The sequence below is a fragment of the Numenius arquata genome, chromosome 14 (genome assembly GCF_964106895.1).
Source record: "Numenius arquata chromosome 14, bNumArq3.hap1.1, whole genome shotgun sequence".
NCBI lineage: Eukaryota > Metazoa > Chordata > Aves > Charadriiformes > Scolopacidae > Numenius > Numenius arquata.
Genome location: NC_133589.1, coordinates 7,178,379 through 7,432,240, shown reverse-complemented (window position 1 = coordinate 7,432,240; position 253,862 = coordinate 7,178,379). Strand labels below are relative to the sequence as shown.

Sequence of the window (253,862 nt, the reverse complement as noted above, 5' to 3'; positions counted from 1 at the left end):
AAATCCTGTCTTCAGGTCAGTCGTGGGGGGCTTCTGCGCTGAACGGAAAATGCCCACTGCAGGACTGGCAGTGAGAACAACAGCTTTTCCCAAACTCCCTCAGGAGTCCAAGGCTTCCCAGTGTTAAGGCCAGAATTATTTTGCTCTACCCTGATTTCCTGCACGACACAAGTCAGGGTGAGTTCAGAGCGGACCCAGGCTGGAGCTCTGGCAGACGCAGAGGAGGGGCACAGCCCGGTGCCTGGCTGGGCACTGGGGGTGACGGTGGCTCCGGGGAGCAGGACTGCGGCAGGGCCACCCTCCCAGAGCCAGGACAGGACTCAGACACAGGCACAAGGGATGCAAAACTGACCGGCTCAGAGGTCCTCTCAGAAGGTTTTTTCTAAACTTACAGTTCAAATAATGACCTTCTTTCACCCAACTCACTGAAAACACCTCAGCCGAATAGCGCAGAGGAGTTTTCAAACCACATTTGCCATTCATCTTTCCTGCTCCCTGCCAGCATGCACGGACACTGAAAATCAGATCCGTCAGCTTCCTCCTCGGTGTCCCTCTACGACATCCAGGTCTCCCCATGCCAGCCCAATGCCGCATCGTGCCTGGTTTGAGAGCTGAGGCAATGAAAATTCAAATCAAAACAGGAGACAACTTTAATCGCAACATAATAATGAAAACATTTCTGTGAACAACGAGTCTTTCTAAATTCTTGTTTGTGGGATTTAATTCTGGGTCTGCAACCATGCGATCATTTTCTTTCTGCGGACTGAGACGGTCCCTGCTCCGCTGCGATCCAGCCCTCCATCCTACAAGCTTTTTCTCTGAAGAATGCCCCTCGAGCTCTATGGAATTAAACGCCCAGGAGGCTTACCAGAAATAGGCCCAGAGCTGTTATTATGAGGCTGCTTTAAAGGGTTCATTACAATAATAAAATGTAACTGACCGGTCCCGCTGATGTCGTCTTTCCATAAACAGACAGGCTTGTTACTCACACCCAGCACCATGTGATTTTAATGCTAAGAAGGAGAAATAAATTGCAGGCATCCCTCCTTGTGCTGCGCTTGTGTCATGAGGAAATGAAGGGGAACCTTCCCGAGGCTCCCCATGGTGTGCCAGAGAAAGCGGGGGCCGAAGGGGGTGCTTTTTCTCCCCATCATCGTGCCAGCCTGTGCTGCAGGGTGTCTTCTGCCTTGGGAGTGAGGCCCTATTCACTGCTAGTTTGCACATAGAAATCTTTGCAACAGAAATAACTCCTTCTGCATGTGAAGGAATGAGAGTAATAATGAAAATAATAACAGGTCATTTTGATTCCTTTCCTGTGTACTTTTGTGAAGGGAAAGTGCTGTATTACCCTAAGTGCGTGCTGCACTTCACGTGTAGCCATGCTAGGCTGAATTCTTCTCATTTTAATTGCAAACTCTGGGCTTTGCCTGTTTCTTCTTTGTTGTTCTTTTCCTGTACGTACCCATTTTCCAAACACAGCCCGCATACCTGCTGCATATGAAACCCAGCAGCAGTAGAAACCACTGAGAATATGTCTTTAATTTCCCCTTCTAAGTATTGACAATCATGTTAGTATTCACGCGCAAGCTTTTTTCCCTCTGCTGGGCCAAGAAGTACAAAAGCCAGGTAGAGTTCTTGCTCTCAGGAGGTTATTTTCTTTTTTCCTTATTTTACCGCTTTCATTATTTAGCAACATTCAGAGTCATATCATATTAAAGGCAGGATTTTCAAGACCATGCTAATTTTCATGGGAGCTGAGTATCCAGATCCCCTCACTGCTTTGAAACATCAGGCTGAACATCCTAGCAGCTCCTTCCTCTAAGGAAATTGTTATATTTATTAATGCAAGTAAAGTCCCCACAGGTGTGATGAGAGGACTAACACACAAACAACTCTGAACCAGGGCTCTCAAGGGAGCGCAGTGCACGGAGCAGAGGGGAAATCAGCCCAATTCATTCCTGTTTCCATAAAAGTGCAGGTTCTCTATCCCATTTCCCCCTCCGTCGGCTCCTGCCATCAGAGCAGGGCACTGAAACCCAACCGGTGTTATGGGCGAATGGGGTCTCCCTTCCCTGCCTGCAGCTGCACGGTACCTCCATGGAGCACAGCGCTGTAAAATCCAGGCTCACTTTCTCCGTGGGCTCTGTGCCCCCCCTCTGCTGCCGGGGAGGGGTGGGGGAGCAGCCCCGCAGCCGCAGGAGATGCACAGACAACGGGTGCAGGAGCAGGCTCCCATAGAGACATGATTCACATCCTGAGGAAGGGACCTCATCCTCCCACCAGGCAACTGAGAAGCTGCTTTGTGGAAGGGAAGGCGCCGAGTGCATGGTAGGGCTGCCGCTCGCCCTGGGAAACGTGTGAGCAGAGTGCCTGGCATAAGCCTGCGGTCTTGGGGTCACAGGAGACAAGTAACACAAACCCTTTCCAACGAAAACCCTGAACCACAACTAACAAACTGCAGGGGTTCAGCTCTGAAACCTGCTGCAATCGCACAGCCCGATGCGTCGCACAAAGGCACGCTGCAACGTGCCCACGATGCTCCGCAGGGGCTCGCTGTGCACTGGGATGGGGGGAAATCAGCCCCAAAGATACTGCCAGAGAGGCAGCATCCCAAAAGTCAAGGTAAATCCTCCCCATTTCCTAAGCAAGCTCTGCTTCCACATGTGCCGGAGCCCCTCATGCTGCTGGCGCGGCCGGGATGTGCGCAGGAGCTGCCATCCCGGAGCAGCGGCTGGCGTGGGAGCGCAGGCGAGCTCCTGGCAAGAGCGCTGCAGCCTCCAGCCTTGCATTGATGTAAGGATGCTGCTCCCTTGGTGCCCACATTGGCTTTCTCTAAAGAATTCAAAGAAGCTGGAGAACAGATTTTCTCGTTTTCTCAGCATTTGTTTCTTAGGGACCTAAATCCGCCACAGGAAACAGGTGGAGGAAGAGTCAAACTCTAATTAAATATAAAGGTGTCTCAGCAGTGCTCAGCGGCGTCCGCCTCCGTTTGCGGATGCTGTCTTGCCCCCTCAGCATGCCAGCAGGGCCGAGGCAGGGACAGGGGACCCTGGAGCAGGGACATGCTGTGCCCTCACTGCAGCAATCGCTCTGCGAGCAGCAGGTCTCAGCTTTGACTCTTACGCCGTGCATCGCTCCTTGCAGCCCTGCCGAGCTGGTGTGAAGCTTTCTGAGGATGCGCCTGAGCACACTCAGAACTCACAGGAGCGGAAGGCGGGATGCAGGCGGGATGCAGGTGGGAAGCAGGCAGGATGCAGGCTGGTGGGGTTCTGGGAGGGGTCACCCAGGGCTTGGGGGTGCACGCTGAGGCAGCAGCGCTGTTCCTTTGGGCCCAGGGGATATACGTAAAGTTTTAAAGTCTTTCACCCAAAATGTTCCTGCCGGAAAAGGGCAGATCCCTACACACACTCATTTTCTTCTTTCTTTGGAGGAAAGCCCTGGTCCCACCAAACTTTGGAAAAGCTTCTCATTGCTCCCAGGAGTTGACAGCGCAGGGCAGGGGGGCAGCGCAGCCACACTAACATCGCACGGGGCAAAGGGCTGGTGGGGCAGAGCCGCAGCTGGAGCCTCAGGCTGGGGCATTCCCGGCCCTGCTGCTGCCCCAGGCAGCGCTGGCCCCAACAGTCACCCACTGAGGAAGGGGGTTCTGCTCCAGGTCCCATGGGGCGCTGGGGACAGAGGGGGTGACGGGCAGGCACCTCCCACAGCAGGTTGACTTCAGCTGTGCTGGTTTTTCCCTTTCTGCTTTCACATTTTTTGCATGTTTCACGTCCTCTGTGCAGAGAGGACGGAGCGAGGAAGAGAGAAGCTGCGTTCATGTGAGGAGAGACCTAGTTACCCACCCACCGGAGGCAAGAGCATCCTTCGCAGCCAGCCGCTGTGAGAAAACAAAGCAGCCCAAACGTTAGTGCCTGAGCGTTGCATAAACCCTCACGAGTGGCCAGCGATGGGGAGAGCCTCAGAGGCATGGCTGGATGGTGATGCTCAGCTAGAACAGCCACTGCTCCAACCTCCCACATGAAAAGCAAATGTTTTCATTTACCTTCACCCAACTTCTTTAGCAGCCTTGATTTGATCCGGCAGTGCTGATGCTGGATGGCTGTCTGGTCTGGCTCAGTGTGGACGTGCTGCAGGGGAATCAAACAGGGCTGTCGCTGAGGGCATTGGGACCACCGGCTGCAGCAGTGGGGCTGCCAGGGGACTCTGCAGGCTCCAGCCAACCAGGGCCCAGCAGAGCTCCTCTGCTCTCCCAGAGGAGGTTTCAAACACAGGGAGCAGAGGTATCCCTGGCAGTGAGGAGGAATCCCTGGGCAAAAAGAGCAAAGAAATATTTCCCTAAATTGTCCCCACAGCACAGGTTATTGGGCTGGCAGAGAGCTGGCAAGTACTGACCCTCCACATGGCCATCCCAGGGCAGGAGGGCTCCAGCAAGTGAAGGGGCTGCAATAAAAAAAAATGGTAGTTAACAGGGCTCCATCCACCCCAAGTCCATCCGCCCCAGGTAGAACAGGCAAGACAGCATCTCCCCATCACAGCAGAGAACACAATTTCCTTCAGAAGCAGAGTTCGTGCCCTATTTCCAGGTTCCCATTCAGTCTGTGCTCCTTTGCCTGGGACTCACGGGCACCCACAAGCAAGAGGGGACATGACGATGGCCTGGAGATGCAGTTCCCAGTGGGGAACTGCCAGGCTGTGAGGCAGAGCCTGAGGAGCAAGCCGGTTCCTGGCTCAGCCTGCAGACTTGCAGTGCCTGGTGGTCAAGGCTCATGTAAATGCATTGCTGTTTTTCAGGCTCACCAACGTTTATTCCATCCCTCCTCAAGGCAGAGCACGCTGCAGATGAATAAACGAGACAAGGACCCTGTGTCTTTCACTGCCCCGCAGCTTGCTCCAGCAAAGGGCACAGGCACCAAACCTGCCAAAAAGCTGCAGGAACCGAGTGCTCCAAACCTGCACGCACAGAAAGCGCAGTCACACATCGGGTACTTGCGTGGTTCGGCACATCACAAACATGGTTAGGCTATTTAAATATTTCATATTCCTGTCTGCTGGCTTTCAGGGAGAACAAATTAATTCTGTTTCATGTACCCAGAAATGGCCCACATCAAACCGCCTTTCTGCACAGTTGGTTAAACAAAGTTAGTGGTAAAATCCTTGGGGTTTTGCTGCTTCTTTCCAAAATCATTTGATCGATAAGTGGCTTTCATGTCCTATGACTCTAGGATAGAAAGTGGTCATTGCTTCTTGCTGTTGATCCAAACCGGTGGGGATTTCCCGCTGCCTTCCAAGCTGGGTTAGCACACAGGTGGATTTGGTGTGGTGGCACTGCCACCTCCACTGGTCTCACTGGTGTGCAAAGGAGAGCTCCGGGCTCAGCCAGGCAGCAGTATTCAGCGTTAAGGACAGCATTAATTTTTTTCTGCTGGATTAAAAAAGCAAGACCCAAACTGAACAGCAACAAGACCAAGCTGTAAGCGATGGGTCTGAGCTCATGCATGGCCACTCTCCCATCCAGCTGCACTAATGCAGTCCCTGCGCCGGTGCCTGGAACCCTCCTGGTCAGGTACTTGTTCATCCCTCTCCCTTTCCTAGGATCAGTCTTGTCCCAGAACTAAGCCCAGCTCTGGAGGCAGAGCAGAGGGGGAGCAGAAGTGCAGCCCACCCACTCACCAACATCGCTGGTGCCACCAGACCCCTGCGATCCTCTTCCATCTCTCGGCATGGGGTGCAGCATCTGCCTCCTCTGGGAAGCCACGTAATCCTGCCTGTGCCATGGCAAACTCCAGCTGCCATCCCCCATTAACTGGATTTCTCGGCAGCACTCCTCCTCATAAAGGGTGGCTGGTTTTATATACTCGCTCATCACATCGCTCAGAAAAATCATCTGATCATGAAGTTATTCACCCAGCCCTGCAAGGAGCTCTATTTAAATAACAATGAGGCTCAGTTACAGGCGGCAGGGCTGATCCCGGTGCACAATGACTTCTTCATTAAGCTTTTGCCTCTAAGGGCTTTCCTCACAGCTGAGCCATTAACCTCTTCCCTTACAGCCACTGTCTCTGAGCCAGAAAACCCTGGGCCCACAGAACTAAACGCATGCTGCTGCAGGTCAGGGCTCCGCCGGGGGATGCTCCAGAGCCTGTTTCTTCAAGAATGCTGCCACCTGGGTACCTTAAATCCTGGGAAATGGAAATCCTCAAATAGTGGCTCCTACAATGGCTTTGGCCTTTGTCCACCCCCAGCTTATCCTGGCATCACCACTGGCGTGCCCTGAGCGTGGAAATCTCTTCACACAGATGCTTCACGGAAAATCAGACGGCTCTTCCCTGCTTGTTCGCTCCAAGTGAGCATGGGTCTGTCTCCTTTGGCTTACACCACTGAAGCATCGCACTCGTACTCTGTCCCCTTTCCCCCAGCAGCTCTGCTCCTGGGCCTCCATCTCTCTGGTCATTTCCCAGTAAAAACAAGCCTGGGATAAAGCACAGATCTCCCGTTAGTGCAGGGTGGGGTTTGCCTTCTCTCACCACTTTTATCTCATGTTATTTTCCACTGGAGATTATTCCAGCTTGAAGGTGAGAGCCGCAGGCCAGGTGTTCCGGGGTCCTGCCTTGCTGTCCCCCAATGTCCTGCTGGCCACCATCCCTGGCCCCGCAGCTTGCAGGAGCATGCCCAGGTGCCACAGCAGAGCTGGCAAAGGAGAGGTGCAGGGGAGACTCACCAAGGATTTGCAGCCAGAGAAGTGAGTTTCCCTCCTTGTTCTCCTGTTTGTGGAACCCTCCTCTCTGGTGTTTCTGCCCTCTCGGTGGCTTCACCCTCGAAAGTCCACGCACATCCTCCACCACTCAGCACTGCTACTGGCAAAGGTTGTGGATGCCACTGCTCAGATGCCACCAACACCTTCCCCGGGTGCTGCGCCTGCCAGGGAAGAGGGGCCTAGCAGTGACATGTTCCCCCACTGCCGGCAGCCGTCAGGCTTCATATCCTTACGTGCAGGTTCGTGCTACCAGAGCATCACTGATGGGCTGCGATAGCCATGGCCCAGGCATCTCACCTTTCCTCTGAGGAGTGGTGGCCCCAGGAGCCTGTCCACAACTTTACCACCGACATGGCTGCCATCTTCAGCTGCGGCATCACATCTCTGCTGTTCGGTTGCTCCTCTCCAGCCAGGTTCCCTCCAACAGCACCATTGCAAGCAACCGAGCTCCTGTTTGTGACAGCTTTGGGTCTCCAGCACCAGAGCTGCAGACAAGCTGGTCTTCTCTGCACAGTGTGGAGCATCGCGGGACCTCACGGTACCACCCAGACCACAAACATTTAAAGTCACACAAAGCTGGGGAGGAAAAGTGATTAAAAAAATAAATTTGAAAACATGGAAAAACCTACCTGTTGATGAATTTCCATAAATATTTGAAAATGTTTCATCAAAAAAAAAACCTGAAGAAGAAAAGAATTTCCCCCCAGAAAGACTTGCTGCTTTAGTAATTTAGAAATCAAAAGAATTTTTGAATGGAAAACATTTGCATGAGGTTTTCGCTCCTCTCTAACTAAATGACTCGCTTTGGTTTTTGGACAGCAACGCCTGAGCTGCTGTTGAGTTTCGTTTACCCCAAGGGCGGCAGATTGGAGGGATGCGGGTAACAGGCTGCCCTGGTGTGTCCCCTGGGTCCCAGGGTTCTGCCCCAGCCACCCACACCACCAGCCCCAGCGCAGGGAAGGGGAGGGAGCTCAGCACTGGTGGAGTGGGATTTTTCTGCTGTAAATCACAGCAGGTTGTTTTACTCCATGAGCCACGAGGTTTATTTATCCCTCCCTGACGCTTGCTCAACTGTGTTTGTTAGCCAGATCGTACCGATTGCCATCTGGAGGAAGCTGTAAATTGTTTTCTGGCTTTTCCCTACTGACTGCAGCTCCTCCAGCTCCTTCCTGTCCCTCTTGGAGCCAGGAGCTCCACAGTACCCAAGGTCGGTGGAAATCAACTTCTCAGTGTGTGAGGAGGCCCTACCTGTGGGCAGATGGAAGGGTCACAGAGACAGGTCCAGGAGGCACAAAGTACCACGGAAGCTCCTGTCTTCAGGTGGATTTTTAATTGTTTCTGTGTGGGGGATGTCAAGCCATGGCCAATCCACTCACCGTCCTCCCATGGCTGCTGAAGTGTGCTCAGGTGAAAATAATCCCCATCACTCACGGTGGTCACATTTGCAGTGACACAGGAGGCAGGTCTGTGCTCTGCCAGCAGCTTCTGAGCCAGCCGCTTTCCCCAGCTCTCCCTCTATATTCCACTTCCCAACCTCTCCACAAATTCCAGGTGCTTCTGCACCCCCTGGGGCAGCACTGGGACCTGAGGACAACCCAGGAGATGTCACCTGGGTTTTCCCAGGCATCCTCCCTGCTCCAGGGCTGGCCGCTTCTGGAACAAGTGGAAGGAGAAATCCTCAGCCCTCCCAGCTCAGTCTGGCCCATGTCCATCAGGTCCTGTGCGCTCCTTTATAAATGAATATTTCACAGAATCACAGAATCTTCATGGTTGGAAGGGGCCTTTGAGATCGAGTCCAACCACCAAAAAAAAAAAACCCAAACCCAAAAACAAACAAACAAACAAACAAAAAAAAAAACCACCCACAACCACACCCCACCCTACCCACAAACAGACACAAACCAACAATCTCGGGCACTAGAGCATGCCCTGAAGTGCCATGTCTACATGTTTCTTAAATACCTCCAGGGATGGCAACTCCACCACCTCCCTGGGCAGGCTGTTCCAGAGCCTGACCACTCTCTCAGTAAAGTAATTCTTCCTGATATCTAATCTAAACCTCCCCTGCTGCAACTTTACACCATTTCCTCTGGTCCTGTCATTATTCCCTTGGGAGAAGAGGCCAACACCCACCTCTCTGCACCCTCCTTTCAGGTAGTTGTAGAGGGCAATGAGGTCCCCCCTCAGCCTCCTCTTCTCCAAACTAAACATGCCCAGTTCCCTCAGCCTCTCCTCGTATGACTTATTTTCCAGACCCCTCCCCAGCTTGGTGGCTCTCCTCTGGACACGCTCCAGCAGCTCAATGTCCTTCCTGTAGTGAGGGGCCCAGAACTGAACACAGCCCTCGAGGTGAGGCCTCACCAGTGCCCAGTACAGAGGCACCATCACTTCTCTGGTCCTGCTGGCCACGCTGTTCCTGATACAGGCCAGGATGCCGTCGGCCTTCTTGGCCACCTGGGCACACTGCTGGCTCATGTTCAGCCGGCTGTCCACCAACACCCCCAGGTGCTTTTCTTCTGGGCAGCTCTCCAGCCACTCTTTCCCAAGCCTGTAGCGCTGCATGGGGTTGTTGTGACCGAAATGCAGGACCCGGCACTTGGCCTTATTAAACCTCATCCCATTGGCCTTGGCCCATTGATCCAACCTGTCCAGATCCCTCTGTAGAGCCTTCCGCCCTCGAGCAGATCAACACTCCCACCTAGTTTGGTGTTGTCTGCAAACTTACTGAGATTTGTCATATTAAGGGCCATCCTGCCATTTCTCCCACCCCCCCGCCCCGATTCATTCGAGGTGGAATCTCCTCCCCTGAAACGACTTGCTGGACTGTCAGCAGGTATCGGAACATAATTAAATCCCGCTGTTTGTTCAAATGTCCTTGGAAGCCTTCCGCCTGACCCATTTCTGGTGCATCCCAGCGCCGACAGCGGGGTGCCCTGCCTGCTCTCCAAACCCTGCTGCCTGCGCAGGCAGCGCATCTTGCCTTTGCCGGGGCAGCGTGGCTGTTCTCCGCTTTAATGATCAATCCGTGAAAGCTGCTGACACGGGCTGTAATTAGCGCGGGGAAGGGGAATGGCAGCGCTGGGCGGCCGGGGGATGCCGGCCGGGGGGGATGCCCGCTGACCCCGGCCACGTCGCCGCTCGTAGGGGGAGCCCCTACCCGTGGAGACCCCCCACACACACTCGTGGGAGCCCCCACTCGTGTCCGGGGAGCCCCGGGCAACCGCGGGTTCCCTCAGCACCGCCCGGCAGCTCCGCCCGACCGGGGAATGTCACCGTTCCCATGGCAACGGGAGAGCTGCAAAAAAAGAAAAAAAAAAAAGGAAGAAAAGGGTGAAAGGAGCTGAGGAAAGCGCAGGGGGAGGGGAAGAGATCCCGTGGCGGGGGGGTCGGTACCCAGAGGCCACCTCCACCCCGCAGGGAGAGCTCCCGCTGGGCCGGGCCGGGTTGGGGGGATGCTCTCTGGTGCGTGGAGCACGGTGGGGGGGCCCGGCAGGGACCCAGCACAGCACCTGGGCCCAGGCGATGCAGGCGTGGGGGGGTCTGCAGGGTGGCCCTGCCATGGAGAGGGGCTCCTGGGTCCGGGACCCACCCAGAGCAGCTGGTGACAGCCACCTCCCCCAGTACTGGCACAGTGTTAGCCACATCAAACGCTCAGAATCCAAAACTGGGGGGTCAGTTCACTCTGCCCTGTGCTCCCCTGTGACTACAGTTTGAGAAATTTTCTCCGTGCCTCCATTTTTTTTCTTAAATCAGGGCTGAGCCCCAAATCACTACGTGATCCCAGGACCTGTAGCTTGGGAAATAACATCAAGGAACGGGCAGCAAAGCAGGCAGAGATGACACTGGTAACAGCAGGCAGGACAGACACAGCCAGGAGAAACATGTGCATGTGAAAGGCATTTTGCAGCTCAGCATCCTCTCCCCGACCTTCACGTGTCCTTTTTTTTGCACGGGCCGAGCTGCCAAAGACCCCTGGTCCTGCCCCCTCCCACCACAGGCCTGGGGGGTTCATCCAGGGACCCCAGTTCAGAGATCGCTGCACCACCTTGCCTGGGTGCAATCAAGGCTGGGGATGCCCCTTGCCATCATTCAACCATGGTTGCAGAGAAGAGGAGGAAGCCCCACCAGCACCAAGGTGCCAATTACTCTTTCATTAGCAGCCAATGTATTTCTTTATCAGCCCTGTGCTTCTCTGTACAATGTTGATCATTTTGATGGAGCATTTGTTTTAATTTCCCAAATGAGGAAGCAATCTTGTAAATATTGTGTGGTAATTAAAATGGCTATTTATTGTGCAGCATTCTGGCTGCTGCCAGCACAGAACCTGATTAGCATTCCCCTTCCGACGAGCCTTTGCTCCAGCCTGTCCTGCTGCTCTGGCGAACTCCTTGGCCCTCCTGCCTCTTGCTCCGACGTTGGCATGGCCAGCGATTCGCAGCCAAAGCACCTCCACGCCTGCAAGTCCCGCTGCTGCGATTCCTTGCCGCTAACAAACAAACAGAGGTTTGATATCTTCCAAAAGCCAAGAAACCCAGCAGCAGCAAAGAAAGATTAGAAACTCTTGTTTCTGAAGCAAAACCTGCTCCCTGGGGTTTTGCCAGCGGTATGAAGACTGGCCGCTATGGGAAAATCTCTGTCTTGGGGACAATGGAATAACACGGGGTCTGGAGAAGGCAGGGGGGGCCTGGGGCAGTGATCCCTTTGCCAGTTTTGACCTCAGGTTAGGGGGTTCCTGCCTACTCTCTGCTTGGCCCAAGGAGGAAGGTGGCCGCCCAAAGGCGGTGCTGCAGTGCCAGGACAGCAGGTGCCCCCTGACCCATCACCACCTGTAAGGTAGAAGGGTGCACATCCAGACCAAAATCCTGGTAAGGGACCAAAGCATCCCAGGGGAGGAGTGACCAGCCCTCTGGGAACTGCACTTCTGCTTGGGCTCACAGCCCAAACATGGGGCCAGGAGGCGGTTTTAGCCCATTTCAAGAGCACAGGCCTGCGCCTCAATGAGGGGACTCTGTCGCAAGGCCAGCACATGCCAGCAGTGGGCTTGACGCTGCCCGCTCCCAGCAGAGTCCATGGGTCAGCACCAGCAACCTCTGTCATGGCTGACCTTGGAGGAGGATGAGGATGGGGATGGGGATAAGAATGGGGCACATGGTCCCATGGGCGGTCATGCAGTGGGGTTCTGCAGCCCTTGAATGGGGCCAGGCATCAAGAAGCTGCAGCCCAGCAAGGGAACAGGCTGTGCATGGGTTGGGAGGGAGGCCAGAAATTTCTCTAAGGTGGTTCAAAATCCTTCTCCTGGGTCTCCATGGTGACCAGGAGCCCGTGCTGGCTCCGGTGCTGGGTGCAGGGGTGGAAGGCAGTGGTGGCCATGCCTCTGGGGAGCAGAGCAGCTCTCCTGTGCCGGGGTCAAGCTGTGGGGTGGAGAGGTGCCCCATGGCCCGGGGAGCAGGACTGCAGGCTGCTCAGACACCTCTACTACCGGTACTCACACTGAGCCTTACAGCAAGGGGCAGGAGTTATGTGTCTGAACCTGGACTTCCACTCTCATCACATTTGCTTGAGCACAAATTAGTTACCTGAGGCTTTGCCTTGTGTGGTTCCTGTTTATTGTTTCCTCTCCACAAACACTCTAAGTGGAAAAGCTGAAAAAAACCCCCAACCCTTGGAAATAAACATCTATCCAAATCCATTTAAAAAACCCTTTAAAATGTAAATCCTTCCAGCTCGAGTAAAGAAACACTTTGGTGCTGGGGGAAGCGAGGCTGAATGTCACCGGGTGTGCAGAGAGGAGGTGCAGCCCCCGCTGCCGTGAACGGCTCAGCTTCCCTGCCAGCCGGGGGTACGTCGGGTTCCGGGGGGGTCATGTGCCCCCACATCACCCTGTCCCCTAGGCTCCCCTGGGGAGGCACATTTCTGTGCTGGCTCCTCTCCAGGGACCCCGAGTGGGCTGCCAATGTTGCTGAAAAGAAATTAAAGATCAATAAAATGGGGAGCAGAAGCAGAAGCAGAGGGTGGGAAGCAGAGGGATAAGCCCCTCTCCCCGCATTTTCCTTCTGCCAGCCTTGTTGCGAGCTCTCTCCCGCTCTGCCACAGGGGTCAGGTCTGAGACCACTTGGTCAGGCCCCCAAAGCTGACCTGGGGATGTTCCCACCTGCCCCCCATGAAACACCCTCAGCTCTCTGGCTGCTGTTGTTCGCCGAAGCGCTCCGGATCTTTGCGTGTGGTGGTGATGCTCGTTAGTGCTCTTTACATATATGCTAATCATCAGGGAGAGTGCTCTGGCATTTGTGCCTTGTTCTTGGGCTGCAGAGTAAATATAGCAGTGGAGGCTGGCGCAGCATTCCAGGGCGGCATGGCAGCGAGGGACGTGGCACAGAGAAAAGGGATGCTTCCCGGCCCCAGGGCATGTTCCCCCACTCCACGGGCACCACCCAAGCACAGGAGGGCACAAGCCCGTCCCTGCGTCTGCACCGCCTGGACCTTGCTAATGGCACAGCTTTAAAAGCTTCCTCAGAATACATTTAGACTCCCACTCCCTTTACCATCGCCTCGCTCCCCGTCTCCTACATGCAGATGCCAGCTCACGCGCGATATTGGCTCCGCACGTCATCGCCCACCTCCGCTGTCCCCTGTGTCCCCATGCTGGTGCCCACGCAGCCACCGCCATGCTCATCCCCGGGGAGCCCCAACCCGGCAGCAAGCACCCATGGGAGCTCCCCATGGCACCGGTGCCCAGGGTGGCAAGCAGGGTGCTCTGAGGGCTCATGCAGAGACCCGGGAGATGAGATGCTGAAAGAGAGGTGCCAGCCAAATTACTAGCCACCTTGGAAGCCTGGCGGGCGCATCAACCTCTCTGCCTGCTCCCTGGGGGCTGCCGGCGGTGTGAGGGCTGCAGGAGCTGTGCTGCTCCCTGCTCCCATGCAGCCCCTCACGCCGACCGTTGCCCCCCTGGGTATCTCCTCCCCTGCAAGGCTCACAGAACGCCCATGAGCACCGGAGGAGCCCGGGGGCTGCACATCCCTTGGCTTTTTCATGGAAGGTCTGCAACCCCCCGGTGCTGTGCTGGTGCTGCCACTTCCCTGCCTGCGTCTGGATTTTACTGCAATTCATGGTTTTTGAAGGTTTTTTTTAAGATAGGCTGGGGCCAGATTTCCCCAGTTTGCTTCCGCAGGCAGGAGGGAGCCAGGAGGTGCCGGGGAGTCGAGGACCGGGTCAATGCCGTGGGAGCAGATCCAGCATCGACCCATGGATGCTGGCAAGGAGCAGAGCATTCCGCTGCCCACAGCCATCCCCGCTTGCTGCTGCCCATGTCCACCCTGTCACTGCGATTCCACCTGATGGACAAAATGAGCTAAAAGAATTAAATCACCTTTTATTTTTAAGGCAGCAATTTTTCCATCTGTAGACTGGCAAGTAAAACCTCTACAGCAGAGCGAAGTGAGAATTCCCAGATGCTCTCATGGGGCATGTTCCAAAAAGCATTCATCCATCATGCTTCGCCGCAGCCACACTCTTGGCATCTTGATGTGCTGCCTCTGCTCGGGGATGCTGCTATTTTAGGAGGAGGCTTTGGGGGAGCACAGACACCCCTAGTCCTTCTGAAGGGAGAATCTGGAAGGCAAAAATCTGGGAGCTCCTCCTTTCCTGGATCGCGGGGTCAGGGGTGGCAGGCGAGCGGGTGGAGAGGAACAGCGAGGCGTTGTTCTGACCATGGATGAAAAGCCTTTTGTGAGTCCTGCTCGGCGGCACGGGCAGGGAAACATCGCCCAGTGAGGCTCCACCGCCGAGCAAATAGCCACCATGGGGCCAGCACCACTCAGCCCCTTGCTGAGCTCATGGCCCGGGTGATTTCTTCTTGTTACGAGCGCTGCTTTCTGATTCTTGCTAACACGCAGAGTTATTGCTTTTTCAGCCCATTTTTCCTGTCCTTCTCCTGGGGACGAGCTCAGGGGTGCTCAGGCATCGGCGCAGTGATGGAGCCAGGTCTCCTGGGATGAGGTACTCGGTCCTGCAGCATCGGTGTTTGGGATCCCAGAGCTCCCTCCGGGCTCCTCCCGGTAAATTGATCCCTCATTTACCCAGGGGTGCCAGCCCCTTGCCCCCACTCCTGCAGACAGCAGGGAGGAGCTGCCGTCCCCAGCAGGGACTGGACTGCTGAGGCAGGGCTGCGATTCCGGCTACAGCTATACACAACCATCACCATGGAGTGTTCCCGGGGGAGGATGAGGCTGCATCCCACCCTGGCTCAGCTGGGGGGCAGGGAACCCCCTCAGACCAGCCATGGCCCCTGTCACTGAGTTCAGGGCTGAGCTGTGCTGCCCTGTTCATGGGCAATGTCCTGCCGAACACCATGCCAGGGCCGGGGACGTCCCGTGCTGCACCTCGCTGCCACCTCGGCTCCCCATCGCAGCACGGTGTGCTGCCCGACCGGCCGTGAATTCCCTGTTCCCGGGGGGGCTGCAGCGCAGTGGAGCTGGGCAGGTCTGAGAGCTGGGGAAGGAGAGACACTCAGCCGAATTAACCGACTCATTAATTTGCACATTTGCACGCTGCATATCAGCTATTTCCAGCGTGATGCTGCTGCCAGCGGCTGCGTCCCACGCAGCCACCAGCCAGGGTCAGGCAGAGTCACCCTTGTGGGGGACCTGGGGGATCAGCCACAGGTCGGGGTGCAGGGCAAGGCGTGAAACACAGCGAGAGCTCCTGCGTGGCCTGGGGGGGTCGCACAGGCTGGGGAGGGACCTGTCTCAAATCGGGGCCACAAGCCAAGGTCTGCTGCCAGACACGAGCTGCGGGCGAGCAGCCCGGCTCGGTGGCTGTGTCACGGCACTTGAGGCTTCATCAGGAGCCTCCCACCATGGACAAACGCTGGGCTGTTCCCCGCGGGTGGGCTGGCACCGGGGAGCCCCACCGCAGGCAGCAGCGCGGCTTTCTTCCCCCGGTCAATGTTTAACCAGGGTATTTATCCAGTGAAAGAGCTGCAATGTAAGGGCTGGAGGGGCTCAGGCAGACGCAGGGACAGACAAACATCCTTCTGATGCTATTCCCAGAGCACACCCTGATTTTTTTCCATGTGTCCCCAGAGCGCTGGCACCAGCCACAGCCGTTAGCGCCTGGGCAAGCATGACATCTGCTGAGACTTGGGTGGCTCTCATGGACCAGGTGGTGCCCTGGGCTCCCCCCAGATTTTCGTCATGCAGGGGTCTGAGTGTCCGTGTGACCTCAGCAGCCCCAAACCATGGCAATTACCACCCTGTTAGGTACAGGCACCCACAGCATCGGTGCCCCACGCCTGCCCTGCTCCCGAGCAGCATCTCCGTCCCAACAGGAGCGAAGAACCTGGGAAACACCAGGCAATGTCCCGGCTCTGTGGCAGATCCATGTGCCGATAAAAACATGGTGCAGACCCACGGCCAGGTCTGATGCAAATTTAATTGAACGGGAATGAAATATATTTTATGTCCTTAAAGCACATTAAGTGCTTGGAAGTTAATTGGTATTTAATTAGCATAAATTAAGTCCTTTAATAATACTCAGGAAAAAACAACGCAGTATTACAGATGCTTTATTAAAAGTCACCCTGACAAATTAAAAATGAATGTGCTGAACACATCAACAGCAAAACAGGGAAACACATGTGGCCGTGCATGGGCCACCCTGCCACCTCCTGCCCCTCTCGCCTGCACCTGGGGACCTTGAGCAGCAGTCAGCAGTGTCACCGCCCCAGCGGGACGGTGTCCCCTCACCCACACCCGTTGGGAGAAGAGACCTGGAGCTGGGGTGCAGGGAGGAACTGAGGTGCAGGAGGGAGCCGGCCCCATGCAGAGGCAGCTGCAGCCATAAGCGTGTTTCCTGCGGCATCACGGGGCCATGCTTCCTCTCAAAAGGGGAAGGTGGGCACCCGTCGTGCCTTAGTGTGGCAGCCGCCTGCAGCCCCCTTCCCACAGAGTTCTGTGCCCTGAATGGGGGTCAGAGCACGTTGGGGCCCCCACGGTGGCTCCCCGCAGCACCCAGCTCCCACCACCACCCGCTCCCATGCCCTCCAGGGTCCCTCTAGGAAGGAAGCAGTGACTTTGCTCCTTGTTTGGTTTGGCACTTTTTGGTGGTGTTGCCATGACAACCGTCCTAGTGACATCTTCATGCTATTTGTCTCCTTCTGTGGGTTGCATCATTTTCCTTCCTGAATGAGCAGCCGCCTGCACCCTGGCTCACCTGGGGCCTGCGCTGGCCACCCCGGGGTACCCTGTCCCCCTGCCCAACCCCGGGAGAGCTGCCTGCAGGAAGGGTTGCAGGCAAACACACACGCACCGAGGCAGGGATGCTTTAATTCTGGCATTTCCTCACTTCAGCATCTCTACAACCTTGCCCTTTTCTAAAAAAGAATACAACTTTGTGTGTGTGTGTGTGTGTGTGTGTGTGCGTGCATGTGTGGGTCACCTCCCGGGCTGGGAAAAAAAACAAGCAAGCTGAAAATAGAGAGGTGACATTGTGCAGGGCTCTGCCAGCCTCCCAGGGACATCAGAAAGCTGGGAACGTCCTCTCCCTGCCACAGCAACAGTTTTTCTGCCTTTGCTTGGAGCAGCCCATGAGGAGCGGTAGGAAGCATCTGCTTTGCCCAGGGTTCTCCTCCAGGCATCTCAAAGCCACACCTGTAGGGGCTGGGAAAGCCAAACCAGGCATTTCCCAAGTTAAAAGTCTGCAAAATTAGGAGTGATTCAACCCAGGTAACTTGAGGGGTTCCCTGCTGGGGCTGGGAGTACCTGCAATGACACTCACATGCCAGTTTACCACCCAACAAGCCCTCTGAGCAGTGGGGATGGGGTCCCTATGAATCCCCCCCCCCACGGGGGAGGCTGGGGAGTCCGCACGATGAGTCAGGGCCGAGCTGCCATAGGGGATGGATACCCGGCTGACGTAAAGCTGCTGCACTGGCTCTTCTCCCCCTGCCCACACAGCTCCATCACTCTCCTTCTGCCGACTCTGCCTGCTTATGGCAGCAGCTCCCTCTGCCAAGGCAGCCCCCTCACCAGGGCTGGGCAACCCCTTCCCCTCACCCCCCGGCCCCCAGCACTCATCCTCTGGCAGGGGAGGGACAGACCCACCCTGAGTTCTTGGCAGATGCTCTCCTGATGCCAAGAGGTATCCCAGAAATCAGCCTGCGACCAAAGCTCCCTCCTCCCATCGCCCCTCCATGTGGCAGGCCAAAGGCAAGAGCCAATTGGCATCATCCTGGACCTGTGCAAGGGACAGGAGCAGAGCCATGGTACAAGATGGAGGAGAACCCTGCTATGCTGGGACATGGGATCCCCACGGGCTGGACACTGGTGGAGAGAGAGCAGAGATGCTGGGCTGGGAGAAAAATGCAGGAGCTGGTGTGGGGCAGGGTACAGAGTGTCACAGCACCCACCACCATGTTTGGGGCCGGGGAGATCCTGCAGGTGTGTGCCAGGGCAGAGGAAGGTAGCTGCATCGGGCCTCGGAATCAATATTGCCATGAAGATAGAAACCGATTAGTGTCAGCGCTGGCGAGTGATGCCACACAGTCCCCAGGCCTGGCTGCTTGACTCAGCTTCTCACCACCTTAGCAGGATTACGGCAGGCTCCTCACAGGGCATTCAGGAACCAGTAGCTCTCACCGCCTGCCCTGGGGAGATGGAGACATTCCTGGAGAGCAGCCCAGCACTGGGCTGCCAGCCACAGCCACACACACCTGGGCACGGGGGCAGTGGTGCCCACCCCAGAGGGCACAGGGTTTCCCAGCACCGCAGATGCCCAGGCATAGCCCTGGTGGGATGGACACTGTGCACGGCTGATGCTAGGGGAGGCTGGGACAGCACGGGCGCTCGGTGTGGGTCAGAGGGTGCTCCTGATGAGCCAGTCCATAGCTGCGGCTGGGGTTGGCAGAGCCCTGGGGACTGGGGTGGGAGCAGTGCTGCCCAGCCCTGCTGCCAGCACAGGGTTGCCCGGTTCAGCTGGGCTGCTTTCCAACATCCCTGCAGCGCCAAGTGAACCATCTCCCAAGCACAGGCTGGCTTGGAGATGCAGAGGAGGAGGTGGGATGGCGAGGAGCAGGAGCAGGGGGCTTCACACCAGCTGTGCTGAGTCGCACCAGCCGCCCGCGGCAAGCGACAATGGCACACACGTGTCCCTATGCCTGGCATCACTTCAGGAGCAGGCGGATGGTCCAGTCACCAAGGAGGAGCCTTTGGGGAGGTAAAAGAGAGAGAGAGAAACTCGGGGTCAGCGTTTTTGCCATGGCAAGCACGCAACAGAAACCCAGCGACAGCAACAGCCCAGCGCCAGCCCAAGCCTGGATTCACCCCACGAGAACACACGGATGGAGCAAACGTGGATTTGGAAATAGGTTGGATCTTTGCTGTCACCCTGTCCCTCATGGGAAGGAGAAAGGAAGGGGGTCTCCCACTCTTCGACATCTCTTGGAAAGTGGCTACTTGCAGCCTTGACCCAGGGAGCAGGGAAACAGGCAGCCAGTGCACAGGGCAGACCCCCTGGGAGGCGGCAGGGTGGGAAAGGGAGGGGGGGAGTCAGCCCACATGGCTCCGCTCTCCTTCCCGCTGCGGGCATCACGTACCTCACCAGCACGCCGACGAGGAGGGCAGCGACCGTGGGCCCTACCCAATAAACCCAGTGATAGTCCCAGTAGTTTGCTACCAGAGCTGGCCCAAAGGCTCTGGCAGGATTCATGCAGGCTCCGGACACGCCACCTCTGAAAGAGGAACAAACCAGCGGCATCAGCCCTGTGGGACACAAGACCGGCACCCGTCCCCCCGCCTTGCCTGGGCAGCGTGATGCACGGGCTGGCAGGGAGTGCTGGGCAGGGGGGCAGCAGCGTACCCCTCCCAGGACTCTTTGCCAGGGGTCTAGCCCTGCTCTGTGTGGGTGGCAGGCTCGGACCACCCCGGCCCCCATCCAGGCATGGCTGCTCAGTGCCTGGGGACAGTTTGCTCTGGCAGTGTAAGGAAGCCCAGACCCGAGCCCTGCTCTGCTGCCACACAGGGACCAGCCTGGCCACCACAGCCCGCGGTGGCTGCTCACCAGCAGGCACCTGCCTTTGCAAGCTATTGGGGAAAACCTGGCGTGGGGTGGAAGCATCAGTGCCGAGTCTATTTTGGGGCTTGCCGGGAGCCGGGCTTTTAAACAGGGAAAGCTCCGCACCACGTGTAGGTAGCGGAGGGGGGCAGGAGAGACAATAGCATTTACAGATTAAAGAAAACTGCAACAGATAAATATTTGCGCACGAGGGTTTGTGCAGTGTTTAAATAAAGAGCTCTGAATCCCGCTAGAGGGGGCACTGCCTTAACTAAACAACCTATTAACGTTCATAATTGCGTGCACTCGTTATCTGATCGCCGTGGCACAAGACCCAGGCTGCTCGCCCGAAAACGCCTGCCTGCGCCGGGGCTGAGCTTGGCAGCGTTTCCAGCAGCCGGGAGGACGCGCGGCCAGGAACGGCTCCAGATAAACCCTCCCTGTTTGCTCAGGGCTTCCTATAACAAACACCGCCCGTGCGGCCGCTCGGTTTTATCAGCCCGTGGCAGGTAGTTGCGGAGGCTGCTGGGGCTCCAGTGCCACGCGTTGGGCTCGAGCCACCGGCCTCTCCTGCAGCCGGCCGGGCTATGCCCAGCAGCTCTCCCCAAAAACGTCAGGAGGCCAGTGGGGGCTCATTTGCCAGCCTCTGCAGTGTGCTCGGCTGCCCTCAGGTTCCCTGGCCAGCGGGTCCTGTGCTGTGGTGCGAGGGGGCACATCCCATCTCATCCCACTGCATCCCTCCCCATCCCAGGCATGGCACTATCCCCTCCCCAGCGCCGGATAAAGCAGCAGCGGTGTCAGCCGGGGAGCCCTGATGTGGGGAGATGGTGCGATCTGCTCAGCCAGCACCGCAGGGACCTCTGAGCACCAGCTCCATCCCCGCAGCCCGTGGTCCCATCCTGACGCCCTGCTGGAGCGGATGGCACGGGCTGGCTGGTGGGAACACGCGTGGGGAGAGGACTCATGAGCTCACCCAGCCAGGATGTTGACCGTGACAGTGAAGCCGATGCAGAAAGGTGCCAGCGGGGTCTTGGTCTTCCCATTGACAGCGCCCATGCAGACCACGAGGACCAGGAAGGCGGTCATGACAATCTCGCCCACGAGGACGGAGGGGATCTGCTCGTCGGCTGTGATGCTGCTGAAGGCTCCTCCGCTGGCATTCATGTACCGCTCGGTCACCGCCACGGCCTGCACGGGGAGGGGGGAGACCTGTTTGTGCCGTCCACGCTCCATATTGTGGGCTTTAATGGGCATATGTGCTCACTGTCAGGACAGCGTGGGCGGGCGTAGCATCAGGTTAAAGAGGAGCTAATCTCATCGCTTTCCTCCTGAAAGCCGGCCCTAAGCGCCTGGCAAATATAAACTCATTAGCGGAGGCTCTTTAGCGTCTCCTGAGATAATGAACCAGCAACCACTCTCCCAGCGGAATGAGCCTCACCCAGCAACCGAGGGGTTTATAGTGGCCAAACGGCTGCCTGGGTGCTGGGAACGGGCAGCACCGGACAGAAATTATCCTTATAGCGCAGTGCCACAAGTAGTACTGCAGGCAAACACCGTGCGTGAAAACGGCTGGAGCTGCAGAGGTACCATGCATCGTTCCGTGCCTAATTAGCATGCCATAGCAAAACTCTGGAGAGCAGCTGCCATTAGAGAATTAATTAGGCAGGCCCCAGAGTGCCGTGCAGAGGCGGCACCCCCACATCTGCATGGCACTGCCAGGCTGGAGCCTGCAGCGGGGGGTGAGTCGTCCAAGTCCTGCGTCAGATCCTGAAAGACCTGGGAGGAGGAACCGGGACCCCTGGGCCCAAGCACCAGATAAGCCCCACAGAGCAAACCTCTGAGACATATCACCTTGTGAGAAACCAGCGCTCTTAATTACACACAGAACTGATGCACTAAGACCCCCTTGCCCTCCCCATCACACACACTGCTGCTGCTGGAGACCCCGGGGCTGGGTGGCAGGTTGGGGCTGGCCAGGTCAGCTCTGGCAGAGCAGGGGGGAGCCCCTGCACCCCAGCATTAGCCCTGGTTAAAGAGACTCCCTGGGTGTCCATACCTTTGCCAAACCAGCTCCTATGACCCCTCCGCAGAGCTGGGAGAGCCAGTAAGGAATGAGCATCGTGATGTTCAGCCCACCGACCAGCCACACGCCCAAGGACACGGCAGGGTTGAAGTGGCCTCCACTGCAAAGGAGAGAGGAGCATCAGTCAGGGGTTTGTCCCCAGGGTGGGGTTCACCCCCAAGCAGAGGGTTCCCCTCTGGGAACTCGAGTGCTGCACTCGCCATGGGCTGGAGCCATAAATGCTTTTTCAGTCCTTCCCCTGAGAAGGTGCATTGCAGAAGAGCAGAATTCAGCCATTTCCTTTCTTTCCGCAGTTACTGCTTCGAAGCAGCAGCATCTTCATGCTGGACACCCAACCCTTCCTACAGTGCTGGCAGGGACAGGAGCTGCCCTGGTGCAGTTTCAAGGACAAGGTTTGGGGGTGGGTCTCCAGACACCCCCAGCTGCTTCTAGGAGCTGCCACAGCACTGCCAGGGGAAGTGTGGGGAGAAGGGGGTCTCTCCTGGTGTTGCCTGGTGCTGTGAGCCACGGAGTGCAACACAGCCCTGCCATAGGCCCTGCTACAGGGGGTTTACACTGCTGCTCACCCCCAGCAAGAGGTTTGTTTGCGGCAGCAGCACAGCCCCTCCACCAGTGCTCTTTGGAGCAGCTCCTCCGGGGGCAAAGACTCAGGGAGGAAAGTCATTCCCTGTTACATCCTTGTGGCAGCCATCCCTGCTGCTCGGGGAAAGAAGGAAGGGTGACAGTGAAGCTGGTACCCTGAACTCCTTGGGAGAGCAGGGGCTGAATGTCCTTCCCTGAGCAGAGACTGGGACCCCGAGCAGCCTCTCCCCAAGAACCGCTTGGTGTCATCTCACAGACAGCCCAAATCGAAGATGGGAATAGTAACAGAAAGCCTGACTGCCGATTTCCCTTGCTCTGATATGAATTTCCTTCACTAACTGCGCTGGTGCTGCTCCCTGTGCAGGGGACACATCCCCAGGAAGGCAGGGAACTGGGACAAGTGCTGTTGGGCAGGGCTGAGGCCACCTCCCGGCCACACCAGCGCTGCTGGCTCTGCTGGGATTTTCAGGGTTTATCTCCCTCTGCTCGGTGCGGATGCAAAGGCGCCCAGGTCTCTCCACACCCGCCCCCCCACGCTGCCCACCACGGCCCTGGGAAGGACTGGCAGCAGCCGGCGCTCGCCTCGTTACAGGACCTAAATCATTCATCTTGAAGACCACATGTAAGACAAACTCAAGATACCTTCTAATTAAAGCAGATTACCACAAGACACGCGTTAATGAACAAGTTTCATAACCAATCAGCCCTGATAATAATTGCTGGTGAAGCCGATGAGTCAGAGCGTCTAGGAACTATAATTACATCTTATTCTTCAGCTGTAATTAAAGACCCATCACACGAGAGCGAGAAGTTGTGTTGTTTGGGCCAGTGAATGTCTCGGCCAGACAGGGCTCTGGCCGCAAATACCCCTAGGATGGGTGGGATGGGCGGGAGATAACAGAGGACCTGTCTTAAATAAACCCTGGCCAGACACCCGGCAGCCCATGGCATGGATGGCAGCCCGGGCAGCGAGGACTCATCCCGAGCCAGGCTCCTCTCCAGCCCCTCTGGACACAAGTCTCTAAAACATGACTTAAATGTTTTTAGGCTAAAACATCTCCTTGCCCAGGACCCTGAGCTGGCTCCTCCTGGCTTCAGAGCTAACAGGGGACCCCCGGGAAGCCTCCCCAGCCCTTCATCGCAAAGCCTCCCCGTCCTGTGGCTTCGCTGTGCCAAGGGCTCGGGGTGCAGCGGGTGTCTGGCACGCGCGCCCCGGGGTCACTGAGCCCTGGCTGCACGAACTTCATCCCGTGGCATTATCCCTCCTAATCAGGCGCTGATAAATTATCAGCCAGTTTGCTCTGGGCACCAGGGCTCAAACGCCAGCCCGGCCGAGTCACCCTTCCCCGGCTGGGGGAGATTTGTGTCCCAGCCCGAAGCCACCTCGTCCCTGGGCTGTGCAGAGCCAGCCGGAGGGGAGGGAAAGGGAATGAAACCCCACAGGGACCGTTTCTGCTTCTTCCTTCAAGGATAAATCTATATCTTAGCGTCAAACACCACCATATTCAACAAGCATGTTTGTCTAAACGTTGCTTTTGAGGAACTGAAATCAATTGTAAATGGAATCCAAATTTTTCACCTGAAAATGCACAGGGGAGTAGCATACTCGGGTCAAAATGTTTCGTTCTGACATCCTTTCAAAAGGAAACGTCTCAGCTTTCCAAAGCAATGCTTTTGTTTCAGCTTTAACCGTTTTTATTAAAAGGGGCTAAAAATAAAACATTGCAATTAAAGCCAAGCAACATCCCCCAAACCCAAGGCGTTAGGGACAGCCCAAGCAGCCCTGCGTTACCCGAGAGGCTCGACGGCAGCGCAGCGTCGCTGAGGTCACCAGTATTTGAACAGGAAAGACCCTAAAGGCAGCGTGAATGGAGAGGGGGAAACACAAGCATCTCCTCCTGTTCCACGCACGGAAATCACGCCAGCGCCAGGCAGGAACCGTGCTGCTGCCAGTAAGGGGGTGCAAAGGGGGTGGTGGGGGGAACCCCCTTACCTGATAGCTCCCAGGATGGCGATGGTGAGCCCCAGGGCCAGCCCGTGTGCCAGGGCGGGCTGCAGCCTCCCAGTGCCCTCCACATCCTCCACCACGGAGAGGCAGCCGATGAAGATGAAGAGCGTGCTGCCCAGCAGCTCGGCCACGCAGGGCTGGATGTAGCGCTCGTACCAGTGAGGCTGCGAGGGCTTGGGCTTGATGTCGATGTCCACCATCGCCTCCTTTGCTGGGAAGTGACCACGCTCAGCAGCGGCCATGAGCGGGGCTGGAGCAAAGCAGGCAGATTCCTGGTCACAGCCGGTCCCACGGGCACGATTGAGGAGATGCTGTGGACCAGAGGACTCAAGAAACTGGAGATGCAGGCTCATGTATCTGAGGAGCCGTGGTACAGGGATGAGGACCCTCGAGGAGCACCCCTCTTGTCCCACTGAAAGGCTGGCAGGCTCCGCTTGACCTGTATGAAGAGGTAGCGGATGGGAGGCTCTAAAAAATGGATTGGATTTGCATTGCAAAAAAAAAAAAAACAGCAGGGGGCAATAAAAGGCGATAGGCCAGCCCCCAGGTATATAAAAGCTCTTTATCACTGCCATTCCTTGGTTCAAGGCTTTGTGGTTTTTTCCCCTGCGGGTTTTCGTTGTTCTTAATGTTGTTGGTTTAGGGTTTTCTGCCAAGACTCAGGACATGATTCCTTTCATGTAGATACCCGGAGCGTCGTCACCTGTGCGAAGCCCAGCTGGCCCGCTTCCCTGCAAGGCTTTTACCTGCTTGCGCTGCCAAGAGGTCACACGTGCCCAGAGGACGCAGCATTGCAGGCACCGGGCCACGCACGGATCCAGCAGCGCCCGGGGAAATGGCTTATGTAGCTCTGGGGAGGGAAAAAACACTCCTTGTGAAAAATCACTCCTGGCTGAGGCTTAGCTCTCTGTAATTAAGCTTAAGCCCAGGCATAACACAAGAGACCAGAGCCCTTCCTGGCACAATGCAATCAAGAGCCTCAAAATGTGCGTGGAAGGGAATGCTCAAGGAGCAAGGGGGAATGTTGTGTCTCAGGAAAGTGTGTCCAGAGTTACCACTCTGACATGAGGGCAGGCAAACTGAATCCCCCCGGAGCCAGCCCAGGACTCGGAGCAGTGGCAGGGGTTAGGCGTGGAGGGCAGATGCCTCCTCCAAAAACTGCCAGACGTTGGTACCTTCATGCATGGCAAAGATGGGATTTACTTTGTGTTACTATAGTAACATTAAGGGGCTTTAAATCCTTAAAGACAGCATCAGCACTGAGAGACGTATGGCTGAACCTCTTCCTGAAGACCCCAGAGAGCAGGTGAAGTGACCCATTTGCTTCAAGTTACCAAGGAAGCCTGACTGAACCACAGGCACAGGCGATTCCTCTAAACCTCAGCCCACGTCCTGCCCAGAGCTCCCAAAGCAGGATCAGCAAGCTCTGATGCTGTGTCCCCCTCACACTGCTCTCAAATAAAAGTTTGCTGGTGAGGGTGCCGAGGGATCCACCGGCAACTTTGAAAGTTGTCATTGATCCGACACTTACCCCAAAACTACTCCAAAATCTCCCCAGATCCCCACCACGCCCTCTAAGGCATCACCGCCCGGAAACCCAGATTGAAGCCACAGTGCTGCAGCCTGGCAGGGGACACTGGGCACCACCACACTGCCCATGTGGCCATGGGCACGGCAGAAATGCCCTGGCAATGCCAGCACAAGGGTCTCTGCAGCGTGGCTTGCATCGAGCAGCGGGAACGTGCCTGCCGTCTGAGCGGGGATGAGCCCACCCACTGCGGCATTGCACCTCCTTGAGCAATCGCCTGCAGCGTTCCGTGTTTGTGGTGGGTAATTAAGGATTGGGGTTTATAGATAATTTTTTTTTTAACTCTCGTAAGCAAGGATAAAGAACACCACAGATGTTTTATGATGTTTTCACAAGACACTAGGGATGGGAAGGAAATTTCCACTTGCCTGTCCCAGGGACGGCTGTTGCTAGCCACACGCCAGACAAGGGTCAGGCCAGAGCTACAAGAGAATCCCAGCTCAGGCACCTCTAAAGGAGCCTCCATCAATTCATTTCCCCTCCTGAGAGCCTGTTTCCTACAGACAAAAGGTCTTGGCAGCAGGTTATTGAAATCATGGGAATATGGAGAGAGAGTGGTGAGGTTGGCTGGTCCTCGGGGCTCCTCTTTGAACCCCCTGCATGGACATATGGAACAGGAAAATACCCAGTTCAATCTTGTCAGCTTGCAGAGCACAGTCACCTGGAGCCAGTTTCCAACAGGATTCCAACCGAATCCATCTGCCACCACACCTCCCAGCGCAACCAGACGAGTTTTTCACTGGGAGGGATTTTAACTTGGGCACAAGGAATCCAGATTTCATTTATTTTGCGGGGTATTTATTATGAGAGATAAATGTAACACATATGCAGATTTCATCTGGTGCCTCTTACCAGCAGCTCTCAAAGCGCTGTACAAACGATGCTGGCATCGCATGGGTGCACCAGGAAGGCGTCTGAGCTGCTCCAAGTCACCGGGCAGTGCGGGCAAGCCCTGGGAGCCAGCCCCTGGCCAGGGCAGAGGCAGCAAAATGGTCCCTATCAGATGCTGCTGCCACGTACACGGTGCAGGAACGCTGCTGATGGCAATGCCATCACGCCTGGACCGCGGCCATAAAGGCTGCTGAAGATGTCTCCCTGCGGAGTGACGGCTTCGGAGCACTGGAAGGTCACAACCCAAAAGTGAAGATTAACCCCGCGTCCTTGGCTTTTAAACATTTACCATTATTGTTCAGGGAGCAGGGATGTTTGCCTGAGCCTTCTAGAGGAAATGCTCCTTGTTCAGCAACAAAGGAATTAATTATTACTAAGCACAGGACTGAAACAACAGAAGTGTGGTCCTGAGGGAACGTGCTTCCCCCGTCAGCAGGAGCTCCAGCCAAGCAGCTCCGCACCAAGGGCCAGCCAGGGCTGCCCTGGCTTCAGAAACATTTTTTGTAGGACCGCAGATGATGTGCCACTAACTGAACAGTTGGGTTGGCAGTTTCTTAACTTTCTTCCCGGGGTCCAGGGAACGCTGCTGTTCTCTAACCACTGCCTCAGTGTAAGGACAGTTACAAGGGAGAATAACACATGTAATTCAAATTAACCGTAAAAATGGGGACAAAACCAAAACAATAAAGTAACGATGATTTTTTCAGCGCCTGTCAGCTGCGGCTCCTAAAGTGCTCTCGAGCACATAAATCCTACTTGAAGCTGCTGATGGACAAATGAGGCCGCGCGATCACTTGGCTTATCCCCAAATCATCACAAAAGGACAGCCCCGGGCCTGGCAGCGCGGGAGGGCGGGCAGGCAAAATACAAACTAGTCACGTAGGAATTATTTGAAGTTTTCAGCCGTACTACACCGAGAAGTGCCAGAAGACTGTGCAAGACAAAGGGATGCAGGGTTGTTCGGCGTGGTCAGAAAGTCACACCGCTGGCAAGATGCCCACGGGCAAAGCAAGGAACTCCAGACTGAGGGGTCCACCAAGGCTCAAAGCGTCACCTCAGCGTGCTTGGGGCTGCCTGGACTCTTCCATGCAGTCCAAGGTTTACAGCAGCAATAGATGTGATCTATATTTATCATCACGATTTGGCAGAGGAGTTGTTGGATTTCTCTTATCTTTACCCTGATCCGTGACTTTCCTGCACTGACAACTCTTGAGCATAACACGTTTTCCATAGCATGTAATAATAGATTGCTACAGACCCGATTTAAGCTACATCTCCATCCAACATTTCTCCTGTGCCGTTGTGAGAAGAGGCTGCTCCAGCACCTGTCTTTTGTTTAGAAGCACCACTAACGTGCAAAGAAAACAACCCTGCTCTTAGGACCCTTTGCCCCTCATAAATAAGATTAAATACTTGGCACTGAGGTTTGCTCAGTAAGCTCGATAGAAACTACGCTCGTGGGAAAAGGCGTGGGGATGAGAACAGATAAATCTGTTCATATTAGCAGACACTTATTTTTGTCCTTGTTTGTGCTTGCACCAATTTGTTAAATAAGTGACAACAGCAACTGTGTCAATTAGTACAGGAAATGGTGGCACAGAACAAGCAACAGCTTTGAAAAATCCTTTTTAGGAACCATAGAGGACATTTTCCATGTCCATCTACCTGGACAGAAAAGTCAGAACACCCCTAATTTTATCCAGTCCTCTCCCCCCCTGCCCCATTTCATTCTGTTTCTCCCTGTTTCATCTTCCAGATCTGCAACCTTTCGTTTGCTTTTCCATATGAACCATCGCACCCAAACTCAAACCACCCAACCTCAAAAAAAGCACTTAAGCAGACACTTAAGGACATGCTCGAGTGCCATTAACATTTAACAATGCTTAAGTGCAGGACTTGAGCACGTGTGGAGTCTCTGTTGAATCAGTGCCCCTACATTTTGTGGGACAGACTTCCGACTGGATGTCTATAAAAAAAAGTTATAACGAAGTATTTTGGTGCTGCACAATAGTGCTGCTGCAAGGGGAGACCCCAGCGTAGCCAGCTCTTTTAAAAAGCAATAAAGGCAAAGGCAAACTCATTTGACACTGCCTTATCTTTACAGTATTTATCTTGGAGACTGATAGTCTTAATGATTACACAACTGTTACTGAATGAGAACTTGCAGAATTATTTGCAGCTCGTAGCAGTACCACAGGTTAGCTGACCTCTGCCCATTTATAGATCCTATATTGCATAATAGTTTTACCTCAAATTGCTACCGTAACGCTTGAGTGCGGATGGAAATTTCCAAGGGTTCTTAATACAGACTTACTGTTGTCTGTTGGAAAACAGGGACAGATTTGGGTCAGTTCTGCACACACAGAGTAGCCTGGTTTTTGAGAAGGGAAAATAACCAGTAGGATGAAGCCACACTTAGACCTTAATTCTGGTATTTAATATTAAAATCCACCAAGCTCCCCAAAGAAGGGACGGACGTTCCTGGTCCCATGCAGCGTACACCCAGGCACATCTTCCCTGCAATCACCTAACACTTGGCTCCCCACGACAATCCTATAAAGCCGACTACAACAGAGCATTTCTGTCCTCAATAACCGCGTTTTCCTGTGCCCCAGCAGCACAGAGACCTGAAAAATCTTGCAAGCATGAAATGAGGAACTGGTAACTCTGCAGAGAGGCTTGAAATGCTATGTCCTAAGCTAACTGCTTTTCATTCAGTCCCCAGAGCTGGATAATCCCTGTAAGGAAGTAAATAATCTAATTTTCTAGAAGGGGACTTCTTTTATCCATCCTTTAAGAGCGAGCAGGCAAAGCTCAGGCATGAGTAACGTGGCTGGAACACAGGCACAGTAAAGTGTAATCTTCTGAACTGTGGCTGAAGAACGGACAGAGGGAGGATCAACATCCAGGACTCAGCATGGAGCAGATATGAGGATTTTCTTGTACCTGTCGGGATCAATTTGTGACAGGCATCTCAAAGGCAGACAAGGACCACGTGCTCCGACTCCCGCAGTTTGCCATGGCAACTGGAGTCAGCATCCTCATTTGGCAAACGCTTCAAAACCACAGACACAAGGAGAAGCAAAGAGGATTAACAGCATCTTGCTTCAAGAACGGCAGCTCTGACCAGACACAATTCCTCTGGCTGCCCCTTCCTGCTACCACATTCCCTGCTAGACCTCCTTCAGCAGGACCTTCATCCCCTCCCGCAACCCAGAGCTCTCAGGTCAGTCTGCTTTCAAAGCCCCATGTAGGCTGACAGTCAACCTGGCTGTCCTCCTCACCGCAGGTCCCATGTCACCCACTCTCTCCAAACGCCCGGCACACAGGAGGGACAGCCTGACTACCCACCCTGCGGCCAAAACAGAGCAGGAGGAGAGGGGGGGGAGATGCAACTTTTCAGGTGCTCCACAACCCATTAGCAACATAGCAAGGAACGACATGACAGGCTCCTCGCTGCAGGAGAACTTTTCCTATTGATGACAGCAAATCTCCTGCTGTTACTACATTTACAGACACAGAAACTACATTCAGCGGGAAAGAGGAAACCAGTTCAAGTACTTTTAAGTGATCTTCAACAGAATGACAGGGGTGTGGCTACGACATAGAATCATAGAATGGTTAGAGTTGGAAGGGACCTTAAAGATCGAGTTCCAACCCCCCTGCCATGGGCAGGGACACTTCCACTAGACCAGGTTGCTCAAAGCCCCATACAGCCTGGCCTTGAACACCTCCAGGGATGGGGCATCCACAACTTCCCTGGGCAACCTGTTCCAGTGCTTCACCACCCTCACAGTAAAGAATTTCCTCCTAATATCTAATCTAAATCTCCCCTCTTCCAATTTAAAACCATTACTCCTTGTCCTGTCACTACACTTCCTGACAAAGAGTCCCTCTCCGGCTCTCCTCTAGGCTCCCTTCAGATATTGGAAGGCTGCTATGAGGTCTCCCCAGAGCCTTCTCTTTTCCAAGCTGAACAACCCCAGCTCTCAGCCTGTCTTCATAGGAGAGGTGCTCCATCCCTCTGATCATCTTCGTGGCCCTCCGCTGGACCCGTTCCAACAGGTCCATGTCTTTCCTGTGTTGAGGACTCCAGAGCGGGACACAGTACTCCAGCTGGGGTCTCACGAGCGCAGAGTAGAGGGGTAGAATCACCTCCCGCGACCTGCTGGCCACACTTCTCTTGATGCAGCCCAGGATGGGGTTGGCTTTCTGGGCTGCCAGCGCACACTGCCAGCTCACGTTGAGCTTCTCATCCATGAGCACTCCCAAGTCCTTCTTCTCAGGGCTGCTCTCCAGGCATTCTCCACCCAACCTGTATTTGTGCCTGGGATTGCCACATCCCAGGTGCAGGACACTGCACTTGGCCTGGTTGAACTTCACACGGTTTGCACAAGCCCACCTCTCAAGCCTGTCCAGGTCCCTCTGGATGGCATCCTTTCCCTCCAGCGTGTCGACCAAGCCACCGAGCTTAGTGTCGTCGGCAAACTTGCTGAGGGTGCATGGAGGCCAGAGCTAAATTCAGGGCCAACAAGAGACGTTCCAGAGGCAAAGATGACAGAGAAGTGCCCTTATCTAAAGGCAGGTACCAGCTGGGGGTGGCTCGGCCTCTTCGGCCAGCACCAAGAGTGGCAGGCAGTGACTCCACCGCAGCCACCAGCTCCTGCAGGCAGGGACAGGCAAAACCCTTCAGGCACCGGGGGAGCTGCCAGCGGGGCAGGAGGTTGCAAGAGGGAACAACTGAGCTCCTCCACCATAGTTGGCTGGTTGGGGCAACGCAGCTGGCTTTTGCCTTGCAGTTCACTCAAGCTTAAATGACTGTTGTTTTTTTTTTTTTTTTTCTCCTTTAAACAAACCATTTTTCAGGGATGAATTTTATCGTGCTGTCAGTATCATTAACCCTGGCAAAAGGCTGGGCTGGCAGCAGAAGGCAGAGATCCATCGCGCAGCCCAAGGGAGCCGCTGCTGCTGACGAGCAGAGTCACACACAGCACAGCAAACAGCAGCAGAAGGCAAAGGCCACCTCTCCTGGCTGGAAAACACTTCTCAGCCTTTTCCAGCTAGTGGCTTTCCAGCAAAGTAGCACTGTTTTAGCAGCACCAGGCACTCTCCGAACCCAAATATTCCCTGAAGAGAGGTGAAGGATTTATTTTCGTTAGCGTAGGCATGAGCTAGACTTCCCACACCCATCCTCCCCCCTCCAGCTCCCGAGGTATCACCAATTCCTTTGATCCTGTTGTAACCCTGAAGCACAAGGTGACCTACTTTCTCCACCACTGCTGGCAATCCAGACTCTGGAAGAGTTCTTGCAGGAATGATTTCCCTTCTCCTCGCTGGACGCTGCACTGCTGCAAGACGGAAAGCCAGACTCATCTAGAGGAGGATGGGGCAGGGCCACCATCGTGCCTTTCATCCCACGGCACCAGCTCTGCTCCTGTGGCACATTCTTCAGAGCTTCCCTCAGATGAACAAATTATATGAGAGCTTGAAATAGAAACCGATGGGCAGAAATTCCACCGATATCCGCCTCATGCCAGCAGAGACATTTCCAAACACAGGGAGGATTAAACTATGACAAAGATGATGACAAAAAGGACCGAGTGCCTGAGCACAGGACTGTCTCCCGTAGCGAAGCTGCATTTAAAGCCCGTTTATATTAAAAATGCAACAGCTCGGTGGTCGCATCTTAGATATCCACCAGTTCACAGGGAACAGATTTGTTTTTTCCAGCGCAGGTAAGACCTCAGCTGGGCTCCCACTCAAAAAGATGTGTTACAAGAGGCTCAAGGAACATGCGCTCAAAGGGCACCTTGCCAAAATCAAACTGATAGCGGAGATGGGGCTTTTATATTACTATGTATTCATTCATTTTATTCAATGGAAATCAGCAGGATAGTCCTGTTGCCACAGAGCCAGCGTTAGTCACTGCACAAGAAGACTCCTGCAGTGCAGCGTTACAGGGATTTCAGTTTGCTGCTGGTTTGTTGTGGGTTTGGTTTTTTTCTTTTTTTTTTTAATAAATCCCTGATTCTTACTAACAGAAATATTAACTGTCAGGTAACCTGTCAAACTTCGCTACGAGCCTACTTGTGACACTACACGTTGTCTCGTTTCCCCCGTCTTCATATTTAAGCACCTTTGTCTCAGCTATTTCAGGTGCTTCTTGCACATTAATTCAAACCAAGAGGTTTTTCAGGACAGACCGTCTCTCCCCGGGTGCTCGTGCAGCGCCCAGCACAGGTAATGCTCATGCCAGCAAGTCAGATCAGAGCCGTCTGTGGACGGAGATCAAGGAGCAGGACATCAAAGAGCACTGCAGGCAGAATCAGATATCTCGTCAAAGCCGTACCAAGGCGTCTGCGATACCGAGAGGTTAGTCATCCATTAATAAGTACCGACTCCATAAACCACAAGGAGGAAAACTGCATCTGTACGAGTACACAAGAAAGTAGGGACCAGCTTTTGTATACGCTAGAATGAGAGTTTTGAGAGATCATCGGAGAGATTCAAGGAGAGTTAGGTGTGCGACGGGGCTGGAAGGGAGGCGAGATCCGACTCTGGGCGGCTGGAGAGCAATGGCACAGCAGCCACCACCACGCTTGGTTCCAACAGGATCCCTGCCAGCCATCCTCAAGGATGCAGAATTAACCTGGCTCATTTCCAGGTGACGGAAACACCTCTACAACAGGGTTAATGCACGCTGTGAGGACAGAGCAGGTATAAGCCTGCTTCCAAACAACACTAACTCCACCCATTAAATAAAAGCATCAAATTCTGTTATCTCTGTTCACCTGAAGCAAAAGGAATCTCAAATACAGCACCAGCTGGTAGAACAACAGGTCCTAACTCAACCACGTTCCCCCAGTGCTACAGTCCACTCTGAAGGTGGAAGAAGTGAAACCTTTACTGTTGCCTATCTCAGGAGCACCTCACTGTTTCTTCAAAATGGAAACGACCCAATGAGGTGCCCAATCTCTAGTTATACTTTCATAACATCACATCTTTGATCTAGCAAATGAGTTTGCAAGACAGCACACACCCCACAGGAGCAAAGCTCTCCTGTGAGTCAGAGCATCTGTAGGTGGGAGGCCCTCATATGCTATAAGCTCATTAAAAGCAAGAAAAGCAACTTAATGGTCCACAGCATGATCCAAGACGCAGTACTGATGAAGTCCAAGACAGTTTTAAGATGGCAGCATCCATATAAAAGACTTATCGGGATTTAGACTTGGGAAAAGCATCTGAAACGTGCAGGCACAAGCATACCATCGATATTGTTATCTAGGAAGCAAAGGTTATAAACGCCTTTCATAACTGCACAGTCCATCCCTTCCCTCTGGGGGCAGAGAGTTTATGCCAACGCTTTGCAAAGACCAAGCAGAGCATTGATCGAATGTTGTATTTCTGTGCCTTGTCATTTAAGAAATCAGCTTGACACAAACGTAACAGGAGGTGGCCTGTATCTATCGGTGACTAAAACCGGTGACTGAGAGAGAGGAGGGCAGTGAAGGGAAGGCCACTTCTTTTTACTACTTGTGTTCTGAAATTATGACTGTCACTTGTAAGAACTCATTACTTTTTCTGGTATCTCAAAAGTCTCTTTCCTTACGTCTCCAGTCCAAGCCCATGTCAACTATTTCTGAAGCAAGCTGTACTTACAGTACAGAAAGTCACATGCAGCACAAAAATGGTTGCTTATTATTGCTGCTGCTTTAAAAAATACTCTCGGTGAGGCATTTGGTGAGAGAGGAAAAATGTAGTCACTAAATCCGATATAAATAGGCCATTTCTAATGAGTAAGACACCAGTCAAATTATAAATACTAAACATTTATTATATTTCTCATAGGAAGGTCGCAAGATTCATTTTCAAACAACAGGGCAAAGTCTTTTGTTGCTGTTGGGATTTTGTTTCTTTTAAGGGGAAAGAAAGAAGAATGAGAAACTGGTGTAAAGATACTACCAGAAGCAGTGCAAATTTAGATTAATTTCTTTCTTACCTCTACCATCCCAGTGCTGAACTGCCAAGGCTAAGTCCTTCCCAGTTAAATAAAGTCTGCTTTAACAACATCCAGTTTCTTGTACACCACTGAGCAAGTATCACATCCCCCCCTTCTTCTTTCACCCTTCCCCTACAATAACATACCTGGTGTAGTGACAGCCTCGTAGCGATGGTAAAAGCCAGGAAAAAGCTAACATGATGACACTTCAGAAAATTTAACCTGAACAGAATGAAAATTAACAAATTTAACCTTCACGATCAGTCGTGCACAGTGCAGAGATACCCAATAATGCCGCTCACCAGCATCGATTTTCCAGCTTCCTGTCACAAATACATTTTACACATCCACAAAGAGACACAAGAGGAAAATCATATAATCCAGGAACACTTTACTTTCCGTTTTAAACTAAGGCAGGCAAGCTTTTAAACAGGAATTACTGACATCTTAGGAAAGTCCGTCATTACATATCTGGGAACAGGAGGCGAGTCTTGCCTCACGACAATTGCTCACAGCGGGCACAAAAGATTCATTAAAACTACGAAAACCCAACAAGGACAGTCGACATCAGTAGCACCCGTCACTTTCTCTACCGGCGCCGCTGACACAGATGCACAGACCAAAGTTGGCACATGCAAAGTCCCGTCATTTCTGTGATCTCGTCCCAAGCAGAAGGCTGTCGCTGTGGCTTCTGGGCCCACGGCTTCCCTCCAGGAAATACATCAGAATGTGATGTTTGCGAGACCTGTTTGAAAAGAAAGGGGGCTGGGGTGAGAAAGAAATGCTTATTCTTATACTACGTGTTCTTCACCTCTATTGGGACAGTTAGACATAGGAAGAAGGACGCTCTGAGAATTACTTTATTTATTTATTTTAAAACTTTAATGTAAAGGATTTAGTGGCAGGAAAGGAAATTAGGAAACAGGTTGATCTATACTTTTTTAACCGTTTTTGATTGTGATGCTACAATTAATTTGAATAAACCAATCTGAAGGAGTACTGAAGTTATTCACGACAGAAGGAACAACACAGAGGCTGCTGCTGAACTAAGGGTCTGCCCATGAAATTAAAAAGAGAAAGCTGGGGAAAGTACCATTAAGGGCAGCAGCAAATTCACTCTGGATAAAGAAAACCTGCTTTATTTTAACACATATCCATGCATTATACATTTGATTATCTCCTTTGGAATTTGTCTTTTTTGACTTCTAAGATATGCTGTGTCACTTAACCTCAGTGCCCAAAATTGTCCTAAATACTCCTCTAATCACAGCAAAGAATAACGCTGGAGAACCCAGGAATACTGGCTACTATGAATGGGTGAACTTTTTGGCCTTAGCTCCTCTAGAAATAAGTTCTATATTACACTCATCACTTTTTAGCCATAAGAAACCAAATGGAAAATGTGTGTTTCGGCAGCTCAAAACTGTTGAAGCTGCAGGATTGGGGTCAGCAGACACCCCAAGTTCGCATCTCTGTTACAGCAGCAGCAACAGCGTACTGAAAATCCAGCTCTACCAGCTGTATCAGACGCTTTGCTACTCAGTTTGGCTGAAATATACGCACAACTTCAGATTCACATCTGCTAAGGCACGGCAAATAAAATTTGTTCTCGAATACTGCTTTGTCAAGAGCAAGGGAAGGGCAGGAAAAAGATGAACTAAGAGCCAGAGAAATTTTCTGGAAAGACTAAAGTCCCTGAAATTGCAGGCAGAAAAAGAGATAAACTGTGTCTGCAACAGAGTTGTCTAATTTGGACAAATACTGGCTGTAGACATCCATCCTTCACCCAAACCACAATTCTTTCGATTTTATTATTTCTTAAGCAGCAGCAACATACATAACGCTACATAAAGTATAAATCAAGTCTCTCTGTTTCAAAGAAATTCCAGTCTAGGAGAGACAGAATTTTAAAAAACAAAAGGAACATTTAAAAGTTAACTTCAGAGGGAATTTTTTCCCCCAGGAGAAAGCAGCATGCAAAACTTACGTCTCAGATGGATGTAAATGGGGACAGTGCACAAGAAGACTGTGCTAAGTAATACAAATTTATTTTTATGTTTGTGTTGTCAGGACACCGTGATTTCATATACTGTGTGCCCATATGGCACTTTACATGCATAGGATTTGTAAACCTTTCAATTAGCAATGATAGTGTAAAGCAGGCATTTATTTAAAGTAACCCATACGGCATCTTTCGATGCAAAAATTTTAACTCCCTTGTACTGGACAGGCTTCCTGTTGGGCAACTCAGATGCCTATGGAAACTCTCAAAAGGCTGTGGAGAAAGAGTCATGAGACACCACCAGGGAGGTGTTCACAGCCCCAACAACGACAGAGAAGTGGAACCCACTCCTGCGAAAGGATAATTCTATTGTACACCTGGTGGATACAGTCCCAGTCTCTCAACATAAGATTTCAGTGTGATGGGTCACCTCTTAGATGTTGAAGAACATTACCCAGATTGCTGCTGTCCTTTGAAGCCCAGCAGATGCAATAGTGCTGCATTAGTTGTTCAAACAGTTCCTTTTCATCTAGGAATTCAAGTCCTTCTATCCTGTAGGAATAAAATAAAAATTGTGATTCAAGCTGGAGTCTCAGTACAGTTTTTAATGTACTTTTCTTCACTCCATAGGAGTGAAAACTACAGCCAATAAGGTAGTTGCCTTTCTAGTAAATTAATACAGGTATTTGTCCATAATGAAGATACCACCACTACTCCCAGCCTTTGTTGTCAATGTACGAAACAAGTGACCCACAAGATGCTTTCAACTTCTCATCCCTGGAATTTCATGTTCCAGGACTAATCTGTGTAACTTCTCACAAATACCAGTATTTCTCTTCTGACCTCTTTTCCTGCATGTATCTGGTCTTGCTGGATTTAAGTAGACACAACAGTATGGCCTGAAGGAAGCACAGCTGGGAGAAGATTTATCTTTATCAAACGGTTACAAGTGAACAGTTGAAGACAGTATTTTCTCCAGACAATCATAACAAGTCCGTAATACGTCTCGGAAGAGTGATGGGTACACCAGAGCAGCTTCTAACAACTCTCCCACATGAGCTCATGATGAAGCACAAACCAAATGGTACATGTAAGATCTGAGGATTTTTTTCCTAAAATCATTCCTATCTAGGATTCTGAAAGTAAGATCTTTGAATATCTTCCACCAAAGAAGGGGAGAACTTGTCCCAAGCTACACTTGCTTTAAAAAGTTTAACCTGACACATTGCTCTCCCTCACTTTGTATTACTTGAATGTTGGAGTGTTTATTTTCCATGCTACATATTTGGAAGGGCTGCTACTGAGGATCAAAAGAGGCTGAGGGGTAAAAGTTCCTAAATACACTCACAGATGTGCAAGTGCTGCAGAAGAACATTGTTGTAAAGATTGTAACAAATAGAAAACATTATTTTCCTCATTAATACTGAAGGACAGAGTTTACGTAACCTATTTCTTGGCATTTGGAACAAGTAGAAGGAGCTGAACAGATCTAAGGTAGTCAAAAAAGCTGGGGAAAAAAAAAAAAAAAAAGTACAAGCTACGTCTCTCCCCAAGTGCCATATGGCAGAATCACACAGTCATCGTTCCTATTTAAACAACCTATGATTTTCAGTCTCACCTGTTCAGTTCCATGGTTTGAGAAATCCCCATATGTGAATACTTATTTTGACCAAGGTAACTTGTTCGGCTAATTCAAACTATAGTTACCGAATGACTCATAGCAATTCGCACTTCATATTATATACTTAAGAAGTTACTCATTAAAAAAGAGTTTCCCCCTTTTTAAGCTTTTCTTTAATGCAAAAAAATTAACAAAATCCATGCAGATTACTGACTATTATAACAGCCTTTAGTTATACCCTCTATGTACTAAGCTCTGTCTGCAGACCCAGCAGTGTAGCTCATGAAGACGATATGAATGGAAGACACGTCCATCTGTTGAGAGATGGTCACCCCATGCTGTTGGGGTGGGTCACCCCACACCTCTCCTCTCTCCCCCTCTTCGCTTGCCTGTTACAATGGGTCACAGCACTAAATTACTGCCCTGCCTTGGCTCATTGACTAAATACGCTGCTAAGGAAGAAGGAAGGGAAGATCCTGCCTTGGGGAGTTGGAAGTAGATGATGTTTAAAGTCCCTTCCAACCCAAATAATTCCATGATTCTATGATCCGGACTGGCTATTTTTCACCCACTTGTAGTAAAGAAACAAATGGGTAAGGAATCTTACCTAGGCCTACCAGAGCGGACCAAACACCCAGATGTCATCTCCTTTAGGGACATGAAAAGCAGCTGCCTGTTCTGAGTGTATTTTAGGACTCCCCTCCACTCATCTAGTGTTGGGCAGGCTAGATGTTCACAAGAAACATGTCAGGTACGGTAAAAACTCAACACAGCATTTCTGTAGCATCTTTTGGCTACAAATTTCTGTTGTGAGATGCTTTACATTGCACCCAAATAAATCATCACCACTGCCAGTCTACTTCTGGCAGCGATAACCCTCTGGATCATTAATGTTGCTCCAGGTATTATCCTTAAGGCTCTGGAAAGCTCCAGACTCAGATACATTCTGTATGTCTAGCCAGCAGCTGCATGCAGCCTCCTCTCTCTTATACTAGGGGATCCCATACTACATATTGACGTGAACTACCTTGGAAATGGCATCTGAAGACGACTTTTGGCCGCAAGCAAGCTATCAGTAATACCTTTTGACATCAGCCTGTGGCAAAAAGCTGTACACTTTCATCATATCAATGGCATGTGCCGTTTCCCAGCCATTTAACAGCAATCGCTCCTTCTGTAAAATAAACAAGCAGCACAGTTTTCAGAGGACTTGAGGAAAAATACCAGAGAACAGTTTCTCCCTCTAAGGGTTTTGTAGGCCATCTGCTTGACCCGTTCTTTGAAGAGCACTTATACCCTTTACTAAGCATCTGCTAACCTCTGCACGGAGAGGACAGTGGGCTAGATGGAGCCGTGCTCTGTTCTGCTGCAGGTTTTGTGCAAAACTAAGTGGTATCGAGCAACCATGGCATTGATAAAAGGAAACCACTGTAACATGGATAGGAAAGGGTTTCAGTAGGTAGCTGCCCCAACCCCAAACCTGCTCTGGTCACTGCTCTGAGCCTTACAGCGCACAAACAGAGGCAGAAATCTCAGACAGGTTAATTAAGTTTAATATGAAACACACCCAGAGCTTTGTGTGCCTTTACCTGAGAGTCTAAGGATCTGCAGACTTCCACTCCAGCCAGGTTACACTGTCGTCTCTGCAAGTTCTCAATCATGATCTGTCCAAACCTGTCCGTCATATTCACCTCAGGTAGAGAATGAGACAAAAGTGTTCCCCCTTCCGAAAAGAACGTAATCGCAGTGAAAAGCAGTAACTTGGTTAAACTCTCGAATTGTCTATGTCATAAAACGTACAGGATAACATTAAATTTCACATATTCTTACACCAGATGTCATTTCCCACTGCCACAACCTCCTCAGCTACCTCACGTTTACAAGCTGGTGGCCAGTTTAATAGTGACAATACTTTTGCAGACACAGGGACTCTGCACTGGGCACTGAAAACCGACTCTGCTTTAAGTTGTCAGCAGCTCGGTCCCGCTCTCTGGCAGTGATTTACAGCTTGGAAGATCCTGTTAATAATTCCCAGAGCCACCTAGTTCCCCTGAGGCAGCGTTTTACTTCCACACAGAGAAGCTAAGTTCATGCTGATGTGATTTTTGCTCCACTTTGTCAAAGAACACAGAGAGGCAATTATGTAATGTTATACACTCATACCCAACATTCAGCATCATTTCTTTTTCCTCTGTCTTATCTAAACCAATATTCTGTGGTTTTCTCCACATTTGGATTAAGCCTCCATGCTTTTGGTTCAATATAGTCCAGCAATTGTCTTTCAGAATAGCTATACATTCTTTACAATGATGTAAAGAATCATTATATATATATTATATATATATACATACAAAGATGTAAAGCTAACAGATGTACAAAATAAAACATATTACTAAAGAAATTCAGCAGAAACTGCTGTCTGTACAAAAGGATATGGCCCACTCTTATTTTACAAGCAGAACTCCCACTTTTGAGAGCAATTTTTATGACAATAATGCAGGTCTGAAAATCCCATTTTTGTTTTACCTGCTCATAATTTATAAACATCGCCACAGGAAAAGTGCTTGCTGCCCACTTTAAAAGATTTGCAGATTGCTGCGGTGTCATGTAAACCAGTACACACTCTGCTATCAGAAGAGTTGGCAAACTATAAAAAAAAAAAAAAAAAACAAGAGAACTATTTCTAGCAAAAGAACAAGAAAAATCTATAAAGAATTATTAGCAAGCAAGTAATTTCACGTCCCCAAAACTTCTTAAAAGAGCTACCCTTTCTATGAACTAGACATTTAAGACTGAATGAAATCACTTCATCAAGTTGACTAGAACTGGGTTTTCTGGCAGTCGACAAGGGACTCCCCTGGTCACAGAACAGAGGTATCAGGGAACAATCTCCCCTAAGTCAGCCGTACTACCAACACAGAAGAATGTGTATTCTGCAAGTCTTCTCTGAACTGTGGTAGCATGAACTGAAGCGCATATTAAAATTCATTTTGCAGAAGAACTGTACCCTATATACACAATCCGTACTCTTTCAGAGATCAGCAAAATTAGGAACAAAATGCAAATTGGAAAAAAAAAGTTCTCTCTTTTAAAAAGTTCTAAGAATTTTAATTAGATAAATTCGTTCAATATCTGTAAAATGAGCTTCACATATTATCATCTAGCAAAATGCAATCTATAGTTTGCACATTGCCTCCTCCCCCTCCATCCACAAAAAACAAAAATAGACATCGACACGAGAATTCTTCCTTAGAATTATGGAGTTTTAATTGCTAGAATGAACAGGAAAAAGAAAAGTCACTAGAAGCAGGAGAAATTCACAAGGAGCAGCAATGTAGGCAAGCGAGGCAAGATTTCAAAAGATGGAAGTGTAAAGATTTAAATGGCAATTTGATGCATTCTGCTTACCCATATGCTCTCTCCCACCCAGCCAGATAGCCGCTATTTATATATCTTATATTTGAAAGGTATGTCCATCATCCACTCTAAAAACTTAAATCCTGCCCCCTCCAGAAGCCTAACACTTGAACAATAAAATCCCAGATATTAGTTCCCAGAGTTAAGTTCTCAAAGGACTCCACAGTAATGACTTTACTGAAAGGCCTAGGGAACAATAGGGGTTTTAAAAGTAGAGGCAATAGAAAATAATTACAAAGATAAAACTCTGAAATAATTTAACACTGACAGAATTACCCTTCATTTCACCAGCTAAGCTCCCAGAAACCTTGACTCATACACCCATTACAGTAGGGGTGAAAGATGTTCACTGATCTAGGTACTGCCCATCAGTCAGCATTAAAACTAAATGCAACTGAATCAACTCTTAAAAAAAGCCTTTTATGACATATTGATACATCACTAGTTTATAGAGATTCCCCTGGAATAACTTACGATTCCGTTAACTAAATTTCAACCAAATTCAAGCAAGGGGTAACTCTTTTAGAAATCTCTAAAATAGAATTAAATTCATGAAGTAGAGAAAGAAAATTTGCTTGAGCTCTGAGGCAGAAAATGGCTGCTGTGGGAACGCATCCCCTCCAGGGCAAGGGATGGGGGGGGAAGCAAGAAGGAATATCAGGGCTGCCTGCCCTGCAACAAGAGTTTTAACTTGTGCGAAAGGATTACATACCCCAAAGAGAACCAATCCCAAAAAATACATTCACAGAAAGCCAGGCTTCATTCCCCCTGGCGTTTTAAGACCAAAAAGCAGATAGTTCTGTAATGTTTGATCTTCTCTTCAGAAGAAGGATGAAAAGGCAGTTTGCAGAACGGGCGATGAGAGGAACAACCTTGCTACAGCCTTAGAACTACCCAGCAGCCAGGGCAGAGCCAAGCGGCTCGGCTCAGGGAGGCTGCATGAGGTGTCTGAACAATTCCTTCTGCTCCAAGGGCTCAGGAAAAGGTAACCATGGAAATAGGATAATGAGCACTGGGTGCAGATACTGTATGCCTGAGCCTGACTTTACTCTCACCAGTACGCTTCCACAAGCCCTCAGCAAAAAAATAATTAAAAAGAAAAATAAAAAATCTTACTGTGTATCCAGGTTATGTTTCTTTAGCTTTTCCTCCAGATCTGATGAGAAACGGAGATCTGCTCCTACTAAGGAATATCGACTGGAGTCTAGGCTGTGAGAATCTGCAAGTTTAAAATTGAGAGACTAACGGTTACAAATAAGAGGGATGCTGAAATTATAAATTAAAAAAAAAAACAACATGGGAACATATGAATTTTAAGTCAAAGTTTGTTCTGTTATACCTAACAATTAACAGCAAACTCTTCTTTTTAAAACAGTAATTTCCCTTATACCTGACTGTTGTGGTTTACAGGTGGTGATATATCAGCATCAGATTCTGCAACCTAATCTTTCACTCTGCAGCCACTCTAATGCAGATAGGTTATCCCATCCGTTACCATGGTTTCAAGGAATGCAGAGAGAAGAAAAAATGCGAAGATTAAAGGCAGGGTTTTTCTATTTTGTTTATAGAGTCTTTTTAGATGACCCAATGTATGTACATAAGGAAGTACATTAAAAAAAAGACCCATCAATTTCTGAAAAACTAATTTAAGAGTAACAATGTTCCAAATATTACCAATAGTTATAGCTATATAAATTAACAATACATATAGCTATATAATATATACGGGTATCAGACACAGATTTGGGATCCAAAAAAAAAGTTATCATTTAGCCTTTTCATATGATCTAGCAACAGTATTTAAGTGTGGAGTCAAATTAGAAAAGGTATTACGAGAAACAAATATTCATTCTGGGACAGAACAAGCAGCAAGCTCCCGTAAATGCTTTCCAACATGAAGGAGGAACTGACACTAAAGTCAAAAGACCCTCTGCCATACTACCAAAGCTGTAAGGAAGCCAGCAGCAACAAGAGCATCTCACTATCAATAATCCTGACAACCAGTTTCAATAAATTCCACCCGATGAGCCCAGTCCCCATAGAAAACATTTCACAAGTGCAGTATCAAACCCACTTAACGACGTGAAGTTTCGTGGGAATCCATCAGATTGCTCTCCCGCACTTTAGCTTTACTGGAGTGAAGTCATTAGGACAGAACAGCACATAATTTCCCCCTCTTACCATATGAATGTGACAGAGCAAGCAGTAAAATAAGTAAAAACAGGGAAAAAAAACCCAGAGTGAGAGTTTAAAGTGGTCACGTGATGGCCAGTCGCTATCCGTGCTGCAGACACAACTCCCGGATGGTAAAATGGGAGCAAATGTCAAAAGCCAGGCGAAGAGGGAAAGAGAAGCCAAGTGGCTGAAGAGGGAGGATGAAAGGGGTTTTCCATTTCAGGAGATGGAAAAAAAAAAAACAAAGGCGGTCCATTAAATTAAGCAGTGCTTCAAACCTTCTGGAGTATGTACCCCCACTTAGTTTTCAAGTGACCAACTGCTTGAAAATGGCACTAGCAAGTGACAATATCTGCCTTTGCAGCAGTATTTCCAAACAGATAAACCAGAACAGTTCATGCAGAGTTACAGGGGGAAAAAAGAAAGAAAGAAAGAAAGAAAAAAAAAAAAGTTGTGTGGCAAATGATTCAACATTTTGAGTCAAGGCTTTTTTCCATGTGCATGTTCTGTAATAGCTTTACTACTTCCCACACCCTTCTATTTAAGTTATTATATCAAGGCCATGATAATGGCATCAAGAAAAGCCACACAAAAAATCCCACCACACACAGGAAAGTATTTATATAGTGATTGGTTTGCTGTCCGGAGATACAACACCGTAAGCGTCGGTCACCACAATTAATATGACATTAATGCAATCTTCTTGTCCAGCTTCATTGACTTGGACATACTGCTATGTTAATTATAGCCAGAAATAAACTACAAAAGTTTTTTTTAAGTGATCCAATAACGGAAGAAGTACAAAAAATTCAAAGGTGGAAAATGCCTCTTGCTCCCGTCACATTGATTCCAGCATTTTTACCACTGAAGAGCAGGGAAAGGGCAAAACCTCTCAAACTTCAGGTTAGAAAACTGTCCTTCAAAATAGTTCGAACTTCAGCAATCAAAATGAGTAACATGGTTTTTAATAAGCCTGTATGCACATGAACAAACCCCAGAGAATTTCTGTTATCTCTTGACATGGTGGGAGAGGGGATGGCCAAAGGAAGCGACCATCGGTGCAGCCCAGCACGGTTGGGTTTGGAGATACGGGTTGGGGAGAAGTGAAAATAAACAGCCATACAGCCATAGCCTGGTTATTCCAAGTTATCTGTTGGAAAAAAAAAACCCAAACTCCAAACTAGAACATGTTTCTTTAACGGTGATTTGGCTTAGAAGAAATATTCTTTAAACTTTAAAGCCAAGAATACCTCCCTTAATGCAAGTATTATAATGCAATGCCTTAATACAGGACTCCTTGAAGCAGAAACTTTTAAAAGGCCAAGAAAGCTGGTGAGGAACGGATTGTCTTTCTCTTTTCAAAAACTTTTTACTCCAAATGCAACCACTTTACTTCCATTTCCAGTATCTGGGCTGTCTGGCTCTCCTTCTTTGGTCCATTCAAACAGAATGTACTTGCTCCTCCACACATTTTCCTGCCAACTTCCCTCGACTCTCCATTGATGGTTGTTGGCAAACACAACCAGAGATAGTACCGCGGCAGAGCCGCACACACATCATACACAAGCTGATACAATTGCTAAAAATTGTACGTTTCAAACATATCTGAAAGCACCTCAGTAAATATCTCCATCACTCATCTATTTCAATGTTACGATCAATACTTTTCTTTGGAAGGAAATATTAGCGAAAAATACGAAATTTACACTAGTCAATTTTAAAATGCAAAAAGAGAGGCAAAAGAAAAAAAAAAAAAAAAAAAGCCGGAGGCAAGAGTTTAAGTAAAGCCACTCCCAAACTTTCTTCTAAGATTTTCTGCTAGCTTCCACCTTTGGCCTACGCGTGGCATTAAAAAAATCATTTTATATGTAAAGTCAAAGGGATGAAGAAATCATACCTAACTAGGCAAACAACATCTGGATTTTAAAATCAGACTGACAACTGCACCATCACCTCACACTGAGATAAAAGACACTTACTTATTGCAAAGCAATCGCAGCTGATGACAGCTGGAATTGCCGTTCTGCCCAGCCCAGAGGTAAAAGTCAGAGTACAGCCATAAACACTCCAAAAATAACGTGCTGCTAGTTCACGGTCTGGCACCAATTTCTACTTTATTGCAGGGTTTGATGCTCCAAGTATGAAAATTTGCAAATATGCTGCCAGCCTGACCGAACGGTGTTGGTGCAAAGGTATTTTAGAATACCTGCAGCTGAAAAAGAAAAAGCAAGTTTGTGCTTGGTAGCAGAGTCACATCATCTCCATTGATTTCTTCTTCCCAACACGAAGTTTCTTTTAACTGAATCAATTTTTTTGGTGTTAAAAAAAACCCTACTTTTTTTTTTTTTTTTTTCCTCGCTGCAATCTCACTCTCCCAAAAGTGTCTCCCACCATAACCTCCCCACAGCCAAGAGCTCCATCAGATCCCTGCTGCTGCCTGGAGAGCTGCTGCCTCCCTTTCCCTTCCTTTCCCTCCCGGTGGGGTTGGAGACCACCTCCCACACCGCACTAACGCCCAAATCACTGCTACGGGAACCAGGCACAGAGAAACACAGTCTGAGCGTGGGAAAGGCTTCCCAGTTACATGATCACACTGGGCACGTGCACTGTCTGCTGGAGAAGAAACTGCCCCCAGAAACCAAAATATACTTAATCTGAACAGGGTTTACTTTCTAAACTCTTATAAACTCCACTCTTCTGGCAGTTTTCTAATGAATAGGTCCACCTTGCTGTGACTCAGGCCAGCTGTCCTAGCGCTGGCATAGCCAGCAACGGTTGGTGGCTTAATCCATTGCAAATCCCATATTCCAAGCACTAGTTCCCATCCAGAGGCCAGGATTTCATGTTGGTTTTTTTTTGAGCAAAGTTGTTTGGCCATGATGTTCTTTTCTACAGCACGAATGTACCTTACCTTTTACTTTGTGATGCTCACACCCAGCACATTCAGTTACTTACAAAGTTTCTCTCTCTTGTACTCGTCCAAAACGGAGGTTTGAGGAATACCAGACTCAGATTTCATTTGAGAAACAGAAGGGAGGGGAGAGGGAAGGAGAGAAAGCAAATGACCTCCACCACTCCAGCCCACGCCATCTACCCAACGCAGACTCTCTCAGCCCAGGCTCGCGCTCCTGTTACCCATTCACAACGCAACAGAGAACATTTTGTTCCGGCCGTACCACTTTTGGCACAGAAGTAACAATACAAATGGTTTTAATTTAGGTATCATTACAGTAACTGAATGGTAGAAGGATTTGCTTATATTTGCCTTTTGACCTCACCGCAATAAATTTTTTTCTTCACAGAAACATTGTACCAGCACATAAAACGCTCTGGTTTATGGTGGCCCTCAGGCACTCGCCCGCTACCCTCGTCTGTCTGCTGAAGCAGCGTTACAGAATCACAGGGACACACAGCCCAGCCTTTCCTCTGCTACCAGAATTCAGAATTTTCTCTTCTTACCCTCTTCTCAGATTAATGCAACAACTCCCTGGAGGTTTTCCAAGAGATAGCAGGCAGGATACTATTGACTCAAATGGATTTTATTAAAGGATTTTCATCCGAAGATGGCTTTGGCAGCTTTACAAACAACCAGCCCATACAACTTATTCTGCCTGCTCAACGGCATGATACAGTATTGGTCTCGCTCAGGTTGTTTGTCAACTACAACATCAGAACAGGGTACGTTATCACAGCACAGAGACATTTAGTTTGTCTTGCAAGCGTGGGATCATCCCCAACGCAGGGCACGCAAGTCACCAAGACAGCAACGCTCCCGATGACTGCGTTGGGTCACAAGTTTGGAAACATAGGGAAAAATAAGTGAAAACAACCAAGTCCCAAAGCTGGACTAGACAGGGCCAGAAAGTGTATGAGTGGCACTGAAAGGTAATAGTTCACTGAAGTGTAATTTGCACTCACGAGGTAGCAAAGGTGGATTACTAACTTCCCAACACCAGCAACTGCATCATAAAACAGATAGTGCCACTGAACTTTGAAAACAATTTAGCCTGATACTGCCTCAGCAATGTCAAATTACTGCACAAATTCACTGCTTTCCTCTGGAGACCTAACATTCCCTAGGAAACGATAAAGCTGCTCAACGACAAGTGTCATCTTGCTGCATTCAAGGGCAGAGGCCACAAATATCTATTCTTGAATCACCGGCCATGCTGTCATTGCTTTGTCTAAAGGGCAAGGAGAAAGCAGATGTTGCCCTGAAGCTGATGAAGTTGTCTATTACCACTAGCTTCACGAAATGAAAACGTTTAGTGTGAGAAGAAAAGCACTAAGAAAACAAGAGTCAGGCCATGCCAATCGATATTACAACAACTCAAAAATCAAATTCCAAAGCATGTAAACAAATTATTCCTGGTATACATGAGACAGCAGCAGGGAACTGATTTGGGAGAGACAGGATGAGACAATCTCCCACTCCAAGATTCTAAAATCCGAGCCCATATCCCCACCCTGAAAACCACAAAAATGAGTAACATTTCCCTACCTGGAAATGCTACTTCATTATGCCCCACTACAAGCCCTGTGCCAGGTGGTGTTCCCAGAACACTGCATTACTCTAACACCTGTATGGGATCAGCCCAAAGGAGCCCTAGTGCGGTATCCTGCCTCTCGCAGGGGCCAACAGCTACACAGGGAAAAGGCAAAGAGAGGGCAAATACGTACTGCTAATACTGGCATCTATGTTGTTTTCTATCTTTTTTCTAAGAATGCTTAAATTTTATTTGAATTTCTGGACAATTACTGAACCATTTTTTTAATATATCTATATATTATAATACCCAGCTCTTGTATGCAGGCAGCAATAATCAGCCAGAAGCCTATCATTTACATGTGAGGCACAAACTACTTTTTCTACCCATGTGCATCACTTTACCACTCTGAAGAGCCTGGACTTGCCAACAAGCTGCCACTTACTAGTCACTCTATTTTCCCAATCATTTCTTAGTGTTGAACAACAATATATACTTAAGCACAGATCTCCATCTCCCTCCATAATGAAAATTAACAACATACGCCTGCCCTCCATCCCCAGCTGTTTATCCATATGAGAACCATTCCTTTTCCCCACAACAAATATGCAATTTCTTTGGCAAACTCTGGTAAGGGACACTGTCAAAACACATTTTTTAAATTCAAGCACTGTATTAATTGCATGTCCTTTTCCAATATACCTGTTGACTCCTACAGAGAACTCCAATGGGCATAACTTAACCTTTCCAAAAGCAATGCTGACTCTTTCTCAACACATTATATTATTCCTCTGTTCTACTAAGTCTATCTGTTAGAGTTTCTACTAATTTGTCCAGTAGAGACATCAGTCCTACTGACTTGTAGTTGCCAGGGTTTCTCCTGGAGCCCATTTGAGTCACAGCCGCCACCTTCCAGTTCTCAGGTACTAAGACAGTTTTAAAATGAGAGGGTATACACCAGGTAGTAGCTGAGCGAGTTCATTGTCAAGTTCCTTTAGATCCATAAAAAAAATCTCTATTCACCTGACTGTTTGTCTACTTAGTCTCTCTGGTGGCATTTCCACATGAACTGGTGCTGTTACTACGTCCTTAATTAAGAGTTCCTACATGGATTTCACTCAAACTGACCTGTGGTTATCAAGTGCCAGTTCAAACTGGGATTCCACAACAAACTTCCACCATCTCCAAATATCTGGACATTAAGCTACAACCCAAAGAGCTCGGTGCAGTAGGGCCTACATCAGCCAGGTTACAGTAAAATGTCTAAAGTATTTAAAACACAGCACTTAGAACAAGAGAAACAGCTTTAGAGAAATAAGCCACTCCAACACATTCAAACAGTGATACGTTAATTGCTGTTGACTGCTGTGACTTGCTAATTAGTAGCTTTTGATTACAATACACCATTTATTTTGCTGTACTAGATGTATCTACAGCTGTTCAGTAACACAAGTACTATCAAAGCTTTCCAACTGACCTTGTATTAATGCCTTTTTACCAGTGCTTATGCAGCACATTTTGTTGTACATCAGATACGTTACAAGAAGGTCTCCTACCTGGAACACAGTGGTACTTAGGAGCACTTTTTCTGAGATGGAGCAATGGGCTTTCATCTTTTGAGACCTGAATATACAACAGAGACTTCTGCCATTCAGATGACATCTAAAAGGTTGGTAAGTTAAGACCCTCTAATATGCAGCAACGAAATGTGCATAATATGCATAAATATGCACAACCAAGTGTCAGTGTGTGGCAGTGCTCTGATCCAAGCTAACACACTAGAAGAGCCTTGGGGTGAAGCACCTACAACTGCCATTGGCAGCACGAGCACATCTCTTCACTCTTGGTACTCTTCCTCACTCTTCATACTCTTCCTCGCTCTTTGGAGGCCCCTTTCAAGCCCTGCAGACCCTCAGCTAGAATTGTGCTTATTAAAAACGGCTATACATGTAATCACATCAGGGAACACAACGCAATGCTTGCTCTGTTTTAGGTAACACAAATTATTTGGTATCGTAGATGCAGATAATTACTGTTCCTCCGAAAGAGTCCAAAGCAGTTCCTATAGCGCAGTATCGAACTCAGGTTTTTTCCACAAGTAAAGAGATTTTCAAATGACACAAACATAAGGAGGCTGTAAGCCAAGTCAGTACAACCACACGACACCACCTGAATCTAATATCCTCTTAATACTAAAACGTAACAAATGGCACTGGATCCCAAGAAGGGACTTTGCCGGCTGCATTTTTTCCATGAAGACTCGGCTAAATGTAGACTTGCGCTTTTAGTGAGATAGAAAGAAGAGAGAGAAAAGCACTCAATAGCTATTTTAATCCAGTATACATGACTATCAGCGGCATTTTTCCTTTTCTGTGAAAGAAAACATAACTTAAGCTACATGTGAGAGAAAGAAAAAAATCCAACAACTTTCTGTCAGAATAAAACCACTTCAAGAGAAGACGTTTCTAACATGACACAGAACAAATGGGCAGGAGTCTGTAAGAGAAGAAAAAAGCCTCTTTTTCTTCCCAATTCTCTGTCCAAACAGCATTTCAAACATTAAAAGCCTGCCCACATAGCAGAACAAAATGATCAGAAAAGTTTTAAAAGTGCTACAGTACATTGCTGACTTATTTTTAAGATGACTCACCTATTAGAAGAGAGTCCCCTGAATGGGATTCCATAATTGGTTTTGACAGGGGAGGTTTTGATCTGTGGGAAGAAGGAAGAAGCATCTCTGAGCAGTTAAGCTTGTTTAACAGTGTGCTTACAATTTTCTTTCTTTCTTTTTTTTTTTTTTTAACATATACATATATATCTCTCTCTCTACACGTGTATGTGTGTTAAACACAGACAAGAGAATACCTCTGCCCTCTACTGGAAATAAAAACATTTGCAAGTTAGACTTAGTAAGCTGAGTTTTATACCCAATGACTCTAAGTTTTGAAGTAATCTTCCAAGAAAAATCCAGACACTCTCTTCAAGTACCCTCCATAAGCCCTAATGTACTCATTCAAACAGAATATTCACATATAGTACCAGCTATTCTACCTCTCTAACTGAACACACAAGTCTGGGAATTTATTACCGTCTTCAGTGGTAAAAGAAGACGACGTCGTTGCCTCTTAATCATTGTGAAACTTCCCTTGCCCATTATATTTCACATAATTAAGAATAAAGTCTGCTTACCTCCCTAAAGCTTCCACATATTGACTTCTCCAATTTGGGATAGTGGCTGCACAGTCACGTGTATGACTTCCCTGCACAATGAAACCTTTATTCTAAATCCTAGCGCGTGAAGAGTTTCTCAGAAGAGAGATGAAATAGTTGCAGCTGCAATTCATGACATTTTGCTGAATTACATTCAGTTTCACATAGCTAAACATAAGCATTATACTTACTTGATATTATGTATTTTTCTTGCAACTATCATTGGAAAATCCACTTCAAAGTATTTTCTAGGGAGAAGATTTTCATCCTGAGAATTGGAGTAAGACACTAGAATTAGGGACATTCAAGTTTCACATGCACATGACAAAAAGATATAATTTTAACTCCTAAACAGTTTTGTTTTAGTTACACTGGCATTTGTAACAGTATTATAACTTAATGCCCCACAGCTTAAAAAATAAACCAAAACAAAAAAGAGCAGGGGTGGTACCATTAATGAGAAAGAACTGGATTTACAGGCGCCACTTTAGCTTTAAAATCACGGTTACACGAAAGTCAGTAAAAATGTGTATTGACACCATTTTCAGAGGAATGCAGGTAAGAAAAAAGCTTCACATCTCAGAATAAAATTCATTATTTTAGCAGCGGACTTGGCAGTGGCAGATTAACAATTGGATGCAATGATCTTAAAGGTCTTCTCCAACCTAAACGATTCTATGACTTGTGACCAAGCAAAATGTGACCAGCCTCCTTGGGCTTTCTCCCAGAAACCAAATTTACAAACGTAAATGCTAATGAGAAGACAAGATAACTTAGAGGTGTGTTCACTCAAAATGGTACTATAATTGAATATTCTGAACTTTTGTGAATGACACACATGCATATATTTACATATATAAACTCACATTTATATAAATAATTCAGCAACGTGTAAATACAGCCTGCACAATCCTGTACTTCGGTACCTTATTCCTATTTTAATATAAGATAAGAAAGTGAAATCTTGAGGCTTAAAGCAGACAGCAAAATGTGGCGCTCAAGCTCTGTTCCTGAAAGCCCGCTAGAGGTCAGCTTCGTGTCACAAGCTTTTTGGTAAAAGCCAGTGAAAAGAGCAGCCCCTCCTGGGCACTGAGGTTTAAAGATACCTAAACTAATTCCAAGCCAGCTGAGAACTGAGGCAGAGCAGCAAGGGCAGCCATTCCCGCTGCACCCCTCCACCTTCTGCTACAGAACGCAGCACCGATAAGCCCTCACAGAAAAGTGCTTCAAACGTCCACACAAGTCTTTGTCTTCAGCCAAGTTCGTTACTCTCAGCTCTCGTTACCTTTAATCTCCAGAACAGGGTATCCATGCCAGCACCAAGATTAACAATTTGACAGTTGCATTCTGTCTTCTTTAGAAAAGCTTGAATCAGATAACTGACTCCATGAACACGAGCATAATAGCCTGTTAACAAAAAAAAAACCTTTGAATATTATTTTCATATAAACACTTGTTGTTTAACACTAAGTAAGATTTTTAGGTAGTTTATTTTAAAAATGGTATTTCTTAGGAAGAATAATGCATTCTTTTTAAGATACCTAAGGGGTTTTGGGGTGGTTCTTATTACTAATGAAATCTGATGCATTGATAAAATAGGATTCCTTGGGTAAATAAAAGATTTTGTCAAGTTTCACCTCAAACTGAGCAGAATAATTCTAGCTGGTGTGCACACTTTTGCAGAGACCAGAGCAGACATACCCTGCTGTCCTGAGTCAAATCAACATTTCTGATGCTTTGTAGAGATTACTGCATGCTGAGACACACAGAGACATTCCATTCCGACTACAGAAAGCAAAGGACAAGAGTTTTGATTTAAAGAGTAATATTTCAAAGGTTGGCTACAGTATGGAATTATTACTGTGAAGAAAATTTGTCTCATTCTTTTACATATTTCCTACACTCCATAATACCCGGAGGTTTTATAGAGAGAGGTTTTGCCAGGTGTTCTTCAAGACCAGTTAAGAACACGTTTGCACTGCCACCATTCAAGTTAACGAGCCAACTTGCCTCTATTGATTTCAGGTGCTTTTCTCTCTTTGGCTTGTCTCACAAAATACTGGATGTAAGGGTCCTTCCAGTAGCCAACGCTTACAGCAAACCTGTCCAGCAGAGGGAAAAAAAAAAAAAAGAGAATTAGGAAATAATAATTAACTCTGAAAGATACACAGGCTGAAAAGGTGACTCTCCGACCCAGGTGTGTACACACAGACAAGGTTTAACAAACCTGTTGAAGGAGCAGAACTACTTCAATTAAGAAGCTACAGAAAGTCTAGTAAAAAACCTTGGCTCCTGCCATATTAAATAAGCATCTTTTTAATGGCTTCTGCATTATTTGATCAACTTCTGGAAGCAAAGACCCTAACCTCAAATATTTCCTCCAGGAGGACCCAGCAAACAGAGGAATTCCTTGTCTGAAGTTCCTCAGACAAAGCACGCTTTGCTTCTATACACCATTACACCAGGAGCTGCTTGCACTCATTTCAGAGCTTCTACAGATCATTTTAACACAGACAACAGTGCTACTCTATTCTAATAGAACTTCCTAGTCTTACAACCAATTTGAAAAGATAAAATTCCCAAAAACAAACCCAACCACCCAATAATGTGCTGCTACAGCAGTAACAAAGGCTAGAACAAAAAGCCAACAGAAGTTAAATTCACGCCCAGACACCACAGGGCAAAACCACTCCTCACCCTCCCAGCACCCATCCTCCAGAAGAGGGGAAGTAAAGAATTCTGAAAAATATCCTTTTTTTTTCCTGAGGCAACAAACATCACTGAAATCAGATCCCCCCTGTAAGTGTAATTCTAACTATCCCCGTTTCATAAACAAACTGAAGTTTTAAATAGGGCAGATGTTTAATGACAGGATGGGGAAAGTTGGTCACGAAGCCCAGCACCAAAGCTGCCGGGTCCATGGGAAAAGCACCTTCAGAGCCCACACGGGCCCTGTCCCAAGGGGAGCTGTGACCGTGTTTTGGAAGTTTATTCTCCCACACACGGCTCAGCCCGCACCGAGCAGCGCCGGGTGCCTTCCCCAGGCCGGCCAGCCCCTGCAGCCGCTCGGGGCCCGGTACAGACGAAAGGACGCCGGCCCCACCGGGCACGGCGGCACCCGGGAAAGGATAGGGCTCTCACTCCTCTCCTCTCCTCCAGCCCGGCTTCCCGGGGGCCGGCCCTTGCTTCATTGCCTCCCCGCCCGCCCTCACCCCCGCCAGCACCGCGGCCCGCTGCGGGGAGACGCCGGAGGGGCCCGGCACGCCCGCCACTCCCCCCGCGCCGAGTGCCGCTACCGTTTGCAGACAGACGCGTCCTCACACGTCCCCCGCACCGCCTCGTCCGCCTCGTCCAGGCCGGAGGCGGAGAGGGGTTCGCGGGCGGCGGCCGCCATGGAGCGCGCCAGGCTCGGCCGCCCGCCGCTGCCGCCACCGCCCCTGTGTCCCCGCCCCCCGCCGCTCCTCATTGGCCAGCCCCCGCAGGGCCGCTCGCCGAATCTCGGCGACGATTGGTCCGAGGCCTCATCCATTCCCACAACACCCAATGACAGAGGGCGGGCTGCACCACCCCGCCCAGGAAACGGTAGCGGTGCCGCAAGGGAAGCCGGGAGCGGTAGTTTTGGGAGGACGCCCAGTGATAACGGTGTGGGACGGAAGGGGGCGTCCCGGGACCGCCCGCTCCGGGGAGCGTGGCCCCCACGCGCCGAGCCCGGCCCAGCTGCCCCTCCTGAGGCAGCACCACCCCGCGCTCCCCTCGTTGCGGAGCCCCAACATCCGGGCCCCGGGGGGGGGGGGGCGGGACATCCGGGTTTCCGGCCGCCCCGGCGGGTCTCCCTCGAGGGCACGTGATGGTGTGGGCGGGGCCGGAAGCGGCGGCGGGTTCCGGTGTGGGCGGGGCCGGTGGTGCCGCCGAGAGCAGGGAGGAGGCGGGAGGCCGGGCCGGGGTGGCGGCGGCAGCGGCAGAGCAGTGGGTACCCGGCGGGAGGCCGGGGGAACGGCCGCCGCCATGAAGAAGCAGTTCAACCGCATGAAACAGCTGGCCAACCAGACTGTCGGCAGGTGGGCGGCGGGGCCGGGGTCCGGTGGCCGTGGGGCCTGGCTGGGCTGTGGGCGCGGGCGGTGGCTCCGCTCCCCTTTTCCCCGCTGCTGGGGAGCGGAGCGGAGGCCATCCGCAATCTCGGCCGGGCGGCGGGGCGGGGAGGCAGCGGGCACGGCGGGGCTTCCCGCGCCGCGCCTCGGCGGGGCTTTTTGTGGGGAAGAAGAACTTGTGTCACCTCAGAAAGAAACTGGCAGGGAGGGGAGGGGGGGCAGAGGCCGTATTGCTCGGAAACTAAGAAAAAAAAAAAAAAAAAAAAAAGAAGCGAGGAGGAGGTTGTGGTCCTCAGTTTTCGAGCCGGGAGCGGGGCGACGGCCTGGAGCGGCTGGGCGGGTGTCAGCCCCGGGACGGTGCGTGTCCGTCGGTGTCCGCTGGCACCGGGGCCTCCCTCTTGCCCCTCTGTGCCCGTTGTCAGCCCCGAGGTGCGCTCGGGTGGGTGGTCAACCGAGACACGTCGTCCTGCGGGGCTGGGGACCCGCCTCTGGGCGGCTGAGGGTCGGGGCTGGGGTCGGGTTTCGGGCTGCGGGGACGGAAAGCGAAGGTCCCTTCGGGGCTGGGGGAATGACAGCGCCGGGGTCAGGGGAGGCGAAGGGGGGGGGGGGGGGGGTCCTCAGGGGGCGGCGTTGGCCCCCCCCGAGCTATTTGCATTGTGCGTTTCCTGTCTGGGCTCTTGTGACTTTCGTTTCCTTTGTTACTGTGTTAACATTGAGTTATTTGATCTGTTTCTCACTCTTTTTCACGTTTAAGAAAACCCGAGAGAATGCATCCTCTGCTATTTGTGTTAAAATTAAGTCATAGAAGTCTTGTAGGTATGACCGACACAGATTTCCACATGTCGGAGTCTTGGAAGGTCTTTAGCCTGATCCTGTGGAAACGAATCCGTGCAGGGACACAGGAGTGTCTGCCTCCAACTCTTCTGTGCACTAAAAATGCAAATATAACTTTACTGCATTTCTAGTAGAGTTCTGTATTTTTTTCCTCAGAAACTCCTCTCTGCTTTTAGTGAAAACTTGATCTGAAAATATGTGTTTGTACTAAAAGTATAAACTGTCGTGTTATCTGAGTGTATACTTTCATGGCCTCCGTGCCAATAACTTGCTTAATATAATGTTTATTTTCTTTGGGACCTACATACATATAAAACAGGTCAAGCGTGTCAGCTAGTAATGGCTAAGTAGTAGATTTTTAATGGGGCATTTGTTTTGCTATAGAAGAGAGCATGACTTCTAAACCTCTCTTGTGTCTTGTGACTGTCTATCTTTCAGTCTCATTTCATACAAATTTATGGAGGTTTGTTGGGTATTTTTGTATCATCAGAGTGATTATTGGCATTCCCTTTTCGCCTGTGTTGGGCCCACAGGCTCCAAATCCCAAGTGGAATTTCAAGTAATCTGCGTTGTACTGAGTAGGATAAACATCTCGGGCTGCTTTCTGCTTCAAGGGGAAAATCGGAATTAAATCTGGAGAACTGTTTACAATTGTGTATATGGGTTGGGAGGTTCGTAATGACCTTTGACTAAATGCAGCTGAAGCCCGGTGGAAGCCCTGGCTATCGGTCGTTTCACAAGGGAGGTTCTCAGGGTGTGGCACGATTATTGCTCATACTTCTACGCCAGGTAGTCTGCTGGTGCCTTAGAGCCTGGCTCTGAAACAGTGAAGTTTTCCAGTTTCATTAAAATACAGACAAGTACCTGTAATTGTTTTTCTTTAAAAAAAAAACCAAACTCTTTAAAATGATGCTGATTCATTTGTTTTTATAAGCTTAATTGTAATAGCTAGTTTAAATTAAACTTAAAATCTGTTTCTCCCTTTCCTGTTTTAGTCACATTAAATACAAACACATCCTTATTGCTTCTGTCTTATTGCTTATAGAATGTTTTTTAATAATAAAGTATCTTATGTTAGTTGTATGGATTCTTTACCCAAGAACATGCAAACTTTTCTTTGAATAGAGGTGAGAAGACTCTGAAGTGTGAGGGTAATTGTAAAGTTTTGACCAGTGCTTGTTGCCTTTTTCACGTATAAATTATATCCTCCTGTTTGTAAGTGCTTTGAATGAACCAAATTGACCCTTCTAGGAATTCATAGATTCATAGATTGAATAGATTGACCTCCAAAGGTCATCTAGTCCGACCTCCCCGCAGTCAGCAGGGACACCCCCAACTAGACCAGGTTGCCCAGGGCCTTGTCAGGCTTCACCTTGAATATCTCAAGGGAAGGGGCCTCAACCACCTCCCTGGGCAACCTGTTCCAGTGTTCCACCACCCTCATGGTAAAGAACTTTTTCCTAATATCCAATCTAAATCTCCCCTTCTCCAACTTAAAACCATTGCCCCTCGAATTGCTTTGTGTAGTCTTGATGATAGCACAAGGTTGTACTTAAGCTTTTGTTGCTGACCCTAATATTTGTGTCTTTCCAAGAAAGAAAATCTTTAAGGAAAAATGCTTATGTAATTGAAATAATTTTCATCACTATAAATCTCTGTTAATTCTAATGAAACTCAGGAAACTTAGTTTATGGACGTGATTTGGAGATGGGGGGGGAAGAAACAAAATTCGGGAGGTTTGTGTTGGCTTTTGCAATGTATGATCGTCTGTACATTCTCAGAGTGCAGTGTATTCACGTGCACAACCAAACACTCTTTCCCCCAAAGCTGTTTTGCTTTCATTTTTTTTTGTTCATCATTGCAATGCTTTTATCTGACTTTCAAGATATCCAGTTGTCTGTAAAGAGCTTGAAATCAATTCTTTGTATTAAGTGTTCATTTAGATAGACACAGCATTTTAAATAATACCTGCTTTTGAGGCCCATCAAAGCCCATAGTCTAGTGGAGACTTTGATTTGATAAAGTCAGGGATAATTTCTGAAAATGCTTCTGCATTTCTCCTCTTCCAGTTGAGGAGGCAGGAGGAGATATCTCAGCCCTGCAACGCTGAATCAAGAAAGCAAGCATGATTAGACCAGTCTAAGAAGAAATACTTTACAGTTTTAATAATAGTTAAATTGAAAAACATTTTGTTTCAAGAGGTATCAAATGTGCTATTAAAATTAATTGGTGAATGTTTAATATTACTCGTGTCCCTACATTTCATGTACAAGCCAAGCATTCAAATGGTCACCAGGGTCTTATTTCATTTCCTAAAGTAAAATCGCTTAGCAGTGAAACATTCGTGATTGGTTTCACTTGCAAATACCAGGGCTGAGGTTTTCAAATTTGGGGCAGTGCTGCCTTCTGTGGTTTTGATAAGCTGTCTAGAACTCGTGGGAGATGCGACAGCATTCAGTAGGATCTTGCAGGCACTATTAGCAGAGCCAGGTGTTTCTGGCACTGAGTACCAGAACCAGGAGTGAACAATTTCAATTTTGTAACATTGAAGAAAAAAGAGGAAAAAAGAAAAAAGCTGCAGTGTGCTTCCCATCTGGTGCTGTTGCAGTTTGCTGCTTTCTGAGATGGGTTTAAATTGAGGGGATGTAACTCATTAGTAGCCTTTTACATTTGGACAGAACAAGGAGACCAATCCTATGTCAAAAGGAAGCTTCTGGGGTTGTAAATGTCTTGGGAGAGGTGTGGTGGTCGGTGTTTCAAGACCCCATATGCTGTTGGGAATTGCTGGTGAATAAGCTGCCCCCACAAGAAGAGCAATATTTGGAGCAGTTTGGGCAGCTGTGCTGAGGGGTCACATCCCCCCATCTCTCCTGGCTCACCTGGGGCACTCGGGGATGTTGTGTGGACGGTCTGTTCCCGTTGACCCCTGGGACATCTACCCTTCGATGTAATCTACTGCTCCGCAGGGTGATCTCTCGCTGGCTGTTGCTTTTTGTGGTGGCGTATTAGGGGTATCTTCTACTGCTTTTCTTTTCACTCACTCAGAGCTTTTTTTTACCATAATTGAGAGGTGGGAAGAACAGGCACGTTATCGTGAGGTCAGCAAACCTTAGTTGTGCACCGGTGATGTGTCTTTACCATGATTGTGTTCCCTTCAAGAAAGGGACGTTTAACTGTAAAATAGTTCAGGATTTATCCCATTCAGCTTGCCGTAGGTATGAATGATGCTCCTTCTTTACAGCCGGCTTCCAAAGGCTGGCATCCTTGGCCTTGTACCACCAATATGTGACTTAGGATCTCCTAAGTAACTCCTCAGCATGAAAAATAAGAAAAGATGGGCAAGAGCTTCATTAAAGCAGAGGAATGGTATTTGCAGAAGCCTATGAGTCTGCATGGATAGTATTATATAGAATTATGAAATATATGTAGGAAACTAATTAAAGAGGGGGTTAGCTGAGTGGAACAGGATTCCACAATAATTAATAGATGTGTTAAATGTTTTGCAGCAATTATCTTGTGGATATTGTTGGATGCCTTAAGACAAGTATTCAGTCTGCCACTGGGTACTTTACGTATTTGACAGCTTTATTCTAAGTGTTGCAACTGTGCAAGCAGGCGTTTCTGCTGAGGGGAACAACTCAAGCTCTGGTTAACCTATAAAGTAAAATATCAATTATTTGTCCATATAAACCTGAAGGAAAGGGCGAAATGAAACAATATATTTTGCCTTTTATTGGCAACTGGCAGTTTAAGCACTGGTCCCTGTAGTTCTACTTCAGAGAGACTGTCCAAGTCTGGGCCAGGTGACTGAGACAACCTGTTGTTGGGAGGTGGCATCAGAACTTTCTCAGGGCAGCCTTATGTAGAGTAGTGAACTATGGATCTCGGTGTGTGCTGGTTCTCATGTCATGGTGAAAGATCCTGCATCTAGTCAGAGAGAACTTGGGAGAAGCAGGGTTGGGGTGTGCAGGAGAGCAAGGCATGGCTTATCAGGAAATCATTAGTTCCACATGAGCTGAATTAACGCATCAGAATAAACTGGCATCTTGACCATGACGGATACACAACTAATCACACAAAATAACCAGCTCAAATCTGGCTTTATTTTGAGCTACATCCAAACTCCAGCCTAAGCAATTGGAAATATCTTGAAAATTTTAGTGAGGCTTAAAAAAAAAAAAGGTGGGGGGAGAGGGAGTGGAGAAGAAAAGCATAACCTTCATTCTGAACATCATGATTTTCAGGTGGCCTGTGATTCCTTAGAGGCTATGTGCTGAGGTTGCTTTTAATGGAATTTATCTATTAATTCCTCTAAGCCTTCATCTGTTTTGAGGACCAAGGCTCATATCCCTTAAGAACAGTTATTCTGTTCCACACACACGGATACAGTGCCCAATGAAATGGAAGTCGTGCAATAGGCTTTAGTACGTGCTTTTTCACGAATTTGAAGAGGTGAGGTATGACCTTCCTGGTGTGTTTGTACCTTTCCTTGGGATGCTTCCTAAGCAGGTACTCGTTCTAGCAGATCAGCTGTGTTTTAGGCTCAGAAATGAAAAGGATTATATTGTGTAAGATGTCAACAAAGGCAGTTCTTCAGATATCTATGAGGGCTTGTTTTCTAATTTTCATACTCTTTTATAAATTACAAAGGGAGGGAGATTTTTTGATTAGAAGCTCGGGAAGTATTTTGCTTTATAGTTGCAGTCATCTCTGATGAAAATAAATGTTCAGAAGTATTGTCATTAAAGGCTTTCAAATGATGCACTAATAAGCATTTGAACTACATAGCTAAGTAATTCATATGAGGAATGAGTCCACAGAGGTGTTTGTATAATGCTGTTTACTTACAGAAAAACAGGCTGGTAATTAATGACACTTGTTAGACTGTCTAACAATTTTACACGAGTTAGGCTTTCCTGCCTCTGGGAACATGACTATTAATGTTGTTCCCATCAATTTATTTTTTTTTCATCTTTTAGGTGCAATCAGCAGAGTACCATACAGATTAAAAATTATTCTAGCCAACTGGTCTGGAAAGTTTAGGTCTGGTGAAGATCAAGATTGATAAAGGTGGATATACTTACTAGGAGAGATACTCTATCTGCCCTTAGGCTGTTAGAGTAATTTAAACCGGGGACAAGCAGATCTGACTAATTAGAAATCTGGAAGAGACCACAAACCTCCTTAGAAAGATCTTCTTTATGCAAGAAGCTGGCATACTATAGCTTCTTTACTAGTTTTCCACTGTTTAAATACAGCTTCTGGTATACAAATAGGGTTTTCCAGGCCCTGTACAGACGACATTACTGTGACTCCATAGGAGTATTTAAATCTGTCTTTTAATAGCTCATACCCTGCATAAAAAGTACTATGCTAAACTATATTTAGTGTTTCTTCAAGCCACTTGGCAATCTGCAAGTCGGAATTGTTGTTACTGTAACATAATTATTACATTAAAACAAGTTATGTTAAAATGACTGTTACGATTCTATGAATGATTGCATACAGTGGAGCTACCTCCATTCAGGCAGTACAACATTAACCCTACAATGCCATTTAATGTCAAAGAAATACTTCTTTCATGTTTTTGCAGTTCTTGTGTGGAAAAAATAATTTAGTGTGACCCTGGCTCACCCAGACATCCTTTAAAAAGAAGTATGGTAAGCATTATTTACTTGGAGTGATTGTTGTCATTGGTAAAGGTGTTTGAAAAAGTGGTAAACAACATGAAATGTTCATATTTATCGGCAGGGGAGAATCTGCTTTGTGCTTGGTCTTTTAGGTTGGCATCTGTCTCTATCTGAGTACTCGGGAAAAGAAAAAGAAAAATCTCATTTCAGTGTTTATAATAGTTATCTTAAACATTTCCTGTTTATCTCCCAATGAAGTTCGAGGTCTCTTTAATTAGAAAATTGACTTAGATCTTTCTGGATGGAAGATTAATGCAATGACGGGTTTAAAGGGTCTGAGTGGATTGAATTAGGGAAGATCTGTTTTCCTGAGCATGTGCGGACTTTTGAACTTCACGTAACTTAACTGTCACCGACTGATTGAAATAAAAACGTGTGTGGATGCCAAAGCCCTGGTGTACTCATAGCGAAGGGAATGTGTTATCTGTGTGTGAGTTGTTTGGCTGTTGAAGGGGCAGAGCGAGGAGGCACAAAGCTTTATATTGGCTGAAACACCGGAGTTGGCATAAACAGCTGCGCTTTTTGCCCCTCAGCCCCTTCGGGGGCTTCTCTATGGGCTGTGCAGAAGTGCAGGACTTTGGGAAATGATGTTTCCATCTGAGATGCAAGCAAGGGAAGAACCAACAGTTGTCCCTTTAACACCGCTTCCCAGCCTCAGCAATATCAACAAAGTTTCTCGGTATCTGCATATTTATCTATTTCCTGCACCCTTTGGGGAAAACTGACACAATGTAATGTGTTGTGCAGCTCAGGAATCTGATTTTTCTAACAGTACAGACTTCCAATTATAGAAAAAACATGCAGCTATTATGTTTTCAGTTTGGGGCTGCTTCTTGTGGTAAGAGTTGGCACTCGTCAGTGTATTTGCAACTGCCATTAACGCAGGGACAAATGGAATAGCTTGCGGATATAAACCGTGTCCAAACTGTGGTCTAGATTAAATTTTGTAAGCATGTCTGGTAATCCCATTGATCGATGTACCCTTCAAATAGGATTGCCAAAGGAAAAATTACCCGAATTTACCTAAATTGAGGACTTCAGTGACTTTCTTCAGTTGTTCTGTCTCGGTGGACAAGTAGTGAGCTGGTGAGGTCGGTAAGGCTGAGCGTCGGCTGCCACCTGTGAGAAGCTGTATTGCTGTGCTGGAACCCCTGGTAAGAAGAGAGATTTTGTCTGTGAGCAGATGGTCAGAAAACAAAGGAGTGTATTCTGGCCTGCTTCTAGGTGTTCCCTCCAAGTTTTGTAAAGACGGTTTATCAGTACCTCTTAATTCCTCAGGGACTGAGATGATCTCTTGTTGGTTTAAATCTAGGTCGTTAAAAATCCTTACGATTAGAAACTGTTAAGAAATTGAGTTTTTAAGAAACACGTTTCTTTGCAGAAGTTGTTTGCTGTGTTTAATGCTAAGCCTTTATGATGTTGCAATGTGGTGTTTTCCAGAAAACCACCATATTAAACTTTCCAGATACAAGTGCAACGTGAAGTAGTGCTCTTCCAAGGGCAGCAACAGGTTTTAAATCCAATGAGTAAGTATTGGCTCAACCCTCAGCTTAAAAAGCCTCATCACTTGTGATCCGATTCCAGACCACATGAAAACCTAGGAACGCCTTGGCTGGGCTGCGTCTGTCTTGCCCAATGTCCAGTGGCCAGAAGCAGATGACGTGGGAAGGCTGCGAGGCTCAGCTGTCCCGTGGTAGTTCCCATGCGTTTTCTCATGGCCACCAGCTGTGTCTGTCTCAGGAGCTTCCTGAGCCAGAGGTGGCTTGTGTGGCTAATGTCTGATAGCACCAGGCTCATGGTGGTCATTGAACTGCACCATCGTTGCTAACGCAGACCTCCACTTTACCAAACAGATGAAGAATGTGTTAAAGCTGTCATCTGCTCCCCTGCTTCTCCCAAAGTCCAAATCTTGACAGTTTCAACTATTTGTTTTCACAAGTGAAATCATGTAGGAGAGAAACATGTGTGTCTCTGCCTGCTGTCTGTAAGAATGAGCTACTGCATGTGTTACCTTATTTTCCTGAGCAGTGGGTACTTCCAGGGCAGGTAAAGCTTCAGTTATTTTCCTTCCCCTTAACAGATGCAGGAATTGCCTTTCAAACTCGTATAAAAATTTCTGGTATTCAGTGGTGAAGAATGACTTGGTTTAGTTGTGCTAAATTTTGTTGACTTGAAGATACCTTAATAAATTGTTGTGCTTTCTAGTAGAGAATTAGCTAAAGCCTGTTGGTTAGAAGAAAAGGGGGGTTATTTAACTTGGTGGCAGGCTTGTGTGTCGACTGAGCGGGCAGTGTGTAAAATACTTGCGATTTTTCTTGCAGAAAAAGAAATTAAAAGACTCCAAACTTGGGGATTTGGGAAATATTAATTGCTCTCTTGCACACATGCCCTCATCTCCTGTGGCTCTGTTCATCGTGCTGCTGCTTGATGAAACAGATTAGAGGACTGATAAAATATTGACGATAGACAGACAGATGCTGTAGGATCTGTTGTAGCTGGATCATCTTGGGCTTCCTGTTTTGCTGGAGGTCAGGATTGCACAGCAAGGGCAAAGGGAGCATCTGCCTCAGGAAAGCACGGTCTTGCGTTGCCTTAAAAAGATGGATAAAATGTCATTTTTCTGTGCAGAGATTTCTCAGGTGGCTTCACGGGGTTTTGAAGGGTCTAGGGCAGCAATAATGATTGTTCCAAATGTGGCACAGCACGTAACTGGAGCCTGAGTCACCATCCCCAGCCAGACCTTTGCGGCTGCTGGGGAGAAGCACCGCAGGGAAGCAGAGGAGGCTGAAAGAGTAGGAAAGGCTATACTGTCCAGGGGGGTTAGGTACATCCAAGGTGGAGGTTTTGGTATCTGACATAACAGCAGAGTAATGAAGGTAAAAATATACATGAATCTGCTTTAGTGACAGCTGCTGAGCTGAACTGTTGGCTGTGAACCTGCACTCTGGAGAAGTCCCACTCTTCTGATGTTTATTCATGTACACAAAATAAACTTGGTATTACCCTCTTGGTGGATGAAGCTGTGGTTCCTTGATTCTAATTTGATCTATGGTGACTCTTTAGAGTGAATAATTTTAATATCAGGTTATGCCCAGAGTCAAAATCCTAAAATAGTTATGATTTAATCTGCTAAAATAGCTAGAAGTGATCTAACAAGCTGTTTCAACCTGATGCTGTAATGCGATACACTTGGAATTTATGAAAGCAAATGTATTTCTTAGATACTTGCGTGGTATTTTTAGGTTATGATAATGGATCTGTGACCAGAATGGCTCTTTAGAGGTCATTGTATTAGCAAATGATGGAATGCCAAATACATATAATCTTTTTAGGATGTGGTTAAATGAAGAGTGTCTTAGTGTGTTAGAAATGTTTTCTAATATTGTGCACAGTTTCCATAAAGGTTTCATAACTTAAAAGTAGTAGCTCCGGCCCGCTGTGTTGGGTCTTACACAGACGCAGCAATTAGCCATCCCCCATTTGCCATGGCACAGCTCTGATCTGCAACCTTTGGCAGTTTAATAATGCAAATTAAGCTGGGTAAGATGTGGCTGATCTCCTGTAATTCAGAACCAAGTAGCTTCACAGCAGCTGGTGGTGACATATCAAGTGATTTGAACAGATTACTGTGCTTGATTTACCCCATTTTTTCAGGGTTGCCTGCTTGTTACAGGTACCGGTCTTGAAAGCAAGGCTAAATTTGGTCCTCACCAGTGCTGTCCTGCTAAAAGCAGCACTTGATGTCTAGACAAGAAAAAAAAAAAAAAAGGGGGAACTTTCTGGTATCCTTTTTATCCACAGCATTGCTTTGCTGACTGAATTAGAACATTTTGGTTAAAATTTATTCCTTAGGAACCAAACAGCCTTAAAAGTTTTGTGTTCATAACCGCTATTCCATGGCAGATAAAAGCGTGTCAGACTGGTCGTGCATCTTCTGCTTGGCCAGTCCTGCTGTCTCAACAGGAAACGAGCTTTCATAAATACACGCCAGCTGGGTGAGGTCACAAGTTCTTCTCCTAAGTGAGGTGGAGCCTTTTTTTTTTTCCTTGACACAGATTGTTTTCTTGTGAAGTTAATTGCATCGCAAAATGACAGAGACATCCTGGAGTGACTGCAGAGGAGTGAATCAAAGAGCCAGGAGATCTGCAAAAAAAATGAGTACGCAAAATGTCTGAATAGGTTTTAGAGGAGAAGGTTCAACGAAGGAGGAGTTTTTTCCTTCTGTCTTACAAGTTGTCCTGTGCCAGAAGTCACTGAACTGAGATTTTTGTATAAATATTCTCCTTGGCTATATTGTGTATTTCTTAACATCCCAATTGACACTTCCAGAGTGAAAATTAATGAAAGGAAAACTGGTAACTTGTGCAGCTGAGCATTGCACAGAAAAGGTAGGTCATTGCTGAGAAGGGTCGATGCTGTTGGAGTGTGCCACTTGGGGCATGCACGCACATATGTCCTTGGTGACAGAAGTGAGGCTACAAAAAACTACTTTAGCCAGTGACAGGAAAATTAAGTTATAAAGGTTGGCCCTTTTTTAGAAGATAAATTGCCTTACGTGCAGATTGGGAAGTTATGGCTGTGATATGACTTTGAAAAGTACAGTAGTTTATTCAAATGCCAGCTTGTTTTTGGCATCTGTGGACTAATTATCGAGTGGTCAATAGGAAATGTTAATCCACCTGACAAAGTTCTGTTTTCTGTAGAAAATGAAGGGGAGATAGAAAGCTAACATTTTCATACAGAAAAATAAATGTGAGCAAAACTGTTAGAGCTTCTATTTCAGTCGAATGTGGAACTGGCTTGTCCTGCTGTAAGCCGATTTGGTACGCGGATCAAGTGTTCTGATCTGATGGTTTTTTGTAGGAATGGAACAGTAGGATAAAGTAATCCTGGTTTTGTAACAGCAGGTCCAACTGTGTGTTGAAGAAATGCAGAACAGGTTAATAAACCCTGATTAGACTGTTAGTCTGAGGCTCCTATTTCCTTCTGAGAAATGTAGTGATAGTTGAACTTTTCGGTTTTATGCTGGAACAGCAAAAAGCATCCTATGCAACGCGTGGCAGGGTGGTCATGGCATAGTTCTGCATGTTATACACATTAATGTGCTCTTGTATACACTGTATCTAAGCAACATAAAAACAGACATCTATATTCAGTGCCGTAAACCCCAGTAATGGGATGAGTCGTCTCAATTGCAGGCTAATTGTCAGACTCAGCTCAGAAACTCTTTCCTGTTGGTGAAACATAATGAAGGGCTCAGCCATTAATTGTTAATCGTGGCTACTGATCAGAAAATCAGTGCAAAGGTTTCATTGTGAAACAGCAGGCATGAAGAATAATCCCTATTTTGTCAGTAGCCTATTAGTCAATTTTATATAACCTCCAGTCCCTGAATTCCCCTATACTTTTTTTTTAACTGTTATTTCAAAACTTCCAACTCCTTTTTGCTTTCTTAGTTTCTATTCCTACTTCATTGTTCTGCCTTTTCTGTGTTTCCTTGTTTTGCTTTTTGTGTTGATTCAGTTTGGTTCCTTTTCAAAGGCTTTCTCTCTTGCCAGTTTTGTGAATCCCCAAACTTAAAATAGACCTGTCTGGACAGTATATTAAATTAAGAACAGCATTACCTTTTGCTGAAATGTTCATTTTTAGATTGGAGTTTTTTAACACTTGCGCAAGGTAATAAGCTGAAATATCCTACCAAAATGCAAAAAACCCAAGCAAATATGCAAAATATGCCCGGGATTATTTTTTTTTTTAGCAGTTCAGTGTATTTTGCTCATTCCTGTATTGCATATTTTTCCTATTCAAACGTGTCTGCAGTGTAGAAGGTTTGCCTTTGCGAAAGGTGGTACTGCTTCCAAGAGGAATCTTTTTTGTGGCTAGAATGGCAAGTGGTGTCTTGTTTGAAAGGTCAGGGTCAGTTTGAGGTTTTGTGGTGGGTTTTTTTGCCTTTTTTTTTTTTCCCCCTTCTCTTTAAATGTGAAGGAGTTCTCATGTCAGCAGGTGGTTTGGCAAAGTCCTTGCCTAAAACTAAAAGCTGCCAAACCCACGTGTAGGAAATTCATGAGCCGTTCTTTTAGCCAGAAACATCAGCTGCTGCCCAAACTTCTGTGGTCAAGAGGTTCGACTGCATCAGGCTTTGCAGCAGTACCCGTTCTGCCATGCCTCGATTCCCAAACTATCCTTCTGTGGATTCCCACCCCTTCTCTGTGCTCCTACGTGTCACCTTGGCAGTGAAGTTAATCTGACTGAAAACATGGGTTTTCTTCCAACCAGGTTAGTTTTCAGCCGGGTCAGCCCTTTGAGCTGGTGACTAGTGGAGATGCTTGTGCCAGGGAAGGGAGATGGAAGCAGCCAAGGGTGGCAGGAGGGAGGACACAACAACATTTTTCAGCAGCTCTGCCAGCTGATGTCACCTCTTTTGTTAATGAAATGTTGGCCCCGGGGTGCAGTTTTGTGATCAGCTTAACATCATCTTAAGTAGCTGCTGTTGCTAAAAGGGACAGAATTCCCTTGTCCCTGCCCTGGTGCCAGCTCCCTTGCCCGGGGATGGGGAGTGAGGCAGCCACGGGGTGACCAAGGGAGGGGACCGAGACAACTGGAAACCAGTCATTTTTATTGGATGTAATTCCAGTCTGAACTGCCCGTGACTGCTGCTGACGCAGGGGAGGGATGCGAGGACCGGGGACCTGTACCTGAAATTCGGGGAAGAGGGACTGCTTTGGGCAGGACCCTTGAAAGGAGAAAGGTTGTAGGGAAGCGTGTGAGGGAGGAATCCATCGCTTGCTCCTTGTGCTGGGCTTGATTTGCTGGTGGCTCGAGCGGGCACAAATGCTCTGGAGGGACGAGAAGAGCCAGCCCGGGGAGGGGAGGTGGCTGCAGGGTGATTTATTTCTACTGCTTTACCCGGGTTAATTTTCAACCAGACCTAGTGCTCTGGTGGGACGCTGGCTGTGAGCGCTGCTGGAGCACGGAGGCGGCAGGGGAAATCCTGCTTTGGCAGCAGCTGCGTTTATGTTGGCTTGCAGAGATTGTAAAATTGCACCTGAGATGAAGGAATAACAAATTCAATAATTATTTAGGTTGCTTTCTGCTCTACTGTCTCTTTTATCAAAATTGTACCCAGCTAATTTTAGATAAAATTATTCTACATAAGTAAAAGGTTGTTGCTTGCTTGGAAGAGGGAAGAACCTTGTGTGAAAATAAGCTTTTTCAATGTAAATAAATACTGGGCAGCTAAATATTAAAAACAGCTCTTTACCAAGTTATTGTGTAAGGATGTTTGTATACATTTTTTTCATAAATGATATTAATAACTGACATGTTTGGAAAGTTAAAGTTCTATAGTAATGTTAAGTGGAGTGCACTTAGCATGAGAAATTTATATGGTAATAAATAATAAATAAATAAAGGGGGAAGAGCAAGGTATAGAAAATATGTTGTGATTTGATAGGTTTAGAAAGTTTGTGTAGCTTAGTTTTGTCTCAGATTCCTTGGGGTTTTTTATCACTAATTTGTGACAGCCTTACATAGGAGCTTCTACTTTGGGGAAAAAAAATGACCACTGTTAGATTTCATCCTGACTGGATTTAAGAATTTAGAATTTTAATCCCCTACAGCAGAACTTTGCATTTCCTTCTGAAGGTATTAATACTTTAACAGATCAAGTGCACTTTTTAAAAAGAAGCCACATTTTGTTATATTGGCTTAACATCCACTGTGCAGGTTTGGTTTTTTTGAAAGTCAAAAAGAATACAGGGAGAGCTTTGCTAGCTACAGCTTTGTTCATACTGTGAAATAGTAGGTTAGCAATAAGTATTTGATTTGCTGGGACAGTGGTCAACTGGAAGCACTTAACTGTAAAATTTTTATTTGTATCCAGAAATTTAAAAGCTATCAGACTCGTCAAAGGCTGCTCACTAAAACATCATTTCCTTCATCAAACAAAATTGCTTTAAATCTGCATTTAAACCACAATTGTAGTTTTGCCATATAGAAACTTAATCTCTCATTTGCAGTGCATGTGACTCAAAATTATCTATCTAGATTTGTTACATAAACTTCACTGTTTGAACAGTATTTTTTCCTCACACTGCACCATATTTGGTTTAATTCTCAATATCTAATATTAAAAACATCTATTTTACAAGGAGGGGGTTGGAGTTCTGAAGGGCAGAGCAGGGCCTTGCTGTACCTCCGAGAGCGGCCCTTAAAATAGGATTTGGCTTCAGCTGCTGTTGTTCTAAATAGCTAAATTTACTGCCTTGCTTGGGAGAGGAGCCTTGGATCCATTTCACTTAGGGAAGGCATTTCAGATCCCCTAATGTGAACAGTCTGTCATGGGTTTCCCTGCAACTGCAAAGGAACAGTCTGCTTTCTTTCCAAGATGATTATCTTTCTAAAGCCTGGTCTGCCTTTAATTAGAGGAGGCAGGCTTCGTTCTTCCATATCGGATGGCTGAGATTATAGAAGAGAGCAAAGTTGCAGCTTTTAGACTGAGCGACCAAGCAAAGTTTGATGGAGGAGCTCAATGGAGAAAGGAAGACAAAGGAGCAGAAATCTTCATCCACTTATTGAGGCCTCAATTGTAGTTTTGCAGCTCCTGGGTTTCTGAAGATAAAGATGTCAATTAATGAAATATTTTGGTGCCTTAGAGCTGATACACCATTTTTTTTAAAGCACTTCTAAAGGATTAGAAGGGCAGAAGCTGCAGTAACTCCATGGGTTAAAATTGGTGACCTGAGCATCGCTGCAGTGTGGACCTTCCATAGGAAGTGGGCTGGTGGGTTGTTTCCTCTGAAACAGCAGCCTTTGCTGTGGTTCCTGCTACTGCCACTAGAGCATTAGTGATCACCAGATTACAGTGACAGCAATTTTAGTACTTGTGCAGAAGTTTATATTGTTAATTTGGGTGAAAAAACAGGGACAGTAGGCAAACTCAAAGTCTAACTGGTGACTGGTCACTCACAACCAGTCTAACTGGTTGTGAGTGGTGTTCACTAAATACAAGTAGATACTGAAAATGGTGACTGTCACCTGTGACAGTCATTCTGAAGTGATTTTAAAATGTTTGAAATAGCTCACAGAATAATGGTACTTACCTTGGGTCATGGTAGTTTCTCTTGAAAAAAATCCAACAGCACCAAGGATCCTGATTCCTTACCTTACCTTCAGTATGAATGCTGGGGGTTTTTATGGTAGGGATTATTTCAGGGCTTGTGTGACATAATGAATGTGGTTTCTGTGGTGAGAAGTGTTCTTGGCCGAATACGTTTCTGCTCTGGCTTGTCTTCAGGATGCTGTACAGGTGAAACCAAACTCCTACAGCATATCCAGAAAGCTGAGTATTGCCACAGGCTGCCAAAGAAAGCAAAATAAATCCTTCATAATAAAGTGGTTTTGAAAAGTGACCTTTAATATATGTGTTCGTGAAGGCCACAATTGTAGGATTTTTGCTTTCCAGCTGCACAGAAAGATCTGTTAATGTGTTAAAGATCTTGGCTTCTGAAAAGCATACACAAGTGCAGGATCTAGATAGAACAGGAGGAGAGGGAAATGTGTGTGTTAGAACCTGTACTATAAATTCTAGTCCAGATGAGGAGCCTTTGCATGAGCCCGGCTGCCCAGGAGGAGGAAAGGGCAGAGAAAAATCTTCACATGTTCTTCTGAGCTGCGAGTCAAGAGGCTCCCTACATCTCCTTGATTTCTTAAAGTCAAAACCAAGTAAAAATTAAGGAAGATACTGCCATGAACAATGATTTATTTCACGTTTGGATATTGTACACGTTTAAGTGTACAGTAAGTGGCACTCGGGAGTCACTTCATCTGTACGTTGGTGCTTCTCCTGCATCCTTATTGAAAGGGCATCACTGGGTCTGTCTCTGGTCTTGTTCAGCTGTTTCAGCTCTTTCTCCCAATTGAAATTTTTGTTAGGCTTTAAAATTGTTTGATGTGTTTCATAATTAGGTTCCATAAACTTGCATTATAAAATACAGGGTTTACTCCATTTAAAAAGTAAGCCTGTTCCTGGAATGAAGCACAATGTCAAGTGGGGAAATGCAATTCTGAAACCCCTTTAAGTTACGTTTTCTATGAAGTCTGTCTTAGTGAATGTTAAAAAAGCGAACCTTTTAGAAAGAAAATGGTAATCTAATTCTGGATTCCTTGTTTTGGAACAGAGCTGCTGATTCTTTCATTTTTCCTGGCAGCAAATCCTGCCTATTGTATGTGGAAAGCAGGCAGGATGTGCTGCCAGCCCGGCAAAGGTGCTCTGAAGTGTTAACTCGGGCAGCAAAGCTAATCTGGTTACTCTTGGTAACAAACAAATGCTTTGTTTAAGGAAAATCAAATGGCAGGGAGGGCTAGCTTTAATTTTGTCTCATGTTTCGGGTGGATGTCTCCTCGCTTCCGCTGAAATCTTTCCAGAATTCAGGAACGCGGACTTGTTTCGTCATGAAGCGGACAACCCTCCTGTAGCATCACCTCCCGCCAGCTCCACCTCCCATCCCCAGCCCGTGAGTCAAGGTTTCTGTTTCCACTTTGACATTTGAACTGAGTCACTTGTTCTGTTGTGAATGTCCAAGTTTTTATGGCTCTTCATGTCAGGATTACGCTTGTTCCTTCCTTGTTAGCCTTTCAGGGTGTAAATTTCCACTGGTTTTGTAGTTTAGGAGATTGGCCTCCAGGTCAGGACTGATGCCTTGGTGGTGGACAGGACCCTGCTGTGAAGCCAGTGAGATCTCAAATACTGTTTAGATGAAGCTGCTTTTTTTTTTTTTTTTTTTTTTAAATCTCCAGTGCTGGTTTAAATAGAGCCTCTTCATTTTATACATGGAAATGTAAATTCTTTCCCGGTGGAAGATAAACACTTTTATCTCAGGAATTCTCATCTGCTGTTTCCAGATGTACAGAGAAGGCTTCTGGCCTGGAAAGGTGAAGGAGCTGTAAAATGAAAAAGTGAGGAGGCCAATTTTAAAGCTGTTAGAGCTGCTCTGCCCACCCTGACCATGACAGAGCCAGGCAGGGAGTAACAATACTATCAAACACTTAGAGGAGGCCGATCGAGGGCACATGCAATACATTTTTGAAATGCCACAGCAAGCTAAGGTATTGTAATTAACGTGTCTAGAATAAAAAATACAGTCTTTCCACTCTCAAACCTCTTGGGTTTTTTGCTTGGAGTCCACTAAGGCAATTATTTCTGGCCGTGCCACCCCCAAATAGAAGATGGCACCAGCATTTATGTGGCATCTCATATTTCATGTTAAGTATAGTATTTTCTGTTTTTAAAGAAAAAAGAAAAGAAAAATTTTTTCAGGAGTGAATTTGGCAACAAACATACTGCTGAAAATTATAGTTTCTCAGTGTTACAGTATCAGAAAGTGAAAACCTAACTCTGCCTCAGGCTTTTTGTCTGTCTTTGGTGAATTCCACATTCTTCATACTTTGTTCACCTGAGCTGTACTGGAAGCCTAAGCTGCTCTTTGCTACCTGTTCCCACCCAGAGCCGTGTCAGGTTGTTTGTCTGAAGGCTGAATCTGGGGAGCTGATTTGGCTGAAAAAGCAACTGTTTCTGCCAGATTATTTTCGGTCAGCTTGGCTGCCTGGGCTGATTTACCCCCCCGGCTGCACCAAGGGTAGCAGTGGCAGGAGAGAGGCGCTGAGGAAACCAGGAACTGCTTTTGGAGCTTGGGAACTCTGCAGTTCGGATGCTTATGGTGGGCAAAATGTTCTAACTTGGTGTGGGAAATAGTTTGAAAGTACCGTTTTTAAGGAATTCGGTAGTTTTGATCCTCTTAACTCACTGAGGAGGTGATTACAGCTGCAACAAATGTTTGTTCAGTTTGGGTTTTAGAAGCAGTCTTTTCAAATGCACGTCTGAATTTAAATTGGAAAAACTCTGTACCCCGATTCATGTAAAGGTTCTGGCGTGGCAGGTATCCTGCCTAGTGCAGCAGAAAAACTTCGCCTTCAGTTCTCAGAGACCCTCCTTTCCCAGGGGACCAGCTCTGTTCCTGTTTCCAGTGGCCTGCTGCCAGCCTAGCAGCTATTTTATATTTAGGCAGCCGAGCAGCCCGTGTGCCGCGGCTGCGGTGGGGAGTGATGCCAAACCCTGTGCGCAGAGTCCGGCCTCCCCCGGGCTGCCGCTCGTGCCGTGCTCCATCCCGTCTCACCTAGAAGGTGTCGGGAGGCTCCGGGCTGGTCAGATCCCGGTTTCCCTGCCCTGGTGCCGTGCGGAAGCTTGGGGATGGATCCTGTACGAACGGCTGGGTCACAAACCGGCGTGTTTGGGGCCCCCGGCGCACGGGAGGGGCTGGGACGGCAGGGCGTGCTTTCCCCATTAGTAATGGCTTGGAGGGACCTCGTTTTGCAACTGAGACTTAACTGTTTGGACTGTATCGAGTTTAGCTGCTGGGAATGTAAACAGCCGTGGCTGCTGTAATCTGGGTTTGGGCTGGGCTGTGTTCGGGATGTGCCGTGGGGGGGTTTACAGCGAAGGGTCTCCAGGAGGTTGGAGGCAGCTACCGGGGCTGCGGGGCCTGAGAAAGCCCTTGGGAACACACTCTGCTACAAAATCTTCCAATTCTTAATCAGTTCTTGATTCCAGAAGGCAATTATTTCTTCATCGCTTTATGCTACTGACTAGTTAAGATACAAACAAGACCTAATAAGGGATAAGGGCAAAACTAATCAGCATGGAAGAAGAATTCTGTTTGTAAACTTGCTTATTCTCTAATCCGTCAGCGTAAGGAATTAGCGTCCCATGAAGCTGTAGTTAGATGTAAACTTTAAACTAGTAGTACCTGTTACTGGGAGGAAGGCAGAGATACCTTTGATGGTTTGTTGCTCTTTCCCCAGGTGACTGCTCAGTGAGGAATCAGCTGTGCTGTATCGCAAGGTTGCAATTTCTGTTTCGTGGCTGTGGTCACTGAAAACCACTATTATTTAGAGGCTCTTTCTTGGCTTCCTTATTAAAGGTGGAATGTGGGCCTGCAGGAAGGGTGAGGTCTTCCCTCTCTGCGTTTCCGAACCTGACATCATCCTCAGTGGCTTTTCTAAATCAGCGCTGGCCTGGGGACGCTGTCCTGCTGCCACCGATGGATGACTGGGGAAAACATCAGAGGAGGAGATCCGGATTTTCAAGCTGTGACTTCAAATCCTTGATAAACCAGTTAGGTGTGCAAAGATAAATACATGAAAACTGTTTAGCACTTCACATAATGATATATAGTCTGCTGGTGACCATATTTTAAATGGAAACAAACTTCTGCTAGCATGTTACTGAGCTGTCTTTGCTTTTCCATCAAACAAATATAATTTCCTAGGAGGGGTAGGAGAAATCAACTTTTTGATAAATCTGAAGTTGTATGGAAGTTCTATACTGTTTGTTGGCTTTAAATTAATTGTGAGAAAAGCCATTCAAAAGCATCTAGTAACTTTATGGTAGTATAATGAAAGGTTCTGTTGAGCACAGATAAGGAATAATACTAGAAGGAACATTGTTTCCTCTAAAGATAATTTCTATAAAATGCATTTTGTGATTCCTGGTAGCTAAAACTGAATTTACAAAATCTTACAGTGCTTTGATTATTGCTGCACGGGTGGGAAAAATTCTGTGAACTCCCAGTCAATAGCTAAATCTTGTGATTATCAGCAGTTCAGTGGTTTAAATGATGTGTACATATCCGGTTATAAGTGCTCTAAGTGTTCTTAGAAGTTGTTTTGAATTACGCCACCTGAGGTGGCTGCTTATTTCTGAAAGCTGCTGGTTAGGTTAAGGCTGTGTGTTCTCCTCTGGGATGGCAGATCTCCGCTGCCACGGTGTCTGTTTCGTGTCACGTCAGTGTGTAAGTGTGTCAGCATCCAGGGTGAATGAACTGCTGACGCCTTCCTCTAATCTAACTTTCTCTTACTGAGCCAAATTAAGGACTAGAGAGAGATACGGGGGAGTCAGTGCAAGCTCCGTTGTGTAATGTAGATATGGAAACCAGCTGCATTTTCTCTTAAACAGATTTCTAGGCAAGAGGAGGAGACAGAGACCTGGCTGTACGTGAAGGCTGCAGCCCAGCTAGTGGAGCTCTAGCAAACTGCCCTGTTAATCTTTTGTTAAATGCTGATAGCTTTAACTAGAAAATCTTAACATGGTTGGAACTGTGAGTAGCTATTCTTAAATGTCAAAATTAAATCCTTTCCAGTAGGCTGTTTTGTTTATAAACAGCTACATCTGTTGTTGAGAGAAGTCTGTTTTTACAGAAGACACCTTGAGCTGTATGGTTTAGCGAATTTAGGGCAGGTAATGACAGTCTGCTCAGCCCTTCTCCGCGCTGGCTCCTTCGTCCTCAGTCTGCTGATCCTGGTGTACAGCGTGCCACCTGGATCAGGATGGGATTTTACCTGACAGGTATTTGAGTTGGTGCCTCTTTATATGCATTGCTTAGGCTGACTTGGTGTTTAAGATGAGCCATTTGCTAAGATGTGCCTGGGTGAGGTACACAGCTAAAGCAATAGGCCATCTGGTAGCGTTGTATACGCTCTGCCATACTGTCTGTCTTAAAGGTGGATAAAATTTAATTTTGTGAAAAGCATCCATTCGCCAGTGGAAAACAGAACTAAGAAGAAAATGGAGTTTGAAACCAAAGGTCACGTTAGCCATGGTAAATACAGCCCTTGCTTCTTGAAAGGCATGTACAGTATCAACATCAGTGTTAGAAATAGAGATGGCTCATCTCTTACGCAGTCTGTTAAAAGACAGAAATCTCTGGCTGCTCAAGAATTTTGTGTAAAACCATTATCATGCACAGCACTATGTTCCTACAGAAATACTCAGTACTTCTGTATTATTCTATCACATCAGTTAGCTGATGTGTGTAGCAGTTGCCAGTTTAGATTAAAATCTGCTTAAGCATGTGTTGCTATAACAGGAGTATTCTTACGCTCTTGTTCTTCCATGTAATTTCTGGTGGGATTTTGCAAAAAAAAAAGGTTAAAAAAAAATAATAACCAAATAACTGTTCTCTAACAGGATATGATTTTGATAAGACACAGTATTTCCGTTTGTGTGGAAGAAAAGTTTATCAATCTTGTATGCATTTTCCTAAACAAATAAATACTACAATGCTTGCAGTTTATGTTCCTATCAAAGTATTTAAGCGGCTTTTGTCTTAGTCTTTTTGAGGTTTTGAGCGTTACTGTATTCTGGTATTTAATTATTAAACACCTTATGGTTCACAAATAGTTCAAGCAGATGATGTGCTGTGAAACTGAAGTCAAATGCCTTAAAAAAAAAAAATCCCAAACAACTTAAAGTGAATGAATATTGTTTTTCAAGGCATTTTCCGTGTTCACCTGATGAAACCTGATCAAGAAAATTAACTTTCTGTGCATGACCAGTCTTGCACTAGGTTATTAAACACATTTTAGGACCAGAAGGAAGTCAGTGTAGTAGATGAGGAACCCAGACAGTGGTGGGGGGAACTCTCTGAACAGGAAGATCGAGTACTGGAGCACCTCCAAGTCCTCTGTAGTGATAGACGTGTAGTAATGGTGAAGAGCCAAGTAAAGGGGATCACAGGTGAACTAAATTGATCTTTCTCTATTTTAGAGATCTAGCAAAGGTGGGATAAAGCCATATTATAGCAAAGGAGTCAACACCAAACGAATTTGTGTGAACATTAAGCAATTCGAAGTTTATGTGTAAGCTGGGAAGAAGGTGTGGGATTGTATGTGTAAAGGTTTGAGTATGTTTGTAACAACTGTTAATGTTTTGTCTGGAAGTATGTGTAAATATTCAGCTACTTTTCTGTTGAGGGTAGACCCTTACTGGGAATACTATTAACTTCTGATCATCTTTTTAAGTAATAAATCTTTTCTATTCTTTTAGTATTATGGAATTCAGCAAAATGAGGTAATGGGAGATTTCAGATGAAGGTTGTGTGCATGTAAGATTAAGGGAAGGTGTTCAGGCTACTATTTCCACTGATTGCTGATGGATACAGCTCTGCAATGGTGAAATATAAAAAGATGAAGTTGGTTGTTGTGCTTTTCTCGTGTTTTTATGTACCTTTACATTCAGGTGCGTTGTTAACATTAACCTGATTAACAACATGGAGTGAAATTCAAGTTGCTTCAATACATCTTTGCATTCAAATGAAGTTACTCGGGATTCCAGTTTGGGTTTAAAAACTGTGTGGAGTCTGAAATACCATTAGAGCTTGGTGCAGTGGACTGGTGCTGTGGGCTGGGAATTCCGGGAATGTCAGGTTTTCCCAAGCACCCTGTGCTGGGCAAGCCATCTGTGGTCACTCCTTGACATCGTGAACGTAGGGGTGTTTGCAGCAATGGTCCTAACGGGATTATAACTTGAAACTCAATGGCTTTTGTTGAAAATGTTGTAGGAGTCTTTGCCCCTGAACATGCTAATTAGTCTGACAATGGTCTTTTTTCCTCCCTTAGGGCTGAGAAAACGGAGGTACTTAGTGAAGACCTGTTGCAGGTATTGTAACACAGATAATATTTATTTTTAAAATGCTCTTTGTGAATTTTGAGCCTTCTGAGTTTTGTGGAGTACCTAATGTGAGGGGAAAAAAATACTACACATGACAAGGATGAAAACAAAGATGTCTTTGGCTGACTTCTCGGCACGTGAAAAAACTATGATACAACTTGAATGGAAAAACTCGGGTACTTGTGTTTCTGAAGCCGATCATACGGCTTGATAAAGTGAAGGAGGAAGCATTTTTTTCTTGTAATTAAATGAACTGGCTTGCTAAGCTTATGAACTATTAGTGCTAATGACTTGCCAGTCTGTCTGGTGGAGGAGGATGAGCTGGGAAGAAACTATGATTAGGCACAGCTGGTTTCTGTCTTCATTTCTGTTTCTCTTGAAGAGGTCAACTTAGTCAACCTTAAGAGAGGTGGCAAAATCGTGCCAATTGCTTGCTAATAGATAATGTCAGATTTTTTCTGAATGTCTGGAATTGCTCCAAATAAATATACAAATGCTTCTTATTTAGCTTATGATGTTTGGTCTCAAATTTGTCACAGTGACATTTGATTTGTTTGCAGACTTGTCATCTTTTTGAAAGTATAACATCTAATCAGACATTACTGTCATGGCAGAATTTTAGTTGCAACTGTTAGATTAACAAGGCTGACTAATTAAACGGAACAATTTTGACTACAGACTTGTTCTACATAGTTTTCTTCCTCTGTTTATTGTTTGAAATATGGCAGATTGGCAAGGAAAGTTGGGCTAGCTGCTCCACAGGACCTTGAATATAATGGTTATTTCAAATTGATTACAAAGCATCTTAGTATGCTTAAAAAAAATTCAGGACGTGTATGTGAAACCTGGAAGCCAAACAAATGATGCAAGTACTCTTACTTCAAATCTCTTCAGCTGTTCAGATTAAAGTAGAAGATGAGAGCATGGATCAGCTTTAAAACTTGAATTCAGCACAAATACATGAAATCATCTTGAGCAATGGTGAAATGAGCTGACCTGAAACATTTTACCTGCTTTTCAGGGGTCTGCTTTATTTGAACCATAAGTACTTTAACAGTTTGACAACACTATTTTTAATTTCTGAAGAGATGCATACAATTAAATGGCATAAAGGATGTCAGAACACCTTGGTAGCCCGCAGGGGCCCATCTGTTTTCTTGGTTAGCTGCAGAATAGTAACAAGAAGCAAAAGCCAAAAGTCCTGCTGCTTGTTGCCAAAAAAATTTTGCAAGCAAGGCTTTCCCAGGCCGAGAGCAGACCGGCTACACCCAACTGGAAGAATTTACTCACTTGTTTGTTTGCTCTTGGGGGCTTGCAGAGGGGAGGGAGGCTCTTATCTAACTAAAGAGCTTAAAAACGTGGTACTGTTCACTTTATAAACATGTTTCACAGTGTTCTTTTTTATATTTAGCTCAAGCTTTGACATAGGATTGCTATAGCTTCTTTTTTTCTGTTTTCTGAAGTGTAGTACTCCATTTCAAGTATATCTGTTAAATGTGTCCCTGTCTAAAGACAAGGAGTATAATTCAGTGCTGGAAAGGCTTCTACAATAGACCCACTTTCTGGCATGCCCTTGTAGCATATAATAAAGCAATTGTGTGATGTTTTGTATGCTGAAGATGCCCTGTGGGTACAGACAGCATGGCCTGTAGGTCACGTTTTCAGTTCAAAGGTAGCTTAATGGAGATTAATGTCCTTCATGGCTTTCCTCACATCTTAGAACTGAAAAGCAGATCAGAGAGGAGAGCATATTATCGTGAAGTTTTGGGGTCATGTTCTTCCTATCAGTCTTCTGCCCTTTCAGTTTGGCATTCCAAATGCCTGGAAAGAGGCTATTGGGAATATATGTGCTCCAAAGCCTTTGTAAGGAACGTAAACCACCATGCATGACTGACAAGGGCTGGTTTAATCTGCTGAGGATGTGTAAGATGGTTCAGTTACAGGATGTCACTATGTTTCAAGTGTGGGAAAAAACCCTGTGCTCGGTATTTTAAGTCTTAACTACGTGACCTTGCAAAAATAAATGCTTTCAGAAATAGAGGATGGTTTAGAATGTGTTGGTGGTATTTACTCCTGAAGATAGCACAGCAGAAATGAATCATCTTACCTGCAACAGTAAACACAAACCACAAACAGTACCATCTTGTTCATGTATCTTCATATGGACATTTTTGGAAGTGGTTTTGATTTTGAGCTTGTTGATACATGCTCTAAAGGCAATGCCCTTCTTGGGCAGTTTCTCTGCACCCTACTGTACCATAATAGATTTTACAAAGCTTTTTGAGCAGCTCAACTTGGGTTCATCTTGTGGCCATCAAGAGCTTTTAGTCCCTGTAGTGCCTCATGTAGCCAGTGAAACTTCCTGCATTGGTTCTCCAACTCATCAGCCCTCCTATACTGGTTCTTTTCCACCTTTCCTTTGGACTTGCAAAGGCTGCTGCTGGGCAGTACAGCTTTGGGAGCTCCTCCAGGCTACAGCTTAGCAGGGCTGCTGCTCCCCTCTTCTGAAAGGAAACAGGGAGCCCAGTCCTGCGCTTGCTCGTCCAACAGCAGCAATTCTGTGCTGATCCTCAGCAAGTCCCTGTCTGTCTGTGCTTCCCTCCACTGGCATCTTCTTCCTCGCAACTTCTCCCAGCCCGCGCTCCTGAAGGCTGCTCTTCTGCCGGATCTGCTGTCCCTTTTAGTAGCTGTAGTTTTTACAAGCTGCTTTCGTACCTTCCAACTGTAACCTCTTTAGGGATATACATATCCTATCATAGTAGTGCTGAATATACCTGTTGGGAGGAAAATACATCATTCTTACCTGGACATATTCTAAATGAAAACTTACAGCATTTCATGTTCATTAGAACATAGCAGTCTGCCTCCCCTGGAAAAACCAATCTCCTGCTTTGATCCAGATACTGTGCCCTTAACAGGAGCTAACACGGTGCATAATAAGGGCCTGGAGAATAAATCTTATGAAGAGCGGTTGAAGGAGCTGGGACTGTTTAGTATGAGGAAGAGGAGGCTGAGGAGGGAGACCTCATCACTCTCTACAACTACTTGAAAGGACACTGTAGAGAGGTTGGTGCTGGTCTCTTCGCACAGGTAACTAATGACAGAACAAGAGGGAATGGCTTCAAGCTCCAACAGGGTAGGTTTAGACTGAACATTAGGAAAGAATTTTTCACAGAAAGAGTGGTCGGGCACTGGAACAGGCTGCCCAGGGAGGGGGTTGAGTCACCATCCCTGGATGTGTTTAAGAGACGTTTAGATGTGGTGTTGGGGGATATGATATAGGGGAGAACTTTGTAGTGTAGGGTAGATGGTTGGACTCGATGATCCCAAGGGTCTCTTCCAACGTGGATGATTCTATGATTCTATGATAATAACTTAGCACTAAAATTACTACTCTCTCAGCTAATCTACATACATGATTGATAGAAAATCTGGAGAGAATTATTGCCCTCCTGAAAATGTAATAGGAATGGTTTTAGAACTGTATCAAAAACTGGAGTCTTCTCAGATTATTTCTACGTATGAAGTTTACTTTTTTTTTTCCCTTGCTTTTTAAATAGAAGCCATTCCAAAGGCCTCCTTTTATTCTTGGTGAGTCATCAAAATGCAGATAAACTGCATTCTTTTGGTTCTGTGCATAGAGAAGTCAGTGCCATAAGCAGTTCTGTCCCAGTGCTCATCACTTTGTTTGGTTTTGGTGTTATTTGAAATAAAATAGTCCAAATTCCTTACTTAAAATCCTTTAAAAGAACAGTTTATTAATGCATATCTTTGTATTCACAGTCTGTATATTAAGCCACGTTTCAAATATACTGTGATAAACAGAACTCTTGTTTGTGCATTGATGCTTATTTTTTTTATCCCTTTTGAATCCCATTAATCTCTCCCTGAAAATACTATTTTGCTTAGCATATAGGGATTTTGTACTTAATGTAACAACCAGAGAAAGAAACCCAGTAGAAAGTTTGCTATACATAGGTTTGGCCCAGTGTGAAAGGAAAAGTCAGGTATGTCTTTAGCCTTCTACTTTACAAGGTCACAGTGAAAAAATATGAAATTTTCCCCACAATTTTCTTCCTAAATGATATATCTACATGTGCCATTTATCTCATGTCAAGTATCAACGTCGTTCTCTTTTGCAGAGACAAAAAGTAGGGGCAACGCTTTTCTCCCTCTTGCACTCTCCAGTTTTGTGAGCGTTGCGAGCTCCGACTGAATTGCTGTGCCACTGAGAAAAAAGCAATTTAAATCTCTTCCCAAGCATTTTTGCTGTCAGGCACTTCTGCTCAGCATCTGAATTTCTTGTAAGCTGTAGAACTTGAGAAATATGCAAGCCAGAACTAAGTGTGGTACAGAAGGAAGATTTTCTGCTGAGGCCAGGGAAATAACTTCTGTTTTTTGTTTTGTTTTCTCTTCCTCCTCTTTCCCCCTCCTGCTGACTAGATTGAGAGACGTCTTGACACTGTGAGATCTGTCTGCCACATTGCACAGAAGCGATTAATTGCATGCTTTCAGGGCCAGCATGGTACAGATCCTGATAAGAGACATGTAAGTACGGTTGCCCTTTGGCTTGTCTTCTGAGACTAGTCTGAATACAGTCTGGCCTTATGAATACAGATGAGCTGCTATGCCTCAGATTATCCAAGAGAAGAAAAACTACGTAGAATCATCTCTCACATTGACGTATTTTGGTAAAATGCTACCTGTAATTCCCCATCCAGATATAGGAACGTGACCTTGGAGTACCTTAGCAGTACCAGGACACTTGGTCATTTCTGCAGTGTACCGAGCACTTAGAGCTTTCATAAGGCTTAAGAAGACCATAAGACCTAAGACCTCTTCATAAGAAGAGAAGATACTCTGTGACCCTGACCAAGCTCCTCATATTTAGAATTACCTTTGTGCACTGACCTCTCCAATTAACTGTAAATGTTTTTCTGCACACATTTGATTTCTGCCCCTCTTTATCAAAGCAGGTTTTCTTAAGGTGTTAGAACCAGAAATAATTAACATTCAAGTTTTCTCCTTTTACTGAATAATAGATACCTCATGAAAACGGGGGCACACAGAACAAACCTCTGCAGAGAGAGGGATGACAAGCTAGTTGCTTAGATTTCAAGTTAAAGCTGTTTAATGGTGTTTGACAGTAGTTGAGATACATTTTTGAGCCAGTCATTCCAACTAAGACTGAGAAGAAAGTGCTTTTCAAAGTATCTGAGAACAGGAGTCTTGAGGCTTGAAACTTGTTGTGACTTGGCATTTTCTTAAAGTCAAAGAATGAGCTGCATATGTGCATAATAGCAACCATATGGAAGAAGAGAAAAATCTTAGAGGGGATGTACTAGGAAAGCTGGAAAGGGTGAACAGCACTAAGCTAAGCACTGTTCCTTCTGTTCCATAGAAAAAACTTCCTCTAACAGCTCTTGCTCAAAATATGCAAGAAGGATCTGTCCAGTTAAGTGATGAAACCCTGTTGGGGTAAGTATTTGGCTTTATAAGCTGCAGTCTGACATTTTATTACCTGCAGGGTTCTAATTAGAGACTTTGGATACATAAAGACTGTTTTCAGTCTAATTAATATTTCTAGGCCCCTTCTCTAATCCAAAGGGAGAAAGAGCAAGCAAGCATTTCTTCCTGAGCCACTCCAGGGGCAAGTTTTAGGCTTGCTCTGAATTGCATTCCAGAGGATTCTGATTCTCTGCTATCTTAAAAGCTTTTGAAAATGGCTTTTCTCCTTGTGGATTAATAAAATTACTATCTTCATTTAAAGTTTAAAATTTAGTCTAAATACTACATTCTGCAGTTTTGTGTTAATGACTTAAAATAATGCCAATTTGCATTAATGGCTTCTAGTTTGAAATAATGATGATTTCCTTATCCTGGCAAAGTGCATATTTGCAACTTACAGGAAAGTGGCTGAAACAAATGGACGTCAATATGCTGAATTTCTAGAGCAAATGTGTTTCCTCATTGCCAATGGGAATTCTAATGGAGACAGCGTAGAATGACCTTAAAAACCTTTGTGTGCGTTTTTATGAGCTGTTGCAGGAGATTTAAACATGGATAAAAATCTCAAGAGAATAAGAATTTTCCTTAGAACAAGCTTAAAACAAAGGTCAAATCATGGTTTTGGAACCTGAGACTGCTTATGTGCATATGTGATGGCTCAGTATTCTGGTGTTAAGACTTTTTCACATTAAAGGGGCTTAGGAGAAAATTAAATACTCCATTGAGCAATTTTCCTGCATCTGGTGAGATGGAAGGATGGGCTTTGAAATAACTACTAACTTCTCTGCCCGCAGGGCCAGTATAATCACCTAGATGACTTAAAGCCTCCCAAAATGTTGTAATGGCTAAGGAATTTTAGAAGACAAAGATTTAATAACACTCCTTGCCTATCCCAGATTTGTCCATGATGGCATAGAGCATCTTGGTTTTATGCCATTGAGTAATGCCTTGCTTTATACAATGCAAAACTTTCCAGAAGTGTGTCAGACGACAAAGGGCCACCACTGCTTTGTTCTGAATCTTTCTTCTTTAGTCAGTAGTAACTCACGTGACAACTTTGTATAATTCTTAAAGGAAAATGCTAGATACGTGTGGTGATGCAGAGAATAAACTGGCAATGGAGCTCTCTCAGCATGAAGTACAGATTGAAAAAGAAGTTATAGATCCACTGTGTCAATTAACAGAGGTAAGTCGCTTCGGCCTGACTGAAGAAATAAATCTGGATTTATGTATAAACTGAGAAAAACGGGTTTATCTCATTGCTAATAATTACACTGTATTAAGGGGTCATGCATTAGAGGTGGAAAGGGGATATGAAATCTACAAAATGTAGTTTATTACACTACACAATTTAAAAATAAATGTAAGCATTCCATTCTCATTTTAGACAGAGATCCCGAACATTCAGAAGCAGAGGAAACAGCTCGCAAAGCTGGTGTTGGACTGGGATTCTGCAAGAGGACGGTAAGAAATGATTTTAATTCTTTTTCTGTTCATGTTAACTTCTTGTTGGTGTATCATGGCATCTGATCTGATGCTGGTACTTGCTTCTGAAATGCTACTGTGTGCATGTTAATACTTTGCTGAAAAAAGACAAACTTACATGTAAGTTATTCAAAAAAGAACTCATGGCTGCTATATGCAAACAGAATCCAGACTTTGGAGCCCTTACATGCCTATATATAATTGGGAAAATGCAGTAAACTCATCTTCTTTCCATTGTCAACTTAAATAAGGAATAGGAATCTAATTTTTTAACCATGCCAAGTGCTTTTACACCATTATATTGAACCATCTCATTGGTAGAGTCCTAGGTTGTTCAAATTAACCTTAAGTCCCTTTAAACGTTCTTCAACTGGGGTGATAATTCATGTAGCATTTTGGGGGATTAGTAGTTCTAACCTATTACACACCCGTGTCATAGACCGTGGAGAATGTGGGATTTCTTGTAGGTTTTCATAATTGTTTAGCTGTTTGTGAGGTATGCCAGCATGGCATAAATAGTGTGTTTTGAACACTTTCCTTGTTTTGGAGGTTTTCCAACAGAACTTATTTAGTTTGTTTCCTGTCAAAAAAAAACAATTTCAAGGGAGCCATAAATGCAAATCCTTGTTTAATACTAGTTTTCACCAAATAACTGAAGCCTTTCTTCCACAGATACAACCAAGCCCACAAGACTTCAGGAACAAATTTTCAAGTGCATCCTTCAAAAATAGAATCTCTGAAGGAAGAGATGGATGAAGCTGGAAACAAAGTAGAACAATGCAAGGTATAACAAAATGACTCTCTATGGTTTACATACCTCTCGTTAGCAACAATAGCAATCAGAATATGGCTGCTTCTGTAAGATTTGCACCTGGAACTGGCCAATTACTGCAGTTGCAAATTATGTGGCTGTTAACACACTGTATGGCTTAAAGGTATATTAGTGCTGGCTGATTTCTGTCTGAATTGCTTTAATTTAACAAGAAAATTTTTACTTTATTAAAAAGATGGATATTTTACATTATTTTCTGTTTAAGTCTGAGATAGTTAGGAGGAGGAGCTGTATCTTGGCCCTGACTGAAATGGTCAGGGTGTCCGTGTGCTTCAAGCCACTGAGTAGCTGTGCAGTGTGAGCCACCTGGATGACCTTCAGGCTGCTGGCATAACGGGAACATTCTATTACAGCTCTGAGCAGTTCATTCAGTTTCACTTCTCAATTAATTGTCAAATACTCCATTACGGTGCAGCTGAGCTGAGCACCAAAAATCTTTTAGTAGTACTTGTCTTTGTATGCAGGGGTTGGCTTTAAATCACATATTGCCATACAATCCAGTTGTTGATTTAAGTGGGCAACTGCTTTGCTATATAGAACAAAGTTAAGCATTTTGAATTAATTTTGCTTGGAAGAATATACATAGCAGACTAAGTGGATTTCAGACTCCCTGTGCTGCCTGAACTGATAGTTCAAACTTACTGTGGGCAAAATAGACGTGTACTTCTGTCTTTCTATATAAGTTGAAATGCCCCTGTAAATTTGATGTACTGTTTTGCGTTCTTTTTCAAAGGACCAGCTAGCAGCAGACATGTACAACTTTGTGTCCAAAGAAGGGGAATATGCTAAATGTTTTGTTATGGTGAGTATGTTTTCAGTATGACTTCAATTGCAGCACGTATGTGCATAGGCACTCAGTTCTCAAAGATTACATTTTGTGTGCTAAACCTTCTAGTCTTGTATTATGTGCTCATCAGAAGCTAATGCTCTTTTTGTTTTTAAAATGTGGCTTCTGTTCTCAGTTATTAGAAGCACAAGCAGATTACCATAGAAAAGCATTAGCAGTCATAGAAAAGGTCCTACCCGAAATTCAAGCCCATCAAGGTAAAGTAACCTGTGCTCTGGCTGATGCTTCTCCTTGCCTGTGCCACCTATGCACAATATTCTCCTCCTTTATCTTGATTCTCTTGCATGCAGACTTATTAAATAAGGCCATTTTGATCTACTTAACAATTTTACATCCCCAAGCATAATTCCATCTTTGTGTTCTTTGGAGTTCTCCAGCCATATTTTAACACACTAATAAAATATTAAGGATTTCTATGATACCAAAGAAAGTAAAGGAAGGGGTTTTCTATTTGCTTGCGCTTATTCTTTGATACTGTGTGACCATTGCTAATACTTGTACCTGGCTTTTCAGGCCAGTGAAAGTTTCGTTGTGATTTAGAAACTTGTTAGGGTCCTTGCTTCTTGAATGATTACTAGACAGTTATCAAAAAATCTCCCCTTATTCTAAGGAGCTTGATTTGGTTTTTTCCTTCTTTTATGCAGTCCTTTATCTGCACTGCAGCTGCCCAATGGAGTGTTCAGATTATTGAGTAGCAGCAGTTAAGCAAGTAATGCAGCTTCATCTCTTCCCTGTGCTACTAAGCTTTTTGTTGTCAACAGGAGTTAAGGAGTATCATTAATGGTTCAGTCTGAAGATGCACTGTCTGGTGTTGAAATCACTGTCCTATTCTGTCTCTTAATCTGCTAATTGCTTTGAACAACATGTAGGCTGAACAAAGCCTGAGAAAATTATAATCTGAGCTGAGCATGACTCAAGTATCTTTCAGTTGTGGACCTCATGCAAGTTGTAAAAGGTGAACCATTAAACTAAATATATAAAGAAATATGAGCATCTTGCTGAAAGGTGATATAGAATATGTGTGCTCTGTAGATCCAATGGGAGACAAGGTAACGCAAATAAATGATGCTTACACAGCATCAGGGCTGCATTATGACTGCTCTAAAGTAGTTGTTATTTAGCTGCTTTGTACAAACTTTTGATATGACAAGTGGTTCAGAAGAGATGAGCCTTCCTAGAAGGTGGGCTAGGAGGCATGGTGTCTAAGTGGTCCCGTGTCTGAGATTGAAGTGTAGGGCGTTACTTCAGTTGGGTTCCTAGCCGTAGTGTAAGTTACTGTGACTTTGAACAATTACTAATATTGCTCTTCCTGATGTTTGCTGTAACTTGCAGAAACAAGTAACATTGGGGAAAATGACATGTGCCTCTCGTGGTATGTTAATGAACGAGAGGAACCAAAGCCTTATGAGGGATAGAGTTGATGTGGTTTTGTAAACCTTTTGGGTGAATTAAATCCTTTGCAGAAGTGCACTGTGTCTTCAGAGGACTCTTTCAAAGTCTTCATCTATCTTGACCTTTTTTCCACATAAAAGGAGTGATGCATCTGTACTAACAATAACCTTTTACATCTGCATTTTTTCAATTAAGATAGCAGAAATGAGTGAAAAATTGTAGGAAACAAGAAATTCACATTCAAATTGGAGAAACTTGCACCAATTTTGACGTTTGGAGTTAAGCAACAATTGAGAAATTGAATTGAAAATTTGTGCAAACATTACAGTGGGCTATTAAAGTGGTAATTCTAATGTAAGACATTGGGGCTGTTAACATTCATTTTAAGTTGCTGATTCCTTAAATCAGCAATAAACTTTGTGTTAACAGTTCTGTTTTTACCCACCTTAAATACAGTTAAAACTAAGATAAGCCCAGGTCATGCAATCTGGACAAAATTTTTCCTCAAAGGCTCTTGCAAACCTAAACCTTCTGGTGCCTTGGCAAATCAGAATTAATGTAACTTACAGCCATTTGGTGGCACTTGTGTTGAGCCCTAGTGGGACATGCACTGCCAGTTACACAAAGGATTTGTATGTGCTATTCCATCCAGAAAGATGCAGAAGTATTTTTTTTCTTGAATACCAGCAGGCTCATTTTCTCTTTACTTATGATAAAAGGAACTTCACCAATCAAGAGCTGTAAAACTCTTACTGTATTCTGAAAATTTCTTTGCTGTACTGGAGGCTTTCTTCTTTTCTTGTCTGGGACGTAATTCAAGTGTTTGAGATATTTTGCTCAGTGTTTTGATACTCTCCAATTAGACAAATGGACTGAAAAACCAGCTTTTGGAACTCCGTTAGAAGAGCATCTCAAGCGCAGTGGTCGTGAAATTGCAGTCCCTATTGAAGCCTGTGTAATGATGCTTTTGGAAACAGGAATGAGAGAAGAGGTAGGTAATGCCATATTGCTTGCTGTGAAGGACAGGAAAAAGATGCTCAGTGAACTCATGGGCTGGTGTCTGTACATTTTTTAAGACATCGCTTAAGTAATTTTGTTCATTAGCGTAGACGATAAACGTTTTGCAACAGAATAACCTTCAGCACTATTTGAAGCATCTTTGAGAAGAATGCACTTAGAATGAAAAATTAAGAATGGGCCAAGGGTGAGAGGGAACTAAAACGTTATCAGATGGCAGTGACGCATTAAGAGCCAGCTGGGTCATAGCGGTGTAAAGTGAAGATACCAAACTTGAAATTGTTCTGAAAGAGTCTGTCATAAAACTTACACTGTTTGGTGCTTGTACTAACGTGTTGTTACCAGTCAAATACATTTTATTTTTATTATGCAGGGCTTATTCAGAATTGCTGCTGGAGCCTCCAAGTTAAAAAAGCTGAAAGCTGCCTTGGACTGTTCAACTTCCCAGCTTGATGAATTTTATTCCGATCCCCATGCTGTTGCAGGTATTGTGAATGTTCCGAATCAAAACCAGGTATAAATTGATACAACGCAAGTTTATGCTGTTCATTTAACTGCTGACTTGCTGCAGTGTAAGGTGTCGATCTCTGCAGATAAATTATGAATGAAAATAAATTGAAAGTTCACTTCGTTGCACAACTTCAAGCACAGATAAGTATAGGGTATGCAAGCTGATCAAACTTGATGTATTCCTGTCTGCATGACAGGGCGGTGTTTGAAATTCGGGTGATCATAGTAATCCAAACATCATATTTCTTCTCATGACAATAGTGTTAACATGATCAAGGGAGATTAGAGCCTCATAGAATTGTCTGGGTTGGAAGGGACCTTTAAGATTATCTAGTCCAACCATCAACCTAACTCTGATAAAAACCATCACTAAACCATGTCTCTAAGCACCATGTCTACCCATGTTTTAAATACCTCCAGGGATGGTGCCTCAACCACTTCCCTGGACAGCCCATTCCAATGCTTAATAACCCTTTCAGTGTAAAAATTTTTCCCAATATCCAATCTGAACCTCCCCTGGCGTAACTTCAGGCAATTTCCTCTTGTCTTATCACATGGGAGAAGAGACTGACCCTTTTAGGGAGTTGTAGAGAGCGAGAAGGTCTCCCCTCAGCTTCCTCTTCTCCGGGCTGAACAACCCCAGCTCCCTCAGCCTCTCCTCATAAGACTTACTCTTCAGACCCCTCACCAACTTTGTTGCCCGTTGACATTTAATAAAGTCTTTGTTCTGAAGAGATGATTCATAGTTTTATAGTGTATGTTTCTGTGAAATTACAGTAATTACTGGAAGACCTGTTGTGTTAAGTGTTGAGCAGATACACTGTGGAAGTGTCAGGTCTTCCTGCTGTTCCGCTGGAACTTGGGTCTTACTGCATAGATAAAATTGCAAATCTGAGGACAGAGTTTTAAATGAAGACAGAAGGTATTGGCTAAGAAACTTGCCTGTTTCTGGTCTGCATTGCAGGTGCCTTGAAATCCTATTTGCGAGAGTTGCCAGAACCTTTAATGACGTACGGTCTATATGAAGAATGGACACAAGCTGCAAAGTAAGCATACTAAAAATAGTTAATATAGGAAAACATTCTACGTACTTTTATCAAATTTGGTTCTTCATATGTGAATTCAAAAGAAAAGAACAAGCTCACACAGTTTACTTTCTGCTCTAACAGGTAAATATTTTGTGTAACAAATATTTTTAAATTTTGTGGTTTAGCGTAACACTAATTGCACAAAAATGCAGTGAAATGTTTATTTTATGTTTAAACATAAGGGCTGCTTCAGACTATTGGCTGCATAGTACTGATGCTTGAGCAGTTTTCTTTCATTGCAGGTAGAGCTAATCCAGAGATTTGCCTACCAGGTTCCTGAATTACTGAATACAAACCAGTGCATTTATTTGGCATAAATGGAAGGTTATACAGTCATCTTTTTGTTCACTGCAGAAACAATAATTTTCTGATTGGAAAGTAAGATTTAATGGAATTTTTTTTTCCTTTCAGTATTCAGGACCAGGATAAGAAGCTACAAGAGTTATGGAGAATTTGTAACAGATTACCTAAGCATTATCATGCTAATTTCAGGTATGTATGAACATCTGTTGACTTGCAGCACAGCTGCTTTGATGCCAGAGTACCACACTTCAAAGCTGATTAACCAAAACTCTAATCCAGGTTTTTTTTCTTGGCCCCAAATTCAGTTAGGTTTATAAAAGGACATCCTGTTTTATTCAAGTAGGTGGTGTGCATTGGGGGTGGTAGACTCTTTCAGTCAACTTAATTCACTATTGAGTCTAATGAAATAGTGATGCACAGAACCCTTCCACTTAAGGGTCGTGCTGTTGGCATTAGTACCTGACTTTTCACCAGCTGTGCTCTTCATCGTGTTTTCCAGTCTTAGAAATCATCTGGTTCTATCTTACATGTGTTATTTTTCCTTATGGTTTTGCCTTTTGGGAATGAATCAGAACAAAACCAACTCTAGTGATTCCTAGAAGTGTAGAAGTTCTGGTACAGGATATGAAAATAGCTGTTAAGTAGGCATTCTCAATCTAAATGTTTTTTTCTGAAAATACAGTAGTTGCATTTTGCAAAGGTGGAAGATGCCTTCTTTTCTAGCCAGTTCAACTTCTGTGATTCGTGAGTAGGAACTTAGTAGCCAGCCACCAAGCAAGAAGACAGTTCAGCTTATTTCTGGTTTGTTGGGACTTGTCTCTACAAGTTCTTGAATTTTTATTTAGTTGCTTTCAACAATAAATTATCTTAGTTCCTGCTGTTTAAGTATTTCTTTTCTTTTCTTTTTGTAGGTATTTAATCAAATTTTTAGCAAAGCTTGCACAGAACAGCGACGTTAACAAAATGACACCCAGCAACGTCGCAATAGTCTTGGGCCCCAACTTGTTATGGGCAAAAAATGAAGGGTAAGCTACAAAGCAGAACTTCCATGGAACTGTAGAATTGCTTGATAATCATGTAGACTGTTCACAGCAACACAGTATTTGCCTAAAAAGTATTTCAAGTGTTCTCTCAACCTGTGCCTCCAGATCCTTTTAGGCATGCGTCTTTTTAGGAGTGTTTTAAAATGCTATAAATGTTACTGAATAGTCTCAATTTCATCGAAGTGTGAAGTTGCTCTTCATGTGGTACTTAGGAGTCTTGATACATCATGCTTAGTGTGATTTGCCATTTAGGTAATAGGAATTTTTAAAATATTTTCTTACTTTGATAGAACTCTATAAAGTGTTCTACAAATTTCTTCTGCAGATCCCTTGCTGAAATGGCAGCAGCAACTTCAGTCCACGTGGTAGCAGTTATTGAGCCAATTATTCAGCACGCAGACTGGTTCTTCCCTGGAGGTAAATTCTTGCCATAGTTAAAAGAATTTTGTATATTTGATAACCCTACACAGGTAAAACCTTCAATAGCTTTTTGCAGTGAGGCACCACTTTGTGTATGTCTTAGGATTTATTCTGTCTGTCTGTCTTTCAGATCAAGATTTCAATGTGTCTGGGGCATTTGTTGCGGTTCCTGCTGTTAATTCAAATCACTTGTCACACACTGGGAATGAATATGAATCTGGGACACTGGAACGGAAGAGACCTCTTAGTATGACTGTAATGGAAGGGGATTTATTGAAGAAGGAAAGGTATGTTCCATTCTCGGGTTATGTTTCAGTTATTATCCCACTCCTGAGAACTGCTCTACTGAGGAGGTTGTAATCGGACACAATTTTATTGGTCTCAGGAGGAGAATTCCATGGAATATTATAGTTAACGATAGTGATTTATTTCCCCCCATATTGTTGCAGCCTGAGGAAAATTGAAAGGTAAAGTACTGGTATTTGCTTCCCTTTATGCATGATAAAAACCACAAGCAGATAACTACTGCTTCCAGTTTTCCTGTTACAGATTTGGGGGGTCTAAAATCCACTGAAACAGAAGTGTACATAGTAGAATCTGTCAGTATCTAACTTCTGATATTCCATGGCTTCTTTTTCAAAGCCCATAAGCTGAGGTGGTGTTACCTGGTGCCTTCATGATAAGACTTGTGAGTTGGTGATGGTACAGTATACCACAGCAAACAGTAGAACGCTAAAAACCAAAACCAAAACGTGCTGTTTTCCCATATAACATGTAGTGTAACGCTCATTTATTATCACTCATATCATGAATATTCAAGTGGTGTGCTGTTTTGTTTTTAGCTGTTTATGCAAATGTTAAATTGTTACCTGAGTGTTAACTGTGGCTAGCCACATGCAAATTTATCAGCATTGGCAAAAGAAGAAAATCAGTTCAAGATTCACTGTCTTTAACACAACAAGAATAATATTAAATTCTAGAATGAATGTGCTGTATGCATTCTAAAATCTGTTAGAATTTTAGTCCATTTATCCATAGTTCTCCTTTAAACACAAATCATAGCGTGTATCCCGTGGCTTTTTTATCTGTCTTGAAGTCTGTACTGCAACTTAGCCTGTAATAGAAACAAAATTCATGTGGCAAAATATGTTCAGTGAGGAGATACTCTGGTATCTAAGGAAATGTGTGTATTTACATGTAAAATTACTGAGTGGTTTGACCTCATTGTCATCAATGTCTGTCTTCAAATGTAATTGAGTAGTTTGTTCCACTTACGTTTAGCTTATCCCTCTGCGTGGATAAGCCCAACAGTGTTGCATGTCTTAATATTAATGGTGTTAATATGCAGAAAGTTGAAGCTTTCCTTGTTGCTGCTTTGCATGCTGAGCAACAGGGGTTGTGTTTGTCTCTGTGGGTTATAACATCCAGTTGTCCTGTTGCTTTAGTTACCTGGTGTTGGCTGCCGTGGTGTGTTTACTCTCTCTTCTTTCTGTAGCTTTGGTGTCAAGGTTATGGACTTCCAGGCGAATCCTCGGAGATGTGGCACTATAAATAGAAAGCACACATCCCCAGCTTTCCAGCCACCACTTCCACCCACGGAGGCTGGCGTGCTGGCTCAGCCTGGAGCGGAGCAGCACTCACAAGCTTCTGTGGCTGAAACAAGCCCAGTGGGTGCTGGTTTTGCTCTCTCTGCTGGCACAGCAGAACAGTTGCAAAGTCAAGGAAATGAGGATGTCAGGTAAGAGGCATGGCTTCTGCTGGCAGTGGCTTAGCAAGGCTGCTTCAGCGGCAAACTGATGGTGTCAGCTGTAGCTGCTCCACAAGGCACCTCTTCTACCTGGAATGCATAGAATCATGGAATTGCTTTGGTGGGAAGGGACCTTTCAGATCATCTAGTCCAACCATCAACCTAACACTGACAAAAGCCATCACTAAACCTTATCTCCAAGCGCTATGTCTATCCGTCTTTTAAGTGCCGCCAGTGATGGTGACTCAGAAGCACTATGGAAGGGCTCTCTTGTCATGTGTATTGTTGCAGAATCAATCTTCTAAAATAACATACATTGTTCTGTATGTTCCAGAATTAATCTTCTAAAATAAGAGAATTATTGGGGGGAAAAATCATGATGAAAAATACTAAAAAAGACTGTACTTCTACCACCCATGTTGGCCTTTCCAAGTTCTACTCTAGAGGTGTCCACACAGTATGACTATCAGTTTGCTGCTGAAGGAACAAAACCTACCGTTGGCAATACTAGAAACCTGTTGGTCGTCTTTGTTGTTTCTTGTACACGTTACCTGGTTATGTCTCCTTATTTTTTTGTCTGTAGCAAGTGTTAGTGATGACCAGACTTGCTTGCTAGAAAATTGGAAGTTGATTTATTGTACTCCAGTATTAGTTTCTTAAAGACAAACATATATACAGGCTTTTTTGCTACTTGATTGCATAAAGTTTTGATAGTAATCATGTCCCCAGTATTAGTATACATGGACTCTAAGACTAATGGCAGTAGCCTTAACTCTTCCTTTCATGTATGCTGAAAGCAGCACTGTGCTTTCAATATTTGTGATCTGAGAGATATAACAAACCACCTATAAAGGCCTGTGGTGCTCTCCAGACCTCAGCCTCTTGCACAGCATCTTATGGTAAAACACCACCATAGAGTTTGATGCATCATTGACTCGTTTGCATATAGATTTTGTTCTCAGGTGACATTTTTAAAAAAACAACTTCTCCTTCGGAAATCCCCCACAGACTAATATTTCCTCCACAGATGTCCTTTGTGGCATAGGCAGCTAAAACAAAACCTTGAGAGTAGTGTCTAAAAGCTGGCATTTAAAATCTGCACAAACTCTGCGTTCAAGTACTTGCAATTTATTAACAGCACTGGAGAAATTAGGATTGCAATGTGCCAGGAAAAGCGGCTGAAAAGTGTTAGTCCGTTTGCCGTCAGTAAGATGCTGCAAGAGACTATAAAGACAGAGAAATGAGTGAAGACTGTCAGTGCAGAGCAAGAGGAGGGGACACTGCCTGGTACCACCTCACCTGGTTCATGCTCCAGTGCTGTGTTTTCCCCCACCTCTGTTACCTTCATAGCCAAAGGTCAAGAAGAGCTGAGTTGTCCTGATCTGAATGTCAAAGGTTTTGCAGGGGTTGCTCCCTCAAGACAAGTTCTGGTCTCCCAGCAAGGTAAAAGCTTAATTCTGGGTAGGGTGGAGAGAAGACATCAGTCAGCCAGTGATGGTAAAAGAACCTCTGCTCTCTCCACACCCAGTCCCTGGGCCCTCCCAAGTCTTCCAAAGGCTTCCTCACTTTCAGTGGTGAGGATTACATCTGCCTCGCCTGTATACTGTACGTAGCAAGTTGGTTCATATCCTTTGGGCTTTTTTCTGGCAGAGCTTCACAGATTGCCACTGTCACTTGGTCCGTAGTAGCCAGGTCTACCAGATAACTGCCAGCAAATTGGATGCGATGCTGGGACAGAATATTTTGAAAAGGCCAACAGTTAGAGGAGTGATGGGTATATCTGAGGAAACTGAAGAACAAATTCTATATGAACTTTATGCTGAGAGTCTGTTTTTAAAGGATGTGCAAATGCCCTGAGGGTGCGTTAGGATGGAGACTGTGCTCCTGGGTATCAGTATTGCATTCAAACAGGTGCCAGGACCATGCAGAACTACTTGGATTCCTGGTTTAATTTTGGTAATTAATCGTTTGTACAGGCTTGCCTAAAGCCAGATGTCACTTGTGTGAAGATCTGTAGCACTGTTCAGTCTCAGTAAATACCAGCCAGTGCAGAAGTTTTTCTGAAGCGTTTGAGGGTCAGAACTATAGCATGGTTTGTAATGTAAACCTGAACGGGTGCAGCTGATCTGGGCAAGGCATTTTACAATCGTCTTCTAATTTAGGATTTTTAACTTTCAGCACCTCAAAATCTAAGGACAACGCGTCTTCAGCTACTCCTCCGCCCGTGAGAAATGGTGGGCATGCGAGCACTGCCCAGAACCAGTCAACAAGTAGCACTAATCAGCTTTCTGTTAATCAGCCACAGAATGCGGCCGGTCCCAGTCCCCATTCAATGAGGAGAGGTGTGTTTTTCATTGGATTTTTAAGCCACTAAGTTCCAATTCTTTATGTACTGCTTACTAAAATAATTTTACCAGTACCTCTCCCTTTGTTACAGACAATGGTTTAATTCACTTGCGTTTCACCAAGTCCTAGCTATAAATGCATCTTTGACTTTTGGAATCTTTCGTGAATGCTGGTGTAGTAATGTTACCATTGCTTTTTAACAAAATCACTCAAAGGCTATTGATTAGTCAACCTGTGTATGCATTTCCCCAGCTTCCTTTTGATACCACTTTTATTTGATAATACGTTTTATTTCGATAATGTACTTGAGTATTCTTTTGCGCTACTAACTTCTTTCTTTCGGGATTTTGGTTTCACAATACACAACCGTGAAATCTCACCTCTTCTCTTAACAGCAGTTAAAAAGCCTGCGCCAGCCCCTCCCAAGCCAGCCAACCCACCGCCAGGGCAGCCGGGAAGCCAAAGTTCTGCCCCAGCTGCTCAGCCACCTTCTGTCTCTCCAAAACCACCTGCTAGAAGTTCTTCTCCTCCTGCTCAACATGCAAACCAAGGAGCAGCCCAGACCTCCACTTCCCAGGTTTCTGCACCTCGGAGATATTCCAGCAGCCTGTCCCCAATACAAGCTCCCAGCCATCCACCACCACAGCCCCCAACACAGGCTACTCCTCCAGCGCAGCCCAAATCAAACAGTCAGACATCTCCTCCTGCTGCACCCAGCAGTGAGCACGGACCAGAGCAGCCCTGTTACACTCCTCCGCAGACTCCAACACCACCCGATACTCCCCCTCTAGGAAAACATAACGTTAGTTCCCCATCGTCACAGCCACAGCCAGCTGCTCAGGAGACCTCCCAGTCTCACTCCCCACCGCAGACTGGTACACTGCCCAGGCCACGGCCGGTACCAAAACCCAGAAACAGACCTAGCATTCCCCCTCCGCCTCATCCTCCCTCTCAGCTGGCTGGAGATGGTATTATTGCAAATCCCACACAAACGGCTTCCAAAATAGTAACAGGTGAGTGGATTCTTTCATATTCGGTGTCTCCTCAAGGAGTGGAAATGAAGAAAATAATGCCTGTAAATGTAAATGAATTTGGGGGAGGGGGGGATGGACTGAAAAGCATAAATAACAGTTAAAATACTAAATTGCTCCTTTCCAATTAAAATGCCCACCCACCTGTTCTGTGCATGAGGATTTAGGGCACTTCCTCAGTGAGGATTTTAATTCCTGGGGCAGAAGGGGCTGCGGGTGTGTGTAGATTAGCTTGCTTTATTTTTTTTTTTCCTTCTTTGGAAGCAAAACACGGTTATAGCAGCCATCTCTCTAGGGCTTTCTCCGGGATCAGCATCGTGGCAGTCTCAATTATGCTTATACATCTGTTGCCAAAAAGCAAATATTTGGAGGAGGGAGAAGATGTAGCCAAGGATAGTATATTTCAGCACGCAGAGAAGATAAGAAAATGGCAAAAAATGGTCACTGATACATGTTCCAATAGACAAGATACTAACACAGTAAATATTTTACTTGGGAATTAAGTCTTCTGATGCACTTTTAAGTTGGACATCCAGAAGCTGAAGAATCACATACACTATTTAGTGTATCTTAAGTCAATTTCTAGATAGATCTTCATATTTTAAATGGAGCTACCTTTTTCTGTTTTGAGACGTTTGTGAAGTAAAGAGAAACTTCCTGTCTTCTCACAGGAACTTCATGAAGCTTGTGGTTACTAGTTTGACAGAGATAATGTTAATTTAAGTCTGGAGGCGGGGGGGAAGTAATTGCTGAGGACAGTCAAAACTAGCAGATCTTGAAATATTCTCCTGCTGAGTCTCTGCTTATTTTAGGAAATTCTGAAGGAAGAGATAATGAATGTAGGAGACTAATGCTTTTAAATCTACTTATATTTAATAATGGTTAAAACTTTCCAATGACACTGCAGCTTCTCTAGAATAAGACTAATGTATTGGAATGCAAAGTATAAATTCTGTTACCTAACAGCTTTACCCCATGGTGCCTTCACAGGTGGGGATGGTTACTGCGAATAAGGTTTGTACTTACAAGAAACATGCAATATAAGCTAAAATGCTCCTGCACAGCAATATTTTATTTGTAGCTTTATTTTGTATATGCGCTTTGGAATATGTGCTCTCTGTCAACTCTGTGTTACCTCATTACTACATATCATTCTGTTTGTAAGAGATTAGAAGACCTATGCTGTTTAATTTTAATAGTCCTGTGAATATTAAGTTATTCGTTAAAACAAATTGTAAAAATAACTATAATAGAGTAATGCTTCACACGGTCACCAGAGCTACTAGTCCACAAGTCAAGTGTGAAGCAGTGACCCCTTTAAAACAGGTTTGTTCTCATCAGTGCAGGCAAATACTGAAGCTCGTGGGTTTTTCCTACAATTGATTGTTTTATGGCTGGATTTTAATGTAGCTTTCACTTTAGGTTTTCAGTTATTTTTAACTACTTGGAATTTTTATTTGGCAAAATTCATGTTCATGTGACTAAACCCCTTTGCGGGACAGCACCCAGCAGCGTTCTGGCATGTTTGCGTTTGCATTCTGTCAGCTCCAGCCTCACTAATAGTACTAGTCCGTTCAATCACAGCTGCCAAACCACACATTAATAATCTTACTATTAGAGATGCTACCTTTTTAAGGGAACAACTGCATGCCAGGCTGAAAAAGTTGAGGCTGCATTCCTGAATTATCTCAAGATTTGACTGTTTACAGGAAAGATACTGAAATAGGTATTGGACTGAGAAACTCAAGTTGGAAATAGTTTGTTTTGTTGGTTTGTTTTTTTTTAAATTGGAGAAACTAGCAGTAAACGAGCTGCTTAAGCAACTAAAAAGTAGCTTTGCTTTTTAAAATAACAGACTTTTCCTGATTGTACTTCTGTTCTTTTTGTCAGTATCTGTAAAATACAAGGGCCATTTGTTTCAAAACTGAATTCAGAAATAAGCCCGAGGCCTGGATCTTTATGGCACTTAAAAATAAGTTAAGAATGGGAACAGCACTGATGAGTCAAACTTCATGGAAAGACTTAACCTTAATTTCTAAGTTGACCATGTTTGTTTTCATTTTGGCATTTTTCTGGTTCTGAGGAGATTGCTTTAATGACAAGCAGGATTTGTTTTACCCCAATGTAGCTGGAGAAATACTTGCCTTCTAAATAATACCCAGCTGCTATGCAGGGGGGCTGCTTCGTTAGTGGGGGAGTTAAGGTTACACAAATGAAGCGTCTGCCCCAGGGGAGAGGCTGGGTACGGACTCTGAATTAAAATTTACTGCTGACTCGGTTTCAGCTGACTTATAGGCATACGGTACACAACTGTCCTGTAGTCTGGATAAATACACAAAAATATTGAAATCAACAATTGAAATTAAACTGTTAGAACTGGAGAGACTTAATATTCCTCTTAAGTGCAAACTGTAGCAAATTGTCCATGTGAGTTGTGCACAGTAAACAATAGTATGAAAGCTGCTGTGCAGGAAAGGCAGTAAAGAAAGCTGCTGCTGAAGGATTCTCTAGCAAAACTGATAAAGGAACCTAGAAAATCTAGTATCTTTTTTGCAAAGAAAAAACCACCTGGGGAAGGTTGAATTGCTCTTCAGGCTTACCTACAGCAGAACGCTCAGTACAGGATCATCCACCTTTTCCACATTAAGCTTTTTTTAAAGGATTAATATTTGTTCTGAATTAACACCACTGCATATTACATAAGAGGATCTGCTCTAACATTTACACGTGCACATATAAGCACTTATTATAGACTGACTTACCTAATTCACAATGTGAAATAGCTGTTTTTAATTTCAGCCTTAAATAGTGAAGTGAGGGAAGGCAGATGGGAATAATGGAAGCCAAAATTGAGTTGCCAGCAAATTTAATAATATCAGAACAGGAATTCTGAATTGTTTTCAGGATACTGTTGAATTCCTTTGTCCATGTACTGGACTTCAGTAATGCCTCAAATTCTATTTATGGTATTAAAGTAATAAGCCCTAGAAAAGAATATTCTAATCAAAAATTTTATTAAATAATCTAGATGTTTGACCTGCATTCAGTAGGAACTGTATGGGAAAGTTCAATGGTAAGGAAAAGGCATATGATTGGCCAAAAATGTTGCTAATTCATAATCATGTGTGTGCTAACGCCCACTACTAACCCGTCACAAATAACACCGCTTGCTTGCACTACCGTTAGCGTGGCATGCAAAAAGAATGGCTGTTGGATGCTCGCTCTTACATTAACATACTAAAAGTATCGGAGACTAGAATGTGTAAAGTTGTTCATGTTTTGACTGGCCAGTTTCACATTGTACTTCTTCCACGTACAGAAAGTCCTATCTAGAAATCCATGTGTTTTATACAGAGTTTCAGTTTGTATTTGAAGTAGCTGAACAGTCGTTTGTCACAAATGCTCCTTTCCTGTGTCACCTCACGCTTTCAGTTCCCTCCTTTTCTGATTCATCCTTCCATACGCAGTCGTGGTAGGGAGGATTTCTGTGCTGGCATCTGAAGTGGAAGTACACCTTTTGAGCCCTGCTTTAAATGACAGTTCAAAGGTAACAGTGGCCACTGTTAGACATGAGGGAGAGCGCGGTGCCTCTGCCGCTTGGTTCTGTGCTCGTCTCTTCTGGGGTCGAGCTCGGTCTGGAACATTTTGAGTAAGAGACAAATGCAAAAAGAATTGGGGAACTCATACGATTGCATTTTATTCTTCTGTGTAATATTGCTTCTGTTAGCAATAGTAAAAATGACTAAAATCTAAAGTTTAAATCAACTGACTTCAAAAGGACTTAAATTTTCCTCTGTTGTAGAAACAGCAATTATACAGTACAGTGGGGGATAAAGGAGAGCTGCTGCTGTTATGAAACTTGGTTTTGTGAATTGGGGACTTATTTAAAACAGATGAATGTGAAGTTAAGTGAAAAAGTTGGGTTTTAAAGTAGCCCCAGTAATTATTTCTTCACTGCTACCAAAGGTCTAGTGAACAGTGACCATGTTGTAGGTGCCACAAGGCGTTTTTCACTGGGTACAGCCCCGTACACAGAACACTGACTTCAAAATGGCAAATGAGGGCTGGGGAGAGAAATCTATTTAAAAGATTCCCCCAAGATGATGGTGTTTTAACAAATCATAACAGTATTGATGGTTTGTTCTGAGCCTTCTGGCTTGATTTCGTTTATCACTGAAATGCTGTCTTAGCCAAATATGGTGCTCCCCAAGATTCTGATATGAGACTTGGGAGAAAACTTAGAGTTCACGCCTCACAGGAAAACATAAATTCTGCAATCAAGTCTTTGGGAAAGTTGCAACAGTAAGAGGGGTGCAGGGGAGGCTCCACTCCGACTTCAGTTCTGTCTCTGCTTTCGCCTCTTCCTTGTCATTTAGCTCAGAAACTTTCAACTTGAACATCTATGAAGTAACTTGTTGCCTAAATTTAAGACTTCAAGATATATGAGTCAAGGTTTTTATAGGTTGCCTGTCTATGCCACCTATGTTTAAAAGCAAGGTGTTTATTTAGATTCTTTATTGATTCAACTGATCTAAACGAGTTTCTATGTGGAACAGCTGCTGTATTGCAGTAAGTGATGTTGTGGCATATTATAAATTAGCTTTCCAAAATACTGATTTAGTATTTTCAGTTATGTTTTTTGCACTGTTATGGATTTTTGTCTTCTACCTACCAGTGCAGGCAGTCACCAGAAATGCAACATTTTTGAGGTCCTTCTTGGACACCTGGGCTTGAAGAAAATTATCCTTCCCTCAGACGAGGGCAAAGAACATGATATTCCCTGTTGTACACAGAAAAGGGGTTTAACCTGCATTTGGTTTAAGCAATTGCCTCCTCCTCTTGTGACAATGCCTCCTTTTGACACCATACATCTTCCTGTTGCTTCCAAAAGTCGTAGGTGTTGGTTACGTGGCTGATGATTTTTTTGCTGAGTGACCGTTCTGTTTTGATGGGAATGTCTGGAGCAAGTATCACTCGTAAGGGGCATTGAGGAATCCGATACTAAATCATACCTGCAGTCTTTTATTCTTCAGAAATAAATGTTTTTCTTTATTGTGTACATTATTAAAAAGGTATTCGGGAGAAGCAATTCAAACACAAGTAGTTTAGTTTGGCTTAAACTTTTTGTGTCCATGTGTCCACGTGCACATGTGCCAGCCCTCTGTTGGAAAAGCCTTTGTTGATCTTTCCTTTCCCTTTTCTTTCTAAGGAAATGCATCAGAAATACACTAATGAATGAGATGTCACTGTCCAGGCTGCTAAACTTGCTGTTCCATTTTTTGTGCAGACTCTAATTCCAGTATTCAAGAACCACTTCAAAACCCTTCTCCAGAGCTCCTTACAGAGACAGCAAGCAAAGAACTGCACAACCATCTCATGCTCGATATTGACAATGACACGGAAAGCACTGCTCTGTAACGGAAACTCCCAGACTTTGTAAAGGTTCCTCTCCTGGTGGGAAAACTAACAGACCTAACAGTGAAAAGCTTCTTTTGACGATATGGCAAAAAACTGTGTAGAGGTTTGACTTGTGCATCACAGAGGAAGTGATTTAGCCATTCAGAAGAAGTTTAATGATCTGTGTCTCGACAATGGTTTTCAAAATCTTGGATGGAAGGAATTAATTATTGCAGAAACTTGCATAGGAAGCATAATTGCTGCTAATGCAGATGATATTAGCAGAAATTCCAAAAGAATAAGAAGCAGAACATTAGTTATTTAAAGTGCATGTATTATGGAAATAATCTTTTTAATGTCACGGTTAGACTTTTATTTCTAGTTTTTAGACATTACAAGGAGATGCCTTGCAAGAGACATTCCCTCACTGATTTGCTGCAGATTCTTTTTAAAACATGAACCAAAAAATGCCCGAGTGCTGGTGGTGACTGCTGGTTATCAGTCGCCTTGTCAAAACTGTGGATGTATTCTAGTGCCTTGAAGGACTGTCATACTGTAGAAGGAAACTTACTGTATCTTTAATCATTTCATTGCTACTTTAATGATCAGTACTTAATACTTATTTCATAGTTATTTGTATTAACCAAGCCTGCTTTTGTTTATGTGAAACTTGGAACTATTTCAAGATGAAACTGTGGAAATGGTTTTTGTGCTTTCATTGAAAAAGGTTGAATTTTGAAAGAACTTTGAAACAGCTGTTTGGATTCATCAGTTGGGTGAACACTTATAAAATTAAAGATTGTCTTTTGTCAACTTATGGCATCTTTATTCAAGTTTGTGAGTAACATTACTTCCAATGGACACTGAAGGTTACGCAGTCATTCCCTGGGCTTGAGATGGCCGGCTGCTCAGTGTGTTCTTTTAAGGGCTGTAGCGGGAACGTACTGGGAATGAATATTTGTCCTTTATGTGTAGATTCATGTTAAACACACATGAGTCCGGCTGCAAAGAGAAACGCTGGATACAGCCTGTATCACACAGAGAAACGAGATGGAACAGGCCATACAGTTTCTGTGAAGGAGAGGGAGGGAGAGTAGAACAGTCAATTGAGGTAACATTCCTATAACTAGTTGGAATAATGTACTTAAACTATAAATTCCTTAGTACTCCAGGATACGTTTTACTGAAGTTATTAAACTAGGCCTCAGGCTTAACTACAGAATAAAACTGCATTTCATAAAGGTCTTGACAAGACACATTGTACTTGGCATTATGATAAACGTATTTTAGTTGCTGTCTTGTTGATGCCCCAGCTTGAAATCCCAGTAGGTGCCCAGTTGTTTCCTGTTCAGACATCTCTTAACAGGGAAGATGATCTGTCAGTGGGTGCAGTCCTGCTTTCCCCTGTCTCTACAGTAGCACTATAACAAACTTGTAGCTTAAAATTCAGTGTTACAAGCCAAAAATTCTAGTTCTGTTACTAAATTTAATGTCTCAAACTGCATGCAGGGTACCTGAATCCAGGGCAGGTTGCGAAGGACTTAAATAAATTCTCAGAAAATCTTCTGGACTTGTACATTCTTCAGCATTGCACAAATAGTTAATTGTCTCTGCTGGGATTAGCAGTTCGGGTTCAAGAGTGTGTACACTCTCATCAGCATCCTCGCTATCATCCTTGATAATAAACAGCACATTTCAATGCAGCAACAGTAAGAGCACAGGGCTATGACACAGTTAAAGTTGAAGAAATTTGCCCAAAACAGCAGCGTTACACCTGTGTTTGCCAAACACAACTGTATCCTCTGCTCCCAAGAGAGCCCAGCAATGGGCAAGGGTGGGAGGCGGTGTCAGGTACCAGCTTCATGAGTGACTCAGCTGGCTTTAAACTGTGCTGGTGCAGTTGATTAGTTCAAATGGCTGCACAAAACAACCCTACGGAGGTCTAGAAAGAAACTTGGAATAAAATAATGAGGTTTTGTAATGCTTTAACTATGCTTCTAGAGTCCTATCAGGTGTATGTGCTTGTAAACTCCACTGGAAAGACAAGCGTGGCCGCTGGTGTGGTCGGGGGGGATTATTGGGGGTAAACTAGCTAAATTTCTTACAGCCTAGTTATTTGAGGTTTACCTCCAGACTCTGGATGTAGGCTGCTAGCTTGAGTAGGAAGGTAAGGCACTCTGCCACCACCTCTGCTGTGGACTCTGACTGTGTCGAGTCTTGTGGACATGCCATGGGAGACGTCGCTATTGCCACGTACCAGTCTGGGAACAGTCTGGTGGGGATGTTATGTGCCACCACTAAAACTTTAATTTCCTGGAGTAAAGCACTGTGTGGAAAGAGAGTGAATTCCATTCCAAAGTACAGCAAGGAGTTTTTATCAGCTGGTCAAGTTTTACAAACTATGCAGTGAGTTGTTTGCATTCCTAGAGCTGTGGTAGAGCACTGTACGCACAGCACAGTGCATCCCTCCCGCCCCAGCCAGCGGAAACCTTTCCTAATTGTACTCTGATGTCTGTGCGAGGGTCTTGAGTGGACTGGTTGGATGTAAGGGTAAGAAACAAGCAAAAGAGTAGCAGGGATTTAATAAGCAAATGCAGGAGTGTGATGGTAGCTTGCTTTGATAGGAATTCTATTCATAGCAAAGAAACTGATGCAGCTTTTGTGAACCTGGATTTCAGTAAATTAATGTGGGGCTCTAGAGAAACACCCAGGTTAAGCTAAAGACAGTAATTGCCTGAACTCTGGTGGGCTGACTGGGTAGGACAAATAGCAGCCTGGATGGCAGGCTAATACTCTAAAGTATTAGTCTAGAGACTAATACTCTAAAGATAATTTTTGAAATTCCAGTAAATACATCTACAAACATTTACAAAGCAGGGTACAGAAGTCATACAGCAGATTCCTAAGGAAGGGCTTTTCCTATTTTCTGAAACCTGTGAAGGCTGTTGACAGTTGGAGTCTCAGCATCTTGAAGACAGACTCCAATACAGAGGGCTGGGCGAGAGCCTGCTGACAGCTGGGCAGCTGCTGATACAGATGGTATTAGCAGAAATTCCAGAAGCAGCAGCAACAGAACATTAGTTATTTAAAGTGCATGTATTATGGAAATTTTCTGGGCTGCATCCAGAAAAAGATTTGTTGTGTTAGCTGGAAAATGTCAGCTCCTCTGCGGTCAACAGGTAGCAAGTGGGAGAATAAAAGCTTGTAACTTTTTTGTAGCTAATTGTAATTGTAGCTAATGTTCAGTTTAACCTTGAGGAAGCATTCTACCACTTCTGCTAAAATTTTATTTCATCTAAGTGATACGAAACACTTACTTAGGGCCTTGATTTTGGAAAGAAGCTAAATCTTGGATGACGAGATGGATTGTGCTACTGCAAGACTGCAGAGGAAAGGGTAGAGATGTTACAGAATTGCATATTACAAATTAATTTGTGAATATAAAAATAATTCATCAGCTGCCCTACATGGGCTTTCCCATTGAGTCACAGGCGCTGAGGACAACGGAGGTTGTTCCTATTACGTCTGACAGAACATGTCTAATTCTGTCAGCATAATGTTCTGGGGCAGTTATCTGAAGCACTGGGTGGAGCAAATCCCAGAGGTAAGCTACTGAACCCACCACAGCATTATTCAGGTCTTTGAGCCTAGGTATGGAGTGGGAGATGGTTCTATATTTGTAGTTCGCTGATCTTAGAAGCCAAATTTGTACAAAGATGAATCGAGGTTACTTGATCCCACTAGGAATTTATGTAACTTACCTCTACTACGTGACAAATGTAGCTGGGACAGAGCAGTAGCAGACCTGAGACTTGTTCTCCTGAGTGGTCTTCTAATGCGGTTTCAAACAATCCTCTGTGATGACCTTGTTGCAAAAGAAAAACTGGCAGTTTGTCAGTTCATACCGGTAGTTGCTGCAGGTTAGTGTTGTGTATGGTCTGTGTTCTCTCTGCTGTCACAGACAACAGTCACAGATCAGGATTTTATTATTTAAAAGAAACGTGAAAGCACTGCTACCATGGGAATCTCTTCTTGACATGCACCAGTGCAATTCACATTAGCTCCTAAAACTGCACCAAAACCTGCAGTATTTCAGTAACCGAAGTCTCAAATTCCTATTAGCACTTGTTTTCTCTAAAGGTGTGTAAATACATCTTTGTGTCTGTAGATACAAATGTAGAGCGCTTCAGGAAGACATTGGCACCAGCTGATAGAGGTGTTTAAAAAAACAACTGTGTTATTGTATCATCTCATCAGACAAAGCATTTGGTGTATATCAGTTGCCTGAGAAAGTCATAGTTAAAGTTGGTTGCAGAAACAATATAGCTGACTTGAAAGCCTCTCTCCCCCTCAGGGTTTCTAATACTTCGTGTTTTATTGGCTTAGGAAGGGTTCCCAAGTGACAATTCTCTTCATATGGTTTAACAAAATAGTATTTTCTTATTTTATGGGCTACTCCGAGGCTTGTATGTATCGCTGCTCCATAGTGCCCATGATGTTACACCGTGCACATGCCCTGCCGTAAGCTTTTGTAGGTGGTATTTGCTATAGCCATGCAATATTTAATGTGTTTAAGAACTGTTATGACGGGACAGCACAGCAGGTGGGATTCCCCGACCCCCAGGGCCCAGCAGGAACGCGGCCGTTGGCGGCCGTGCAGCCCCGCCATGATGGGGGCGCTGGGCGAGTGGAGCTGCGGGGGGCTACTGGTCCCCTCCCGGTCGGGCCACCCACCTGCCACCTCCTCCGCCGCCGCCCCCTCGCCCAACCGGGCCACCACCAGCAGCCTGTGGAGCGGGAACCGGCCCTGCGGGGAGGAGAAGAGAACCGAGGCCGGGCCCCCTCGCACCGCCCGGCCTGGGCGGGGAGCCCCGGCCCAGCCCCCGCCGCCGCGGTCCCACCTCTGCGGCGCGGTCCCGCCGCTCCCGCCGCACGGCCAGCAGGCTCCGCCGCTCTAGCTCCGGCGGCTCTGGCGAGTCCGGCGGCCCCGGCGACGGGGCCTCCTCCGCCATGGCCGGCGGGGCCTGGAGCCCGTGAGGGGCCGGTGGAGGCCGCGAGGGGCCGCGCTGGGCCCGAGGCCTCGGGCAACCCCCCCGCCGCCCATCCCCACACACTCCAGACAGCAGTCAGCTCTTGCTCTTGAATAAAGTTTTATTTTTAGCTACACAAAAGCCCCGGTGACGGGGACAGGCTGAATCACACCACCAGCCCTGCCCTGGGGGTGGCCAGCGGTGGTCCTTTGTCCCGGCCGAGGGCCTTCCTGCCACAGAAGCACTGGTAGAATGGCCCCGGGAGGCAAGGGGGTGCCACCAGGCCTTGGGCTGCCACCGGGCTCTGCGCTGCCCTCGTCCCTGCCAGCATCCGGTGGATCTGGGCTGGTTTAGCTCCTTCAGGTATCCCTGGTGACGTTTTTGTGGTAGTTTCCAGTCTGGGTGCTGGTGTTGGTCGGTGTCGGCCCCATCATGGCAGGCTGTACGGCAGGCTGTAGTGCAGGGAGGCTGCCAGAGCTACATGAATTCAGCACAAACTTGTGGAGATGTCAGCGGGCCCGTCAGCACTAACTAATTGCACGGGCGGTTCTGAGCCGCTGCGCTGACGGAGGAAGCCAGACGGACAGAGCCCAGGCGCAGGGGTGGGCTCTCCTCCCTCGGGCACTCAGCCCTCCAGGGTAGAGGAGCTGATCCCAAAGGAACACAAGTGCTTGTAGCTGGTTACAGAGGCATAAATAGGAAGAGAATCTAGACTTCCTGAATTCCAGGCAGTGCTCTAACCCCGAAGAGCGTAATTAAATATTTAAAATAACCAAACAAACCTCTTCTGCCTAACTGCCTTCCTTAGCTCTCCTCACACCCAGTGTTCGGGGCTGACGGTGATGGTGCCGGGCGCTCAGCACCTTTTACCGCCAGGTCCCCGTTAGAAATAAGGAAAGGATTAGGGAGGAGGGTCTGCCTTCTTAAATAAAGAAATAAAATTTAGAAAGCATTATGAATTACATTAACCCTCAGCTAGTTATTATTATTTACACCAATTAAAAATTAGTCGATGTCATCTGGAATCGAATAGCCAGCTGCTATGCGAAGTAGGCCCAGAGGAAGAGCCCGGCACATATACATAATAGCAAGTTGATGTTCAGGACGTGTTTCACCAGCGGTTTCTCCTCCAGGGAAGCCACGGGAAGCGGCTCGGGTTTAGTCGGTGCCACGTTCTCGGCATTTTCCTGTTTGCGCTCCATCCCGCAGAGCCACAGGAGGGTGGTCACCAGCTTCGAGTTCCCTTTGGTGTTAGTCGTACCTAAAAGGACAGTCAACAGTGAGGTATAAATCCCACCAACAAAACACATCCCAGGAATGTATCAGTGTGGTCCTGGACAAAGGGTTTTGATGCAAAAATGCACCAGCATTCCTTAAATGAATACACTAGCTACACTGAGGTTAAGGAATCCCTTTAATTAGCATCTCCTGGGGACTCTAGTATCAATTTAATTCCTCCCTGGAGGTCTGAGCTCAAGTTCTGCTGTTCCCAACATTTAATAAAGAGTGACAGTAGACCAAACCTAAAAGCTCAGCTGTAGCTGCTTGGTGCCCATCAGCTTCCTCTTGCAAGAGCATGGTCTAGTCCATTTAGGGTTACTCCACGCCACACACGTGTAAATTGAATTTTCCCAGCTCGGGTGTGGGTTAGGGCATACACAACTAACTGCTGGGAAGACAGAGGTCATGCACAACAAACGTGAGACTTCCCAGCAGCTGGGAGATCCGCACCGTAATTCATTAACTTACTGATGTTTTCAACAGCTTTTTATAGATCAAAGGAATACATAGCAAAAGCTGCACAGTTACATAAACAGTGTCCCAAGCCTGGAAAAAACAAGTGATGATAATCATCGCTGGAAAATGCAGAATGAGTTGCTATGCGTGTTTGTACCTAATACCGACAAGTACAAGTTTTAAAAAATGTAAATCCTCCTTCACTGATCTGTCAAGAACTCCGCCCAGGGCTCTGGGTTCTCCCTGCTGCTAGAGTCGATCAGAAAACATCACTGAAAAACAGAAATGGAATTTCATGAAAATAATTGTGCTTTTCCTCCACCCTCCCCTTTTCCAACCAGTTCTCCTGGCAGCAGGTGCAAGCAGCACCAGTCGCTAGTGCAGGGTAATGGGCATGGCTTTCTGTATCCCATCCAGCTCCTTCTTGATTTCAAGCATATCTAATGCCATCAAGAGATGGAAAAGAAACTAAACTTCTGCTTAGGTAACACTGTCAGGTAAAAACCTTTTAGCATGCCCTGAAGTTACAGAAATCCAGAGGAAGTAGTTTTAACGTTTCTTGTCTTCAAAGGCTCTACATAATGCCTAGGGTTGTTAAGTGTAGGTATTACTGAATACGATGTTGCAGCACTTACATTTATTATCATTTGAACTATTTTCAGAAGCAATGCTTATATCAATCTGGAGAGCTGGACGCTCAGCTTCACACACTCCTTTTGCAGCATCAGGGGAAGGGCTGACTGCTAGGTCTTTCTTGACTGGTAGATCCCCACGTGTGAACCAGGTAAGCCGACTTATCTGATGGCATGAAGAGTGGTGTTAAAGAAAACTGCTTTCATGGTTGTATAAAGGACTACCTTAGCAGTAGAGCAGCCTGCAGAGAGAATACTTAGAGGGGCTGAAATCTGTTCTCCTGCTCTGTTGGAGCAGGTGAACAGCCGAGTGCTCAGCTGGTGACTACAGAAGCGATGGCTACCACCGGCACGTTGGGTCTGGTTTTGTCTGGAACGCGATAGCTGTTGGTACAGATGGCATTCTTCACTCTCTGTTACTGAGGAGGAGGCATTTCTGCACGGGAGCAGCACTGGATGCAGACTGAGAGCGGGTCAGTGAAGGGAGCAAAAGAATGGAAATTGTGGCCAGGGAGGAATGATTCAAAGAACTGGAGTTGTGGAGAGAAGACAGGTGGGAGATATGATAAAATTTCTCCAAATATGTAAAAGACTCATTAAAGAGGAATGTTCTCAGTATCAACGATAGGGCGGACAGAAAGGGATGAGCACAACATGAAGCTGGAAAGATTCAAGTTGGAGGTGAGGAAAAACTGCTACTGGTAGGGCAGGTGAGCTCTCAAACTGATCACACACCTCCCTGGGCATTCTCCCTCTCTGGAGGCTTTTAAGAGTAAGTTCACCAGGTCTTTCAGAAATACATCAGGTTAGTCCTGTCTTGAAGCACAAGGATGCGTTGGCTGTATGATTTCTGAAGGTCCCTTCTGGCCCTTCTTTCTGCTATTAATGTTTTTCTGTAGCCTCAGTATATCTATTGAAAATAGTCAAACTGGCACAAACCTGTTCCAGAGGAAGTGTGCTCTCTGCCCTTGATTTCTCTTTTCTGCGAGTAAAAATGGTTCCTCACTAAATTAGTAAGAGAGTTGATAAAGATGACCCAGAAGCTGGAATTTCTTGGAAAAATAGAGGGAAAAAGCTAATTTGTCATGGATTAAACACACATGTCTGAACTTAAGAACAGCTCTTTGTAGCATCTACTGTTGACCACTTTCCAGGGTGGGACTGTGGATTTATGGGACCAAAATCTTAAATGGCAGCGGGGTGCTGGAGCAGAGGAGGGACTGCTGTTACAGGGTATCACAAGTGTGATCATAAATGAAGAATGAATGGAAACTTCCATTTCCGGATTATTTATCCCCACATTATTCCCATGGATGTAGTGTGGGGCATCCGGGAAGCCATTTACAAGTAACAAAAGAAATCTGAAGGGGTGACGCACCATTTCTTCCGAGGGGGGTTCTGTGAGCAGGCTCACGACCAGCACGGTGAGCGTGGAGATGGCGGCCAGGACCATGGAGAAGTAGAGATAGTGCATGTACTTCACCACGCCTGGGCGGAGGTCGGTCTCGCCGCACTGGGGCTCTGGGTAGATGAAGTCCAGCACCAGCCGAATGACGCCCAGCAGCAGCCCGATCACCAGGCCCCAGAACGCGCCCTGGGAAAGGAAGGAATATTCTTTATTGGAGAAAGAAGCAAACATCCACCCAGGGCCACATTCCCAGGTTACAAGCTGGCCAGGCTTTCTCCTTGCTGGTTTTTTTTGGTGGGCTATTTTTCCTCCCTTTTCTGCTCTTGCTATCAAGGTCTGCTGGTGCTGTTACAGTAGCCTGGTGCCTCTCCTCTGTGGGGCCAAGTGGTTCGTTAATTTTGGTGCGGAAGGGAAGGATAACATCTTATGCCAGAATACTTTGAAGAGTGATATTTGTATCCCAATGGTTGCCTTAACCCTGGGGGGCCGACAACTGCGCTCTGCGTAACCAAAGGCCGGTTTGGGAAAACTTTACCCTTTACCCAGCACCAGACTTTGTGGAGAAACTGGAGTTTAGGACTCCTGATGCCAGTCGGTTTGGCTCCTTTACTCTCTGGGCTCATTATGCCTTCTGTAGCCACCCCGATGCAGATAATAGAAGTCCTTGTAATAAACAAGCTGATGGCTAATAAGCCCCAAACAGGCTTCAAGATGTGGGAAGGACACCCTGCAATGGAGTGATGCGGTCATCTCACTCCTTCTGAAATGCCAGTGGAGTCTTTGAAAAACAGCGAGAATTGTTCCCTCCCACGTGGGTGATGGTTGCTCAGGTTGTGCAGGGGACTGGGTGCATTAATTCTCCCAAACACTACAAGAGGCAGCAGAACAGCAGCCTGAGCTGGTGGTTTTTGCTGAGGGACCCTTGTGAGGCCAGCGAGGCCAAGGAATTGACAGTGCTGAGCACAGCGGAGCTGTTACCTTTTCATTTGCTCTTTTCCAGAAGCAACCCAGTATGAACACCATTGCCACGGGGGGCTGCAGGTAGGAGCTGATCGACTGGATGTAAATAAAGAGCTGTCCTCCCTGGCCAGCCTGGACCAGTGGGATCCACAGGATGGAGACCACAGTGAGCAGCAACACAAAGACCCTGTGCAAGAAAAAGATGCCATTACTATTAACTCAGACCATTCTTTTTCCAATTACTCAGAGTGCAAAACTCCTACTGAGATCCTTCGTAACCATAAGGCCCCCACTTAAGTCCTTCAACAAACCTCTTCAACATGAACACGCTACATCTGTTCAGGGGCAGCAGGCTGCGAGGTGTGCTGAAATGTGTCTCTAATGCTCAGGCTCTGCTATAATATACATGTCCTAGTTCTCCATACCTGCCAACGATCATGAGTTCCCACTCAGAGCAACGAGGACGGAAGTGTTTCCAGAGGTCCATGGTGAAAATGGTGCTGGCACTATTAAAGATGGAAGTCAGGGAGGACATGAGAGCTGCTATCATCACTGACATCATCAGGCCCCTGAGTCCTGGGAAAAGAAGTACAGCTGCCCTGAGGAATCCCCAGTAATCCCACTGCAGGATGTCCTCTAATTCTTCTTTGAACTAGAACAGACTTTTAAAAATGTTTTTAGCCCCAGTTTTAAAATGGCAGTGATAGGGAAGTATTAACAGTTGATTCTCATTATTAAGCATCTGCACTTTATCGCTTATCCAAATTTGACTGAATTAGACTTCTGGATACTGGATCATCACCCATCTCTCCTGTTGCATTCTGTCCCTTGCCACTGTCTCACCAAGCCCAAGTTGCAGGGTATTTTCCTCTCTGAACTTCTCTCACTGGTGCCTTTAGGCTGGTGTGTACCGTACCCATCAGTGCCAGCACCACTACCAAGCTCCTTACCTACAGGCAGAAGTTCTATGACCAGCTTAGGATAAGCAATATCGGAACAGCCAGACGGGTTGCCACAGATTTTTCGGCAAATTTCCGCATCTGCACAAGCCACTAGATCTAAAATAAGCAAGGGGGAGTGAGAAGCAGTATTCCGTAGCCACAATAATCCAATATATCTAAACAAGTTGGTCTACTAAATGTTGTAAACTGCTTTCTAAGTGAAATATCGAAAAGCTTGGAAAGTTTCCAGCAAATGACAGGGGACTATCCCAACACAGCAAGGTACAGGCAGCACCGAGCTTCCCTGGTTTTCTTTTTTTCTTTTTTGTACAGATAGCTGACCTGCCCTACGTGTCTAATTCTTTTCTAGGACCGTCGCTCGCTTGAGGACTAAGGCACAGCTCCTGAGGGACAGGCACATCCACACGTTCCCACCTGGTGAGCAGTTTACCACATTCCAGGTGGTACATTAGGGTTCCTCCAGGTGCCTCAAACTTAAACTGCAGGAGGAGTAACATGTTGGGTGCAGGAGAGGACTCAGAGCGTGATCAAAATGCGGAGCAGCTGCAGGTAGGAAGCTCAGAAAGAGCAGCAGAATTGCTGTGAGAACAGGTAACAGCCAACTGCTCTAGCACGTTGTGCAATACGTGTCTGGGGTCTGCTATAGGAAGATGCGCATTCTTCCACTTGTAACTGGAAGCAAATTTCTTTATACTTTGGGCATTTGATGCATTGCAACCTTTTAACTTACTCGGTACAGGCTGTTCCAGCTCTGTAGAGCAGGCACAACCAGTAGCGATAAATAGAGGGAACAGATCTCTCCCTCAGCACTTACCTGGGAAGAGAATCCGGCTGATCATGCCTGGCATTACCATCATAAAGAGGGGCAAAATTTTCAAGTAGGAGGTCATCAAAGAGCCTCCTTTGGCATGAGAGAGGCTCTTAGCAGCAAGGGACCTCTGAACGATGACCTAGAAATTAAGAAATGTTTTTGGTCTGCTCTCAGCAGAGAGGAGGTAGCTGTAGGTGACATGACACCAATTTTGTTCATGTGTATACTTTATCCTCCTCTAAACTATTGAAATCTTAGAAGGGTGAACACAGAGCTTGGCTGTAGCTTTATAATTCTTGCTTCAGATCCTGAGTACATTACAGAAACATAGACCTGAAAGGCACTGCTTGTGTCATCAGATCTGAGCCTTGCTTCTGCAATATGCCGTGCTGCGTAATCTGTCCCTTAACTAATCGTACTCAGGCTTAGAATTTTCTTTTCTTCTTCTTTTGTTGGGGACTTCCCTGAGCCAATTGGTAAGCCCGGCCAGGTCAGTGGCCCTCCTGTCAAAGCAGGACAGAGTCTGAGCAGAATGTATTAGACAAAAGAGTACTATAGGAAGATCAGGAGGTTGCTGAGGGCTCCAGCCTTGCTGGCTCTGATGGTGTCGCTAGGAGGGATGGTAGTCAGAGCCCTGGAAAGCTGAAAGAGTGAATTCACAGGTGAATTCACAAGAAGTAAAAGGCTTAAGTTAAAAAACAAAAACAAAAATCATCTTTATAGACTGGGATTAACTCACAAATACATTCTTACACCTTTTTACATTGAAATGAGTGCCAAAATTTAGCTGTGCTTATAAAGTTTTGCATCTTTAGGACTAGAACCATCAGATTTTACTAAACTCCCATCAGAAGTAGTAAACCAGTCCAGGCTACCTTGCAGACCCTAGGTTTATAATCAGATTCAAACAACCCATAACATGTTCTTGAAAGCAAGCAGAGAAATAAGCAGTAACCCACCTGATCTGTACACCAGTACCACAGGGAGGGGATGGTCATTCCCACTAAAACTCCTGGCCAGGGAAGGTCAGAGTTAACAGGGTCTCGGAAAATGTGAAAAGCATCTTGTCTTGGCAAGCCGCAGGTACTGTTTTCCTTGCGGGTGCTGGGAATGGCATCAAAGTATTTTGTCTGCAAACCCTCAAGACCGCCAACTTCAACAAAGCCTAAAATAGGTCATGAGAAGCAGTTATCAGTCTTCCCGGGACAGAACTCTGATTTTCAGTCTCTGTGGTTTGCTATGGGTGATCCTCCACAAGTATTCTTTTAAAAATCAGAAGCTATTGACTCTAACATTGGGGTGGAGAATGGCATAACACTAAAGCTGCTGGATAGAGAAGGTGCTTGCTCACCTATAATTGCTTCAGAACGTATTTCTTTAGAGATTTTTCAGGGAGCACTCATGCATTTTTTACCCCATAAAGAACTACTGTAAGAGGGTTTGTATGAGCATGTATTCCAACAGGAGAATATATAGAAAGCAGTTCCCAGAACATCAATTGACTGATCAGTTGTGACGATCCAGCCCGTTTGTAGCACTTGGTAAAGCTTCTATCATAGTTTTAGTAATAAAACCCCAGGGAAACACTCACTGAAGACCATGAGAGTCACAGCCCCGATCAGCATGATGAAAGTTTGCAGAGCGTCTGTGTAGATCACAGCTGCCAGGCCACCTAAGAGAACAGAGAAACAGCAAACTGGGGGAAACTGGGTCTGTTCTGTGGAAGCATCTCACACTTTGCAGAGCTTTTTGACAGGCAGCATAAGCGGAGCCCCATGCCTGGCTGTGCTGGGGGACACCTCAGCCAAATCCTGTGCATAACTCTTTGGCTGAAATTTCTCATGTTTTGGATCATAATGAGTCACCATTTTGTCACTAAAAAGCCAAAGTCCAGTATAAGTACTTCTACGGGAAATACATGGAAAAGCTCCAAACAAAGCCCAAGCTGAATAAGGAGGAGAAGAAAAAAAAAAGGGGGGAAGGATCTTTATGAGCAACATCACTCGGCATGAACACTGGGAAAGGAGCAACCTTTATTTGTTTGGGATTTTCTGCTTACTCCGTGCATGGCTTTTATCCATTTGGCCACTCATAAACCCCGAAAGGGCACCCAAGACTGACAATGTTTCCGCATTACACGGCTCATTGTTATGTAAATCCACTCATACCTCCAAAAAGCCCAGAGGAAAAATGTATTGTGCAAATGCCTGGAGCATAGTTTCTCCTTAAAGCAGAACTGACACGCATCCTTATCTGCTAGGGCCTTATAAGGGGTATTTATTTACTCTTACCTGGTATTTTTTGCTTAACAGGCGAGTTGTCAATTGTTTCCCCCCCTCATTATCCATACTCATGGCAAAACCAGATTGTATGGGAATTGCAGGACTCCTCTCACACACACGAGGATTCACGGTGCATTGCACGAACACCCTTGGCTCACTAAGCAGGGTCTGGATCTGAAACTCAGCCACGTACCCGCGACAGTGTAAACGGCTGTGATTGCCAGCAAGCCTACCACGGCGATATAGAGGTCCCAGTGTAAGGCTTGCTGGATGAAGAGGGCCCCAGCATACATGTCGACCTAGAGAAAAAGACAGTTATCGCAGTTGCAATGATATTACCGAGCCCCTCAAAGCTAGTAGCCCCAGGGAGCGTGAACACTGAGCTGACCAAGCTGTCTCCTCTAGTGGGATCGGTCTGGTTTGTAGCTGCTTGTGACGCCCCAGCTCCCCACAGCATCTTCTCCACGTGGCACATCCCTCTGCAGCCCCAGCTCCTGCCTCTGTGCGTTAGGACCAGTCTTGGTTCAGCATTTAGAGTTTATTACCACTGGTCATGGGGGGACAAGGAGGGCGATGGTGGAGCTGAGAGGGGGAACATGCACAGCGCTCCACGAAAAAGGCATTTGGGTGGGGTGAGGTTATCTCTTTCCCGGGTGCTGGGTGGGGTGTCCCGAGCTGGGTGGGGAGAGCTGTGCTGGCCGGGGGACCAGAGCACCTGCGGTGCAAACCTCCCTCGTGATCTGCCGCCAGCCCCAGCACCGGTTTGCCATAATGCAAATTCCTCCCTGCTGACACGGTGACAGCGAGATAATAAGGAAGCGTGGCCTTGGGGCTGGGACACAGCCTTGACCAACTTGCTCTGCAGCTACGTGAAAATACCGCATTTTAGGAGAGCTTTAGGATAGGCAAATGACAGACGGATATAAAAGCATCCGAACGATCCGTTCTCTCTCGGGAATTGTATTATCAGAGATTTGCATCAAATGGTTAGTTTTTTTCTAGAGGACAATCTGAGCCTAGCTCCTCGGTGCCACCTGAACCCCATGACTAGCATCCATTTCGGAGGGGACACAGGCAGGCGTGTGTCAGACACCGCGTCCCACTTTGGCCCTGTACGTACAGGAAAAACACCGGCAGGGACTTGACTGATTTCACAGATTCATGCACTGCTGCACGGTTAATAAACAGCTAGTGAGGTGTTGCACAAGGGTTGATTCAGTTATTTATTCAAGGCACTACATCAAACAGGTGCAATAAATCACGAAACTCCTTTCACCTAAACACATACCAACTCCTACGTTCTTATTCATCCTGCACATTAACAGCGGCTGGTGCTTGCGCAGGCAATAAATATGCAAAGGGAAGAAACTGGGTAAGCTGCCAGATACACAAAATCTAACAACAAATGCATCCACACTCACAACTCAACTTCTCAATGGGCTATTGCTCAGGACATTAACACCTGGCTTTCCTTCCTACTGCAGCAAGTGTTCAGATCCTTCATGGGGAAAAAAAAAGAAGTTACTCTTTTTGTGTAGATTCTCAAAACAACTATAGTCTATCTTCCTCAGATACTTTGATAATACACCCTTTTCTGGGTGTAGAGGGAAGGGCCAGTAGCTGCATTTCTCAACCTCGATGATCAGCACATGTTTCCAAAGTGAATTTGATTCAGTTTGTTTCCGTGGTTTTTTTCTACTTACTGATATTTTGGTGAAGATATAGATGAACAAGTAGAGAATCGCCAGGAACATCTGAATTCTTTTGCCTCCAAAACGTTTTTGCAAGTACTCGGGCATGGTGGTTACCTAGGCGAGAGACGTACCGTCAGAGAAGGAGGTATGCGGTCGCTCCTGCGAGTCGCAGAGGGCTCACCCACGGAGCTGGTGGGTGGCTGGCACTGGGAGAGGACCAGAACAGCCCTGCCAGTCGCACTGGGCTGGTATTTGGTTCTCAGCTGCCTCCTGAGGCTGGCACAACAGCTTAGCAAGCACTGACTTTGCTATAATGTCTGACATAAGGCTCACTATAAACTGTGACATGAGAGCCTCCGTCCATCTCCTGGGGAGATGGAACAACCCTACTCCATTGCCAGGGGCAGCGGAGCAATCTGACCCCCAAACATCCAAACTCTCAGTGCTGTTCCCAGGCAGCAGCTCTTGTCCGCATTATCCCAGGCCACTGGAGCAGCCGAGTGCACCGTGTCCCACACCCTGCCCTTCCAGCAGACACACAAGTGCGGCAGCAGATGGTTAAGCCCAGGAGCCAAACAGGTGGTTTAAATACCAGCAAATCATTGATGGACACAACATCCCATCTACTTACTCCTGCTGCTATGTAAATTGGAAGGAATAGCCAGGCCAGCACCAACACACAGAACATCCCCTGCAAAGCAAACGGAGAGGAATATCAGCGATGCTGGTTGAGGCTGCGATCGGGTGGATCAATGGGGACATGGGGACTGGGTTATCCCTCAGGGGCCTCCAACCCCCAGCAGCTGGTGGTGACTTCTAGCTCATGCAGAAGGAGTCTGAGCCTGTGGCTCTGCCAGACCTATACCCTCGTGTGGCAACTCGTTGCTGTTGGAGTTGCCCTCCGACACGGAGACAGGCACAGAGCCACCATGCCACACTCACGTTCCACTCGTAGGCTGTTGCGGCAATTCCTGAGGCAGCTCCCGATCCAGCCAGGCCGATGAAGTGGCCACTTCCAACATTGCTGGCAAACAGGGATGCACCCACCTGGAGAAAGACAGGAAATTGGATCTGGCCCTGCAAAAGGTGTTGTTCTCAGCTTGATGAGGACACAGCGATGCTGTTGCCCCACTCATGATTATAGAGGACATGAAATCCTTGTCAGCCTCTGCCACCTTCTTCTTTTGCCTACATGTTCAGTGGCTCTGGCACCTTTCTCCAGCTTCTTTCATCATTTGATGCCTATCACTCATTTTTGGGCATGTTTAGGATCATCCTGCTTCCAAAACAGAGTCCAGTCTCTTGGGGGGGAGCAGGGCAGAAGGTAGAGGTAATAAGTAGAAATGTAAGGTCACCAGGTTCTTATATTAGTACACACTAGTACATACTGATTCACCAGACCAGCCCAAATGAAACACCCTACCGAGTAGACTGGCTTAACATAAAACTGCATCTGCGATGGGGACCACCCAGTTAATGCTGGAGATCTCCAGATCAGAGCATGCAGAGCTGGACAGGCTTTGCAAGCTCCCAGGCTGGCTCTCGCAGGGGCACAGGGCTGTGGCAAGTGACCTGCAGCAGCTCCATTTCCCCGGTCTCAAATATGGGGAAAAAAAATCCAGTATTGTAACTGGGTCTTTGCAAAACATGGAAGTAATTTTCTTACGCGTGTGTCTTTGGAGAAATGAGTTCTGCTTGGACAGAAGTGCTTTTCAGTCTTGCTGTAGCCTAGGGGCACAAGCAGTGTAAGGATAAAAGATACTTACAGGCCACCAAACCATCTGTCCTCCAGCTAGAAAGTAGCCTTTTACAGTGCTGCGCTGCGTCTTCCACATGGACTGGGAAAGCAAAAAAGCAGAACACATGTTTTAGCAATCATTTCAGTTGCTGCTCAGAGCATCACCAAGCGATTTCCCCAGCGGGAGACTCTGTACTCTCATCAGATGAAAGCAAAGGGTTTCTTGAAGGAGCTGCAGTTGCTGCTGGGAAATCCTGGGGGATGAGAGAGCAGCAGACGTGGGAGAGGGGACCGGCCAATGCTCTAAGCTCTGTGCAAAGTTTTCTATCATCTCAGCATCCTGATTAAATGTTTTCTGTGATAAGTAAACTAAATCACAGCAGATCCGCAAGGAAGACAAGCAACTTTGGACAAGAACTGCAGACTTCCCTAATTATTAGGCACAGCCAGGAGAAATGCTGGGCATTGCACGTATTACTCATTGACTTCTATTCTTCAGAGATGTCAGATAGTTTCATGCAACACCTTGAGAGTTATGCACCACATCTACAGGGAGCAACTATTAATCTCTGCCTTATGACAGCCAGATTGTGCTTTTGCTATTACAGAAGCCGTGCCAAGAGGATGTCCTTCTGCATTAATTATATATAAGCAGTATTTTTAATTTGCGGAATCTGCTGTCGAGACCACTGCAGACAAGCACAGGTGATTTATTGGACAGCAATTCCTTCCTGGATGAACAAAACATTATTATTAGCAATACTTTGTACTTAGACGACCTCTTGCTTACAAGGGTTCTCAAAACTTGGCAAACACTAGAGCTGAACAGCTCTCCTCTGGAGCAGTGAGGACACTTCCCTGGGCTGAAGTGAGGAAAAGGACCAGTAAACTATCTTTCCACTTGTTCAGTTGAATCCAGTGAAGTGGGGCCAGATTTGAACCAAAGTAAAATAATTTGAGAGGCCCAAAGAACCATATTTTTCAGTATAACAGGGCACATACGAAAGCTTTTAACGGTATCTGCTTACCCACAGCCCGACCACGAGGACAAATACAAAGTACAGCACGAGAACAGCAATGTCTATGGACTCCAGCGTCTTCTGGGGAAACACATCCCACGAGGGGGTGACTGAGGATGGAGTGCTGCTGGTGGTCTCCATGGTTTCTTATGCAGGCAGGGTGCTGCTTTATCTTGATGCATATATCTGTCAAAAAATGGGTTGCATGGTTAGGAGAGGATGTGGCAGCACTGTGAAGGTGTTGACTGTTGAATAATTCAGGGGTTATCGGCTCGGTGGTTCTGGCTGCGGTGCTGCTCGTGCCAGAGCTGTGGAGAAGGCTCTTGTCTCTGGCATTTGCCTTCATGCGTGAGTCCCTTTCTGTGATGTGAAGATGCTGGCAGCAGGCAACCAAACGTGGGTGGGTTGGATTTCTTTTGCAGTGGAGAATTTTCTAACTGGCGGAGAAATGGGCGCTTTAGAGAGGAGGTGTAAAGAGATGAAATAGCCGGAGGAAAGGATCATGTGGCACAGCCGGTGATGACAGCTCGCAGGTCCCAGGGCAGCAGCACTGTGGGACTGGCCTCGGTGAGAAGCTGCTGCCAGAAACGTGCCTGTGACAAGCAACTGGGATGTGAAGACACATGAACTGCTGCAGCAGTGGTGGCATTTTCCCTCCTTCGCCGTAGCGAGAGCTTGAACCTGGGTGCAGAGAGTGCTCGGGTCTCCTCCTGAGAAAGGCTGGCTTCCCGGCAAGGAGGCACTGCCCTCTCCAATCTCTTACCGGGAATGGAGACTGGCAGTGTGTCACTGAGGGGATGTACCCTCTGCCATGCTGGAGCGAGCTGGGGCAGTGGGGATGAGCAGCAGGTACCGCCGGTAGATGGTGTAGCGGTGTGGGACCAGCACCAAGTGGTGGAAGAGCCGGTGCCAGAGCGGGGGCTCCCTCCTGCACATCAGCTCGCAGAGGCGTTTCCTGCAGGTGATACCCATGTGCTTCCCACAGGAATGAAAACTCATTTTCTTGTCCAGAAATGCCTGATGAGGAGACGTGGCACCACTGAGGGACCCCTGCAAGGGCTCTCTGGAGCCCTCCGGAGCACCCCGTGGTGCCAGGCTCTGCCCTTTGGAGGAAGGGGGAGGAGAAGGTCCATGCAGGGAGCTTGGCCGGGTATCTGAATTAATGCAGTTCCTCCTCGTTTCCTCCTCCTCTCCTCGTCCAGGCTCAGCCCCACTTTGAGAGCAGGACAGGAGGCGAGTGGCAGCCAAGGCAGGGGCAAAGCCCACCGCAGAGAGTCCCTGGCTCAGCGGTGGCCGCTGTCAATCACCAGAGACCCCAAGCACTGCCACACTTCAGCAATGGAGCAGGTTTGGGATTATTTCTCTTACCCTGCTGAGCCCAGATGGTTTCTCCAAAGAGGGGCAGAGCCAGCACTCCCCAGCCTCGGCGCTGCTTCACAGCCGGCTCAGCTCCGGGTCCAGCCCTGGTGTTGCCGGCACGGTCGGGCCAAGTGTCTGCTGGTCCTCATCCTCCTGCCTACGCAGCTGGGGCAACACTTATAAGCTCGCCCCTGCCAAAAAGCTGAAGAAGGTGGGGCGAAGGGTGGCCTGCACCAGCCCGGGGCTCCCGGTGTGGATGGTCTGACAACAAGCGGTCGAACAAGTTCTTCTTCTGAATGCCCTGGCGCGCAGCAACGCACAGACCGAAACAGCCTCCCTGTCCTTCAGTCACATGTTTCACAACCTCTGCCGGCTTCACCCCTTTGTGGACGTGTTGAGCCACACTGGAACCTGCCCTGAGCTCACCTGTGGCCTGAAGACTTGTCTGAAGCACACCTTCCTGCACCGGTGGCACCGCCGGGCACCTACTGCCCAGCTGTGTGAAGGAGCAGAGAGGGAATGGAGTCACAAGTGCCGTGGTGATGGAGATGTGATGATTTCTCCTGCTGGGCAGTATTCAGGAGGGCAAACCCTGCCCCGTGTCCCCACTACACCCAGTCCTGCAGCTTGGGCTCTGCCTGGAGCAGGGCTGCTGGACTTGTGTGTTTACGAAAAGGTTGGACAATAAATAAGCAGTTTCCCTGTGGCAGGTACAGTCCCACAGCTGTATCCCAAGACATCAACAGCCTCCAGCACAAGAGCCAAGGGCAATACAGAGCCATGTTCTGAGTGGCAGCACTAGGATGGGACCGGGGTCTTGCAGCACCTTGGCAGAGCCTTTTCTGTACCTTGTAAAGCCCCCAGATCCCACTGAATTCCCTGGGAGCTTCTGCCTTGCAAGGATGCAGGGCACTGATGACCGAAGATCAGTGCTATCTTACCTCTTTAAGAGGCAATTTGTCTTGGCTGTTCCCGAGTTTATACTGGCATGCTTAACCTCTAACTAGGAAAAGAAAAATAGGGTTTGGTATGTCAGCCTTGGGAAGTTGCTAACCCTGCTCCAACACCTCCTACTTTCTCTTTTGCAGCTCTGATACTGCTGTTTCTTTTCATCCCGAGACAATTCCCATCTCAGGACCCACCTGCAGTACAGCCAGCACTATAGGCTACATAAGTTCAGTCTCACTCGGGATTTAGCCACACATGCAGGAGAGCGTTGTGTCTTTCCCTCCGAACTGTGTTTGGATGTGGGGCAGAGCTCTGCAGGCATTTGTCGTGCCCATCAGTAAAGAAAGGAAATGCAGGATACACTCCAGGGAAGATTCCTGCAGCTGAATCCAGGCGCCCGGTTAAAGCTCCTCTTGCAGCTCCCGGAGCCAGGGCTGAGGCTGGGCATTAGGAAAAATGCAGTAGACTTGGTAGCTCTGATTTCAGGTCCTAACTCTGCCATGGCCCAGTGGAAATTTTGTCCCTTTTGTGAATTCAGCTCACAGCCCTGTCTCCCTCGGTGCCTGGCACAGGCGGCAGCACTTTCCTCGCCAGAGATTGTAAGGAAGGAACATCCGTGGCATTGAAATGAAGCCTCTGAAGCCAGCCCTTTATCAATGGTCCCGGGAGAGACACAGCCCACGTGGGTCTCGAGTAACCCGTTGGGACTGTATCGCTCTAAATGCCTCCTCAAGGGGATTTTTTAAAGCATTCCCAGGTCCATCCACCTCCTAAAGACACCACTGCTCGCCGGGGCTGAAACGCAGCCTGGCAGCAGCCCCGAACCCACGCACCAACCGGAGCTCCCCGATTCGAGGTAGAAGCCGAAAGGGAACTTACTGCGCTCAGCTGGGTCTCATTCTGTTCCCTGCGCCGGGCACCACCAAGTCTCTGCCAACTGACAGGCAGCTTAAATATTGCCAGAGAATCGGGATTTGCCAGCGGAGCTGTTAACAGTGTCACAAGGAATGAGAAGGAATATTTATAGTCAAAGTTAAACTAATGGCCCGAAGTTACTCTTTCGGTCTCCCGTGGCTCTGGTGAGAAGTGTATTATTTTCACTATCAGGGCTCATGGGTCAAACTCCACAGAGTGCCATTCTCTTAAGCAATCTGCGCAGCTAGAGAAGGGACAAGTAACAATAAAAAAAATCCGTGCTGATGTCCCCTCAAACTGACAGCCTGCGACACAGGGGGGAGCTGACAGCTTGTCCTGTCTCTAAGTTTGTGCCTAAAGCCTTACAAAGAGCAGGGTTCATCCATGGGCTGGGGTTCATAACTCATTTCTGGGTCTGTAGGTTAATCCCAGAACTGGGACTGGGCTGGAGATTTTGGCTTCAGCATCATCTGTCTGAAAAACCTGATAAACACAGTCAAATAACACACAGAGAATGATGCTGAAGAGAGACCTTCCAGCACAGTGAGAAACTGGCAGGAGGCAGCTCGTATATCTCTGAAATTGGGGTGCAGCACTACTGAGAACCCCGGTGTCCCTTACTGGGGCAGGTAAGGTTGAGCATGGGCACTGTCCTCACACAAGCCTTACCCACGTCCCGACGGTGGATTTACCAACCCGAATTTTACTGTCTGTGGTCCCCTAAGGGCATGTTTTACTGGCCAGTCCTCAGCTCTTCTGTGATGCCAGGGTGAAAGTCTCGGCCGAAGCAGGGCAGCCCCCAGGGAACGCCGGTCCCGCGCCGCCAGCCGGGCGTGAGCAGCATCTCTTAGTGCAGGTGCTGCTTTTCTCTCTCTCTCACTAATCATTTAGTGTTGCAACTAACTGCACTGCTTTTGCCAAAGGTTTTGTGAAACTTACCCCTTCTCTGATAATCTCAGCTGCCAGAATCAGAAGCTCAGCTCTCACCTTCACTTTTGAGTTTTCTAGTCCAAGAAACCAGAAAGCAAAGTAGGAAAAAAACCTAGGATCTGTATTTTATCTCATTGTTTCACACTCAGCTCACAATCCTTACGGGCATAACTAAAAGTCTTTGAATCTTGCAATCGGAGATACTTTAATTTGGTCTGATAGACTTTGGAAAACCCAGATTTTCCTAAATTGTGTTAGATCAATGCAGCTCCTTGAGAGCTTCCAATTCAGCATCCAGGTGCTTTGTGCTGCCTCCCACGCTCTGCCACTTCTTCCTCACTTCCAGCCTTTCCAGTCCAAAGCTGAGATCTCTGTTTGTCTCTTCAGCATTGTTCATGGCACCTGGAAAATAATTATGGATCGTGGCCCTTCAAACCATTATCAAGATACTTAGAGGGAGGGTTCATATGTGGTTCCAGTTTGGCTTGCAGATGCCAACCTGGTACTATTTTAACCCAGGGAGCTGTGATCTTGTCCTCACCGTGACTTTATTAAAACTGCTCATTTTCTCTTTGATGTTTTTTCCCCCATTCTTGCAGGAAAGAGTGAAAATCCTTAAACAATCTGAACTTTGGAATGTAACCTGGGATTGTCACGGCCACTGTTTCCCTGTCTCTGTCGGAGGATGGAAGTGGCACCCTGTGGAGCAGGAGCCACACCACAACTGCATTCCCCGCACTGACCCTGGGCTGCTGCTTGAGTTATTATTTCCTTTCCAAGGACAGGCTTTCCTGTGAAGACGATCCCATGATCCAGGCTGACGCAGGCATTCTGTTAAGGCTGGGCTGTACAAGGCTAAAAGGAGAGCGCCCAGCCAGTGCTCTGATCCTGGGGAAAAATTACCTAATGTTCGCAGTTATCAAGAAACAACAAAACAATCAGTGTGTGCGGTGAATGGTGCTGGCTGTCGTTGTGTACCGTGCTGCAAAGGAGGCTCCCGGTCATCATTTCTGTGGCAGTTTATGGACCGCAGCCCAGGCTGTGCTGTGGGAGGTCTGATGGCCACACTGGGCAGCTCGAGATCCCTGGGGCTGCGGAAGAGCCGGGCTTGGTCGGCCAGGAAGGCTAAAGAAACATCAGGAGGGGCTCAAGCACTTTCAATGCACATGCCCAGCGAGGGACTTCTACCCGTAACATTTTCATTAACTCTGTTCAGGGCTGTTTTACAGTTGCCGGTGCCGTGGCCTCCAGGGAGGACCCAGTGATTGAGCAGGCGGCTGTAAACAAGCTAAACTACAACCAGGAAATCTGATACGAAGCCAGTCCCTATCTATCTGCTGTTAGTGTAAAGGGAGATAAATTGCTCCGGGGACATAAACTCAACCTCAGCCAAGAATTCCTTTTCAGAGGGAAACAATTCACTGGCTCATACGCTCGCTAGATGTTTTCTTCTGAAGGCTGCAGAAAAAATCCATACTATTTTAAGAATTTGCTGCTCATATTCATCACGCTAGCCTGAATGCTGGTACGAAAGCAGGTTTTTCACCATTATGCAGTTATTTGCCCCATACCAGCCCGAACCCAGATCCTGTATCTCTCTCCTGTAGGTGTAAGGGGCCAATATTAAGTGCAGTCACAGAAGTGCCAGATGCAGAATTCCTCACAGCTGTTGCAAGAAGCAATTTTTGACGGACCACAGAGGTACATGCAGTCAGGAGGCAGAAGGCAGTAGCTTTATTTTAGGAATAGCACATAGGCATTGGGTAGAGGCTGAACTGTGAATATACATAGTCCCATTATCAAATAATATAACCATGTCAGAAGTTCTGGTTCTTTGAAAATATTCACATAAAAATACCAAAGGGATTGAAGTTCTAACTATTTTGGAAAGTTACAACATGTAGCAAAATCTATGTACAGCATTTTCACATTTGTAACGACAGTTTCAAAAGAACCTCCAGTGGTTTAAATATGTTTTTGGGGAAAAAAAAAAAAAAAATCAACTGAATGCAGTGTGCAACATCCAGAAGGGAAAGAGGAGCTGAGTGAGCGCTGCCCTCAGAGGAGAGGCAGAGACAGACGGGGCTGGACCTCTGGGAACACAAGGCTAGAAACTACCTGGCACTTAAAGCTGTATAAACTGAGAACACTTGTGAAAATATACTTCACTTTCTACAGCAGGGTTTAAAAAAAATACTGAAAACCGAAGATTTGATGGTCATAAGGTCTCCCATGAATAATGCACCAGTTGGTGATTCCGAACGTGAGCAGGGGCTGCAGTGGGAGCTCTTGCTCTGGCAACAGACGGGAGGGAGGTTACCTACGCTACGGCTGGCTGGAGCGCTTCCACGGGAAAGGATGTCGGAGCGTGTCGGGTTTGAAAGGCAACGGATGCATTTTTGCCTCACAACATTAACGCACTGTAGGTTTGCTGCCATAAAGCTCTGGGGGCACTGTGTGGCCCGGAGGGGCATGCACTGACCACGGGATGCCGCTAGCCCTTTCATCCCGGGGGATGTTTCAGGGGGAATTAAGTCATCTAAGTAACAATCAGACGCTGTTGAAAGATGGACGTGCATGCTTCTAGAGTTCCCTGGGTATATTCAGTGTGAACAACTGGTCAAATCACAACGTAAAGGGACTCTCAGGACTCCAGCCCTCGGGAGAGCATAAAGGAGGGCAGGGGATGTATTTCTTGGAGGTCTCTGCCGTGCCTCAGAGGTGGTACTCGGGGCTGCAGAGGACTCCCGCTCATTTTTAGGCTACCAGGGGCTCTGTACTTTCCAAGGAGGCACCAAAATGCTCAGGGGTTTATATCTCCCGGTGAGTTTAAATAAGTCTAGTGCTGATGATGTTAAACTCTTGGGAAGATTTCAAGACCTGTCAGTCTCTGCCACACCTTTAAGCAAAGCTGACAGCCAAGAAGGACTCTGGGCTTTCCTTCCTCTCCAGTGCAGCTGGGTGGAACCAAACTGGATCTGTATTTGGGACCACACAGAGGAACCAGAAGGATTCTGCAAGGTCATATTGCTTTCCATTGCCACTGGCCGGCAATGGCAGGGATTAAAGTCTCTGAGCCACCCCTGTCGATCTCCACTCCGCTGTTACGGTCTCCTCAGTTGGAGCTCCAGCCACACAGTGCAGCTCAAGGGCAGAAGGGAGAAAGGCTTGGAGAGCGATTTGAGAGGAGCTCAGCAGCTTTGCTCCTCAGGGTTCTGGGGGAGCAGGTGCTGGTGGCAGCCCTCATCCCCCCATGCTCCCTTCCCTGCCTGACCTGCTGTGGCTCCCCAGGGAGTCGGTGGCCAGGCTCTAACCCCATCCCCGAGGCTGGCAGGGGTGAATGTGCCTGCCTGTGGAAGCTGTATCCTGTGAGAGCTGACTCCTTGCACAGCCATGCTCAGGCACTGGCCATGGGGACATGGGGAAGTCTCCAGCGACTGCTGGTGCCAGTTATACATGTTCTGGTAACAAGGGAGAGTGGAGTTTTACCCAGATGTGTCTGAAATCCTTGACTCAGTAATGCACTAGAAATGGAGGATGCTAAGAAAGCTGTTGTCAAGACCAGTGCGGTGTTTACCTTCTTGTCCCTGTGTCTCACCCTCGCATCCATCCACCACTACCTGTGGTGCCTTTTCAGTGTCCAAACTTCCCTGACCCCTCGGTCCATTGTTCTGCTTGGTGGTAGCAGGTGACAGCAGCGTATTTACAACCAAACTCAACAGGAGCAAATTGCACTTTGTTGGCAATAAATTGTTGCACCTTGCATTGCTGCAGGCCCGTCACCAGGCAAGGGGGGAGGTCATCCTGGGGCTGCGCTGGCTCTCGCCGACCTGCACATCGCTGAGTGCCCGCTGCAGGGAAAGAGCAAAGAGCAGGAGCTGAGGATCAGGCAAAGGCAGCTGGTGTGGACAGGGAGGATGTTTCAATGGCACTGGCCACTGCAGACTTAATTCTTTCCGAGCTTCACGCTGGACAAACCCTGACAGTCAGCACATCTGCTTTGAGATGCTCCAACCCAGCCTTTGTTAACCACGAACGTCAGACCGTGGCAACACCCGCTTTACTCTCCATGGGGCTGGTGCTTGGACCATCAACCCTCCCAACCTCAGCTTCCCGCAGCAGCCAGCCAACTTGCACCTTATAAAGTTGGCTAGAAAAATTGGTTGGTTAGAAAAATTGCACTTTACAGACACTCACACATGCTCACACAAAGCTCATCTCATTCCCACACTCACATGTAAGTAAAGTGCTTTGCTGACATCTATCAGGAAACCCCTTGCTGGTTGGCTTTGGAAAGTGCAGCTCACCTCAAACTTGCTCATGAATTCTGCAAAAATGCCAAAGAAGGCTTCAGAAGTCGTCATTTTCGAGTCTTCCCCGAAGAAGGACAACACCTTGCTGAATTCTTCCATGGCCTTGTGCTGCAGGTCGTCCAGGGATCGCATGGCAGGCTGGGCACTCTCCAGGAAGGACTGAGAGAAATGGTTTAAGGGAAAAGAGCTGCACTGTGGGTCTGGTACGGATCATAACCACTTCTGCTTATCGAATGGCTGGATTTCATCTCAGGTCTAAGAAAGGACCTGCTGCAAATGCAAGCTGTGGCCACACGGGAAGGGAGCCCGCTGGCACGCTCAGCTGTCCCTAACAGCACTTCTCTGGAAGGAAAGATGGCTCAGAAAGCTTTCTGGCCTTGTGGCACTGGGTTTCTGCCATGCCGAGGCATGCGAACCAGTGGTCACCACAAAAGCTGTTCCCCGTACTGGCTAAGAGTGAGTGGAGGGTGGAGGTTTCCACCACGTTTGTACCAAGTGCTGAGCTGGTCCTTTCCTACCAGCCAGACATAGCCCTGCTGCTTATCAAGGAGGCACAAAGACAACCGAATGGTTTTACTCAAGGGCAGTTAAGTCACATTGATCTTTTGCCTCTTTTACAGAAGGATACGGTCATCACAATTGCAAATCTGTCCTCTGCAGTAGCTGGCATGTTGTGACAGGCCATCTGTATGTCACTGACGGTGGTGTGCAGGTCCTTTAGGTCAGCCGTTAGTGTTCTTTGATTCACTACATGAAAAGAGAGGAGTCAACAGTGTTAGGAGACTTAGGTCTGGCTTGCTTCCTGCAGCAAAGCGAGGGCAACGAGCGGGGTTCATCGGTCAGGGTGGTTCAGGATGTCTGTCTACATAGCTCTGCACAAGCTGTCCATGTTGTCCAGGGTGTGGTGGACAACCAGACCTTCCTGCTGCGCTCCAGTGCTCAGGTGAAGAGATGCCAAGAGCTTCAAAAGGAGCCTGGAACATGCCAAGTGCAAGGAGCACGCAGGACTGGGCGGCACGAGGGCAGTGGTGGGTACACAGGGCGGGGGACAGAGGGAGTGTACAGGACGGTGGAACAAGGGGCAGTATCCAGGCTGCCCTCCGTGGCATCTCATCATAGCACCAGCATTCAGGAGAGTGATGAGCAGTTCAGAATCCTCGCCCTGTCTTGGGCGGCCAGTCCTTAGCTCTTCTACAGGCAAGGGACAGGGTGAACTGCAGCATGTCAGGGGGCTTGGGTTACGTGCTGCAGCTGTGTCACTCTGTGGCCTGTATGACAGTGAAACTGAGCAGCCCTGGGTGGCACATGGTCTGAAATTGGGTATTAATTGGCAGGAGTTTGGGCAGCAGGGAGCCTTCAGGGACAGAAGTGTTATTTAACAGTTAGGCCAGATACAAATTCCAGCTAGGAACGCTGCAGGTACAGACCTTCATCAAGTGGAAATTTACATCTCCAGGCCTGAATCTTCTCCTTTATTTATCCACTGTAGCATTAATTCCCAAGGGAATTACTCTTAAACAACAGGAGATGGTGTGCAAGGAGAATGCAGCCCATGCTCCGCATGCAGCCAGCCTGTTGTGCCCCCACCAACACAAGCGGATGGATGATAACCCCAACATCTATGTGACTTTTTTCTTTTATTGCAGCCAACAAAGCTGTACGATCCTCAGTCAGCACGATGGCGACTGGACTGTGAACTCATCACACGAAGGGTACTGTACACTCTGTACCACAGGGGATTGCAAGCAGTAATAATGCTGACACCCATGCTGGGGAAGCTGCACACCAGGGATGAAAGGAATCAGAGGCTGGGTGGAGCAGACCAGCTCCTAGCACTTCCCTCTATTTGGACTCACATGCACTTCCAAGATACCTCTGAACTTGGGAACCACTTTTTCCAAGTCAGAAGGAAGGTTCAGGTCAGGGACGGACGGGACCTCCCCTGTCACTAAGCTCATCCCTTCCTAGCCCCATCCTCTCACTCAGGACCGTTCCTCACTTATTTGGGCTGCCATCCTGCTCCTGCCAACACTGTGCAGCTCATGACAGATTCCAGACCCGTACAAAACCGAGAGGCAGTGCAAGGAGACAGGGAGCTTGCAGATGCTTTTGTTTGTTTACCTTTGGCAGCGAGCGGCACTGTAGGAAGATCCTTGGCAAAGCCCAGGAGTTCTGGGAAATGTTGGCTAAGTGATTTGGCAAGAATGTGCAGGAAGGTGGATTTCCCATCAACAGTCTTGGTTGTGTTCAGCTACGGCAAAGCAAAACAAGTAAAGAGATTCCTGTGCAGAGGAGAGTGGGTTTTGCCAAGGGCCCAAATACACAGGGGCTCCTCTGTTCTCGGCTCACCCTGCATTCATGCATGGCAATGCCTGGCAATTCCCAGCCATGCTATCTGGATTAATGTTTAAATGGGACATTTAATGTTTACACAGCATGTTACGCCCAGATTAGTGGCATTGAGATGCTAAGCAATGCCTTCCTCCCGCAGGGCAGGGCTGTCACCCTGTCCCCCACCCCTCAGGAGTCCCACAGCAACTCACATGGGATAAAAGACCTTCATGTTCTTCCACCCCACAGCCAGAAGGCCTGGGTCTCAGGTCCCAGCACACCGAAGCACCAGACCACTGTTAGGGCCTCTCTAAAGTCAACCCTGTGCATCAGTCCCTGCCCTCCCACCGGTCCCCGCTCTGGGAGCTGCTTGTATGAGGACAGGCACGATAAACCAGGCACTTGGAGCTCCTGGGATTGGTGCCTCCTGCATGGGAAAAAGCAGGCTTCGTCTTACCTCGGTGAGAAAGTTGATTTTAAAGCCTGTTGTTTTGCTGGTCTTGGGCTGCCCGTTGTTCAGATAGTTTCCCATCGCCAGCACAAACTGCAAAGAGAAACCTCAGTGAGTGACTGGCCAGTGACTTCCAGCACTTATAGCGTCCCATCTCCTTTTGTATCCGCTTTTGGGTCACAGAGACCTACCAAGGATGTGGTAGGAGCGGAGGTAAAAAGCCTCCCTCTGTCTATAGGACGGTGGGAAAGCAACTTTTTTGTGTCAGGTCACTTCTGCTAAGGGGCCCCGTGCATGTGTTCATACAGGATCATCAATAAAACCTTATTGGTTCATTCAGTGGGTTAGATTAGGTGGATGAATACACGTGAGAGGCAGAATTTCTGCTGGTTCTGTACACACTGTTCATCCTCTCACCCACACAGGGCAGCCACAGCACCCTGGGAGGAGGAGGGAAGCTAATGTGCCCATCGGCACAACAGCCCCAAGGGACAGGGACATGGGTCTGAGGGACAGGCTGTTCTCTTCTCGGTGCTGCTCCCGTACAAAGCCTGCACTGAACCCTCAACAGCAAAGTCCATGTTTCAGCTACAGGAACTGATCCTGATCTCTCCTATGTCTTCAGCAGGGACTGGAAAACACCCCGTTTGTCATCTGCAGACCCAAACTTCCAAAGCCCTTATAAAAGCTCACATTCAGATGCTTCCCCACATGGTTTAAGTGGATGCTGCCCAGGAGTCCCCTTCCTTCTGCAGCCACCCAGAAGGTCTCTGCTGCCGAGGAGCTGCAGGGAGCCCACGGCACCACTAACACCATCTTGCCTCCTTTGCCACTTCTAGGCTGATGATGCAGGTGCCTGAGTGTTGTTAATGTTTAGGAGGGGATTTTGTCTTGTGTTACAGCCTCAGGCTTTAGGTCTGCACAATTTTTATTTCTCAGTGGTTTTTCTTGCAGGACCAGGGCTAAGTCTGGGGGCCCACTCTGAGATCTCCTGCCTGCAGGACAAGGACTCTCCTGCTGACTGACAACTGCCTAAACACCCATCTTCCCAAAGCCTTTTGGAGCTATTATCTGCAGATCTTTAAGGGGATATTTTAACGGGAAAGCAGTGATCCAGCCGAGTCAGCTTTCTGCTCTAGAATGCTCCAATTCCCTGTGCTGCAGCTTTGCAGCCTTGGAGGCACAGCAGGACCCCAGACTGGGTTCACCTGTGTCCTGATGTCCCTCCTGGCGAGGAGCAGGGACCTCAGAACTGCCTGGATTTCAGCTTGGGAGTCTCTCAATTTCTGTTCACCAGCCGTTAATGTGCAACCAGCCATTGACCACCCACAAGGACTTAACGAGGTGTTGGGGGGTTGCTAGCCAGGAGCCACTAAGGAAGTTCATCTGTCATCTGGAAATGCCACTTGTCACATCATGTGCTCATTTATCCCACCTGCTTTTTTTTAACAGCAAACCTGAATGAATTATCATTAATTTGGGGCAACTCATCTCAGTGGGGTCAAAGAGCAGCTGCAGCGGGATTCATTGTCTCCTGCAAGTGCAGTGCCCCTGTGCCAGACACAGCTTGTCCCCGGGACCCTGAAAGCACCTCCCCAGAGGTGCAAGCAGCCTGTGGGACCCTTGCCTGCACTGCAGCAGGGCTGGCACAAGCCCACAGCCATGCACAGGGCCCAGCCTGCAGGGCTACACACATGCAGACACGCACCCAGTGACCACCTGGACAAACCCCCCATCCTCCAGCCCCATCGCAGCCCAAGGGCAACCTCGGTGGGCTCTGCTGTGTTACTGGGAAGGTTTCTAGCCCCTGCATCCCTGCCACTGCTGCGGGTGGGTGCGTGGCTGTCTGCGATCTGCCTTCCCGCATCCTCCCAGGGCCAGGATCTCCACAAGCCAACACCTGCAGGAGCTGCCAGGGGATGGAGCCTGGCAGAGCTGGACCCGGAGGAGCCCAGGGCACAGACGTGGGGCTGGAGCTGCGTGCGAGCTGCCCGGCTGCCTGCGGGCACTCCCGTGGACGCTGGGGGCCCCCGGTGGCTGTTACCAGAAATAAGGACTGTTCTGACCTCCAAGATCTTAGCCAGCTTCTTGCTGCTTTTCAGCTCTAGAGAAGCCTTGCAGATGCACTCATAGCTAGCTTTGATCTCCTCTGTCTTCTCCTGCAGAGTGGTCTTAAAATGTAGGCTGCGCAGACGGATCTTGTATTCTGGTACTGACAACATCTGAGAGCAAAACAAGGAGAAAATTACTACTATCACCATTAGCCATAATTCCTCCTATACGGTGTTTTTCCTGGCATATTTCCATGCACATGAAAGCAGTATACACTTGCTTAGCGCAGGAGACACCATGGAGCAGCTGCCGTAGGTCGCAGAGCACGGCCAGTTTGCTGCCACAGGACGGGGAGGTTTCATGCCAGTATCTACCAGTAACTTTGTCAACAGAAAGTAAGTCAGAGATGGGAAAAGTCACTCTTACCGTGGAGTAAACACCATGGTATGCTTTGGCTGTAAACCAGCCACCATGGGAGCTGCCAGACACCTCAGACATCAGCCTGAGCATCGCTTGCCAGCGGTCCCTGTGACCAGTGCCACCAGCCCTTCCCATCCCACAGCATGCACAAGGAGCCGACCAGCGTCCCGCTGACTGCTTCCTCTCTGCCGTGTGTTCTCCTCCCCTCCAGCTCTCAGCAGGACATCCTGGGGACACTGTACCTGCAGATGCCCTCGCTCCCAGAGCACGTCCCTGCTCACACATACCTGCAGCACAAACTGGTCAGGCTCACTCAGTTTGCCAGGATTCTCCTTGTAGCTCTGGAAGCGCTGGACTTCCTCCCCGTCCGGGGCGTACAGCAAGAGCTGCTTGATGTGGGAAGGCTCCAGGCGGTCCGTCTCCATCGTCATGAGGATCTGGCGCAGCTCGATGTGTGAGAGCTTGAGGTGGGCTATCAGGATGGCTGGGGGCAAGAGAGGTGCGTCACTTGGGAAGGCAGGAGGATGGGACCCCGGAGGGGCTGGCTGTGCCAGGAACAGACTGCCTGGCAGGACGGGGCCAGGAGAGGAACCTCAATCTCTCCATGGTGTGAGAGTGGCATCAACTCCTCCATGTACCCGTGCTGCCCTGGGGAGTGGAAGGACTTTCTGCTCCCCCAAGGCCTTGCAGAGGCTGCTTGGAGACCCCAAGTTGTCACTCTGGTCCTGCAGACCCCCTGCAGGGGTCTGCCCAATTTGCATCATTTTGCAAATACATCACGAAAGCATCAGGCTGGGCTGCACTGGAAACCACTCCCAGTGCCTCCTCCTCTCCCACATCCCCCATGGCCCAGAGATCAGGGGCTCGCAAGGTCCCACCAAGCCCTCCCACCCTCCTTCTTACCAGAAGCACATCCTAGAGAAGTGACACTGACCCTTCCACGGTGGGCAGCAGGATGGCCCCACAGACCCTCGCTGGGGCCACGCAAGCTCTTCCCCTCTCCCTCCCCAGGCCAATGAGTCACATCCCATCTCCATCCTTTCCTGTAAAACCTTCTTCTTCCCTCTGCCCGGAGCTGAGCCCAGCACTGAGGGGCTCTGGGCTGCAGGAACTGTGCTGTGCTGGGATTGCGCTCATAGGATCGTGCTCATGAAGCCTCCTTCCTTTTACCTTTCCAATTCTCTACATCCCCGGTCCCATCTCTGCGCCCATTTTGGGGGTACATTCACCATGGTGTTTACTTACATGTGTTGTAGGCCTTTTTGTGGGACAAAATTTCAACCACGTCTTTCTTTTTAAAGTTTTCAGGCAAGAGAGCTGGCTCTGGAAGAGAAACTGAAAGATTTAATCATGGGTAAGGACAGGCTCAGCCGGCTCCAGCAGGAAGAAAACTGTCCTGAAAACAGTGAAACCATGAATGAAAGAGAGGAGAACTGATGCTTTGCACACAGCAATGGCTCCGGGAATCCTTGAATTCTGCGATTCAAAGATCTCCTCAATGGAGGACTCAGTTGGAGCTGAAAAAGGTAAAACGAGAGGTGAAACACACAGAAAATCCCAGACTGCCCAGAAACATCCCAAAAAAGATAGTCCCTGAGAAAAATCCCATCTCATTCCACTTCCTCTGCCAGTCCCATCTGTGTCTGCCCACTCTAGCTTAGCTCTGCCCACGCTGCCATCACCCATCAGACCCATCAAACTAACCCATCAGTTAGTTTGTTTGGGGGGGAACTAAATTATTATGTATTTAAAAATAAAAGTGTTGCTTGTAATGCTCTCTATGGACAGAGAAATGTTTTCACAGCTTTTTCAGGGCTGAGTTCTCAAAGCAACAGAGCTGCAATCCTAATTTGCAGCCGTTACCGCTTCTGCGGCATAACCCGGTGTCCGTGCATGCCGACAGCGCAGCTGTACTGCACGGACCGTGACAAGCAGAGGCTGTGCACAAATCGTGACATGTGGTGGAGGTCTGAGCTTCTGCTGTGTTGCAAACCAGGCCGCTCGTGGCACTGGGGAGCGGTGGTGGCACCCCGGTGTTCCCCGGGGTGTGGGGACGGCCGGGCAAGCACCATGAGAGCCGGGAAGCAGCAGTGAGCACAACGGGGAGCAAAACCCTCCAGCGGAGTTTCACTGCCCCGATCGACCGAAATGAGGAGAGAAAACAGGTAACAGCAGTGAGGAAAATTAAGGGAGATAGCGAAACCATCTCCACCTTAATGATCTGCTGTGCCACCAGCCACAAAATCCTGAGTATGAATGAAGTGCTGCGGGTGACGCTAAGACCAGGCATCGCCTTGCTGCCCACCAAGTCCCAGTTCCTCCCAGTGCCCCGGTCTCTGGCCAGTACCAGGACCTGCTCTGGGGCTCAGGTACTTACTTGTAGGCTTCTGCGTCCCGAAGTGCAGCTCCAGGTCGAGGTACTTGACCATATCACTCAGCTTGTCGTAATCCGAGTCTTCCCCGAGCTGCAGGAGGAGGAAGAGTCAGGAGCCGTGCTGGCCCAGGGGACAGCCCAATGCTGCCCACCTGCGCTGGGCCACCTTCCCTCCGTCCCATGCTAAGCTCTGTGTCCCTGGAAGAAACCAGGATGGGTTGATGGCACTGCTCTGTAACTGGAGACTCAGCCATCGTAAACCCTGTGCAGAAACCAGAGCCTGGTAAACCGTTCACCTCTGTGGAGGCAGTTTCTACACGAGTCGCTAACCCTATCTGGTGGGACCTGTTCTCATTTCAGAAGAAAGGAAGAAACCCGGAGATTCACCCCATCAGCATTTCCTTGCACCCTGCAGCTGGCAGCTCTGCCCCATGAATTCTGACAGCTGGAATCCTACAGAGCACCACTGCTCTTCACTTGCTACGTAGACCCGATTGCTTTACTGAAGGACAAAGTGGGAATTCCAGAAAGTTGAGGAATTTTTTGCACCCAAAAGAATCACTGTGAAGAAGCACCTTGTTCTCTGGAGTGCCAGGGAGAGGGACCTGCGAGATTTCAAGTGCTTGCCTGTGGATGCCTGTGGGACTGGAAGATGATCCCACAGCTCCCTTCTAGCTGTTCAGGGCATGAAGAATAAGGCACAAATGAACACGTTCATCACCATGAGAGACACAGAGGCTGGAAGTTAAACTCCAGGGAGGCCAGCTTCTGCCTACAGGGACTTGAATCCACCTCCAGAGTTCTGGAGTTCATCCCTTCAAGTCCCATGATGCCAAACAATTATCACATCTAGTCTCACTCCTCGCCTCTGCTTTCCCCCTCTGGTGTCCTCCCTTGCCTCAGTGTGCTCCCTATCACTCTGCTTTCAACCAGCCTCACAGTCTCCCACTGATAAAACCTCCTACAGCTGCAGAATGCATCTGAAGGCAGGTCCTGAAGTACATCAACCCACAGAAAGCAGGACAGCAGGTGCTCCCCAGGACGCTGTGGTCAAAACCAGCATTTCAGATGCTTTCCAGAGCCTCTTCTCATCCCAGCTGTTTTGGTCCAAACAATTAAAAGGATGAAAAGAAATACGAGACTTTCCTTAGCCAAGGAATTGAATGTGTAGCCCACCAAGAGGTTAGAACCTGATGCTCCAGGGAAGGTACAGCCTCCCCAGCACTCTGGGCCGGGAGGGGGGCAGTGCCCACGGATGGTCCCACCAACCTGCACAGCCTCGGCAAAGGCAACTGCTCCCCATGCTGCAGTTTGGACCCTTGCCCCCCACCTTGCTTCCCACTCCTGGGCCATACCTGCCCCCAGATGGTCCCTTCTGAGTTCTCCACCTGCTCCCACCGCAGCCTCTTGACGCTCATGTGGTTGGATTCGCTCCTGCGGTGCAGCAGCCCCCGGTGCAGGGGGGGCGCACAGGGCACTGGTGGGGGTGGTGGCGGGGGGGGTGGGGGCGGGATGGGGTGCAGGTGGCTGACAAGGGATTTGGGGGCAGGCGATGTGCTGGCCTTCGTGGCCTCTGCCTTGGTGGGGATGGTCTGGGGGTCATGGAACTGCAGAGGGGGTGGCGGTGGTGGGGGGCTGAGTGGTGGTGGGGGGATGTGGTCCGAGAGCGTGGAGTAGGTCAGGGAGCTGCCCTCGTCACTGCTGCTGATGTACTCGCTGCTGCTGACGTCATTGGTGACATAGCTGCCCTGGTCATCATGGAAGCTCATCTGGGTGAGGGAGAGAGAAGACACTGAAGGTGGCACCTCATCCTCCACCTACCCACCCCACACTGGGGGGCCTGCCTCAGAGCAGAGCAGCCCTTGCCCGCCTCAACCACCTGCAGAGCTCCAGGACATGTCCCCAGAGGCTCTGCACCCTTCCCAGTTCAGTGCAGGCTGCACGATGGATCCTCCAGGACAGACAATGACCACACACCAAGCCACCCTGGCACCACGCTCACCTCCTCGTAGTCGTTCTCAGGGGTGAGGAAATCATCCACGATGGTGACCCGGTGTCCCAGCTGCTCACTGAGAGCATCCAGGAATCGGTCAGTGTCACGGCTGCGCGGGGGCCTGGAGAAGGTGAAGAGCTTCTTCCGTCGCGACAGGGGGCTGAGCCGGTAGTCCCGGTGCTTGGGGGACGGGGCTGGGCTGCTGTCAAGGCTGACGTAGGGGTTGGATTCGGTGCTGGTCGGGGAGGCCACGCTGCTGTGCAGGCGGTAGTAGCACTGCTGGGAGGCCAGAGGGTCGCTTGGCCACGAGATCGTCATTCCCGACTTGCGAGCACCTGCAAGACACAGCGCTGCTGAGGGGGTCCTGCACCGGGCGCTCCCTGGAGGCCCCCACCCACGGGCTGTGACAAGCCCCAGCACCGCGCTGAATGTGACGTGAGATAACGGTGCAGCCTGCGGAGAGGAGAGGTCCCCCGGGCAGTGCCCTGTGCTGCACAGCAATGCGCTGGCATCCCATGGGATTTGCCACCCCATGCACCTCGTTGCCCTCCTGCAGATGCAGCTTTGCAGGAGCCATCACTGGGCTCATTGTCACTGCTTTGTTATTAAATGGTACCAAGAGAAAGATGCCTTCTCCTCTGCCTGCCTGGCCAGCACTGTCCACAACTGCCTGAGACCCCCCCCAAAACTGCCTCTCGCGCACCATGGGAATCTGGTCACTACCTGCAGCGTGTGCCAGCTCTGGGGCAGGAGGCGATGCTCTGTGCAGGGCAGCGTTACCCATCTTGCTAGCAAAGCTGCCGATCAGGCGGTTTTCTAATTCTGCATAGACAGCTGACATCTGGAAAAAAAGGGCAAAGAGCTGTTGTCACTGCCCAAATCGAGACAGGACTCATGGAGAATCCGGAGACCTGCGATGTGCTGGGGACAGGACAGCCACCACGGACCTGCCAGCCCCCAGTCTCTTGCTCTGTAAAGGAGTGCCTCACCCCAACCCAAGGCTTCTCTGCCTTTTCTGAAGCTCCCCCCAGCCCCTCACTCACAAGACTGCAAGAAGACGCTGACAGGCGCCGGACTTATTACAGCTGACTAATTGCCCGGGGAGGTGATCTCAGAGACCATCGCTGAGGCAAGGATGTTCTCAGCCCCCAGCAGGTATTTACACGCAGACACATCCTTCCCCTGTTCCTTTTTTTTCTGCTTTCCTGCGTTAATATGAAAGGAGTCAAACTGTCGACCCTCCTTGTAAACGCAACAGTCCTGAACACGTCAGCAAAGCGCTTCCCAGAGGCATCGCCCCCCAGCCCCATGAAGTCGCACCATTTTGGGGTTGGGTGTCTCCGGGAGGGATGTGCCATCACCAGCCTGTCTCTCTCCAGGGATCAGGCGAACTGGGACCTCCACGGTATCACTCTGGCCTGCCGGGAAAGGAAGAGACAAACCAGTCAGGACCACCTCCTTCTGCCTCTGCCCCCCCAGGGCTCCCGACGGTCCTGACCCATCAAGGTTCCCCCCATCTCCTGCTGGGACCCAGAGCCATCCTCCTGGCACGAGCGTGCAGGGGAGACACTGCCAAGTGAGGAGTCTCCATCACAGTATTCCAGGGGAAGAGACATTATCCAGGGCACATGCAGGAGTTTGCACTATGTTGAGAACTCTCCAGATATCAACACACTGCAGTGCCACGGGTGTCTCTTTTTTCTTGGTTTCTTTTCCTTCAGCATCCCTGGTAGGTGCTGGACATCAGGACAGTCAGGGTCACTACACGTGGCAGCCGAGGTTGCAGTTTCCAAAATCTGGTCCTTTTGGTTGCAGACGTCTGGGCAGTGCTGGCTGCCTGCTCCCCAGCAATGTCCCCTGAGATGGGGCTCCACAGGGGACACGAGGAGGGAGGGAGGGAGGTCTGGACCCTTGCGAAGGCACAAGGGAGCTCACTTGGAGTGATGGTGATTTGACCAGCTCCAAATGAAACCCTGTTTTTCCAGTTACATCCATGGAGAGCTTCGGCTCAAGGTTAATGGCTGGAGGCTGGCTGAGCTCTGCGATGCGTCCAGAACCTCGATTTATCTCCAAGGGTGTGTGAAGGGAGAAAACAGACTGCAATCCCTGCCTTTCCCAAGCTTCTTCCTGGGTAGGTTGAATGGATTCACATTCCTTTTCAGCCGTAATATTTCTACCCAGTGGTCAGGGCCAAGCTGAGTACTGGGACAAGCAGGCAGAGCTTTGGAGAGCCCAGTGAGCAGCTCCGCTCACACCAGTGCCAAACTGGGCCTGTGTGCTCAGAGCCCAGCCTTTAATGGCAACAAAGAAAGAAGAGCCCAGGATGGACATAAACTGGCTGTAATGAGAAAGGGCTCTGGAGTGGGGCTTTTGTCGGGAAGAGGAGGTGCATGCCTTGGCGCATCACCTCCCTCTCCAGGACTGAGGAACGTTGTCTGCTTTTTATAAATAAATGGTTTGCGCAGAGAGGTGAACTAGGAGCACCTGGGGCAGGATGCTCCCCAGAGCCTGCTCAGCCTTGGGTAAGGTTGGCACAGCAGGTCATGGGCTGCTCTGCTCTTCCTGAAGGGCAGCTGAGGACAAGGCTGTTCCCCCGCAGCTGGTGAGCATCTGGCTGGGCAAGAGGCTTCCCTCCAGCGTACGCAGCTGTCAACCACTCTCCGTGCTGCAATCACAACCAGGAACGCTCCTCGGAGGCAGGTTAGAGCATCTTCCCCAGGGAAATGTCTCGGAGTTGACTGCTCCGGCAGCATCCCTCCCCAACAGCCGAGGAGCACTGTGGTCCCGGTGAGTGGTGCTGGGAGGAAGGCATGCAGACGGAGCGCTGGAGGAGAGTGGCTGGTCCTGGTGGGAAGGTCACGGTCAAAAGTCGTAAGCACAGGTCGAGTGCCCTTCACAATAAGCTAAGGGCGATGGAGGGATAGGCAGGATGCCTTGTCCTGCCATCTGGGAGAGATGGGCAAAGACCAGAAGGTCTGAAAACACAACCAGCAATCTGGGGTGCTTCTCAGGAGAAGATTAGAGATCTGGGGGCTGTGGAGGGCCCTGCAGCAGTACCAGGATGGGATTTTCAGAGGAATGGGCAGATATGTGGCTTTTCTCTGAAAAGACACAGTGTCTGTGCCATCAGTGTAGTTCATCAAGAGTCTCAAAGTGGCACTGAACCATGACCATCATCTTCATATGAATTCCACAAATGGTGCTTTTCCTGTGAATTTGATAGTGTCCAAGAAAGTTCACAGCAAAGCTAGAAACTGTGCACCCCAGAATGGAGGGCTCAGACCAGCAGCTTCCACTCACACCTGAGCCATGGAAGGGTTTGGAAACAACACTCAGCCTCAGCCCAAGTGGCCTCTTATAGGAATTGGTGATTTCAACTGTTCATGAAAACACGGATTTCCAGTCAAAGCCTCTGTGCTGGCTCTATGCCGACCGGCATCTTTTCCCACCATTCATGCTCAGGATTTTAGCTTGGGCAGAGCAGAGGTACCGTACAGGCACAGCCACCGGGACCCAGCTCCCTCCTCCGCACAGCCCCCAGTCACCCACCTGCTGCCCCCCCCTCGTCGGGGCGGGGGGTTCGAAGGCTTCCCCGGCACAAGGAGGCCCCTCGCACGGAGCTGCGGTAGCGATCCTCTGCTTCTGGCTCAGCTGCAGCAGAAAACACCCTTCGTAAGGTACGGCCGCACCGTGTCAGACCCTGCAGCTCCCCCACTCCTCCTCGCCATGACATGGGGCTCCCTCAAACCCATCGGACTCGCGGCAGCTCTCTGAGCCCTGCACTTGACCGTAATCCCATGCACAGCCTTGTTGGCACTGTTGCTGCCCGTCCCCCCAGGTCACCCCATCCTCACACTGGGCCCAGGGAGCAGAGCAGGTTACGAATGCTTCTGCCAGCACAGGGCAGGGGGTGCATGCCCAAAGATGGGACAGGCAATTGCTTTTTCCAGCAGGTTTGGCATCCACCAGCTTACGGTGCACATGAAACTCCAGCCCTGAGCCAGGCTGGTCCAGCAGGACCCAGCTAACTCCTTCCTGCCCTCAAGGAACAAGATAGGAGTGGGAGTCAGCACTGAAATGCCGCCTGGAAGAACGGATTGGTCCATGTGCAGTTCAGTGTGACAGCTCAAAGAGGCTCAGACTTACAGCAGGAAGAAGATAAGAAGATACCGGAGCATCAGTCTCCGTGGTATCTGACAGACCGATGCTTGGATACACACTAACATCAGAGATCGCCACCAAGTTTGGAAGAAGCCCAGATGAAGGACTAACCCAAATTCTCTGATCTCTGGCCATCACACTTCCATGCATGGACACACACATAATGCACCAGAACAACCAGAACTTCACATGGTCAGAGGTTGCCCCTTTCATCTGAGAAGCAGAAAGGAGCCGGGGACCAGCCTGTGGAACAACAGCTTGAAACAGCAACACCTCTTTTTACCTATGTTGAATCTAAAATAAACACATCAACACAATGTAAATAGCTTAGAATAGAAGAATTTGAAAGTGATTATGAAGCCCAAATCCAAAGATTAAGACATTTCATTCCGAATTTGCCCTCACTTTTCTGCTGTCTGACTGCGAAGCCCTTAATCTTCAGCGAACCACAGCTGGCTTTTGAGTTGCCACAGCCCTAGGTGATGGAGAGGGGAGAGTGGGACCAGGGAGGAGGAGAATCACCGACTGCCTTCCAAGTCTCTTTGGGAGACCAGCTCCTGTAGAGGCACTTCACTGCCAGAGGAGCCAGCTCCCACCTCCTTTAACCACGGACACCTGCACACATTTGACTGCTGGAGACATCCCAAGGGACACCGCTATCACCGCTTATTTTGCCTCTCTGATGTGAACGCTGCCCTTAAACCAGCTATTTCCTTTTGGAACTTCCTAACCTCTAACGACCCGAGCAGCTTCCAAAAGCCTCTGCTCCAAGAGACAACCTCTGCTACTGAGCCAGGTGCCATCTCTCCTCTCAGTGCAGTTTCCTGCCCAAACTACACGGCTCCACGGGGCAGAAAAGGTGCCTGACAGATCAACCTCATCGGTAACAGAAGCTGGAAACCCCCTGCCTCCGTGCAGGCAGCGTGTGGGCAGGAGCCAGGCAGGGCAGAGCCGCAGCCGCTGCCCCCAGGGAGAGCTGGCTGCTCCGTTGCCACCCCAGTCTGCTCCCAGTGCAATGGACCGAGGTCCCCAGTGGGACACGGCGGCTCTGTGCCATAGTACAGGGGCTTTCCTCTCACCTGCCAAGGACTTGTAACCAAGAAACCTGGCAATCTTTTGCTGGCAGTGCTCCTGCTCTTCATACGTCAGCAGCTGGTAGATAAACTGCCAAATGACTTGCTTGGCCGGTGTGTCCAGCACCGGGTACACATCCACAATGAGAGTGTCAATGTTCCTGCAAAATCGGAAAGAGAGGGCTGGGCAGTGAGCACATCTCTACGGCACAGCCCCACGACGCCGCTTCCCTGGGCTCCGGCGCTTCCCAGCCTGCCTCCGGCTGGCTCTCAGGTGCCAGAATTGGCTCCGAGGCTTTGGCACAAACAGATCATTTCAAAGCAGAGGTGCCAGGCTGCGAGCAAGGGACTGAGCCCCTGGGGAAGAGGAGCTGGGCAGCTGGTGCTAATGGGGAGAGCAAATTCCCGGGGACTGGCAGCACCTGACAGCCAGGTATAAAACCTGGTTCGTGAGTCAGTGAGGGTGTATGGGAGCACTGGAAGGCAGAGAGAAGCTCTGGAAAGGCCTTAATTTTAGCCAGCAGCAGGTAAGCAGGCTCGGGGAGGAATGCATTGGAAAGGGGAGCTGGTCTGGCAGCCTCACTGGGCTGAAGGCTCAGTCTCATTTTGGCTCTGTGGTGTGTAGGGATGGTGAAAGGGCTGTTGAGAGTAGCAGGGCTGAACACCCGATCCAATGAGAAGGATAAAGCAGCCTGGGGGAAGGGGGCTGTCCTGGGTCAGGGAGCTCAAGTCAGGCTGCTTTTCTGCTGAGAAACTGAGGCAGAGATGATGGGTTAAAGCTCACTGCAACTATTGTATCCTCAATGGAGAAGTAACAGTAAGAACTTCTTATGAAGAGCTGGAAGGAGATTGCGTATGTAGGAACAAATCTGTTGTCTTGATGTTAACTGAATGGACCATGACTGCCTTCCAAGGAGCAGGGACCAGGCACGCAGGGGAGAGCTGAAGGGTGAAGAGGCTCAGATATGGTAAGAACTTAATTAATGAAGTGTTTTGGGAGTTCCTCAGAGGCCAGCAGGGATGAGAAGTGGCAGGAGCCACCTAGAGCCTGCCAGAAGTCACCTGCTAAGTTGCTCCCTAGTTTTGGGCTAACTTGCCTTTTCTGTGGAGCTGGACACAGCTCTGCTGTCAGAAGCCTATTTCCCATTCAGAAAAGTTCAGGTATTGTGGAGGAGCTGCTGAGGCAGGTGGCCGCTCTGCCCTGTGCAGGCACTGCTCCTCCTGGCCCGTGGCTGGGGCCAGCTGGCTTGTCATCTGCAAACTGACTGGAGGGCCAAAGCCCAGAACGGGGGTGTCCTGACTCAGTCTCCTGTGTTTGCTGCCGGGAAACGCTGGTATCCGCATGCCATGGTGGCAAGCAATAAAAACTCGGCGTTTGGGGATTTCCCTCCCTGTTGGAGCAGTTAGAGGTTGCAACTGCTTGTCTGGGACAGGCATGCAATTAGGTCATGATGAATTATTGTTAAATGGAGCAGCGGCCTCTGCATCAAGCCATCTGGGGCGGCTACAGGCAAAACGAGCTGGTCGGAGGAGAAGATGGGCATGGCGGTGCCCTCACTGAGCCTTCCCCAGTCAAACACTGCTGGAAGACCAAGCAACATGGGCAGCCCTGCCCTGGGAGGGGAACCTGGGGACTTGATTCATGGTACCTGAGTTCCCATCCCTGTGTCACTGAGTAAGAGCAAATCGCCCACCGGGATTGACTCTGCATTTCCCAGTTGTGGATCCCGAGGACTGGATCTGCTCCCACAGCCGCCGCTCCTTGGGCTGAAATGCCCAACTGGGGAATCCCGTAGAAGCAGCAGAGTCTCAGGAGAGCACAAAGCAAAGATTTCTGCTTTACCGTGACAGTGTTAGTGATCACGGGGCCTCAGGGGGGTTCACTCAGCTGGTGCTGGTGGGGCGTTTATGTAGCTGGACCTCCCCCAGCACCTGCGGGTACAGAGGCAGCCCAGCCTCCCTGCAGGCAAGGGGATGCTTCAGCCTGAGCTGCGGTGCACAGAGGCAGTGCCATGGCTTTGTACTCAGTAGTTTCTCTTCTCTCTTACCATCAGTAACCTAAATACTGAGGGCTTCCCTGCATTTCCTTCTCAAACTGAGGATTTGGATCCTCTGATCCTTCAGCCTTTGCACCAGCAGGCTGCTTGCACCATCGCAGCAGGAGCCTGCCTGGCCCTGGCTGGTGTATCCACAGCCCCTGTGGGACCTGAGCTCCCCAGGAGCAGCCGGGCAACCTGGCTCGATCAGCTCAGCAGCTGTGGGAAGAGGCGGCAAGCACCTCCCAGCTGGATGGCTTCACCGTGGTGTGGAAAGATTAAGGGCAGAAAACAAAGTCCCTATTGAAAGTCTGGAGTTTGCCAGGGAATCAGTTTTGACCCTTGCAGCAAGGTGGGGAGGGTGTGCTCCACGGCAGGACGAGGGCTCTGCCAGCCACAACCATCCCCATGCTGCTGCCAAGGGAGTGCTGCAGCCAAGGAGCGAGAAGATAAGGATGAAACATGGTGAAGTTTGCTGAAAGAGACGAAACAGGATCTGCAGCCGTCGGGGACAGCCAGAAAGCAAGAAAACCCACGGTGTGGGGGACCAAGGTGACTTTATGAGGGATTAAGGGGTGACTGAATTAACTTCAAAAGCTAAAGGGTCTACCCTGTCTTCAGGCAGGGCACTGGTGAGACGTGCTTGTGTCCTGCAGACACGCACAAGGAAACGCACAGCTGGGGAAACCGGAGACCACGATCGCAGCAGAGCTCAGTGCTGACAGCCTCAAAGCCAAGGTCTGCCTTCTGCTTGGAGACTGACTCTGACATGGGCATTGATACCAGGCCAGGTCCCAGCATTAGAGGAAGGGAGCCGCTAACAAGTTACCGATGTTGGAAGAAGCCTTCCAGCGCTTTGCAGATGGTATAGCGCTCAGGTGGAGTCAGTAGGTGCTCCAGCTGCTGGTTGAAGGTCCTTCCTTGAATCTTGATGCTAGAGGGGAGTATATCTGCGACCCACTGCAGGGAGGTGAGGGCAGAGGAGGTGCTCGGGGAGTCAGCAGAGTCAGAGTCTGCAAGGCGCGGGTAGAAAGAAAAAAGAAAATTCAACAGACAAAGGGTCTTAACCATGGGTTAAAAGGCTTGTTCTGAAACCAGGGGTTGGTCCTGAGGACAGCCAGGGAAGCTGCACCCATGCACAATGGGTGCCCCATAGAAACACAAATCCTGATGTGCTGATACAGACACTGGAAGGCAGCATGGTGACAAGGTGAAATGTCTCATCTGGAGCTGTGACTGCCCCTGCCTTCCTCCCGTGCTCTGGACCAGCTGCTCTGGAGCTTGTGGCTGTCCCAGTAGGTCTGTGGACCTGCTGGTTCCGAGTGGGGATGTTTTGACTGGGATGCTCTCTGGGATCTCTCTCTTCAACCATGCTGCTTCCACACTTTCTGTGAACACAAGCGGGTGGTATTCCTTCTCTGGATCTCTAAAGCCTCTGCTCAAGTTTCAAAGCATTTCATGACAATTATAGACTTCAAGCAGCACCAGTCAGGGGTTACCCGAGTGACCTGAGGCATGGAAAATCACTTGCTTTGCCATGCTTATTTGAGCTTGGTCCCTGTGCTGCCTCTGCAGCGAGCGCAGGGCAATAAGCACAGCTGGGAGAAGGGACCCGATCGAGACTGTGGGATGCATTAATCCACACAGGAATATAGCCAAGGTAGTGGGAGCAAAATATTGTGCCTTTACTTGGTTTCTTTCGGAGAGTGGTGAAGCAGTCTGGGTGCCACTGGCTCTATACTGTGAAGTAGCGAGGTGCTTGGCTTTTTCTTTCTAGCGCACATGCAAATGAGTTGGTTTCACAGGGCTCCTAATGTGAAGCTCAGGAGTCCATTGCTGCTCTGGAGGGAACAGCCAGTCCCAAATTCCTGGGCCTATGCATTGTGGAGCAGCACCCCAATAATGCACCGACTCTCCTGCCTTCACACAGCTTCGGAAATGCAGCAGTGACCCCTCTCTGCCCTGGGCTGCAGTCCTGCCCCTCTGCTGAAATTGTGCTGACACCCACGCTGCATCGCCCCAGGTACCCTCATCTCGCGCTGACTCGCTCTCCAGCAGCAAGCTAAATTATTCACGACGGCAGCAGTTATCCTGAACAGCAGAGCCCATACGCAACCCTGGGATTTGCACAGCAACCATGGATGCACAGAGTTGGATTACTTCGGTCAAGTACATGGCACAGACTGCACATAAAGGACATTGGCAAGGACCGTCAAGGACAATCATACAGTAGGATGAACCCTTCTGGAGAGCAGCCAAGCCTGAGATTAAGCCTGATCCCAGAAATCGGGCAGCCACGTGCCGCGGCGGGAGGAGCAGCCCTCTGGGCAGCATTAAACCTGCAGAGCCTACAGGAGGTATTTGGCAATTCCCTCCTGCGTGGGGAATCTGGGAGCCGGTGTGGGGTTTTTCCCGCTCCGGACCCTCTCCTCCCCGCACTCTTACCGTTGGAGAAGTTGACGATCCCCTCTTCCACCACCAAGGTGGGCATGGCCCCGCTGCCCTGCAGCATCGACACCACCTTGTCATGGGAGCAGTTCCTGCGGGGCACAGGAGAGTCGGGGTCAGCGCTGCCCGTGCGGGCAGAACTGCCGGCAGCGGCTGGAGGGGGAGCGGGAGTGAAATGGAGTTTGCAGCCGCCTGCCTTCATCTTGCAAAAAGCCGCGTCTTGCTGCTCAGACCCAGGCAGTGCTGGCCCCGCTGCTGTTCCCCTGGACTCTCAATCTTTGCTTGGTTTCAGCTGTGCTGCTCAGAAAAGAGCCTCCCTGAGGGAGAGGGTGACTTGCACCCTGGGCTCTGGGCTGTACCTGCAGTGAGGAATAACGGCAGGGCATGCCTGCAAGCACCCTCAGGAGGCGTTATGGCAAACGGAGCCAGCATTACTTTAAGCTACGCTCAAACCCAGAAGATGAACTTTCAATTTAAATGATACGGTGCTGCGGGCCTCTCCTTGCCTGTCCTAATTCTGCACAAAAAGAAAATGCAAGGTGGAGGTAAAATGCATTTTTGTAGACAGGAAAAATCTTGGAGTGTCCTTGGAGAAGGGTACAGGCCAGCCTGGGACAATGCCCGCTAAAATGCGGGCTCAGAGGACAATCTTCATCTCTGTTTCCTCTATTTTTCTGGCAATGCTGCATCAGCCAACAGTTTGCTCGTTCAGCTGAAATGTGAGAACCTGAGCACTGAGAGAAGCAGCATCAGATGTTTAACCTTTAAATATTCATCAGTCTCTCTTATCGTGTAGCCTCTTCTAACCCTGCTTGCTCTTGCTTTTTGTGTGGAAAGACCAAGCCAAGGAAATAGAGGCTGCTGCCACTGCCCGGCGAGGTGCACACTCAGCTCTGGTTTGATAGCTTTTGTGCGCAAATAATATATAGAAGAATTAACTTCTGGGTGGAAATGCGATTGGTCATGTGGTTTAAGTTTATGATCCTGTTCTGGGAGTAATTCATGGGCTGGCTAGTGCTCCAAAGCAGAGCCCCAAGTGTTTAACTCCTACAACTCAAAGTCGGTTGAATCAGGGTCTGCGGGTGGGTTGCAGCCAGGACACCAATTAGTGTGTCATGCATTATACGTGGTTATTTACATAGAGAAAGGAGGAGCAGGGATGGAGATTAAATACTACTTAGAGCCAGTTCTTGTAAAAGAATAGTGCAGGAGGTGTCTGTATGGGGCAAAACCCCTCATGCACCTCAGTAGACAGTTCTCAAGGACCACCAGCTCTCGTTTCTGTTGCACAAGAGTGAACAAGTGGACACGTGTGCTTGATCACGTACCACCCCCCGGGGCCCCTTTTAAAGAGCCTCTTACCTCATGTCCAGACCATTGAGGAATAGGATCCGGTCTCCAGCTTTGAGAGCAGCCTTCTCAGCTGGACTCCCTAAATGCACAGGGAATAGGAGGGACTTTAGCTGGTGGACCCCTGCTTACAGGGATGGCATCCCAGCTCTCTGGCTGTTCTGTGGCCAGGAACACCCCCCAGGGCAGGGTATCTACTGCAGCTGGGTTATTTGCATGAGCTGGAGCATTTCACCGGACACTGTGATGCCATCACCCAGCTTGCGCTGGAAACGCAGGTGTGATTTTAGGCTATCCACTGAAAACAGGCATTTTCCACCCTTCGAAACAGGGAGTGCGTGAAGCCAAACTAAATTGTACCAAGGATGCTAGTTATTCAATTTGGGGAAACCCCATCACTGAGCCTTGTAAAAGTCCACTTTGCTATTTTCTAGCAAACAGCAGGCACTTCAAATTTCAAGTTCAGACCAGAGATAAATAAGCGTCTTTGAATCTTGTGGTTGGAGGTTTTCTTACCTGGCAGAACAGACTCGATCCACACTGGGGCATGGCCACGTAGTGTGAAGCCAAAGCTTCTGTTGCCTTTATAAACTCGCACAGTTCTGCAGGTGAAAAAAAGAAAATGTGAAATCAGAGCCCAATATTTGGTTCTTGTTTCCTTTCCCAGCCCCTCCAAAGCCCTGTTAGCCTGGGTGTCTCCTGAGTGCCCAAGCCCTCAACACTCCCTGTATCCCTGCAAAGTCCCTTTGATACCAAAGTGTCTTTCAAATGGGAGCCCCCAGACATGCCTTGCTCGCAGGGAGAGGGGATGGGGGGAAGGTGTGTGTGGGTTTGGTGGCCCTGGATGGCTGCAATGCAGCTACCTGCTCTGCCAGCACCACCAGCCTCTCCTGCCCACAGCCTGCCTGTGCTGGGGAGCAGAGGAAGCCCACAGTGCAGAGCCAGCATGGGGTGCTGGGGTGGGGGGTTATCCAGGGGTGCTAGAAATGGCCCAGACAAAGCCTCGGGGAGGGCTGGGGGGATGCCGGTGCCATCCCCAGTGCGCTGTCACTGCAGGCCTGGAGCAGACACAGTCCCCGCTGGGACCAGAGCCACCCATGCTGGAGCTCTGGAGTAGCTCCTTTAGACCCAGTTACAGCTTTCTGCAAACTAAAGCTTAACATCCATGAACACCGAGGCTTCAGCACAGGGCAGGCGGGGGCTCTGGTAGAAAGAAGGAATGGGGATGCTATAGGGGCGATGGCCCTGAGCACAGACTCTTACTCTGCATTAAATACTGAATTCATAAATCCACTGTCCGGTCCTTCAAATCCAATGTGTTTTTAAAGTGGGCCATGGGATATAGCTTATTACATAGAATAAGAGACAATGTGTTTTAGGGGGCAAAGGTCTCATAGGCTGATGAGAGAGAAATTCTGCTAGGAAATTTTGGAAGGAGTATTAGGAAATCTCCCTGCTGAGAGGCTGATTGGGGCTGGGAGTTGTTCCCCACAGGGAGCTGGGGGAAGGTAACATCACTGAGATAATCTACAACCAGAAAGCCTGTTGAAGGGACTGCTCCTACTCTGGCAGGGAGGGAGACTGCTGGAACTGGATTTTGGATAAGTCACACCAAAAATTATCCTGATGGGAAGGTGTGCTGCAGCTGAACACCCTGGTAATACCAGCTGGAGACAGGGGAATAGATCGGGATGCTGCCTGTGGCAGCACAGTCCCTCCTGAGAGAATTCCCCAGCTGTGTTGGCAGACCAAATCCTGCTTTCTTGTTCATGAGATGGGGCTGGGAATGGAGAGGGAGCCACCACCAGCACTGCAGGGCTCCTTGGCTCTCCGGGGCTGCTGAGATCTGTCCATATGGACAGTGGGAAATGGGTTAATCCCCTGTGCACAAAGGATTGTCCATCCTTCCTCCCACAGCCTCGCACCCAGACACCCACCAGGGCAGGGCAGGATGATGCAGACTTCTCTGTCCCCAGGCACCCTCCATCCTGCTGGCACAGCCGGGTACCCTCCATCCCGCTGGCACAGATGGGTACCCTGCAGCCCACCCAGCACAAGAGCCGACATCCCCTCGTAGCCTGCAAGTGCCATCTCAGCTCCTCACACGGCTTGTACCTGTGACAGCGAGGGAGCAGAGAGGGTGGCCCAGAGCTGGGACAAGGGGTGAAACGTGCCCAGCCTTCAGGAGGGAGAGGTCTTTGTTCACAGAATCATTTAGGTTGGAAAAGACCCTTAGGATCATCAAGTCCATCCTCATCTCAGGAGGATTTCACCCACTCTGCAGACTGAAGACATCTCCTTTCCAAGTGCCTCTCCCCTTTCCCTGGCATCCCTCCCCCATGCTGCCATCCACGCTAAATCAGACACTGCTGCCGTGAACTCCGGTGTGTCCAGGAGAGGTGTTACCTGCGGGCAGCCCCCGAGGCCACATTGCTGGTGATGAGCGAAGTAGTTTTCCGCAGGCTCTTGCTGGTCTCCTCGTGGCTGCGGGGCACGGAGCTGGCGCGGGTGGAGACGAGGAGCCGCTCCTGGTGGTCCTCGCTCCGGCTGCGGCGCAGCCGGTTGCTGTGCTGCTCGCTCTTGGAACGGCAGAGCTTGCTGATCAGGCTCTGCGACACCACCTCATCAAACCGCTGCCGGTGCTTCTTGGGGATGAAAATCCTGGGAAAATGAGACAAAGGAGGGGAGTGAGGAGTGGAGCCAGGGCGGCTGTGGCCCAGTGCTCCGGATCCAGCCATACCTGGGAAAGGAAAGGTCAGAGCAGCCCCAGCCCCTCGTTCGCTTTTGGCCTCAGTCCTCCCTGGAGCTACAAATGCTGGGGCTGGGGATGCTGAGGACACTGGCTGCGTATCCTGTCCTGTCCCATGCCAAGGACGTCAGTCTCCACAGTGCTCACGTACTGACTGAAACAGCTCAGTTCCTCCTCATGCATCCTGTCCTGGATCCCTTCAGCAGCCGGTCCCAGTATGCCAATGACGAGCTTCAGCTCAAGTCCCAGATTAATTCCACCCCCATTCCCATGACAACCAGGCACCTGGCCAGGCAGAGAGGACCCTTGCCCCCGTGGTGCCTGTCCTGTTGTGCCCTACTCCTCACTGCATGGTGCCCACAGCCATGGGTCCCAACATCCAAGTGCCCCCTGTGTTGTTGGTGCCAAACCACCTCCCCCAGACCCCCTTCTTCTCCGGTGCATTCTGGGACCCCCAAAATGTTGCTCCCCACCTCCTGCCCCAGCCCCTCTGCTGGGAGCCCTGCACTCTGCTCTCCTGGGCTCCAGCCTTGGCTATTGCCACCCTCCAGCTCCTGCCACGACCTCACACCCCTTGGGAGATGCTGGTGCTGCAGGGACGAGGATGGGCAAGGGGACCAAGTGGACCACCACTGAGAACTTGCTCCATTTTGGGTCAGCTACTCCCTGTCAGGTGAGAGCTACTCTGCCAGCAGCCAAGTGGCCTTTCCATGCAAGAACCCCCTGGGGCCCTTGGGGGATGCAGAGCAAGCACAAAGTGACATCCCGGGAGGGAGCGAGGAGGGTGCATCTGCACCACTCCTACCCTGGCCGGGGTTCACCCCTGTAACACGGGGAAACGTTTTTGCTTTTCCTTTTCCTTCTGCCATCACAACAGTGGGATGCTGACACCCCACTCACCTACTGCTGCCCTCCCGTTTGCACATTTAGGGGCTGTTGGAGGAGCTGTTATCTCTGTGTGTTTCTATAGCAACCCCTCCCTGCACCTATATCGGGCTGCCTGTCGCAGCTGCATTTGCTCATTAGACAATACTGTCTTGTGAGGTTCATTAGTGCTCTTCACCTCGTGGCGCGTGAGAACGCGCTCCCTACGTTAACACAAACTCCGACACTTGAGGTGGAGGAAGGATGCGAACATCACTTCCAAAACACCTGGGGAGCACATCTCCTGGGGGGGAACTAACGGGGACAAACTCGGAGCTGGTGTCAGAGGACACAGAGCAACTTGCCCCGAGGGGCTGCACCTTCCTGCTGCCAGCGTGACGTGACTGTGACAATGGTTGGCTGGTAGCGATGCATGGATGGAGAGGCTGGAGCTGCTGGGGGTCTCCCCTCTCCCTCAGGCAGCTTCGCCAAAGGAACCCAAAAACCTGGGTGAAGCCAGAGGAGTAGGAAAGGGAGGCTTCAAATCTGAAATCTACCTGGACCGGGACATCTCTGTTTCCCCCCAATAAAAGGCAGAACTTAAAATAAGAGCTGATGCTCATGCTAAGCAGGGGCAGACAGATCGCAAGCCATCCCAAGGCTGACATATGCTCACGCAAAGCATTTGGTGATAATTTTAAAAAAGTAACACATTGGTACAATTCACAGTCAATTTGTGATTAAGCAGCAACTAGAGAAGAGTGAAATCATGCTAATAAATAGTTCACCCAGCTGTAAGGAGGCTCCTGCAGGAATGCAGGCTGCCACAGCCCCGTGGCAGGGGAGGACACGGTGTGACAGCAGTGAGTCCCGGCAGGAGCCCACGCCGCTGCCCTGGGACAAGTCCGGGTTCCTTGCAAGCAAAACGAGCACGCTCCCATTTAAGTTGGCCAAATTAAATTGGCCCTGCTCGTTCCAGCAGGGCTGTCCCACTTTGCACTGACTGCTGCTTCGCCTGCGGGCTGGCAAACATCAGGGTTGAAGAACAAAGTACAGCCAGCTCAGTAACCAGGTACAAGGACAGGCTTGAAGGGTTTCACCGTGAATTGACTCAGTGCTAGAAGTAAAACGGTATCTTAGCAAGGAGGGCACCTAAGTGACTGGTAAAAATAATCCTATTAAAGCACGCAAAATAGTTTCCTTCTGCAAAACCCTTTGGGAGAATTTGCAATGTGGCCTCAGGGAGGCCGGGATGGCCCCCTGCCGCAGTGCTGGGGGCTGGATCCCCTGGGCGCCCCGATACCCTGCAGTTCAGTGGGTGCCAGCCTCCGAGCTGTGTGTGCTCAGGGCTGGTCCTTAACGAGGGACCCACCAACAGCAGCACATGGGGTGTCATTAGACAGCATCCACGCCTCAACCTGTCCTCTGCTCTGGCACAACGCCGCCTGTGCAACATGTACCAGCACTGGCACGGGGAGGATGGTGCCCGGTGTTTTGCAGGAATCTGCAGCTACATCTGCAGTGCCCTGCTGTCCCATGGGACAAGCCAGGCTTTGCCTGTTGGCAGGGAACATGGATGTTCCCACCCTGTTTACAGAGGTTGGCCTGGGACCAGGGACAGACCCACTGTCCCAGCAGGACACACGTGCCCATGGGAGGGCTTGGGAGCCACGCAGTGCTGACCTCATGCCTTCAGCTTCCTCCTCCTCCTCACATGCTCCAGGTCAGCCCTGGCTCTTCCCCTGTTAGAGAAGGGATGGGAAAGGCATCCCCCGCCGTGTGTCCTGCAGCCCTGCGCCCGATCCCCAGCCCTGGTGCACTAACCCTTCTCTGCAGCGGTATCAGCACACACTCTTCAGGAGGGCTGAGTCTGCTCTAACACAAAAAATGCAAATTCAGGGCATTTTTCAGGCCGGGAGAGGACCCAGAGGCTGCAAGCTGCTTCACCTTCCCTCCCTCTCCGAAGCAGCCTGGCCAGGACAGCCACCATGGTGGGGAACCCCCCGGCAGGACCCTGTCTGCCAGTGCTCCCACCCCCAGCCCCTCGTCTCAGCTCTGGGGCTCACTTCGGCAGAGGATGTTTAGCACATCTCGGTCTTTGTCACACTCACAATTTTTAAACCCCCCAGGCGGGTCACCTGCAGCTCATCTCTGGACAGACAGTCCCATTTCTGCCCTCCCTGGGAGCTGCCTCCCTCGCCAGCCAAGCACTGTGAAGAACCACCTTTCGTGAAGGCGCACGTCCTGCGATGAGCACTGAGCTCATCTGGATTGTCCTATCCCAAGCTGGATGCTGAGATTCCCCAGTGCAGGATGTGTCCCCTCGAGCGGGGCAGTGGTGGTGGCTCCAGCCCCAGCAAGAGCAGGGGAAAGCAGCCCCAAGTTTGCTCAGAGCTCGTGCTCAGCTGGGGCCGGGAGCAAGGGGTCCCCGGTCCACACTCCATCACAGCCCCTGCACCACACAGCACCCTCAAACTCCCATCCTCACCACCCATCCCTTTGGTGGACTATAGTCACAGAGACAAAGCAAACCCAGACGTGCTCTTCCCGCCTCTCCCCATCCCCCTACCCCCCAATTTTTCATCCGAGCTTTGCTCAACTCCCCCCAACAGCTCACGCCACTGCTGCGGTGGGTGCAGAATGGTGGCAGAGCTGCACCAGTGCCTGGAGGCAGGGTCCCCCCAGCTCAGAGAGGCAGGAGAGACGTCGCGGGGATGTTCCCGGCACATCCAACGGCATGCACGCCGCGCAGAGGAACGGAGCGGAGAGACGTACCGAAAATGCCGAGAGAAACTCCGGTCCTTTCCCATTTGTCGGGGTGCGGTGGGAACAAAAGGGAGATGCTTCAGATCCTCATGCAGCTGAGTCTCAGCCTCGGCTCACGCCCACGACGCGGCCAGATCCAACAACCAAACCGCGCCAGCCGGTGCCCCCCTGCCACTTGGCACCCCCGCGGTGCGTGGGGACCACGGCCAGATGGGCCGGCAAACTCTACCTGGGCTGAGTCCCTGCCTCCCTTCTCCCTTGCCTCCCCGCCACGCTCTCAGTCCTGGGCAGACGTTTACCATCTACCAACTGCCTCCTTTTTTTATCAGTTGGGCTTTAGCGCCTGCTCTGCCCTCCCTGCTCCGGCTCTGCCCCGGCTCCCAGCCACGAAGCCTCTCGCTTTCCCTAAAAACTGCAGTCTCTGTAATTTCCAGCTGGAACAATCTCGTAACAGAAAGGAGGGCACGGCTCCGTGCCGAACTCCGGGGGGATGCCTCCCTGGTGCTAATTAGTTGACTTCTAAAGTGCTTCTGTTTAAATTACATGCCGCTTGTAATGAGTGAGAAACCTTAAAGGCAAACGGCATCGGCGGTGGGTGTGCGGCTGCTGGGCGCGCAGGTGGAGCCACCCGGGCTGGACCAGGACCAGGACCGGAGACATGGGCCCAAACCTCCCCCCCTGTGCCACAGAGCATCATTTACCCCCAGGGTAACACGGCAGCGCTTTGCATTAGGGATAGAAGATAAAAAAACCATCTTTAATTTAAATAACGCCATCCTTAAGCACAGCACTCGCGTTTGATGAAGAGGATGTGAAGCTTTCCAGAGCTGCCGACATCAGATACAATCTCCAAGTAGCAAAGGAAGGAAAAATGAAAAATGTACAGTTTAGCCCCAAAACAACTAGCAAACATCTGACCTTGAGTTTGTCAGTTGTGCAGAAAAACACATCCCAGGGTGGATAAAAACACTGAGCAACACTTGGATTATGTCTGGACTGTGCTGTGCAAACAGCTACGGGTCTGGAAAAGCACTTCTGCCCCAACAGTGTGCCACAATGCTAAAATTCACACACTCTTGGGAGAGAAAACTCTTGTATGACTTTACCCATATAAGAGGACCTCAATTTATGAACCTGTACAGATTCATTAAACCTCATTTACCGGCGTGCACGGGTAAGGGTGCCAGCAGCCCTGCACTGGTCTCCAGCCTGGCAGCACCGACAGCCACGGGGGGGACGTGGTGCCTCCGGACCCCCATGCTCGAGAGGGAATCACTCCAGCCTGGCAGTGAGCATGGACCTGTGATTTTCATGGGGGCTGTTATCCTGTTATCCCTGGTAATGGGAGGCTCTGTAATCACTCATCTGGCCGCAGATGTTTTGCAGATGTTACCATTGTTATCATTAAATAGGAATGAAGGCCCTTTTCCACCCGAGAGCTCAGACATGGTGGGATGCAGAGGCCATACACTGGGGCCAGGAGCACCTCGCAGCCCTTCCCAGGCCACCCCACTCATCCCTGGGGACAGCTCCAAACCTCCCAGCAGCTCTTGGGGAGGGTCACCTTCTCATGACACATCCCTGCACTGGCTCCAGTAACGACGGATGCATTATCTGCTGGTAAGATCCTCCCTTGAGCAGCATGGCAGCCTGTGCCCAGCTGGGGGTCACCACCCCCACCAAGTGCTGGGGCCTCTGGGGCTCTCACCTCTCCTGAACCCAATGTCAGATGCCGGGGACATGGAGAGCTTCAAATAAACCCCCAGAAAGTCTTTATCTGCATCCTCCATCCTGCCAGCATCACCTGGTGAGTATTGGGGTTGGCAGCCAGGTCGATGGGTGCAAACGGCTGCTGGTTGCAGCCCCAGTGTTGCAGACAGACCCTGAGACCCCCTGCGGCACCATGGGACCCTGCCTGCTGCTGCGCTGGGGAGACACAGGGCCACCAACAGTTCCCATGCTCCTGGTGCCCCACGTCAGCAACCCACACCACCCCTGAGGTATGGGGACTTGTGTCACCCCCTGCTTTTCGGAGCCGCAGGGAGCAGTCACCTCAGCCAAGGTGCTGCCCCCAACCTGCTTTCTGCTGGGAACACCAGGACAAACGCAGCTTCCCGCGTTTTCTTTAAGATACTGGAAAACACTTGGACCAAATAGCCACTTCCCAAAATAAAAGTTACCAGCCAGTGGTGGTGTGCAAGGGGGCCAGGCCAATCCAATCTGCATTACAGCTGTAGTTCCATTTGTCAAAAGAAATTAATCTCCTAACAGGAGATTTTGCACTGAGACATTTTGGCCATGACCTATTTGAACTCAGCTGATAATAAAGGAACTCCGCTCCCAATTGTTTTCACCGCTGGCACCTTTTTTTTCCTGCTGCCCTAATTCCCCTTTTTTGGGCAGTTGACCATATGTCCGGCTATCAGATTAGGGATTTTTTTTTTTTTTTTTTTTTTTTAACGGAAGCAAACGAGAGCTGCTTTCCCTCCATTATCGTCCTGACGTCCGGGTGGTTTGAGAGCGGGTCTGTCCGGACCGCGGGCGGGAGGACGGTGTCCGCCTGCAGTTTGAAGTGCTGCATCAGGCAGCAGCGGGAGCGATGCGGGTTTGGGGGAGGTCACCCATGCTGCAAGATGCATCGGCACCCAAGAGAGCTAGAGAGCACCCCCCAACCTTGCAGGAGTGGGTCTAGGAGGGGGGAGGAGGCAGGGAAGACAAGCAGGGAAGCAGCACAATCCATAATATATAAATCCCGATGGCTAAAATGAAATTTCTTATCCAGGGACAGTCACAGATGGCTGGAGTATTTTAATACGGGAACATGCCAAGCAATTTTATTGCCATGAAAAACAAGCTGAGACAAATAGATTGTGTTTGGAGCATTATTAAAATGAATGCAGTGGAATTTCTCCTGTAATAAGGGAACCCCTGATGGGCAGCGATTTTATCTTTGTCAGGGATCAAAAGTGACTGCAATCAGAGCGGCTCTTGCCTCGGCCCAGCCACCGCGGGCCGGCAGCTTCTGCTGCTCACTTTGGTTTTCCCCCAGGATCAGAGACTGCTTTGGAAGCAAACAGACCGTAACCAAAGCAGTGAAGTAACAAACTACCCCTAACTACTCTCCCTGCGGCAGAGTGAAGCACAACATGACTTAGAGGAGATCCACGACAACATATAGCAGTCTAAACAGCCCAAGAGTTACCATCTAACGAACTGATGCGGCCAGGGTGAGAGGCTGGATGTGCTCCGGAGCACACCCGCATCCTGCTATTTAAATCCAGGTTAATGGGATGATGTCCATGTAAGCATCAACACCGGTGTTTTCTGCACCAGCTTTTGGAACGCGGCAGGTCAGTGAGGAGGAGGGGATCTGCATTTCCATCGCTCCCCAATTCTACTGCAAACAGATGTTTGGGAGCTAAACGCCCCTGCCTGGAGCTGGTACAATGCTGACACGGGCACCCCTCAGCGCTGGGGGAACACACGGTGCAAAGGGAGACGGCAACCGGCATGGCAAGTGCCAAACCCCTATGCAACGCAGGTGAGGATCCCCCCTGCACCGCTCGGCTCAGAGGGGACCTCGGCCCCCCGAGTCTGGGGAAAAGCCGGCGGCTGCTGCACTCAAGTGCGGAGCTGGCACCATTCCTCTGCTGGAACCACAGCTCTGCCCTGGTTTGGAAACAGCTCAGAAATAAGAGCAGTGCTGAGAGGCGCACGCCCCTGGGACCCCGACCTGCCCAAAATAACCCGCTCCCCTCCCCACGCCGGTGCGAGGTGTGCACGGCCCCCACACAGGCACTCGGCACGGCCACGGGGAGCAGAGGAGTTAAACCCTGTGGCTCCCCCGGGACTAGACCCGGGCTTCGGCGTTTGCAGGTGATGGAGTGACACAAAATAAGAGATTTCCCTCTCCCCGGCAGAGCTGTGATGCCCGCGGAGTCCCTGACAAGAGCAGCCCCAATGCAATACAGATACTAAGAGTTAATTAACTTTTAGCACATCTCGTTTTTGCGGTGCCGGGGGTTGCTAGATTTGAGAATCAAGCTGCTTTAAACCCATTCCCCTCCCAGCCCCCTCGGCTCCGTTCGTTACTCACCCGAGACAGCTCATCTTTCCCCCTCACTGCCGTATTTCATCATTCTTGAGCAGAACTACAATTGTGCACTTTACTACACACACCAGCCATATGGGCAGGGGATGGGAGCGGGGAGGAACCGGCGCAGCACGTGCGTTATCCCTGCTATCCACAACCAAACGGATGAAGAAAATGTCAGCAAATTAAAATCTGCAGGAGCTTAATTCTGGGCAAATGGGATGAAATCCATTTGAGCTAAAAAGAAAAAAAAAAAAAAAAAAAACACAACAACAAAAAAAACCACCAACATTGGAAAAAGCCCAGCCTGAGGACAGACGGGAGGAGGAGAGGTGTCTGCAGCCCAGGGTCGATCCGTGTGCTGAGCCGGGGGGGTCTTGGGTTACGCTGCACCGCGGCACCTTGCAGGGAGTACATTAAAGCCCGGGGGGAGCCCTGGGAGGGGACAGGCAGGGGAGGGAGGACAGTCGGCAGCAGCCACGGCCCGAAAATAAATACAGCTGGTGCAGAGGGAAGATCCAATCAGGCCAGTGTGAGGGTCAGCGGCAGACGGGGACATACCAGCCGCCTGGCTCTGCATGGCAGGGGCCATGTGGTCACTCATGGCAGGCCACTGCCAACACACCCTGTGCCAGGGCTCAGCCAGCCTGCCGGGACCCGGGGCTGCCAGTGAGCATCAGAGACCCTCGTCTGCCTCACCCCCAGAGTCGCCCTCAGCATCCCTCCCCTCAAGATGGGCAGGACTGCGGGACTGACCCCCGCATTTTGGATGGAATGAGCCCTCAGGGACAGGGGACCCAGGTACAGCCTTGCCAGTATGCCCAGGCTGGCTGATGGGTACCTGCGTGGTCCTGAGCCCAACCTTGCACAGCTCCACGTGCCCAGAGCGGTGGTCCCGCAGGATGCTCTCTGGGGCAGCTCAGATGGGCTCCACTCCCCCAAATTGCACCAACACACACAGCTGCCCAGGAGTGGCTGCCCCGCACCCCAAGGATGGTGAGGCAGCCGCACCAGTACCCCATCCCCAGAGCCAGTGCCGGAGCTGGGACCTCTCCTTGCACGAATCCCCCCGCCACAGCCCTTGCCAGCCCCCAGGTGCCAGTCGGGGTGCAGACCCCAGACCCCTCCTCAACCAGCGACAGACCGAACCACCTCAAGCTGTGGGGAAATCACCCACATGGATTCACAGCACCCCCTAAATCCAGAGCACCCGGGAGCCGCTCACCACCTTTCAGCGAGTTATTAAAAGCATTAAAAGCTCTTGCTCAGCAGCAAACCCATCAGATGGGAGACCCCGGGATAAGCACCTCAAATCACACCCAGCAGCACACACAGAGCTGCCCCCACCTCCCCAGCGCCCCTGCAGCTGGGAAACCTGGTCTCCAAAGCACCTTTTTTTTTTTTTTTTAATGTATTTTCTTGACTTCATTTCATTAAGATTAGAGGGTAAATCTTTTCCCTAAGCTAAATATTTCATTTCCATTAAACCGAGATTAGCTGCCTGATTTCCGGCGCCTCTTACCCCAGCCCCGCTGTTAACCTTTCACACGGGGGCAACATGTTTGGCTGCATTATCGGGGGGCTGTAACACGGCGCTGCCCCATGGGCATGGGGTGAGCTCTGCACCACATGGGGGGGATGGCAGCACTGGGTACGGCCACACTGTCCTGCACTGGGATAAGGACATCCTAGGGGGAACCCGCTGTGCCCCCCGCAGAGGGGCTTGGGTCTGGAGGAAAATTTAGACACTTATTCAAATCCCCTCCGGTGAGGGGGGAAATATCGCCTCTAATACCCCAGGGATGAAGACAAAGGGTGTTTCTGGGGCTTTTGAGACATTCCCATGGACCTTTTTGGGGAAATGCTTTTTCCTGAACTGTGGGTGCTGGGTTTTTTTTGATTGGGACTAGTTTTGGGTGATAGCTGAGGCAGGGCTCGGTGCCGTCTGCCTCTGCCCTGAGTCCCAGGCATTTGCCTGTCAAGACCCCCCGCCAGGACGTTCAGGGGGGACAGGACCACTGCAACAGGGGCAGGACAGCCTGGACCTGGGCACCCAGACAAGGTGTCTGCCGGGGAGGCGATGGTCCCCTCCACATCACAGCTCTGCAGGGGTCTGTGCCTGTCCCCACTCAGGTATGGGGGGCCCTGGGGTGGCCCACGTGCCACCATGGCAAAGCAGGGGGACGCTGCATGGCAAGGACCAGCAACCCGCTCTCCCCATCCTCCCCACTGCAGGATCTGCGTGGTGGAGACCCCAGCACAGGGACGTTGTTATGGTAACTGTAATATCTTGCAATTCCACTGATTAAAGCAGGAATTGGAAAGCCGGGCCCAGAGTGGGGGCCAGATGGAGACCTGATTCCCTAATGGCCATCGTCTCAGCCTGGCCGTAATCCCCACCACGTGTCCATGCACCGGCACTGGCATCGTCCCGCAGTGCCAGCCCGTGCTGCAAGAAGAGCAGCGGACCGGCTGCACCGGCTGCACACCCGTGGCATGGCTACTCTGCTGGGGGCTCAGGAGGTGCCAGGGACCCCAAGCCCAAGCAGAGGATTGCCAGAGCATCCCAGGATCTGTGGCCATGGCCCTGGCACCCCAGGATTCTGCAGGCAGTGCTGTCCTGGAGGCGGCCCATGGACCAGACAGAGACACACCCCCCCCCAGCCACCCCTGCTGCTGGAGCTGCTGCCGGAGCTGCTGCCAGCCCTGGCCAACCCCTCGCCCACCCCCAGCTCTCGCCTTGCAGAGCTTGGTTCATTTTCTAGCCAGGCTCTTAGAGAATCACCAGCCATTCTGCAGCTAATCCCATCTCCCTTCAAAACGCCGGTTAGAAACGGGAGCCACATCCTGCACTGCAGGCAGAGGTGGTGGCTCCATGGGGCTGGTGACCACTGGTGACCACCCTACAAGGACAGGGATGACTGGATGTTGATGCAGTGCTGGCCGCTGAGCAGCTGCAGGTCCCCCTGTCCCAGCCCAGGCAGGACAGTCACACAGGGATGCCGGGCTGAGACCCCACCAAGCTCCGCTCAGCTGCCCCTTGGAGAGGGGGGTCTGGCTGTGCCGGCATCTTCCCTGCAGGACCCTCCTGACCCTCCTGCACTCCTCAGCCCTGCACACTCATCACCGCTGGGCAGATGGGTACCCGTGGTTTAATGACCAGCACGGCAGCATGGAGGTTGGTGGCACCCTGTACCTGATGTTGTCAATCAGATGCTGGTGGGACTCCTGGGTGAGGACCATGCAGAGGGCATAAGCCAAATACTCCACCTTCCTCTCTGCCGCGTACTGCTTCAGGACAGTGAAGACCTTCTCCTTCACCTCTGGCTGGTCACCGAGGATGTCATCCACCTGCAGCGCGTGAGACAGGAGAGAAGAAGGAAGGGACATTGAGCAGCAGGGCAGGTTACCGTGCGTACGGAGGCACTGATGGTGCAGAAAACGTGTCCGTCTCGTTGCAGCACCTGGTCAGCCAAGGAGGAGGGAATCCACACAGGAAGAAAAGCGAAACTTCAGTCATCAGCCCATCACACAGCACTGCTGGGGCTTCACACACGTCCCTGGCATCGCTGTTCGGTGTGTTATAAACATTGCACTGGAAACACGAGTGTGACAGCAAACCCAAAACTCTGCCAGGTCACAAGTGTCCCTGCAGGAGAGGCTCTGGCATGGCTGGGTGGGGAGCTGGAGTCTACCTGACAGAGGACACCATGATGGGCTTTTGGAGGTATTTAAGCCTCTAATCACGCCCTGATCCTGCCGGGCAGCACTGCCCTGCCATTAACTCCAGGAGGTTGCAGGGAAGTGGGGAGAGGGAGCACAAACATGAGCTCCAGCCCTGGAAACAGCATCAACAACTCCCAGCCGCTGTCCTGTCCTCTCCACCTGTGACATCATGACAGGCAGAGTAATTAGCTAATTACCATCCAGCCAATTACCCTGCATGGTACCCTCCTTATTAGTCTCTTCCCAGGCCAGGGGGGCTGTCTCTTGTCCTGGGGCTGTGTTGGGTAGTGGGTGCTGCTGCTGCTGCCTTGCCCCCAGCCTGGGCTGGGTGCAGCAAATACATGCGGGATGCAGAAAACTCCTTGTGACCACCCTGCAGTCCCTTCGTGCTTGGCTTTTCCTGCAAGGTGATGGTTTTGTGCTGACAGTAGGTTTAACTGCTTCCCTCCAGCTCTGCAGGCACAGGGGGAAGCAGCAGCATGTGAAGCCCCTTGCCCTTCCCTGATGCATGGGGGGGGTGTGTGCAGGGCTGTGTCCGTGCACCCCCGCGCACCCCCGCAGCAGCACTGTGAGGGAGCTGGCAGGCATTGCCCAGCCAAGCCCCCAGGGAAGGGGAAGAGCTTCTCCTTCCAGGGAAGGGGAAAAGCTGTTTCCTCCAGGTGCTCGTCCCACTTGGCAGCTCCCCGGGGAGGGCTGTTGCCTGTGCTGCGACCCCCCAGCACAACCCTCCAGGTGCTGCTGGGTTTGCGCAGCCGCCCTGCGAGCGCTGCGGGGGCTCCCAGCAGCAGCAGCGCTTCAAGGTTACTGAATCTGGGGCAGCCGAGGCAGCTGCATCCCCTGGGGCAGGCTCGCATGCTTTTCAGTCCCGAGGTCCAGCACAGGAATGACAAAGACCGTGGTGTTCCTGGTGGGCTGAATCCCAGGACGCTGCTGTTAAATTTTTGCCTGAGCTGAGAGTGGTGGGTGAGAATGGGGGGTGCTGCCACCTCTCATGCCGGTGCAGTCTCCAGCTTTTCCCTGAGTGTGCAGAGGAGAAGAGGTGATGTTGACCTGGAACCAAGACCTTGAATACCTTCAGCATTTTCAGTGATAGCCCCGGGCTGCCAGGATGCTTGACACACAGAGCCTGGCTCCAGCCCTGACCATGCTGCCACTGGTCTGTCTTCCAGGCGAGTGTGATTCCAACAGAGATTTGGCTCTGCCAAATGAATGAGGGTGGGAAAAGCCTCCATACCTCAAGTTTGCGAGCATCCTGCAGGCAGTGCACGCACAAAATGCAAGCCACCGTCACCCCTCCGACCTCTCAGCCTTGTGGTAGGTGGGCAGGAGTGCCTGGGTGCTTGCAGCACCGGCACCAGCAGCACCTACCAGAGCCAAGCTCCTAGGTAAACGAGAGGGTAAAGCACCCCACTAGATCTTATTATTTTCTGCATCATGTAAGAAAAATGAAGCCACTTAAAACATCTGCGCCGTTAACTCTCTCTAGAGAGGTGTTTGCCAGCTGAGCTGCGCTCCATCTCCCAGGAGCCAGTGGCACTCCTGCCATGCAAACCTGCTTCTGCCAGGGCTGTGGTGGGTGGTTTTGCTGGGCAGGGAAGGGAGGTGGCAGAGGTGCTGCTGCGGATGCTCGTGGCATCACGACCAGCTCGCTCACTTCAAAAGTGCTCTCCTGTGGCCATCCAGGAAACGTTTACATGGTTTAATGTGACTTCACGAGATGGAGGCAGCGTGGAACAACCTCTCATCCTCTTGTTAATCTCCTGTAATCAGCAGGTATCTGTTTCACTTGCGATGCTCTGCATTATGAATCCAAACCTCAGTGCATATTTGTGAATCTTTAATGTAGAAGCTGACTGAGGGGATTCGGCTGATACCCACGAATCTCTTTATGAAGGTCTTGTTCCTTTATTAGCTCAGGATCAAAAAAACCACAAGCCTGGTTATTTTCATAACAGTATTTTAAAAGGCTACTTTGAAATGGAAATTAGAAAGATTAAAAAAACAACCATGATCAAATTTATAATTAGCACGAGGCGATGTGTTTGGTAAACTACCCACTAGGCAGCCTTCAGGAACACAATGAAGATGTAATCACATTGATGTTTTCCCTTTGCGGTGAAATAGGAGCTAAAATGTCTGTGGGATGACAGGCTCAAACTTTGAAGGGACGCCCAGACGCGCAGGAGGGAGAGATCTGCCCCATGGGTTTCCACACACTCTTGTAGCGCAAAGGAACAAGTACTTGGGGTCATTCCCTTGGGGATTTCCAAGGTCTTTGCAGCATCTATCTATTCTCCCAGTAATTGATAATTACTGAGAGATAGATACTGGTCTGATAGACCCTTTTCTCGAGCACTGAAGCCTCAAGCCTGCACCCCAGCCCTGTGACCAAGCCAGGAGCAACCCCCTCATCCGAGAGCACCGCAAAGGCTGAATGCAGCATACTCCAAACCGCTCGTGGCAGGGGGTGCAGAGAGCCCTGCACGCTCACCCCAAGCCCCGGGCTTACCTTTTTGCTGAATTCCTGTGCTTTTTGCTTCCTCTCCTGGTGCACGGCATCGGCGCTGGGGACGGGGTCCCGCATGCCAACCCCACACTGCGGCCGCAGCAGCCCCAGCCGCAGGGACCGCCCGTGGCAGGACCCCACCAAGGTGGCCACCGCCTCCTGCAGCATCACCGGCATCCCGTTGACTTCCAACACGTAATCCCCTGGCTCGATCCCGCAGGCAGCAGCAGGCAAGTCCGGGCTGACACTGGCCACTTGTGGGGGGCTGCCACTCGCCAGCTCGAAGCCGAAGCATCCCCGGGGACCGGGAGGGATGTCAACGTGCTGTAGGCGGGAGACCACCCCGATGCTGGGGGGCACGTTGCTGCAGCGCCTGGCCAGCCCCAGCAGAGCCTCACAGCCCAGGGAGGAGACAGGCTGCCCCTCAATCTCCAGCACCTCGTCGCCTGGCCGCAGCCCCGCCACCGCTGCGCTGCTGCCCTCCTGCACCCAGAGGATGTAGCACGGACCAGTCCCACTTATCTTGAACCCAAAGGACTCAGGCCAGCCTTGGTTGGTTGCCGGCATGGCTGCAACTGGAAAAGAAGTGGGGAGGGGGGAGAAAAGGAGTTGTGGTGTGTTTTCCATCCCTAACGTTAGCTTCTGTAGATGCCACATGGATCCCGTTGGGCGTGGGGGCTCTAGTCTGTGCTGTGCTCCCCCACAGCGGGAAGAGATGCCCCAAGAATGACACTTTTCCTCTATATTTCCCTAAAAATATAGCTTTTATTCTTCTATCATCAGGCTGCTGGCAGTGCCAGCGCCATTAGCAGTGAGGGAGCTGCTTTGGCTGGAAACACTTGCCACCTGTCCATGGCCTCACTCAGCCCTTGTCTCACCCATCGGTGGCATTTACCTACCCCCCCCCCTCCTCCCAGAACGGTGCGTTCAGGCACTTGCTTGTATTTATTTGTCTAGCAAAATGATTATTTCATTTCCCTGAATGATTTCTCAAAATGATTATTTCACTTCATGTCACGTTAATGAACAGATCATCCAATGACTTAACACAGCCTTATTTTGACTAACTCTTCTCAATACTCAGTATTCTAGCAGTTTGCAACTGCAAAATTCATTAGAATTTGCCAGATCCTCTCAGCTCTCCTGTGACTATTTCTTTGTGCCCTCCCTGTCCTGTGTATTAACCTGACCACAGCATCCCGAAATACAAAGATGAGGACTTTCAAAGGGACTTGTGTGTGAGTCATTTGAAGGGTTAGGACTCGCTCCAAGGATGCTCAAGGAGAAATCGGGCACATCAGCCCTAAACATCTGCAGAAGTCGTCTTTGCCCAAGGTAAATCAGACCAGCTGATCTCTGCGGCTCACTTGGATGCCCTTTCGATGCCGCTGATGTGTAAGTGCCTGCATTGTCCGCTGACACTTGCTAAATTTATTTGCGTGTAGCTTTTCTCTTCATTTGATCTCAGCTGTCTGTGAAGATGCTCTTTACTCCCATGTTTATTCCATCTGTGCTACTCAACACATTAAGCATTCACAAAAATGAAACACAGACTGGTTTACCTGGGCAAATTACCTTATAGAGACTACAAGGACTCAGCTCAAAAAAAACCAAAACATCCTCACGAATGCACCTGGACTTTTGTGCTCTTCAGACCAAAAGGTGCGAAGCACAGGCACCGGCACAGAGCCCAGCAGGAGCCTTTAGCTGGCTCCTGGTTTGTGTCCCCAACTGGCTGCTCCCCCCTCTGCCTGGGCAGCCCAGCAGGTCCCAGTTCACTCCAGTCCGTGCTCCTGCCAGCACAACAAAGGCATCCCTTCACACCTCCACCTCACCGCTGTTGGGGTGGTTCTGACTGTGATCTGAATGACGGAAAGACATTTATTCTGCTCCTTTGAGAGCTGGGAAATCTTGGTCAAAATTCAGCAGCACTGAAAACATTGCTTAATACCCTATTATAGGCCAGGGAGATGAAAGGAACTCTTCTCATGTCCATTTTCAGCACAGATAATACGGACCAGCTTGCTCTGAGGGCAGAATCGTGAGCCTGGGCAGGGAACACAGCATTACCACGGAAATCTGTATTAATAACCTGAGCCAGCTCTGCTGTTGCAAACAGCCACTCAAGGCCGTATTACAGAGGGCACTAGAAGTGCTGCCTTCATAAGGAAATATTAAAAAGGACCAAGCAATATGCTGTCACTAACATTACAAGTGCAATAATCTTGTCCTCCTTTGTACAGCAGTGCTGATTAAAATACCACATAGAAATCAAGGATGATTATTATTATTATTATTGTTATTATTATTTAAAGAGGAAACAAAGCTACTGCCAATGTTAACAGGTCAAGGACCAGAGGGGAAGCGTTGAGAGTGAAGCACAGGGACAAGTGAAATCCATTGGTGAGGAAACACCAGGACACCCCTGGGGCTGCGGAGCACAGGCTTTAAAGGCTCCAGCAAGAGCCCAGTAAGCACTGGAACAGCCCCAGTGCTACTGCTCTGGGCTGAGCTCCGTGGCAAAGCTGGGCAGAACAGCAACCATCACCTTGCTGCGGGCAGCTGCATCACCCCCATCCACCTCTACACCCTACGGCTCAAGCACTTACAGAAGTCGGCAGCCATCCAAGCCAGCCTGGCGGGATCTCACTGGGGACAGGTTTGTCCTGCTATGGGGTCAAAGCTTTCTCGGTTCTCCTCCATTGCCCCTGGAAGCGCATCCCACCTACCCGCCGGGCTCCTTGGGGCATCTCCCCTGCTCCTGCGTCCTTGCTGCAGCTCCCGGGATGCTGGGGACACAGCCCTCGCCTGTAACGCCGGTCCAGGGGTGGGTGACACGGCTGCTGTGCTCTGGTGCTGGGGCAGAGCCGGGGCAGCCCCTCTGGCAGGGGGTGGCTGTCCCTTCCCGGGCTTCTTACTTGAGCCCTGCACCCTTCCAGCCCCTCTGAGTCAGCGCCAGGCATGCAGAAAGGTCTTTCTTGCCTTTTCCTCTCCTAATTAACTTTATTTCCATTGCACAGAAGCGCGGACAGACTAATTGCCGTGCCGGTCCTGGCTGAGTCTGGTGCTGACCTGAGCCTGCAGATCTGGGGGGAATTAGGAGCTGGAAGGAGGTAAAACAGATTAGCTCCCGTGGAGGGAAATCTCTCATCCCCACAGGCAAATGCAAAGAGACGGCGCTTTGCAAAGCAGCAGAGACACAGCACGCTGTCGCTGCTCCCCAACGGCAGCTGGGCGTGCTGAGACCTCACTGGCCCCACCACTGGCGATTTGGGTGGGAAACCAGAGATTTTGGGAGTATGTGTCTGCCAAACAAAGCGTGATTTGCTGCAGAGATTTGGGGGCCTGGACCAACTTCTGCGGGGCTCGGCAGGAGAGCTGTCCCCAAGCCAGGCTGCTCCTCACAGCGGGGAGCTGTTGAGAGAGTCCTGCAGCAGAGACCCCCATGCTGGCACTGACTGTTCGTTAAGCTGCTATTTCTGATTTTCTCCTCTGCTTTCTCAGCACTTAGAGATCCCAGGGTTTAGCACACTAAGAGGGTTTAGGGTATTACACGTCCTGCTGCGACACCAGCAGGAGGGGCCGTCTGCATCCCATCACAGACTATGCAGTAATCCGGTCTTCCCTTGGAACTGGTGCGGGGTGAGCAGTCGGCAGCGTTGGGCTGGATGGGAAACAACCTCCCCAGGAAACCTGGGAGACTTGACATGGGATGGGGTAAAGCCTTATGGAGGAGAGCTGCAGGAACCTGCTCTGCCCAACCTTCACTGCACAATACGGTGAAAGGTCTTCCTCTTGCTCGTGCCCTTCCCGTTCCTACATGTCACTGCTGCGAGGGACTCGAGATGCCCTCCTCCTCCTGTCCTCTCCCGCTCTGGTGTCAGTGATGCTCTGCTGGAGATGGGACATGGCTCCTTTCTCGTAGGTTCTGCACAAACACCAATCTCCCCCTCAGCAGCTGAGGTCCGTGGGGGTGCGGTGGGGGGAGCGTGCACTGCCCTCCCCTGTTGACACAGAAATGCACGCATCTTCCTAGAAACCACCTGGGGATCTTCTTCACTATTCACTGCCCAAACAGGCAGACAAATAAACTGCAATGGGTATTCTTTCTTTTTTCTTTTTTTTTCCTTTTATTTTTTTCAGCAAGTGAAGCAACTGCTTCTTTTCCCTCCATTTTTAAGTGACTTGAGTTCTTTAAAACACTGGCAGTGAATTTTAACCCCAGCAAGAAATTAGTTAAGGGATTCCAAGCTAATGAAAAGATTGTTTCCTTGAAGATCTTCTGCTAGATTTTGATCAGACAAGACTTTTCACTCACTTGCACAGCGCTCGGATTGAATCAGCTTCACTTCTCAGACTTTTGAAATGCTACCATTGAAGCATTTGCTGGCTGGTTTGTCCTTGAGCACAGCCTGTAAGGTCACTGAGGGTGGATGGAGCTCGGTGCCGGTGCTGCTGCTGGGCCCTGCTTGGTGGCACTGGCTGCAGCTCCCACCGGTAGCACCCAGGAAACAAACCCTGCCCACCTGCCCGCAGGCAAATAAACCACCTCGTGCCCACGCTGCTGCCAGCCCCAGGGCCCCTTCTACACTGCTAAACTTGTCAGGTTACATCCGATGTCCCACACAAACCTACAGCTGTATCTGGAGCAGTACAGAAATTTTGCTGTATCAGTAAGGAAGAGCAAAAATGGCTTTTCCACAACATCCTCTATCAGGAGCAAACTGCCTCAGGCTGCACTCTAGGAGAGCTGTGCCCAGGCAATATTTTGGCTGCAATTCACTCTCTCAGGTTCTGGTTTGATGCGTTGTGAGCCAAGAACCTACCAAAGGAAAAAAGATCCCCTTCCTGAAACCCAACCTCATCTCCTGCTGCCATGTCTCCTGTCCAAGCCAATTAATTTCCTCTCGGTGTCAAAGCAGCCCTAGCACCCCTCTGAGGGCTTACCTGTTGTGCCCAAGATCCAGACAGCAGCAGACTGTGACCCAGAGCCGGCAAAATCATCACAGCAGCTTTGAAGCTTTTGGATCAGTTACCCGGCGGCAGCAACCGGCTGAGTTTCTATGGCAAATTCTACCCAGGCACCGCGTAACCCAATCGGCGGCTCATTAGCGGTGCTCCGGAGAGCACGGACTGTGCCCGCTGTGGGGACGGTTTCAGTTGACAGCCACAGCGTAAGGAACCGGCAACAGGACATTTATCTCCTGCAGCTTTAGTCCACCCCAGCCCGGCCCCAGATGAGATCCCTGCAGGGACTCGAACAAACTCGCTCTGAATTCTTAAAGCACGTGGGACACGATGGTGTGAGAGGAGGCTGCCTACTGAAAGGGAATATAACACTCAGAGCTGCACTGGAAGACAAAAGGATTTCGCTTTAGAGGAGATTTCACCAAAGGCAATAAATCTGAAGAAGTTTTCGCAGATTCCTAAGGAGTTAGACGGGGTGTGCCATGCCAGCTGGCAGGGTTACACAGAACCTCTGCAAACAGAAGAAAACAGCACATTGACTGCACTCAACTCATGGTAACGGGCTGCCCAGGACCATAAGAACTCTACACACAACTCTGGGATTTATAAAAAATATTTAACTTTTATTTCTACTGCTTTAATCTTCGTGTTCTATTGCAAAGGAAGGAAGAAGGCCAGAACGAGCGGCTCTCCCCGGCAGCCTCAGCACCTTCAGGAGGCGATGGCTGATCTCTCCCTCGGTTTGGAGCCACCTCCCGGTGTGTGGCCCAGTGGTGGTCCCGTCCCGATCCCGCCAACCCGCTCCCCTCAGCCGGGCGACGGGCCCCCTCCACGGAGCCGCCGGGCCCGGCCTGGGCGGGTGCCGGACGCCGGCTGGAGAGGTGCCATCCTTGATAAACGGACCTTCTGAACGGACCTTGGGCAGAGCGGGTCGGCCGGGCTGCTCTGCCGGTCCCCGGGGACGGCCGCCGGCTGAGGGACACCTCCGCTTCCGGGTGCGACAGGCCCTTCCGCCGCCGCAGATCGCCGAGCGGCCGGGGCGGCGGGAGGAGGGCGGGCTCGGCGATCGATTAACCGGCCTCTGGGGAGGGGCGGTGGGGAGCAGGTGAGGGGAGCCCGGTCCCCATGGGGTCAGCGCCCTCCCGCTCGGTGCCTCTCGGGGCTGGGGACCGGCGCCCTCGACGCCCCGCAGGCCCTGACTGTGTCCCCAGGGCACCCTGGGGCTCCTGCTGCCCGAGGGCTGTAGGCCCGGTGGGACCGGGGCTGTCCCCGCGGCAGGCAGGCAGGCAGGCCGCAGGCCCGGTGCAGAGCCCCGAGGCCTAGCAGCCACACAGCTTCTCCGTCCATAAGCTGCCCTGTCGCTGGGTCCCGGCCTGTACAGAAGTACATAAAAGATTGAAATAAATCCTCTGCTCTTGCAGAGGGGATAGGGTGTGCCGGCTGGACTTTGCCTGGAGAAAAGGAGGCTGAGGAAGGACCTTATTGCTCTCTACAATTCCTTGAAAGGAGGGTGTAGCCAGGTGGGGGTCGGTCTCCTCTCCCAAGTAACAAGCGATAGAACAAGAGGAAATGGCCTCAAGTTGCGCCAGGGGAGGTTTAGATTGGATATTAGGAAGAATTTCTTCACAGAAGGGGTTATCAAATGTTGGAACAGCCTGCCTAGGGAAGTGGTTGGATCACCATCCCTGCAGGTATTTAAAAGACAAGTAGATGTGCTGCTGAGGGACATGGTTTAGTGGTGGTTTTGGCAGTGTTAGGTTGATGGTTGGACTTGACGATCTTAAAGGTCCCTTCCAACCTAGACAATTCTATGATTCCTGTGTTTTATTGATGCACTAAACAGTGTGAAGCATAGCTAGGCCCAGGCACTACTGCAGAGAGCAGGCACCGAGGAGCACTAATAAGCTGCTTCTGTTGCATTGCAGGGCTGAGGATGGACTTCCTGACACTCTTCTTGATTTATTTGTGTTTTGTGCTCGCTACTTTTGCTCTGCTCTGCATCTGCTCGGGAAGGAAGGAGAGTTTCCTCACAAGAAGTGTCAACAGTGCAAGCCAGGTAAAGAGCTGAGCTTTCAGAGCGATGACGAGCTCCTGTTCTGGTAGTCTGCACTAGTTTATTGTGCTGAAATTAGTGCAACTGCTGTATTTCTCCTCCATAAAAATGCTAGTATATGTGGTTAGAGCGATGATACGGTACATTTCATCCTGTTTGGACAGCTGCTCTCAAGCAAGTGCTAATTGGGATTGAAAATAGATATAGGCTTCATTTCAGCTGATGAAATCCTGCCCAAGCAGGTAGTAAAAAAACATTTGTGTCTTTCAGCTCCTGTTTCTGCATGTGCTACTCTGGCCAGCTGCAGTCACCACAGGGTAATAGTAAGGATGGAATTCCTTACAATGCTAAAAGTACATTGATCAGTGACACCGTAACACATCAGCTTCAAGAAATTAAAAATGAGGCCCCAAGTATTCACAACTTTATGGTGTTTGCTGAGGAAAAAGGTGGGGGGAGGTTTGAGGATTAAACCAGGGAGAGAATTATAACTGGTAGCAAATATTTTAGGGGAAGCTCTTTAATGTGAATCTGTAATAATGCTGCAGGCTGTTGTTTCCTAAGAAAGAGGGAGGAATGAAGAGCTTTAAAAGAGGATTAAGAATTGCCATTTTATTGTAAAATCAGAGAATGAATTGAAAAGGCACTAGTTTATTTTTCTGTCTATTGGGCTGTGTCTGAATGAAGAAGGAAAAAGAGGTGTAAGGGAAAGGATAAGATAATCTAAATTGTAAATAACATTTAATGCTGTTTACATGAGTCTAAACAGATTTTGATTTTTATTACTAGTATTATACTTTATTTTGCTTTATAGACACTCAAATCGCTGTGTAGAAAAATTTATTATAATTTTCCCACATTCCTTAATAGCTGCTTCTATGAAACGCGTGTAACAGCAATTAAAATACTGCTGTGATGTAGAGTCACTGTCTGGAGAAATGTAATCGATACTTTTATGCATTAAATAAATATAGGTAATCCTAAATAGTTTCTGTAGACACTGTTTTAAATTCATTTCTGCTTGTAATTAATGAAGCATATAAGCCTGGAAGTTTGTTGAAATTCTTTGACTGCAGTCCTGCAAGATATCTTAAAGTATTCATTGTGAGCAGCATGAAATAATTAACTTGCACAGGGCACAGCTGTTTCTAGCTCTGTGGCAAGTCGGCTTCCATCCCCCAGTCTGTTTTCCTTGCTGCCAGCGGTTCAGTTGTGCAAGACGGTTGTATTCATTGTACAGGTCTTCTCATTTACTCCTACTTCCGTCATCACTGCAGGCACAACTCGTTGTTGTAAGAGCCTTTTGCTTTGGTGTAAGGAATAGCTGAAATACAGGGGATTGCAGTACTCCATGTGGGGAAATAAGGGATGTTGAACGTAGTGTTAGACTGTACTAACACACATACAGGTAATTTAAATTTGAATTTTGCGATTGCACGCAGACTGCTTTTCTGTCTACTAGTCTAATGTGTTTCCTAGTGCAGTACACAGCCTCTTTTAAAAAAAGACTTGTCACTTGAACTGCTGATATGAGGCATAGCAGTTAAAAGAAAAATATTTAACATCTCAGCTCTACATATGCTTTTTGCCTTCTGGTCTTTCACATCTGAGACAAGAAGCTCTCACTGCATATTTTCTTTCCATGTCAGCTAGAAATAGGCTCAGCTGCTCTAATTCCTCCACCGCTGATGGAGCAGCGTGTTGCTATAGAGATCTGTCATCTTCTGAACGGTGGAGTCAAACAATTCCACAGTCACAGACGATTGCTGAGGACTTCGCTGAATGAAGACAGGCAGTTTCCTTCCTCATTGTATCTAGCTGGTTTTGAAACGGCAATTAGATAGACATGGAGTTATCAGACTGGATCATAGCTGTTGTTGAAGAAACTGGGGGGAGGTTGATTTGTTTGGGTTTTGTTTGGTTTGGTTTTTTTTATTCTTTTCCTTTTTGTGAAGGATAGCAGGCTTTATCCTTTTGCTTATCTTCGCTTGCATCTGTCAGATATCCTGATGAAGCATATTGTAGTTTGGAAATTGCTCAGTTCTAACCCCTGCTTAACCAGTTACACAGTCTATAACCCGATATAAGCTTCTTATAACTTTCACACATTAACCCAGATACATTTGTTTGTGCCTTCTGGGCTCCCAAGAATATGGAACATTTTGAAAACACCAGCAACATGCCTGCCTATATTCTTAGGAGCCCAAATGCTCCTGAAAATGAGCTTCCTCCCCAGTGATATGGCTACAGTGATATATAACTGAGGAATTAGGTGACATGTTTTTGTTTGAACGTTCCACAAGGCAGAACTGATGTGCAATTCAAATAACACAGTGTTTTCATTTGCTTCAGGTATTGTCATTTATAATCCCCACGCAGCTCCAGAGGGTGACACAGAGGGCACTTCACAGGCTCTTCCACACAAGGTATTGCACTTCTGTTTTATGCTTTTGACATTATTTTTCACTAGTGTTTCTGGCCACTATTGGTGACCTTCTGCCACCATCAGACCTTTCAGTATTACCCTTAGGTAGTCTCTCTTCATTAGGGGTGCTTGTTGGGGATTACAGATTCCCTTTAAGGTTTGCCACACTGTTTTCTTTCTGTTACTTGCTTGTCGAGAAGATGGTACCCTGAAATATTTGAACATATTGACAAATAAAGATAATGTGGCTCAGTAGCTTCCAATGCAACAGATGTTGGTCACACTGGTGGGAGACTTGCATCCGTGGGAGAATTACAACAGACTCTCTGGCAGCTGCAGAATGAGTTTAGACAGAGCTAGTGATTCCCGTCCTCTTCCTCAAATCCCATTAGTCTTAGTCCAGCAGCTTGGATGTCCAGGTGGCTCAAGGGGAAGCTGCACAGATGCCAATGTGCAGCCTGCTCTATGAAGGTGAATTTTGTAGTTTCCTGTAAACTGTGGTGCTTTAGGATCTGCTTCAGGAATGATTTAAATGCCTTTCCTCTGGGGGCAGCAACTCCAGTATGACAGACGCTTCAGGGGTGTAACATCTACAGCTGTGGAATGCGTGCTGCAATTGTTTGTTGGCTGCTGTACTGATTCTCTGCTGTTAAGTTAACGCAGCCCAAGAGAGAGTGGTGACATTGTCAAACGTGCAGTCAGCAACAGAGCAATTACCTGATGAGCCTGGTGTAGCTCTCGTTGCCAGACTATGCTGTGCACTGGGGGCGCTTTGATCCTCCACGCACACCCTTCAACTGTGTCATCTCATTCAAGAGTTCTTTCAGTTCATGCAGAAGTCCAGCAAGGCAGAGCACTTGAGGGTATCTTCTTGTAGCCCTGCAGTTGGGAGGAGACCCTGCAGGATCCTGCTGGATTGCACACAGAAACAGTGTAGGAGAGAGCAGTAGAGGAGAGCTTATCTGCAATGGACTTCCTGCGGTAGTAAAATAAACATTACTAGTTACTTAAAACTCATAATAAAAGTCCAGCAAACTGATGTATAATGCAGAGGACTGTAGTGAGTGAATGTTGCTCTCCTAATGCGTGGCTTATCTGAGCATCTGTTTGCCAGGCTGCTGAAAGTCATTGCTCAGTATGATGCATCCCAAACAAACCTGCATTTGTTGCCAAACGTTGTGCAACTTGCCTGGAAGAAGCTGTAGGTCTGCCCACAGGTTGGAACTAGTGCTCGCCATTGCTAACCTCCCGCCACGCTTCTTTCATAACAGCTGCTTATATTATTACAGTGTTTTTAAGATCACCTTTTATGGGGGTTTTCTTTGCTTTCAGAGCAGCACGCAGCAAATGTCTTCTGGCAGAATGTTTTGTGGCTATTGCTGTGGCATGTTTTATCAGCACCGAGGGTGCTTTGTACTTGACTCCGCTGTTGGGGAGTAAAATCCCAAGGGTATGACAATAATGGAAGTAAACTTAGCTGGCATATTTAAAGGAGTGTATGTGGGAAGAAGAGAAGGAGAAGCCACTGGATGGAGAAAACACTATTAATATGTAATCCATGCTGGCCTGAAAACCTAAAAGAGGTGTCTCCTTGCATTTGGAAAGTCTTTGCTGATCACCTCTGAGTGTACTTGACCTGTTAATCAGGGTGCTGAGTATTAAATAGACTGTCCCCTTTCTGTTACAGAAGCTGTTTGTTTGTTGTCCTGCACATAGCCTTGCAGGCTGCGGTGTATGGGGAATACACATGGGAAGTGTTTGTTTACTGCTGGGAGCTGCAGTTCCACCTCCTCCTCCTGCTGCTGCCCTACCTGCTACTGGCTGGGAACATGGGCTGCTTCATTCTCTGCTCCAGGGCCAATCCTGGTAAGCTCATGCTCATTTGTGAGCTGTAGATGTTTGTAACCTAAAAAATGTTACAAACCCCATTGCTTTTACTGTTTTCCTTGTTTCTTTCACAGGTATAATAACAAAATCAAATCATGCAGCATTGGTTAAGATTTATGCATATGATGGTGTGTTATTTCAGAAAGGCGTCGTGTGTGCTACGTGTGCCATGGAGAAGCCAGCCAGATCAAAACACTGCAGTAAGAATCTTAACTTCCTTGATAAGCATAACAGTAATACAATCCCAGATGAATTCTCCATCAGTAACTGCAGTTCGTGCTACATCCATTCTGTTATCCAGCTCGATGCACGGTGGATTGTGTTCGCTTTACTGGGGTCCCAGTTCACAGCTGCCCTTTGCCCATCCATAGAACCGTTTTGCTGCTCTTTCTTCTCAGAAAAATTACCGATTCCAAGGGTGTCATTTTGGGTCAGGAACAGGCAAGCTTTTGAGCATCTAGAAGTTAAATGGAAAATTATCACCTGTCAAGACCCGAGTTCAGGATTTTGTGTTTCTTGTACAGAATTCACTGTTATCATCTAAAATAGAGCGGGGAGCTACAACCTCTGTCTTTCATATGCTTTGCTAGGCAGTGCTGTCAGGGAAACCAGTCTTTGAGCTGCAGTTTGGGGAAAAAAAAAAAAGGAGATGAAATGTCTTTGGTTTTATTATTGGGGTTTTTTATGTTATGCAATTGAAATGAATGTATTTGCTTAAAAAGCTATCAGCTAAATCATGACCGTAATTCTCAGATTTATTTTCAGATAAAAACCGTGTAAAAATCAAATCGATTACTTAAAAAACAAATAACAACTAATTTGTCACTCCCTCCTCCTCAGGTTTCTGCAATACATGTGTACATCGTTTTGATCACCACTGTGTGTGGGTCAACAACTGCGTTGGTGCCTTCAACGCCAAGTATTTCTTCCTTTACCTCTTGACGCTGACTGCCATGGCTGCCACCATTGCCACTGTCACAGCCGCATTTCTCATCCAAGTGGTGCTGCTCTCCAACATGATGCATGGGAGTTACATCGATGACCAAGGACAAGAGCGTGCTGTCGAGATTCTCTTCATCATTCAGGTAAGTTTATGCCGCCTGGGTTATTAGCCTATAAAAAGGTTTATCTCAGTCTTTGCTTTCAGGAATCTTTTAAGTCTGCCTGTTCTCACAGGCACAATGTGGACAGACTGCAGTTTTTACCAGCTTACAGGCCTAATTAAGTTTAGAAAGCTACCATTGCAGAATACTTGAAAAATACGGGATTTTTCTCATAGCACTTCATTCAGCTCTCCCATTCTTCGTATTTCTGTCTCCAGACTGCTTTCACTCAGCAGATCTGATTCATAAAGAATGACTTGATGTTCCAATGACCATCTACTGTAGTATTGTTTAGGAAACAGCTAACAATCCTTGAGATACTTGTATGCAGATGTTAAAGCAGGACCCTACTGCCCTGGGATTTAGATACTTGAATATTTTCTCTCACATACAAGCAAAGGGTGACTTTGAGTCTCTCTAGCACTTGAGTCATTTGCATTTCAATCCCCTCGTCCCTTTCTGTAGGCAGTGAGGTGGTATGTAGTAAATGCTTTATCTTTTCTTCATCCCAGACAACAGATGTTTCAGCTTCGACCCTTAGAAAGGGGTCTTGGTCAGGAAATGTTTGCTCATGTTTGAGCAGTAGTACCGTTACCACTCCCCAGCACTGGAATTTAACTCGGAAAAAAAGAGCTGCTTAAACTGTATCATGTCAGCAAAACCTGATGTTGTGCCAGATTGAGTCCTCTTCATTTGGCAGTTTGTTTTCAGATGATCTGCATTAATGATTTTTTTAATTAAAAAAACAACAAAAAGCAAACAAGCAAAACTCCAACATGAAATACAAACATTCAGAGATAAATGGGTGTAGAAAATACTCCCACATATCAGCAAGGCTTGTGAGGGGAAATACATTTCTGGGAATCTCTGTGCTTTACTCAAAGATTCAATCAGGAATGGACCATCACTGAGCTGGGTGGGGGATAGGGCTGTGTCCTTATCTCTGAGGCCGCACAGTTCCGTGTGTGTATGGATCTGCATTTCCGCTGGTGTGTTGCAGCGATCACACGCTTCCATGTGATTTAATGCTCCAACTTTTTAATTAAGTTATTATTTTCTTTCTTTGCAGCACCTTTTCTTGACTTTTCCTAGGATTGTCTTCATGCTTGGTTTTGTTATTCTTCTCACGCTCGTACTGGGTGCTTATTGCTGCTTCAATCTATACTTGGCCTTAACCAACCAAACTTCCAATGAATGGTATAAATCCAGAAGATATGGCTGTTCCCACCATCTAACATCGCAGCCTCATGACAGACGAGTTGTCTACAAAAACATCTATTCTAAAGGAGTCTGGATGAATTTAAAGGAACTCTTTAAGCCTCCTACAGTGTTGGAAAGAAAGAAGAAAACTTGAAGATACTACTCTCTATATATGTATTTTTTAACTTTTTGTAAGACTTTATTTCAGCACTGTGCTTTGATGCCCCAACAACTTTTACAAAAGGATTACTGTATTTCAATTAAGTAATTTGAAACTGTGTTTTCATAAAGACAACAAGTCCTTAAAAATCTAGAGTTCTTCCGAGTTTATCACTGCTCCTACCAGTTGTGACAGTTGCCTGTCAGTCTTTTCAGACACAATCGCAGTATTGAAGCAAGCTGTACTAGAGATAGGTCCAGCTAAGGAACACATACACAGCTTTTTTTTTTTTTTTTATGATTACTGTTTGTATGCTGCATTATAGCACAGCATAATGAGCAAACTGAGTTCCTAAGTTACTTGGGTACATCATAAGTAGGTCTTCCTGCAGGAGACTTCACAGGAATAGAGCAGTCACACATGTGGAAGCGATAAACATCTGAATACAGGTATTTGTCAACTATCCACTTTTTTTTTTCCCTTGCAGGAAAATAGTAACTCCCAGCTGGCAGTATTTAGCTGTGAGTTACTCTTTGCAGCAGTAACGTGATTAACAGTGTCTCAGCAGAGCGCTAGTGAAGATACTTCACTTGGTGAGATCTCTTGGGGTTAAGCTTAGTCCTCGTTTCCTTGTCAGAGGGACCAGCGCTGAACTTGCCGGTACGGAGAGGCAAGTTGGGTCCATCTTACCGAAGTGAATCTTTTCCTCTATGTGTACAAGCAAGGGAAGAGCTAACAAAAACCTGCTGTGAACTTTGAGGAAGCTTCATCTTTTTGTGAGTACCTTTGTTTCACAAATGATTACCCTATTACTGTTAACAGTATGCAGAATAGGTTGCATGTTTTTAGCTGAAAAAATCCATGATTACTTGCAGAATCTTAGCCTGCAGAAACCACCTTCTACTGCAAATTTGTACTAGTATGGAGCACCTTAATTTCAGAAACGAAACTACTACAAGTGCTACTTCTCCTTACCTGCTAAGTCTTTCTTGTACCTATTTTCAGCTCTTTCAAAATAAGATGCCCTTTCAGCCTTAAAGTTACAAAAATAGTGGACTTTAGGACAAAATTTCAGCAACCTGAAAAGGGGATCAGATATTTAATATTGAGCTGGGGACATAAAGGTCTTGGCAGATAACAAACTTAATCCTTCTGGCATTTCTCATCTTTATTCCATTGTTTGATATATCTGCTCACAGCAGGAGGCTCAGCCACATCTTAGGCATTTCTCTGTATTTTGGGCATTTTGTGGCAGAAGTTAGAGTTGCTGAGGCTGTTTCTAGGGCTGCCCACCTGCAGTCACTGAACAGGCTACTTCAGAAGCACAACAGTGACATGGTCTTCTAATTCTGTTCAGGGATCCTCCGGGTGAACACTGAAAGGCACTTCATCGGTGTCCCTCAAGAACACCCTCTGCTTTAATGGTGGAAGACACAAGTAAACTTACAGCAACTAAGTTTTTACTTTTGCGAGTGGCAAAAATATGGAAGTGGCCTTCTGAAATCCCTCCAACTAGGGATCACTTGGAAGATTCCAAAGCGTAGAGGTACTGGCTGCTTTTAGACGCTTGTGCTTGTTTTGGGAACAACAGCGTGTTTGACTCGCCCAGTAATGAGGGTTTCTTAAGCACAATGTTAAGTGGCCCTGTTCTCTTCTCTTTCCAGAAATTCTGCTTGAGTGATAATAGAGCAGAAATTGGAAAAAATATAGTAAGAACTTTAAATAACTTTATTTTTAAAAATGTATTTATTTACATGCCAAATCTGTACAATATGCAATTAAAAATCCATATATGGTTTTTTAAAAAAAATCATATACAATATGGCTTTACACACCAGCAGACTAGCTCTCAGAGCAGCCTGTCTGGCACTGCAAGGGTACAATAACGCATTCTTTCATAGACCAGTAAATAAGGCTACTTGTCCAGGATATAAAATAAAAGAAAAATACTGCAGTACCATGCCTTAGGAGGACTAAAGTAGTGAGGTTAAAGGCGTGAAAGTTTTTGAGTGGTGGTGAACGCACACCAGAACTCTTTAGGTTTGGTTTTCTTGATTGGTTTTAAATGCATATGATTAAGTAGTCTCTTTTGAGACCCTACGTATTTGTTTCACTTTCTGAATCCTTTTAAACACCAGAACACTACTGTCCTGTGGTCAGAGGTAAATGCTTCGCAAAGGACCTTCCTTTATTTGAGGCAGCTGTACAAAATACTGAGCCTGTCAAATATGCTGTATCAGTCACTTTCACAGTATAACCATGCAGAGGTTTTCAACTACTGTTGTTTCCATTTTAAACAGAAAACATCCTGTTAAGCCACTTACCTATAGAAGCATTCTCTCCCTTGCTCTCTGAACAGTTATAATGGCAAACTTAGGACTGATCAAATTCCCCAAACTGGAGAAAAATAGTAAGCTTTACACTGATATCTGTCACTGCCTGCATGCTGTTCATTACACAATCACAGTCTGCACTTCCACCTCCCCCTCCTGGGAGGCGATCACAAACTCTCCTGCGTGTTCCATGATCTCGATGTCCTCGGATGCCACCATCGTCACCGTTGCTTCTTCCGTCTCGATGCTACCCTCCGTGGTCAGCACCGCTCCTTCTCCAATAGCAGAAGCCAGTGTCATAGCGACCTGCTCCGTGAGGCTTTCGGGGGTTGCGATGGTGATGGTGTCCGCGGCATCTGTGGTTACTTCAGGGTTTTCTGCCACAGTGACGTTCTGTACGATGATCTGGTGACCAGAGTTTGCTTGATTTACTATTTGCTGCACAACCTTCATAATGTGGCTGTCGACCTACACAAACATAAATGAGGCCATGTTATTTAAACATGGGAGAGAGCTCTGACATGCTCTGGGCAATCCTGCTTCAGCAGGGGAGTTGGACTAGATGATCTTTATGGTCCCTTCCAACTCTAAAAATTCAGTGAAATTCAGTGAAATTTCTCAGTGTATTGTACCGTTAGAAGTACAGACAATTATCGCTGTAAACCCCTCTTGATGAGCAGCAGGGCGGTACAAGCAGCAGCATTTAATTCCCATTTCCTCCTGCTGTTCACTGCAGTTCCCATTGCCCTGAGAACAGCAGACTCCTAGAACTTGTCACACCTCATGTTGGTGAAGGTGTTTCACTAGCAGGGTACTTCCTATAGAAAAACCTTACCAAGGCACGCCCAGTGAGAGAATGCCGTTCAAGAGCCTCGCCAGCCCAACTTTGCAGCAACCATTAGTTTTACCATTCAGGAATACCTTAAGAGGATCATTTCCCCAAGGCTGAAGTGTTACTGTATGGTTCTACACAGCTGGATTTATTTAGCATGACTTCACTAAGAATGATTCATTTCATCTACAGGAAGCCCCCAAAATAATAGTTTATGTGGCTGCTTTACCTCATGTCTTGTTCCCTCTATTATTTCAGTAGCTTCGCTGGTCTCCATGTCTTCAGTAGCAGTCTTGAAAGACAAAATATGATGATTCCCTTTTTAGATTACTACAAAAAAATCTTCTATTACCAAGATATAAGACAGTAAGATCTTTTACAAAAGTCTTTCTGTTCCCCACATCATGCAGTAGCTACTCTAAAGACAACTCCTCTTTGAAATTCCCTCCAAATCCCATTATCAAGAGCTACTTAAAAGTAATGCAAAGCGCTCACAAATAACTGAAAGAGAACATCCTCTCTCAGCAGGACTTGGCCAACTGGCAGATTTTTCTCCTACTGGAGAAAAACTATGGCAGCACTAAAGGGACTCAATAAATAACTGTGTTATTCTGCACGGCTGAGCACTGGCTCTTTGTCACAAAGGGGGAGAAAGTAAAATGCGTAATTCATTGCTTTTGGCAGCCACAGCCAGTTGAAAACAAGAGAGAGCATTTCAGACAAAATAAGCTAAATAGAAATGGGAGAAAAGAGTAGGTAAAAGTTGACAGAGAGCTGAAGGAAGTTTGTGAGGACATAAGATCCAGTATGGTCAGAAGTTCTCGGTCTCAGCCTTCTGATGAACTACTGTCAGTCTTCACCGTGTTCTCATTTTCCTGCCTACATTACATGCAGGACTTCAGGAGGGTGATGAAGGAGCCTCCTGGTGCTCTCCTTCTGAACAAGGTTAATCCTACTTATTCCTCGGGTCATGCAGGCAGGGGTAGCATTGGCCAGATCCAATTTTACCTTCTCCCAAAAGCTGAGATGAGGGACATGCACAACTGCAGCTTTACTGACCCGATATCATGCTGAGTTCAGAATGAGCAGGCCCTTGGCCCCACTTCTTACCTCAATGATGTATTCCTGAGTGTCTGCCACCACTGAAGAAAACTCTACCAAAACAGTGTGAGGATCTTCAGAAATGACCGTTGCAGCTAAGTTGTCAGCTGACTGACTTTCCTCAGACACCATCACTTCTTCCACCTCTTTCAAAGCAAGCAGGCAGCCACCTGAATGGTTTCCAAAAATGCCAGGAAAACATTATTTTTCATAACAGTCTTAAATACAGGAGTAGCTGGAAAATACTGTGCAGCACAAACGAGACCCCTTTAACAGGATGCCACTGACAAGCAACCAGCAGTCAGAGAACAGGCTCTCATCCCACTGAGACAGGCCAAATAATGGCCCCTAGAAGAGGCCTATGTGACACCAGAACTTAGTCTTGAGCAGAGCAACCGTCCAGTGTAATTTCAAAAATGAATGTCAATATAATTTCAAAAACTACACCACTAAATTCAGATGCATAGAGCCATGCAGGAATTCAAGAGCCTTTTCTTTTTTTGATTTTCTTTATTTGAAGAACATATATTAAGACTTTTGGTATTTTTTGAGTCATTTATCTTTTCTGCTTATGCATTACACTCCAGTATCCACCTAGGAAACTTTTTTTTCCCCTCCAGTAAACTCGAATTGTCCTTCCCAATCTCCATACGTCATCATCACTAGCTGAAGAAGTTTGAAAATCTGTGCTTAGGAGCTAAAGAGCAGCGGGTCCAGTGTGACTAATCCAATCAAACAAGATTATCTGTGAGAACTTAACTCTACTTAAGATATTTTCCTTGCAGAACAACCACACTCTGTGTTTTCACAGCATTTCATAAAGCTGAAAAATTAGTATGAATTTAATGAAAAAAAAACCCAATTAGCAAGTTTAACCATAACAGTGTAAGTTTTACAGTCTTCTCACCTCTTCCCCAATACAGAAATCAACCTCTCTCCAGCATTACTTTGCAAAAATGTTAGTTTGTGCATACAGCCTTGGAACAGAACCACTTCACAATTTGGGGTGATGTGGGGTCTATCTTCCACACTTAGGGCAGTGGTGACATTGCAGAGACCACTTAAGCCAGTCTGGAGCAGAGAGCTCACAGCACTCCTGCAGTTAGATTCTTAATGCAAATTCTATTTTGGTGATCTTTGTCTTTATTTAGATGATCTAGATTTTATATTAGAACTGTTGTATGGCTGTTTGCTCAACATCATTTTTTGTCAGAAAGATCACAATAGAAATACTCATTAATGTAGATCAAAAAAAAAATAAAAATAAAGCATCTCTTTCTGATGCAAGTGAGATGCAGAGGAGTAAATTGCCTTGGACAAAGGTCATTAGATCCACTCTTCAGCCAAAAAGCAGCTTGTCCAAACCCAATCCTAGAACACCGCCCCACCTCAATGCAGACAAGCTTTGCCACCTCACCTTTGGTTTTTAAGTGCCTATTGAGGGTGCCATGCTCTGCAAACCCTCGCCCACACTTGTAACACTTAAAAGGCTTCTCCCCGGTGTGATGGCGGATGTGGCGGACCAGCGAGCCCTTTTCCCTAAAGCCTCGGCTGCAGTACTGACAGACGTAAGGCTTGTCCTCCAAATGCGTACGGAAATGAACTTGCTGGGCATTCTGTGCAAAGAGAGAAGCAGGAGAAGGGAATAAAAAACTCAAGCAAGCAGTAGTTTAGCTTCCAGGGTAAAAGTCAACATCTTTGAGGACTTTTTCTCACATAAGACTTGATAAAGACTTGTCTGTATTACTATTACATAATTTTTTCCAAGCACGAAGGAACCGTTTCTTCACAAATGTGAAGGCTTTATTAAGACCGTCCCTCTTTTCTCCACTAAAACAGAAGCTCCTTCTGGAGCTTCTGCTCTTCTAAGAGGCAGGCGAGCTGGCATTTGTTCTTTGAGGGGCAAAGCCTCCTAACTTCTCCCAAACCTTGGCTCTGGAAAGGAAAATCTCAAGACACGTGTTGTGAGGGGGGCACACCTTTGTCTTGTACCGCTTGCCACACTTGGGACAGGAGTACGGCCGCTCATCAGAATGCACTCTTCGATGCCCTTTCACGTGCGCAATGGTCTTGTAGAGCTTGCCACACTCTCCACAGCGGAAACGCCGTTCGTTCACGTGCACTTCTTGATGCTTTTTGAGCAGGTAGCCCTTGGTGAACTCTTTGCCACACTCCTCACACTTAAAAGGCTTGTAATCTAGAGACAGAGAGAACACATGGTTGATACAGGATAACCAGCAGTAGCAAGTAAGACAAGTCTTACAAAAAAATTAACCCAGAGAGTAGGCAAATTCCGTTTTCAGCTGCATGTATGGGCTTTGTCTCATTTCTAAGTGAATTCTGCTCAAATATTGCTCTTAGAGCCTTTGGTGCCTTTCAAGTAGTAGTTCCAGCCTATCAACCTGTTCTACTTCGCTAACCTTTTCATTGGCCTCGTCACAAAATTCTACTGTCAAGGATGCAGTGCAGGCCCTGAAACATGAAATTTATTTTGTTTTTAAATATTTCTTTTACCCTCTATTCTAGAGCTCAACCAAAGCCAACCTTTTCATGTTTGTGTGTTAAGCATCAATTGATTTTGCATGGCTAATGGCCATCTCATGGCAAGGAATGTGAAACAAACAAAGCTGTACTATGCTTAAGATCATAGTAAGACACAGTGCATTTTAGATCACAGTATAAGCAGTAGAGCTTTACCTAAATGCCCTTTGATGTGTGTTTCAAGGGAAGTAGCTTCACTGAAGGCTTCGTTACAGTGAGGGCAAATGTAACTCTTGTACCCATTTGTTCTTTCTGCATCTGTCTATCGGGAAGAAAATGGTAAAACATAAATGTTTTTATACTAGTATGTACAGTCAGTGTTGCCAGTTGATTTCCCCATTAAATACTCCAGCTTTGACAAGAAAGAGATCTATATTAACAGGAGAGAGAGCGCATGTGCATACTAACACTACACTTAAAGCACGCATGAAAAAAGTAACTAAAAATTAACACAAAGGCCCTGGCACAGGGAGAGACACGCTGACGGTAACGTGCAGGATGGTGAGGCTAACAGGGCTGTCCACAACCAGGTGCAGGCAAGGAAGATTAAAAAATTAATCTATTTATGGAATACAAACATACAGACTCTGCTTGTTCTACTTCAACACACTGGTCCCCACAAGGCTCCTCTTCTGCTTCCACCACTTCATTTTCTAGTTCTTCTGTAGCGGCTACAGGAGGCTCATCCGGCTTTTGCATTTCCTCCATCGCGACTCTCTCTATCACAATTCCTGAATTCCTCATGGCCTGCCTCAGCAGATTCTCACTGTTCACTTCGCCTTCACACGGCAGCTCCTCAGGATGTGACTGCTGAAGGAATAAACAGTCCGGTGATTAGTACAGCAAATAACACAATTAGCTCTTCCTTTACAGCAGCATTGCTATGACATTCATTCCTTCTAGGGTGTCTAATGCCATGATACAGGGCTCAAAGACCAACAAGGGAATGGTCTTGGACTTAGGGAGGAAAAAGAGGCGAATTCTGTACTCTGAAAACATATAGTCCAAGGGATGATAAGCCTTTGCTCCTACCAGAGTCTTGTAGCAGGCAGTGGTCACCAAAAACACCCTCTCACCTTCTGTATCGTCCAGTAGGTGACGGTCAACCCTACACATCCCCCTGTATCCTATACACACGATGCTAAGCTCAGCAGCGGCAGATGGCCAGACAAGGTCACAGCAAAGTTTGCATTCTATGTTCTCAGATGAAAAAGAAGCTAATTAACCGTTTACTTCCACCACACAGATTTATTCTCAGCACTTAAGAACATTTTGTTTATGAGGTGAAATACTTCAAAATACCTCTTTGCATAAAACACACGAAGGATATTTCAGAGAAGCAACACTCACATCTTGGTCCAGGGATTTCGCATCTACAACGGGAAGTTCCTGCATTTGGACATGGACTTCGTGAAGAACGTTCCCTTTTGCATCTGTCACGAGGTGAATGACGGGTGAGGCCTCAATGGATTCACTTGCTATTGATGGAACGGTGTCTGCATTTGAACTACAGGATCCTTCAAGAAAAAGCAGCACAATGAATGACTTGGCCTACTGCCGCCCCCCATCAACTCCCCGTGCCCTACACAAAACGTGTATTAGAAAATAAGATGCCTGTTAAAGCCATCTTTGGGCCAGATTCTCAAACATTCTTCACAGCCAACACCTGGCTACATGCACTTCAGGTTAATAGCTTAGCTCTATACATTACTTTATCCTGTAAAAAGGTTATAAACCGAATACCACAGAAATAACTTTTTTTCAGTAGTGAGAAGGAATTTGTCGTTCGACTGTCAGGAGCGGGCTCGGTTTTATGAAGGGCAAGGCAGGTATTGACAGCGTCACTGACCTGTTGGCAAATCATCTTTATTGACTACTATTTCTTTGTTCATGTTGAAGCGAATTTTTTCAGTGCACGGTGTCAGAGATTTCAGGTGCCGAGTCAAAGCTCCCGATTCCCGGAAGCTTTTCCCACATTTCTTGCATTTGTAAGGTCTTTCATCTGGAAACGACGAGCATCAAAACAACAGTATTAAACTAACTACAGCCAGTATTAGCTCTGTGTGACAGACTGACAGAACAACGCTTTCAGCTTTCTACAGCGAGCAGAGTGTGCTTATCCCAGGACCTCATGTTGCCTTCCAGCACCCCAAATATTGGGAAGCTCCACAGTCTCAGCTCGGCAGAAGATGGAAAGCAGCAATAAATTCCACCGGAAGCTGGATAACCACACATGGTGTGCACTCCAGCAACAAGGAACTCTTATTCTGGAGAGCTGTCTTACCAGTGTGACGCCGATGGTGTCGAATGAGAGACCCTTTTGTCCTGAAGGAAGTTCCACAGAGTTTACATTCATAGTCCTTTCTGCTGCTGTGAGTGATCATGTGAGCTTTGAGGATGCTTGCCTACGGAAAGAATTTTACTTTAAAAGATGTTCCAAATGGTTAAAGATGTTACATTTCAACTGTAAAGAACAACAATGCTTATTCTGAAATGAGAACTTTCCTTTTCAAAGCATAGCACGCAGTAGAGAAGCACACTGCTCTTGAGTCTTAGGGTATCTTGGTTAAGAGCTAGCCTAAATAACTCACTAGCCCAAACAGAGCAAAGTGATACTCACTGTTTTAAATGTCTTCTGGCACAATTCGCATACATATCGCCCTTCTTTGTTAACCAGCAGCTTAACTTTTATCAGCTCTGTGGAAACATCCTGCTCCTGATCGTCAGGGTTGCTTTGCTCTTCAGTGACTTCCCCATCAACCCCACCATTTGGGTTTTCAAAAACGTGGTCTCCTGCAACAATGACTTCTTTGATGTGCCCACTACCTGGGAAAAGGATACAAAGACAGTTATATTCTTTGCAGAAGAGAGCTTTACACAACTAGAGCAATTTACTGTTTCAGCATTTAATGCAGTGGGAAGGAGAAAGAGTTACTTTAAACCTGGAACATGGGTCTTTGCAAATTTCTCATGACTGCAGCATAAATATTAAAATGGACATTTCTGGAATAGATTTCTAAATCTAATTTGTCTTAATGCGGAGAGAGTTGCAAAGCTGGCCTAAGGATACCTCTCCTACACCTTTGAGGTGACACTCAGTCTCAGGTCACAGTAATACCGAGGTGTCACGTACCCAAGTACAACACAAATCAAACAGAAGAGGACACCGGACGAGTAAACTGTTCCTAACCCAGCAGGGGCATAAAGGCAAGCGTCTGGAAGCTCACCTACTATAGCTGATGCGTTGCTGATTTCCTCTGCTATTGAAGATGCTTCAACAACTATATGAGCAACAGTTATCGACTCTTCGACAGAAGGAACAACCTGCTGTAACAGATAACATTTTTAGCAGAAAGGCTTTATTACCTTTAAAAACATTGTATTCTGTTCTCTCCCCTCCAACCCAACAGACCGTTGCATCCTAATTATTTTGAGCCACGGCTTGAGGAGAAGCCTGCTGTCACCTTTTGTACTTCTTGGTTGAGGAGACCTGCTGAGGCAGCAGCAGCCAGAGCTTCTGGAGCGCGTTGGCAGACCTTCTGTAACTTGTGCTGCACGAATTCTTCCAGGGAGGTGAACTCCGACTGGCAGCGACCACACTTATGCACGTCATCTTCATCTACAATTTAAAATTCAGTCATGGGTTTAGGAAAATACGGCACCGTTTACACCCAAAACTTCTGTCCCGCTCGTCCCAGTGAGCTCCTGCGCCCGGAGAGATGGGACCCGGCGGCGACGGGGTGGCCCACGGGTGTTTTCGCCCCTGCCGTGAGGCGGGTTCTGGGGTGGAGCGGGGTGATCTCCCCCCGGCCGGGCCCCAGAGACCCCCGCTGACAGAACCGCCACAGCCAGGCCCCCCCGTCCCTCCGCGCTGGGCCCCCGCCGCCTCCCAGGCCTCGCTTTCCCCTCTGCTCCGGCCGGGGCCCTGTGGCGGCGGCACCGCCCGCCCGGCGCCTGGTACCTTCCTCGCTGAAGGGCGCCGGGAGGCTCAGGAAGGCGGCGGGGCCGGCGGGCGGCGCGGCGGGGCCGGAGCCCGCGGCCGCCGCCCCCTCCCGCTCCTCAGCCGCGGCTGCCGTAAGCCCCGCCGGCCCCGCGCTCGTTGCCATCGCGGCCTCCATGTCGCAACGAGCCGCACCGCCAAGATGGCGGCTTTACGGCCGTGTCGTCATAACAACGGGCCGCGTGCCGCTGGGACGAGCCGCGGCGGGGGCTCGGCGGGGAACGCGGATGCCGCGCGGGGGTTCCGCGGTCAAGAGCGGCCTGGGCGCCGTTGGACGGTGCTGGTGCCCGGCCTCCAGGCCCCCCGGTGACCTCTGACCCCCGTGCCCGGACAGACCGGAGCCTAACGAGTTACCTAACGAGACCCTGGGGCGGCTAGACGGCCCAATGGGTCGCGGAGCGCCTGGGGTGACCGCGCGCTCCCGGCCAACAGCAGAGCGCGGGGGGCGGGCCGATGAGGTGGACGACCAATGAGAACGGAGCGAGCCCGTGGCGCCGGGCGGAAGAGGGAACGGGGCGCCGCTCCCGGCGGGGTGGGCGGGGCCGCCATCGCCCAATGGGGACGCGGGGCGGGCGCGGCGCGGCCAATGGGGGCGGGCGGAGGGTGGTCGCGCGGCTGAGGCGCGGTGGAGATGGCGGCCATGGCGGGCGGCGGGTCGCGGCAGTGCCGGCGGCTAGAGGCCGAGGCGGCCCGCGCCGTGCTGAGCGCTGCCGACACGCTGCTGTTCGACTGCGACGGCGTCCTGTGGCGGGGCGAGGCGGCGGTGGGCGGCGCGGCGGCGACGTTGGGCCGTTTGGCGGCGGCGGGCAAGCGCCTCTGCTACGTGACCAACAACAGCAGCCGGACGCGTGTGGCCTACACCGAGAAGCTGCGGCGGCTGGGCTTTCCGCCCGCCGAGCCCCGCCACGTCTTTGGCTCGGCCTACTGTGCCGCCCGCTACCTCCGCCAGGCCCTGCCGCCCGGCGCCGCCGCTTACGTGCTGGGCAGCCCCGCGCTCGCCGCCGAGCTGGAGGCTGTCGGCATCCCGCACCTGGGGCCCGGCCCCGCCGCCCTGCCCGGCCCCGCGCCCGCAGACTGGGCCCAGGCGCCGCTCGACCCCGCCGTGCGCGCCGTCCTGGTCGGTTTCGACGAGCACTTCAGCTACGCCAAGCTGTGCCAGGCCCTGCGCTACCTCATGCGCGGCGGCTCCGACTGCCTCCTCGTCGGCACCAACCGCGACCACCGGCTCCCGCTCGAGGGCGGCACCGGCATCCCCGGTGCGCGGGACGGGGGGGGATGCAGGGACGGGGAGTGTTCGGACGCCTCGTTTGCTTGCCCGGCGGGTGCGGGGAGGTGGCCCCGGGCCATTCGGAGCTGCCCGTGGCGAGTCCCCAGGCTCTGGGGCTCCCCCGCGGCCTCGACCCTGCATCTCATTGCACTCAGTGTGGCAGAGAGGAGCCTGGGATTCCGCTGCTCCTCTCTGCACCTTCCGAAAGTGGGAGAATCCTTGATCCTTTACTCAGTAGCGGTTCCTTTTTGATCTCCATGTGGGATGGTGTTCCAGCCTCCTGGCAGATATTATGCACCACCTTTCGTGGGACGTCCTGTCTGTAAAATTGAGACATTGTGTTTCCAAAGCGCTGTGTGGTTTTGTACCAGGTTGTGTGGAGGCTGAGAGTCTTCTCTAATCAATGTTTTCTATTCTCTCCCTAGGGACCGGCTGCCTGGTAAAAGCAGTGGAGACGGCAGCCCAACGCGAGGCGTTCATTGTAGGAAAGCCCAACCGGTACATGTTTGATTGCGTGGTGAGCGAGTTCAACATCGATCCTGCTCGTACCATCATGGTGGGAGATCGGCTGGACACAGATATCCTCATGGGCAATAGCTGCGGCCTCACCACCCTGCTGACGCTTACCGGGGTCACCACGCTGGATGAAGTGAAAGGTCACCAGGAGAGCGACTGTCCTGCCAGGCAGAGCCTGGTTCCCAATTACTATGTTGATAGCATAGCTGACCTTCTCCCTGCTCTGGGGGATTAATATAGCAAAATGCTTGCAACCTCTGCAGCGCTACCCCGAGGAGGGCCCCTGTTAATCACCTTGTGACAGTAATGTACTCACTAGGATACCACCCGGAGTTAGCAACCCTTAGCTTTTTAACCTTTCTGTCCTCCCGATATGATTTTGTTTACATCTCGGTCTTTAAATGCACTTTGAAACAAAGAGGGCATTACGGTGTTACCCACGTCTTGTGGGCTTGGGGCTTTTTTTTAATTATAAGCAACACATCTATCCAAATGTTTGCGATGCTCAATGTCACATTGTCCTCTGGACTGAGTTGAGGAAAGTAGAGCTGGTTGATCTGAGGAAAAGAACCCCACGTCTTGCGGTGTGTCCTCGCCTGGACGGGCTGTGGCTCAGTCTGGTTTATTCAGGGAAAAGACTCTTGGAGTGTGAAGTAACTTAGCGGCTGTGTTTGGAAACGCTTGTGGTGGCTGGCGGAATTACCGCTTGCCCTTAGGTTGATTTTTTTTTTATTATTATTTTTTTCTTTTCCGGACGGGGTCCTGTTTAGCAGCGCAGCCCACTGCAGGCGTGACATCGGGTGACAGAAGCTGGAATCTGTCTCCTTTATTTGACCATTGCAAATTGCACTTGTGATGCAGATTAGTATGATTCCACTCGCAGAACACAAACGGTGTCTTCTGTATACTGTATTTGTCCAAGCGTTGGATGTATGTGTAAAGTACATGTACATACAAGAACTACCCCGATCCTAAATATATATCAGAATATATTTAAAATATAAATTTAAGTATAGTATATGATAATATATCTTGTGTCCCAGAAGGGAGGATAGGAAGAATGTACTGCTCACAGTAGGTTTAATTCTCCTAGACTTTTGCATTTGGTGATGCAGAAAGTCTGTAACCACATAGGATGTCCTTCACTACTGCTGCTTCCCGGAAATAACTGGATTAGTACCCAGTTCGTTCTTGTACTTCCCTCAGCATCAGAACAGCCGCTTGCCTTGGCTTTAGCTGCAGAGTCTGAATTAGCGCTCAGTCCTTGGGGGATGGATGGAGTACACAGTACAGCTTTCCACTGAAACAGGCCTGTGAGCGTACCGGCTGTGTGTGACGGTGGCACGTGCTTCCTTTAAACACCTGAGGTTAATATCTTACACGCGTGTCTGGCGCGGGGGCCTGGCACCAGTTGCTTGTCTGGAGAGGAGTGCTTGCTTGCTCAGGTGATGATTTCATTTTGATCTTTAGGTGGGTTTGGGTGATGCGCAGCTCAGGCAATGGGGTAGGTTTTTATGTTGGCTGAATCGAAGGCCACAGTTGAAAGCTTTTGCGCTACAGAATTAAGTGAAAAATTATATATGCAAATAACATGCTTTTATTCCATAGATTCCACTATCGGCAGATAAATTTAAACACTGGCCTTCCTTCATCTCCCACTGTTCAGCTGAACAGCTCTAGCAGTGTGTCGATGCCATTTCCTTCCACTCGGACACTCGAAACGAGTAGACTTGCCACCTTGTTTGTACAGCAATAACCATGCAGTTCGTATTGTCTTTCGGTGTTACCAGACTATAAGTTGATTTTGTAAAAGGGTGTTCCTTGGTAAGCGGGGACATGGATAATCTCTTCCCTGTTCCTGTCTCCAGCTACAAGGCTTACACAGTCACGGAGAAATACTTAGAGGTAGAACTTTCACTTTATCTGGGTCACGTGGAGATGGACATTATGGGATTACTGCAGGTAGGGTCCGAAAATGATGTGTTCTTTGATTCAGTTCCTGTATCTGGTGCTTATAATTTCAGAATATGTCAAGTTAAGTAGTAGATGCCAGGAGAGGCGTTCAGCCTCGTTCAAGCAGCGCACTGTCCCTGCCGAGCACTGGACAAGGGAACCATTACCTCGATTCACGTATGCTGAAATGTACTGGTGAAGGTGTCAATCGTGCTTCTAAACTCTGTATCAACTTCCAAAAGGTTTTTAAGCCTCTACTTGAATCCACATTAAACTTAGAAACCTGCTTTCCCTTGGCGTTGTCTTATTTTATAGTCTCTTCTCTGTGAGCTTTGGTGCAGCTGCACTGTGTGGAAATCCTGGGAATTAGGGGTGCAGTTTGTGTGTGTCATCTTTACTCCTTACGTGCGGTATTAGGGAAAGAAATCCAAGCTCTGGAGTGTATTTCTTTGCTTCAGGCACCGGAGCTGTGCGGGGCTCTTAGCGTGGGCTGGGATTTGCTCCTTTGAGTAAGAGCACAGCACAGAGCAGAACGCTTTCCCCTTCGCAATAATCCTTCCAAAAACAGTGTTTTATAGAGGGTTTTGCTTCGTTCCTGAGCCTTAAATTAGGCAGGGCATAAATTTCTTAAAGATGGGAAGTGTCTGCTCTGTGCCTGTTAAAATCTCTGCGGGGAGGACACCCCGTTTGCGTGTGGCTGTGAGTTTTTCAAATTTCTCGTGCTAATCCCTGCTGCAGGAGCGCTGCCCGCTCTGTACCAGCGGTTTGCAAAAGCAGAGCTGGGGGTTTAGACTCTTCCAACCCCGTTCCTGTTCTCGTTGGGGCCGCGGCGTGGGACGCTGCAGTCTTGCAGTCTCTGTTTTGCTGCTTTAGAGCAGTGCCCGTGATGGCTGGCTGACTCTCGCTGCCCACGGCGTTCAGGTGTGTATTTGTCAAGAGTTTTGAGTTCACATCCCACAGAAGCAGCGTGCTGGAATGAGACGGTGATTTTCTACTGAAATAGCTTATTTTAAACTTTACAGAAGGAAAGAGGGTGAGCCGGGAGAGGGGTTCCTAGTGCTTTGATGATGAGAAACTCCAGGATGAGCTGCCCTCTCGGCTGAGTTTGATCAGTCCTGGGCCATATTTGATAAGAAAATGTCTGAAAGCTGTGTTTTCATGATGTGAAGGAATTCCATTGAGCTTTTCCTTGCCTCCATTCAGTTGGTTACGTCTGGCCGGCAGATCTCAAAACGACAAGGCTCTCACAGGGGTTCCTGGATGGCTCAGGAAAACCACGGTCTGGGGGCCTGGGATCTGTGTTCCCCGTGGGGTGTTTCTCGTCACAGGACGCGGGTGTGAGCATGAGCGCAGCTCAGGTTGTGGCAATGACTTTGCAGCGGAGATCCTTTTCCCCGGCATCTGGACGAAGCGAGGTCCCTAGGTGGAACACAAGCGTGTCTGTGCAGCCAAGGCTTGCAGGGCAGCAGCCTGCAGGATAAACAGTTCAGCAGTTCAGCCCACGGAGCTCCAGCAGCACAAAGTTCATGTTGAAATGTAGAAATAACTGATGACAAGGGCAGGCTGCCACTTTTCTCTGTTCATTGTATCTCTTAACGAGGCTTACCCGGCCCTGCCAGCAGGGAGGGCTGACACAAGGACCCTGATTGTCCTCCAGCTGCAAGGTGAGCAGGAAGAGCGGTTCTGGGCACTGACAGCATCGCTCGGCAGCCCTGGGCTTTACCCCCCCTTCCCTTTTCCTCTCCCCAGGTGGCAGCTCTAAGGTTTCACCCTCCTGTAGGTCTCGGTTGAGGATCTTCTGGCTGGGCAGCCCGTTGGCTGCCAGGGACACCTATTTACGTCTGGCAGATGCACGCTTAGGTTTCCCAGGCGTGCCTGGATCCGGGGATCATGCATAGCCCGTGTGTAGTCAGGCGGCAGAGCTGCAGGAGCGAGGTCCTCGCCTGAAGTGGAGGATGGAGGGTAGGAACAGCACCAGCAATGCTGCCCCTGCAGTGAGTATCTCCAGTGTCCCCCCACAGTCCCTACTCTCTGCTTGCTTGATTCCTCTTTCGAAGGGGCTGAGCTCCTGCCATTCCCGTAGATCCTGGTAAGATGTTGTCTGTCCCCAACCTCAGTACCCCACACTTCAGCTCCTTGTATGGCAGCTGATTCCATCAGCTGGATTTTCTTGTAAATGCCCGGACTTACATGGCATAAACCGATTGTGTCACAGGGCAGGGCAGCGTGGTCAGGTTGGAGATGCCAAAGAGCCCCCACCTGCACTGCAGAGCCGCTGGGGATGCCTGAGCACACGTGAACTGCAGCCTGCCGAGGCACAGGAGTCGCTGGATTTCTTTATTTGCACCTTTCCCACCCGAGGGAATTTCGCTAGCTATTGAAAACCTGCCCGTTGCTGTAGGGCTGGGGCTCTATTGCGTTTGAATTGATAAGATTTCAGCTAAGCACAGTTTTAACTTTGTTAAGACTCATTGTTTTTTCTAGTGAAATATATCTGGAAGTTGTGTGTCGCCGAAAAAGACCAGCAACTGACCCAGAGGCTTGAAGAGCCTGTTCCTTGTGCAGCTGCAGCAAATCCAACCCTGGGCTTTTATTGAATTTCTCTTTGTGCTTCAGAAGATTGAGAAACAGATTATCTTTTTAAGCGTGGTTGAATCTCTGCTATTGAAAGCGCATTTTTTCTGCTTTGTAAAAAATGTTTTTCTGTGTGCCATTAAGTTAAATTGAATTGTTTCAATACAAGAATTAAAGTGAATTTTAATCGAGCCACTAGAAGTGCTACATGACTGCCAAGCTCTCTTGCTTCAAGTAACAGCGTGGTCTGCATGGAGAACAACTTATCAAGAAAATAAAATACAACCAAACACATGGAGGGGCAAGGAAACAGGATCACTCCGCTCGGAGCCTGTTTCAAATGCTGATGGTTCTCCTGGGGATTTCTGCTATAAACAAAAATAATTTGATTTGCTGCTGAAGCACAGCAGCAGCCCCTGTTTGCAGAAATCCTCCTGCTCCAGCCCTTCCTCGGCGGGTGTGTGGTGTTCACCTGCTGCCCGGGCCGCGGGAGGAAAGAGCTCGGCTGTGGGAGTGCTGGTTACGGGGGTGTTGGATCTGAAACTCCATCACTGTGGGATAAAAATGACATTATTCTGGGGCTGCTGCGATGTTCTGGCAGTTCTGCATCCCAACCCTGGCAGCGATTTGTCATGAGGGGGAAGTGCGTTTTATGGTGAAGCATAACCAGCAGAAGGGTTAAGTTTAACTCCTGTTCTTTCCTTCTTTTGCCTTGGCTCCCAGGACAGGAGGGTGGCAGCGCACTCCACAGCTCCATCCAGGACCTTCTGGATCATCTTGTCCGTTGCCTTGTTTTTTGCAGTTGTTGGCATCAGCGTTGTGGGGGTCCTCAGCTTCTCCCCCAGCTCTACCCAGGTAAGGGATCCCAATCCAGGCAGGAAAACTCCTACCCACAGCCCTGATTTGTGCTGGGAGGATGGGAACGGGCTGAGATCACGGCTGGGTTTGGCCGGTTACCCCCGTTGCAGGCAGAAGGGCAGGAAGGTGCCGGCAGCGCTGCAGGCGGCGAGCGGAGCCGTGGCTGTCTCACCCCTGCAACGTGCCTGCCAGAAACCGGTGCTCAAATTAAAGGAACTTCAGCGCACAGTTTGTAAATATAGCCGCAAGCTGGGATTTTGCTAAGCAGGCACGTTCCAACGTGTGGCTGTGGCCTCCGAGATGAGGGGGGAGCGTGCCTGCTGCCAGCGAGCTGTGCTGGCAGGGAGGCAGATCCCAGCCTCCCCCGGTGGGTGGCTGTGGCAGAGGGTAGTGTGTCCCCTGTCCTGTCCTCCAGCAGCACCCGGGCAGGATGGGTGCCTTCGGGGTGAGAGGCACCGCCACCTCTTCCCAAGCCCTGTGTGATGGAGAGAGATCTGCTTCCCAGACCTGCCCCCCTCCCTTGGGTCAGAGCCTGCTTCTCTCTGTTGCTAAATAATTCATAGAAGCAACAAGGACCAGTGAAGGGGCTGGGTGGGGGTGTTGGCAGGGAGTTGCTACGCACAAGCGCTGAGCAGATGATGGTTGCTGCTGTCTTCCCTCTCTTTTTGCCCAGGCTGACTCGCAGCTCGTCCGGCTAACGCTCCAGGGCCAGCAAGACCCACTGAGGAACCAGACAGCCTTGGTGGACAAGTCCAGGAGCACCGTCACCTACTACATAACCTCGCAGAGTAACCACACAGCCGTGGTGCTGTATGACAGCAGGAACGTAAGTGTGTTGGGATAATTACCTGCCTCACTAGCGGGGATGTGTGTGCTGCTGAAAGAAGAGCTGCTGGGGTGGGAGCAGGAGGTGTAGACCAGGAAAAACATCAACCAGCTGTTTAGTGCCTTTCTCTGCACTTTTAGTTAGGAAAGATAACACAGGGCAAGAGGAATGTCCATTTTTTTGGCTCTAAAGACAGCTTTGCATGTCGCTGCCTGCAGTAACAGGGCATGATCTGTCTTGCAGGGCTATGTGTGCTACAAGCCCGTGGAGCAGCACGTGTGCTACCTGAGGAGGATGGATGCCTGGGACCTCCAGACCCTGCAGACATCTCTCAACATGTCTGAGCAAACAGTGAGCAGCCACTGGGAGAGTTCTCTGGGGTGGCTGAACAGACTGGGGTGATGAATTAGGCTTTGCATGGAGTCCCAGCTTGCTGAAGGCCCTTTCCTGTATGGGTTTGTGTTCACAGCAGTGACTCTGGTACCTCAGCATCCCAAGTGTGGCTAAATGAGGGCAGGGGCTCTCCCAGCCGGAGGGTAGCAGCAACAGCTCCCTGTTTTGTGAGAGTCTTTTTGAGGAAGGGCTGGGTTCATGTTCTGTGTAGGAGCAAAGCTCTGCCTTGCGGTGCTGGGCTCAGAACGTGCGAGCTCAGAGCAGCAACTCCCAGTTTTACCGATACCTTATCTTGTGAGAAACAGCAGAGTTGAGGGCTTGGGGAAGGGGGATATGTCCCACAGAGGTGAATAGCAGGGCTCTCACAGGACCCGCTCCCACTGGATTCTGTTACATGCTCAAAATTCCGGGGAACAAAAAACAAAGGGGGTTTTGTTAGCAATTCACAGGGGAAAAAGTTGGAGTAAACCACGTATACGGACCCTCCGAACAAAATGTTAATGGATGCGTGGGCAGGGGGCAGATTCTGTTTCAAGAAGACAGAAGGCGCCATTTTTTTTGTGCCCCTGCCATCTCCTCTCCATTTCCTCCGGGCTCCTGGGGGCTCCTTGTCCCTCGCCTGTCACTGCCACTCAGCCGGAAAGCAATGGGCAGTGTTTAACCCAGAAGAGTGTAGGAACACAGCACCCATCAGAGCAGGCTACCAAGTGGAATGTGAGAAGAAAGCACTTGCCCTGCTCTGAGCCTCAATAATGGAAGTAAAAGAGGTGGTGGTGCCGGGGCAAGCAGTAGCCCAGTTGGCCATTGAATGGGACCTGGCATTGAGGAGCCTCAGCTCAGCCTTGTCCTGTCCAAGCCACCACAGGGCTGAAGGATGCTGATTTGCTTCACACCTAGTGCTGGAGGCTCTGCCACTGTGTGTGGAGAGGGGACAGGGCTGCCATGGGTCACCATGGTTCTGATGCAGCCGAAGCCCGGGGGTGGCGATGGCAGTGAGCACACAGGGATGCGTCAGACTGGTGCCAGCGGGCTGTGGCTGTTGACACCTGGCACAATGGGGTGTTTTAGCTCCAGACCTGGGGACAAAGTAGCCCAGGGAGGGGTCTGGAAGGAACTGCATCCCCTGCTTCCCAAGCAGGCTGTCCGTGCTCCGGCCTTGCCCCTGGGAGGCTGCTCTGGCTGGAGCGAACATCCCAGCAGCCTGGTGGGACAGGACAGCCGTCGGGAGAAACCTGCCCTTACTGCTGGGGTACAGACTGCTCCTTGGGTACCCTGAGAGCGAGAGCAGGTCTGCGGGGCTGGAGGGCAGCACTAAGAGGGGCAAAGTGCCTCGGGAGGAATTAACAGGGATGTTTCTTTCAGACCGATCAGCTGCTACATCAGAATAACCAGACCAAGTACTACAGGGAGTTCCTGGGCATTCTGGCGGGGGAACAAGTGGACCCCAAAAGCTTGGGGGAGGCTGTCCAAGCCCTGTGCGAGCAGACATCCATCTTCTGGGTCAGGAGAGGGCAGGGTAAGTAGTATGCACCCCTTTGCAGAAGAGGGAAGCACGATTGTTTCTAGTAGATCTAAGAGGAGCAGGTTCTGCTGTGCAAAAGCTGATGCCCGTCCTGGGATGGGCTGCCAAGGCCCAGGACAGGTGACCTCCAGTTCAAAATCAAACCATTGTTCAGCGATTGCCCAGCGCTGGCTTGAACCCACAACCTGCTGGGAAAGGCTCCGCACCCCTTCTCCAGGCAGCACAGCCCGATTGCACAGCACACCACGAGGGAGCAGCCCCCCTGCGATGCTGTTGGCTTAATACTTGCCTTCATCTGCAAAAGCAGCCTGCCGAGCTCTTGTTCTGTTCTGTCTTACTCCAGCTTTAATGAGAAAGGTCATTCCCTGAGGCTTTCCGTTTGTTTGGCTCCCCAGGGACTCCTATCTGCAGGGACTGCAAAGCATTCCTCTCATCCTGCTTCTGTCCTTGCTCGTTTGGCAGGTCCGGGGAAGCAGCGGCTGATCTACCTTTGCATTGACATCTGTTTTCCCAGCAACATTTGTGTGTCAATCTGCTTCTATTACCTCCCTGAGTAAGTCCGGCAGCTGCGGATGCCCTCTCGCTGCCCTACATACTTGAACTGGATTCCTGAAAAGCCTCTGATTTCAACAAGGAAGGTAACATCTACAATATACCCCCCCGCAAAAAAGCTTCCTGCTGATTTCATGCTGCAGTTCAGGACAGTTTAGAAAAAAATAACAGGACTCTGTTCAGCACTGTCAGTACAGACACTTTATTTGCAGCTGCGCTCCAGGGCTGCATCTTGTTCGTAGGTATTAGGAGATCCAGGCCTAGAGGAATCATGTGGAGTAGCTAGTGTTTCACGGCTACACGCCCTGTCCAACACAAGGTTATTAAATCTGTTGGGGGTGGTTGGCTTTGTAAGACTGTAGCTCTCCAAGTCAGTCTGTGAAATACACTTCGAATAAAGGGATTGCAAAACAAGAAAACAGCTGCCTTTCCTCTCTTTGCTCAGCCAATTTCATCTTTTAGAAAGGCTGATTTTTTATTTTTTTTTCCACTTTGGGGTACAAGAAAACCACAAAGCTGTCAGCAGCTGATGCCACAGGGATTCCTCCAGCTGAACCATACACGGTTCCCCTCAGTGGGATCATGCCTCCCTCTCCCATTCCCTTTTGTCCAAGCGGCCTCCCTTAGAGGCCACACGCATTTCGGTGACAATCTGCTCGGAGCTGAAGCCTGGTCTCACCCCAAGCAGATGCGGCTGCTTCTGCCAGAGAACAAGCCCTCTCCATCGGAGGAGGGATCATTACAAGAGCTCCAGAGAAGGTCCTTGCCACTGCAAGGCAAGGAAAAATAAGCAGAAGTCCTTTCCTTCCCACACGCGACCATTATCCCAACACGCTGTCATTGAAAGCAAGGCAGACGACTGCTTTCTGGTGGCCACTGTATTCCCTCTTGATTTCTCCTGTCTCCACACACCAAAGTCTGGCCAAATTATCAGAGGAGGCTGAAACAGAAAGGGAAGAGAGGAGTGGGATATATTGTGTTACCCTTTAAACTTGTATTTTAATATTATAAGAAAGACTTTCCTCTTGCTTCGCTCAACACCATTATTAGGGCTGTTGATGACGGGTAAGGGAGCTGAGCAGAGCCGGAAGCTTAGTGCATTTCTGCATTACCTGAGGTTTTAATTATTTTGAAGAGAAGTTACTGTGGAGATGACAGCACATACGTTTTGAAGGGACTATCACGCTGCGTACTGTAGGCAGCGCTGCTGCCAGGTGAAATAAACTGCACACAGGAGATGATCCCCCCAGTTTAAAGAGATGCCCTATTGCAGCACAGGCTAAATGCTTAAGGGAGTTAGTCGACTGCGCTGCAGGCACGAAGCTGGGTGCTCTCTCCTTGCACACGCTGGTGCACGGGGGTTTGGCAATGTCCCAGTTAAAGAAACCACTAAGTCCAGGCCCGCTGCTGGGGACCTGGCGTAGTCCAGAGCAAGCGGTGAGCCAGGGGCAGGAGAGCAGCAGTGCCTCACCTGTGACGATGTACTGGGAGTCTCCGGAGAACGCGCAGTCCCACATCCAGCCCCGGGATGTTTCCCCTGGGTTATTGCTCTTAATACTCAGCTCTGTCATCAGAGAGAAGTTTGAAGTCCTCCAGATCTTACACGTCTGATCTGCAGAACATGTAGCCAAAAGCCTGCAAGGAAGAGAATTGAATAAGGTTGTAAGGGCAACCCTATTAGTCATGATGTACGCCTAAGGGCCTCTCATTAATGAGAGCAGTAATCAACTGGAGACCTGTGTTCATTGTAATCAGATTTCTTTACACCTATATCATCTGCCCTCTGAGATTCAAGCCGAACAGACATGGTGAAGGAGTACACCAAGTTCACCACTTTGCTCCCAGAGATCAACAATTCGAGCTAAGAACAGCTCGTGGCTGCAAAGCTCGCTGAAATCACGGAGCTCGAGGCTGGGATGCCACTGACAGCAACCCAGTCCGGTGTCCCCTGTCCCGCTCCTTCCTGGGCAACCTGCAAGGAACCAGCATCAGCCAACAGCTGGAGGCCCAGCTGGTCTCCGCCTGCCCAGAAAGGCAGGTGAGGGGCTGGCACACACTCACGTGGAGTCAGGGCTGAACTTGCACTGAAGGGCGTAGCGGTTGTGCGCTGGGATCTTGGTCTTGGGGATCAGCTGGGTCACCTCCTCTCCAATGCCGCCCGTCAGGTTCCACACGTAGCAATTTCCCTGTGATGAGACAGGAGGATCTATGGCCGGGCTGGCGGTCACCCACCCAAAAGCAGCCCGGACTGTCCATGTCTGACCACAGCATAGCAAAGCTGTGGGTGAAGCTGGTATGTGCAGACAGTCTGCCTCTGCCCATGGAAGGCATAGCCCAGCAGCTGCTGGAGCAGTGTAAATCCCATCCCACGTTTGAAGCCGCCGGAGCTCACCGAGCTGTTGACAGCCGCCATGTAACTGGCATCAGGGTCAATGTGAACCGAATTCACTGAGACTTCAGGCTCTGGAATCAGCTGCTCGTTGTGGTCTGTCTTCAGGTCCCAGATGTGAATGGCACCGCTCTGATCACCCACAATTAGCTCTGCCTGCAAGAAAACAGCAGCCTCATCTCTCTGGGGAGAACCCCGCAAGCAGCAGCAGCCCCAAGCCAATGCCCAGATCGTGCCCGTGTAGCACCACATGGAGCCTTGCTCTGGTTTTAAGCATCAGGGCCCTGTTCTGCCTAATTATTCCCCAGCACAGGGCTGTTTCGGAGCTCCAGCAGCCTGCTGACCGCTCCTGTACGGTGAGAGCAAGCGGAGTACTAATCTCACATTACTCTCTGCAAAAAGGCTGTTTACCTTTACAGAAGTGTTTACTAATTTTATAAACCCCAGAGCAGACAGCGGCTGCCTGATTTCCAGAACCCGTTGCACAGCTACAGCGCCAAACAACCTCCACAGAAGCCAAATTATTTTCAGCACGTCTGAGAAGCGGGCATTAAGACGCGAGTTGGCCAGTGAACAACTGAAGCACTCAAGAGTGTACAGATACCTGAAAAACACAAGCCTAAATGGGTTTTTCTCTCTCTCCCCTTCTCAGGGGAAGGACAAGAGCCAGCTGAAGGGCAGGATTTCTGGCTCCGATTCTCTGCTCAGAGCAGAAGATAATGCTGGCGGCTCTCCACTAAAATCAGGGCTTTTATCGACAGTCTTGCGCTGTCCATATTTTTAGCAGAATCCCTAGAGGAGATCAGGTCATCGGGCACAGCTAATCCTGTACCTGTAATCAAAGGCTTGCTTCTGAGGAAGACAATCATCGCTCAATACATTTAGCTGACTGCACAGTGCAGCATCTGGGTGCCTCAATCCTTAGCCCCCTCTTAGCAGGTATAAGTGCAGTTGCTAAAGCCGTCATGGCTTTACCCAGGCTGTGAGAAATCTCTCAGATAACTGGATCAGCATCACTGCAGCAGGGGCTTGCGGTGGGATGAAGCTATCTGAATAAATACTGCCACCTTTGGACTCATTTACTGCGTTCTGCTCACAAACCAACACTTCTCCCGCAACTCGGCAGCATCTCGGTTAGTGATCACATCACACCCAAGATGTATGTACCACCGTATTTGTTTTAACGTAATTCATTCTCACGGCACCAGCACTATAGGAGCATCAGCAGCATTTGGGCAAAGCCTGGGCCAAAAATTGATCTCAAATCTGGTCTGAAATGCTGGACTTGCAAAATCAAATGCACAAAGAAACATTTCTATTACTCAGCTTTTTAAAAGGTTTGCGTTGCCATGTCTGCAACCAAACCCTGCAGCACTGGGAATACAGAACGGACCAGACGGGTTATTAACTCTGCAATGATACATATTGATTTTCACCGCCGTCCCCTCTAATGCACCGTGCTCCCTTTCAGCCTCGTCTCCCCAGCCCCAGCCATCCCCCTGTTTATCAACAGCTTCTAAAACGACTGGTGAATCTCCAGCAAATCTGACTGAAGTCCTGAAGGTAACGGGAGCCACGGGCCCCAAGATGCTTTTTCTTGGCAGCAGTGCCACTCTCAAGATTCCCAGCCCGCCCCGTGCCACCAGTTCCACTCCCATCACATCCCCTTGGTTATGTTCTTGGGACAGAGATGGCCCCAAAGGAGCGTCCCCTCCTACAGGATGACAGGCTCAGCGCAGCCGCTACACCCTCTCTTTGCAACAGCCACCAGGTAATTAGCACAAACACGCCGGCTGGCAAATGAGTTCAGCGGACATGGACGCCTGCTGCAGGCACAACGTGAGCCTGCGGTACCTGCTCGCTCCCGGCGCCGCTGCTCGGGGAGGTTTTCTCCACTGCACAAAGCAGTGTTGGTGTCTGTCGTGGTGGCTTCCGTTGACACGTGGGCTGTGTTCCCACACTGATTCAAAGCTCCTGGCGGCGGCAGCTTGGTGAGGGAGCAGGCAAACGGGCAGCCCGGGTGTGGAAAGCTGGCCACTGCTTGTCCAGCAATGCCACCCAGAGCTCGCAGGTCTGTGCCACCAGGAAGGCCACCCTTCCCTGCCAGCCCTCAGATTTTTTGGCTGCATCTGCCAGTACAAAACTCTGCAGCCCCTCAGGTTTACCTGGAGAAGCCACGGAAAAGCATGAGCTGGGAAATGACGGAGGAGCTGGCGCTCACCTGGTTGGGGTGCAGGCAGACGCAGTTAATAGGAGCGTTCACCTGGAAAATCCGCTGGCACTGGAGGTTACGAGACCTGCAGCAAAACGGTGAGAAAGGAGAGTGTTTAAGAGCGTGCCATCAGCTCCACCACCTCTGGGGTGCTGCTGGAGGGGGAGACATCACGGCCTCTGCCCACCTCAGGTCCCAGATCCTGGCCATGCAGTCCTCCCCGCCCGTGTACATCCACCGCCCGTCCTCGTGGAAGCCCACGGAGGTGATGTTCTTGCTCACGCCGTCGTAGTTAATGACGGGGTTGGGGTTGTTGGAGTTGAGGTCGTACATGCGGATGTGCTGGTAGCCTGCAGACACCACCGGGCAGGGGGTGACCACCATCCCTGTGCCCGGTGCCCGGGGTGGCGGGGGGGCCGGGCGGGCTCACCTGCGGCTGCGATCATGCTGCGGTCTGGCGTGATCTCCAGCGCGTTCACCTGCTGCAGGAGCCCGTTAAGGTCGGTAAGAAGAAGCAGTAGCCGGGACCTGAGACCGGGTGCTTCCAACCGTGGGGGGTGACACCGAGCTAACGGTGCCGGGGGGGGGGGGGTGAGGGGGTGTCCCCGCCAGGCCCCGGTGAAGGATACAGAATCCTGGTGCTGGACGGTGCGGGTGCAGATGCCGCTGTGCGCCTGCCAGAACCGCACCGTGTGGTCGTAGCCGGCCGTGGCCAGGATAACGGGGTCGCTGCCCACCGTGCCCTGCGCGGCGTTCATGGTGCCGCCACCGGGGCCCGTTCAGCCCCACACCCCCCGCCGCCGCCTCCCGGTCCCGGCCCGCGCAGCGTCGCCGCACCCTGCCCACGCTCGGCCCCGTGCACTCTGTGCCGCGGGGGAGCCCGGAGCCCGCTCCCTCCCGCTCCCTCCCCCCCCGCCCCGCTCCGCTCCGCTCCGCTCCGCTCCGCTCCGCTCCGCTCTCTACCGGTACCGGCAGCCGCGGCCGGCGCAGGGGGCACGGCTCGCTCTGCGCATGCGCCGGGCGGCCCGGGGGCTGCTGACTGCGCAGCCTCTCGGGGCGTCTTCCGTCGGAGAGCGCATGCGCAAGAACGCGGCGGTGGGCGATACTAACGTGCGGGGGGTGGGTGTGTGTGTGTGAGGCGAGACCACGGGGCACGGGGAGGGGGGGGGGCGGGAGCACAGTTCCAGCCGCGCCGCCAGGGGGCGCAGCGCTGAGGGCGGGTGTGCAGCGCCGAGCACTGCGGGGGGGCGGGGGCGGGCACCGGGCACACACCGGGCACAGAGGGCGAGCACTGGGTACCGGGCACACGGGGCGGGCACCCACCGGGCACGGCCGATCCTCTAGGCCAGTGCCGCTCCGGGGCAGAGAGAGAGGCGTCTCCGCGCTGTGCCGTCGTCCCCCGCCGTGCGGGTGTGGCACCGGGGCGTGTGGCACCGTCCCCGCCCTGTCGGTGCCGCCCCGCTGTGCACGGCGGGTTGCGGGGGCCGGAGCATCCCTCCTCGCTTGCCGCTCGGCCTCGGTCCCGCACCGCACCGCACCGCCGCAGTGCCCGCGGCACCGGCGCCACCCGGGCCCTTTAAGAGCGGAGCGGCGGCGGCGGCGGTCCGTGCCCGCTCCCGGCTGTGCCCGCCGCGGCCCCGCACCTGCCGGTAAGGGCCGGGGGAGCCGGGGATGCTCAGGGCCGCAGAGGGAAACGGGGATGCTCGGGGGGATGCAGGGACGCCCGGTGCCGCAGTGGGGACCGGTGCCGCGGGGATGCCCAGCGCAGCCTGCACGTTGCCGTGGGATACGGGGATGCCCGAAGGGTACCCGGGGCGTGGGGGGACGTGGGGTGCCCCAGGCTTGCGGGTGGTGACCCGGTAGCGCAGTGGGCTGGGTGGGGTGCGGAAAGCCCCCTCCTCCCCGTGCCCAAGGGCTGCCCCGTGTGCGCACCAGCGTCCCGGGGCGGGGACAGAGGCCACCTCTGCCCGGGGGCCGGGAGAGCAGCCCCCTCCTGCTGCCCTGGAGGCTGTAGCCCCGCGGGAGGGGTTCCGCAGCCTCCCCACGCAGGAACCCCCAGCCGTGGGGCTGCAGTGGCGTGGCCCCTGGTGAAGGACACCTCACCTCATGGGGGAGACCCGGGCTGGGTGCGAGGGACAGGGAAGATCTCTGACCGAGGAAGGCTCTGGAAGTGTGTGAATGTGCATGTGAGCGTGCACATGAGTGTGCACAGAGCAGCATCGCTCTTCCCACGGCCATGCTGTCGTGCACGCCGACGGGAGCGAGGGTTTGGCATAGCAACGGCTGGGGAATGCTGGAGCGGGGCGGTGGGCAGCTGGGTGGCATCCAAACCCTGCGGCGGCACCCAAAACCCTCGCTACCAGCCCGTGGGCTGAGGTCAGCACCTGCCACCCGGGTCTCCATCCTCCCCATGGCCTTGCTCTCTCCAGGCTCAGGTTTGGTTTTGCTTACATTCTCCTCTCTTCCAGGCTTGGGAAGGTAAGATTGGAGCTGGGCTGGTTTCAGGGAGCTGGGAGCAAAACCCAGGTGGGCTGCATGGAGGCAGGGGAGGGGGGCAAGGGCCCAGCCTCCTCCTCGCAGGGCGGCTGGCTGCTGAGTGGGTTGAGTCAGGCTGTCCGGTTGTGAGGAGGCACAGGCTCTTCCCAGCCTCCAAGGGACCGTGCCAGCCCTGTCCCCAAAGGGTTGGCAGCAGAAGATGTCAAATTAATAAATATAGCAGGTGCTAGCAGCGAGATGCTGGGCTAGAGCAGCAGCGTCAATCAGCCAAGCCCTTGCTGTGAAGGAATCTCCCGTCGGCAGAGGGGCACAGAATCATGGCTGCCCCTTGTCACCCCTTGGTGCTGTACCCCACCACCGGCATGTGCCCATCCCACCTGCCCTTGCCTGGGCTGTGCCAGGAAGGCTCAAACCCTGGAAACCTGCTCTCTAAATAAGATAACATATATTAAAAACGCCAAATCTTGGCGAGCTGACAGCATCTGTCTAAATATTTATCCCCGTTCCGATCAGGCGCTGTGTTCCCATGACAGTGCAATTAGCACTTTGCATATTTATGGCCTTCCTGGGTGTTGGGCTCCCTGTGCCCCCCTGCCCTGTGCCCGTGGGCCTTGAATCTGCCCTCTCTTCCCGTGCACTCGGTAGAGGTGAGCCCCAGGCTGGCAGCCATCCCCAGCCTGGCACATCCCTGCTGGGCTGTGCTGGAGCTGCCAAGAGCATCCAGGGCCGGGCAGGACTGAAATGCAGCGAGAACAGGCAGGGCAGGGAGTGGGTGCTGCGTTTGTCCCTGCATCCCAGGAGGTACAGCACTGAGCATGAGGCATGTTTTTCATGCAGGGACATGAGCACAGGGGACAGTGCGGGCATGACCTGCCCTAAAAACAGGCTCCTGCCCTGCTTTCTGCGTGCGAGCACCGGGAGTCTCGGTACCCACAGGTACCAGGTGATGGGGATGGAGCAGGGATGCTCCAGTTCCCTCCCGCACAGTGCTGCCCTGCCCCGCAATGTGGCCTTGCTGGGGCCTCGTGCTCTGGGGACAGCACGTCCCACGCTGGCTCTGCAGGGCATGCCAGGGGTCTCAGCCATCGCGCCCGCCCTGTGGCAGCGTGCAGGAGGAGCGTGTCGGGAGGGATTAGGGCTGTGTCTGGAAAAAGGGCTCATTCAGAGCCGGAGGCACGGGGTGGCTCGGTGCGGCTCTCCCCTGGTGCCACTGCTCTGGCAACGCAAACAAAACCCTCGCGATCAGCTGAGCCGCTTCTGCGCCGGCAGCAGCCAAAATCTGCTTTTCAGTTCCCAAATCTGGCAACTCTGAATTTAACCCTAAACTTCAGCGTGTTTGGGTGGCAGCTCACCAAAAGGGCTGGTGGAAGTTGCCCCAGGGCTTGCTGTGGCTGCCAGGCTGGGGGGCAGCCCAGGGATGCTGATGTGCTGCCCCATCCCTGCCTTGCTCCACATGCCAGAGTTGGCAAAAAAGGAGAAAAAAGGGCAGAAATAATGTTAGTGCTTCTTATGTGCAGCTTCCAGTAGGATTTGTGCCTCCTCCTGTCTGTTGTGCCATGGGAGATGTACTGCCCACAGGGTGACACCCTTTGTCACCTGGGCAAGGGGGATCCCCGAGGGGGCTGCAGGAGCAGGGGACACAGGGTATGCTTGGTGTTTTCCCCTGCGGTGCTTTCCCAGGGGGTTGCATTGGGGCTGCAGAGGTCAGTGGCTCCCCGGGCTCACGGGAGCGATGCCCCTGGTCATGGCAGTGCCCCTGGTGATGTTACTCAATGGGGTCTGGCCTGGCTGAGCACCTCCTGCCACAGCCATGGTGCAGCACGGGATGCTGCTGCAGGTCTGAGTGTCGGGCTGGTCATACACCAGCGGGTACGAATCTCTGCATGATCCCTTGAGCTGTGTCTTGGGGGGGGGACCAGAGAAGGGGCACCTCCTGCCTCATGCTCTGCAGAGACTGCCTTTGGTTTGGGATCACTTTCCTCTGAATTGGAAGATCCTTGTCTCTGTTCCCAACATTGGTTTAGGGAAAAAAAAGATTTCATATGAATTTTATTAACCTTAAGGGTGACAGCTCTTTGACACAAGCTCTTCCCTGCACCCGCGTGGTCTGTCCTCTGTGTCCCATGAGGGATCAAACATTGGTTTAGCCAGCCCAGCCTCCCACTGCGCAGTGCCGTGTCTCGCAGCCCCTGGCAGTGGCAGCATGGCCAGTCCTGCCCTCGTCCCTCTCCACCTCTGCGGGGAAAACGGCAGCTCCTCTCGCCGGGTTCTGATCCCAGGTGCTGGACCCCGTTGGGCTCCTGCCCCGCTCTGAGGTTGTTTTCTGGCAAGTGAAGCAGCTCGTGCGCCTTCCCCTCCATGGTGCCGGGTGGGATTTGACCCCCCCCCGGGAAGATGCTGTGGGGCTGCACGTGGCATGAGCCTGTCCCTGTGGGGGCTAGGGGAGCACACGTGGTGCCCACGCCAATGCCCATCCTCGGAGCAGCTCAGTGTGTCCCGGTGGTCCCTGATCACCTCTCCTCCGTCCACAGGGTTGTTGCCTCCTGTGCCTTGGTGGGCCCCGGCTGCACCGTGCCCACCCCGTGATGCCACCCCGCGCAGCCGCCCTGTGACACAGCCCTCCTCTCCGAGGGGACACGGAAGCTCGAGAGGATCCCCCAGTGGGGACCTGCCCTGCAGCCACCACCTTGTTTGCTCCTGCGCTGGCAGAGCCCAAGGAGACTTTGCCCTTGCAGGCAGAGGCAAAGGCAGGTCCAGCCACTGGCCCCTGTGCCGGGGCACATGAGGTAAGAGGGAGATGGGTGCATAAGGGGCATGTCCCCGACAGGGACCAGGGTGGCAGGAGGGGTCTTCACCCTTTCTCTGGGTCTTGTGCTGCCCTGGTCAGGGCAGGAGGGCACAGTATGTGGGGCTGCGCAGGGTAACCTGTGCTCAGGGTCCCTTGGGGTGCTGCCACGTGGCCAAACCCCTGTGTGTGCCCTGCAGAGATGGCCTTTCAGCGGAGCCACAGGCTGAACCTGCTGCGCCTCGTTGTGCTGCTCCTTGTGGCCTTGGCTGGCATCAAGTTCCTCTTCCGTGACAGGTGAGGTGACAGCAGGACCCCAGGTGTGGGTGGGTGGCCTCAGTGGTGCCGGGGTCTGTGCGGTGCCCTTGGGTCATGCCCACATGGAGGTCTGGTGCTGGGGGGAAGCTGGTGCCCCCCTACCCCACGGCACCCCCAGCCCTGATCCACTCCCTCCAGCTTTACCCTGGAGCTGCACAAGCACGTCAGCAAGGACAGCGGGTTCTGGGGGGACGTGGGTGACACCGGCCCCGAGAGCCAGGCTGTGAAGATTCCTGTGGCAAAGATAACGGCCCCAAGGCAAGAGGCTGGGCAGCAGGTCCCCCGGGATGTCAGCGCCACCGAGATGAGGCTGGTCCACCTGGACCTCAAGGGAGCTGCACCCAGGGTCTCCTACCTGGAGCAGGTGAGGATGCCTGGGGAATGGCGGGAGATGCTGGGGAGGGACCAGCAGAGGCAGAGCAAGGCTCGACCTGCTGGCTGTCCCCACTGGCAGCCGGGGGCTGTGCCATCCCCACCAGCTGAGCCCACCCTGCCTGCCCCGCAGGTGTTCCCTCTCCTCTCCCAGCTGGGAGCCAACGGCATCCTCATCGAGTACGAGGACATGTTCCCCTTCAAGGGGGAGCTGGAAATCCTCAAGTCCCCGTACGCTTACAGGTGAGCTGGGGCTGCATGCTGAGCTGGCCAGGGGCTACCGACTCGGTGTGGCCCTGGCAGGTCCCGGTGAGCAGGAGGCTGGGTGTGACCCGCCTGGACCCGTGCCCGTGGTAACGGTGGTTGGAGTGCTGGGCTGTGCCGCCAGCAGACCAGCTCCCTGCCCCGTCGGGTCAATATTTGTGTCCCCATAGTAAAGTCCACACAGGCATGGGGTGGCCAGGGCTGCACGGGCAGGGTGCCGGAGGAGGAGGGAGTGCCCTCACACTCTGCCCCCGGCATCCCCTGGTGAGCCTGTCCCTGCCCTCCCAGCGAGGAGGACATCGAGCGGATCCAGCAGCTGGCGGAGCTCCACAAACTGGAGGTGGTTCCCCTGGTGCAGACCTTTGGGCACGTAGAGGTAGGGGGTCCCGTTCCCACTCCTCATCCTGCATCCCTTTGGCCCATGGCCCGGAACTCCCTGTGATGGCTCCTCCCATGCAGTTCATCCTGAAGCACGAGAAGTACCAGCACCTGCGGGAGGTTGAGCGCTTCCCCAACAGCTTCAACCCCCACGTCCCTGACACCCTGGCCCTGCTCAAGACCATCTTGTCGCAGGTGATCGACAGGCATAGACGCTCCACCTGGATCCACATTGGCGCGGATGAGGTGGGCAATGGGCCATGCAGGGACCTTAGCCCTCGCCCCAGGCTCCAGTTGTGCTCCCAGGGGTGCTGAGCATCCCCCTTTCCACTCAAATCCAGGTCTTCCATCTCGGGGAGGGGATGGACTCCAAGAACTGGATGAGCCACAACAGGGGCGACATGGGGACCATGTACCTGAAACACATCAAGGAGGTGCTGGCCTTTATTGCCACACAGTACAGGGGGCTGCGAGTGCTCATGTGGGATGACATGCTGAGGAAGATCAGCGTGGGAGCCCTGCGGGGTGAGAGGATGGGGACAGCAATGGTGGCACCTGAGCCGGGGGTCTTGGCAGCGCTCGTCCGTGTGGCCACCCTGGCAAGCGTCGTGCCCAGTGCCTTGCTGGAGACCGTGCCTGGTCCTGTGGGGACACAGGTCTCAGGGGAGCATGAGGAGCCCCGGGCATCCTCCTGCCACTGGCACCAGTGCCCATATCCCCATCCCTGCTCCCTTCACAGAGTCTGGGATAGTGAAGCATGTCTCGCCCATGGTGTGGTTCTACGCACCTGACTTCGAGGCTGAGCAGATCAGTAAGGCAGCGTACCGGGCTCTGGGGGCTGGTGGGGGGGACAGCCCCCCATGGGTGGTGGCACTGGTGTGTCACACCTGTCCTGCTGCAGGGCCATTCCTCACCAAGTACGCAGAGAGTGGCTTCAAAGCAGTGTGGTTTGCCAGCGCCTTCAAGGGCACCACAGGACCGGCACAGACCTGGCCCCCCCTGAGCTACCACCTCAAAAACCACCTGAGCTGGCTGAAGGTGATGCAGGCCCTGCCGCAGCTGGCCCCGCTGCGCTTTCAGGGCATCGTCCTCACCGGCTGGCAGAGGTGAGGGGCAGCGGGACCCCCACCCTCCCTGATGCCCACACAGCTCCGCCGGTGGTGGTGCAGGAGGCGATGGCATGGCTGGTACCGCTCCGCAGGTATGACCACTACTCGGTGCTGTGCGAGCTGCTGCCCGTCGGCATCCCCTCCCTGGCCATCTGCCTGCAGACCCTGGTGAACGGTGAGACACCCCCGTGCTGCCGGTACCGGACCAGCCCTCGCGGCCGGGCTCATCCCCCATCTCCCTAACCCAGAGACCCTGTCCTGCAGGCAGGGAAGGATGCTGGGAGGGGGGCGGGTGGCAGGGGAAGGAGACCTTCAGCTCCCCCAGCCTTGAGGGACACCTGACAGTGGGGTGGCCCAGGCACCTCTGCCCCTCTCCTTGCCCTTCCCAGGGGGCTTCACGGAAGAGACGAAGAGGAAGGTCCTGGATGTGCTGGGCTTCCAGAGCATGCAGCTGGAGCAGAGCACTTGGTGTGTGGCACTGCCGCCTCGGTTGCATCAGGAGGGATGCGCTGGAGGGGAGCAGTGGGTTGCTTACCCAAATGCCCCAGTCCCAGAGCCACCTGGGGCAAGGACGGGTGTCTTCCAGCCATGCAGGGTGCTGGGGTTCATCCAGACCAGAGCCCTGGCACAACTGGTGCACCCCATGTGTTGAACTCTCACCTCCTCCTCCCTTTCCCCAGTGAGGGCAGGGGAGCATTCCCTGGCGCGGAGATCTACCACATGGTCGAGCAGGTTAATGGCCACCTGAAGGAGAGCATCCTTAAAGCCCTGGAAGAAGAGAGGTAACAGGTGGTGGGAGGCAGCGGGTTGGCTGGCTCAGGCCATGGGGCCAGAGCACGAAAGTTTCAGCGGGGGAAGGGACCTGCCTGGAGTGTTGCTCCCCATCCCCGGGTGGCCCCTGTGCCCCTACACTCCCTTCGTGTCTCCCCAGTGCCATCAAGGGCTGGTTCAGCCCCTATCACCGGAAGCGTCAGTTTGGCAACCCCCGCAACATGGAGAGCTTCGGCAGCAAGGTGCTGAAGTACGTGGTGCTGGGGGCCTATGTGGGGCTGGGCTGGGTCCCAGGCTTGGGTCTGGGGTCCCTCGCAGGAGGAAGCTGGACCCCCTGCTTTCCTGCCAACAGGCTCCACGAGGACTGGGAGAGCTTCGTCCGCGACCTGCGCACCCACCTGGAGAGGGTCTACTTCCCCGACACGGTGGAGGAGTGGATGGAGGAGAACATCAACCCCTACCTGGACCAGCTGCGGGACCTGGTGCGGGACTACCGAGCCATCATCCGCCTCAATGCCAGGCCCAAGGCCACATAGGGGCCATGCTCCCCCTGGCTCCCAGTGCCCCCCTAGAGTGGGCTTCGGGTGCTGCTGTTGCGTGTCTGTGTGCTGGTGACTGCGTCGCTGCCGCTGGCTTGTACTGTACAGAGAGCTCCTGCACATCCCACTTCCACAATAAAATATTTTCGTAGATGCTGCTGGGTGCTGGAGGGGGCCACGGCTCTGCCCCCCTGTGCAGGCAATGGGGAGCTGGGGTGGGCGCGGGGGGCTGATGTCTGTCCTCGGCTCCTGGGCCCCTTACTCCTGCTGTGCTGGAGCTGGAGGGTTTGGCAGCCGTGAGGCAGAGCCGTGCCGGAGGGCAGGGAGAGGGCAGCCCACAGGATGCCCGTGTGCCTCGAGGGCAGCCGTGCCCTCCCTGCAGGACGGGATCCAGCCCCTCGCAGGTGCTGGGTGCTGTGTGCCACCAGGCGAGGGCTGGCACCCAGGATAGGGCAGTGCATGAAGCAGGGGGACGCGGGGGGGGCCCTGCCAGGATCCCACCAGCATCATCCTCAACCCTGTGGCAGCTTCCAGCAGCGGCTGCCACCATGAGCCCCTGATCGCTAGGAGGGGGGCGAGCACGGGGGCGCTGGCTTCCTGTGCCGAGCGGAGCCATCCTCCACACGCTGCTTTCATCTCTTCCTTCCTCTCCTTTAATCCAGCGCCTGGGGCCCCGCACACTCCCAGGCCCGTCCAGCCTCCCGCACCCGGGCAGGGGCCTCCACCGTGCTCCTCGCCTGCGGCCGTCGGAAAGGCAGCCATGGCAGGGAGAAGCGGGGGGACCCCTGCGTGGGGCAAGCCCTCCTGCTGCCGGTGGTGCCTCCGGCTCCTGCAAGCAAGAGTTTTCACGTGCCTGCCCCTCCATGGTGCCCATCCCTGCAGTAAGGGGGGAGGCAAAGCCGAAGCTCCCCATGCCCACGGCTCTCCCCGTTCAGGGCGCTGTTTTTGGCTCGGCGTGTGCAAGGCAGCGACAGAGACATTTCACTGCACATTTTTCTGCTCTGTAAAGACCAACCCGACTTGGCAAGAGCCCGGAGGGAGCCGCAGAAACGCGAGGCGGTCTGGAGCTCCTTCTGCAAAAGCCTGGCTCAGGCAGGGGAAGAGGGACGGGATGGCTCTGTGCACCCCACTCAGCCCCACACAGCCCTGCTGCCCTATGTCTTGGCTTGGTCACAAAGGTCCCAGTGGCCGGCAAGGCCATCGGGGCAGGAGCTGCCTCATCCCATGTGTGTGCTGGGTTCCTGGGTGCTGGGTACAGGAGCACGACAGGAGAGAGCTGTGGGGCACAAAGGGACCTTTGTTGAGGAACTTCATTTGTTATCAAGTGGTGGCAGATGTGAGGGAAGCCCCTGACCTGCCTGGGTGCCTGGGGAGCCCCAGCCCCCAGCCCAGGGAGACCCACACCAGCTCAGGCCCCCCGTGCAGCCGCACGCAGCCAGGCTGCGGGATTAGAGGGCAGATTAGACAGCGTTTTGCGCTGGCAACCCAAATGTCCTGGATTGGAAAGTGGGGGTGGGGAGAGGAGACGGACCCTGCCGTCCCTAAGGGGGAGTCAGCCTGGAGCTGGGGGCTGCAGAGGGAGTCAGGGGCCGCAGAGGGCATCCTTGGGCTCCAGCTTAGGGGACATGGGCCAGTACAGAGTGGGCAGGGGGCATCAGGGAGGAGCTTTGTTCACATTTGTCTAGAGTTTGCTTGGTTCCATCTTTCTCTCTGCCACAGGCACTCACCCGGCTCTGCAGCCGCCTGTCCCCGTGTAGCTGCCTGCCTCGCTGCCCTGTGGTGACCAGTGCTTTAGGGGCCAGCTGGGTACCAGCCTTTTGGACAAACACATCCCAATGCTGGTTTGCTGGAGCTGGGAAACCTGCAAGGATTTTGGGCAGTAACTCGTCTGGGAGAGCAGAAATTTGGGCGTGATTTTGTGCGGGTGGTGGCCGTGGCTCTGCACTGACTGGGCACCGTTAGCACATTAACGCCTTCTCCACCACTGGCCCCATTTCCTGTCTGGTTCATCAGCATCTTCAGCCCTCAGCACAACCAGGCACCCTCTGCACCTTTAACGTCTCAGTCATTTAAGCCATAAAAAAGTGGAAGGGGACGAATGTCACTGGCCATTGTGTCTACAAAAGTGGAAAATTAGGCAGTAATAATGGCTTTATTTAAAGAAATTGAAAAGCTGCTCCAGCCTGGTTCCCATTATCAGCCACCACAGGCTGACGGTCGGTGACTGCATCGGCCAGGCAGAGCGGCGGGACGGGGACCGGTGAAGGGCATCCCGGAGCGGGGCTGGGGAGCAACCCCCGGGGTGCCCCGGGGTTGGGTCTGCTCGGCCCGCCAGCCCCCGGCTCCTCTCCCCCGGGGGACGTTGCCCCCCCTCTCCCTCGGGGTCCTCCCCGAGGAAGAAGAGGCCCGGATCAGCCTTGCTCCCCTCTCTCCCCTCCGTGCTCCCGGGGCCGCTGAGACCCGCCAGCTCGTTACACGCCACGGCAGCACAGCAGCGGCGGCTCCCACCGGGGCGTCCCCCGGGCCCCGGCACCTTCCCCCGCGCCGGGGAGGGGGATCCCCCTGCCCCGCCCGCAGACACCGGGGCGGCCCCCGCCCCCTCCTTCTCCTCCTCCTCCCCGTCCTCCCCCGGCGCTGCCGGTGCGCCCCCTCCTCCCGGAACTCCCCCCCTTCTCGCGCTCCCGGTGCGGCCCCCCCGCCCCGCCGCGCCCCGCCCCGCCCCGGGCGCCCGCCGCCGCCGCCCCCGCCCCCGCCTCCGGAGCGGGCTGGGCGGGGGGGCCCGCGCCGAGCCGAGCCGAGCCGTGCCGTGCCGTGCCGTGCCGTGCCGTGCCGTGCCGCCCGCCCCTCGCCGCGCCGCGGAGGATGCTCGGGCCGTGAGCCCGCAGCCGGCAGCCCCGGCGCCGCGGAGCCATGGGCAAGGACCAGGAGCTGGTGCAGGCGGTGAAGGCGGAGGACGTCGTGGCCGTGCAGAAGCTGCTGCAGAGGCCCAAGCCCGGCAAAGCCAGTGAGTTGCCGCCGCGGCGGGGCCGGGCCGGGCCGGGCCGGGGGCGCCGGGGGACGAGGCGGGGGGGGGGGGGGGCGCGGACCAGCATCGTAGCAGCGGGCGCAGCGGCTCGGGGCCCGCATCCCGCCCGCTGCTCCCGGGGACGGGCCGGGATGCCTCCCTGCCCGGCCCCGGAGCATCCCCGGCCCTTCCCTGGTGCGACGCGGCGCGGGCGGGGGCCGTAGACGTGCCGGGGACCCCCCCGGCGGCGCTCCGGGTTGCGGGGCGGGGGGGGTGTCAGCCCGGCGGGGGGGACTGGCGGCGGCGGAGCATCTGCGGGCGCTGAGCGGGTGCTCGGTGCTGGACAGGATCGCCCCGCCGGTCCCGGTGCAACCCCCGGCACGGCCGGGCACCGGCCGGGCTGCCCTTGCCCTGCGCCCGGGAGCAGCTCCCGCGGCCCCGGGGAACCGGGCCGGGCCGGTGCACCGGGGGGAGGGCGGGGGCTTGGCCTGGGCATGGGCAGGGGGCTGCAGGCGGGCAGACAGGGCAGAGCTAGGGACATCTGTGTGTGCGTGGAGCGTGTGTGCATGGACCGTATGTGTGTGCACCGGGGCCGCCGGTGCCTGCACACATTTGCCTGTGTCTGTGCGTGTGTACGTGCGTGCTGGGTGTGCATGTGTGTCTGTGTTTGGGTGCGTGTCTGTGTTTGTGTAGCGGTGTGTACCCTGGCATATGTGTGTTTGGATGTGGCTGTGTTGGTGTTTCTCCGTGTGGGGGTGTTTGGATGTGGCTCCATGGGTATCTCCCTGGGTGCATCTCTGCGGCTGGGTTTGCACGGCTCCGTGTGTGCACCCGAGTGTGTGTGCCCAGCCGTGAGGCTGCGGGGGTGTACGTGTGTCTGTTCGTGTGTATCTGTGTGTGTACGTGTGTGTAGCTCCATGAGTATCTGCTCTCTGTACGATGTAACTGCTCTGTTGAGGCGTTCCACCCGGGACTGAATTATTCATGGTGCTGATGCAGCCGCAGGTTTCAGGCCTGGCACGCGGGGCCGACCCGGGGGGCCGGGTGCCATCCCTGGGCACAGGCAGGGACTGTGGGGAGCTCTCGTGTGGCATCGGGTCACTGGGCACACAGCCCCTTCGCCGCCGCACCCCGCGTCCCTCCCTCCAGCACCCAGCGCTCCCCGAATGTGGGCACCCCCACATCCCTGGAGCCGTGCGGGTCTGGTGTGGTGTCCCCCATCCTCAGCTGTGCAGGGATGTTCCTGGCCAAGCAGGGCCAGTGTGGCATCCCCTGTGTCCTGGCGCTGAGCAGGGCTGGTGTGGCATCCCCCGTGTCCCTGCTATAGATGTCCCCGGTGCTGTGCAGGGCCAGCGTGTGGTCCCTGGTGCTGTTCAGGGCTGGCGTGATGTCCACCATGTCTTGGTGCCAGGCAGGGCCAGCATGGTGTTCCCCACGTCCCCAGTGCCATCGTTGCTGTCACTGCCGTGGGCCTGTATGGGGAGAGAAGAGGCTCCAGCTGAGAGCCCCATTCATCTCAACCTGCTCCAGGTGTTGCCGCTTCCGTGGCCTCTTGGAGCAGCATGCAGGGACTGGGAGGACACCTGGCCTGTGCCCAATGCTGTCCCCACCGCACACCCTTTTCCAGTCCCTGCCGGACCCAGTGCACAGCTGGTGTTGCTGTGGCAACGGCCAGCTGTGCTGGAGTGCCACCACCTCCTCCCGCATCCCTCTCCTTCCCAGCCCTGCTCTGCTGCATCTCCCGCACCGGCCACTCTCCTACTGCCAGGATGGCCACGGCGGCCAGCGGTGCTCCCGGCGCCAGGCTCGTGAGTGAGGGACAAGGGACACCCAGTGAGGCCAAGCCTGGCACTGGGGACATTCCTGCTGTGGGCCTGGATGCTTGCCCCATGCCCTGGCTGGGCTGCACGTCTCCAGCTCTGCTGATCCCACCAGTGCTGATGCTGGGCTGCTCTGGCATCGTTTCCCCCATGGGACCCGACTCTCCTGCCTGGTGGCAGGGCCACGTGTGTGGCAGTAGGTGCCGTGCCCCGGCCCGGGGTGCCCGAGCACCTCTGGCAGTGGGGCTGGAGGAGCGGTGCACGGCACAGGGTGGGAGAGCACAGAGCAGGGGCTGTCCCCATGCTGCAGCGTCCCCAGTCCCCCTCCGCGTGCCTGTCCCACGCGTGCCTCGGGTGCTCCCCGCGCTGCGTGGCACCAGGAAGATTTGTAACTTAGCTCTGTTATCTGGATAATATCCTATTCATGTGGGGTTTAATAAATGAGATTTTAAAAATCCCTGCGTGAATTAACACGGGTTGCTATGGCGACGTGGGGCCCAATTTAGCGTGTGGAGTATGAGTCTGTGGGGCCCGGGCCGGCCGCAGCGCGCACCGCGCTCGCTTCCCGGGCATCCATAATTGATAAGGTTGTCTGAAAGTTACGCAAATCAGATGCAGGGATTTGGCAGCAAACTGTTTCCCTCCCTGTCCCCTCCTCCCTGGTGCTACCTCGAAGAATTGTAGTGACTTGGCGTTTTCCCGTCGGCTTCCCTGCTTGGGCACTGTGGGATGGGACGGGGCCCCGGGGCATCCCCAGCAGCGTCTGTGCCCACTGCACCGACCCCATCCGGGCACCCAGGACTTCAGGCAATGGGAGATGGGGCTGTGCTGTGCCACGCAGGGGAGCTGCGGTTCCTCGGCCATGGTGTGTTGGAGCGAGTGGCCTCCTTCCCTCAGAGGCCAGTGCCGCCTGCGGCTCGTCCACTTTGGAAATGGCTTCTGTGTGGCACCCGCCAGTGCCATGGGAGGGACCTCAAGCGGAGGGCTGGGCCCCTCTGCTCCAGCTTCTCCTCCCGCTGGGCTGTGGGGATTTGCAAAGGGCTTCCACGCATGGCAGCTTTCTGCAGCAAAGGAGATGTCCCAGCACGTGTCCCCGTGGTGCCAGGGCTAGCACCCGGGACGGCAGGGGCTGACTGTAGCCCGGCTGTGTGGGTGCGAGCCGGGGCTGTGTCCTGTGGGGCGGTGTTGCCTGGCCCTTGGTGCTGTCCTGGTCCCCCAGGCTGCTGTCAGGGCTCATGTCCTCGTGTGCCACTGCACTCTGGGTACCTCTCTCTGGGATGCCTGGGGCTGGGTGAGCCACGCTTCCTGGCTGCGTTCAGGAGCTGGGCATGGAGCCCAGCACCCCATGTACCCTGCTATGCCGGGTAACCCAGCCCAGCCCCACTGCCTGGGGGTGTGGGTGCTGAGGCAGGGGCAGCTCTTCAGGGTGCCCATGTCTCGGGCAGGAGAGCCCTGTTCCCGTGTTGCCATCAGTGCAGGGCTCTGTGTCCTGCCCTGTGTGTCGCTGGCAGCAGCCTCGGCAGCTCGGGACTTATCCCAGCCAGTTCTGGCCCCACTGCCACACACAGCGAGTGCGTCCTGCCCTACCTGGGCAGGGACCCCAGCCCCGCTGGCACCACTGGCACTGTCCTGGCCCCATGGCTGCCTCCGGCCATGCTGCTCTGGCTCCGGACCATGTGGAGTGGGCAAAGCCCGCTATGGATGAAAAGTCCAAGACAGGAGCCAGGCAGCTCCTTGGAGGATGTGTGTGATGCGGGCAGCAGGGGAAGGACCCCAAAGCTCAGTGAGCACCCCTTCACCCTCTCATTACCCTCTGGGGTGGTGCCATCCCGTGGGGACCCATCCCGTGTTGCGAGCAGAGCTGCAGCAGCCAGGTGGAATCGCTGCTTTGCTGGTGCTCCGGGATGTGGGGGCAGCGGGAGGCAGGAGCCAGGCCCCTCGGGGACATGGGGTCCGCGGGCAGGACCTCGCCGGCTGCCTCCTGCCCTCCAGTGCGTCCTCCTGTGCGGTGGCCAGTTAATTCTGGGTTTTTTTGCCTGCATTTGATTGCATTAATAATCTCCTCTGATAACAGTATTTAATAAAACCAGGCTAATATGGCGCAGTTAGGAAATGTCTTTGACATTTTACAATTCAATTTCCATGCAGTAAAAGGCAGGGCAGCTGCAAATCCAATTGTGGTGCAGTGCCCAGGGCGCGCGTGGCCGGCAGCCGCCGGAGCTGCCTGGTTCCCCCCCGGCCCTCCGGTAACACGGGAAACTTCCCCAGGCGGCAGCCAGCCCTAATGGCTCCCTCTGTCCCTCCCAGGCCATGGGTGCTGGGGCAGCCCCCTCCTCACTGCAGGGGAAGCCCGGGCAGGGGCAGAGCAGATGGTGCTTGCCAGGATATTGGAGCCCCCGGGTGCTACCGGCCTCTGGAGCCATCAGTGCCGGGCAGGACATCTGGAGGAGGAGGAAGGGGCTGTGAGGTTGGATCCTGTGGCAGCTTGGCCAAGCTGGGGGGCTGCAAAGAGGTGCTGAGCCCGCACACGTCCCCTATCCCGTGGTCGGATGCTGCTCTCACAGCCCCCCCAATCCCTTCAGCATGGATTAAGGGACAAATGCCAAGGAGGCGGGCTGGGGCACGCAGGGCGATGCTGGCACGGGACGATGTTGGTGCATCCCAGCCGTGTCCCAGGGTGGTGGTCAGGGCTGAGCAGCTCCTGCCACTGCCACGCTTAACGGTGTGTCAGCAAGTCCCTTATAAACTTCTTCTTGAGGTTTCTAGCCTGCCTGTGAAACCTCGCTCCCAGCAGGACTTGGCAGGCGGGCGCAGGCTGGCGTGTGCCAAGTTTCCTTCCAGAGGGGGATTATTACTCAGCCTGGGGTGACATCTCATTATTTTACATTTTCTTGCCTCACTTTCCGGCCGGGATGAAGTTGTGGGTGCGAACCCTACTCTGCCCCACTGCTGCCCCACCGCAGCTCCCACTGTGGGGCCGGCTGCGGTGTCCCTGCTTGCTGGGGGATGCTGCAGAGGACCGGGGCTGTTGGCCACGGCCACCGAGGAGCAGCAGGGCCATGGTCTGGTGGCTCTCCTCCCACCTCGAGGCTCCCTCGCTGGCCTGGCTTTTCTCGTGGCGGTCCCGAATTCACCTGGCTTGACACCAATTAGCCCTTTGCTGGCAACAGGCAGCCCCTTGTGCCCGGGGCTCTTCTGGGCTGCCAGCTCTGCCTGTTTCCTGCACAAGGACCTTGCTGCTGGGTGCCACCGTGCTCCTTGATGCCCATGCACCGTGGTGGGGTGATGCTCCCAGGGAGTGGGAGTATCACTGGGGATGTGGCAGGGCCAGGCTGCACCCAAGGGTGACGGTGCTGTGGATGCTTGGGGTGCTGGCGGTGCAGCAGGGCTGGGTGCTGTGGGCACATCAAGTCCCTCTCTGCAGCTGCCTCCTTCCCTGCAGCCCAGCATGGTTTCGGTAGCCAGGCTGGCATCTGGCTACTTTCCCCTGCCCTGCTGTGCTCCCTTTAACCCTTCCCTCCCCTTCCCAGGCGCTGAGAATGGCTGCAATCCACTCCCTCCCTGGCTTGGTGTTCCCGGGTGTCCCCAGCCCCTTCCCGCTCCCCCTGTGCCCACAGGGCCCCGTTGGTGGCTGTTTGGTCCCGCAGTGGTGATGCCCATGGATGACGGCTGTGTGGTGCTGTGCTGGAACCCTGGCAAGTGCCAAAGCAGTGGTGGGTCCTTGGTGAATGTTGACCTGGGCACATGGCCGGAGGGAGCTGCAGTGTCGCTGGCAGGAGGAGTGGTGAAGGGGAGCGCGTGGCTCTGGGGCGATGCTCAGGACTGTGCTTGAATGCGTTTGCCACAGCTCTCTCCATCCTGGTGCGGGAGTGGAGAGCGCTGTGAGCGGTGCGTGCCATTGCACTGGGACTGGGCAGCACCAGGGCTGGGCACCGCTGGCCACCTGGCAGAGCCAGGGCTGGGAAGTCTCTGGCTGAACGCTGGCCATGAACCTGCTGGCACTGCCCTCGCCAGCCGGCGGCTAAAGGTGCCTCTCGCAAGTGTTCAGACTCTGTTGGGAGAGCATCAGAGAGCTAATTTGCTGGTATTTAATAATGGCTGATGCTGTTACTGCCCGGCCAGGCTCCCGTGGGTGAGGGAAAGGCATTGAGAAGCAAAACCCGCTCGGGAGCGCCCGGGCTCATGCTGGCCTGTGCGGATGCTGCTGTTCCATTGCTGCTTTGTGCCCTGGCTGCCGCTGAGCGTGCCATGGGTACAGATCGTGCCGGCTGGTCACTGAGCCAACGTGCAGCGCTGATGTCCACCTCTGCCTTGGGCTACCATCCCGTCCCACAACTGGGGCACGTGGGACTCACCCTCCCTGTGTTCTGTCACCGGAGGGACAGGGACCAGCACAGCCTGCTGGGTGCAGGAGCGATCCTGCCGGAGGGCTAGATCTTTGTACCGGGCTGAGAGGGATCTTTAAAGCTGTAATGAAATGTTAATAGTATTTTCCAACTCAATATGGGAGGAGAAAATGAGGTGTTTAACGCTGGGCTTTGCAGCGACAGGAGCAATCAGCCTGAGAAATGGGAAGCCGGGGACACAGCACTGGGCCTGCTCCGGTGATGGATGGGTGCTGGTGCCCGGCACGAGCCATCAGGCCAGGGAAGCACAGTGCCGGGGTGGTGAGAGAGCAGCTGATGGGGTAATGCTGAGTCTGCCTGGGTCTCCTTGGGTCTCTCCAGCAAGGTCACTACGGGCCCCCTGGTGAGAAGCGAGCAGATTGAGGTGGTTGTGGGGTTGGGGTGCCCCAGGGTGCAGCAGGCTGATAGGACCCCAGCTCTGTGTCCCATCATGGCCGGTATCAGCTGAAGATGGAGTAGGTTGGAGCTGGTGCCCAAGCAGCTGCGATGGGGCACATCCCGGGCACTGCTTCTCCGAGCACCATGTCTGCCAGCAGCTGGCCGCTCTGCACCAGCGCTGCTCTGCCAGTGTGCCTGTGTGTGCCCCTGTGCATCTGTGTGTCCCTGTGCACATGTGTGTGCATCTGTGTGCATGCATGTGCCCATGGGCATGTGTGCATCCCTGTGCATGCGTGTGCCTCTGTGCATCTGCCCTGTGCATCCGTGTGCCCACAGCTGTCTCCACTGGCCACTTTGGCAGTGCCTCCTCCCTGGCCTGGCGTGGGGCTCGGCGCTGGGGACGGCTCTCAGTGGCGGCGGTGGCAGCCGCCGGCTGATTCTTTCCAGATGTGGCTGCTGGAAGCCCAGCTCTGCGCCGCCTCCTCGCCGAGGGCCCCATAGGTTTTTGGTCCGTGGCTGTCGGAGCCGTTGGAGCAGACAAAGCAGCCGCCTGCCCGGCTCCTGCATTGCAGCTGGGCTGTTTATGGCGCGCTCCTCGTGGCTGTGCAGCTCCGCAGCAGCTCTTCTCCCGGCTGTCTCTGCTCCGGCGTGTGTGGATCCTGGGGCTGCCTCCTACTAAGCCCCGGCTCCTGTCAGGGATGGGGTAGGTGGTCCCACGCTGCCTCTGCCAGCCCTCCCACCCAGTGTCCACGGTGCTGGGGACACTAGGATGGGTCCTGTGAGCCCTGTCCTTCCCCTGCAGCGCTGCCAGGCTTTCTGGAGCAGTGTGATGCCTCCAACTGGGCTCCTGGTGCTCAGGACAGTTGCATGGCGTTGCCTTGCTGCACGTCCCCGTGCTGCTCATCCACCCCGGCAGTGACCGCAGCATCACTGAGCTGCCAGCCCGCACACCCGCAGAGCTGCCCATCGCCGGCACCCATCCTGCCCACGGGCACTGCCGGGAAAGTCACCGTGGTGTGGAAGGTGTGCGAGTGGGCACAGCGCAACGATATGCATGGGAGCACTGGGGGAAGGTGAAACAGGTTGTTTTGTGGACAGAGACAAATGATGGCACTAAAGGCATCATGTTCAAAATAGATCTCAGGGCCTGTTTTACCCACGTACGGTACAGGAGCTTCGAGCCCGGAGCTGCAGCAGGGCCCGTTGCCCTGTTATTTATCTGAGCTGTCTGCATGCACACGCATGCACACACACACACGCACACACTGTGCACGCCGGGGAGCTCCCTGCCACTTCCCAGCGATGTCTGGACTGTGGCTGGGTTTGTGGGAGGCCAGATGATAGTGACTGTTTGTTAGTTACAGAATCACAGAATGGTTTGGGTTAGAAGGGACCTTAAAGATCATCGAGGTCCAACTCCCCCACCCATGGGCAGGGACACCTCCCACTAGAGCAGGTTGCTCAAAGCCCCATCCAGCCTGGCCTTGAACACCTCCAGGGATGGGGCATCCACAACTTCTCTTGGCAACCTGTTCCTGTGTCCTACCACCCTCAGAGTGAAAAATTTCTTCCCTGTATCTAATCTAAATCTACCCCACTTCAGTTCAAAGCCCTTACCCGTTGTCCTATCACTACATGCCCTTGTAAAATTATTAGTTAGTGATGCTTTAAGATACACAAAGCTACTGATCCCTCCCCGCATGGCAGTGTGACTGGAGTCGGTCCTCCCAGGGCTCTCTGGCCCCATGGAGGAGGTGAGGATGAGGAGGAGATGGGGAGGACGGGGGTGGGGCTGGACAGGATCATCTCTGCCCCAAGGTGGAGGTGAGCGGTGCTGGCATCTGCCCCCTCTCTACTCTCGTGTCCTGGGCAGCGTCTGCTCTGGCACTGAGGATGCATGGTGCTGGTTTGCTGGGATGTGGACAGACAGGAAGATGCAGACTGATGGTGGCCCCAAACAGCTGCATCCTGTCCCCCACCGTGGCAGCCTCACCACGCTGGTGCTGACTCTTTCCAGCCAGGGTGATTACTGAAAATTACCTGTTTGCTGCCGCCCCAGCACGGGGAGAACAGGCTGTCAATTAAGGCTCCATGGAAGCAGCACCAACATGCATTTCCGCAGAGACGAGGGTGGGCGTACGGCTGGCACCGGGGCCGGCGGCGACGGGCACGATGGAACTGGTATGATGCTTGGTGCTGGTGCCACGGGGCTGAGCACAGCACCTCGTGCCCACCTGTGGGGCCGGAGCCAATGTGTCACGGTGTTGTCTGCACCCCTGCCCATCCCTGTTGCCGGCTTCCCCGCATCCCTGGGTGCACGGGCCCAAGTCACCAGCATCCTTCGCGTGGCAGAGCAGCGTGGCACCGTGTTTTTTTCAGGGGTCAGCGGGTTTGCAGGCAGCCCGGAGCGGGCAGGAGGCTGCCGAGACTTTGTAGGCAGTAACTCTGCACTGGGAGGGAGCATCTGCAGAGCTGGGGCTGAACCTCAAACCGGGACTGGGGGAGGCTCCGCAGTGCTGAGGGGCTGGGGCTGCCCCACGGGAATCCAGCTGATGTAGTGTCAGTGGTGAATGGCCTGGCTGGGCTCCGGGGCACCATGTGGCAAGGGTCAGGTGAGGATACAGCTTGGTGATACAGGGAGAGCGGGGATGTTCACAGTAGCCACTGGTGAGCACCGCTGCCCCAGCATGACCCTAGCTGGCTCCAGCCTCAGGTTTTCAGTGGGTCAGCCCTACCTTGGGGACGTCCACGTCCCCTGTCACCGCCTGCCCCGGTAGCCCGCAGGGTCAGCCCCTCATCCTCCCTTGGGATTGAAAAGTTTCCTTTTTTTTTTTTTTTTTAAAAAAAATCACTGAGGAGTCCCCACTGCTTCTTGAAAGCTGCATTTAAGTTGCTTCATCCCGGCCTCAGGGGACAGCCCTGCGCTGCTGCAGCACCGTGACTCAGGCTGCCACGGCCTATTGATTTTGAAGTGCAGATTTCTCTGCTCCCTAGGGAAGGCTCCGTGCAAGGGCCAGGTGTCCAGAGCACCAGTGGGTGCACTGGGCACAGGGCCAGCATCCCCCCAAAGTCCTTTGGGATTTGAGGAATGGCTTGTGCTGGGCATCGTGGCACCCAGCTGTGGGTGTCCAGATGTCATGGGGGGTCCAGATGTGATGGGAATGGGTGTCCAGCTGTGGGGGGCAGTTGTAATCCAGCTGTGATGGGCACTGGGGTGTCCAGCTGTGGTGGGCAGTGGGTATCCAGCTGAGACGGCCACTGAGGTGTCCAACTGTGGTGATCAGTGTGTGTGCAGCTGTGATGAGCAGTTGTTTTCCAGCTGTGATGGGCACTGGGGTATCCAGCTCTGGTGGGCAGTAGGTATCCAACTGTGGTGGGCATTGGGCTGCAACGGTTCTGTCCCATCCCTGCTACCTCTTTGCCCCAGGCAATCCCTTCCCACGCAGCCAGCAGCCTGCGAGTTTTCCGGTGCATTATTTATACAGTCAAAATCGATCAGCAGATGATAACAGCTTCATTAGCATCTGAACATCGCGCCGGCCTCAGTGCTTGATACGACCTTGGCTGCAGGAGTACAAGCCTTTCTCTGTCTGTCAGTGGTGAGGACTGGCTCCCTGGTGCCCCCATCACCACTGGACCCAGCCAGGGCTGCTCCAGCCACCGCCATGGGGTCCCCACGGTGGCACATGTGTGGGCAGACCCTGTGGCCACGCAATTTGCCCACACACGTGCCCCCATGGGGACCCCACGGTAGGGACTCCATTCTCGCTGTGAGGAATAGAACCACTCATGCCAGGGCTCCTCGTGCAGCAAGCGCTTGCAGCGCTCGTTGTTTGCGTGGCACTCGTCAGCAAGGATATAATTAAGAGCAGCTATTTTGGATGCTTCCTTTATCCGGCAGCTCACGGCGATGCCGCTGCAGGGTCCTCCCCTCCCTCTGAAATAGGCACTTGGCTTTGCCTTGAATGTCTTCCCTGTGGGTACTCGGTGTCATCCTGCTTGTGGGGTCCCTGGGGTCCCTGTTGTGCTTGGGGGCACACACGCAGGGGTTCTGCTGCCCATGTGGACTGGGGGGGAAGTGGCAGGGACGGTGGGGCTGGAGGGGAGGGGGACCCCTGCAGTGGGGTGATGGAAGGGATGGGGAGGAGGATTTGGAGGGGTTGCACTGGCTCATCCACCGCCGCTGCCGAGCTGGGGTGAGGTAGGGGGGCAGCGACGGCTTTCCCTTCATTAAGTAGATGTTGATTTAGCGGAGGCTGGAGCCATCTGCTCGGAGCAACCATCCGCTCCCTGCGAGCTGGCGTGGCACTGCTGGGGGGGAGCTGGGCGAGGATGTGCTTTGTCAGCGGGGGCTTGGCCGGGAGCCCCCGCACCCAGGCCGGGCATCGATCGGTGCTGGCGCTGTGCTGGCTGCAGATGCAGGGGGCTGGCATATGAGCACGCTAACAGGAAGGGAGAGGGGAAGGGAGAGGAGCCCCCAGAGGCACTGAGCAGTCCCACTGTGCGGAGCCGTGGCCTCAGGCATGGGTGCAGCGGAGGGGCTGGAGCAGCCGGGCATGGGGTCTCCCCATGGTGTGCATTGAGGTGCCTGGAGCAGTGGTTAAGCATGAAGGTCTCCCTGTGGCAGGCACTGGGATGCCTGGAGCAGTGGTTGGGTGCAGGGGTCTCCCCATGGCATTCACTGGGGTGCCCAGTGCAGTGGTTGGGCATGGGGGTCTCCCCATGATGTACACTGGGGTGCCCGGAGCAGTGGTTGGGCATGGGGCTCTCCCCATGGCATGCACCGGGATGCCCGGAGCGGCCGTTTGGCACGGGCATCTCCCTGCGATGTGCACTGGGGTGCCCGCAGCAGCAGCCAGGCACGGAGTGAGGATGCAGGGGGTCAGGGTGATGTGTGACTGGACCCTGGGGTCGGGCAGAGAGGTTCCCCCCTGCGCGCCCAGCCCTGCACGTGCAGCCGGCGCGTGCGTCGCCTGCCGTCGCCGTGCCCATCGGGCTGTCGCTGCTCGAGGACAGGGCCGGCGAGGAGCCCACCGCCCTCGCTGCACGCAGAGCGCTGGGCTGAATTCAAGCGTGCATTTAGCTACTGTGAGCTCTGTGTTTAAGTAAAGGCATTTCTGGGAGTAGTGGCTGGGCTGAGCTCCCCGCGGCGGTGTTTACTCGCAGCAGACGCTGTTTATAGTGTCTATGGTGTCTACGGCAGACGGCTGCGGTTCCCGGTGTGTGCGGGAGCTGTGGGCTGGAGCCGGACCTGGCATTGCTGGGGCTCACTGGGTCCCGTAATATAGTTTGTCCCCCTTACCCAGTGCCAGCGATGTGGTCTTGCCTGACCCTCAGGCCCCTCGGGATGCTTGTGGGGTGCAAGCTACTCTGAGAGCCGTGGCTTGTGCCATGGGGCTGGGATGCCCAGGGAGCCCAGTGCTCCAATGGGGCATGACCTTCACCTGAGCAGCCCATAAGGAGCAAAGAGGGAACATTGGGGCATCCTGAGGGGGGGCTCAGGCGGTCTGAGCAAGGGCTCCAGCGCTGGGGATGCTACCATCCCTCTGTGTTGCAACTTCTGCCGGATGTCCCCAGCATCTGCCTCTGCGTGGGCAGGGCAGGACGATGTTTGTGGGTGCTCAGTGCTCTCCATCACTTCTCTGGTGATCCCAGCAGGGAGGACAGCTAGGGACATGCTCAGTGCATGCTGGCAGCATGGCTATGCAGGAGCCCTGCTCTCCTCCCCGCCGTGCCCGTCTCCTTTTGTGGCTGGTATTTTTAATTGGCAGTGCTCTCAGCTCCTTTCTCTCTCCCTTGTTAATGGAAGAGTTTTCCTTGTGCTTCCCAGCTGTTAACAAGTTCTTCCATGTCTCCCTGCCCCCAGACATGCTGCAAATCCCCCATGGCGGCAGTGGGGCTGAGGTGGCTCCAGGCTGTGGATTGGTGGAGTGCTGGGGTGCCCATCCTGCTCCCCCTGCCCCGGGAACTGCGGGCACCCAGCCATGGCAGGGCTGTGCCAAGGGCCCAGTTGGGCTACAGGTGCCCTCGGCACGGCACTGTCATGCCCCATGCCAGGCACACCTGCTGCTTCATTACAGGAGGGGCTTAATTGCTGGGCTGTGGGACCATGGTTTGAGGGTTTTGCTTGTGGCCCCTCAGGAGCTTTAAGTGGCGCCGGCTGGTGCGGCGGCCACTGCCTTCCCTGCCCTGCCCGCTGCCAGTGCAAAGCCACTGTCCCCCGAGGTTGCCGGTGCTGATGCAGACATGGGGTTGATTCTTCACCGGTGCCACCATCTGTGGCTTTGGCCTGGCCCCGCAGGGGTGCCAGCCGTTGCGTCGCCATCCGTGCCACCATCCACACCTCGCTGTGCTGCTGGGCACCTACCCCAAGAGGATATGGGACCTCCCAGCTGCTCCCCAGGGGACCCCATCAGACCAATGCCGCCCCTAAAGATCCTTTCCCAGCAGCGCTTGAAGCCATGCCGGGGCCCGAGCTTGCCGCAGCCCGTCACGGGCACCGGCAGGCTGGCGGCCACTGCCAGGGCTTTAACGAAAGTCAAACCGCTGCACGGCTGGAAGTCACTGACTAAGCACTTGGCACAAGTGATGATGGACGTGCTAAACAGATTTTGGCAGCCGCAGCCTCTCCTGCAGGTGCAGGGAGGAGAGATTCGCCGCTACGGTGTGTTCGGCTGATGTGTTTGGCCGGTGCGGGGGGCTGCCGGTGGGTACCCAGGGATCAGCATCGTGGGGTGCAGCAGTGATGCCGTCAGTGTCACCACTGCACCCTGCGATGCCGATCCCTGGACATTGCCCCGTCCCAGCCCCCTTGCTGGGAGCAACCCGTGGGAAAGGCCAGGCACTGCAGACCCGCTGACATCCGTCCGTCTGTCTGCGAGGACCGGTTAGCCGGAGCGGGGCCCGTCTTGGGGCCGGAGGTTGGAGCCAGTGCCGGGCATGGTGCCGCTCCTGCGCCCGCTGGCTCCTTTTGTCCGCTGGCCATTTGCATCCCTGGGGGGCGGCTCGGCCCCCTTCTCCTGGGAGCTGCTTCTTGGCTCCGGGCGGCAGCGGAAGCCGTCCTGGGCTCCTCTCCACCGGCACTGAATGGCACCTTTGTTGGGGAGCCTGGCGGCAGCTCGGGGCTGGCGAAGACCTGCTCGGCCCCTGGTCACTGCGATCGACCCCGGTGCCGGGGAGCTCTGCAGAGCCGGGAGCTCCAGTCCTTGCTGGGGGAGCACAGGGATGCTGCAGCGGGGATGGGATGTGGGGACTCTTCCCCAGGTCTGGCTGCCCCGATGGGGATTTGTTGCTGGGGTGGTTTGTTAATGTGTTAAACGAGCAGTGTGAGCTGCCAGGGCAAGGGAGGCTGCCCCGGCACGTGGGGCTCAGGCTGGTGGCATTTCGTTTGCTGGAAGGAGGGCAAGCGGGGCTGGCTGCGGGGACCCAGTGGTGCCCCCGTCCCTCCCTGTGCCCAGGGAACCCCATGGTACCCTGTATCCTCTCAGCACCCTGGGTGCCAGGAAAGGCTGGGGACCTGGTGGACAGGAGATGATCGTCGTGGCTGTTCAGAAGCCGCCCTCCAGGGTTCTTGCCAATTGGCATGGGGCTGCATTGTTGTTAGAAAATGCCCTGTGGCTTGGGCTGTTGGGTGGCTGATGGAGCGTGGGCGGGAGCTGGTGCTCTGGCAGCCCGGGAGCCTCTCTGTTTGCAGGGAGAAACCTCTGCCACCGCCCCAGCTCCTCCTGGGACCATCTGCCATGCGTGGCCCAAGCAGGGGTGGCTCAGCCCAGCACCGCTCCCTAGGTTCTTGGGTCGGGGCTGGGCACAGCCACCCTTCCCACTGCCGGTGCCCGCTGCGCCCCATTTGCTGACACAGCCCTTTGCGCTGAATAACTGAATATCGCACTGGGAGGCTGACAAGGGCTGGGGGAGCGAGAGAGGCCATGGCACATGGGGAGCATCCCTTCTGATCCCACGTCTCCCTTCCCTGCCTGAAGTCACCCCTTCCAGTCGGCTTGTCCCTGGTGTGCTTGTCCCCGACACGCTTCCTGCCAACCTGCCAGGGTGAGGGTGGCCATCCCTCCTCCCTGCAGGGCTGGGCAGCCTTTATTGAATTATTTTCCATAGGCTCAGGGCTGTGGCGGTGCCAGCTCACTGTGGTGGGCACAGGGGCTGCTGTGTGGGTACCCAGCCTGGGGCTCTGCCACCCTCCTCTTCCTCCTCCTCCTGCTCCAGCTCCCTGCTGGGGACTGCGAGGAAAGAGCAGGCTCACTGGAAAGCTTGAGTGGCATTTTTCGGTTAAATCTTATGTAAATCTGGCTTCGTCTTTCTTCGTGGTGCTAATTGGATTGCCCCGAGGCGGTTGATTTTCCCACACAGGCAGGTGTGAGGTGGGAGTGGGGCAGTGCTGGATGGGGAGGCTGCAGGGACAGGGGACGTGCTGGTGCCCGGGGGAGCGTGCCAAGCTCACCACTCTGTCGAAGCAGCCGGACCTGGCAGCTTGGTGTGGTGCTGGGCTCCATGAGGCCATGCCAGAACCCCAGCGAGGCAGAGGAGCTGGGGAGGGAGCCCCAGGCAAACCCACCGCAGCCTGGGTGGATGGAGACCTTTGTGCCAGGAGAGGTCGTTGGGCTCTGCCACCATTAGCAGGGACCCCTCCATCCCAAGCCCTCCTGCCGGCAGGTTTGGGCAGCCCTGCACGGTGCCATGCTGCACCCTGGCCAGGGCTGCAGGGAGCCAAACCCTGGGTAGGGAGGGAAACCTGGAGCTGCGGCTGCGTCACCTCCCCGGTGTGCCCCGGATCCCTGTCCCAGCCACCTCCTGTGCCACTCTAACATGCTGTCCCCTTCCCTCCCTCCCAGAGCTCCTCGGATCGGCAAAAAGAGTCAACGTCAACTTCCAAGACACCGACGGGTGAGTGGGAGCCCTGTGCCCGGGTGTGCATGTGGTGGGGTCTGTGGGCAAGGTTGTGTGTGCCATAGGGTGCCGCGAGCAGGGGTGCACATGCTGTGGGGAGTGTGTGGGGGGGTGTCCCCGGGGACCTGTGCAGCACAGGGTGCAGTGAGCTGGAGTCTCGTGCATCTGTGCAGGCACGCTGGGCACGGAGTGATGCAGTCGTGCAGCCAGGGTCTGGGTGGGCAAGGGCTCCTGCCCCCATTAGCCAGTGTGGCTGAGCCCTGCCCGCAGCCCTGAGCCCATGGAGTTGCAGCTGCGGGCATCAGAGGTGGGAGGCAAGGGCTGAAAGGCAGAGGAAGAGCTGTGCCCCATGTCTCACCAGCCTCTTCCCAGCTCTCACCATGGGCTTGGGACTCTGCAGATGCTGTGCAGGGAGTAGCCCCGCAGGGCAGCAGGCGGGCAAGCTGTGACCCCGCCGGGCTGTGCCGCTGGATCGCCGCTTCCCAGCCGGCATCCAACAGGCAGGGAGGAGCAGAGAAGGGGCCGCAGGCTCACTACCCACTAATCACACTAATGAGGCCTCTGGCGCAGGAAAGCAGCCAGAGCCCGGAGGAGGAGGAGGGGAGCTGCAGTGGGAACTGGGACTCATGCTTGCAGGGATGGTCAGCAGCCACCCCCTGTGCCCCCTGGCTCCCTTTGCCCTGTTCCCCACCACCATTGAGCAGGGCAGCAGGACACGGGGCTGGGCAGTGCCGGTTGGTCCCTGGGGATGGCTCTGCTGCAGCCATGGAAATGGCACATGAGCGGAGGGGCTGGATGGCGTCAGGAACAGGAGGGTACGCCTGAGTCCCTCCTCATCCTCGCCCCCGAGCAGGGCCCCGGTACCGGGGCAGTGGCAGTGGGCATCCCCTGGTACCTGCCAGTGCATCATGTGTGCACGTGTGTGCGTGCACGGGTGCATGCAGGCGTAGGGATGTGCAGCTGAGCGTGCATGTGCATGCAAGCGTGTCTGTGCGTACGGGTGTGCATGCATGGCAGTGGGAGCGTGTGGGCATTCCGGCCAGCGGTGGGGCGGGAGCGTGGCAGTGCCTACGCAGGGCAGGGGCTGGAGGGTGTGATGTGGGCAGGGCAAGGGGCTGCATCACCCCATGGACCACCTCAGGCAGTGGCTGCCGGAGCCAGTGGGTCACCGGAGGGCTGGGACAGGAGTTGAGAGCTGCAGGAAGGTCTCAAGTTCATGCCCTGCCTGTGGCTACTGGCCAGCTTGGCAGGTGCAGGAACAGCCCTGCAGCAGAGGAGCAACGTCCAGCCTCCAGCCCTGCTCCTGGAAAGGATCATCCCCCAAGAATGCGCAGGGCAGACCCAGGCTGCAGCCCGTGCATCTGCTCTGCTGCCAGTGTGCTGTGCCAGCTCAGCTGGCATCAGTGCTGTACCTCAGTTTCCCCATCTCTGCTGTGCTTGCTGACTCCTGGGCTGTGCCATGGGTGAGCACCATGCTGGTGTTCCCATGCTTGCCCTGGGGACGGTGTCCTGTGTGGTGTGTGGCCTTTGTGGCTGGCTGGGCTGTGCTGGGGGAAGCCCCCGAGGCAGCCCGGGGGAGGGCTGCGATTTGCACCATCTTGAGCAGATTTGAGCGGGGCGCTGGAGCGGAAAATGTTGACATTTCCCAGGCAGACGTTGGGGATCGGCCTCCTGCACGAGCTGTCTGCTCGCATCGCCGCTCCCTGCCGGGGGATCGCAGGCGGCAGCTCCGCTGGGAACACGGTGGCCAAAGCGTGCTCCCCAGTGGGGACGTGTCCCCCCTCTTCAGCTGGGGGTCCCGGTGATGGGGGGGGCAGACGGGATCACCATCCCACTGCCTGCCTCTCAGGCACCAGGCGGCTGCAGGGGCCAGCAGGTCCCGCTGGGGTCTGCAGTCCATTCCCACGCTCCGGTGACACCTGGGGTGGCCCTGGGGATGGGATGGGGAACACTGAGTGTGACCGGGGCCCGGAGTGGCAGGGTGATGGGCGCAAGCGCAGCCGCACGGAGGATGCCGCCGCCGGGAGCAGCAAGTAGGTCAGCTCCTGGCCTCCTTCCCAGCGACGAGCCTCCTGGTTTGGCTGGTCCCGGGGGCTGCAAAAGCAGAGCAGGGTGCGGTGCTGGGGGCTTTCTCCATCCCAGGGCAAGGCCCAGCACCACAGGGAGGCACCACTGCCATCTGGCAGCCTGAGCCACCCCCCTTCCTCCCCACAGCACCAGTGCCCATGGTCGTGCTGCCGGGGCCAGGCTGGGGGAAGTGGGTCAGTGGGGAGGTTGGCTCCCTGGCACCCCCTGCCCTCGGTGGGACCCCCGCGCTGTGCCTGCCCTGCCCATCAGCCTCCAGCCCCATGGGGTATCAGCATCCCCAGGGACCATCTTATCTGTGCCAATCTTGCTCCAGCATCCCCACATCAGACCTGCCAGCCCCCACTAGCAGCTTGGTGGCATCCCCAGCCCTACATCCCATCATACAGGCTGGGAGCAGGGGGGGGGTCTCTCCTGTGGCTGCAGCGCCCCAGGAAAGCTAAATAAAGTGATGGGCTGGAGAGAAAACCCATATCTGCCCTGGTACATCCCGCCCTCTGGCCCTTGTTGCACACCGGGACATGGCCGGCTTGTGGCTCAGCCATGTCTGGTCCCTGTGGCAACTCTTTCTCCAGACATGGGGTTGCCCTGGCATGTGGGGGACACATGCACGTGGTGGGTTGTCAGAGGCAGAGCAGGCGCTGTGGGGTGCTGGGGTGGATGTGGGCTCAAGGCCACGCTGCTGGGCAGGGGATGGCAGGGCTGCAGAGGGGACAGGGACATGAGACCCTTGACACCACGGCCGGTCCCCAGGTTCTCGGCTCTGCACCATGCGGCGCTCAACGGCAACACGGAGCTCATCTCGCTGCTGCTGGAAGCGCAGGCTGCGGTGGACATCAAGGACAACAAAGGTGAGTCCTGGGGTCCTGCCCGCAGCCCCCCCACCCTTCTACAGGCTCACTGGAGGCTCATGGCATTCCTGTCCTCCCCACCTGCAGGCATGCGGCCCCTGCACTATGTGGCTTGGCAAGGCAAGAAGGAGCCCATGAAAATGGTGCTGAAAGCAGGTTCCTCTGTCAACATCCCATCGGATGAGGGCCAGATCCCCCTGCACCTGGCGGCACAGCACGGGCACTACGACGTGGTACGGTGGGGACGGCGGCGGGGCACGATGGTGGCGGGGGGGCCGTCCTGCCCCTACCCTCACTGAGCTGGGGTCTCGCTCCTCTGCAGTCGGAGATGCTCCTGCAGCACCAGTCCAACCCCTGCATCATGGACAATTCGGGGAAGACGCCCTTGGACCTGGCGTGCGAGTTTGGCCGGGTCGGGGTAAGTCCTTGCAGCGCTGGGACCACCGAGAGGAAGACTGGGAGGGGACAGGGGCACAGCAGGGTCCCTGGGGTGCTGGAGCAGCCCCGGGGGGTGAGGGTGGACAGCCCCTGGAAGGGATGGCAGTGGGGGCCTGCAGTGCCACTGCTGGGGGGGGACAGAGCAGGGAGGGGAGGTGGGGGCTGAGCCGCCCTTGCAGCCCTGCTCCGTCTGTGTTTGCTGAGCCAGGTGGTCCAACTGCTCCTGAACAGCAACATGTGCGCGGCGCTGCTGGAGCCCAAGCCGGGGGACACCACCGACCCCAACGGCACCAGCCCCCTGCACCTCGCCGCCAAGAACGGCCACATCGACATCATCCGGTGGGTGCTGTGGGCAGGGGAGGGCAGTGCCAGGGGGCGGGGGGGTGTGTGTTCCCCGGCCTCGCTGACCCCACTGTTTGCCCGCAGGCTCCTGCTGCAGGCTGGCATCGATATCAACCGGCAAACCAAGGCGGGCACGGCGCTGCACGAGGCGGCCCTCTGCGGCAAGACGGATGTGGTGCGGCTGCTGCTGGATGTAAGGCTCCCCCTGACACCCCCAGACACCTCCAGCCCGGGGATGGGCTGTGGGAAGGGAGAGACCCCGTGGCCGGGGGTGCGGAGCAGCATGTGTGCATCTCCCGGGGAATGAGGGTGAGGGTCCGGGGGGGGGCGAAACACCAAAGCAGTGAGCTGTGCCCTCCAGCTGCTGGTCTCAGGGTGGCCCGGGGTATCCTGTGGGCGGCTGGGGAGAGGGGACAGCCTCCTCCCAAGCCCTCTCCGCACCGTTGCAGAGCGGGATCAACGCCCACATCAGAAACACCTACAACCAGACGGCTCTGGACATTGTCAACCAGTTCACCACCAGCCAGGCCAGCAAGGAGATCAAGCAGATGCTTCGGGGTAGGGGGGCCGGGGGTACACGGGGTGGCTGCACTGGCACTGGGGGGGAAGCCGGGCTGGGGGTTGACAGCCCCGGTGGTGGGGCTGGGCGGCCGGCGACGCTCCTGCTGTGTCCCCGCAGACGCCTCCGCCGCTCTGCAGGTCCGGGCCGTCAAGGACTATTGCAACAACTATGACCTGACCAGCCTCAATGTGAAAGCCGGGGACGTCATCACCGTGAGTATGGCTGGGGAGGGGGCCGAAGGGACCTCCGATGGTGGCTCTGGCCCCTGACCCAGCCCCTGCACACAGGTGCTGGAGCAGCACGCGGACGGGCGCTGGAAGGGCTGCATTCACGACAACCGGACCGGCAATGACCGCGTGGGCTACTTCCCCTCCAGCCTCGTCGAGGCCATAAGCAAACGAACAGGCAAATAATCCCCCCCCTTTGCCTCCCCTCACGCGACTGCTCCCGAACTCACTGCCCCAGGGAGCCCCATTTCAGTGCTGTGCCTGGGGTGTCAGGGGTGCAGCTGGTGAAACCAAGCTGGGACAATGCCCCCATCATGCATGTGGGGTCAATGTCCCCCCATTGTGTGCATGGGGATGGTGCCTCTGAGTGTGTGACCCCACATACGGTCAGTGTCCCCATTGTTTGTGCGGGGTCAGTGTCCCCATTGAGTGTATGGGGTCATTGCCCCCATCAAGTATGCAGGGTTGGTGTCCCCATCATGCATGTGGGGTCAGTGTCCCCATTGAGTGCGCCGGGTTGGTGTCCCTATTGTGCATGTGGGGTCGGTGCCCTGTGAAGTGTATGGGGACGGTGTCCCCATTGTGCATGTGGGGCTGGTGTCCCCATTAAGTGTGTGGGGTCAGTGTCCCCATTGTGCCTGTGAGCTTGGTGCCCATCTGGTGGGCATGAGGGTTGGGGCTGGCAGGCCTGGGGTGCTCACAGGGCAGCCCTGGTGCCAGGCTGGTGTTGGGCTGGAGGAGGTATTTGTGGTGCCGGGAGGTTGATGCATGGGGAGACCTGCGGCCGTCACTGTGGTTTGGAGGTGATGGCGCAGCAGTGGGACCAGGGGACCTGGTGGTTGGGGTCTGAGCAGGGGGGCTGGGCACCAGTGCCAGGATCCTGGCGCTGCCCTACGGGGACCCTCCCTGGCCAGGGGCTGTCTCAGGGATCAGACCCTGCTCCCCTGCCTTGCAGCTGCCTGTCCCTGTCCCCATTCCTGTCCCTATAGGCTCCCGGTGGAGTGCGCGGTCCCCCGGGATAGCCTGTGACCATGCTCGCTGCCAGATGCAGGGTGATGGGGCTGGTGCCTCTGCAGGCAGCGATGAAAGGCCCTGCATTGACCAGCTCACTCCCCCCTGGCAGTCACACGTTGCCCAGCTCTGTGCGATCTCTGGGGCGCGGGCTGGGAATGGCAGTGTTTGAATGAGATCCCAAAGGAACAGTGGCATGAGTGCTGTTGGCTACTGGGCACGGCTGTGGAGGTACCATGTGCCGGATGGGCAGGGGCAGAGCCACCCTCTGGGTGTGCATCGTGTGCTGGTACCACAGTGATGAGTTCCGTGGCTCCTGGGATGCAGCTGGCTCCGTGGTGGTGTTTGCCAGGGTGTGGGGTTTCATTGCCATCCCATCGGCTGCAGCCCTTGGCCCCGTGCAGTGGGTCGGCAGCTGCACCGGGGCTTGGCTGGCCTGGCACAGGGGTGCTGGCATTGCAGCCCCCAGCCCAGCCGTACCTGCAGCCTGCCTCCTCCTGGGATGCTTTCATGGGGAGCAGGAATCCCCCCCGGCAGCCTGGCTGTGGGAGCCCCACAATGCCAGGAGCCCCACGGTGATGTTCCTGCCTCAAGCATGGGGCTGTCCTGGTGTCCGTGTCCTGGCAGGGAGCCGTGGCAGGTCTGCGGGATGTGCCCATGGGCGATGCCCTGCCACTGGGCCGTGTGCTGAGCTCCCGCTGCTGCTCCTTGGCTCGGCTCCGCATCGGTTGGGTCTCGGTTTTGGCTTCTCCACGTTCCTTTGGTTGCTTTATTTTGTTTGCTGCTTTTTTTTTTTTTCCCCTTTCTTTTTCCTTTTCTTTTCTTTTCTTTTTTTTTTCTTTTTCTTTTTTTTTTTTTTTTTTGGTGGCGCTGAGCGTGTCTCTATTATTTTGATTCTTTTCATTTTGTCTCTTGTTATGTTTTATTATCAGGTTCATGGGAGACTGTAACAATCCCCCAACACTACCAAAAGATCCCGCTCCCGGCTTACGGGGCTGCTGTGCTAAATGGTGACGCCTCGTCCCATCCGTTCCATTCCCTGCCTCCACCTCCACCTCCACCACCACATTCCCATCAGACTCTTTTCAGTTCCTTTGGCTATCACAGGCTCTCCCCTAGCAGTGCCGACGAGCTGCGTTACGGACAAGGTAGTTCACCGCTCGCTTCGTGCTCTCGATGGATTTCTTTCTTTTCCTTTAAAGTGTGTATCGAGTCTTTTCTTTCTGCTCGGCCTCTCTCCCTCCCCCCCCCCCCCCTTGCCGTGGCGTGTTTGCACGTGGGTGCGTGCAGGCGTGTGCAAGTGCGTGCACGTGGGTGCGTGTGTGTGTGTGTGTGTGTGCATGCGGGCGTGTGCATGCCTGTGCGTGGGTGTCTGCATGCATGCAGTGCGTGCAGGTGCGTGCACACATGCATGCCGTCGGCCCCCTGCCCTGCACGACCCCTCCGAATGTCTGGCCCATGGCTCTGCTGCCGGCACATCCCACCCTCACCACCCGCTGTTCCCGGCTGCGGGGCAGCGCCATGCTGCTGGCCACGCTCTGCCCGTGGCCCCTCCTCTCCTGCCCACCCTGTTCGGCTGCGTGGGGACCCCCAAAAACACTCTCCGGGCTCTGTGCTGGGGGGAGGGCTGGGCAGTTCGGTGCCTGACCAGGAGTTGTGGGAGGTTAATTTGGATGTGGACACTCTCTGCCTGCTGCAGACCCCCCAGCAGGGGGTTCAACGCCCAGCGAGCTGCTCTAACCGGGTTGGGTCTGTGCTCAGAGCGGGAAGGGGCTGTGGTGCCTGGTGTGCTTTCTTGAGGGATGCTCTCAGGGCTGACTCGGTACGGGCAGTGCCCAGCTGCACCATGGGGACCGTCCCTGTGGCATGGCCAGGTGATGGATGCTGCAGGTCCATGTATTGGGAGTGCCTGGAGAGCAAATATTTGGCAGGGGGGGTTGCAGGGATGCAGCCCAGGCTGTGCCTGCAGGTACTACCACCAGCTGTCTGGTGTCTGGGGGTCTTGGCACGTGCCCTGGTGGCAGTGGCACAGGAGGCTGTGTTGGGAGAGCGCCGGGCCAGCCACACTTGCAGCTTGACATTGCCCATCTGCCAGTGCTGGGGACAAGGGAACAAAACTTTTCCCAGGGCTTTCTCTCCCTGATGGGTCACACAGAGCCGTGCAGGCTCCTCTCGGTGTGACCACGGCACATGCGGCGCAGGGACGTCCCAGCCCCATTGCGGCGTGGCAAGTTGTTCCCTCTCGTGCTCCTTCAACGAATTTATCGCCTTGTACCAGCTGCCCCCTGCTAGGGCCTGGCTGCTAACGAGGCGAGCAGCTTAATGAATGAATGTGGCCTGGGCAGTGGCGGGGTGGCAGTGCCCCGTACCTGGTGGCTGGCAGCGGGGCTGGGCTGTGCTGGGCTCCTTGGTGGCTGGCGGTGGAGCTGCAGCAGCTCCGAGTGCGAGGCCTTGTGAGGCCATTGTCCATCTCCCTCTGATGATGTTTTAAACCCTGGGCTCGCCACGGGGGCCAGAGGAACTCAGCCCCTCGCTGTGGGTCCCATCCAGTGCTGGGCATCTCATGGCCAGCCCCGGTGTGAGCAGGACCTGGCGGGGGCAGCTGGTGGGGTGAGCTGGTGGAGGAGCGGTGTTTCGGCGATGACCCTTGAGCCATGCTGTGCTAGGAGGGCCGAGTCCCCTTGCCCACTGCTGTGTCACCCATGTGTTGGTGGCTGCCATGGGGTACCCTGGGGAGTGCAGGAGTTCAACCTGGCCCCACACCGCCCGTGTCCTCCCCTAGATGGGCGCAGGCAGACCAGTGCCATCTTGCCCATGGGACAATGGGGTGGAGACCCTGGTCCCCACCGCCCAAGTTTGCCCGGCTCCCTCTGCTGCCCCGCACCAGGTCATGTCCCCATTCTCCTCCGCACAGAGATGATACAGTCCTTGTCCCCTGCCTGGGCTGAGCCGGGGCATTGGGACATCCCACCATGGATCTGTCCCTGACTGGTGGCAGGGAGGGGGAGCCCTGCAGGACGGGGTCCCAGAGCTAGTCACTGTCACCAGCTGCTCAGAGGGGGTTCCTGGGACAGTGCTGGCATCCCTGGACACAGCTGCAGCCAGGGCTTTTCCCTGCGTACAGCAGTGATGGGCCCCAGGGCCGCATGTTGTTTCATCCCGTGCCACCCCAATGCGAGCCTGAGCGCACGGAGCCACGCGTGGCTGATGGCTGCTCTCTCTGCTCTGCCACCAAGGGTCCCGTGGGTCCGACATGAGCCCATCCCACCTCTCACCGTCGCAGGGCGGACCAGCAACGCCAGCTCCCGCGGAGGAGATCTGGGTGCTGCGGAAACCCTTCGCAGGTACAGTGGGTGTGCGCTGCTGGGACCCTCTCTGTCCTTGGTGGGGCACACACCGGGAGGTGGCAGTGGCTCCGGTGGGGCACGGCCGTGTCCCCCTGCCCTGCCATGGGGCTCGGTGCCCTGACAGCATCTCCTCTCCCTGCGCAGGTGGTGACCGCAGCAGTCTGGGCAGCACGGGCAGCGTGGCCTCTGCCCGCAGCTCGGGGAGCGGGCAGAGCGCGGGCAGTGGGGCGCATGCCCTGCACGCTGGCTCTGAAGGCGTCAAGGTAAGTTGGGCCCCGAGGTGGCCGTGCTGGCCTGTGGTGGCACTCAACTCCAGTCCCGGCACAGGGGCTTGTCCCAGGGCAGGCATTTGCTGCCTTGGCAGCTGCCCCTGGTCCCTGCAGGGACTGATGCTCGGCTGGGTGCTGTGACGTCCTGCCGGCACCCAGCGTGCCACCGGCTGCGGTGCTGGACGTGCCCGTGGCGTGATGTCCCACCGGGCTGCAGGGTCCGCCAGCACGTGCGGGGTCCGGCCGAGGCTGCACGCCGTGTCTCTGCTGCCACTCTGAGGGTGCCTCTGCACTGTGCACTGCACTGCACGCTGCGCACTGCCACCGGCACGCTGCAGGCTGCAGCTCCGCGCTGCACGGAGCCGCCTGCCCGCTGCTGCCAGCACACAGCCCACTGTGCACGCCTGCCTGCACCGTGCACGCCGCAGATTACTGCGCGCTGCATTCTGCTGCCAGCGTGCTGCCCACTGCTGCCTGCACGTTACACACTGCACATTGCCCCCTGCACTTTTTGCGCTGCCCACGGCAGCTTGGGGTGTCCCGTGCCCTGGCCAAGGCACCCCTGAGCCCACCCCCCCTGGCATCCTGCCTGCATTGTGCCAGAGCAGGCTGGGCACCGTGCTCTCCATGCCCCTAAGCCAAGCACTGTGCTGACGGCCGGGGGGGCTCTGCTTTTCAGGCAGTGGGGGGGACCTGCAGCCAGTGCTGGCAGCCTGGGTCTGTGGCATGCGTCAGGCTGGATTCGGGGTGCCGCGGCGCCGCGAGCTCCCACCGCCTGCTAAGCACCATCTGTGCTGCTCCCGCTCTCCCCATTGCAGCCTGAATCTGCTGCCCCCCTCCCTGCCCACCCTCACCCGGGGCTGGTGGCGGGGTGGCCGCCGCAGCACCCGCAGCACGCACCCCCGCCGCCCGCCCGCCTCACTCCTGCCTGTTCTCCCCCCCTTCCTGGGGTGTTTTTCAGCTGCTGGCAACGGTCCTTTCCCAGAAGGCTTCTGCGCAAGAGACTGCCGTGGGCGATGGGCCGGCCAAGGCGCAGGACATCCCCGCAGGTGCGTGCCGCCGGCCGCCCGGCTGCCGGGAGCAGGAGGAGCCCTGGCCCTGCCGCGGGCGTGCCGTGGATCCAGGGATTTGTCTTTTTTTTTATTGCCACGGCACCTGTCGCCAGAAGAAAAACGTGTGGGTAAAAAATGACTCTCTCGCCTTTCGGCTGCTGCCAGGCCTTCTCCTGCCTCGGTTAGTGGGGGCCCCGCGGGGGGCGGGGGGGCGGCGCGGGCAAGCGGGGGGCAGCAGCGCTCCTCCCCAGCCCCTTCTCTTCCCTGGCCCCCCGCTGGAGCCTGAGCCGGGGTCCCCTCCGCCACCGCCGTCCGGGGGGCCGCGGGCGGGCATGGCCACACCGCGGGGGTGCCCACGCTGCGGGGGAGGCACATGCTGGGAGGGGGGGGGCGTCGGTGCAGATGGGAGATGCACACGCGAGGAGGATGCACACGTGGGGGATGAATGTACCGGGGGATGCCCGGGCTGCGGAGATGCACACACAGAGGGGGATGGAAATCTGGGAAAGGGGGGGGGGGGATGCACACGCAAAGCGGGAATGCACTCGTTGGCGGGGGGGGCGCGGGGGGGGAGATGCACATACTGGAGAGATGCACACGCAAGTGGGATGCAGACATGAGGGAGATGCTCATGGCAGAGGGATGCACATGTGAGGAGAGTGCCCACGCAAGTGGGATGCAGATGCCAGAAAGATGCACATGCAAGAAGGATGCACACACAGCCGGGGAGGGGGGGGGGAAATGCACACACACACACAGAGGAGGGGGGCACACACAGACACGGGAGGGAGGGGGGAATGCATACACATGGAGGATACAGTTGCCAGTGGTGGGGGAAGAGGCTGCTCTTGCTGGTCCTGATCGCAAATACGGGGCAGAAATTTCTGGGCAGCCCTTGTGTCCCTCAGGGCTGGCAAAGGCACCAGGTGGTGGGTGGGCACAGCAGGGCTGCCTGGGTGCCTCTGCGGGGGTCCCAGGGGATGAGGCAGCTCGTGCCAGCCTGCCTTCTCCAGCCTGGCCCCTCGCTATGGGGCACAGCAGGTGGACAAGCCCTGTCCTGCATTGGTGGCATGGCCAGAGGAGCGGGGACAGAGGGCTTTGGGCACCTAGGGGAGGTGGGCAGCCAGGGAAACCTGCTCTGGAAGAGGAGTCCAGCTGGGTCTCTCTGCTCAGAGCTGCACTGGGTGGAGGGCACTGCAGCACCCTGGCCCCAACTGGGCTGGGAGCTCACCTGGGTCTGGGTGGGTGGGCAAGGGCAACAGCAAGGGCTGCCCAGGGCGAGCCACCGTGGCACCCAGGAGCCGTGTATGCTGTGGCACAGGGGGCTGGGTGCCCTGCTGCCCTCGCCAGGATTTGGTGATAGGGGCTGTGACCCATCTGATGGTACCTTGCCCGTCCCAGAGGACCAGACCTCACATCCAGGGCACCCTGGGGTGCTCCAGGCTGCTGTGCTGAGGCAGGTGTCACTCGCCCATGCTTGCCCTGTCTCTGCCAATGCGGGGGCTTTGGTTGTGCAATCCCACCCAGGACAGGGGCTCAGCTCCCCACCTTGCTTGGCCAGAGCCTGGGGGTCTGTGGCCCCGGCCCCACTGACCACTGCTTCTCTGGCAGGTTCGTCACGGTCGCAGAGCGTGGCCAGTTCCCCATATGCCCCCCAGCCCCCAGCTGAGCCCCAGCTGAAGAAGATGGAGCCACCATCGGAGGGGAAGGTGAGCAGAGAGTGCTGGGGTGGCGTGGGGACCCCCACAGTGGAGCATGGTGCTGGGGGGGGGAGAACACAGGCACAGCCGTGTGGTGTGGCCACCCCAGTGGACCCATAGCTGCAGGTGCCTTGGCAGCCCTGTGATGTGACCACCAAGGCTGGCCTGGCTCTAGGTGCTGGCCGTGATGGTGGTGCCTGTGGGCTGCTGTGCCGTGCCATGAGCCAGTGGCATGAGTCATTCCTGCGGCTGCTGGCCCCCCTCAGCTCCACAGCACCAGCCCACCACACACCCCCAGGGACAGACATGTGCCTGGGGTACCCCAAGCCACAGGGCCATGCAGACCCTCTGTGGTGCCGGCTCCCAGCCCTGCCGGCATGTGGATGGGTGTGGGGGACAGCCCCGGGGGACATGGGCAGGGGTGGCGGGTCCCCATCTCCGTCTGCCCTGATTCCTGCGGTCCCTATCCCCAGAGCTCGGAGGCCGTGTACCAGTGGCTCTGCAAGTTCCAGCTGCAGCTCTACGCGCCCAACTTCATCAACGCCGGCTACGACATCACCACCATTAGCCGGATGACGCCAGAGGTGAGGCTGTGGGAACACCAGGGCTGGCTGGTGCTGCAGGGTAGGGGGCACGGCTGGTGTGGGGTGATGCTGACCCCTCTCTCTTCCCCAGGACCTCACAGCCATCGGCGTCACCAAGCCGGGGCACAGGAAGAAGATCGCCTCCGAGATCAACAACCTCAATATCCCTGAATGGCTGCCAGAGTACAAGCCGGTAAGGGCTGCGTGGGGCCGGGGGTGCTGAAGCCACATCCACAGTGACAACCAGACCCCTCCACCTTGTCCCCTCCAGGGAAGGGCTGGCACAGGGGGGCAAGGGTGGGGGCTGGCTCACTGCTCCCAGACAATGTCCACATCCTGTGGCCCTGGCGCTGCGCACAGCCCCTCCCGACACCTTGGGGACTATGAGGCTGGTACCAGCTGTCCACCCCATGGATGTGACACCATGTGTCCCCTCCCAACACCTCTTCTTGACCCATTGACTGGGCACAGCAAGGGGCTTCCCATGGGAACAGGGCTGGGCATGGCCCTGGGTGCTTGTGGAGCACAGGGACAGCATGGGGATGGGGAAGTCCCCTGGGGCCGTCCCCCGGGGTCCGTCCCCCAGCAGGATGGGATGCCCCATGGGTGCTGCAGTGCTGGGAGGTGCTGGGGCCAGACCCCACTGCCAACCAGTACTGAGCCGTGCCCTGCACCCCAGGCTAACCTGGCGCTGTGGCTCTCCATGATCGGCCTGTCCCAGTACTACAAGGTGCTGGTGGAGAATGGCTATGAGAACATCGACTTCATCACCGACATCACCTGGGAGGACCTGCAGGAGATCGGCATCACCAAGCTGGGTAAGGTCCCGTGCCACAGCACTGGCTGGGGGGGCCCCAGCCCCTGGCAGTGGCTCTGATGCCCCGTGGTGTCCCCAGGCCACCAGAAGAAGCTGATGCTGGCGGTGAAGAAGCTGGCGGAGCTGCAGCGCGCCGAGCTGGGCAAGTACGAGCCGGGCACGTTGAAGAGGAAGGCAGCAGCAGGGACGTGCCCAGAGGTGCTGGCCATTGAGTCCCCCCCACCAGAGCCGCCCGAGTGCCAGTCGCCCAAGATGACCACCTTCCAGGACAGCGAGCTCAGCAGCGAGCTGCAGGTGGCCATGACAGGAGAAGCTCCCGAGGAGCCCACCGAGAAGGCAGTGAACCCTGCGGCCCCTGGCTACCACTCTCCTCCAGGGCTTGGTGGCCGTGCCAGGCTGATGAGCAGCTCGCAGGAGCTGCTGGGGGATGGCCCGCGGGCCCCCCCTGCCTCTGCCATCTCCAAGAGCCAGGAGTACCTGGCGGAGGGGGCTGGCGAGGGCCCCCCTGCGCCACCCAAAGAGGCACGCCAGCCCCGGCACGGCCACCCCGTCAAGCGTGCCAGCGTGCCACCCGTGCCTGGCAAACCCCGGCAGCCCTTCCCACCCTCTGCCGGGCACCTGACACCGCCACAGACCCCTGGCAAGCCACGGCCCCCCTCCCCGCAGGGCCCGACAGTGCCCCATGCCACCGCCAAGGTGAAGCCCACCCCGCAGCTGCTGCCACCAGGCGAGCGCCCCGCGTCGCCCCGCTCCCTGCCCCAGTCACCCACCCACCGCGGCTTCGCCTATGTCCTGCCGCAGCCCGCCGAGGGTGAGGGGGGACCCCCGGGGGTGCCCGTCCTGCCCGTCTCGGTGCCGGTGCTGTGCCTGCCGCCGGCGGGTGAGGGCGAGGAGGAGCCGGGGCGGCCGAAGAAGCGGGCGCACAGCCTGAACCGCTACGCCGCCTCCGACAGCGAGCAGGAGCGGGACGAGCTGCTTGTGCCGGACGCGGGGCCCTACGCCACCGTCCAGCGGCGCGTGGGGCGCAGCCACTCGGTGCGGGCACCCGCCGGCGGCGACAAGAACGTCAACCGCAGCCAGTCCTTTGCCGTCCGCCCCAAGAAGAAGGGGCCTCCGCCACCCCCACCCAAGCGCTCCAGCTCCGCCATCTCCAGCGCCGGCATGGCCGAGGACTTCCCCAAGGAGGGTGAGGGTGAGGTGGCCACCGGGCCCACCGCTGCCGAGGGGGACAGCCGCAGGGAGCAGCGGCGGGCCAGCGACCTGGGCGGCAGCGTGGACACGGGCAGTGCCGGCAGCGTGCGCAGCATCGCGGCCATGCTGGAGATGTCCTCCATCGGTGGCGGGGCCCGGGCGCTGGCGCTGCAGAAGCCACATGGGGCCAGCGGGCCGGGGCCAGCTAAGGCACCTGAGGGCTACTACCTGCAGCCAGGAGCCCCCCCAGGCAGCCCTGAGCGTGCCCGTGTGGCCACTGTCCTGGCCACCGTCAAGCACAAGGAGGCCATCGGGCTGGACGGGGAGGTGGTGAACAGGCGCCGGACCATCAGCGGACCCGTCACCGGGCTGGTGGCAGCCGCCCGCCGCGAGCGTGCCGACAGCGTGCGGTCAGAGGCGAGTGCTGATGGCCCCGGCGAGCGGCTGCGGGTCGAGCGTGGTGGCTCCCCGGACGGCATCCCCTTTGCCGAGGAGGGCAACCTCACCATCAAGCAGCGGCCACGGCCCTTGGGTCCAGCCCGGGGGGAAGCGGCCGAGGGGCTGTCCCCGGCCCACCGCCACGGGGACCTGGCCAAGGTGGAGGCCAGCGCCACGCTCAAGCGGCGGATCCGGGCCAGGCAGAGCCAGCAGGATGGCGTCCGCTTCGTCCTCACCGAGTCCGACACCGTCAAGCGCCGGCCCAAGGCCAAGGACAAGGAGCCCACGCTGGAGCCAGCTCCGCTTGCCGTATACCAGAACGGCACCGGCACCGTCAAGCGGCGGCCGGCCTCCGAGCTGAGCGGGGCTGAGCCGCCCCCCACCCCGCCGCCTGCCACCCGCCCCGATGGCCCTGACTACATCCCACCACCCACCGAGCCCAAGAAGCCCTTCAAGCCGCCGGTGTCCCCCAAGCCTGTGCTGACGCAGCTGCCCCAGAAGGTGCCTGGACCACCAGCACCCATCCCCAAAAAGGTGCCCATCCCGAGCCCCGGCAGCCCAGGTAGGTGCCCCACCAGCCCCCTGGGATGGGAGCTCCCCGGGGAGGACGCCGGGGGTCCCGGCCAGCCCCACCGCCCTTCTGCCCCTCTCCCTTCTCTCTGCAGAGGTGAAGCGGGTCCATGGCACGCCACCCCCAGTGTCCCCCAAGCCCGTGCCACCCCCCACGGCGCCCAAGCCCCCCAAGCCCCACGCCGCCATCCAGTCGGTGAGTGCCGGCTCCACGCCGGCCCCGTCCCCGGCCCGGCAGCTGGGCGCCGCCACCGCCAAGCCCTCCAGCACGCCGCCATCGCTCTGCTCCAGCCCCGCCAAGCCCCTCTCGCCCGGTGCGCAGCCCCAGCAGGTGCCGGTGAAGCCTCCACGCTCCGCCATCGCCGGCCCCTCCGTCGACACCGCCGGCCCCGAGCTGGCGCAGCAGAAGCTGGAGGAGACGAGCGCATCCCTGGCCGCCGCGCTGCAGGCCGTGGAGGAGAAGATCAAGCAGGAGGACAGTCAAGCGGCAGAGTAAGGGGGGGCGCGGAGTGGCTGGTGGTCCCCAGGGGAGGGCGTGGGGCCGCGCTGTGCCACCAGGTTGCATGGGGATGGCGGGGTCGGGAGGCCATGAGCATCATGAGCTGTGCCACCATGGCGGGAGCAAGGGCTGTGCTGGGAGCGATGTTGTGGGAACATTGTGCCAGAGCATCACGGGGCCTTGGCTGGAGCTGTGTTGGGGAGGTGACACCAGGGGACACTGTGCAGGAACAGCATGGGCAGGGTGACTTGGGCATGCAGGTGCACAGGGCTTGCATTGGAGAGGTGACAGTGGGGGACACCAAGCATCGTGGGGCCAGCCACGATGGCCCCAGCCATGCAGTAGTGCTGGGGTGTGCACTGAGGAGGTGACACGGTGCAGAGGGGGCAGGAGGGCCGTGTGTGGGGCAGAGGGGACCGTGTGATGCCACCATCCTGTGCACGGTCCTGACCCAGCCCCACCACTCACCCAGCTCGGCCGTGGAGTCGAAGAGCACCGTGAGCATCCTGGACGACATCGGCAGCATGTTCGACGACCTGGCGGACCAGCTGGACGCCATGCTGGAGTGAGGGGCGCCAGGGCCCCGCGAACCTCAGGGCTTACGTGGGCACAAGGGCACAACGATCCACGACCCGACCCCCGGTCCCCGCCGCCCTCCCTCCGTCCCCTTTGTACAGCCGTCCCCTCCCGGACATCCCGTCCCTCGGGGTTTGCACAAAGAAGAAGATACCTCAGGATTGTGCTCACGGACTCGGCGCCGGCTCTGGCAGGACTCCCTTTTGCAGAAGCAAAAAAAACCACAAACAAACACAAAAATACAACAGAAGAAACAAAGCAACACGTCCCGGACCGAAACCGCCCCCGCTGCTGCCGGGGATCTGGAGGCGGGGAGGGGGGTTTCTCTACCTACCTGTCCGGTGGCCACCGCCATCGCACCCGTGCCCTGTTGGCCACGGCGCCGTGGGTGGCCACGGGCCGAATGTAGCACAAGCCCTGCCCGGCGCGGTGGCGGCTCCGTCAGTGATGTGCCGCGTGTCACCGATGGCGTTTGCTGGTGGCCGTGCTGGTGGCGGGTCCGGGTGGGCAAATGCACTTGGGTTTCTTTTCTCCTTTTTTAATTTTCCTTTTTAAAATTTTCTTTCGGTTTTCCGTCGTCGTTGGCTGGGCGTGGGGTCCCAGGCTGGGGGGATGCCCCATGGAGGGACGCTGCCCGAGGGACACAGGGGTCTGGCCGTTGGGGCTCCCCCTTGGCGGGGGCTTTGCCTCGGGCGTTGGAAGGGAGGTTTTGTTTGCGTTGGTTGCAAATTGGGGAGCGAATGCCCCATTTCGGGGCCCTCGTCGGCGTGGGTGGGGGGCAGCGGGACGTGCCCCTGCCCGGCCCCTCCCTGCCGGGGGAGAGGACAGTGATAAGCTATAAAGAAGTATTAATTTATTGGAGGGGAAAAAAAAAAAAAAAAAAAAAAAAAAAGAAAAGATATAAACCAGATTTCCCCCACCCCCAAAAAATAATAAAAAGAATAAACTTTAACAAATATATATTTAAAAGATTTTAAAGTATTAGCAATTATATATAAAGCAGTTTAAAAGAAATCAAGAGAAAACTGGATTTTAGCTTGAGAAAAAAAAAAAAAACTATTAGATTATACTAAGCTGTGTGTCTTGTGGCAAACTCATTCTAAGAGTAGCACAATATTTACCTTTTCTCTGGGTGGAAGGTACGTGCAAGCAGTTCTGTTCGGGTCTTTCCGTTGGGATTCGGTGTCACGTCTTTATTTTTACACCGTTAAGAACTCAAAGGATGTGCCTTGTTTTATGGAGGTTTTTGTTAATTCTTATACTGGAGGTGTTTCAGTTCTTTTGGAGTGTCTTCAGGTTTTGGTTTTGTTTATTTTTTTTAATTTTTTTTATTTTTTTTCTTTTTTTGGCATTTGTTTGGTGTGGGTATGCGTGTGTGTGTGTGTGTGTGTGTGTGCACGCGGGGGGGAGGGGGGTGCGCGCGTGTGCTTGGTGTGTTCTCCGGGACTCACCGCTGTATATTCATGTATAAACAGGAGTTGGAGTCTGGTTCAGTCGCTTGAGTTCCGATGAATGCATTTTTTTGCTTGTGGTTTCAAAACAAAAGTGTTGCTGTTCCTTTCTTTTCTTGAGACGTACAGAGTGGTCTCTCCCTCCGCCTTCCTCTCCCTCCTTCCCTCTTTCCCCTCCTTTCTCTCTCTTTCTCTCTCTCCTCCCCCTGTCTCTCCCGTTGTGGTCGCTGATCCAGATGTGTTTGGCACAACTTTGAAATTTCTTTAAAAAAAAAAAAATATCAAAAAAGACTTTAAAAATAACAAAAAAAAAAAAAACCCACCCGCCTGAAAATATCTGTTGAAAAGAAAAAAAATATGTATCTAAAAAAAAAAAAAAAAAATCCATAAAGTTCTACATGATGGATATATACATATATATTTTTTATGATTAAGTTATGGACTCTGTATCGTATCCCATCTGTCAAGCTATGCATCTTGGTGCTTCTCCCTGCTCTTCTGTGCTTAGATTTCACCTCTACTCGTCTTATTCTTCCTATTCTGAATAGTAGATGGCTCGTGGTGCTGTG

At 51.4% G+C, this 253,862-nt stretch overlaps 13 protein-coding genes across 18 annotated transcripts; 6 read left to right on the top strand and 7 right to left on the bottom strand.

Moving 5' to 3' along the window:
- Window positions 1–18,914: 18,914 nt before the first annotated feature.
- Window positions 18,915–24,680, bottom strand: AQP8 (aquaporin 8). The gene is made up of 5 exons (XM_074158713.1): window positions 24,463–24,680; window positions 21,861–21,987; window positions 20,778–20,992; window positions 19,347–19,481; window positions 18,915–18,957 (listed from the first exon to the last, which is right to left on the bottom strand). Exons 1-5 carry the CDS (start codon window positions 24,675–24,677, stop codon window positions 18,915–18,917), a joined length of 735 nt encoding a protein of 244 aa, XP_074014814.1. The 5' UTR covers window positions 24,678–24,680.
- Window positions 24,681–34,765: 10,085 nt separating this feature from the next.
- On the bottom strand, window positions 34,766–55,308 carry LCMT1 (leucine carboxyl methyltransferase 1). 3 transcript variants are annotated; one of them, XM_074158402.1, is made up of 12 exons: window positions 55,164–55,306; window positions 53,878–53,969; window positions 53,569–53,652; window positions 53,153–53,274; window positions 52,059–52,135; window positions 51,308–51,369; window positions 43,112–43,214; window positions 41,105–41,225; window positions 40,168–40,269; window positions 39,661–39,752; window positions 37,412–37,509; window positions 34,774–35,720 (listed from the first exon to the last, which is right to left on the bottom strand). In XM_074158402.1, exons 4-12 carry the CDS (start codon window positions 53,177–53,179, stop codon window positions 35,545–35,547), a joined length of 858 nt encoding a protein of 285 aa, XP_074014503.1. In that variant the 5' UTR covers window positions 53,180–53,274; window positions 53,569–53,652; window positions 53,878–53,969; window positions 55,164–55,306; the 3' UTR covers window positions 34,774–35,544. The 3 variants fall into 3 exon arrangements, with proteins under 3 accessions (XP_074014502.1, XP_074014503.1, XP_074014501.1); XM_074158401.1 differs by lacking the exon at window positions 53,569–53,652 and having other exon boundaries at window positions 34,766–35,700; window positions 55,164–55,308; XM_074158400.1 differs by lacking the exon at window positions 53,569–53,652 and having other exon boundaries at window positions 35,328–35,720; window positions 55,164–55,308.
- A 475-nt stretch (window positions 55,309–55,783) lies between these two features.
- Window positions 55,784–104,760, top strand: ARHGAP17 (Rho GTPase activating protein 17). The gene is made up of 20 exons (XM_074158430.1): window positions 55,784–55,925; window positions 78,932–78,971; window positions 83,427–83,531; window positions 84,385–84,461; window positions 85,566–85,677; window positions 85,879–85,955; window positions 86,649–86,760; window positions 87,542–87,610; window positions 87,771–87,852; window positions 89,911–90,038; window positions 90,438–90,549; window positions 91,539–91,620; window positions 92,074–92,154; window positions 92,877–92,990; window positions 93,334–93,425; window positions 93,559–93,715; window positions 94,924–95,166; window positions 97,354–97,517; window positions 97,917–98,534; window positions 103,840–104,760. The coding sequence occupies exons 1-20, from the start codon at window positions 55,873–55,875 to the stop codon at window positions 103,968–103,970; spliced, it is 2,649 nt and encodes an 882-aa protein (XP_074014531.1). The 5' UTR covers window positions 55,784–55,872; the 3' UTR covers window positions 103,971–104,760.
- Window positions 104,761–105,443: 683 nt separating this feature from the next.
- Window positions 105,444–108,961, bottom strand: TEX47 (testis expressed 47). Its single transcript, XM_074158745.1, has 5 exons — window positions 108,851–108,961; window positions 108,684–108,756; window positions 107,711–107,814; window positions 106,077–106,262; window positions 105,444–105,623 (listed from the first exon to the last, which is right to left on the bottom strand). The coding sequence occupies exons 1-5, from the start codon at window positions 108,959–108,961 to the stop codon at window positions 105,444–105,446; spliced, it is 654 nt and encodes a 217-aa protein (XP_074014846.1).
- A 1,058-nt stretch (window positions 108,962–110,019) lies between these two features.
- On the bottom strand, window positions 110,020–122,363 carry SLC5A11 (solute carrier family 5 member 11). Its single transcript, XM_074158780.1, has 15 exons — window positions 122,232–122,363; window positions 121,232–121,303; window positions 120,408–120,512; window positions 120,097–120,156; window positions 119,475–119,579; window positions 117,965–118,070; window positions 117,081–117,161; window positions 116,449–116,654; window positions 115,493–115,628; window positions 114,667–114,774; window positions 114,142–114,292; window positions 113,735–113,903; window positions 112,727–112,942; window positions 111,352–111,514; window positions 110,020–110,240 (listed from the first exon to the last, which is right to left on the bottom strand). Exons 1-15 carry the CDS (start codon window positions 122,361–122,363, stop codon window positions 110,020–110,022), a joined length of 2,031 nt encoding a protein of 676 aa, XP_074014881.1.
- A 7,790-nt stretch (window positions 122,364–130,153) lies between these two features.
- On the bottom strand, window positions 130,154–168,647 carry GRID2IP (Grid2 interacting protein). The gene is made up of 23 exons (XM_074158744.1): window positions 168,336–168,647; window positions 168,084–168,236; window positions 165,045–165,199; window positions 153,783–154,037; window positions 151,893–151,978; window positions 151,389–151,458; window positions 150,024–150,118; window positions 148,408–148,591; window positions 145,549–145,703; window positions 143,858–143,959; window positions 141,629–141,726; window positions 141,029–141,149; window positions 140,318–140,643; window positions 139,671–140,084; window positions 138,319–138,406; window positions 137,187–137,264; window positions 136,229–136,425; window positions 135,536–135,691; window positions 133,476–133,562; window positions 132,809–132,938; window positions 131,316–131,434; window positions 130,682–130,846; window positions 130,154–130,225 (listed from the first exon to the last, which is right to left on the bottom strand). Exons 1-23 carry the CDS (start codon window positions 168,645–168,647, stop codon window positions 130,154–130,156), a joined length of 3,618 nt encoding a protein of 1,205 aa, XP_074014845.1.
- Window positions 168,648–174,134: 5,487 nt separating this feature from the next.
- ZDHHC4 (zDHHC palmitoyltransferase 4) lies at window positions 174,135–182,020 on the top strand. Its single transcript, XM_074158638.1, has 7 exons — window positions 174,135–174,568; window positions 174,974–175,104; window positions 177,454–177,527; window positions 179,214–179,392; window positions 179,488–179,613; window positions 180,254–180,498; window positions 181,586–182,020. Exons 2-7 carry the CDS (start codon window positions 174,982–174,984, stop codon window positions 181,868–181,870), a joined length of 1,032 nt encoding a protein of 343 aa, XP_074014739.1. The 5' UTR covers window positions 174,135–174,568; window positions 174,974–174,981; the 3' UTR covers window positions 181,871–182,020.
- A 1,553-nt stretch (window positions 182,021–183,573) lies between these two features.
- Window positions 183,574–192,801, bottom strand: E4F1 (E4F transcription factor 1). Of its 2 annotated transcripts, none has more exons than XM_074158414.1 (14): window positions 192,645–192,801; window positions 192,148–192,302; window positions 191,911–192,007; window positions 191,304–191,509; window positions 190,968–191,088; window positions 190,533–190,685; window positions 190,034–190,200; window positions 189,266–189,493; window positions 188,840–188,945; window positions 188,122–188,339; window positions 187,560–187,758; window positions 186,152–186,312; window positions 185,271–185,333; window positions 183,574–184,677 (listed from the first exon to the last, which is right to left on the bottom strand). In XM_074158414.1, the coding sequence occupies exons 1-14, from the start codon at window positions 192,799–192,801 to the stop codon at window positions 184,330–184,332; spliced, it is 2,379 nt and encodes a 792-aa protein (XP_074014515.1). In that variant the 3' UTR covers window positions 183,574–184,329. The 2 variants fall into 2 exon arrangements, with proteins under 2 accessions (XP_074014515.1, XP_074014514.1); XM_074158413.1 differs by having other exon boundaries at window positions 183,590–184,677; window positions 191,911–192,010.
- A 505-nt stretch (window positions 192,802–193,306) lies between these two features.
- On the top strand, window positions 193,307–196,711 carry PGP (phosphoglycolate phosphatase). Its single transcript, XM_074158639.1, has 2 exons — window positions 193,307–193,939; window positions 194,376–196,711. Exons 1-2 carry the CDS (start codon window positions 193,315–193,317, stop codon window positions 194,699–194,701), a joined length of 951 nt encoding a protein of 316 aa, XP_074014740.1. The 5' UTR covers window positions 193,307–193,314; the 3' UTR covers window positions 194,702–196,711.
- BRICD5 (BRICHOS domain containing 5) lies at window positions 196,303–203,551 on the top strand. Its single transcript, XM_074158743.1, has 6 exons — window positions 196,303–196,428; window positions 199,717–199,848; window positions 200,525–200,677; window positions 200,921–201,028; window positions 202,433–202,586; window positions 203,055–203,551. The coding sequence occupies exons 1-6, from the start codon at window positions 196,303–196,305 to the stop codon at window positions 203,147–203,149; spliced, it is 768 nt and encodes a 255-aa protein (XP_074014844.1). The 3' UTR covers window positions 203,150–203,551.
- MLST8 (MTOR associated protein, LST8 homolog) lies at window positions 203,327–208,503 on the bottom strand. Of its 3 annotated transcripts, none has more exons than XM_074158338.1 (8): window positions 208,375–208,503; window positions 208,169–208,227; window positions 207,933–208,106; window positions 207,755–207,830; window positions 205,537–205,689; window positions 205,206–205,330; window positions 204,616–204,779; window positions 203,327–204,084 (listed from the first exon to the last, which is right to left on the bottom strand). In XM_074158338.1, the coding sequence occupies exons 1-8, from the start codon at window positions 208,501–208,503 to the stop codon at window positions 203,966–203,968; spliced, it is 999 nt and encodes a 332-aa protein (XP_074014439.1). In that variant the 3' UTR covers window positions 203,327–203,965. The 3 variants fall into 3 exon arrangements, with proteins under 3 accessions (XP_074014439.1, XP_074014440.1, XP_074014441.1); XM_074158339.1 differs by having other exon boundaries at window positions 207,933–208,095; window positions 208,176–208,227; XM_074158340.1 differs by having other exon boundaries at window positions 207,933–208,095; window positions 208,176–208,224.
- A 4,725-nt stretch (window positions 208,504–213,228) lies between these two features.
- Window positions 213,229–216,774, top strand: LOC141471898 (hexosaminidase D-like). The gene is made up of 13 exons (XM_074158630.1): window positions 213,229–213,323; window positions 213,483–213,708; window positions 213,850–213,959; window positions 214,269–214,356; window positions 214,440–214,604; window positions 214,700–214,883; window positions 215,098–215,169; window positions 215,260–215,464; window positions 215,560–215,642; window positions 215,857–215,935; window positions 216,148–216,249; window positions 216,399–216,488; window positions 216,591–216,774. Exons 1-13 carry the CDS (start codon window positions 213,229–213,231, stop codon window positions 216,772–216,774), a joined length of 1,683 nt encoding a protein of 560 aa, XP_074014731.1.
- A 2,913-nt stretch (window positions 216,775–219,687) lies between these two features.
- CASKIN1 (CASK interacting protein 1) lies at window positions 219,688–251,835 on the top strand. The gene is made up of 21 exons (XM_074158431.1): window positions 219,688–219,781; window positions 235,229–235,280; window positions 238,122–238,219; window positions 238,307–238,452; window positions 238,542–238,637; window positions 238,866–238,996; window positions 239,084–239,192; window positions 239,449–239,557; window positions 239,679–239,773; window positions 239,849–239,966; window positions 242,731–242,758; window positions 244,058–244,143; window positions 244,291–244,409; window positions 245,377–245,464; window positions 247,079–247,176; window positions 247,641–247,751; window positions 247,843–247,944; window positions 248,431–248,569; window positions 248,648–250,759; window positions 250,863–251,259; window positions 251,739–251,835. The coding sequence occupies exons 1-21, from the start codon at window positions 219,688–219,690 to the stop codon at window positions 251,833–251,835; spliced, it is 4,425 nt and encodes a 1,474-aa protein (XP_074014532.1).
- The last annotated feature ends 2,027 nt before the right edge of the window (window positions 251,836–253,862 follow it).

Coding starts and splice junctions, on each gene's coding strand:
- AQP8 (XM_074158713.1), bottom strand. CDS start 24,677: ATGGTGGACATCGACATCAAGCCCAAGCCCTCGCAGCCTCACTGGTAC. Junction 21,988..24,462: donor GCCATCCTGGGAGCTATCAG/GTAAGGGGGTTC, acceptor TCTCCTTTGCAG/TGGAGGCCACTTCAACCCTG. Junction 20,993..21,860: donor TAGGAGCTGGTTTGGCAAAG/GTATGGACACCC, acceptor CTCCCCGTGCAG/GCCGTGGCGGTGACCGAGCG.
- LCMT1 (XM_074158400.1), bottom strand. CDS start 55,261: ATGGCGGCCGCCGCCCGCGAACCCCTCTCCGCCTCCGGCCTGGACGAG. Junction 52,136..53,152: donor CCCTGTTCTGGAGATTAAAG/GTAACGAGAGCT, acceptor TCCAATTCTCAG/GATGAAAATCTTCTCCCTAG. Junction 35,721..37,411: donor AAAGGACAGCAGCAATCTGG/GTAATGTTCTTC, acceptor TTCTCACCCCAG/CCCCCTTTCTTTTCAAACAG.
- ARHGAP17 (XM_074158430.1), top strand. CDS start 55,873: ATGAAGAAGCAGTTCAACCGCATGAAACAGCTGGCCAACCAGACTGTC. Junction 85,956..86,648: donor TGGGATTCTGCAAGAGGACG/GTAAGAAATGAT, acceptor TTTCTTCCACAG/ATACAACCAAGCCCACAAGA. Junction 93,716..94,923: donor GATTTATTGAAGAAGGAAAG/GTATGTTCCATT, acceptor TTCTTTCTGTAG/CTTTGGTGTCAAGGTTATGG.
- TEX47 (XM_074158745.1), bottom strand. CDS start 108,961: ATGGCGGAGGAGGCCCCGTCGCCGGGGCCGCCGGACTCGCCAGAGCCG. Junction 107,815..108,683: donor GGCGGCGGAGGAGGTGGCAG/GTGGGTGGCCCG, acceptor TTTTGCAACAAG/GTCATCACAGAGGATTGTTT. Junction 106,263..107,710: donor ACATTTGTCACGTAGTAGAG/GTAAGTTACATA, acceptor GCTTTACTCCAG/GAAATTAAAGTTTTAGTGGT.
- SLC5A11 (XM_074158780.1), bottom strand. CDS start 122,363: ATGGAGACCACCAGCAGCACTCCATCCTCAGTCACCCCCTCGTGGGAT. Junction 114,293..114,666: donor CATAGAACTTCTGCCTGTAG/GTAAGGAGCTTG, acceptor TTCTTTTCCCAG/GACTCAGGGGCCTGATGATG. Junction 111,515..112,726: donor AACCCCCCTCGGAAGAAATG/GTGCGTCACCCC, acceptor TCATGCCATCAG/ATAAGTCGGCTTACCTGGTT.
- GRID2IP (XM_074158744.1), bottom strand. CDS start 168,647: ATGCCGGCAACCAACCAAGGCTGGCCTGAGTCCTTTGGGTTCAAGATA. Junction 151,459..151,892: donor GATCGAGTCTGTTCTGCCAG/GTAAGAAAACCT, acceptor CTGTGCATTTAG/GGAGTCCAGCTGAGAAGGCT. Junction 131,435..132,808: donor AGTGCCGCTCGCTGCCAAAG/GTAAACAAACAA, acceptor CTTTTCATGTAG/TGAATCAAAGAACACTAACG.
- ZDHHC4 (XM_074158638.1), top strand. CDS start 174,982: ATGGACTTCCTGACACTCTTCTTGATTTATTTGTGTTTTGTGCTCGCT. Junction 177,528..179,213: donor CACAGGCTCTTCCACACAAG/GTATTGCACTTC, acceptor TTTCTGTTACAG/AAGCTGTTTGTTTGTTGTCC. Junction 180,499..181,585: donor AGATTCTCTTCATCATTCAG/GTAAGTTTATGC, acceptor CTTTCTTTGCAG/CACCTTTTCTTGACTTTTCC.
- E4F1 (XM_074158413.1), bottom strand. CDS start 192,801: ATGGAGGCCGCGATGGCAACGAGCGCGGGGCCGGCGGGGCTTACGGCA. Junction 192,303..192,644: donor GGCGCCCTTCAGCGAGGAAG/GTACCAGGCGCC, acceptor TTTAAATTGTAG/ATGAAGATGACGTGCATAAG. Junction 191,089..191,303: donor GCCAGAAGACATTTAAAACA/GTGAGTATCACT, acceptor TTCTTTCCGTAG/GCAAGCATCCTCAAAGCTCA.
- PGP (XM_074158639.1), top strand. CDS start 193,315: ATGGCGGCCATGGCGGGCGGCGGGTCGCGGCAGTGCCGGCGGCTAGAG. Junction 193,940..194,375: donor GGGCGGCACCGGCATCCCCG/GTGCGCGGGACG, acceptor TTCTCTCCCTAG/GGACCGGCTGCCTGGTAAAA.
- BRICD5 (XM_074158743.1), top strand. CDS start 196,303: ATGGATAATCTCTTCCCTGTTCCTGTCTCCAGCTACAAGGCTTACACA. Junction 199,849..200,524: donor TCTCCCCCAGCTCTACCCAG/GTAAGGGATCCC, acceptor CTTTTTGCCCAG/GCTGACTCGCAGCTCGTCCG. Junction 200,678..200,920: donor TGCTGTATGACAGCAGGAAC/GTAAGTGTGTTG, acceptor TCTGTCTTGCAG/GGCTATGTGTGCTACAAGCC.
- MLST8 (XM_074158338.1), bottom strand. CDS start 208,503: ATGAACGCCGCGCAGGGCACGGTGGGCAGCGACCCCGTTATCCTGGCC. Junction 205,690..207,754: donor TCTGCCTGCACCCCAACCAG/GTGAGCGCCAGC, acceptor GTTTTCTTGCAG/GCAGAGCTAATTGTGGGTGA. Junction 204,085..204,615: donor CTCCCAGTACATCGTCACAG/GTGAGGCACTGC, acceptor TTTCTGTTTCAG/CCTCCTCTGATAATTTGGCC.
- LOC141471898 (XM_074158630.1), top strand. CDS start 213,229: ATGGCCTTTCAGCGGAGCCACAGGCTGAACCTGCTGCGCCTCGTTGTG. Junction 214,884..215,097: donor CAGCGTGGGAGCCCTGCGGG/GTGAGAGGATGG, acceptor CTCCCTTCACAG/AGTCTGGGATAGTGAAGCAT. Junction 215,643..215,856: donor CCTGCAGACCCTGGTGAACG/GTGAGACACCCC, acceptor TGCCCTTCCCAG/GGGGCTTCACGGAAGAGACG.
- CASKIN1 (XM_074158431.1), top strand. CDS start 219,688: ATGGGCAAGGACCAGGAGCTGGTGCAGGCGGTGAAGGCGGAGGACGTC. Junction 238,453..238,541: donor AGCACGGGCACTACGACGTG/GTACGGTGGGGA, acceptor GCTCCTCTGCAG/TCGGAGATGCTCCTGCAGCA. Junction 238,997..239,083: donor GGCCACATCGACATCATCCG/GTGGGTGCTGTG, acceptor GTTTGCCCGCAG/GCTCCTGCTGCAGGCTGGCA.